Source organism: Patella vulgata, chromosome 2 (assembly GCF_932274485.2).
Source record: "Patella vulgata chromosome 2, xgPatVulg1.2, whole genome shotgun sequence".
Lineage (NCBI taxonomy): Eukaryota > Metazoa > Mollusca > Gastropoda > Patellidae > Patella > Patella vulgata.
Genome location: NC_065880.2, coordinates 45855953 through 46129607, shown reverse-complemented (window position 1 = coordinate 46129607; position 273655 = coordinate 45855953). Strand labels below are relative to the sequence as shown.

The window sequence follows — 273655 nt, the reverse complement described above, 5'->3', positions numbered from 1 at the left end:
GACGTCAGACAATGATTAATCAATCATCGTTGACGTTTCTAGTGGTTTACCCATAGGTTTACCCACAGTTCCGTGCATCGCACGGCAAGAAGTCGCCGTAACAGATGGTTTCATTGACTAATTCCTCACGCCATCCATAACGCAGGTTATAATAACAACTCTTCCAAATCCTAATTTAGTACAGTAAAATAAAACGAATTTTTGAACTATATAAAACGAAACGAAATAGGATCCGTGTTTTAATCAGATTGGGGTGTTTCGGACAGACAGTGGAATTAAAAGTGAAGCCATATGATAAATCAAATTCCCAGATGTTATAAAATAGATTCTATATTATTATATGAAACTGGGGACCAAACAGATACGTAACTGTGGCAGTTCTACTAGCCGATCTCCATGTTCAAGGAACCGAGGCAACTCGTGTTTGGAACCAAACTGCGATAGCGTGTAATCCGAATCAGCTGGATTGAAGGAATATGTTTTTTATTTGTATATCTAGAAGCTATATAATCGTTATGGGCTACATAATTTCGCCATATTATGTAAGAAGAAATGAAATGAAATGGGGTTTAACGTCCTACTGTTCTGCTCCTATACTGGGCTAATGAAGACGGGCATACGCCATACAGTGTGCTATGAGGGAAATTTTGCCCGGGCAGCGGCACTATCGCCTACTCTTATATCGATTCCAACTGCCAAGGGATCTTTTACGTGCATTCCAATGTATACACGGGACCTCGGTTTTTCGTCTCATCCGAAGGACTAGACAGCTATCAAGGGGGAACCACGCCGGAAAATCTGGATGAACTTTCTCGGCCAATGTAGGGATCGAACACCCGACCTCCAGGCGAGCGAGCCAGCGTGATCCCAATATGTAAGAAGAAATAAGGCTAATTTAGCTCGGCTAAATGTTTTAATATATAATTATGCTGGTAGAATGGGCATAGCTCCACTGAGTAGTCATAGAACTATATCTATCAATATTTTTTTTCTCAGACATAATGCTAGATCTTCCTATAACAACTAATAAGTAAGTGCAATTGGACGATTTTGTAACACCAATCTGTATTGGAATATGCCTTGAATAGTTTAAATCACGCCCGTCGGAACTTAATTCATAAATTATGAGGGAGGGTGTGAGGGGCTGGTCTAGTAGTGAAGGCAAACTGGGGTTCCGAGGGCTTGTCTTCAGGCCAAGTTTTACACTAATAAAAACATATTTGTAAAATTTGGTTGGGATTAAGCCCACCGAGGTCTCAACATTTCGCTGAATCCCACACACTGGCATGGTTTGTGTAGGCTATTTTGTTTTAGAAATTATCGACAGTTATATAGGGAAGTTGGGGGTATGAAATAAAGATTACTATAGATTTTGATTCTTTCAATGTTTGGGTTAATCTCCACACGGTGCTGTATTAAAAACCTGTAGAGGCCTCTGTTATATGGAATTAAAAAAATCGTCATTATATATTGAGACAAAGAAGATAAAAGTAAGAAAAGACAAAAAAAGCCCCACAAAGTGATAAACTAATTAAAAGTCCTTAACTAATTTTAAAATTAAATATTTTGAATTCGTCATCTAACAAAACAGAAATTCTGTGGTGCCACCAGCCCGCTCGCCCCCACTTCCCCTGGTGCCCTAAGCACGTGCTTATTTTACTTATAATGGTTAATCCAGCCCTGCCCCTACCCCCCCCCCCCCCAACAAATTTAAGTATATGTAAATTTTGTCTCGAGAAGACAGCAAATGTTTGTCAGGAGGACAGGGTATTAACAATTATGTTCTGAAGAGACTCATTATCTTAAGCATTAATATAAATGTGGCGAGACACCCTTACGTGATTTCCACCAAAATATAAAAATAATAAACCATGTAGTAAATATATCATGGGGCTTTAAATTATTTCGAATTCCCATTGCAAAGATACAGATACCTATACACTGATCGTGGGTGGCTATATAGGGCAGCATTAAGGTGTAGCCTTACATGTATAGTAAGAAAATGGCAGGGTGGTTAACGACAACTTGTTATTTAAGTAAAGGTAAACTTCATATTTACCTGGTATACCTTCCTAGACATGCTATATAAACGACACGTGGGTTAATCGGGTCGAATAGCCATGGGAATAATATACCTGGACTTATAGGGAGTCTACAGATTATCCGTCTTATTTATTCAAGAGATTTTACCTAACATAAACTATGAGGTCTTCGATGTTTCAATAAAGTTTGAATACATTGATTAATAAATAGTGCGTGTCTTTTTCATTAGCCACCAATTGTTCAGTAATGTAACGCTAGATCAGACACTGACGTGTTTTATTTGACACACCACTTCAAAAACTCATTTCCTGTCTGTGCTTTATAGAATGGGAAGGCCAGAAAAGTATCTTAATATGACCATGGTTTACTCACTATAAATACATATAATTTGCAATTTCTCCCAGGAAACTTCCAGAGATAGTTAACACATAACTTAAAGTCTCTGAAACAGAATAATCAATAAGCACCCAATGCAAAGCCAAGAAATGTTCAATCAAAGATCAAATCAAAAAAATAAATTCAAAAGTTCTTTCATTTCTTCAAAATTTAAACAGAGAACTTGCTTTCGCCTTTTATGTAAACGTAGAAGTTATATATGAAAAAAATGTTACATTGAGTAGAACCAAAGGAAAATCTGGACAAGTGCTGGCACGCGAATGTTGAAACTTTTAAGGATTCCGGAAAACTTCTTTAAAAATATTAGGACACTACAAATTTCACCAATTACTGTCCAGTGCTTCATGAATAAAAACATGCCTTATCAATAACTGAGATTTATCATTAATAAGAGTCAACTTTCGTAAAATATTCATGCCCCATAACATGTAGCTAAATGAAATGAAATGAAATGGGGTTTAACGTCCTACTTTTCTGCTCCAACTGGGATGATGAGGACGGGCATACACTATACAGTGTCTCATGAGGGAAATTTTGCCCGGGCCGCGGCACTATGGCCTACTCTTATATCGGATTCCAACTGGCAAAAGGAATTCCACGTAAAAGGAAATACTTATAACTTCTTCTAAAATACCGCCAAAACCCCGTGACCCAGCATTTAATAATATCCATACTTTTAACATAATAATGAAGTCTCATTTTCCGCGGCTTAATTCAGGCTAAAATGTAATTAAATTGGTTATTTAGCATTTAAATAAGAAATCTAAACCAAAATATACACGACAGATAATATTAGCCGGGTTTGGATTCGCTGAGATTAAAAAGAGGTCTATCAAAAGATTTTAGCTAGGGTTATATTTATTGACGTACGTATATTAAACAATGCATAAGCCTCAAAACATCAGACTCTATACTGATGAGAAGTTTAACCCCATATATCTACTATCTTTTATAATGGTTTATTTTGTAGGTCTTTAATGTTTACCTTTATCATGCTAATTTATATGTAATAAAATCTTTTAATTAAGCAAACTATGTTTAGAATACTTTCTCAAACTATATATATATATATATATATATATATATATATATATATATATATATATATATATATATATATAGAACGTGAATGAATGGTGGATATATCTTGGTTGCTAAGCGGTATAATGATGTCGCGTGAGGCTGTAGTTACCAAGATTCTCGTGGTTCCTGTTAACTAGCAGGAATTCTGTTCATTTAAAATGCAGTCTGCACGCGAAGCAGTGGTCTCGTTACAGATGCCTATTGTAGCAATATAGCCACTGACTGAGTATAACGGAGTGTTGAAAGATAGAACGCATAGATGTGAGGATATTATGTGAGACGGTCTGTCGTTTTGGTTGGGGTTATTTTCGAAGACAGAATAGCTAGCTGACTTACAGTTTTGTGCTAAAGACATAATTTTCTGAGTTATCAGACCGGCTTCTATTTTTCTAGCGCCAACGTATCTGATACCCTTACTACCCGGATGTCTACTGCTTTGACATTTTTACCAATCTAAGATGGATGCAACGAATTACATTGGCTCTATTTCTATTCTCTTCTTAACACTGTGTCTGTTCGTTCAGAAAGGTAAGCACGTTTTCTGTGATAAATAGGCGATGCTTCATTATTTATTTATATGTTTTGTTTTTCATCAGTCATTGACGTTTTGTGTAGTAGGTACTGTACTGACTGTTCTGTGTTATAACTGCTGTAGATAATATCAAGTAGTGTGTATATTATATATAATACTTACATATAGATAGAAATGTGTACATCTCGTGGAACACATAGATACCGTATTTTTTTTCTTAAAAGCTATATATATTAGAACTGGCAGGGAGGTAATGTCAGTGAAACTAATTAATGATACTAATGTCCATGAAGGTCAGAAAGGCGTTGATAACCTATTGATTTACTTTTCTTCAATTTCTTGTAGGATGGTCAAAGGCATTTGCTATCATTTAACTCCTGACGATATAACATGTATCTATTAACACACAGCTGTCAAAAATAGCGACATTAATCCACTAATTATAGCTTAAATAAACTGATTTGACATTGACCATTAATCTGAGCAATTAACAGTGCGGTTCGACCATTTTTCCAAATCAATGCCTACTATTGATTTACATGGATTTATGAAAAGTTGTCGTGATGATGGGTGTTGAAATCCAGATGACCTCCCGTAAACCACTAGTCAAATATTGGTAAGGGCCCATGTGATCATGTTAATTAGGATAATATTGGTAATAGATGCCGAAACAGATAGTCCGAAATATAATCGATTTTTTTCTTAGTGGTTCTGGGCAGACTATTTGTTTATTAACAATTGCTCTATGATGAAGTCCAGCTTAACAATGGACTACAGTTAGCACCTAATTATTCCAATGCTTTGTAACTATTTCTGGACGTTTTAACCCCTTTTCATTTAAAAGTCCATTAGCATTCACAGATGTGTCCGTTCTTACAACGCATGACAAATGGAATTAGATTATGAAAGTCTATGTTATTGTTACAGGAATTCATGTTACATTCTTTCGTTTGTATGGTTAGGACACTGGTCGAACACCGGAGTGGTCCGAGAAGAACCTCCAATCCTTTCAAACTCGATCTCAGTGTGTCTAGTCGTTCTGATAGGACGGAAAACTAAGAACCCCGTGTGCAACACAGGGAGTGTAGGTAAAAGATGGGGCGAACAAAGGAGCTCCGTATACTACTAATTGGTAGTGCACACGAATGAACCCTGGACAGATTGATTCCTGAGAAAAGTAGGTGGAAACGCCTCTGCCCGTGGGCAATATTGTCCTTTCTCACGTAATTTGCGTAAATAAGCAAAGCAATAAAAGTATGATGCACCGAGTAAAGAAACAAAACCCCATTCGATTCATTCCCACCAGTCAAGATCGTAGAAGATCAAGCATTCTCGTAGGCATTTTAATTCTTGAATATCAGATCTTTAATGAATTTAACATTTGTTTAACTTAATATGATTGACCATTACATTGATTAGCAAATATACAACCCTAGACAAGAGTAATTGTTACTAAGTCCCCATCTTTAATCACAGAACAGAAAAAATCATACCGATGGGACATCCCTTAATATGTTCCATGCATTTCCTTAGACAGAAAACGTGAAAAACAAAGTCTTGGATGGTGGAATTTATTTTAGTTGACATCATTGCATTTTAATCCGCCCCTAAAGACTGGTAACAGATAGATAGTCCCAAATGTTTCTAAAACATCTTGAATTGGATGCGTTTGTTGTCCCCAGTGCAGCCAACGTCGGCTACAAAACAAAATAGTTACCTTATTAAGCTAGTGTTTTCAGGAACGATGGCAGGTTCTCGATATCCGCTACATGACCATATGAGTTAACTGACGTGACATGTACCTTTAGTTTGCCCAGATCGCTATTTGTTTGTTTCAGCGCCCCAGAATCTCAGTCTTGCATCACTATTAACTGGAAACAGCCGGGATCGAACCATGGACCTCCTTGTATGAGCCAGCGCCTTATCCACTGAGCCACCGTGACTCCCCGTAGTACAATTCTTCAGTGTAGGATAATATGTTTATATGGTTAAAGGAAGTTGCATTTAGTTTAAAAATATCAGTCAAAACATCTAACAAAAACCCAAAGCTATGACTATGACGTATCTTTCTGTATGTATGATAATGCTCTTTCAATTTCGCGTAATAGTTTATTATTAATTAATCTATATATTATTGCAACAGTCGGTATCCATTAAAAATTCAGAAGGCATGATGAATCAATTAGTAAATTGTATATCGTCGTTATAAAGGATACTTTACATGTTAGGCTTTATTCTCAAAGAACTATGCTTCTTTGTCTTTTTGCACATTCTAAAATGATGATCTTAATCACAGCTTTGGGATTTGTTTGATGCATTGAAAGAGAACTGTGCGTAGTAAAATCAATGACTTTCTTTGTGTTAAGCTGTTTGCTTTATCTACTTTCTAAATCTAGTTTAAGTCGTATTAAATCTTTAGCCCTATACTTTCATTTATTTTTACTCTGTTGTATGCAAGGTTTCTGATTAATGAGTTTCGTGTACAACGTCTTTGTCACTAATTACCGCTGGGTGTATAATTAAATGCTTTATCTTACATGCTTGTTATTGTTCTTACATTCCATGGCTCTAATAATACACGCATGCCGATAAGAATTGTGTATAAAAATATGAAATTCCTCTGCAAGAGATTATGTAAATATTTTAAGATAAAAGTTACATGAGATTAAAGATAATATAAATTTTTAACTTTCAAGACTCGAATCAGTTTTATTTCCTTTATTGCATTGTATTAAATTCTATTCAGTTAAAAGAATGGCAAACTGTGTAGAATTGTGCCCTTAAAGCTATATAGATGTCAATGTTTAACTTGAATAAATTAATTAATTTGCCTAAGTATTGGACACTGCGAATTACATTGGCTTTGTTTGTCTTCTCCCCAGAACGACCCAGTGTTACGGTTCATAACTATTTCAACACAATAAGTTCTTTGGGGTTTTGTTCCCGCGGTTCACAAATTTATTTACAAATGTTGCTGTACTTCAGTTTGTTTGACTACTTGTATTTGATTTATCACTCCCATCAACTGTCACGTGATATCACAGACTTAATATCAAATCCTGATCAGAATGCGACCCAATAAGTAAGGTTTTTGTTTCTCCCGTACGTTATTTTATAAACACACATTAGATGTATACATGCATTTAATGAGGACGCACTGGCATATAACGCTGGAATGGAGTGACATTAAATCTAGAGCGAATAGACCTGTCAGTGAATCTTACTTGAGTCGATGGTTAAGGATGTCTTAAACATACATTATGCAAGAGCTAAATCGGCCTATTGCAAGTCTTTATCTAGCCTTCAGATGTTATAGAAATTGTTAATTAGACCTTTATTTACACAAGAAGCTCAAAATCAACCCCGTAGACCCTCGGATGGCTTGGATACAGCTTGGATTTAAACAGTTGTCCATTTAAAATTAAAGCAATAAATGGCCGACCAAGCTAACATTTACCGTTAGTCACTGACGCCACTACCGGACAATGCCGATGAAAGGCCTACCAAGCGAGGGTACCATAGCCATTGAGAATGTTACTTGATAATCGATAATATTTGGGTGGAGTTATCGTCTGTCTTTCAAACGATCGACAATTCTCTTAGACGGTTGATGCCTATTTCTAGCCCAAACTTCCAACAGTGATAACTCCGTTCAGAATAAAATAATTTGACTGAAATTTTCAATATTTTTGAATTATAATAGCAAAAATGACCAACTCTTTATTAAACTCTTAACTAATGTATCTTTAATTATGCATATGGATATCCATTGTGGAATCAGATTTTGGTAGTAGATTGTCTAAATGACCACCACCAAAGAAAGCTCATTGCCGCACATGAAGACGACATTGAGGTAAAGTGTAGTGTCAAATGTGACAGTGGCAGAAGTTAGTATGACAATGGCATGCGGGGGGTTTCGGGCAGAGGTTTGAGCAAGCAAGAAGTAAGGATGCTAGACTGTGACAAATTAATACCCTCCCGAATGGATGGCCAGACCACGTCACTAAGCTTATGAACAAAAGAAGAGAAATAGCAGCAGGTGTTTTATTGCCAGTGATATAACTGCTATTCCTGGCATTATCTGAAGAGTACATAATTATACATTTTAAAAAGAAAACCAAACTTTCGCATTCTCAGCATCAATAAAGTTTAATTAACCAAGGAGAAGATTAACGTTCTTGTTGCTTGTGAAACACAGATTCCGTGAGCCATATTATTATTAATTTTGAGTGACTTACATGCTATGAATGTAGTAGTTAATGTATATTATGATACCTGTGTAAACTTGGCAGACTTTCCCCCCCTGGCAGATTGTATCTATAAATACATGTATTAAATCACTAATGAAGTTATTTGCACTATTAAAATTCAGTTAAAATATGACATGAACCTAAAAACTCACGATTCTGTACAGATAGGTAAAAGATAATATTATTTCTTATAAACTAGACGCTCGTCCATATCAAAAGTTTCGAAATCCGGCATGATCATGTGTTTTTTGTTTGATAAAAATTATTTAACATACGACATTTGGTCTGATCCATGTGTTGATTAAGACCATAGCAACGTCGGCATTTCCTGACAATACTATATCCTCGATTATATCAGAATATTAAATATTCAGCGTTAAAATCATTCGTTGTTTTACCGTTTTCTACGTCTGCGAATACCCTATGATTGACGGGTGTAGATTTCTTGTTCATCTCAAATGTTATCTCTCTGACAGTTCTATCAACCACCACCTCTTGTTAGATGCCAGTCGATACACCGCCACATCAATATTTGCCCAGAAGCTAGTTTGGTCAGATATAATTCAGAAATAGCTGTTTTCTTGCTTATTCTGTAGCTGTCGACCACCACACAGCTTAATTACTTGCTTTGTGTAAATCAGCAATTTTTACTGAAATTAGACAAATCCGCTTCTGTGAAAAGAGGCTTCTTACTATAAAAGTCCCAACATGCGAGAATTAAAGGTTAAACAGACTTTAAGACCATGCACAATCAAAACATTCTGATTGTCATTTGCATTTTGCGGACAATATTAAATTTTTCAAAACATAATGCACGCTAAAATGTACTCAAATGGATTATTTAAATTTAATTGAAAATCAAAATCAAAATAATAACGGCTGATATTCAATAGAATTTTTAAAAAAGCCCATCAAATTTTATGTAGCGAAGATGATATAGATGACTTGTTTTCACCATATCCTGTCTATATCTGCATTATAGGATGCCAAATGTTGACAACTATTAATTCATCGTACCTTTGAAAATAAAGAACGGAACTGAAGTATTTTTTTTACTTATATTCCTTTTAGAGACTCAACTTGCACAATAATTTAAAAGTCCCTTAATGGCAATCCAAGCGTCTGCACTTTGGATGTGTTTGCCTTCGGAAATAAAGATAAGTTCATTTATGGGGACAAATTAAACTGTAAACTCAAATTCGCAACGACGAACCAGAGGAATGCACACAGGGCTGGATATAATTATGTGTAATGCTTCGGTTTATATTGAAGGTTAGTTTTCATGAGTTTCTTCGCCTTTGATTAATGCCTATTAATGTTTAACATTTAAATAAATTATTCTGAGAAAGTTTTGGCCTTGGAATCCTTTTAAATTTGTTTCTTGTAATCAGTCCTTTAAACATCTGAAGTACGCGCGGGATCTCCTTTAAATAGAACTGTTGTTTAAAGGACAATTGTATTGATTGGAAGCAACACTATAGAATGTTGCTACCCAGTACTAGTAATCGATTCTACATCTGTCTATTCTACAAATTCTATATAAATAATAGACCAATTTTAATCGTCGATCAGTCCACATGGATAAAAATAGGGGGAGTTGTGTATGAGTTCGTCTGCTGTTGGAATTACGATAAAAATCATTAAGCATTATGTAACTAAAGTCATAGCGAATCCATAGTCTTATTGATCTCCACCTTTATCTATTACCGAGTTCCCAGAACAATTCGAGTCGGACGTTTTTCTCCTCCAAACTTTCTACTCACCATGATTGATTCTCAAATACTGTGTGCTGTAGACGTGTTGGTTAGTCAACTGTTGGCGATCAATAACCTGCTCCTTCACCCCTGACATTTAAGCCATTGGTCACTGAATACGTGTGTATGGGTGAAAATGTATTAAATGGCCTTTGGTTTTAATGGCACGCCTATTTTCAGACAAGCTGCTTGGAGCAATTCACACAATTTTGGTACTCGTACATTAGCTACAGCTAGGTCTGAATTGATTATGGAAATGTTCTAGATATATTTCAATGAAAAAGACTGGTTAATAGGGTGCGAAGGGCTTAGAACACTTGATTGTTATCCTTAGCAAATATCTTATGTTGTCCCGGTTGAAGACGGGCTTTTTGACGAAGAACCACCTCGTGAATGCATAATCCCATTTATAATTCAGACGTGTGTGCAATGATCTATTAAAATTTAACGTTGTTTAATTTGGGGTGGGAGGGGGTATAATCTGCGGGTCAAGTCAATCGATACAAAATGAAGGTAAGCGCTCTTACAGAGTAGATAACCCTAATTAACTGTTTTGGTGTTAATTTCCAAACATTCGGAAAAGGTAAATAGGATATTTTGTAACATTTGGCGTTTGATTTCCACATTTACATAGATCTTGTTTCTTCGGAGGCCTAGTGAAAACTGGGACTCCTATATGTAGGCCAAGTATGAGCTGCGATCTATGACCTTTCTTGGTTTAACTGAATAAACCGTCTTCAATCTTAAATCATTTGATAGCCTTTCAACTCGTTATTATCTGGCAGAGGTGGGCGTAACCGCTAACATCGTGTGAGATTCCATTTAGTTGATTTTACGTCATTTACAGCATGAAGATACATGTAGTCATGAGCTTGCAATATGTAGACTGCTGCAACGTTCTTTATAACTAAACTCTAATAAAACTATTATTAATGTGGGTTTTTTCATCAATGCACACATTATTTTGTTATGAAAGGACACGTGTTTAGATGTTGATTAGTTGTCAATCAGTATGCATACAAAAAGTCTGGGAAATTCCAGGAGGTAAATCGAAGAAAATGTGCATCATCGCAATCTGCCTATCTGAACAGGTACATTATGCGGTAAATATTATCGATGATCATCTCGAAGTTATATTAAATCTGTTATATAGAATATAATTATATTCATGTACTAATTTTTCAAGTGTTCCGAACTTGCCCATTAGTGCATGGGGCAAAGTCATGACCACCCCTTCTAGCTATATATAGTTCATAAACATTGTTACATCATAGCATAAATATATAATAACTCAAGGACTAGTCTGATATTTCTGGTATTTGTCCAAGTGTTTCCATCATGTCATTTATTTTTAGAATTTACAGAAAATTCTTCTATAAGTTCTGTGCATGTACATGCATAACTCGACAAACTGCTTGTTTTTAATTTCCGAAATACTGGCTGTGCTGTTGCTATTTGTAATTAGAAACAATGCTGTAAGCTGATCTCATGCTTAAGAGACTTGGAGCCATGTTACTAAGTAGAATGTGAATATTTCATATTCTGACGAATTGTTACGTAAACAGACAAAGCCCACGCATGGCACGTCATGTATTTTGAGGGAGTAGTAAGAGAGAATGTAATCACTATGATGGCTATTAATGGGATTACAGGTTATGAGTGTAAACAAATTGCCATGTGTATAATCTAATAGTCAAGTGTATCTGGTGTTTTATCTCCCAGGGCGTTATCTTATTTTATCTCTAGAGCTTTCAATCGCCATATTTTTTTAAAAATATTTTTGCCATAAATATTTGTGGATAATTGTATTTAATATTATTACTATCAAACGGACATATATTAGAATAGTATGATTAATCAGTATGCTTTCCAATCAGTTTATTGGTTTGGTGCCCTAATACAATTTACTATACAAAATTTACAATATCCGTGTAGAAAATCAATTGTGTTTACTCTAGATGTCATGGTGGAAGCAAACATATAAAATGGGGTGTTGGTGAGGGGGAAGGGAGGGGGAGGGGCATTGGATTTCTGTTTTAGGCTATTTAGCTCCAAACAGCCACCGGTACCGCGGGGGGGGGGGGGGCGAATGGTAGCGCGCGTTGTATCATAAGGTCTGTCACCGAGTCAACTGGCGTGGTTTCGATTCACCGGTTGTACGTCACAAGGAGTAGGGTCGCCTGTCCAACCTCGTGGTTTTTCTCCGGGTCCTCAGGTTTACTCCCACTACGCGCGAGCGAATTACTGAAATAAAATTGACCCATATGATAGTCCCGAAATGATCTAGTTGGTGTTAAGTGAACGTTACCCCCCCCCCCCCCTCTCTCCCCCGCACCGGTACCCCACTGCAATATGGATTTACGTAGTTAAAAAATATAATCTCTGTCCCACCTTTTTTGGTGAAACGTTGCGACATTTTTACTCATTCCATATGAGATATATTATTCATTAATCTTCCCATACATTAGGACGTTAAATTTCATTTATTCACCCATAATGTGCACTTTAGATCATAAGGTCTTCTAATGAATCAAGCGGTGTCGTTTAGATTCCTAGATTGTACGTGACAAGGAGCCTAATTAAGCTCGTGGATATTTTCCAGTTAAAGACCGCCTTGATCGAATTTTTTAAACACAGTTATTTCATAAGTTAGTACCGAAATGACCTAGTGTATATTGAGTGGGCATTAAACCCTATCTCTTCCTCACTCTCCAGTGGGTAGGGAATAGAAATTAATAAAAAATGTTATTGTAGTTGTTCAATGGTTTAAAATGGTTTGTGACATTTACAACTGGAAGATTCGAACACACGAGCCGATTTTTATGACGAACATCAAAATCAATACTGGTCAGGAACTATTCAAAGTTGAAAAGATTTTAATTTAAGATAATGATTGGATTTAATGCTTCGTCAGTTTTTAATTTCGCCATTTAAATAATGGTTTGATGGGAACAAGGCGAGTTACTGACGTGATGGCCTAATGGGAATAATATGGCTGTTATAAACAGATTGGAAGCGTCAATCCGTTATACACATTTAACGCCATTTGTCCGTTTTACTCTTAAAAAGACATCTGAATGACCAATCTACGTGTTCCTGTTTTCTATTTAGTGACGTGCATCAATCCTCTGAAGATTCTCTGTTTGGTAACAGATTATTTTAGACGCATACACATCTGACTTTTGGTATAGTATATTATTTGTGGGAAAGCCATCCGTGTTTAGATGTTTAAAAAAGACGCCTCGTAGAAAACCATTAATGCGTGATTTTTTGGAATATTCAACATTTTGTCAATTTACAAAATAACTGTCTAAGAGCAACGTTGAGTTCTAGATATCTCTTATCGTACATGAAACTAATAAGTAATTTGTTAGTTCTATACCATTCCTTACAAAAGTAGAACAACGAGGCACACTTAAGTTGTCCTAACAAACCTATGTGATTTGCCAAAAGGAACCTATGTAATTTGGGCTCAATTAGTTTGCTGAAGATTAATGTTTTAGTTTAAAGACACATTAGTTAAGAGTTTAATAACGTTTTGGCCATTCTTGCTATAATAATTAAAAAATAAATGATAAAAAAATTACTTTTTTGTGGACGGAGTTGTCAATGTTGGAAGTTTGGACTAGAAATGGGCATCAACTGTGTCCGCACCGTCTACGAGAATTTCAAATCGTTTGATTGACAGACGATAACTCCACCCACATATTCTCGATTATCAAGTAACATTCTCAATGGCTATGGTACCCTCGCTTGCTAGGCCTTTCATCACCAGTTTCGGGTAGTGACGACAGGGACTACCGTTAAACGTTAGCTTGGTCGGCCATTTCTTGATTTAATTTTAAATGGAGACTGTTTAAATCCAAGCTGTATCCATGCCATCCGAGTGTCTACAGAGTTGATTTTAAGCTTGTCATGTGAATAAAGGTCTAATTAATAATTTCTTTAACATATGAAGCCTAAATAAAGACTTTCAATAGGCAGATTTAGCTTTTGTATAATATATATTTAAAGTGTATACTATGGTTTTCAAGCCCTACTTTTCAGGGGTAGCGAAGGAACCAAAAAGTCCCGCTTAATTCGGTTTCTTTAGATCAGTAACTTAATCTAAAGGAGCTAAAAAACCGCTAATATTTGGGACCTAGAAATTGACACAAATGGGTCTCAACCCATTATGATATGAATGTATATAAACTAATTTACGTGAACTAGTTGGCCGTGCACCGGAATGATGACGTGGCAGTTGAATTACGAAGAAGATTAGACGGAAACAACACTGTCTCAGTAAAATACTTCTTCTCACATTACAAACTTAACCATAGAATTACAAATTACTATATATAACTAATAAGTCAGTCTCTGAATGACAAGTATGATGTGTTGACGAGACTTAAACCCAACCCCTTTCCTTTTTAACAGAAATTAGAAGCACCCATACATGTTACCTAGACATAATGTTAGATGATAATAAGACTACTGTTACCTATATATAATGTTCGATGGTAATCAGACTAGATGAGTAAAGATAGCAGAGAAAACAGATTGAACACTCTGGTTTATAACATATCGTAGATTACTTTAGCATCACCAGATTACTTAAACCATCAAATTATTGATAGGTTTTCTATCTGTTTTTAGCTCGTTATCCCAATCCACTTTACTCTTGACTCTCAAGTCCCATTTCTATTTTGATAAAAATGGATGTAAGTTTCATATCTAATCTCATAATATTTGGTTTCCCAAATAATTTGGTCTTCGGATACACATCTATTTAAAACGATAGATTTGACTTATCTGAAAGAGTAAGTGCTAACGATATACCTATTTACTAATTGAGAATAATTAGTATACGGTATATAAACAGGTATATTCCGACATTTGTGATTCTCTTCGGCTTTTCTAATAAATTTATAGCGATTTAAACTCAATATTTACACGTCGGTGTTGATAATAAAACCATAAGAACAGCTGGTATATTTTACACACACAAAAAAAAAGAATGTTGATGTGTTTTACATGGACCTACTTATGTAGGTTTACGTTATAATATAATTACCATGCGCAGTATAGGTAAGATATATAAATATTACCATTCTACTTACTGCCTAATGATTTGTTTATCTCTATAATTGTGTTAAAGTACGGAGAGTGTTTGTTCGATCAGATCAGAAAAATGAGGTAGAAACATTTAATGATGTGTTCTTTTTAAAAATATATTATAGTAAACTTATCCCAAATAAATGCGCGAAAGAAAATAAAAAAAAGCATGGAATGGAATAAAGTTTAACGTTTCGTCAACGCAGTCTACGGTGCAATGTCAGGAAGAAGGGCGACATCCCATCGTGCATTCCGTTAATTGCAGCTCTTCTGTTACATGAACGATAATGTGTACACGGATTAACCTTGGTTTATCGTCGCACCCGACAAATTCACCAGTCAAGTTGTAGAAATAAAAAAGCGGTTACCTGTGTGAACACCCCATATACACGCTGATGTTGAATAGCTACACACCGATCCCCCAAAATACCCGTCTTTTAAAGATACATCATTATATACGTTATCCGGAACCACTTCAACCGTATCTAAATTTTACAACTATTGGCATACAAATCTGATGTTATGCTAGGTTTCCACTATCACGATTCGTGCTGCGATTGAAATCACGGTTTTAATCGTGGAATAATCGTGGTGATCCTATCTGGTTTTATCATATTGAGGTCAGTCGTAGCAATCGTGTTGATCGTTTTGAAATGTATCCGAACGTATCTGCACGTACAAGATCGTAGACTCAATAAGGACAATCCTATCTTAACGCATCTCACGACAGTGGGAACCTAGCATTACTGAATGTCTTTAGACTACATACAGAGTTATCTAGTCTTATTACAAGAAAATATATACATGTATACCCACACCTGCAACCCAGACGTGTCGAGGATCACATTCCCACCAAAAATGTTTTAGCGTGTGAATTCATGACTAAGCGATGAGAACAAAGACATAATTCGTGTGCATGATTTAAGTAATATGGTATTTTTGTCTATGTTCTACGGAAGGATAAAGATACCTGAATTTTTAAAACTGGGGAAACAACGTCATGGAAATCTGTGAATTACCTTGTTTATCTACGTGCTGTGAATAATTCAGTACTTCACAGTTTGCCAAAAGCAAAGTACACTGTATTTATTTTATACCAATACGAACAGTGATTTTAACATATATATTAACAGGAGGTTGGTCAGTAAGTAAGATGTAACCGGGAGGTCCCATGTTCGATTCCGGTGTTGGACGAGAAAGTTCATCTGGATTTTTCGGTATGCCCCCCCCCCACCTTTGTCAGTGATTCATAGTCATTCGGATGGTACGAGAAACCGAGGTCCTGTATACACACATGGATGCATGTAAAAGAACCCTTTGCAGTAAGAATTCGATATAAGAGTAGGCCACAGCTTCGTTGTCTGGGCAAAATTCCCCTGAGCACACTGTATGGAGTATTCAAGTCTTCATTATCCCACTGGGAGCAGAAGAGTAGGACGTTAAACCCCATTTCATTTTCCTCGATACTAGAGGTGTTGCCATAAGGTTTCTACCCACTCTTCAAATACAAACAGCCGGGTTAAATTTTAGCACTAAATAAATTATACATATTTATATCGTTGTAAAGGGCTGTAACAAACCCTTTAACATTGAAGATCGTCTATAACTTTCTTGAGTAATGCTTTCTGTATATCAGAGTTCTTAGACAACGTTAAAATCTGGATGCTACACAATCGACTAAAGTTGAACGTCAACAAAACTGATGTTATTATCTTCGGTGGTAGCCGTCAGCTCCACAAGTCTACCATCCACGAATTAAAAGTCGAGGATTCTGTAGTTGAGTCTACATCCCGTGTTAAATTCCTGGGGATGTATTTGGACGAAAACTTAAACATTAAGCGTCATTTTGTTTTCTCCCATATGAATTATGGAAATAGTCTGCTCTGTGATCTGCCAGCAGCTATTGCTCAACTTCTCCAACAAATTCAAACTTTTACTGCAAAACTGATTCTTGGTGTTAGTTACTGCTGTTCTGGAAGAACTTCATACATTGCCAATTGAAGTCCGATGCCAACTCAAGCTACTGATACTGGTGTATAAGTGTTTCCACAACCTTGCTCTGCCTCCCTTTCTGAATTATTATAGTCACAAACTTTATCATACAATACAAGATCGTCATAAAAGAAACATGTTATCAATACCCAAGACTAAAAATAAAACATTTGCAGACAGATCATTCATTTTGTTAGGACCGCAAGTGTAAAACAATGTCAGACTGTAACGGATTTGAAAAAGAAACTCGAAATATACCTCTTCCGTAAAGCATCCCGTTAACGTTTGTTGAAGACTTTTTGAAATTGAAGCGTCATTGAATGTATGACAGTAATGTGCGCTATATCAAATGTAATATATTACGTTATGTTATGTTATGTTATGTTATGTTATGACACTCGGTAATACCCATGTTTAACCACGAGTCTGATCGATCCAAATCAGAAGCCATTGTATTAAATAAATTTCTGAGCTATTTGTAAGTATCATACTATACATCATTTTCCAAATGAATAAAAATAGAGCTTAATAAATACTTCATCAAACCACCTATTAAATATCCATCCCCCAGACCTCATACAAGCAAATCAATAAAACAACCGTGCTTCTGTAAATCCTCTATAATCCGACTTGTTGACCATGGCTATAGATTGATCAATAGGTATTTAACACATAACTCGGTTATCTGTAAACAAAGTCCCTTCTTTATAATAATTCAATCTTCTCGAACAGTACCAATAATGATCGTTTATAGGCCACGCTATAGACACATTTAAACGGATCATTATTTTATTATGTGTAGATATTGACAAACCGTCTTCATACTTGGCTTGATAAATGATCTTAAAATAAACCGGAAACCAAGTTTTTGATCTTTAAAGTTCACATCCTTCAGTATTCACAATTAGTATATACATGTATATTGAAACGTGATAGTCGAAAGTAATGTACATTTTTCACTAACCTTCGAAGCAATATTTTGAATCCAAATGTAAGGAGTTATGGTTATTTTCACTGTACGATCACCATTATTTTGTGTGCCAAAGATATATATTATATACATGAATTATTAATGTTTACATGCTGATAATGTAAACCAGAATTAATACAGAATCTTCGATGGACTGACTATTAATACTGTTATTGTTTCTGTAAAATAACATCCTTAACTTTATGATCTAAATATATATTCAGATCATTTTATATCCATTTAAAACTTACAGTCAGAGGATCCTGGTCATATGGAACCTATCTGTAGAATTGATTTATCTTGTTGCTTCGCGGACTTTTACTGTCCTATTAGGAGGCCCTTTTTTCCCCAAAAACCTGTTTATTTATTATGAATATTCTATATATTATTTATTTACATATTTTATGTTTTATGTAATATTATTAGATTGAGGGAGTATGCCTGTCAAGGCCAGTATCACCCCTTACGAAAAATAAAAAAGATACTGATGCAAATCGTGTACCGAGCCAAACCTCAACACCGGAACTTTACGCCAATGTACTGGAAATTTTATTAGGACATTAAGCCCCTGACCATAAAACTATGCAAATATATTTTTTAAGTCAGTCAAAGATTAAGAAATAAACGTTTTAATAATGGAGTTCAGTTAAATAACCTGTGGAATTGATTTAGTCGATAAAACATGGTAACGTTAGAGGATACAAGGAGTAAGAAGTGATGAAGATAAGATATTTTATGACAATAATCAATATTACTATAAACTTGTTCATACGCTACACTGAATATCTCATTACACTTCTAAAATAGACAGAGTAGTTCTAATTACTGGTGGCATTATGGCCCGTAATGATCGGGGTACTTTTGCCAAAAAATCGTTCTTGTGGTCCAAACAAAACTTTTTATTCACGACCTGATTCCCCTGTTAAAAACATTACCAACAAAACACCCAAGTAAACAACAGAAACACTCCAAAACTAGTTCTTTGCTGTTTGTGGGCGTATTAGGTGGTAAGGTTTTTATTTCAAAATCTTACTGAATAAAGAGTCACTACAATTCGCAAATGGATGAAAAATAAAAATCCAACCTTGTCTCTTGGAAACTATTGAGGCTAGTGATTTGATATTAACAATGCCAATATTATAATATTAATCGTGTTGACAATAACTTAGCACGCTGTGGATTAATGTTTCACATCTACCGGAAATTAATCAACAGAACAACATTAAAGGTCATTTTGGAGCTATGACAGACGCCAGCCACTGTGAGATTAATTACTGACAACCGATTTCTTCTGTAAAGCTATTTACATTTTATCCTGAAAATATCTTTCCCATGTGCTTGCACACACTTCAGAGCAAGTGTATGATAATCTTTTACAAACTTTACGAATTGTGGGACAAAGTTTAGTATTAGGATATTCGAAGAATCAAAATGTAGTCTACACTTACTAAATTGCATAAAATTATGCACACAACTCGTGTAGTCTTCTAATCACAATGTGATCTACGTGATTTAGACAGCTGCATGTGATTTAGGTGTTTTTATACTACATTCTTCGAATATACCTTGTCGCAAAGGACAATTCAACTAAAATAGCCACAGGGCCCGAATATTGTACTGACATCTAGCATTATTCAAAAGGCTATAAATATATTTTTATTATAAATATATTATTTATTAATCACACTGATTCACGCACAGGTTGACTGCCGCACACCCTTTTCGAAAAAGAATTCAGAAATACCAGCCATATTCAGTCGATTTCCAAGGGCAAACCAGCAGCCAGGAGTGGTCGATGGTGCATATACGTACATTGTGCCTACCCTACCTACCCGCCCTGGTATCAACTGATATAATATGTAAGACACCATTAATTGTATATTACAATATACATGTAACACATCATTAATTGTATATTACAGGTCTTGGTATCAACTGCTATACATGTAACACACCATTAATTGTATATTACAGGTCTTGGTATCAACTGCTATACATGTAACACACAATTAATTGTATATTACAGGTCTTGGTGTCAGCTGTTATACGTGCAAAACACCAATGATTTTAAATTACAGGTCTTGGCCTGAGCTGTTATACATGTAACACACCATTGTAAATTACAGGTCTTGGTATCAGCTGTTGTACATGTAACACACCATTAATTGTATATTACAGGTCTTGGTATCAGATGTTATACATGTAACACACCAATAATTGTATATTACAGGTCTTGGTATCAGATGTTATACATGTAATTCATACTATCATCATGAAGATTGCATAAATTTACCAAAAGAATTACATCATTTATATGAATTAAATTGTGATGAATTACCAGGAAATAAGAACTATACAAGATGTAGAAAAATGCTGCAAACGTGTAAGTATATTCTCAGGCTTGTGATTTAAGTGAATCTACTCGTAAGACTAATGGTCTCTTTTGCCGAATGAACTAATTGGCCAGACGTTTCATTTGACGTAGGAATTTATAGTACTCTGATACAAAAGAGACGGCCATAAATACCATATTACATGTAGGCCTATTGTGTGCTGCAGTCATTCTGATAAAAACCCAGATTTACGAAAATGTATAAATATCCATAATGTTTTAATATTTTCATTTGTACAAATACGACCCCTTTTCACCCTTAAAATTTATAATCGTATTAACTACAAATTATTTGTATAATGATTTTACTATCAAGCAATGACAAGACGTATAGTAAACATCGTGCTCAACCTGGTAACCATATAAGTATTATTCAAGCAAACAGCACTATTTACCTTGGAACATTTAGAATGAGCACTTTGAAAATCTGGTCGACGGGTTTGTCATTGATTATTGATGAATCTCTTCTCGACCTTTAGTAACCGTCATCAGTGTTTTCAACGCTTCAAGGAAATCATGTGAACAGGCGGCAAAGAGTTCAACCCAAGCTTGGCGCTATTCTAGTCAGTAGCCCCTGGTAATTTGTCAGCCCAATTAGTCTTCCCGAAACCTCCAGAAAAAAAGACATCAACAACAGATAAATTGGAGGCACAGAAGAAATCGGTTGAAGGTCAACACTGTTCACGTCATTAATGGAAAGTTTCTGTGTGATTATTTTAAGAAGATTAACCAAATACACCTCTTAGTTCTCAACTACTATTATGTTAAGAATTACTTGTATCTTGAGTAACGAAACTTAACAATTGTCCACATTAATTGTAAATAGCAGGACATATTACCGGCAACTATAAATAATCAGGCATTTCATTCCACCCCCACACCACTTTCTTTGGATCGTCAATATGTTTTGCCAGAGACATCCAATAACCGACCTACGCATGACAGGCTCTATGGGGTTATGCTCCCAAAGCCCACCATAGCTGCTTTAATATATTTTGCTTTACAATTTTGATCAAACACCACGTACTAGAATTCTTAATATGCAACAGATTTCTTATTATACATATAGACCAGAGGCTCAGTGCGGGGAGTGTCCATCAAATTGGCACAAAACCATTTCAGTGCAAATGACCGTGATTGCCACTCGGCAACGTATTCTACGCAAAATTTTAACATGGAGAATTTGGCTTTGGTTTTGTACCCATTTGATGCCCCCCCCCCCCAGTACTGAACCTCCCGACTTGCGACTTGTAATGCAGTGAGTGTTGTTGTTAGTAATGTTTTCTAGCAAATAGCACTCTAAGATAAATAACAATCAAGTTTCTTTTACTATGATTTAAGTTACACGTTTGTTCTGTATCCTAAATTTATTTTACTACTTTTATACATGTAAGCTTAAATAATTAAGCATATGGTTTTTATCACGTACTCCTCTGTATTAGTAAGACTAATCAATAGTTTCCAATATAAGGGACGTGAAGAAACTGTCTTGAGTTACTATACAGACACACTTAATATAAGGAAACATCTTCATAATTTATATGCTACAGAGTGTAGAGCACTGATTTGTAAAAGTAATGAAATGAAATGAAATGGGGTTGCTGTGATCTTACCGGGAAAAGATGGGCTTCTGATATTTAAGACAAGATAAACATTTTAACAATGGTACACGATGATGCGTTTCAGTGCCATTTGTATCAAGGGACTCGAAGAACGAGGATAGACATATTCCACAAGTCATGTAAGACGGTGTAGGCATATTCTTATCAGGAGAGCATGCGCAATAAATACTATCGGTGTAGACTGGAATAACAAGAGGCTAGAGATTGCTATTCGATTGAGACTTCTGGGGTATTTCACCGAACATAATTGATTAGAAATTACATTAAAAACGGAAACGATTGAATGTAAATCAGTTTATAAACATTAATATTTCATTATTATATGCGTTGCGACCCATTTGTGTCAATTTCTAGGTCCCATATATTGGCGATTTAGCTCCTTTAAATGCAAAAAATACAACAAATAGTTGTTAACTACCAGACCTCCAGACATTTTTTAATTCTAATTTCAGACAATAAAGAAGTACGAATTGTCAGGCAGTGTGCCACTAGCGGTGATGCTGGTTGTAGAAGACGTATTGGTACACACCATTTTTCTATAGAGTACTGTGAATGTACTGAAGATTATTGTAATTCGGCACAAAAACGAATGACGTCACTACCGATTCTTTTCGCAATTATTATTCTAATATGGCGACTTCTTATGTAGAATTTTACGTTAAAGTATTCCAATTAGTTGTAGACAACCCAGTTGCTAATGTGAAAGCTTTTAAGGACCTAGAGCTTTATGTTTGTTTTTATAGGAAACCAACTAGCAGGATTTTAAGTTGAGTAATGACTTGGACCTGATGTTAATTATTGTATGCATTTAGGTTTCAGTGCTAGATAAAACAGGAGTTTTCCTTCTTTAAGCCATAGTTTTATTTAATAGCATACGGACATGTTTTATTTAAAGCATAGTTCAGCAAATTTTCCAAGTTAGATCGATCAAGTTTCAGAACAAGTGGGTTAGTCAGTTTTGTATGTAGCCTTATAGAGTAGGCCCTGGATAGTTTTAGGGAAAATAATGACCTAGGAATAACGATTGGGTTATTTTACGTGAAATTTTTATAGAGTTCTCGATAACCAATTTGAGCAAGATATTTTAACCAATTCCTTAATAAGGTATTGTCATCTGCTGATAAGATCCATAGGATATCCGGGAAGAAACGGCATTAACCCACAAAGAACCTAACATACCATGATGCGTAGGTAGGACCTACATGTTCTTACCTGGATGCTTGACATTTGACCAACATATTTTTTTCCTTTTTTAATTTAATGAAGAAATTTTTAAAAAAATATTATATGTTTTTAAGTATTTTAATGTGAACCGTTATTTATGTATATAAATGAAAATGATAATGTAATCTATATATAAAGATTTTGTGCATTGTTTTATTTGATAACCATTTAATCAGGTTTTCATGTAGACTTTTATCAGGTGAGACAATACTATGCATCTCCCGAAATGCTGTATATATTTACTTATAATAAACATATATGAATATAAAATACATTTATTTATCATAACAGAATATACCGAGAACATGCAAATATTGATTATTATTATGATAATAATAATAAAAATAATAACATCATACATCATGTATATATATTATAACACATCTTGTTATAGTAATAATAATGTTTTAAATACTCATAATATGCTTTAGGATTTACCTTTTGTTCCATATTTTGTCATTCATAAATTAATATTTTATCATTCATAAACAACTAAGGATAAATATGTTCGATAACGAATGGATTTTTAGATTCATTATTAGAAGTTTATCCTCCTAGTTATGTCCATTTTATTAATTGTGAATTATTATTTTAGTCATATATTTTGCATTTGCTATGGTCTAAAGAGAAACATCGCGACTATATAAATTTTTATGTTATGTCATATGAAAATAACCGTAATGAAATATCTAAGGACAGACAACTCTTGATATCAAAGATTCAAACCTTAGGCTGGATTTGAGAATGTACATAATTGGTCATTATACACTGAAATTTAATTGGCTGAAGAGTTTATTCATTTATTTGTGTATTATAAACACGTTTCCCGCAAAAATTAGTCCAAATGAGCGGTCTTACTAATCACCAACAAAACCCAGACAAGAGTGTTTTTTGTCAACAGATTGTACGTGACAAGGAGTAGAGTCGCCTGTCCAACCTCATGGATTTTCTCCGGGTCCTTCGGTTTCCTCCCACTGTTAAAGACCCCTACGCGCAAGCGAATTATTGAAACAACACCCTCTCTCTCTCTCGCGCGCACCCTCTCTCTCTCCTACAAAAAGGAAAGATAAATGAGCATATAAAATATTTTGTTGATGATTATTAAGACTCGCAATAAGCCTATATTGAAAAACTAATTGCAGCTAGACACACATACACTATTAATGCAGTGCTACCACAGAGTTGTGACGTTAAATAAAGCTATATTTTTAGACACTAATATAAGATTATGCAAAAGCCTTAAGTAAATTAATGGATAATTAGCATTAGATATACTATAGTTATGGTTATAGAGAAATTGTATTTTCGTTGGATTATTATAATATATTACCATTGTTGCTTGTTTCACCAAGTTCTATTTTCATCACTCAGGTTCAAATTAAAATGTTGTGATATATAAAAGAGGGTCCCTTAAATTAAAATAAAATAACTACATAGGCCCCGGTCAGTTTGAAGAAAACCGCTGAATCCTGTATAATACCCGTATATTATACACATACACGAAGTAGTGATTTTGAATTCTCCCGTTGATTGGCGTTTATGCCAAAAATGTAATATCCATATACAACTGTGTCATAGTTTGTTTGATTTATAATATCATAATTCATTTCCGGTCAGTCAGGCTGAATCAGTGCATGATTTAGATGACGAGGAGCCCTCCCAACCCCCGCGACTTGCGCACCCATCTAATCCCCTATTCTTCTGACTAGAAAAATTAGTGTACACCGTGGCCGGAAGCCCCTAGGTCTTGGGTAGCAGAAAATAAGGATATGAATTTTTACATACAGTTTCATCGATCCACTATTGATTCAAAATAGTGAGCTAATTTATTAGATACCAAACAAACATCTGGCACCAATTTTGGATATACACATGTTTTTGACTTTAATGGCACTAAAAAAGTTGACCGGGGCTATAATATGTTGTGTCTGTGAACGATTTTACTCTAAAAACTAGGTTATCTCCCTTAGCACACCTTCGCCCAGATGGTTTGGTTCAAGTCAATCGTGGAAATATAAAACACGTAGTGTGTTATTGAACTTTTCGTATATTCCCAACCTTACCACGGCATCGGTGTGGGGGTGTGGAGATAAACATTTCCACATTGAATCAGTTGCTTGGCAAAGACTCCAGAATTCTAGTCGGTAATAGACAGTAATTGTATTCTACATGATTGTGTGTACAGGATAATTACTCTTTATATCGTTAGTTATTGTTACTTACTTTATTATTCATTGAATATTTTACCATTAATTATTGTTTAATAGTCGATGTTTAGATCTGTTGTTAATTCTTGAATAGATTATCAGTTGGATAATTGTTACATCGAACAAATCTGTATTTAGGCATTGTTGATATATAATACAATTTAAAGTGCTTATTATAAACAGGTAGCTATGAATTGTCTGTGTGATCGATCTTTCATTTAGAATAGAGTAGATTAATGAATGTAGATTAATGTTCGAAAGAAAATTATAGTCAAAGTAAACCGCTTTCATAATTTCACTGTCAAATTCATGAACAAATATTGATTATTCACTCTCAATATGAGAGACCTAAAAAGAGTAATATTCACTAGTTCTTCGACATTTATTATTATTATTATACTAGTTTAATACTTATGATGTCCACGATGTATCACCATACATAGTATCAATATCTGCAATAAACAGTTATTATAATCAAATTGAGTTTTCACTGCTTTCCAACATCTATTGCCCTAGTCTTTGGGGGTGGGACCTAAATATAGAGCAACATGACGAGGTCCAATCTGGGTTTACTTTAACCAAAGGCACACGACACTGACACGCGGATTACACTTTCAATTAATGTTCTAGTAATACATCTTGGCCCTCTCCCCACCCGATTACCCTTAGCCACCTTAAACATTTAATGATGAGTACGTGTTCAATTAAAATGTTGCATGTAGTTTATAGCCGACCCATCATGACCGTAACAGGATTATTATATCTTGTCTATTACCAAAGGTTTAGGATCCAGCTTCTAAGTTTATCTACCCCGGTCCTTACTTCTATACAAATAAGATAATAATAAAATTTAGTACCATTGACACTAATACAGGGACGAGTGCAGAAAAATAATCGGATGTTCCTGCTCTGGTGTGAGCCTCGAGGGGGATATATTTTACCTCCAGAAAATTTTGAAAGTTTGAGCTCAATTTCCTTGCACTATAATGATGTCATCTGTGAAGAAAAGACATACACAAACGTATAATGGTATGTGGAATTTACTAGGGAAACATACCAAAATAATCATAGCAAAGTAGTGTCCGGTGTTTGCCCCCAAAATACGCATATTTTACCGTGCCTCGCACGTGACACTACTATAATAATTGCTATACAAAAACATAAGTTGGCCGAATAAATCCGTGGTAATAGAAAATACAAAAGATTTCCTGAATTCAGCTTTTAGCTTGGGTGTTAAAATATTCTTGTCTCAGTATATATTTGGTTGTGAGTAATACATCCCCACCCCCACCTTGCTATAGAATGCTAGACTACACAAGCAAACCAAGTTTAATCGAGATTATAAATCCAACTCCATGTACTTTATGGGTAAGTTAAGAGGTAAAAGATACTCCTGGACGACATCCTAATGAATATGGCGTCTAGCTGGTTTACAGCCACTGCGGACATACACTGAAAATTGTGGACTTTTTGTGGGCATTGGTGATATCCCACCAAGAAGACTGAATGACTTCAGCAAGTAAAACAGAGGTCTGTTATAGGCCAAATCCTTTTTAGTCTGTATACTAAAACGTCTGGTTAAATATTGTCATGAAACATATGCTTCTGACTTTGATCGTTTAAAATATAATATTGAAAGCAGCATATCGGAAATTAAATCATGGATGTCATTAAAATGATGAAATTTGAATTCTCAGAAAACGAAATGTGTTTTTATTGGCGCTAAACAACAAGGCAACAAAAAGTGTCGATCGATAAGTTGATTTCCGTTGATGATGGTCAAATTACTCTTTATTGGCCAGAAACATGATTGATTTATCCGATGAAAATATGGAAGCTCAGATGAATACTGTTTGTAAAATGTGTTATTGTTATGTAAGAAAATCTAATCGGATTAGAACATTTACCCCAAACTCATGACCAAAATATGGAAAATCACTGCAAATTTGAAAATCAAACAATTCTTAATGGACAGTTTCAATATGTCGACGGTGGGTTTTAAAATATATTAATTTTAATAAAACGGCGAGAAACAGAACAATATAATCGATCTAAGTTTAATTTTATATGCTATAAATAGTCGTTTAGTTGTGTAGTAATACCCAAAAAGGAATTTGGACGCAATTTCAAATTAGAAAGCTTCAATTTAAAACAATAACAGGATGCGTGCACTGATTGGCCAGTCCCAATTTAGAATATTAACTACGTGACCTAATCAACGTTAATTGATTAGTCTGGCTAACGTTTCTAGCAACTTTGTGTAATGGAATCAGTTTATATTATTAGTCAAGGAAAATGTTTAATCAGACTAACAGAGCTAAACTCCTGTTGCATAAACAGCTATGTCACCACAACACGCTCATTCTTAAAGGCACCATATGTCAATTTGTCAAAATAAAGCAAATTTATTCATAATTAGAGTACTAAGAGTAAAAGTTCAAAATGTCGGTTTCCAATTTATCTCTATTATTTTTAAGCAAGAAATTATTTCAATAACAAGAAACTCGCAATAAAACTTGGGTTATTAATCATCGAAAGACACATGTCATTTTCGAAGTCTGATTTCGGCCAGATGATATTTATTTCGAAATCAACAAACCCATAATACATGTAGTAGTAAAAGATAACGTATTGGGATGAGGTCTTTTTTAAGATATTCAGTGTTATACAACCTTCCATTCCGGAATTACCTCAGTTTGCCAAAAACCTTCTGAACACGATAGAGGCAATCTGATTAAAATACAGATCTATATTTCGTTTCGTTTTTTATAATTTCTATGGTCTCCACTACAACTCTTCCAGTCCTAATATTCTTGGATAGCCCGAAGTGCATGGTCTCAAGTTATCGGGAATGCACAGTCTAATGAACGCGATACTAACCAGCGGTTGCCGACAGTTTTGCAAGAAATTGACCCTAAAAGTATGTTAACAACTGTAGTCTCTATCGTGTGCAGACGGTTTTTGGGTTACCCCGGACTGAGTGGTTGTATGAACCCTACGCTTCACTCCAAATTCAAAAAGATGTCTTAAAAACTTAACCTCCCAGTCCTCTTTTTCTTACAGGTTACCTGGATGGTTGTTACATAGACCCCATGCTTCACACCAAATTGAAAAAGATGTGTTAAAAAAATTCCCCTCCCAATCTTATTTTCCTTACAGGTTACCTTTAGCTAGGAAGCCCGCGAATGCGTAGTCTAATGAATGCGATAAAAACAAGCGATTCCATGCAAGATGCGACCACAGTTTTGCAAGAAATGGACCCTAAAAATGTGTTAAAAACTGTAGCCTCTATTCCAATCCTATTTCATTTCGTTTTTTTATGGTCCAAAATTTCGTTTTACTTGCCTTCACTACCCTTTGGACTATTCTTCAGATGATCCCACTGGAGGCAGACCACCATTAAATTTCACCTTCTCGGTACCAACAAACTGTAGTTCGTCTATTTATAGCAATTCCCTCTCGCTCTTTTCTCCCCATTTGCATGTCCATTTTTGTTGTCTAGAATTGGGTTTGAATTAACATTTTCTGCCAGGTTTTGGTAAATATTCATGATTTTGAGGCGGAAGGATAACAGAGTTATCAGGTTGGTTATGGTTACGGTGATGTACAGGAAATGTTTTTAGTATGCTTCTTCAAGTTTGTGTATCTCGAAATTTTGGTGGTCAACCTCATACAAATTTTAGTGCAAATACATCACCATTTGTTCCTTTGTCTGTAGTGAAAAGTATTCAGCCCAACGCAAATTTTGGGATAAGTTGAAGGTGGGCATAATTAACATTGAATTCAACGGAGAAATTAATGGTGGTCTGTCTCCCACTGTAATAAAGAGTTGTCTCCCATAGAGTATGGGAACGAAGAAAAATATCAGTACCAGGTTTTAAAATTTAACTGGGTTGGTCTGATGAGTTATTTCGATTTGTGATGGGATCATTAATTTGTGCATCTGTATAATCCGATTTTCATAGATTTCTTATGAAAGAAGCCGGATGTTAGAAGTTTCTGGGAATTAACATAGCATTATTAAAGATATACCATTGTGTTTGGGGAATATTCGTATTGGTTTTCCGATTGCCACAATATCATTTTGACGATACAAGCTTCTTCCTACAACGACATTCAGTCTTCGGTAATGTAATGCGTAGTAGTCTTTAAAAAAAAAAAAAAAAAATAAATAAATAAATGTTTACATGGCCCCCACAGAAAAGGGACTAATTGTGATGTATTTTAAAGCTGATACATAACAGAATAATACATTCCTCTACATACCGACGCACGTAAACATTCAAGTATCTTACCCCAAACCTAATTTCAATACAAACATTATTAAAAGGAGCAAACGATATTTTTTCTAGTGTGATCTTTCAACAAGTCCATAGGTTTAGACATTTCCTGACGGTTTAATTAACACTAAGTTTCAGTTGTTGAAAATATGTCAAATCTGAAATTATAAATATGTCATAGACTTTTTGTTCCTTTTATTGCTATGTTATTCTAATTGATCTTATCATAATTTGGTTAAAGAGTCTTTTTGTATATATTTTCTGTTATATAGGAGAGAAAGAATATAGGCTTAGCCTGTTCCTCAATCCTTTTGTGAGAATAAAATATTGTTTATAAAAAATATGCTAGGAAAGATACACAGCGGTGGGTAGTTATTATACTTGTAACGTTAAACTGTGTGGCTGGATTAAGGCGAAAGACATCAGTAGTGGAACCATTTCTAAGCGGTGGGTAGCAGGGAATCTGTTTTGGAACTACTCTTCTGATAGCGCAAGTAAGCGGCTCAAATAATGCAGTGACATCTGAAAAAATATTCCATATAAGGTATGTCGCTGTTACTGATAACCTGCTTGTCGGTCAATGGAGATATATTTTGGAGAATTTAAAGATCAATATCTGGATCCGTTAACCGTAGTTTAAGGTAGTTATAGACGTACATAGTTTGAACTTTAAGAAACCAGTGATTTGATCGTGGTTAGACCCAAAATTTTCATTTCAACATATTGACCGTATGACATTACGCTTAACACTATATATACAGTCAAGTAGGGTCAACTAGTAGGGTTGGACTACGTTTGAAGTAAGTTCAAATGAACTACGGTCAACTAACTATACGTACGTGACCGTAAGATGTGACCGATGCTTGATGGCGAACGCGGCCGAACTTTTGTTCGCACTGAAAACCGCGGAGATTGCCTGCAGAGCGAATTGTTTTTGCAAACAATTCGCGCGAACGATTTTAATTAGCCAATTAGACATACATGGTCAAATCGAAATTCCGCTTGTATCGCCGCTTTAAGTACGATAATTCGCGCAGAGTGCCTCAGTGTTCGCATTCGCGGTTGCGCTTAGTATAAATCGATGTTTATAGCCTAAGGTTATAGTTAGTTCCTTCAGTAGAGTATTAACAAACTCTTAGTCTGGGATTATACTTCGTTCCAAGTAGATTATTTACAGAATCTTAGTCCGGGATTAAGAAATATGTATTTCTCCGGTAATGTTAATTATAATCATGTTTCTCATCCACCTCAAAATTAAAGCCCTCCCCATTCCATCCCACTACTTCTTACATTTAGACTGGCCAGCCACTCCACAGGCAAGTATGGTTTTCATATAGCAGCAACGATTGGGACGCCTATTTCATTGGCCATTATTTTGTTTTAACAAAAAAAAAAAAAAAAAAATCAGACATACGGCCAAAATGTAGTGCTTCGGTGGAAATCCAGAGATTCCGGTCGGTATAGATGTTGTTTTTAATAATTTTCTGCTTTAAAGAAAAAAAAACCCATTTCCAGCGTTTAATACTGATGATTTTTAAAATGACAACGACAGTAGGGCATCAACTCGTTTCCTACGAGTACACGGATGTATATACATTAGAGAGAAAGCGGTAATGAATCATGCGATATGTCGAAAGATAATACGCTTGCGCAAATCGTCACCACAATCTATATGTTAGCGATTTTTTTTGTGCTGCAACCATAACAAGAACTAATCGACGGCAACTGATGAAAAGTAAACGCAGACCGAGATTTTACCATTTATTTTATATTTTTCGTGCAAACGTTTTGTACAAGATCTTTTAATCTGTTTGACTTGCTTGTACGAGCGATATTCCCCCTTTTAAAATCGCGGATTCAATGCGTGTATTGATTTTCATTGGGAATGTGCATCGGCCAGAACAACTTTTAATAACAACCTGTTGATGAGGTTTTTTCCGTCTTGGTTCAGATTCTATTGTTATGTTGACGTTCGAGCTAGAGTAACGAGATTACTGGAACTAAACCGCGGGTCATCTTCTCTCTTCTGAAATAGAAAGTCATTAAGCTTTTCATGGCAATCAGGGCTATTAGACTTTAACTTCTGCAATCTGAAACCATTAATTTTTTTTCTCGTTTCCAAAGGTCTCGTGTTGTTGTGCCATAGAATTCTTCCATAAACAGCTTTGCACGAGCGCCCCCCGTGAGTTGCTTATCCGCTTAGATTAACAGGATGCATTTGCGCGGAGCTTACAACCACAGCGCTTGATTCAGATTAGCCATGCATACATCGACGAGTTATTTCGATCGATTTTGATTTGTTACGTTAACATCCGCAAACAGGGAAAACCATTTTGCCTTGGAATGTGTGCGGGAGTGTGACGTGACATAATGTCACATTGTCAGTTTTGCCACAGATGATCTCCACGCCGGTCTATTAAGCGACAACCTCTTTAGAAGCTTTCTGCTTGGTTCATAGATTTTATAGTAATATGTTATTAGAATATAAAAAGAAAGAGTTAAATACGTAGCGTATTGTTTAATGAAATACTTCTCAAAAGATAAATAACAATGTACTGGCCAAAAACATAGCTCCAAATACATCGTGAACAAGCGGTTGCCATCCAAGATACGCCCACATTTTGCAAGAGATGGACAGAGAACAAGCTAAAAAAAAGAAGTGATTTTTCGTACCATCAGGGGTCATAATCCAGGAAGTTACGGTCCGATATGCGCGAATAACTACAGGAACCGAGATTTTCGGGATATAAACACATATTTTAAGTTTCATCAAAATCAGATAAATATTGTGACCTCAATATTTCGTACAATCAGGGGCCAAAATCAATGAAGTTCTGGCCCGATACATGCCAATATCGAAAGGAACGGAGATATTATCAAAATCGGATAAGAATTGTGATCTGTAGAGGCGACAATATACGTCCACATGAAAATGTGGGCGTATAAAAATGTGTAAAAATTTCAACCAAATCAGTGCCCCGTTGCAGAAAAACTCTACAAAACGAAATCATCTTGCTATAAGGTAGCTAAACTGTTTTAACTTTCAAATTTCTGATGTTTCGTATAACTGGAACCATATCTACTGTTCAGAAAACTTTCAGTCAGTCGCTAAATTGGTTCTCATTACTTTAACTATGGGTTTTATGAGGAGATACATTGAGTGCTCCGCCCTCTTGTCAGGGAACAATGTCTAGTCGTTCGCATGGCACAAAAAAACGAGGTCCCGTGTACACGTTAGCGTGCGCGTGAAATAACCCTTAGCCGAAGAAGTAGGCGAAAACGCCCGTATCTAAGCAAAATTGCCCCCATGCCACACTGTAGTGCGTATATGCCCATCTTCATAAGCATGATTAGTGCTTAAGAGTAAAAAAAAACCTCCGCAGTTGGAATTCGAAATAACAGTAGGCCGTAGCGCCGCTATCCGGGCAGAGTTTCCCGTCATAGAACACGGCGTAAGCCTGTCTTCATTATCTTCGTTGGCACGATGGTAAACCCGATTTTATTTCATTTCTGGAATTTGATAATGTCATTGAACGGAGCCCTTATTCACGAAAACTTAAACTAAGTTACAACCGAAATTTTAAGAAATACTGCAACTTCATTGGATATATGCAAATTGATTTTACTGGTCAGCCAATCGAATTGCAGTATTTCTTAAAATTTCGATTGTATCTTAGTTTAAGTTTTCGTGAATAAGGGCCCGGATCTTTGATGATGCAATTATTCAGATGACAAAAAAACAATAGGCGAATGACGAACACAATTATCATATACATGTTCCATATTTTTTTTTTAGCTAAAGACAATATCTGACTTGCGTATCAGAATGTCAGTCGTAATTTTGATAATTATCTAGGAATGTAATGCTCTATACGCTCCAATTCTCGAAAATGTACGTGTTAATGTAACAGCCTACAAATCGAACTACCCAGAGATCACTCTGATAATATTGTTGTAAAATTTGCACAATAGAAAACGTAACCATGTTAACTATATAAATCCGATCGCAGTACAATTGTGATGGTTTAAACAAATTATCTAATGAGTTCTATAAAACGTTGAAGACAATAGTGCCATTTTTTATTTCATAAAACATGAAACTACAAGGCAATTTGTGAAAACGATGAACAATGCCAAAAAAAGAGGAAAATAAATAAAATAAAATGAAAATAAGATGTAACTTAATTTTATATAATGTACAATCTCAAATAATTAAATATAATAAGTATAATTTAAACCGATATACATATAAATAAACAATGATTTAATTATTTACAAACAAAATTATCTTTAAATAATTACAAATTTTACTAAGTGATTCTCAAAACCTGCTAATAATCATAACTTGAACCAATTTAGAGACGCAGAAATCCGATACTAGTACAATGACAGTAACATTTGATTTATTATACTTTCATTTGAATAATTGAGTAATAATAGACCATGAAAACATTATGTACGTGATTACCTTCAGGTACATCGTACAACATCGGTGGGTTTGTGGTGTTGCTTGCATGATTTATCATTTAAAGCTTGGTGTTCCATGTCCAGAAGATCGCATATAAGCTAAGAAAGTTGATCGCGACTAACAGATCGCCCATTACGTAACCATATTGAGCAATTTTTACGATCTTTTCCGTAAAGCTCATTCTGCTGAAACTTCTTTAAACGGTGTCTTTACATTTTGGCGTTTGGCTTGCATATCTAAACTCACGCCAAGAAACATTCTTTGAAATTTGGGACCGTTCGTTTAGTCCTATGTACTGGCATGCATAACGTATTGACAGAATATACCAGTTTGGGATTCAAGGCGCCATATGGAACTCATCGATAACATACAATGTGCGATAGTTATCATAGGAAGTGTGAGGGTGTGTATAACTTCTAGATTTACATATACAATATATTAATTAGATACAACCGATGGCTAACATCAAGCGTTTGAAAGTATAGCATTAGTCCATAACAATTTGTGTTTACACAGTTTGGGAACATCTGGTATAGGGTAACTGTTTGTGATATCACTTCTCATTTCACACATGTTGTACTTTAGGCAATCTGATTAAAATAAAGATCTGTATTTCGTTTCGTTTTTTAAATACTTTCCTTGGCCTCCACCAGTGAAGAGAAGTAAAATGAAGTTTGAACCATAAAAAACGAAACGAAATAGGATCTGTGTTTTAAATTAGATTGTAGTTTTGTATTATAGCCTATACCTGATGTTTTAGGTTTCAAAAGCCATTTAAGACAGCTTCTGGGCTGATTGGATTTGTTTAATTGGATTCAAGATTTCGCTAAAACAAGCAGACATTACAGGATGTATTCAGGTAGCATTGTTCTAATTCATTTACGTCAATAAAGTTTCATATGAATCGTTAGTGTAATTTCTTACCGAGATTGGTTAAGAGTGTCGATTCAAAACATCAAAAATAAAGGGCAATCTCCACCAAGAGCGACAGTTCAGAAACTACGCCCTGCTTTGTATACAATTGACTTTAGACATCCAAGGCGACTGACCATTCTTACACTGTTGAGGTATTTAAATTAACCAGTATTATCAGTTAGACAATGTTATGGTAAAGCCATTTGTGATAACCAATTGAACGTCCTACAACCGAATGCCAAGAAAATAACTTACACAACTTGAAATAACGTTGGTTTCTATAGATTTATAGCAAAACACAGAGACAGCGAATCAGTTAATCATACGATATACCATAATGTTTTTATATAATACGATACAAATGTTTTTTTTATATGGTTTTCATTGTGATACGCTTAGAGAATGATAATTTCAATTAAAGATAGTATTTCCATTTAATTTAATACACCGTTCTTTTGCTATTAACATGTGTATATCTGAATACCAATAACATCACAATACCAAGCTCAAATAACAGTCCTTATTGTCTCTCTGTATATATTGGAACGGAATCATGCCTATTGAAATAAATCTCGTATTGTGAGTTGATAAAATAAATTGTGCAAACACCGTAAAAAGTATCCAATAACTTGAAAAAGCGTGGGTAGAAACGTTTAGCTATAGTCAACGAAACACACTTAAGATCCTTAATATCAAAAGGATAGTCTATTATTTTTGCACCACAGGAAATAAACAATTTTTAGGATTTAACAAAGTTGAATTTTAAAGTTTATCCTAAGCAACGTACGAGTGGATAGTAATATACAAAAATAATGTGCATAAACGTGGAATCGAAAATTATGCATAGAATTCATACATATCCATGTAATAGTTTATGAAATGAAGGAGTTTCCATACAATTCGTTGCCTGTATGTTGTGTTCCTTCTTGTTTTAAAGCACAACCATAATTTATGTAATGGCCCAGCCATTTCCTGTTCAATTTGAGAAGTCGAATTTCTTATCTCCCTTTGTTGTATATAAGATTTGATTATTTAGCTGATCCTTACCAAGAGAAAATACGGTTCAAAATGGCTGCCACACAAACAAGGCCGAACGGGGCAATGACGCTTGTTCCCGTGTTACATCCGTCATGATCACATGTTTCTAAACAACCACTAATTTTTTCTTCTTCGTTATGTTCGTTTGTATATTTAATATCACCACAATGACTACCCCAATAACTGTCTGAACAATGACGTACCATTATACTGCTGCCATCAGCTGAAAGTAGAACAAACAAGTATTGAATTAAATATCGAATCATTAAATAAAACTAATTCACATGATTGAGTGTAGAAAGGATTACACTATCCTGCTGCAGGTTTCCAAATAAACACACTCGATAGACCAACGTTATTAACAACTAGACGACGTAGCGACCCACTCTCAAACGGTTGTGGCATTACGATATTAATATGTACCACAGAACTATCGATCAGCAATAGAGTATGACATCATCACAGCTATCTTAAAAATTCTGATGCATATCGATGCGAAATTGTCCAAGGAACAAGCATGCCATGTTTCATGGCGACCATACAGGAATTGGCTAAGCCTTGGGTTATTTTCAGAAGCTCGTCGCACACAAGAAAAAGATGAGTAGAGCTTGAGGCCCACTTCCTGTTAAAAAAAACTAAATTTATTAATATAAATATATGCAGGTATCCTCCGAGTCTGAAATCAAATAAATGGATACAAGTAAAATGATAGGCTTCTTTCTCCAATATTTGTTACAAGCCTCTAAAATCAGAAATAGCAAACATTTGATAACCTTTCATGATATTACAGAGTGGAAGTTCTTCTTACAAGAATTGTGTCAAATGTTATTGGTAGGAACAACTGTGTATGGCGAATTTAATAAATAAAGATTGACCTTTCATATTTTTAAAATCTATAAATCGATTGTAATTTCCAATGCTTTATTGTATTAAACCAGATACCAGTTTTCAAAAGATTTATTCTATACTCGGTTCATTACTTAATAATCGTTATAATCGCTATTATAACTGAAATGTCAGATGGAACTAAACCCGATCGAAATGCCGGTAATGATAGAAATTCTAACTTCATAATTCTTCTTTTATGTTACAGTTTATGCCCTGTTTCTCATTTTGCTGTAAAAATTATATGGAGTTCGTTGAGAGAATTGACAATTAATCTACGTGAAATAACAGAATATATTTTATTTGAAAACTATTATAATTGATTTCATTTTGGCGAGACGAGCTGGAATTGTATAAGAATAAAGAAATCGATATATTTATTCATAATTTTAATCCTTTGTATATAATGTTTTGTAAACGTTGATATTCTATGATAGAGGATGGAATATTGACACGGAATGTTCTGCATTTATTCCGGGAATACAATGGTCCGCTTATGAGATACTTTTGATGCTATCATAATGTCTGCTATTCGGTTTACTAAGCAAATTATGTGTCATTTAACTCTGTCTAGCTTGGAAAATATATATATACATGGATATATATATATCCATTTTTTCCATGATCGATACCATCCCGCGGCCATAGACGGTTTGAGTATTAGTTACAACACGTCTCTTACGCGATTTATGCGACTCGTGTATCAATACATACATGGCATTAAAAAGATAGAGTGGTCGCCTCTCATGTCAGCCATATTTATTTCAATATATCGCCACGAGCAGAACAACTCTCGGCACTCGTTCTCGATGTTAGTACGATATATTACAAGTGCAGACCTTTAGAAAGATGAGCTTATTTTGATCAGCATATTTCCCATTGGCGTCAATCAAAATAAATTTGGTTTAATTGGAGGCCGGTAAGTCCCATATTACTCGATTCCGTGTCCCCATACAATTGAAATGGAGAAACGATGATTGCCTTCAGGCATAATGATAAATATTTAAAATGGCTGTTCATTCCAATCATGTATGATCGAAGCATGTATACTTTGGGTGTAATGTGTCACCCAGTAGTCATTATTTTCGTTGACAGACCTCTACGAATTTAGGAGAGCTTTGTTCAAAATATATTTTGAAACAGGGGCATGTCTCTGTGCCGGAGTATTTGCTACAGATACCGTTATTGAACTGCCGTGAAGTTTTCTGCAGACGCGTTTTCATTCTCAAGCCTTTTTCTGGGACCTATATGTTTAGTACGATATCATTAAATTTGACCCACAGAAGAATCAAAAGCAATAACAGTTTAATGTTATACAGCCTTAAGCTGTATTTTGATCACGGGAAGTAGTCAAAACAACCAGACTGCTGACCATACCTTGTTTTAAAAAAATAGAGGGTAATACTTATTGAAACCATAGCTCGGATCTATTTAATTTCCATACCACAGGATTTCCGGTGACCGTTTTAGATCGATCTTGAACGTTATTAGCTGATTATTAGATTAGCCCTTGTATATGGTGTAGTAGGTTTGCGACGTTTAGTGTTTATTATTATATATATGTATTGACATTTTATAGTCTACAAGGCAGTTATTAAGTTAATGCTACAGAATCTCTCTATAACCACAATAATATTATCAAGGAAATCCAATGATTAGCGTGCTCCTCCATTCTTTGACACATATTTTATAATAACAAGAAGACGACAAAGGCAAACAATACGAACTAGTCACGCATAACGTGTCAATATGACACTGTATTTTTTTTAACCATTCTATCCGATAAACGAACAAAAAGTTTAATCACCGTCTCCTGGCGGCGGTGATAGGAAATGATAACGTCAAAGAAATGCTAGTTATTATATGATTGTTGATTTTTTTTTACAGTGACAGGGTGTGCATATAGGACATGGTTTCTAATTAATATAGACAATGATTCAATGACATCGCGTGTTAAACAGCGTATAGCCTGCATGCATTAAATGTGCTGCCGAGTATGGAAACAACAGGTCTACTTACAATGTAAGTTCTTATTTTCTCATGATGTTAAAAACCCTTCCACAGCTTTCTGGCCTAAAGACGGCACACAGCAATAGTTTGAAACATCATAATTTTTGTTAGAATTATTAGGGTTTGACAATAGCCACGGTTTGAAACACTGTCGTATTTGTGGCAAATTTAGTTTCTAACTTGAGCTTTTGCCGAGAAAAAAGCCAATTTTGAAATAGTCACCATTCAAGTTATTTTTTCTGTAAGACAAGATTATTCGATTTTCATATTGTTTTCACAATTATATGTCTAATGTACATAGTCAGTCCATGAAAACGATTACATTGCTAACGGAAGTGACGCTATTAATTTTCTATCTCAATTGAACGTTAGATCTATTAGTTTGTTCTGCAATAATCAAAGTCCTTATTCTGTCAAATTAAAAACAATTTTTTGTTGGTGGTTCGAAAATTCATAAGTGTCCAAAGAATGTCCACCTGACTTACAGAAATACATTTTTGGTGTTCCCTTTTTAGCGTGAAAGTTAATTTCTTGAAGATGTTTAGTATGAGGTTTTCCATAGTCTGAATGTCACCGTTATGTTTCAAAATACATTTTAGGTTAGTAACAGAAGATTAAGTGTAACCGATATTCTCGGTGACACCCACCATAGCTGTATCGCAGTTCTTTTCTGTTTTTTGTGTTGGTCTTAATGTGTTTTAGACTATGTACACATACTTAGGATGTAAAGTGTTTTGATATATCAAATGTAATTTGTTCTTTCCTACTTATAATGCTCCTTTTAATCCTCTGATCTTCATTTGCATATATCAGACAATGTTTATTTTTTTACTGCGTTATCCACGCTAAAATATACTATGGTTTATTATTTAGTATTTTATTAAGAAAACAAAAGCAAAATATCAACAGAATCCCAAAAATTAACCAGCGGCTGCCAGGCAGGATACGCCCACATTTTGCAAGAGATGGAACAAGCTAGAAAACAAAAACGATTTTTTTTTTGTACAATCAGGGGTCATAATCCACAAAGTTATGGTATGAAATGCGCAAATATCAAAAGGGAATGAGATTTTTGGAATATAAAGATATGTTTTAAGTTTCATCAAAATCGGATAAAAATTGTGACCTGTAGAAGGTCCATAATCTTTGTACTATTACATATTTATACACAATTTGCGTACAAAGAGTTGCCATTCAACCTTCATTATGGTGGAATGATGATATATCTAAACGCTTTCTAAAATCGGAAAAAAATTGTGACCTTTAGAGAATCCACAAGTTAAAAATGCGATTTTTCGACCAACCAGGGGACATAATCCAGGAAATTACGTTCGGATGTGTGTGATTATCAAAAGGAACCAAGATCTTTATGATAAAAACATATATTTAAAGTTTCATCCAAATTGGATAAAAACTGTGGCCACAACCTTAATATACCATATGTTTACACTATTTGCGTACAAGGGGCGGCCATTATGTCCGTCAGTTTTAGTCTGGTTTTCACGAACTGTGATATATTCACAGTTTTTTTTTCGTAAAATCAGGGGCCATAATTCAGGATGGTACAATCCGATATGCGCGAATATCGAAAGAAATCAAGATCTTTGGGATATAAACATGAATTCTAAGTTTCATCAAAATCGGATGAAAATTGTGACCTCTAGATGGTCCACAACCTTGATATACCATATTTTTTAACACTATTTATTTGTGTCCGGCAGTTTTGGTCCTATTTTCACGAAATTCGAACTCAACCATCATTAGGTTGTAACGGTGATATACTAATTCGAACTCAACCATCATTAGGTTGTAACAGTGATATACTAAAAGGTTTTTTGTTTTAGATCGGATAAAAATTGTGACCTCTAGAGGGACCACAAGCTAAAAACGCGATTTTTCGTACAATCAGGGGCCATAATCCAGGAAGTTATAATCCGATATGCGCGAATATCGTAAGGAACCAAGATCTTTGGGTTATAAACATGCATTTCAAGTTTCATCAAAATCGGATCAACATTGTGACCTCTACAGTGTTCACAAGCTAAAATAAGTGATATTTTCGTACAATCAGGGGCCATAATCCAGGAAGTTCTGGTCCGATACATGCCAATATCGAAAGGAACCGAGATCTTTGGGAGATAGACCTATATTTCAAGTTTCGTCAAAATCGGATAAAATTGTGACCTGTAGAGTGTCCACAAACAAAATGTGGACAGACGGACGGACGGAAGGACGGACAGGGGCGACGACAATATACGTCCACATGAAAATTTGGACGTATAAAAAGAGAAACATCGAAGGATTTTAGCTGAAACGTATAGGTGGCGCATTCATGTTTATATTGGTTATAAACGAAGCAAAGAAAAATCTACACGTTTAAATAGCCCGGCGCATGCCTGGCTCTTCTGACAGGGTTCTTAGGAAACATATATCTTCGATATTACCCTTGGTAAAAACGGACGTCCTCACGCATGAACGAAAGAACCTGCGAATGGTGAACGATTGGATAGAAAATTAAAAACGAAAACAAAGGGGCGGGATAATGACCTCTATATAGGTCCCCATTGGTATTCCGGCACCACGGTGGTGTACCTAGATAGACGTATTTAAAGATAAAATGAACAGTTATACAGATTTTATACAGATTTATAATTATAACAGGTAACCATATGAATGGGGAAAAAACTTTTAGTTCGTTATCGACTCGTAAAATTACGATAGAGGGATAAATTAGGTGTAAATGGAATTTATATAATTTATAAAATGCCGACCGTAATTATAAATGAAATAAAGAACTTTCCAATTTTTCAAGACTGATTAGTTCTTTCTAGTTAAAATGTGATGGAAGTATATGTATTATTAATGTTTCAATAATGAAATCAGCTTTAACTATATCAGTAAGTGAAAAGAAATGGAACAAAATTATATATTATATTTGTCCACACGAATTAGAAACAGAAAAAATGGTTACCTGAGCTTCTTAATCACAGTTCTATTTCTATAGATTAACCTCTTTAATTATTCTATTTTAAAAGGTTTCTTTGTCGAGGTTTACAGAAACGTATTAATTATAGAGAGACTAGTAATTAACTCAGCCTTATTTCATCCTATGTAGAATCAATACCACCTATATACTCAGCAACCAGCATCCCTCCCAACCAGAAACAACATCAATCTGACCTACAATTACCATTCGATATAATTCTAATGCGCAATTGATGAAGTAGCATTTAAGCTTGTCAAATACCATTTGATTTACTAAATAGCCTTTCCTCTCTCTATTCAAACGCAAAGGACGTGGCAACGACCACATTGCTAGTTCCCACAAGTTCAATTAAAATCGATTTCTATTGCAACATACTAGAAATTGTTTGATTGATGTACATTATAAGGAAAGTGATCATCTACATTTAATTTGTTCATTTTAAACCCGATGTTTTAACCTGCTTTAAGAATCTTGGCTAGCGGTTTGTTTTTGTTTCTTTGCTGTGTTTATTGACATGTGTCCTAACGGTTTCTGTTATTGTCATAAACTAACAGGATTCAAGACAATCAATCTGAAAACCAGAGTTAAATGGCGAATGCTATAAAATGTTGTTATATATAACAGGAGAAGCCACGGTTTTCACATGGTATCAAACGACAAGACATGGAGGGCTGGCCAGTACCTTGTATAAACCTTGGAAATAATCACCAAAATAGTTTATAAGTAGCTCCTTTAATTAAGTGGATTGATAAATGCCACTAGATGATACTTAAGGGACATTTAAAACGCAGCAATATCCAGTGGAAATCTATAAATCGGCGGAAAACTACAACATACACCTACATTTTGCAAGAAATGGACAGAGAACAAGCTAAAAACGATCAGGGGCCATAATCCAGGAAGTTACGGTCGTATATGCACCAATATCCAAAGAAATCGAGATTTTTGGGATATAAACATAATATGTTTTAAGTTTCATCAAAATCGAATTAAAAAAATATGACATGTAGAGTGTCCACAAGCTAAAAACATGATTTTTCGTAGAACCTGGGGCCATAATCCACGACGTTACGGTCCGATACATACCAATATCGAAATGAGCCGAGATCTTTGGGATATAGACCTACATGTATGTTTCAAATTTCGTCAAAATCAAATAAAAAATGTGACCTATAGAGTGTCCACAAACGAAATATGAACGGATGAACGGACGGACGGCGTATAAAAATTAACAAAAGTAAAGCAGGAACGGAACCACAGAGCTTCAGATAGTTGCTTTGAATTGGTATAAATAGTTTTAAGGCTCTTCCACGCAGAATTAAGGCGCTTTATTCTTTGAGATATATCTGAGTTTTATCCTTTTAAAAATATATTAATGGAAGTTATTGTACTAACATTCCAATACATGTAACTATATGCAATCTCCATTAAACATCTTTAAAAACTGAAAACAATTAATAAATTATGATAAAAGATAAGAAAGCCTAAATGTGTATCCAATATCGAACATGTTGACGATATTTCTAGATGACTGAACAGATAAGAAATAATTTTATTTACAACCCGACGCCTTGCTTGGAATTGGAAATTGATTTGGTTAGAAATAAACAGAGCATTAATGTAATATATAGTTGTTCAAGGTTATCGACGGGATATTAAGTATTATGGCCGACATTGAAATCATTAACTTCCAGCATTCGTCGGGACAGAAATCTGTTTAGAGGGGTATTGCCCGCTATAATTGAAATCGAACGCGAAGGTAATCATTCTCATTGGTAACTGTAAGCTTCTTTGACAAACAGCGACGTCTAAGTCTTCTTGATCGCTATTGGTAATTCTAAAATCATTTAATTTATAAGCAGCTAATAACACCATATCATGTTGTGTGTGCGGTACCGATAATCTTGATGTACACTACTTCTGTAATGGGCTGACTGAAAGCGATTTACTTTGTCCTCATTTCCGCTTTGTCAGTCTTTAATTATGCTGTAGCTGGGCTGATCTAGACTAGCTCGGGGATCAGCGTCATTATAATGTAATATGTATTCTTTCCGTCTGCTATATAATTCATATTCTTAAAATGTAATCACTACTCGATCATCAGAATGGGTATTAAGATGTAGTAATAAGATTGTCTACGTAATAGAATGTTATTTTATTAGGCTATCATTTAGTGCACCTAGGGTTGGTAATCTAATCGTTGCTATCCTCAGAAAGAACTACATACTAAGGCGTTGGTAAAGACTTTCTGGGGTGTGACAGTCTGATTGAACAGAATGTAACCGTGCCAGGTTGTTTCTCGTTAGTATCTTCTAAAGTTGTTGAGATACTGCCTATAAACTCTAGTCGGTTTGGAGCTGATAGCTTTAAGTTGTGACGAGTGTAATACACAAGGCAATACACTGGATACCACTTTTTGTTCTCATGGGGCCATGTTGTATCATGACCAATATAATCAAAATAAAACCATATTTTCGTTTCATTTTATGTAATTTAAATTTACCTTACATATTAATAGGGTCTAACAAGTTTGTGTTCAGTTTGCCTAACCTTCAATCAAGCCAATGAATCGACGTTTTGATTATAATGGCATGGATGATTTTAACCAATGGCTAAAATTTGACAATAGAAATCAAATGAAATGGGGTAGGCTTTAATGGCCTACTTTTCTGCACCACATGGGCTCAGGCAGACGGTCATACGCCAAGCATTCAGTTATGAGAGAAATTTTGGCCGAAGGGAGGAGGTACCGTCTACTTTTTTTTCTCAAATTACATCTGTCAAGGGTTCTTTTACGTTGTCTGCATTGTGTATTAATTCTGACGCTTTGTGGCCAATTTGACATTTTTTGACTCTTATTTAACCAACTAGGATTATTGCTGTAAAAGTGCAAAATACTAACATATTTAAATACTTAATGAATACAGTTTCAATCGCCATAGAAAATATATTTAAATATTGTTAAGGGATAATAATATTGTTGTTGCCAAAGCTCATATTACTTGGAAGTTTAAATATTTAATTAATAAAGTTTCAATGATCGCTTTTCAAAGACAGCAATAACAGGATTGTAAAAGTTAGAACTACTAGCAAGTTTAAATATTTAATGAATACAGTTTCAATGACCATACAGATTTGTATTTTTGAAAGACAATGATATTGTTGTTTAGTACATATTGCTGGCAAGTTTAAATATTAAATGTATAAAATTTCAATCGGCATACAGAGGTTTGTGTTTTAAAGATTCGGCGAGATATCTTGTCACGGTCGGACTCATAAGGCTTTGAAACACAATCTTTACGCTTGTATGATTATTTGCAATTATATTGAATAAAATATGCCTTATGACCTAAAGTGCATGAGGTAGACCACTCGGACACCCAACCTAAGAAAATATTATGATAAAATCTAAGTTTAATATGTCGTCTTACCTCTCTGCCCCTTTAGCTTATAACAATGTGTCCCTCTAAAATATCCATAATAACAATCTCGAGCTATAAAATGGACTGTTTTTAAAGATCTGTCAAATTGATCTTCACATCCTTTATTATCACCGGCTATAGATGAACAGGCATAACAATCAATAGCCAAAGCTGAAATGATACAAAAAATACCATATTAATGGCTATATATATCATCATAAATTATATCAAAACCAGCACATAAAATGTTTTCCCGGGGGTACTATGGGCCAAGAATACAATGTGCCGTCATCGTAGTCAACTTCATCGTACATAAGTTGTGGAGCCATGGTCGTTTTTCGAAGAGCGTTGTCCATAAGAAGAAGACCAAGAAGAACAACACGATGATAACGCTTGGAGGTCAGTTCCTGTCCAAATATTAAAAATCGCATTTGTTGCCAATGGAAATGATGTCATACACAGGCCGCGTTCATCATCCCAACTCTTCCAAAGTGAAACAATTCAAAGCTAGTACATATTCGTACTCTTGATTAAAGAGATGACAGCTAGCTAATGTACACCACTTAGCTAACAAAATTAATAATGTGTATAGTACTTAAACCACTTGGCTGGTGATTCTCTTGGTGGTCTTTGGCCTAGAGATTATGTGTAACCCAGCTACCTATGGCTTCTGAAATTTAGGTACAAACTATCGCTCTAGTTATAGCTATGCGTAGTGGACCTTTATTAAACAAATGATGCTACTTCTCGTTCGGGGACTCCACGTAGCTAACAAATAAATGGTCCACAAATCTTGAAGCTTCTGAAATGGACTAAGTGTGCGATTGTGGGTCTAGCCTAATGAACGATCGACTCGTCAGGAGAGCCATAAATACTTTTATAGTTTACAGTAGCCATTGATAGTCTCCATCACGTCTCGAATTTTAAACATTGGGAATAAAAATGGCACAATGCAACATAACCGCAAAAATAAGCCATTTGTCTAAATTAGAGCAATAAATTAAGCGAGCCAGTTGTTTGTATTCTTCTTAACAAAGTTACAATAAATTCACGGATGTTGGACAGTTTTCCATTAAAGTTTGATGATGATCATATAATATAATATGTTTTAACTCAAGGAAAACAAAGATCCTATTTCGTTTCGTTTTTTAAAAGATAAAAGAACCGTTTACTTGTTTTTGCTATAGAGGTCGTCGGAAGTATTAAACAAAACGAAATATAGATCTGTATTTAACTTCAAGCAAAGACTGGACAGAATCTATCAGTTGTAATACACTTCTGATAGTTACATCACAATGATCAATTTCCTCTCAATAACTTATTATGCATATCAAATGAAGTAGAACCTTGCACTAAACAAGTTAAAAATCATTTTCATTTTAACTATGTAACAATACCTTGGGTTTAATTTTTAATTCTTGGAAATGGAATGAGTCATTGTCTTGCTGAGAAATTATTCATGTTAGTTTCTTTTACAACTATTTTACGCTCACGTAAGCAACCTGTTTGCCATTGTTCAACGGAAAAGGAAACTCAATAAAATATTTGTTCGTTCAGTATGCACCACTAAAAACAAAATCCATTAGAATATATGTGTATTGCATTTTATTCGATATAATAAGTACGAGGGAACTATGGACAAGGGACCGAGTATGGCGCCATCGCAGCCATTTTGGACTTAACTTTACCCAAAAATTCATCAATCTATGCGCAATTTTCCATGGACAAAACATGCATTAAATTTTTTAAGGAGCGTCGGCCCCAAGAACAATAAGAGGAGAGTGCGTAGTGCTTGGGTGTTAGTTTCTGATCCATAAGTGACTGATCCACCTACTTCTATATTCTAACAATAGAAATGAAATGGGTTTAACTAACGTCCTACTGTTCTGCTCCGAAGTGGGCTAATGAAAACGGGCGTACGCCATACAGTGTGCTATGAGGGAAATTTTTCCCGGACAGCGGCACTACGGTCTACTCTTATATCGAATTCCAACTGTCAAGGGATCTTTCACGTGCACGCCAATGTGTACACGACACCTCGGTTTTTCGTCTCATCGGAACGACTAGACAGTTGTTCCTGTCAGACCCTCCGTCCTGCATCACTGACAAGGGGGAACCACGCCGGAAAATCTGGATGAACTTTCTCGGCCAATGCAGGGATCGAACACCCGACCTCTAGGCTAGCGAGCCAGCGTCTTACTTACTTAGCCACCGTGATAGATAATCAGTGTTAAGAAACTTTCCTTTCAAATGTAACACTAAATTAAAGATTGTAACCACGACGTCGCTGACAGGACCAGGATCAGGAATTGTCAACGGGGAAAGTCTAGTGGTACGATTAATTAAAACAGAAAAACCAAATCTGGCCAATTAACGTCATTTTAAAACCAAGCAACTGATGGTATATACTCAAGGATAGTGCTTGAATATGGCCACCTAGAATTTTCTAAAAGCTGCCATCATCATCTACATCTTGCTAGATAGCAGAAGAAAGCTTTACCGAAACCTTTAGTGTATCTAAATTATACGAAACATGTAAAGTAGTCCTGCGACCTCTATGATACCATAAATATACCCAAACGAACCCCAAGATCAAACTCAAAGAGGTCAGATATAACAATAGCAGTTGGTTAAATTTAAATGTTTACCAAAGAATTAGTAGTATTATATACTACCTTGACGCTAATTCAATTTGAATATACGGGCCTTTATCGTGTATTACTTGGGTAAGGGAGTTCGTAAAGTTATCTCAATTATCCAAACGCTAAGGTATATCCATATCAAGAAATCGTACTTACATAAATATAGATGCTATATAGTTTAGATGCTATATTACCATTTGGCATTAAACATCTATCTCTTGGCAAAGGATAAGGGTGTACACATTTGCATTACACAGCCAAGTAAAATAGAATTAAAAATCATTTCAATTTACTTAAAGTATTCTAAATTCATAGGAGGGTGTCTTTTTATTCGTAAATCTCTACGGATTCCAAAGTGTTGCATATAGGTTACCAGAATAATTTCCATATTACCTTTATATTTTAATATCCGGACTCTTATTAAATGTTAACGATGTTCTTTGTTTGAGAGCGATAATGATGATAAGTAAACCTTTTTATAATCCACAATAGATGAAAATCCCTGATCAAGTTGATACCACGACGATCCATAAAGATGTGGTGTTGTGATTAGATAATGTTCAAACACAAGTTGACACGTACTTTCTATTAAGCCTTACTAATGCTGATAAATGGGGATATAGGATGGCTTTTTACCATATTGTTTATTTAGATGTTGTGGGGTGTTTATCTCGCCATACTGGATGATAATCGATGAATTATGAATGTTACTAAATACCCGGAGATCTGAAACCTCGACTCTATGGATGGAACTTCACAGGCCATCAGTCACTAAAAAAAAATTACTGTCTCTACTATAGCTTTAATATAAAGAATAATGATGTTAAAATGTTCCATTCTTCCAGGAAAAATAAATAATTGTTTTCTATTCAATTTAGGTCTAGACAATACGAACTGAAATGCCTCTCAGATAAGAATTGAACAAGGATGTTTGATATCACGAAGCGTGCTGTCGTGACTACAAACAATTTAGTTTCCACGATTCCTGCATAACATTACACTGTACTATTGACGTGCAGATTTCTAACTGCACTAAACACTTTGTGTTCTGTGAATAAATCTTCAAATTTATTATATGTATAAGGTTACTTGTTATTTTATCCGAGGTTTTTTTATTTCGTTGATCTTTAATGAATGTTAGAGTTGAACATAAAGTTAAAGGGGTTATCTTATTCGATCATAAACAACAAAAAGTAATGGTCTTAGTATATATGCTATAGAGTATCGATTACAAAATTACCTACAGGATAGATACAAATTTTATCTGAACCTAAAATCAGGAATCATGAAAACATATTTCTCATGGAATTATACTGCTCAACCACATCAGTAACAGTTGCAGACTAAATCGGCCTCTGATATCCGACGATACTATTGGCGAATTAAATTATCCGACCAATTATGTGATTTGAAAGTCTCAAAATTTGAGACTGGCCATTTTGTTCTCGCTGTAATTGCCACGCGAATCAACGTTTGTGTCACAAATCTCAACGACAATTGTTGAATATTTCAAGAGGTACGAGCATGCATACGTTTTCTACATTGTACCGATACACATATCCATGTGGATATGACTAATATAAAGATCTTTACACTTCTGGTTGATCTTTTTCATTGTATACATCCAGAAACCGTGCAAATAATATGCAGGTTCATTCGGTATACATGTTACCTGAATCTTCTGACTATTTTACCCTCGACTTATAGAAATCTACAAACGTCAACATATTGAGAAGAAGTGTATTTAAACAATGCACACCCAAAAAACTCACCCTAGCCCCAAACACACACCTTAGTTGAATTGTATACATGTATGACTTTATTAACGCGTCCAAATGGTTGCCAGAACAATTTGAGGGGAACAAATTTTGTCTTAGTAATTTAAAAACTGTTGTACACCTGAGAACTCTCTAGACACAGTTGATTTGGCACTTGTGTATATGGTGACGTGAAATAGAGAGGTGACACCACGCCCTGGATCAATTAAAATACCTTATACAGTCAGAAATATTCTTTACAGAAAATGATGATTCATCATCGACAGACACAGTTTACCTTGTTACCACGGTAACCAAATAATATATATCAATATACAACACTTGATACATGATCAGTTTAATAATACACATGGTTTTAAACGACAGTCATCGTTCAAAACAAAATTATCACTGTTGTAATCTCTTCATCACTGCATTCGATGTTGTTATTTTATAACTATGCAGTCAGTGTAAAACTCTAGTTATCTGATATGCATATGGAAATATGATTAAAATATTATGATGACGGTAATATAGCACATTAAATATATATTACAATGTAGGTGTATTACTTCTGAATTTTACACTGGATACAATATACGTCACTATCACATTAAGAGCCATAAAGTATAGGCTCCAGCAGCCCGTCATTATTCAATAGTGACGTAGATGACACCCATTCACAAGACTCGATATTAACAAATATGAGCGTACCATAGACTAGGAACTGAATGTGCCATCATGGTGTTTGCAGCCGGACAGCAGCGCTAAAGTCTACTCTTAATTCAATGTCCAAATGTCCGGGGACGTTTAACGTGCTACCTATACGGGACCTAGGTGTTTTCATTAGTTCATTAGACAACTTTTCTTGACAAGCTGGAAAATCCCAAGGAACTAACCAATCTACAGTCAATACTTAATATATCAGATGTAATTATAATTTACTATACTTTTTATTATAATGTAAAATGAAATGAGGTTTAACGTCATACTGTTCTGCGTCCACCCCAATATTTACACGGGACCTCGGTTTTCGTCCCATCCGAACGACTATACGTTGTCCCTTGTCGGGCCTTCCGTCCTGCACCACTGACCAGGGGAACCACGCCGCGAAATCACTTTGAACTTTCTTAGACAACACCGGGATCGAACACGAGACCTCCATATTAGTGAACCAACGTTTTACTCACCGAGGCACTGCGGCTCCCGTATTATATGGTAATAGGGCACTGAAATTCTAACTATAAAGTAATTTTCCTTCCATATATTTGCAAATATTACATACTTTTTGATAATTCTTTTGAATAAGCAAAAAGATTACTTTATCTTAAATTAAACCATTCTTTTCTCAAATCAATAAAAGATAAATTTGTTAGGAAATTCTTAAAATAAATTCATATTATGGATGAAAATATAATATGGCAGGATGCTGGTTCCAATAACAGAATTTGAATGAATATTGTTATGATTATAAACAGTGTATGATCACACGACGGTAATATTATTGATGTCTGCTACACGGCCCTCACTATTATAAACAGACGACAATATTGATATTACCTTACGGCCTACAACGACCTACAACGACCTACCACATCATTATTCACAATTATAATATTATTGTAAAACTACATGTATATCTACTGAAACTAAATATATATGAAAACTATTAGCACGGAAATTGAAACTGAAAAAAAAGCCCGTAATTTCAGTACCACATTAAAAATAGTTTATTGACCTTCAGAACAGTATATATAAAAGCTCTAGTTTTGTACGTACGAAACTATAATCCGTCCATTAAGAGTGTAAAAATAGAAAGGAAAAAAGTTAAATCCGTTCTTCATATCAATAATTTACATTAGTAAATGAATGGGGAGGAAATACCATATTCTGTTGACGGTCAATTAAGATCTACTTAAAATATGTCAATGTAGGCCTGTAGGTCCAGTCCAATAATCGTACCGATATCTAGTAATCTCCACTTCCTACAGAAACGACATCGGTACATCCGTTCACAAATAGAGTTTAAAACATCGTTAACACACCATTTTGGATAGTTTGGGACATACATATAGCCCCGAAGCATGGTTAGATGGCCAACTTTCCTTTCTTAAAATCTTCATAACGCATCTATCGTGGCAATGATCTCTGTGTTAAAACTATATTTGGAACGTGTTTAACCAGTTCTATCACATATGTGATAATGCCTGACACCAATACTGTCCTTTAAGAAACACATGTAGCACCCGAATGACCCATTCTATTAATCTTACCGATATCTAGTAATCTGTTAGGCATCTCCACTTTTTGACTAAGCATACAGACTGGAACATAAACCACACAGAATTTTACAAATGAATGGAGTTTAACACATGATTAGGAATCTATTCTGGCAAATTTGTTACATACGTTAATGTAGATCTGTAGCTCCTGTCCATTAAGTGTACCGATATCTAGTAATCTATTATTCATCTCCATTTCCAACAGAAACGACATCGACATAACAGGTCCTAAATGGAGTTTAAAACATCGTTAACACACCATTTAGCTTACCGATATTTAGTAATATTTTTATGTATCTTTACTTTCCGACCATTCATACGCTAAAAGAAGTGACACATCCGTAATCATCTGTTGGTCGAACGGATTTGGTATTGGAGAAAAATAAAGAGAAAGATGTATGCTATAAAATTCGTGTCGCCGTTCAGGATTTCTACTGATTGAGAAACGGTTCCGGTCAAGTTATTTGCCCCTGAAGTTGGTTATCTCGCTTATGTGGATGTGAACGCAATAGACCTAATGCTAAATAATAGCATCCGTATAACGCTAATTTTGAAAGAGATGACCCATTGTACAAGGGCCTGTAATATCTATGTGGTATATGTGTCTGTGTCTACAACGAGACAGATCTGTTCTTGAAGAGAAAAAAATAACAGAATATGCACTGAATAACAGAATTGGAAACACAATCCATGTAATATTATAGTTTTGAAACTGTGGCAAATGCAGATGCGAAGGTCGCCTGAAAGGACTGGTGTGGGATGAGTTGGTAAATTATTCAGCCGGTTTTCCACTCGGTTAAAACAACCAAAACGTCACGGATTGTGTGCGATTTATGAGGAGGAATATAAAATGTAACACATTTTTCACTAAACTCATTCCAGAAACATCATCTTTACAGGAAAAATCAATTAGATACAATATGGCGTGACATTGACACGAATAGGAAATCATTAAACGACTATCAGGCTATATTAAAATACAGGCAGCTGCCAGGACCAAAATATTGGTTTGCGGTTTCAGTGTCTACCACTCCATTCACTATTGACGTTTATTCTTGAAAACTACCGGTCGATTAGATACCCCGCCATAATAATATATGTAACAACTACACTTTATAGAATTCGCATCAGTTGCATGTCTTGGAAAATGTACCGAGGGGAATGGTTACGTGGTTAATATCAAGATATTGAAGCCAAATAATGGTGTCTGCTCTTTACTACCGACTTGATATTAATCCATTCATTTCATCGTTGACAAGTGTTGACTGTTGGGAATGTCTTGGTTACAAAAACCTGGGTGATAACAGGCAAGCGATTGAACCGGCTTTCAACATCAAACTCTCTGGTTAAAGATTTTCTTTCACTCCATGATTAATGGATTTCTAATGATGTATCGCTTTTCCGCTATTACTTCGCTTCGTTTTGGGTTGACGAAATTAAATAAAAAAATAGAAACTACTGTGGTGGTAACAGACTTTGCATAAACACCCAGAAGACATTATATCTCAAAGAGACGGTTTTGTATATTTTTGAAAAGCGGTATTGATCAATGGTACTGAGAATGTTGAGCACCATATAGTCTCAAATATTACGGCCAATGTCTTTTGTACCGAAACTAAATTTAAACAAAACGACAACCCTGCAAAGTTTGGTTGAAATCCGGAAATCCCTCAGAAGGTTTTGTGAAGTAGATGATGTTCAAAGTTTCCTATTCAGAGTAACAGACACATACCTGATTTGACTGAGATCCATTAAAGCCTTAATAATTCCTCCTGAGGTGTCATACAAAATACGTTAAAAAATGAAAAAAGAAATGAATGCTTAAATCTAATTCGATATCTTCTACATATATTTCAGAGACAGATAATAGGAACAAAACCCCGATACACCCAAACATGGTTAAATAATATAGAATGTATATTGCAGAAAAATGAACAACTCTTAACCAGTAGATGTATACGAGTGGTTTATTTCCGTTCGGAATTTACCGTCATCGTTACTTCAAACGACCAGGAAAGGATTTGATGACCCTGAATATGACCCGAAACAAAAACGTGTAAAATCCAATTGGTTCACATCGGAATCTTAACACATCTAATTGGTACGTTGGGCTAAAACTAATAACCGCCACATTTAGAACATCAATATACCCCCAGACACGATATAAATAAAATGTTGTCAAATTGTTGCTTCTTGTAAATGGCGGAGTATTTGTTGCAGAACAGAATACCCTTTAAGTTGAAGACAAGCTTATAATTGTACTCAACACTTCTCGGAGAAACGCACCAATTCATTTTATAATCCTTGATGAATTAGATTTTTGTCGAATTGAAAGGTAGGTAAGACATTATTGTTTTTAACTGGATTCTCTAGTCTGGGTCTGATGATATAAGTTTAAATTGAGAGGACGGTCAATGTTTCTCTCTTTAAGAAAAGGGCGACTGATCTGGTTGTCTATGAAGTAAGCCATGCTAATCTAATCATTGTCAAATTGTCTAGAATATCGCCTGATTAACCAGTTTCTATTATATATTGAAATATTGGTCGGTGGTCTGTCTAAGCTTCTAAGTAATTACCAAACATCACGGTAGCACATTTGAATTTAATAATAAACGAGTCATGTGGTTTATTTTTATCAAGTTATGTGTCAAATTTCTTAGAAATAATTTTATTTTGTCGATTTTATCTATGGGTAACAAATAAATAAAGGCACGTAGATCCTTGATAATGGTATCATAACGAATTCCCAAGTGCACAATTAACAGCAAACATTGTCATTTGCCCATAAAGCAAATAAAAAGAAATAAAGGCTAGCGAAAAACTAAAGAAATCCACCATAGGTGCGAAGCTTTAAACGGTAGCGCGAAATGTTCGTGTGTATGCAATGTTTGACAAACTAAAGTCACACTCAAATTTAAATATCTAGTAGTTTGTCTTAAGTACCAAAGCGTTACACGTTTCTTAAATTAATAGATAGTTTAGTTCATTTCCTATTTTCTCTAAGTCATCAGGTTTTATAGGCCAATATAAATGTTTTCTGCCTACGCATAACATTACACATAGCGCGATTCTGTTTTGGCTGACGGGCCAACTAAGTGGTAAAAACCACTAAGTGGGCCAGAATAATGGCTTTATATTGTATCTTTGGTAGAACTTTGTTGACATAAGAGACGAATCGAAACCTGCAGACTTTTAACATTAATCTCTGAATTTACAGCTTCGATCCTGATACTTGTGGAAAAAGAGAAATGGTTCACTAACTTAGTATTGTTATCAAGTTTCCGGAATCTGCCAGTACTTGCGTTTTAGACGTCACCCATACAGTGATTAAGCTCAGAATGTTGTGACAGCTAATGCAAACCATTTACGGCGGTGCTGAAACCATTTCGACCCATTTTAATAGCAGGCCTGACTTGGGTGCTAAGAGCCTTTCCTTAATAAGGTGGGAAATAAACTATTCGTTTCGATGCAAGTCCTGTAAATAATGATTATCATGCTTGTAAAGATCTTCCATTAAAGCTAAAAGAAACACAAATTTTATTGGTGAAATCGCTACGTGATAAGAGCAAAATCATTCTTATCTGTCATAACCCTTTTGATGCATTAGCATGCAACTTTGAAATCCTTTTTACGAGAACCTGGAAATGATAAACCTTGCACAGTGTTAAGTTTGGTTGTCTTTGCTTGTAATCGTGTTAAGAATTTGAGACACTGGAATTGGATTCGGCAAGTCGTTTTCTCCGGGTAATGAGGTTTGAAAAAACACACACACGCATTGCACGAAATATCGTCCTTCCGATGAGGTTCAAAAATCGATAATATTATTGCTTTGAAATTGGACAGCTTTTTGTGAAGTCTTGAAAAGTATGTCATATTATTGCAAATACTGGACGTTGTTTAGGCGGGCAAGGAGTCTTTGTTTTAATATACTTGAGCGTCAACTGTCAAGAGATGAAGAGTTTAACTTATAACAACCTTCACGGTTAAGATGATTGTCACGTCTAGAAGTGATTGAAAGGAAAGAAATTGACAATTCCCAAGCTCTTAACTTATAAAGCATCACTTAATAACCAATACCATAAAACTGAACGAACTGTCCATATAATATTGTAAATGTAACCCCATTTTTAAGTTCAAAGAAGACTCGATAAGATCCTTGGTCATTGTGTGCGTCAACCTTATAAATACAGATTAAAAATCAATATTTTAAAATATAAATTGACACACATACGTGGTTAGGAACATGTCCTTTAATCGATTTTTGTGTGAAGAATCTTCCGGCCGAAGAAAATGTTCTGAAAAGATGACAGCAATCTTCATAAGCATGGATAGTATATAACCATCCAAAATTACGTGAATCACAGGTAACAATTCGCAAAGTTTGTCTAAATGGTGCCTAGAATCTTTTAATCGACAGTGACGAACTACGAGACTGTTCGTCTCAATTATCTTTGCAAAATATTATGTAAAGTAATTTATGTTACAAAATGGATAACATTCCGTATGGCGGTAATTATTGATTCAACAGCAAAAAATCCCCAGAGCCCCAAAAGGCCGAATGTTTATGGCTCTACGATATCATGTACCTTCGAACTGCTGATTGATGAGGTACCAAAACTGGATATATATTAAATATTTTGATTTGTTTTTATGAAAGAGTTCAACATCACGTAGCACCGAAATCAAATAAAGTAATTTCAATGTTCAGATTTCAAGCCAAAGTACAAACCCCAGATGAGGCATTTGAGGAGATCTTTAAAGAATTCAAAGCGCTTAGAAATAGCATCATAATTAAATTTAGAAAAAGTAATTAATATTGTCAGGAAGTACAAAGTTTCCCAGAAAATGTTTAAGCGATTGGGGGTAAATTATGTGAAATATTTCTTGGAGTCCAGCAAGAAACATTTTAGGAAATAATATTACAACCCATGCTCTTTCACATCCTAGAACATATTTCAGTGTCCAATGTGTGGTATTATGCATTCTAGAAAATGTTAGATATCCAGTTGTAAGAATAAAATATATACGATGTTACAAGTATGTATATTTTGCTAGCATGTGCCCAGTTCCATAGCCGATGTTCATAAAAGGAAGAGAATGTCTAATAATATATATATATACACATGTATATATATATATTGGACACCTGATTGCTAAGGACGGTTTAATACAAGATAGAAAGCAAGTTAGATCCGTGAAGATTATGAAGAGACCGACAGAATGACATATCCAGTTGGAAAGTTCATACCAACAAATGTCAGTGAACCGTTAAGAAGATTGTCAACTAAAGATATTGACTGACACAGTTACAAAGACCAGAAGAAATGTTCCCATATACTCATCGTACATTAACTTGTCGGTTGACGCAAGCCCAAGAGGCCTAGAAGCACATACTATACGCACAAACATATATGTATATAGGGTTGGGACAATAATGACTTTTTTATGGCCAAATAGACTGAAAAAAAAAACGAATGTGGTGAAATTTTTGGTGAAAAATCACTTTTTACGTTGGTGCTCGACCAACATGGCGCCAAAATCACTGTTTTCTTGGAAATTCGTATATATTTGGTGAAATGAAATGGGGTCGTCCTACTGTTCTGCTCCGAACTGGTCTAATGAAGACGGGCATACGCCATACAGTGTGTTATGAGGGAAATTTTGCCCGGACAGCGGCCCTCCGCCCTGCATCATTGACAGGAGGGAACCACGCCGGAAAACCTCGATGAACTTTCTTAGCCAACACCAGGATCGAACACGGGACCTCCATATTAGTGAGCCAACGTTTTACTCACCGAACCACCGCGCCTCCCGTATTATAATGTAATGGGACACTGACATTCTAACTATAAAGTAATTTCCTTTCCAAATATTACATACTTTTTGATAATTCTTTTGAATAAGTAATAAGATTACTTTATCTTAAATTAAACCATTCTTTTCTCAAATCAATAAAAGATAAATTTGTTAGGAAATTCTTAAAATAAATTCATATTATGGATGAAAATATAATATGGCAGGATGCTGGTTCCAATAACAAAATATGAATGCCAATGCAGGGACCGAACACCCGACCTCCAGTCTAACGAGCCAGCATCTTACCCGCTTAGCCACCGTGTCACCCCGCCCCGCCCCGCCCCGCCCCGCCCCGCCCCGCCCATCCTATATATACTCTTCAATACAAGACTGCGGAAATGCACGACTGTTTTTATTAGAGGTAACCAGTGTATGTTAATAACAGGCCAATTGCCTACACATGAACATAAACAGTTCATATGGGCGGCTTATCTGACAGCCCCATTTCACTCTGGAAGAGATACACCGTCAAAAGTGAAAATGGACGTTTTTGATTTTTGTCTTAATAATGAGTAATTGCTCCACCAATATCCTCAGACATTCAGATATTCGTCGTGGCATGCTCCTAATCAACCGTCCAATCATGATTTGGACAATCTGACCCACTCCCCTTGCAGTGGCACGGCCAATTCTTGACGTTGACGTTGACGTTGACGTCGACGAACACGTCTCCCGATTGCGTGTCGCATGTGCATCTCAGTGGTTCTGTTGGGGCGATAAGTTCTTCATCTGTGAACATACTCTCAAAGCATGTCAAGTGTCCATGACTATTTATCATATCACAACCTGCATAGGTATTTGCATTTCAATATCCCCTACTTTTTTGGAAGAGTATATTTGGTAGGAAATCACCTTGTAATATATCATTTCATATGTTTTAGGGGTCGCAGACTTCAAATTTACTGAGAAAATTTAAATCTGATAATCCAAGATGAGGGAATCCAAGATGGCGGCTATTTTCTTCCAAAATGGCGACCAATATACAAACATTTGAATAAAACTTGGAGATATTAATACGATATACAGTGTATCAGTATGTCTAATCTAATGTTTTCTTGATCCCTGAGTTCAAATCGAGGGAGGAAATTTATTTTTGAGCAACCACTGTGGAGGAAATCCAAGATGGCGGCCATTACTCCCAAAATTGATACCTAAATATGAATTTTGCATTCAGTGGGCGAATTGACAGCCACTATTTTGACTGTGCACCAACGTAAAAAGTGACTTTTCGACAAAACTTTCACAAGATTCGTTTCTTTTTCAGTATGTTTGGCCATAGAAAACATTAATGCCCAATCCTATATGCACAGATTGACGTTTGACTACAAATTTTGGTTGCGAGGAGTTCAATCCGTTTATATTTGGTGAGTATTCAGATGCTGCAGCAGATTATAAATCGCTACAGTGCATTTTTTTTAAAAAAAGAAAACGTTATATAAAACTCCTTCCAGACTGGCAGTGCCAGATTACAGAAACGATTGATGACTTTGAAATAAAATGAAATGATGATTAATGTCCTGTTTTTCTACTTCACCCGTGTTTCAGAAATATGACTTAAATGTTAGCTATTATTTAGAAAAATAAACTTATTCAGAAGTGGATTTGTTGAATTATTTACCTTATGGCAGGAGATAAACTGGGGGGTGGGGATTGTTGTGAAACGCCGGTAATGGTGATACGTTAAAAGAAAAAAACAGAACCTTCTACTCCATCCGGGTTTGATAAATATGACTTAAACGTTAACTATTGTTTAGATAATTAAATTTATTAGCGGATTCAGCAGAAGTGGATTTGTTGAATTTACTACCTAATGGCAGGAGATAAACTGGGAGATTATTGTGAAACACTGGTAATGGTGAAACATTAAAAGAAATAAAAGAACCTTCAACAAATGACTGACCATCAAACAGATCAGATGTATCGCTCGCTTTCAGTTAGAGAATATTCGACCTTTTTTAGTACTGCAATTTCTTGTATTGATGGATTGTTGTTTAAAGTACATAAGTTAATACTTTCAAGAAAAGATCTACGGTGTTAACTAAGATTCGTGAATCCAGCTATCGTGTTGTAAAAAGTAAAATCCAGTAAGGTAACTTCAATTGTGACGGTACGTTGAAATTGAAAACAAAATATTTAGAGTTTGTCGTACGCTTATCACCCAATGCAGAAGAACCAGTAATGTCGTCTAATGTTCATGATAGAACATGTAAAAATAAGAACTGCTCTCCGAGAATGTTTCTCAAAATGGTCGAAAACCGTAAAATTAAAATTATACATGTATTGACAACGGATCGCGATATTAAGGCGTTTCTAAAGACTACTGGGTTATATCGAGTCTTCGTTCCGTACAATCCGACGGCCAAACAAATATAATGGTACAGACCATTACGAACCAGTTGAAAAAAGGCAAAAACCCTTTTAAGGATGATTAGCCAACATGAACGACCCTTTCGATACGACCATCTCCTGCTCAATTATTCCTATGAAGAAGATTTTAATCAACTTTACCTACATTTGATGCTCTGTTCAACTCCAGTCATTCAATTCATACCAGAAAATTACTTTTACGGAGACACAGAACAGGGAAACAGAATTAACTAGTTTAAACACTGGTATAAAAGTTATATGAAAAACGTTTATCATCAAAAATGGTCACCAACTACAGTAACATAAAATGACTTTAGACCTAGACTATATTTAGTTGTTAAAAACAATGGTAGATATAATATATAAATGCAGTTTAATGTATCTAAGATATTCAGATACGCCACCGCCCGTCATAATTCTGATAATTCAAATTTGAGCAGCAATAGCTTTATTCAATTTGAACAACGAGTTACGCCATCCACATAATGAGATACCGAATTCCAAACATCTGAATCAACCCGATGACAATATTTCTTCACATTGAGAGAACCATTATTCCACCTGCCACATTTGAACACTGTGGATGTTACATTTGTTTACTATAAAAGTTATGAATCTTGGTATGGAAGAATTTCATGTTTTCTTGATATGAAACACTCTGCCTGATTAACTAAATAGACTCTTGGGTGGGATAATACTGTCTAAACCTCAGACAAAATATAATGATTTCTGGTTATTGTGTGTTGTTTTCTCTCGGCGTTTTAGACCAAGAGACAGCGCTGACGTCGAAGATTAACAATACTTGACCCGACTTAGTGTACTCATCCTAGAAAATCTGATAGATCTCTGAAGATTACTCGGCACATTTTAAAGAGAGACATGACGAATATTAATCCTCTATAGGGACAACCTGATCGATGGACTCTGCCCTTTTAGATAAAAACAGATTAGGTTGTTATTGATGGACGGTCAATAAGAGATCTAACGAAGCATTATGCTATTTAATATGAAGCAAAGCAGTTTATCGTCCAGTAGATAGCCCGATAATACTTCTTACATGACATATACTTTATTCCATCCATTCATCCTGTCGAAGTTTCCCTTGAGTATATTAATCAACACCATGTTGTTAGTAAAAGAAGTGTTAATAGACGTTCCATAGAGTACTCGCACCATGCCCTGAAAACGACACCCTCCATAATTTAGATCTGATTGGGCGGGTAATTTTGATCAATAAAATGACATGCACCGTAGCTAAAAACTATTTATGAAACTATTATTCAGCGATTTGGAAAGCTATCGTTATTATTGCCCAGCATATAACTCTAATACCATTTCTACCTCTATCCATACTTTGAAATCATTATGTAATTTGTAGAGTTTGAACACGGATATAGGAATATCATTAAAACCATATCAGTGAAGTAACAGACCCAATATTTATAAATCGTCAAAATAAAATATAGATTAAAGACAAATAATCCATTTTGCAAAACACTATAGAGAAGAGAGAAAGACTGCCTCAATTACATTGTCAATTGGAATTGGGTAGGCAGTGCAGCTCTTAATCTTTCACATTTTCAGATATGCATTATGGAAATAAGGCAATAATTGTCATCACAATACCACAGGGGATCTGTCATTAACTGATATGCTGGTGTGTACTTTGGGTTTATTAGATAGACAAGAATAAAAGCGGAATTTCTAGTGGAAATTGAGTTTTTTTAAACCCTTCGGTTTGAAAAGCTTTGAATGTTGTCAATCCACTAGAATATTAATGCCGAAGCTTATTCATGGAGTTCTTCATGTAAGTAATAAATACTACTTTTCATAAAAGCAATTCTCTGAGACGTGGTTATTTGTGTATACTGAACAGGAAGGGAAACGCAACATTTTCTCGGTATGTGTCGGAAAATATGAAGATACTGATATGAAGTCAGTTGGACCTTATACCTGACCCTTTTGGGAAATAATAAGACTTAAGGAATCATATCATGGCAGAAAAAAACCGCGATATTGGTCGAGTTGGGGTATCAATGATATCGTAGCTGTGCACTTTAATGTGCACTTTATCATCGAAAATAATTTACAGATCGCAGAAATGTTTTCGGAAAACTAAAAAAACAAATGATCTTCAGTGGAGCGGTAGTTGCAAGTGACAACGTTACGTCAATATCCACTCATGCGATGTCAACAGCTACGGTTCCACTTATATCACATAAACAATATTGATATCAATTATCAGCAATTCTAACAGATCCCGATCTTGTTTCGGGTGGTCACTCATCCTTAAAACATAAATTTCTATACAGCACTATCTTATTCTTCATATTTGGATGTTATGCTTGACGTTGTCAGTCGAAACGGGCAGAGAACAACGAATGTTAATACGTCACTGGACGTCAAACAGTGCTTAAAGTACGTTTCTCACATGCTGCACTTACCATTGACTGGTTAATCATTAATACTTCCACAATAAATTAAACGGTGTTATGTTATTGGCTTTCTTTAATATTTCAATTCTTTTGTAAAGGCCATTCAATTTTTAAAACAAATCTTTATATCAGATATATGTATTCCTGGAAACAAAATAGCCAGTCAAGTACACTTGAAGGGGCATTATGGGAGATTAGATAAAGAGCTGGCAATCCTCACTATAAAAGTTATAAAATTAGATAATGTAATGGGAATTTGCTGAAAATTTCAGTTAAATTGATCCATTCTGGACCGAGATATTACCTTTTGAATTTTAGGCCTAGTTTCGGTCATCATTACTAAAGTCGGTACGATTAAAAAAAAAACCACAGTCTCGATTATCCATTTTGGATTAAATCGTCAATGAGCGTTGAGCAGCAAATCGGATTCAAATCCAGTAAATATCACAGGCTAACGATGACATCGAGAGTTGGTTATGGTCTGGTTATGTTAATTAACAATACATTATGTAAGATTTAGATAAAGAGCTGGCCATTCTTGCTATAATAGCTCCAAAATAGATAATGTAAAATAAATTATTTAAAATTTCATTCAAATTACTTCATTCTGAGCCAAGTTATCACTGTTTGTAGTTTTGAGAAGATGTGTGCATTGTGGTAACAGCCACGCTTTCCCAGTTTTAAATTAAATTTTAAATAGCGAACCGTTCTAATCTAGTTAAAATCTCGAGTATCCGATGCCATCGAGGGTTTAATATGGTCTTGTTTTGTTAATAAATGTCTAATTAATAATTTAGATAACATTTCAAGCCTAAAGAAAGACCTGCAATAGGCAGATTTAGCTCTTGCATAATGTATGTTTAATTGTAAAAGAATTAAAATGCATTTCATGGATCGATTTTTTCAAAATTTCACTATATAATTCAACGTGCCTTACTGAGATGTCACACATCAAACAATACTAGAAAACGAACCGACAGCAGCATATGTATATCTTGAATATGTCCTTCTGTACCCTTTATGCAAGAAAAAATTTCACGACAGAAGATTAACCTAATCGATGCCAACACGATTTCTCCCCTAAATAAATCTGACCATTCTATTTAAACATAATAATGCAGATTACAGCAGATGGTTTGATTTGAAACGACTCTTTCACTTTTTGGTCTTATCAAGACCAATGGGAAATCTCGAATTATTATAGGGCCAATTTTTTTCGAAAGGCCCAATCCACTAGGAAATCAAATTGCAAAATATTAAGTTTTTCGCACGTATTGTTACTGATATTAGAATGAGTCTATTTGTAATTTAGCAGGATATAAAATGTACAAGGAGCAACCACGAAATCGGACACATCTATCTTGTATGACCCTTGACAGTGTTTTAAAATCAATGATTGGGAATGGCCATGAATCTAACCGCGATACAGATGCCTATACAATGAATAATGCAACTCGTTAATAAACTACATCTACCGATGGAAGTCGATCATATAGAAAGCGAAGACTTTAGTCAGACAAGTCATAATTATTATAAAGTTGATTGGAAGACGACTTTTCAATATTACATTATTAAGAATCTTCAAAAGTGGCACAGAGGTTTCGGTCTAGTAAGAATCTTGCGTGAAACTATTAGAGGGCCTTTCCCAAAGGGTTCTTTTACGTGCACGTGGGACCCCGGGTTTTCGTCCCACCCGAACGACCATACCTTGTTCCTTGCCAGGCCCTCCGTCCTACACCACTGACAAGGAGAAACCACACGGGAAAACCCTGATAACACTAATGTGTAACACGGTATTTCCCCTGTTAAAGTGGCATGTGTCACACTACAGCTAGAGCTGAAAATTCACGAAGTCGACGACAGAAGAACATATAACTTGTTAGCTGTGTGAACTTCTCAAACAATCAGTTGTACTAGAAAGAGTAAGCATACTCTTCCTCGTGTCGACGACAGAAGAACATATAACTTGTTAGCTGTGTGAACTTCTCAAACAATCAGTTGTACTAGAAAGAGTAAACATACTCTTCCTCGTGTATGACACCCGTCTCCACATATACTTAATTTGTCTCTTAATTACTATGCAATTTGATTAGCAGGGAAACATTAGGCGATGGCTAGTCTGAGAATTCACTCGTAATTTTAAACCAGGACGCAAGAAGACATATTAACCAATTATTATAAAATAATCAGTATGATGTTATGAACTCGTTCCTCGTTATCTTATGTTTGCTTTTGTTCACAATTGCTCTTTACGATATATCAATTCCTCATGTATTCCATCATTTTGTTATTCTTGATAAAATATATCCACTGTTTTATATAAGTCATTTAAAGGATTAAATGTAATAATCCAAGCTCTTTATAAGTTAATATTTATTGTTGATACTAAGACCATAACGCGATTAAAATTATTTTTAGAATAATTTGCCTGCAAGTTATTAAAACTTGTCGTTATTCACTAGCTATTAATTTCCCGTTGCCATCTTTGTGCGTCTATAAAATAAGTAATAAATATCGCTGTTTTAGTCCCTTTAATACTTAATACAGGTCGTTGTATACTTGGACATGATTAATTAGATATGCACCTTTAAAATCTAGAAAAGACGATTAAATCAGAAAAAACGTAGGAAAGTTGCAATCTTGACATCAATGGTTATGGATGCAAAAGAGTTATTCTGCAAGGGTTGACTGACGTACTAAGAGATATAAAGAGGGTGCCGTTAAATCAGTAGAAAGGAATGAGAACCTTAGATGGTAATAAATAACGCTATGGTTGATCCATTCAAATAATTATAATAAGACTACTTGGACTGAAAATCTAATATTTATCTGGAGTATTGTGCCTTTAAGGAAAACTTATCGGAGTATTCATAAGAAATTGTAATCAAATATCTTCGATAGAAAAACATGCCGTTATTTATCATAATGGAATGCGTGTGCGACTTTAATCAAATTATGCTCTATGTTGATGCAAAAATAACAAGTATTAATTTAGAATAAAAATATTTTTGTGATGTCAACAATATTTCTTACGTTATAATGGGATGTTATGGCCTTTTTAAAAGGTTATAAATTAATGTAATTGGATTTAAAGCAGATATATTAAGAAGGAGTATTGAATTTAAAATAGTTTTGGAGACTTCTCGTCGCTATTATATGAAAGGTCGAAATACGATGAATTCCGGTTCCATTTGATAATTGAATATACATGTATATTTCTTTGAACAGTATGTAAAGTTCCTACTCTTTCAGAGACCGTGAATTTGTGTGGTTAGAAACTGGACCTACGATTAGAATGTCTCGTTTTTTACGTTTGTAATAACGAGGCGTTGGACTGGTATCCAGTTGGCCATGCTGATTCTGTTCACGTGATCCATTCTGTCGCCTCTTTAATATCGTTGGTTTTTTCCGAGTTCTCTGGTTTGTTTTATTTGTTAAAGATATGCCGTATCTTCACCAGAAATCATTTAGTCTGTCATTTTTTTCTTATTATGTTCACGTACACGATGAAATGTTCATTAACACTGTCTACGAAATTATTTGAAAGATTTATTCATAATTAAAAATGTTCCCAATAACTTATTGTAATCTCTGAAATATACAAAATGTTAGTTTCCTACGTGGATATCAACACTAACAATAACGGGTAATGGCTACAACCCAGACATGTTGTGCCTGTCACACCTGCAATCTAAAAATAGCACTAATCAGATATCGTATGGCCAACAGTTTCTTAATCAAGTAAACTATATGAAAGGTATAATCCATAATAATGTATGTGAAATCAGCAGTGAAATCAGTTGTCCAGGGAATCAAGCGCGAAGAGAAAAATACACATCCAGGTTGCGTATCATGAAGGGTCATCCATGTATGTCGAATCGCGCACGACGACCATTGATTTAATAACACAGCTTATGATCTTAAGTGCACCCGTTAGACCCCCACCCCATCCATGACCTTAGTTCCATAGACAGGTTTGCCTATACCGATATTTGTCCATTGAATACACGTAACTCATTATATAATTTAATAACTCTCAAGTTGTTTCTCTTCTGGTATATCTCATTTATAGAATATTTATCATCAAACACCGATAATGGAAGAAGTACGCTATAAATTAAATACAATTTATTGTACTTGCTGGAACATTCATTATAGCGGCTATCTGGATTATTATATAGTTCTTCTTCAATATTTTGGTTTCAAATCATCGACAGTGACAGTTAAATCTTTACTCTGGGTTTATAGGAAATAATTGCTGATGTTTTACGTCCAGGTCTTTCATTGGTAACAAACGATTTCTTACGCAAGGTAGATCATTAAAGCCCTATATTTATTAGCCCAATCAGAGCAGAGCAGTTGGACGTTAAAGCCCATTGCATTTTAGAACAGTAAAGCAATTCTTTGAATTCTATATTCTGTTCTGTGCAATTGTCGGAAATTAAAGCCTTCGTTAGCTCTGTTCAAGAATATTCCCCTCAGTACTAGAAATTAAAGACTTTAAATTCCCTATTCTGAATCTCAAAAAACATTCAGAATTTACCTTCGTATTAGAAAACACTTGAATTCCCTATTCTGTATCTCAATAACCATCAAGACTTTACTTTCAGTATTAGAAATTAAACACTTTCAATTCCCTATTTTGTATCTCAATAGTCATTAAGAATTTACTTCCTCTATAGAAATTAAACACTTTAAATTGCCTATTCTGTATCTCAAAAACCATTAAGAATTTACTTCCAGTATTAGAAATTAAACAATTTAAATTCCCTATTCTGTATCTCAATAACCATTAAGAATTTACCGGCAGTATTAGAAATTAAGCTTTTTAAATTAGGAATTAAAAACTTTAAACTCCAGCAGAAATTAAACTCAGTTTTACAACTTAAATCCTCAAATTATCTATTCTGATAATCAGTTACCATCTGCACAGAACTCTTAAGTTTAACTCTAAACTTGACATATTTAATACAGTATCTAAAAAGTTGAAATTCGTGACTAGCTGGGTTGCTGAAAAGCTCTCTTGCAGAGTGTTTCAAAGCGATAAAAACTAAACGGAGTGAAGCAACATAAAGTGATAAATTAATTCTCGGCTGCTATAAAAAAAGAGTGTATAAGAAAATTGGAACCAAATAGATACATCATTAAGGCTTTTTCAAACGGGGTCCCATGCATAAGGAACAGGGTCAATGTGAGTACCGCAACATCTGTTGTGCCCGAAGAGAAATGTGGATTTAAAACTAAACTTTACAGTGCGTGACGATACAGATTCCCACCTGCAACCATTCATTTGTCTTACTTACTTTGTTCCTAGAGGGGGATAAACACATATCATGTTAACAATAAATAACCACATTAACTCTACAAAATGTATTTCTTTAGATTCATACCAAGCGAATTCCTGATTCCGCTCTGTTTTATTTTCCGATAAATGGACACACTAGCTTCAAATTAACTCCTAGTTCCGCTGAATTAATGCGGAAGAAGGGATTTGTCATGTCGACGTAATCAAATTTAAACGTCGCCCAAGAGGAAATCGATGTGTATTTTGTAATAACCACATATTACAGGTGGGCGTTGTATCTTATTGCTGATTATTTCTAGATAATTATACACACAGAGAAACAATAACCCATCAAAAGAAATTGTCTACAACCTACAGTAAATATATATACGTAAATCAGAAATAGAAGTATTCGATAAGACTACATATTTGTTAAATATGATATATATTCAATAGTATGTGGCCAGGAATAGATACAATCAATTGAATTACGTAGATGCACATCTCGTATCAGATATATCTTCATATGAAGCAATTTTGGGGTTCATCCGATTGAGACTTGCTTACGCTTAGCACATTGTTGAAAGAGGCGATTCGTTCACTATTCACTATTTTTTTCACCATTCATCGGTATGAACTCTTTCTAAATGTATATTTTTAATTTCATATGTAAAGTATTTCCTAAAAACAATTTTTTTCATGGATTTTTTGTCAACAGAGGGTCATAACAAAACTTCATTCAGATATCTCAAACAATTAGGAAAACTGAAATGACAGACGGACAGAAGGAAGACGGGGGGAGGGGGGCGGATGGACATATAACAAGCTGGAGTTGGAGACTAGCCACTTAAACATGCATTATGCAAGAGCTTAATCTGCCTATTGTGGGTCTTTCTTAGGGTCTGAATTGTTATCTAAATTATTAATTAGACATTAATTAACTTTTCCAGACTATAATCAACTCTCGATGACATCGTTGTCTACGATATTTTACTGGATTTGAATACATTTTGTTAATTACCATACTAACGTTAGTAATGACGACCTAGACTAGCCTTAAATTGAATCGCAAATATCCCGGTTCAGAGTAAAGCAATTTGACTGGAATTTTCAGCTATTTTGTTTTCATTATTTATTTTTTAACTATTATAACGAGAACTGTCAGCTCTTTACCTAATCTTACCTAATGCCCATTTAACTTACAGCCACCTTATGCGCGTATAAACTTTCTAGAAATAAGACGCGTGCGGAACGATCCCCATAAAATGCTGTATACGAACATTCCCAAACGTTTCCATAATTTGAGTTAAAACTTACAGACCATTGGTTGGCCAAGCTAAGGTATTGAATGGATTAGGCAATATCTGGACGGTATTCACTGAGACTGCAGAATGAATGACTAAAAATATCGACTTCTTTGATTAGTGTGGCAATGGTACTTGGCAATCGAGGCTAGTCAAAATTTCAAACATTCATAACTTAGCTCAGATTAAAGTAATTTGACTGAAGGTTTCAATGTATCCATTCTTCATCTTCTATTTTAACTAACTCTTTATCTAAATCTTCCAAATTGCATTCTTAACTTACATGTTGTCATGTTCCGTATTTATACTTTCTAAATCATAAAAATCCACCATTGCTTGTTACGCTTGACTCTTTCAAAATGGACATGTAATGCCGCCAAAAAGAACTTTCAAAGAAAAAGCTTTCGTCCACTGTTTCTATAACTAGCGATATATGAATAGTGTGTGTCTCTAACGTAAACTATATTGTTTATTGGTTTTATTCAGCCTATAAAATAATCAGACAATCAGACGAAATGGCACCGTGAGACCCATAACCTCAATCTAACTAATTTTCTCGTATATATAAATACAAATATAGCTACCATAGCCTCTACTTAAATAGATTACCTTTAGTTCTCCCTTCAGATTTCTCCTCTACGAAAATAATAAAAAAAGAAACTCGAGGGAAAAAAATACGTTTTTCCTGTACAATGATGGCAGTAAAATGGCCGTACTGCACTATTATTGCACTTCACTGTACAATTTATTACTGAAATTGCATGAAATTCGCATAAAGTCAGAAATTTAAAAAAGAAACGTGTCGTGTGGATTCCAATTACATTAAAAGAAATGATCCCAAATCAAAGTTATTAATTTTATTGATCACATAACGTTAAATCCTTTAAATCAGTTATCTCTTGGGTCTCAAATCGTGAATAAAAAATATAGAGGAATGATAAAATTATTGAATGCAAATCTCTATGCAATGCATCCAACTAACTATGGTATTGGTTTGAAACCATGACATCAAGTCTGGTCTAATTGAAAATTACATATACATTGGACAGAATAATATACGACCGTTATTAAATAACGTTCGACATGCAAGCAAGTGGAACCATATACTCTTAAATATGTTTTAGCATTCAGACTGTAATGAATATCTATCCATTATTAACATTGATCACTAATTACAATTTCCCCGGTGAATTCTTTCACTGACCTGATGAATGGCTATCCTGAAAGAGGACATTATTTAAGAATTAGCGATTTGTCCTAAATACACTTCGCTCCATTTCCGCCATGAAAAGCTCCATGACTATTATGGAGGACCAGATAATCATTGAATAGATAGGATTACAATAACCAGCTTTCTGGTATCAAACAATGATTTTGTTATTCTGATCATTAAATCATTATATATTTATATCATCTGAGGAGATAAGTGGATAGAGACAGGACTTTGCTTGAGGCTATTCGTCTATATTGCCTCAATCGTTTTTGTTTGCTCCTTTCTATTTACTAACTACTTCAATGAGTTGTTAATAAAGCGTTACTACTGCGACAGCTCTATAGACATAAAACAATATCATCAAGATGCGTGGTCATTGGTCTTCAAAAGGGCTGTTAGAACATACAGTAAACCATTAAAAGGCCAAAGACATAGTCCAAACGATATTAAAGCAGGTACATAATAAACAAATTAACAATTATTGTTATATGGGAAGCACAACTTACCTCCTTGGAGTGTTACAGTGCTATAGATAAAAAAAAAAACCAATGTAATGGGTCGCTAATCTTCAAATGCACAAGCAGAAAGAACAGGAAAAACGATAAAAGAATGGTGCAATTTTAACGACGTTAAAGTGGGTGCACAACAAAGAAATGAACAATAATCATGATGTACATGTAGGTTTTGATAAGCGTTTTATTTAGTACCTTCTAATCCAAAATGTTAATAAATAATAGTCAAATTCGAACAAAACCCGATTTGGTATAATATATGATAACAATAAGAAGAAAAATACAGCCTGAACTTGCAAAAGAAATCTTGACAAAGCCTTTATCGGTGCTTTAAAAGCAATTAAGTTGTATTGAACAAGAGTATTGGTTTCTTTCAAATAAATTATTATCCAATATGCACTGATGTTTGACATTAATGATCACATAAATGAAGAGTAATGTCAAGACTCGAATCCCATAACGCGTAAAGAGATTATTGCACACCCTATTTGCATGTATTCATATTCATCCACGCTTCTCCAAATACAAACTTTGAATAGTTATTCGACTGTTTTAAAGGAGTGGGGGGGTCTCATACATATTTTAGTTAATACAAAATGATCAATAATTATGGTGTGAATTATCCCGGCTTAATATTTCGATTTGCAAATACAGACATAGTATTGCTTCACTTGTTGGGAGAAACCCACCTTTATGCTCGATTTCGTGTGACCTATGAGATTGTTCCTTTAAGAACAGGGAAGTGTTTGTCTATAAACAAGTATTAACTTGAAAATCGTTTTATTACGTATGAAACTATGCCCAATAGCGATTTGCAGAAAATGTCAAATAATTGTGATGCCAGTCATTAAGCCGTTAAGTCTGGATATTCCATTCAAATCACATTTCTGATATTGAGTGCTGTCGGAGACTTTTCATGGTGGGAACAACGTTATAATGTTGTCAATATATCGCCAGACTTCCATATGGGTGAAACCAGACAACGACCTCATATAATCATAGAACATTAAGAATACGACTGTCTAAACTATTTAAAGGGAACGTCTTAGTTTCACGAAAAGGGGGTTGGGATGGCCTAGTGGTCTAGAGTATCAGGCTTCGAACTTCCTCTGGCCGGTCACCTCTGGCTTGCGGTCGTGGTTTCGATCCCTGGTGTGAGGGTATGTGGCTTGGAGACAGGGGCGCCTTTTCACAGCAAAAATCCCTGCGCGTGCGCTAAGATAATAAGAAAATGAAAATAAGGCAACTTGTCTCCGATGGCTTCCTCGGTAGAAGCGGACGTTAAACTCTAAGAACAACAACAGTTTCACGAAAAGGTTTGTTGACGAATAAACAAAGGCCAAAATGTGAACAAATAGCATATTTATATTGCCTGAAAGTTTTAACCCAAAATATTGAGTAAAAAAGGAGCGCCTACAAGAGTTTATATGAGTCACTGTGCACGCGTCTAATTTATAGAAGATTCGCTCGCGCATAAGGGGGCTGCTAGTCAAGGGGTTCGTCTCTAACCCCAGCTCGCTATCTGTCCATCCGATGAAATTTGGTACACTGTTGTATATGGTAGAGTTGCACACCAAGTTCGTTTTTATTTTTGTTCGATTCTGTTAAAGTTTTGTACTGAGTTATAACCCACTTCCGAAAAAAAAATTATACCATAAAGTTAAAAAAGCACTTAGAAAGAGTTCATAAATTGTAATGATGAACTGTAAAACACATCCGTCAGCCATTTTTCTCTAGAAGTTTCGTTGTATGTCGCCATGATCACAAGTCCACTTTGACTTTTTTAATCTTAAAGATACATTATGGGAGGTTAGATAAAGAGCTGACAGTTCTCACTATAATAGTTAAAAACTAGATAATGAAAAAAGAATTTGCTGAAAATTTCAATCAAATTGATGCATTCTGAACCGAGATTTTAGCGATTGAATTTTCGACCTAGCCTCAATCATCATTACTAAAGTCGGTACGATAAAAAAAAACATAGTCTCGATTATCCATTTCATGATTAAATCATGAATGAAAGTTGAGCAGCAAATCTGATCGCAATCCAGTAAATATCGCAGGCTAGCGCTGACATCGAGAGTTGATTATGGTCTGGATAAGTTAATTAATGTCTAATTAATAATTTAGATAACATTTCAGGCCTAAAGAAAGACCCGCGATAGGCAGATTTACTTCTTGCATAATGTATGTTAGAAGTATTATATAAGAGTTAAATCTGCCTATTGCTAGTCTTTTTTTCTAACTTTAAATGTTATTATTTATGCACATGCCAAGCCAATAATTAATTCTCTAGAACATCGGATGAATTAGATATTACATGGATTAGAACTTTCTTGCCATTTAATTGATTAACGATAAAATGGATAATCGAGACGCTGTTTATTATTGTAGCAATGGTACTTGACAATCGAGGCTATGGTGTCAAAACTTCGAACACTCATAACTTTGCTCTGAATAAAGTAATTTTACTGAAAAATTCAAGATATGCATTTTCCATTATTTATATTTTAACTATTATCTCAATCTTACATACTGCACCTTTAAGTTGTCTGTATAAAAAGAAAAACAATAGTATTGTTATTATTAGCCCATGTTAATGTTTTCTGTGTGACGGTCTAATGGTGTAGTTAAGTTTAATGTTTCTTATTGAATTTCTATATCAGGATTAGTTTCTCATTTAGGTTCTGTTTAATGATACTAAATTACCCCGTCTTTCCGCTAACAGAACTTTTAATGCACACTGTGAAAAAATAACCACTCAATATGTTAAAAATAGAGTATTAATAACTTTTATTATTGAAACATTAATTAAGATGAAGAAGATTAATGTTCTATTTAACAAAAATACTGGACGTTATGAGTTTCAGCTCAGATGATTGCTCTTCGTGGTTTCATAACTCCGCCGTAAAATGATATGACCTATGAACAATATAAATTCATTAGATCGATCATTTTTCATAGTTGTCATTAAAAATATCAACCCGGATAGATTTTTGAGACAAACATATGGCATTGTTTTAATTTTTGATAGCTATATGTACAATGGGTATCTGCTTACTCATCTTCGAATTTCAACTGTTAAGGGTAATTTTAATCTCACGTCATTAGTTACACAGAAGGGCTTGCGTATTTCGTAACATTGAATTAAAATTAGCGCTAGTTAGTCTCAAAATGAAAATAGTACTGACGAGATTTTAAACCCCGTGTCATGATTATATGCGTAGTTTTTGAATGCAAGAAAGACAACGCAAACCCTCACCAGCCTGTAAACTACTGATAATGAAATGGGGTTTAACGCCCCGCTGCTCTGTCCCGACTGGGCTTATCAAGACGGGTCAACTATATAGATAAGCGAAACATGTGTTGTTAGGGAACTATTATTTAACCATTTATAATACATACCGAAAAGGTAATGGGGGTTGTCAAGATGCGGAACCGCCTTTGAATACTTTTCATTGGAGTTCACCGAAAAGTATGTCAGCGAAGGAAATGTGTTTGCAATCCAAATCCAGAAACTTGGGCTTATGGACACTTAATTGAAAGCCTTGTATCTTAGCACTTAGCAATTATAAAGTTGACAAGCTTTATGTGGATTTTTCATTGAAAACAGACGACTGACCAGCTATCTTGAAAGAGTGGACCCTAATGAAGACGTTGTTACTATTAACGTCTGGGAAAAAAAGTGGTCATTAAGGAGTTAATATTTCAAAATACATTCGGTCACCAAATTTTATGTTTCCATAATCGTCACACTTCAGTTAAAACTAATATCCAAATTAAACTACCATTAGTCTCGATTGAAATACTGGCATCCGGTAACACGAATATTCTAACAATTGCACCAATTACGATCTATCATTGGGCACACGCGCCAGATATTCGCTATTCCGTAACGCCACTATTAAATCAATTTAAAAGTAAGTGTTAAACATTATGAACATTGCTGATCGTGGGCCCAATGTTCAAGAATTATACGGGGACATCAAGTTATAAACAAAGACTAATACGTCATTTTTAGCCAACACTGGATATATAGTCACAGATTTACAATGTACCAATTTAGCTTATAAGGCAAAGCCCGTAAGTAATGACCCTCGCCCCTAATAGGGTCGACAGGAGCTATCGCGATTGTTTTCGAATTATATAGCGACTAGCAACCGGAAACAGACCTAGATAAACAAACACATTATATTACATCCTACGTCGTGGAAATCATGATTTAAAAACCAATGGAAGATTAAAGATTCTTCGCTTAGATTCCAAAGTCAAACCCGAATCAATCTATTTGAGAGCATCACACACAACACGAAGCCCCCTGTGACCCTATGTCTGTCTGACTTGCATATTGTGTGGGCTACCTCAACACGCGAGCGACATCCACTAGGACCCTGTGACATTTGTGTCAATACCCCCAGGACAAAGGCTAATATTTGTTATTAACTGGTTGGTCGGTATTTCTGTTATTGTGGTATTTGCTAACATCCATAGAAATCGAACCTTATTCAAGAATTATTTTGTTTCAATCAATAGAAGAAGTTGATTAAAAACGCTAAACAAAAGTATGCATTATCTCCATTCCTTAAGGTAACCAACAGGGCCTTAGACCCTATTCACCAGTCGGTATGTAATTGGAAGATTTTGCTAAGTATTCCATCATCCTTTTATCTGCCATGTTTCATAGATTTGTCCACTGGAACTTGGAAGCCAAGACACCTATTCATTTAACATACCATCCTTGCATCTCCAGACCTGGTATCCCCAGATACACACTATCGTGTGAAGATTGATAGCCTACGGGGAATCATATTTTAAATTCCACGGTTTTACTTCGTACAAATGTTACAGATAATGCAAACAGTCATCGATTAATCTTTTCGAAAATGTACAGCTCATTTATTTAACAACGAAGTTGCCAGTTGAAATCTCTAGGCAACATTTCAAGCCACAACAACGTACGTAGAGGAGAACACCTTTGGACCTCTGTCGAGCTTTGAATCAGTATACCAGGTTTAGTTCTTTATTGCTTTTAAGACATAAACAAAAAGACATAAACCTCTATAACCGAGGACACAGAATACAAACAAATGACAAAAACAAACCAAATCAAATGTTTATGATAATAATAAACAGTTAAAGTTGTTGAAAAGCAAGCAAGCTGCGTAAAGACAGTGGAAACTAGATTTAATATCATATGAAAACTTAAGAGTCGCCGGTTCCTTATATAAAAAGTATGTTTTTATGTTTATCTTTTTGCTTAAATCAGGAACCAGAATCGGGTGAAGATAACATACAACCATATACACAATGTAAGAGCAGCAATGGCTAATGAACTGACAATGTTGGAAACCATTGATTCAGATCCTGATGAAGTAGCGTATACCTGAATGCTTTTCCTAGGGAGGAGGAATTTATTTTCTTAAAAATATAACAGGAAGACGTAGTAGCTTTCGAAATTTGATCTTTTTGGCTGTGGCACATCTTTGAAAGCTTTTGGGTTGACTACGAGTTCTTGAATCGACATTTGCCATTAATATGGCTTTTCCTTGTAAACCGAACAAGTTTCAGACTATATAATGAATCGAGGATGGATCGTGTTACAGTACTTTCTATTTACCACTGTTAAACATTGTTAATTTGGCATCTCTTAAAGTCCTCATTGATTTCCCTTGCCAGTGACATGGAGTAGTTATCACTTGGAAGTCGAAGATGTCAACAAATTCAAATATAATATTAATACCAATGTACTTTAAAAGCGGTTTTAATTCACATACTGTGTTTTGCGCCCGGGACTAAATTGTGTAGAAAATAAAGGTCGTGTTATTCTTCGGACCTTTTATAGATATTCTTTTGCAATTGATTCCCTGGTTTTTCTCTTACAATGCAGCTTCTAAATATTAATTAATTATTGATATTGCGGTGTTTCTGGTCATTAGACATTACATGTCATCGGTTGTTGAAGGTTGCTTGGGGGTTTGTTGTGCAGATAACATTGAACAGGAACAGATTAAAAGATGTCGTGCATGTATATAGATGAAATGAAAAGATAGCATGCTGCAATAGATTATGTTATTACATGCTACGAGTATATTCTATTTTTAAAATATTCCTTCAATAGATCGACATTTGTATAACATGTATCTATTGATTTAGAAAAAAGATATACGGCATTGTTTCTTCTATATCGTTAATGTTGTCTGCACGCCAAGCTTATCAGAATAATGATATAGTTGGTAACCCGCCCCTTAGTTAACGATGTCAACTAATAGGTTGAGCATACCTTGTCTCATACTGAAAGTTAAATTTCCCCATTAAATTAAACAACACTTGGTCAAGCCCTTCGTAACAACTTGTACGTGTCCAGCCTTCTGGGTTTTCTCCGGTTTCCTCCGACTGCTAAAGACCCCTTTAGCGGTACCATTTGCGATACATGGATCTACCGAAATGTATAATATATTTATACAACGGTATAGTATTATATCGGAAAAATAGAATGTTATAATGACTACACCAAAGCTATCATTGTTATCTACAGGTTATTCTATAGTACATTTTATTTTCTGTTTGTGTAAGAAACTTACTTGTATTACTTATTAAAAATTTAAAATTATTTTCACCTAGTTTATATTATACGTCTTTTCTTTTTTTCTTGTAGTATAAATTATTAACACCCATTGCACTCTCTGTTGTAGAAACGAGAAGTGATCGATTTTCACTTTTCCCCTCAAAGACGACAAGATATCAGAATTCTTGATCATCCAGGCGGATAGGTTGTATTCGGTATGCAAGGAGAAAGGAAGTGCGGCTTATTAGTACGAACTGGACAATTAGTTGAAGGAATTGTAGCGTAGTAATGAAAAATTAATCAAGGGAGATGTAATGAACATATTGTATAGTTAATGATATTATACCATATGTGACTCACGCTATCTCACCTTAAATTAAAATCTATTATTTGTCCTGGGAATTCTGAAATCATCATGATAGACCTTCATACGACCACTTCCAACTGCTCTCAATCCATATTAGTTCCTGACGGTTTATCGATTCTTTGAAAATATTATTCTAGATTTAAAAAGAAAGCAAAAATAATGTTTTCATCTGCATTCGTGTGCGTAGTTGAAATTTAAAGAGGTATTAAATAATGGTTGATATTAGCAAGTTATGTTTTTTATGTTCTATGAATGAGAAATCTATGAAATTCTGGCATGTGATATGTGTGCGTGTGTATGTGTGTGCGTGCGTGTGCGTGTGTGAAGCAACTCTTTTTGCATGCTATTGACTGACAACATAAAAGGATTTCATTCATGTTTTATTCATCGCGATCATATATCTTTGCTGTCTTAAAATTTTATTTTTCTAGGTCATAAAATTTATATTTTTAGTTAAAGATATGTTTTAAAATCAGGGTAAAATGTTTGAACTTCGTCCAGTTGCTCATTATAACAATGTCTTGACTGAGTTTAATCAAGCAGAGATAAGCAATTTAATTTGTTGTTGCTTTGGAACACGGTAACAATGAGTCTAAGTTTGAATCAATACCTTCGGGGCATTAGGTAAATTTAGATAATGGACTGACAGTTTTCACTATAATAGTTAAAATATTGATAATGAAAAGGTAATATGTTCAAACTTTCAGTCAAATTACTTCACTCTAACATAGATATCGGCAATACAATAACACTGTAGTCTCGATTGTCATTGCTACCGTTGTTACGATAATACACAAAGTCTCAATTACCCATTTTTACGGTTATTTCATCAACCGCAAAACGTAATGAAATCTACTAAATATCGGAAACATCCGGTGGAATCGAGAGTTGATTATGATCTTGCTAAGTTAATTAATGTCTTATTAATAATCTATATAACATTTAAGACCTAAAGAAAGTACTGGAAGTTCAACAATAAACAATTGCTATTTAGGTTAATCAGCGTTATAAGCAATTTCATTGCTCGATGCTTTACATATATTGAAATGCAAATACCTATGCGGGTTGTGATATGATAAATAGTCATGGACACTTGACATGCTTTGAGAGTATGTTCATCTATCCACGTTTGCTTTCCTATCGGTTTCTGCATAAGATTGACTGTTTAGCGTATCCCTGCTTTAGTGTGTTACGTTTAATTTGATCGGGAGACGTGTTCGTCAACGTCAACCGACAACACTGCAAGAATTGGCCGTGACACTGCAAGAGGAGTGGGTCAGATTGCCCCAAATCGTGATTGGACGGTTGATTAGGAGCATACCACGACCAATTGCTGAATGTCTGAGGATTGGTGGAGCAATTACTCATTATTAAGACAAAAATCAAAAACGTCCATTTTCACTTTTGACGGTGTATCTCTTTGCGAGTGAAATGGGGCAGTCAGATAAGCCGCCCATATGAAATGTTTATGTTCATGTGTAGGCAATTGGCCTGTTATGAACATACACTGGTTACCTCTAATAAAACAGCAGTTTATTTCCGCAGTTTTGTATTGTTTCTGAATATCCCCTACTTTTTTTGAAGAGTATATATATAAATGTAATAAAGGAGTGTTATATATTTATTGGGGGATTAGGTGGAGTACACCCGTCTTACTGTTTGCGTGTTCCAATTACATGTGCGCCTAACATCTCGAAGTATATTTCATATTGTGTTGCTTTATAAAAAAAAAACCACTTGGAGTTGTATAATGTATAAACTAAGTGATCTGTACCTCCAATCCGTCTTTTGATTTTGTGTCAGATATTCAAAGCAATTTTTGACAATGTGGGGATTAGACATTGATTTTTTTACAGACGAAGAACTATTTATGTATGTATTATCAATAAGTCTTTGAATAGAGATTAGAAATGACTTCAGTTACCAAATTATAACATTGACCAGATGTCTGAATTGTATATAAAAGTAGGTAAATGGTATCCTGGAATTTATCACTTGTTATGAAACATATACATGTTACGAAATAAATTCCTTATTTATTAAAAACATAATTAGGCTTTATAAACTAACATATAGCCTAGAACTATATATCGTTATATTCGAACTATATCAGTTCTTACATGTTTATTCAATATGCAAATGCTAATTGTAATAAAGTTATTAGACAAGAACTAAAACCTCATAAAACAGCTCGTTTCACTTTTCCTCTTTTGAAGAATGCCAAAAAGGAAGTCTTAATACTAACATATTGTTCGTGTAGAAAAGGCTATACAGAAAGTTGCATAAATAAGAAAACCGCGATCCAATGATCAAGATAAGATAATTTCTTCAATCATTCCACAGGTAGATATAACTCGGATTTAAGATTCTAGCAAAAGACAATTCGTCGACATCATCATCGGCAAAATGCGACAAAAGTCTTCCTGACGATCAGTCGATGACGAATAATCTCCGCGGTGCGCGCTATTTCTCCATGGCTCAAATTCTTAAATAATATTTCTTAATACTAGAATCTAGAAATACTTTGAAGTAGCACAATATTCAACGTTTGATACGCTTGATCTATATACAGATCGAATTGGATTCGTTCGGTATCGTTTTCAGCTTGTTTCAAAGCGGAAGAAAAATAGTGCTAAGCATGAACAAGAACTGATTTTATTGAAGAATCCATGTATAAAATGCAAGCTTTAGGCCATATACGTGTACAGGAATATTTACATAGACCATATAATCTGATTTATCGGGGGGAATCGATTTTCTGGCAATTCACTTCTTCGACGCAACTTAATTTTCACAAAGCAGGCGATAGGTAATTGAAAAGTGTGTACAATCGGAACAGAATTGATGGGTATTTGGTTGTTTTGTGAAGGTTAAACTTGACAACGGATCTAAACAGATCGTTGTATTTTTTCGCCCTCAAAATGTCATAAAGTGCTGACCGCGGGGAAATATCCTATAATTGTATTCTTTGAGGTTATTACATAATGTCCTATGATGTGGATTTTATTCAATTATAGATGGCCAGGGTCTATTCTAATACACCATAAAACATGTACTGATATGTCGGGTATGCCCTCAAATGACCCAGCGTAAATTCCAATAGGCTGTTACTATAATTTTATAATACAAGAATCTGATAGACGTAATGGTTCAATGTTTTTTCATGACCTTCGTCTAAACGATTTACGGTAGGTGCAGAGCACCTTTCTTTGTATACGGCACATGTTCTGGGCATCCGCCATTTCAAGTCACTTTTCAGCATGGTGGCCCCTATTTATCAAACACCCCTACAGACTACCATAAGGAAGTGCGGGTAGTCATTCAGGTGCCACCAAAATCTGACACTTTGAATTCGAGGAAGGAAAGGCGCCAACACTGCTCTACGGGCAAAATTCACCTAAGCACATTTATGGGACATTTATAGACGTTCATATAACATTTCTTCGATTCCTCTAAATATTATATTGGCGTATAATAGATATTGGCAATGCCATGTAACATGCTTTTTGGGGGGACAAGATAATGAATGCTTCAATAATGATGGTGGATATTATCAACAAAATCAATGACAGGATAATTTTCAAACAGAAGATGGTCTGAGTAAAAAACAACACCCACTACTTAACAATACAGAAAATAGTATTTGCCATTTAATAACTAAGAGTAGCCATACAGATGGTTCCCGTATCGTTTGTTGACATGCAACAAACAATGAATGTGGAGTCCACAGTTCGGTAAATTAGATGATAAAGGAGGGAATGCGGTGACTTCTGTTCGGCAATTAAGTGAAAATTTTCTTAATGACTACCAGACACACCACAAAGAAACTATAGAATTTCCACGTAGCAAATAGAGCAAGGGAACAGTATAAAAAAGATTCTACTTCGTGAACAAATTCATTATTTATTTTTGTCTGCATTGCAATGAGGTCATCAAAGTACTGTTTATAATGAATTTTTAATAATTATGTGTAAATAGGTTATCTGATAATTGCCTCAAACATTACGTAATCTATCGCTTGATCTTCAGGCAGAAATACAAATTATCCAGGCGATACGTTTCAAGTCAGTAGCTTGAAGCGTATATATGGTATTAGTGTCAGTGGCCTGTGGCACGAAGTAACAGTATATTGTCGCATACATAATATATTATGTCAACGCTTGGGCGATATAATATATTATGTCAACGCTTGGAACTAGGATGGAGGTGACTAGGCATGAACTTGCAACGATAGATTTAATTGGCGCTTTGATAACCAATGAATGCTTTGGAGACATATTTTGGCGGTATTTTCCATCATGGAATCGATAAGTTTCGATTGTTTTTTTCTTTTCTGTTTTTTCTCTCTTTTCTGTGTCCTAACCCTAACCCTAACCCTAATCCGAAAGAAAAGTGCCCTTTTTTGAAATTCTGACATCACAGGTGCCCTTTTTCTGATAAGGATGCCCTCTTTTATTTACAGGGACACTTTCTATTGTTAAGGGGGTGGACCGGTCCCCATGGTCCAACCCCTGGATCCGCTCTGATGACGCGTACATTCCACTGAGTCTACAGGTCTAATATGCTAACACGCTTGGAGCGTCAACACAATATATTATGTCGCCCAAGCGTTGACATAATATATTATGTATGCGACAATATACTGTTACTTCGTGCCACAAGCCACTGACACTAATACCATATATACGCTTCAAGCTACTGACTTGAAACGTGCAGGGTGAATTATCCCTTTTATCTTTCCCAATAAACAATTCAATTAGCAAGTTTTTATAGGGGTGGGGGGGCGGTAATCAACATAATATTGTACCCTTTTTACAACTGGTCTATTGATCATAGGAATATATTGTAGTCCAAAGGTAATGAGATAGGAATTTACTGATGACTAGCATGTCCAAGTGGCTTTATTAAAGGGAAATTGGTGGAAATAGTTGACTTTAGATGCACATCTTTTTTATGATCACTGATAAAAATATATATGTTTGGAGGGAAATGGGTTGGACGTCTGTTCAACACAACTAATGTTTTCGGGACTAACATGCCGATTCATCTAGTCCTTTCGAGAGGATCAGCAGTAGACACCTTAGTGAGTAATGGCGTTTACTCATTAACCAGGATGTACCGGGATCTATCCAAGTGTTGACCTAAAAAGTATCTCGGGATGGCAAGGACAATGTGTGGATTCGAAGGAAAGCCGAGGTCCACCCGAGTATTTGTTGGTGTGCACGTAAACGAACCCTCGGCACTTGGCATTTGATGAAAAGTAGGCGGTAAAGTAGGTGAGCAAAGGGTACCTCATAAGACATTGCATGGCGTACAAACGTACTCGGTAGCCCGATTGGTGCAAAACAGTGGGACGCTAAATCCTATTTCAGTTGAATTTTGTAAGATTCTGTGTAAACCACAAGAAGACCTTGTGGACAAAAAAAAAGTACCCCATAGGACATTGCATGGCATACAAACGTCCTCAGTAGCCCGATTGTTACAAATCAGTAGGCCGTTAAACCCCATTACAGGTTTTGTAAAATTATGTGTAAACTACAATACGACAATGTGTGCGAATACTAATATGCTTTCTTTTAAACTGTCATTGTTTTACTACCAGGTTAACTGACGTTAGATTTATGTTTACAATATGTAAACCTGGTCAAAAATACCAGGTTAAATATATCTCGTATGCCGATTTTTGCAACTTTCAGAAGAAACAAAAAACATTATACAAATGTTACTACTACACCAAAGTTTTTAACACAATAATTGCATATATGTTTACAATACCAGGTTAACTATATATGTTTACAATAAGTAGACCTATACTCTATAATACCAGGTTAACTCACGTTAGATATATGTAGACCTACTCTTGAATTGGTATAAAAGTTATACACAAACTTTCAGAATATAAAGCAGCAGTCATCAGTCTTTTGATACTATCGTGGCGCCAAGTTCCAACTTCATCATGTCAATTAGACTGTCGTTTATTATTATAAATTTATACAAATATACCCCAAATATCAGACCATGAAGTAATAAAAATGCTGATATTCCTACTTGCTATTCCAATTCTATGATATTTAAATTCTCAAATGGTGCTCGTCGGAAAAATATATCGATAATTCAATCCATGCTGCCTCTTTATCATGGCTTTGGTGAAAATTAATCTGTGATTTTATTGTGTATGTCTGTTGAAGATAGCTGACTTTCATTTTTTTTTTACATATACGATACTTTAATAGAAAACGTTTTTTTCTGTCTTGCAATGAGAACACGGTCTTTCTAATTCCGTTTGAATATCTGTTGCGTTACAGATACGATTTATCTTTAATTTATTTTTTTTTACTCCAAACTACCGATTGAAAACTACATGTTCAAAGAATTGTGCCCATACTTTTTTGAAAATTTGATTTACGTTTTTTATCGAGGTTCATTACTTCAATGGGTAATTATTTGGCGTCGAATTGCTAAAATTTATATGTTTCAATATAGTATTTTTTGGAAGAATTATTTAATCGAATAAAGTATTGCGGAGCAGCAATAAAAACAACTAGAATTGCCAGAGAAATTTATTACAGTAGACAAATGCTTTAGTCTTTTTACGTTTCTTTTTTTTTAAATAATAACAGCACACAAAATATACCCGTTATTCTTCTTTATATCAGAACCAGGTATTAGCGGAACAAGCATTCGTAAATACTTAATATCCTACGGGTAAATATCGTCATTCAGGAGACGAGAGAGAGAGAGAGAGAGAGAGAGAGAGAGAGAGTTAGAGTTTAACGTCCACTCTACACAAACTAGGTCATTTAGGGACTAACATATGGTTCAATTTTATTTCAATAATTCGCTTGCTCGTAGGGGTCTTTAGCAGTGGGAGGAAACCATTCAGGAGACGACTACCAACAAGACCAGTGACATATTATTACGTCTTAGCTGTGCATCATTCATTATTTTGTTTTCTATTTTGAGTGATGTTACCGGGGAAAAGTTGAAACTATTCAATTGTTTTTTCGAATAACTTATTTCATTATGTATAGCTATCGTTGTGAAACTAAATCGGTGAGATTTTGATTTGACAGTATTTACGTATTTTTGAACCAGGTTTCGAAGTGTTTTGGTTCTGTTATGCAAGATCTTTTTCGACGTTCCAAAGTAAACGTACTGTGCTAAGACCACCTAAAGATAAATTTTAGATGTTCCTATTATTAATTAGAACAGGCTTCTCTTTAGTTTTTATATTTTACGCTGACATTTATCGTTTTAAATCTTCCTAGTGCGAAAACGTAAAATTTGACCTTTGACATCCGGGGTCACAAAAACATAGGTGAATAATTGAGCAAGTTTACATTTTTATTGATAGGGTGATTATTTTCGATCATTTTCAGCATGTTTCCGTGGCACAAGAATGGCTGCGCATTCACTTTCAGTACAAATGACCTCATTTGACCTTTGACCCCGAATATCCCGAAAGCGTCTAAACGGCAGACTGATTACCACTCGGCAACGTATTCTACGCAAAATTTTACTATAGAAAAGTTGAGTCTGGGTACCCATTTGATGGACACCCCTCCCCCACCCCGCACTGAGCCTGCAGACTACTAATGAAATCAACGGCTTTATGTTTGGCCCCAATCAAAGCGACCTCGCCTTTAAAGTGCTCAGTTTGTATTTACCATACATTTATTCAGGCGCCGTATTTGAATTTAATTATTCCACATTCAATGATTAATTGGACAAAATTTATTGATATGAGGTGTACCAGAAAATATAAATATACTCTATATCATGTAAAACGGCGTGTGACAGTATTATTATTATATTGTACATTTTCACCCGAAAAAGCTTTATTGAAATTTGCATATTTAAGTATTATAACTACTGTGATAATCAACTAAACAATATTGTAATTAGAATTGTTTAAGTTGTTCGGGGTTAACCACTTTACTTAATCGTAGTGAGGCAACTGGTCATGTTTCTAGTAAGTTTATTGTTAGTAAACGTAACTAAAGAACTGACTGTTTCTTGGGTTTATACATCTTTGAATTGTTAAGTTTCCAAATCTATAAAAACACGTTACTAACTTATAAACAAACCTACCAGTTGCCTCACTACGATTACATAAAGTGATTAATCCCCAGCCACTTAAACAATTCTAATTACTAGATTGTTTAGTTCATTATCCAACTGACCAGGTTTCTAATAAGTTTATAGTTAGTAAACGTACCTCAAAATATGAATGATACTTAAACAGTTCTAATTACTATATTGTTTAGTTGATTATCACGAGAACAGTAGCTATAATATAAGTATTACAAAATAGTATTGAATATGGATACCTTATAATATCAAGTTATAATGAAAATAACAACTATTATTAATTATTCTTAGAAAATTAGATATGTACAAAATGACTTGATATTAAACTTAATGTATTTACACATACCTAAATACGAGAACAACTGGTCAGGTTTCTAATAAGTTTATAGTTAGTAAACGTAACTAAAGAACTGCTGTTTCTTGGATTTATACATCTTTGAATTGTTTTCCCAAATCTATAGAAACATGTTACTAACTTATAAACAAACCTACCATTTAGCTCACTACGATTACGTAAAGTGGTTAATCCCCAACCACTTAAACAATACTAATTACTAGATTGTTTAGTTGATTATCACAGTAATTATAATACTTACATATGAAAATTCAATAAAGAATTTTCGGGAGAATATGTACAACATAATATTATTCGATTCAAGAATCGAACATTGCACTTCAAAATCATCTCTTAAAGGGCCATTAGGTAAGATTAGATAAAGAGCTGGCAGTTATCGCTATAAAAATTTAAAAAAATAGATAATGAAAACAGAATATGCTGAAAAATTCAGTTAAATTACTTCACTCTGAACTGAGATATTAGCGATTCAATTTTAGACTAACCTCGATCGTCATTACTACCGTTGGTACGATAATAAACAAAGTCTCGATTATCCATTTTTACGTTAAATCATCCATTACAAACAGTATTCAAATCCACTAAATATCGCACGCTAACGATGGCATCGAGACTTGATTGTGGTTTTAGTAAGTTAATCAACGTCTAATTAATTCCAGGGCTAAAGAAAGACCTGCTATAGGCATATTTAACCCTTGCATAATGCATGTTTAACAACTAAAACAGTCACTCAAATATAAGACAGTACCACGATCGAACGAAATAACAATAATATAGTGATTAATGCAGAACTGACGTGATGGAAACTGACTGTCATAAGATTTTTTTCTTGCCTTATATCCGTGACTAATCAAGCAACACCAATATGATTCACAAAGTCTGAAAGTTATCAGTAAAAAATGTGAAGCAACCAAATAAAAAATAAAACAAAAAACAACCTCCATCCGGCCTCGGGTTAAGCATTGCTGTGGGCCTCATAACAATATGCCCGTAGCTTATTGCTAGGAAAAAGAAAACGTCAGATATACGGGCATTATCTATTACACAATAAATTATATCGGATAGTTAGTGTAATGGGCTATTGATTATACAGTAGAAAATGGAAAACGAGAACGAAATTGTGCTTGTCTTTGTACATCCCACAGTTCAAAGAATATTTATAAAAGATTGCAACCGTCGTACTTGAGGAATGCCGGAAAGAAATGTTTTCCAGATTAGCTGGCCTCGCGTCTTGTTACGTGCGATATTAATTTCGAAAATGATTTAGTTATTTCGGTCTAATTGCAAGACGTTGATGGGGTAGATTATAGACAACTTATAATTGAGTTCGTCGAGAATATACGAATCGTATACCTCACTACCTAACGTGATTAACAGAATTACACGTGAAGTGGATTAGGCCATGTAATGTGTGAAGCGTAAGGTATCGAAGTATATGACCCGAAAGTCAATTCTTATATTTAAAGTACATAATAATTAGGTAATTGAACTACTTTATATGTTTGTAACATCATATCATTAATTATGCATGGAGATAATCTCAATCAAATATGTGCCGCGACTGCAGTTTACTGGAAGATAAATTCCATTTTCTACGTTATCAATGTCATTTCAGTATGTCATAAGACAGTTGTTTAGACAACTTAAACGAGAAGCCAAGGATTGATAACATCTTGGCCTCGATGTTCGTGGATAGCAATAAGACACCGACAGACCATTACCGAGAATTAATAAAGATTGTTTTGTAAAACCAATAAACAGTAAAGTGAGGTTTAGATGACCATATTATGGTAAGGTAGGACTGAACAATATCGATAATGTTTGGACCAATATTCTCCTAATAAGACTAGTCTTAATTATCTAAGACTAGCAGATGACCCGGTGCTGATTGTGTCCGGGTTGTGCCCCTAACTCCGGAACCGGAAGCGATAAGCCAATGCCACCTAGCCTATGTTACATTCCGGTCCAGCTTCCTATACACCAAATATCAGTCTCGGGACAACCCTAGTGCAGCCAACCCTGAACAGACAAACAACAGACAAAAGACAGTCACAAATATAAGTATAGGTTGGAATGTCTATCTTGCCGTTCATTCTGAAATTTTCAGCTATTAAAGTCGCTGATCGACATTTACATTTTAAGTATAATATTTAATTTTTCGCCATATAGTCCACGATTAAAATATACCAAAAACCTTTAATTAAAATTTAAGATAATCATCCGGCATGGTTCTATCGGATTAAAAAGATACCTGTAAAAATAGTTTACCCAACGGTGGCGCTGTTTGTTGACGTATCTTCTGCAAAGGATACCAAATTTTGTGGAATTTTTAATTCATCATGTTTTTGTAAATGTTGAATTGATTTTAATCATTTTTGGACTGTTATATCGTTTAGAAATTCAACTTCTGTCATATTTGAGTTTTCAAGGGAGGGCTTCTGCTTATATTACATATATGGTTATAATCCCTTATTTTATGATAATTAAAATCATTAACCATATTTAAAGAGTCTCCAGATGACCTTTACAAACAATAATAAATAATTTTTGAAAAAATAAACGAAGAAAAATTATTAGTGTGTTTCACTCTGCTAAAGGCTAAAGTGACATTTTATTGGATTGTTGTGAAGAATCAAATTACACAATTGCATGACAACCAAGAGAGAATGGCCTGCAATTCAAATAACAACTGAATACAATTCAATTTACAATCGTCAACAATAAAAATGACAATTTTGTGTTAGAATCCAAGAAATATTCTAAATGTTAAGGGAGGTAAATCAATAGCAAAAAGAAAACAAAACAATATTTCAATTCAATTAAGATTTTCTTTTTAGAAAAAAAAATACTACTAAAAATGGCGGATTAGTAAGATAATCAATCACTGTGCGACTTTGATCATCAAAAAATACATTTTACCCACTAGCACAGTATAAAATTAATTTATCAAAAATCAATGGAAAGCAAGTCAAAGAAAACGAGACAATAGTACGTGAAGGCTTGAAGGCTTACGAATGGAAAACGATTAATTGCATAGAAGCCTGTTGAGGGAATCTTACGTCTGAACAAACATGGCAGAATTTCCTTATAACATCTTTTTAAAAGAGGTATGTGTTATAGAAAGGAGTCGAATGTCTGCCGTGATACTAACTCAAATTACAACATGTTCTTGTATGAACTGTTTGATTTATTTAGCTTGTGATACAATTGGAAAAAGAAAGAAATGGGCTCCATGCTGAAGCAAATCATCTGTCATATTTAGATTTAATACATTAATATTTATTTTCTAAACTGCGAGAGAGTGAAATTTGCATGACGGCGGCGTTTCCACATACCCTATGGTTTGTAAATTTAACTGTACTGCAAATCTCAACATGGAACCGTGGTACTCATTAAAACCGACAGTACGTCCTCTTCCCACCTGATGTTCCTGATACTGTTGAATAGAATAGTTGAAGCCATGACTGCCCTCACCCTCTTGAAAATTCATGTATGGAAGGAAGGCTGACATCTCTCGTACAGAATATAAGTTTTAAGTTCACTGGATACCATTTCTTATGGAGTTCGCATAGCTATAGCAATTGTTTGGTATTTTTATATTACCAACTAACCAAACACAATGCGATATGATCGTCTGTTTTGAAATGTGTCCCCAATAGTAAGGACGGGAGAATCGTACTACATAAAAGACATCCAGAAGACAAGTATTGTTAAATCTACTGAATGAACCCGGGGCCTGCCTTAAGTGTGTATAGCGCTGTACAGTTCCAGGCCCGCAGGTTTCACGCAAAATGAAAACAGATCACAACAAGGAAGACAATCCACAAATGCAAGTTATATTCCAACGATAAATTGCTTAGTGCTTAAAATCCGCATTACTCTGCATGTACATCTACATAAAAATGTAAAACGCACCCCTTTCTCAAGTAGTTCCAGATTATACAAGGTCAGTGAAGAATGTTAGCAAATATCAGAACCAATAAAAATAGTTCCAGGTATTTGAGGTATTTCTCAATCCAATGTTAATGTATACACGCAACATTTCAAGATTGAGGTAAACTGCCTTATGTACACCATATGTATAAACAATATGTATATAAATCTACTACATGTTTATATCACTTCTAAATAATAATGGTCTGAAACGAGCAGTCATCGTCGGTTAGTCTGGCTTGCAGTCTTTGTGGCACTACCACATTTATTTTAGAAAGGTTTTTACATCATGAATATCTTAAACTTGTCAAATTGAAATTTATTTTCTTTAAAGTGGACATATACCAACAAGTAAATGTTAATGTAAAATTAATATATTTCTGTTTTAGACACATCTTTTATCAGAAGATAAAGGTCATTAAAGTCGTCTTCGACTTCAGCCCCCGCCACCCTTTCCGTTTAGTAGCGGTTGTGTTTGTTTATAAACGACGACAGTGATATAATGTCATGACAATGTGGATCTTGCAACGCTTAATTTTATCTGACTATAGTTGGAGTAAAATAGAAACATGCGAATATAAAAATAAGCAATGATATCAGTTAATCATTAATGACTAGTCGCTATCACATAAGTAATGCTTGATTAGAATAATGATGCGTTCTGTATCACACACGTGAAAAATGACAGTAAATATATATATTATACAGTCGTTAATAAACCAATAAACTATAATAGTTCTAATAAGACAATGTAGAAACGAGACTTAAGCAGTCAAGTTCCGTATTTTTGTGACGCATCAGGGGCAAAATAAATTTCTGTATTGTTTTCATTAAAAATATATATAGACCGTAAGTAACACGGCAATATATTTATCTTCATCAATAGGCGTGGCAGGTCGAATGAATACAATAACAAAACATTGTTTTGCATATAAATAATAAGCGTTTGGCAGTGGATTAAGACAATTTACGTCCACGCATAAAACCATGGTATACAATTTTCCATTTGGTAATCTATGACAATGAAATGGTGTTTGACGTCCTACTTTTCTGCTCAAACTGGGCTAATGAAAACGGGCATACGCCATACAGTGTTCTAGGAGGGAGATTTTGCGCGGACAGCGACGCCTCGGCCTATTCTTAAATCGAATTCCAAAAGTCATGGGGCCTTTTACGTGCACGCCAAGGTGTACACGGGATCTCGTTTCAGGACAACTGACGGTCAGAATACCCAGTATTTAAGATTATTCTCAATTGCATTATTGTTTCTAAACGTTACGCTATGGCTACGAATTGAAAAATACCGACCTGGTGTTGCGGGCTTTATAAAATTACCATTGATTTATGAGTTAGCAAACCCGAGATGTTTCATAATAGCCGTTTTTATTTCACTTACGTCTTTGGTTCGCCGAATCTCGTTACTTTTAATAAATTCTTTTAAAGGAGAAGGATGGGCTGCACACAAATTAAGGAACATCTGTATATAATGTATATACAAAAAATAGAATATGTTATCCATATTGTGTTAATTCCCATGTTTCACGCAGGTAGATCCTATTCCCCAAACAATGCTCTGCGTTCATTTTTGAATAAACATACTTAAATACTTTAAAATTTGTGGGTGTTTTGATATGATATTTACAAAAGACATTATGTTAAAACACCTCCAGTAATGTTTTGTTCGTGATCTGTCAGTTGTGTTTGTATTTTGATATCCCATACTATTCAATCAATAATTCAAAACTAATGATCACTAGTTTATGAAGAGTCTTAATTAATTTCAAAATCGTCACTGACTACGTAAATCATCCAAGGAAACATATTCCATAAAATTATGTAATGACCCACCCTTTTAGCCATCTCTGTACCTTAATTATATGCAAACTATTAAGAAAACATCTTGAGAATATTACGTTTTTTTATCTTTGGGACATAGTTTATTTTTCTTAGAAATAATTTATGTTCGATTTAATTGACTTACCTGGAGTAATGAATGCAAATAATGCACACAATATCCCATAATCACCGCTAACTCTCATGGTTGTACGGTAGCATGTTCAAAATACACGGCACCTATACACAGTATGTCTGCTTCTAAACAACTTATATATATATATATATTGTATATAGTATATACAGGTGTGTCGGCTACAATTCCTGAAATTACCACGGCGAATACTGCGGAAATGTCATACAGGTAACAAGGTGTTAGAATCGACGTCCCATCATTTATCTGTCGCAAAGTTTCAGTCTTCAATATTTACTGGCTACTTTCAAGCCGACTTATTCACTGTCACATAGCCTCGCTTTCAACCTTCATCGATTTCTCTAAACCAAAGTCGTCTGCTTCCAGAACTTGAGAATCACTTGCAATTGAGCGCGTGGACAATTTTTTATGTAGACATTAGAAAACGAATAAAGTTTCCTTAATGTAGTTCTTCTTCACGAATAACACTGAATCCATATTACATCAATATATGGGAAACGTGTGGTAGGAATCCCGAAGCCATAAATTGGATCGAATATTCGGAAATTATGAAACATGAAATGCGGAAAACAAGTCAGATAAATTCTTTAAAATAATTCATTTATCAACAAATTGTGTTATAATGTCTTATTTCACATATTAGGTTAATGTTTACAAGGCTAGGTAATCCATGACACCGATTTATATAACGTTTTTGCTATTCACGTGTTTAGAAGCAATGGGTGGGTTGCACGTAATATCGATTGCTTGATTCCATATGTCAGAACATCATGCAATGAATTATTCTTCTCTTCTGCCTAAATTGACTGCATGACTTTATTCTGTTGTTCGATCAACTCAAAATCAATATTTATAATTTAAAAAAAAGAAAAAAAAAGACAATTAAACAGGTGAGAACCAAAGGGATATAACTCTTCTGAACAAAATATTAACTTTCAACCAATTAACTTAGTGCTAAATCCATGCCATTTCTTGACCAATAACATTTTTTGAATATTCGCATGATCTTCATCTTTATAACCACAAAGAGGCCAGCATGTCGCAATCATCTAATAAAAATGTTAAAGGGGAGTTGACCATCTCGATAGTTACTACGCCCGGTCAGGTTGAGATGACGTCATTTTCGTACGTAATTTCATGTTTGTTTACTCCGGATGTTTCCAACCCAAAATGGTGAATGTTCACTGAAAACTTGTTAATCCAAACACTCTTCTTCGATTCTATACCAAAAGGCATAGAGGGGATGGGGAGATAATTGCATTAAATATATGAACTACATATTTTGTAACCGAGTTAAGGGGAAGTAATTCTAGCTGCAATATTTGTAGCCGTGATAATTCTTGTTCACAGCTACAATTGATACACTATTCGAGGCTATGCGCAGACAAAATTAGGTTCAGTTACAGAATTTTCAACACATATCACCACAGTTTGCATGGAAATAAGTAATTATGTTACAAATATTTTCTAGTCACATGAAATCACGTACTTCTGGTTCGGAGGCCATTTTTAAATGAACAGAAATTTCGCATAGCAGTTGGGTTTAATCAAATCATATAATTATGCGGTAAGGTTTCACCTTTATTTCAATGGGAATTAGTTTATTATAATGTTAAGCTATGTACATTACAGTTTGGGGCCAGTGTAATTGGAAATAAAGGGAGTTATAGGCCAGTAACTTTTTTGTAGTCAAATGACTACAAAACTTACTCAAAGGAATGCCTTAGGACGGTCCACTGCTGTGGCTGGAGCAAGACGGAAGACATCAGTAGTGGAACTATTCTAGTCTTAGTACAAATGGAATCGCACCACGCTTCTGTAACATTATGTTGATTTTTATTTATGTTTAGCTCCTTACTCAAAAAGAAACAAATATATCACAATTATATAATAACATTTGTCATATAAATTGTTTAAAAAAATGAATCCAGGTCATAATATTATTCAGATTAAATGTTACTCATTTCTTATTTTACCGATTTGAGCGGTATACAAACGCCTTTCGAAGAATGGTAACATTTGCTGCAATCTCATTGGCATTTAATGAACCACCCTTTGATTGCTTTCTGGTATTTAGATGCATCTGATGTGAATTGCGATAAAAATAAAAGCTATAATATTAGAAGGTTTATCGGAAGTTGGAAGTTATGATAAAGATATAATACCCATGTATATTACAGAAATACAAGCAAATTGTGTGGTGTACTATATTAAGAAGACATAACAACGAAGCTACTTTCGAATTTACAACTGGAATGGAAATCATTTTACCACTGATGAGCAATTAATTAAAATGCCGGATGTGATGTCATAATAGGAAATGTTTATCACTGTAAGTAAACGTGTTTGATATTAGGGGTGGATTTTTATCTACATTAAGATTGGTCTGTTAGAATGTTTTGTTTGTCGATAAAACAAAAGGAAGGAGAAGGAAGTAAAATGACACAGTTCCATGAATTTAATCGTGATTGGTTGTCCTATTGTTAAAACAAAATAAATGTTTAAATCGACACAAAGAGTTTTACATTTAAAAATATAAACATGTCTCTTTCAATTATACCAGCACGGATGTTTAATGACAGAGAGAAACTATTCCAGAATCGCCATTTTAAAAAAAAACACCCTAGCTTTTTAACACGAGAAAGTCGTGTGGTCTTTTGCGTTTGGAGCCATGGTGGTTCAGCGGATAGGACATTAGCTAGCTAACCTGGGGGTCGCGTGTTCTATCTCTGCATTGGCCGTGAAAGTTCATCGTTGTTAGTGGTGCGGGACGGAAGGCCTGGCAAGGGACAACGTATAGTCGTTCGGATGGGACGAAACCCGAGGTCCCGCGTACACATTGGTAGTTGGAATTCGATATAAGAGTAGGCCGTAGTACCATTGTCCGGGCAAAATTCCCTCATAGCACACGGTGGGGCGTATGTCCGTCTTCATTAGTCCAATCGGAGCAGAACAGCAGGACGTTAAGCCCCATTCCATTTTTTTTCTTTTTGGGTGTGTTTGTATTTCAGACACTTTCCACTTTTCTTCAATTTTTGTTGATCTTTTTTGTCTTATAATCTCTCAATTTCAAGTGAACAATTCAGGGGGTAAACATACGTGGCGGCATAGGGCGACACCCTAGACTACATACAGTCCCGACAAATCTTATTAATACAATGTTTTGAAATTATCATACCACGGTAAGGACTATTCTTTACGTTCCAGATCTGGTCAAAATTATGCCATTGGTTAATTTTGCCATACTGACAGATGACGAGTTAACGTGCAAGTCCTTGCGAAGAATAACCATTGCTTAACAGGTAATCTCAATAAGTGACTGGTTTCATATGTCAGTCATTATTAAAACAATCTGATTAAAACACAGGTTCTATTTCGTTTCGTTTTTTATAGTTCAAAATTTCGTTTTACTTGTCTTTACTACACTAGGATTGGAAGAGTTGTTATCATTGACGTGTTCTGGATGATGTGAAGAATTAGCGAATGAAACTGTCTGTTACGGCGAGCTTTTGGTGTGTGGTGCACGGATCTGTTGGTAATCCAATAGAAACATCAATGCTGCTCGGTTAATCAAATGTCTGATGTCATAGGCCAAAAGCCGCTCGTATGACCTCTGACACGACCTTCCAAAACAACTGGTCAGATCTTTATGTAGTGTAGGCGATGGAAAGTATAAAAAAACGAAACGAAATAAAGATCTGTATTTTAATCAGATTGTTATTAAAACATCCTGCAGATGATCCGATTCGAGCTCCAGTGCAGGAGATCCCATAACATAAATTGTACTTATCCCATTTAAGCTTACCGTCAGGACTAGGATAAAAGAGAAAGCCCGAACCCCTGATTACCCTTATGGGTATGAACAGCTAACTGGGACACGTTGAATCCTTTTTTGGTAAGAGGATTAAAATCAATGAAAACCGGAATAAAGCAAATGGCATAGATATGGCATGAAACTAAAACTGACGTCGATGGGAAAATACTAAATAAACTGACGACAAATGCTACTTTTTCGCCTATACAACAATGTGCAAACAATCATGCAGGTCTAACATATTACTGATTTTGATTTCCAATAACTAATCAACCGACAATGATACCCCTGATAATTGTCTTTCAATTAGATTTTATTTTTTTCAAAACTTGAAATGAAGAATTTAATCATTTACTGCAAACACACACCCTCCGGCAAACACAGCCATCGATTGAATACAGAATTGGTTTGTAGTTAAATGAAATGTTCGCTTGGTGGTCAGGGATGCGAAATTGTTTCGACGCATCTTTGAATTTGCAAGTTTTATTGACAACCACCGACAATTAATGAAGAAATAAACCATATTATTTTTAACTGATTACCAAATATAAAACAGTTCTTTATATCATGTCGATGAACTGTAACGCCCGTGTCCACAAAAGTGGAAGCAATACGGCCAATTACTGTTATAAATTCTATTCCATTGAATTTTTATAGATAGATTGCCAAGAAAACTTATGTCTACCAGCACCTAGTCGTCCGAGAAAATTATAAAGTTTTTTTTTTTTAATAAATTACGATTTAAAAAAAAAATATCACAAAACCATAAATAAAGTTTTTCACTAAATTAAGGTTTTGAAAACAAATCTCAAAACCATTCAGTTTAATTACAAGCTTTTGATAGATCAAGGACAGATTCTCTAAAAAAGAATTGATGGACGTCTCTAAGATTTGTTTATAGACTAGTCAATCCCAGGAAGTTCACAATAAAAATCTCAAAAAATTTGACACAGAGGGCGATTATTGGGTTTTATGACTAGTAAAACAATATCAGTGATCTTGAAGACTCATACCAGTAGAGCGATTATAAGTTTTCGATGCCAAGCTGCGGGACTCTTAATATCGACAGGGCTCATCTTAGTAATTAAAATTACTGTAACCAATACCAACACATTTGAAGTAATAAAAATCATAAAAAGTATTACCCGTAAAGAGATTATAAGGTGTCGATGGTAAGGTTCGTGTTTATTCTTAGTCGATCTTTCGCGTGTAGTTTTTTTACACAAAAAAAACCCAACCACACAAAATATGTAGCCACTATCTAGAGCGATTGTAATAGTCTGGAGGCTCAGTGCGGAGGTGTGTCCATCAATTGGGCACCACATCAAACCCAACTTTTCTACAATGACGAGTGGTAATCAGTCCACCGTTTGGACGTTTTCGAGATATTCGGGTCAAAGCTCAAATGAGGTCATTTGCACTGAAAGTGAATGCGCATCCATTCTTGTATCATGAAAATATGTTGAAAATGGTCGAAAGTAATCACCCTTTCCATAAAAATGTAAACTTGCTAAATTCACCTTTGTTCTTTGCGACCCCGGGGGTAGGGGATGGGGATTTGAGGTTGTGGGCTTCATCTATTCTGTTTATATTGTCCCGTCATGTAAACTTGGCGCTTATACTTATAGTAAATTGTACTTTAATTAGTTTATAAAGGCTTTATATCATTTTATCCCCTTCCTTATCACCGTTAATGGTATAATATTATGTAGGATTACCAGCAGTTACGTTAACGCAGCTTTTAAGTATTATATGTTTGCCAGTAGTTCAATTTCTAGAAAGTCAAGTTAAATATTAATTAAAATATCTGATGGTCATTTGATTGCTCGCAAACTATATTATCGTGAAAGTTGAATCTCTAGTCAAATAACGGTTCAATTGACCGTAGATGAATTAAAAATTGGTCAACATTCAGCATCCCCTACCGTAGATTAGACAATGCCTGCCATATGCGTGTTAAACGCTTATGCCCAGCTAAGCCGAAAACTTCCGAAAATGTATGACGTCACTCCATAGGGTTATACAACTTCCTACTAAAAGTATTATTTGATGGACAAGTCGGAAGTTTCCTAAGGTGCTTGACGTGTCTTGGCAATATAGGGTTATCCATAGCTTTCTATTCTTATCGATATTAAAAGTCGTATTGGGATTAACATTAATATAAATTTAATTGCATCCGCGGTCTAAAAGTTCATAAAAGCAGCCATTCATAACTTCACCCAGAATACAATATTTTGACTGAATCAGTTTTTATTATATTCATTTATTTTTGAACTATTATAGCTAAATCTTACATGATGCATCTTTAAATCGGTAGAAAGTAGAGTTAAACAACATTATAAGTAGGTTGAAAAGGATGTTTTTTTTTAGGTAGATAGCGCTTTGCATCAATAGCAATTTTATTTTTTTCTAGTAAATCCTTCTTATTATCTTTCCCAATTACAATTGATGTTAGATCTGTTAAAACCCTTGGATGAAAATAGAACTTCATCTTCTTTTAAATTATAATAACATTTCACATCAGTAGTATTTAAATAGGTCTCACGATAAAAGAATTGGTCTCTATTGTTTTCATAGACAAATAGTTTCCAAACACGTCTGAATACACATATACCGGTTTCCAAGCAAATTCGGGGAAAAAAGCATGTCCCGTTCCTGATAAATAATTAAATTTCGGCGAAAAATTGATTTCTAGTTCTCCGAGAGACCGAACTGTTTTTAAAATCACGTCCACAGATATATCACCACTTTATTAAGAAGGGTAAGTTACCTTTAACATTATCACATTGTCATTATTATCTAGAAGAGGCGCTACACTTCTCAACCGTAATCTATAATATACTCTCACCTTTCTCAATGTGTCAAATATAAAATGTATGTAATTTATCATTATTGATTATTTAAGTTTTCAGGTCAAAATGATATCTCGAGTACATATAGGGAAAAGGTGTCTCCTGCTCAACACGGGGAAAGGTGATTCCATGACCTCGAGTTCACGCTTAGTTCCGTTTTATTGATGATATTACTAGGGCTGTGTTTTCAATCATATTACCAGCAGCAAACAGATCTGCGTCAACGTATGGATTCATATGTTTATGAACACCGCGGCTCAATTATGAAGAGAGAGAGAGAGAGAGAGAGAGAGAGAGGGGTTAGCGTCCCCCGAGAAAAACTAGGTCATTTCGGGACAAACATATGGTTCAATTTTATTTCAAAATATTCCCTGAATATTCGAAAAATGGTGATTTAATTTGGCTTTGATTTCATTCTAGCACAAGGTCAGACTAAAGGAATAAATAAAAGGAAGTGGTTGGGACAGAATTAACATAAACACAGAGTTGATAATATAAACTTAATCTCTTCTTTTTAAACAAACCCTCGCCTGTTTCTTTACTACATGACCTTCAATTAAACACGTTAACCACGATACCATTGAGAAATATATTGCAAGTCATTAATGAATTTTAACAATGACATGCAATACAAAAATACAACATTAATGATTATCAGCTATCTGAACTCATTTTTATCAAATGTTCGTAGTATTGTTGCAATGTAAGTACTTAACCGGATGTGCACGGAGTGGGATATACAAAAAATATTATTGTGGTTGGGGTTAAAGTAATTTGACATCCTAACCTGAACACCTGAACTACAGTGGTCACCAGCATTGTCTCTTTTGAGTTTATGTCGAACCACTGTGCATGTGGATCTAGAGCATTCGGTTCACCAAGAATGCTTAATGCCAACATACAGGGGGTTTTTTTTTGGTTGAAATCATCGGATGCTGTTTTGATTGGAATACTAGTTAACTCGACTGCTGTGAAGTCGACATACATGGTATATGACAGAGGCCCTATCTAAATGATGAATAAGCGCCATTATTGAAGAAATAATCCGAGATATTACCATCAACTTATCATGTCTGTTATACCTTTCTACCCATTATAAATTCAAATTATGATTTTGGACAAATTTAGATTTGACCCCACTAATGGTAATGGGATTATATTGATTAGCGTAGTAGTTTTCCGGAGGTAGTGATAAGATCATTAATTGTTTTTACCCGCTTACCAGTAAAGTCTGATTTCAAACAGTGGTTAAATGACATTAACAAGATCTTCTGAGTAGCATTCAACACCATCCTAATATATATTTGAATTAATATAAATTGTGATTCAACTTTTTTGTACGTATGCAGTTATGGCGATGCTAATTGTGTTCAAGTTGACCTCAAAGAGAAACATCTAAAAATTACCAACCAATAATGTTAATTAATTAGTCTTTGCATCAAGAATGTAGTACAATCGATTGCAATCAACATTGCTATAGTGAAAGCTAATTAAAAACTGATTTTCCGATACACAAGCAATTCCAATAACGTTTGGTTGTCCAATGCAAGGCTTCTTTTCACTCTTCCCTTGATTTACTAAAATTACTAATATTCAAGTGGTCACATTCATCCGATTTTTTTATTGGGGGGGCGGGGGTGTCCGAAAATAGAAACGGTGCGCAAATCGATTTAGAAGACTTTCCTACAAATATTTCTAGAATTACTTACCAACCATAATTGTATCCTTTGTGGCCATCTCAATCAAGGTGCAGAACTCTAGGGGGTATCAACAGATATGATAATTGTAGTCTTCAGGGTGTTAAAAAAGAAGTTGTGGACAGTGTCACCATGTGGACGTATAATTAAATGATCTCCTAACTACATATTAACCTTGTATTGCATTTGCTTTAAATCAAACAAAGCATGTTGACATTTAATTAATCTTTACCTAGTTTTCTTGTATGTTTTAATCTGAATTGATCAGAATCAAAATCGATTAACCAGTATCCTAAATGTCAACAATGGTCAGACCTTTTATTTCATTTCATTATAAAGATGTCCTATACAATCATGGTTTTCTTTTTACAGCGCAAATTTAATTAAAATTTAAGATATTGGATACATTCTTAATGTGACTGGGTCGCAAATGCTTAGATATTCAATTTCCCAAAACAATAAAAATGTACGGAAAACACCATTTTATTTATCTCGGGGGGATACTTTGAAATTAAATCGCGGCAAAAATAGACTATCTTCACAATGGGGGTATTGAAAATGCAAAGGCACTTGAAGGAATTAAAATAAAACTACTACTTGACTATATTATACTACAATAACAACAATTTGTATCACCCGCCATATTCTTTTGATTCGTTGAAGTCATTTCGTCTGCTATAATCTCACAATACTAACAAGTTCTAACACTTCCCGTCGTTTTTATTGTCAACGAGACTTTATTTGATCATTTAACTACAGCTTACAATGTAATTAAATTGGTTATTTTACAGCGTTATTAATTACAAATCAAACCTGAAGGTCCCTTGGCGATTATTAACTTCGTCGGACGGGAAGTAACACAAAATGAGGTTATATACTCTTCAAAAAAAGTAGGGGATATTCAGAAACAATAGAAAACTGCGGAAATGCACTGCTGTTTTTATTAGAGGTAACCAGTGTATGTTAATAACAGGCCAATTAACTACACATGAACATAAACAGTTATAACGCGCCATAGTCGTTTTTATTTGGTGCCGTTGACGTAAGAATGTCGACCCTGGAGGAAATCATTGGAAGAAGACGTTACCAGTCGTTTTAGGTAGGTACATATTTCCTAGTAAATTGACCATGGAAAGCCAAACAGACCAAGCGGTTGATTTAATGCTAAATATAAAGTTTAAACAGGTAGTTAAATGTTAAAACCATTAAATTAAGAAAATCTAAGTAAATGAGGGAAGAAAAAAATAAGATTTAGATTTAAACATGGGTAAACGTAAGAATAAATAAGAATCCTAAAATTGAAACGGTTTAAAACTAAGGTAAAGGAAAAAATTATGTTTCCGGTCTAAGGTTAGATCGTAATAATGTAATGTAGTGTTATGTTCAAGTAATGTATATGTATGTGTAAGTTCTTATATTCCTCACGTTCAATACATAATATATTACAAAAACAATTTATAAATAAGTTCTTGACGTTTCCGTTGACAGCTAACCGCACATTCGAATCCAACTTTAAATTACCCATTTTACCAGGATATGTTTTCCCACTTTTAACACATACTTTGAACTTATTATACTTTATACTTTTTTTAACAAAACAACACAATAATCCGGAAACAGTTTATACCACTTGCGCTTTAGCTACCCGCTATATTGCAACGGGCACTGTTTCATTTTAAACCATTTTTTTACCGACCCACACGCTATCTCGCGAATTTAAAAAAGGCCATTCAGTTTTAAATTTACCTGGGGCAAGCCTTTGCCCTGAACCTAAACGCATTACCGCGAATTACACAGATCCATACCTTAACCTTACCCGGTTAAATACAGGTTGTGGTTGATTGATTATTACAACCAGGATTATAATACAATTTGAATTTAGAGAAGAAACAAATTCACAAATCAAAAACATTTAAGATGTTCATTTGGTGTATCTATATCGTATTGATTAATGAAGCACGCGAGAAGAGACGAGGGTGCTCTTAGTTTCTACTCGTTGAAAAGGTATACTATAGTTCCATCGTATATACACAATGGTGAACGGTGGGTTGATAGCACAGGTGGAATGTCTAGGGTAATTAATTGAAGAGATGAAACTATTCACTCTTAACAGGTAATACTGATAGGTAGAATGTTAGTAATGTAACGGGCTCAAAGTTATTAATGACGGTAGGTGAGACGTAAGTAATAATTCATACTATTAGTTTATATTAAAGCGACAGAATAAGTTATATAACGTTAAAGATACATTATGGGAGATTTTTATAGAGAGTTGGCCATTCTTTCTATAACAGTTCAAAAGTAGACGATGAAAGAAGAATATATTGAAAATTTCAGTCAAATTACTTTATCATCGTTGTAATATTTGACTAGAAATGGTACTCAAATGTATCTTCACCTTGGCCGATCGTTTGATTGACAGGCGTTAACTCCACCTACATAATCTCGATTATCAAGTAACGTTTTCAATGGCTTGGGACGGGGTAGCAGTTCAATTCGTATCACATTTATTTTTACTACAAATTAAAAATAAGACTTTTATTATATAGATAAGAAGCGAAAGTTTGAAAGGAATGGACCAAATCAATGAGGCATAATTATAGCCGACTTCTTGTTAGCCTGCGTGTATTCTAGTACTGTAACGTGACTACGTGACTCCCGAAGCAGACAAATCTGAAAAACTACAGTGAACCAAGGGGGCTGCAATTCAACTGGGGTGATGTTAGCTGCGATGTTTATCAATTTCCATATTTTTTCTGTAAACGCAAGGACAAAAGAGCGTATAATACCGACATCCAAACTCTCATTTTAACCACAACTGAATATAATATCAAGGCCGTATATATCGAACTTTCAATCAAATTGACTGACATGCGGCATCGCTCAACAGCGGCCTCGCTTCGTACACTCTATCATTTAGCCTCGATCTAACTGATGACGTCAACGTAACGATTAATAATCTCCGCATGGGGCGCCATTTATGATTTAATCAATCAGTGAAATCCTATTTAAATCCAAGCTGTAGCCGAGCCATCCGTGGGTCTACAGAGTTGATTTTGGGCTTGTTGTTTAAATAAAGATCTAATTTATAATTTCTATAACATCTGAAGCCTAAATTAAGACTTGCAATAATCAGATTTAGCTCTTGCATAATGTATGTTTAATATTCACTTAAAATTAAATTACGAATTCATACATGCGTATTCACAAAAAAAGTTTAATTTTACATAAGTATAAGGTTATGGATATGATTAAGATATAATAGTATGCGATAAAGATTTAAATAAATTTTATAAATTAAGGGTAAAGAAATTGATTTAATAGTGGTCTGATTAAGCAAGTACACAGGTCGTTTACGGGAAGTAATGTACTTTATTTTAACGTCCAGCAAAGACGAACCAGTTGAGGGAATTCCAGTATGCAAGAAGATATGGTTGACATCTTGTCAAAACTACAAACAGTGATAGCTTGGCTCAGAATGAAGTAATTTGAATGAAATTTTCAATATTTTCATTTTACATTATCTATTTTGTAGTTATTATAGCAAGAATGGTCAGCTCTTTATCTAAATCTTACGTAATGTATCTTTAATTAATGTCTAATTAATAATCTCTATAAAATATCAGGCCTAAAGAAAGACCTGCAATAGGCAGATGTAGCTCTTGCATAATGCATGTTTAATAAGAACAGAACTGTTAAATGCATGGGTTCATGAAAAGTTTGATGATATAATTATATTAGGGCGTCCTGGTTACTGAAAAGGTCATATTATCATGTTTCACCGATGTTATTTTACCTTAAATTAGGATCTAATTACCTGATGCAAACATCATTATATGCTAGCCATTGATATTGGTTCTTCGCCATATACATAATAAAAAGTGATGCATGTAGTGTAAGGTTGTTAATTTACCTGATACATCTATTACATGAGTAACACGCTTTTATGGGGTAGGGGTTTGTATTTCTTTGGAAACCCCCCAACAGTGAGAAGTTGATTTAGCTGATTTTTTTTTATTGTACCGTTCTATTTATACGGACAACAAAACCCAATACATGTTCTCCCGGTAATTTGGATTGTGGTGTAAAGCAAGGATCTTTACTGCCCCCCCCCACCCCTTGTTAATTCGCTTATACAACAAATTATCCAGGGGGAATAATCTGATAGTTTACAATAATATTCTGTCTCGTCGATTTTGTACGGATCGATCATCAATTTTATGTTGATAGTTCACAACGCTACATTGTTACAAAGCTATCCACAGTCAAACATTACTATCATCTATGAAAATTTCACAAACCAATGTTTTATTTATCATTTTGATTAACTGATTTTTCTGACTGTTTATCTGTTTCCTTTTTAATTTACAACAAATTAACAACAATCAAGTTGACGGTTCATACAACCTCACAAATAAACTCATTACTATTATTATATATATTTAATGGATCTGATAGTTATTTGTTAATGCATGTTGTTCTTTTGTTATTGTTAATGGTAATTGCTACCTGTACATTTTTTGTAAATAATATAACTAGACAAGACAATCATTTGTCATTTATGATTTGTAATTTGTGCACATTATATACTCTTCAAAAAAGTAGGGGATATTGAAATGCAAATACATGTACCTATGCAGGTTGTAATATGATAAATAGTCATGGACACTTGACATGCTTTGAGAGTATGTTCACAGATGAAGAACTTATCGCCCCAACAGAACCACTGAGCTGCATGTGCGACACGCAATAGCGCCATACATGTGGGAGGGGTTTATTGTCAAATTTGACACTTCAAGGAAAGGTTGATGAAAACTGCCGCTTGCTGGTTTATTCTATCCATGTTTGCTTTGGTATCGGTTCTTGCATAAGATTTACTGTTTAGCCTATCTTTGCTTTAGTGTGTTACGTTTAATTTGATCGATAGACATGTTCGTCGACGTCAACGTCAATTGACAACACTGCAAGAATTGGCCGTGGCACCGAAAGAGGAGTGGGTCAGATTGCCCCAAATCGTGATTGGATGGTTGATTAGGAGCATGCCACGACGAATTGCGGAATGTCTGAGGATTGGTGGAGTAATTACTCATTTTAAGACAAAAATCAAAAACGTCCATTTTCACTTTTGACAATGTATCTCTTTGCGAATGAAATGGGGCCGTCAGATAAGCCGCCCATATGAACTGTTTATGTTCATGTGTAGACAATTGGCCTGTTTTTAACATACACTGGTTACCTCTAATAAAAACAGCAGTGCATTTCCGCAGTTTTGTATTGTTTCTGAATATCCCCTACTTTGTTTGAAAACTAATTTCCTTTATGAATCTGTATAATGATGCGGGAGAATTGATGAAAACAAGCAGAAAGCGGGATCTTGCTAAAAATCGTAAATGTGGCAAAACTGTTTATATGGCCTTTTTCAACCAAGAGCTGGACCTAAGCTCTACTCATCTTGCTGTTGTTGTTCGCGTGTTAGAATAATTATTATATTAATTATGTCATTTAGTACCGTTGTACAATATGGTTGCTGAATTCGAATAATAATTGATTTTAGTTGCACACAGTGTAGTCGTTCAATGCTATTAAATGAAATTGCATGTCAGAATGAATTTCATTTAAACTGCATTCTATAAGCACTAAAACCTCTACCAGAGATTTATTCTAAATCACAGAGAAAAATCAATGATTTCATTAATAGCAAACATAATTGTAACCAAAAAGCTGGAGAATTGAAAACAATTTTCAATTATAGCTAGGATTTATTCTACAGAATTGCGTCTGAGTAGATTTTAGACTGGAGCACTTATCTATGTTATTCTATAATCAATTGTTTTCCTTCTCGAGTCTAGTCAATGAGAAGTTGATATTTGTGATTATTGCAAGCTGCTGTGAATCTATATTCCACATTTAAACCATACCTAATTTGATATAACCGACAGTTTTCCTACAGAGTCAACAATATAACCCAGACTGGTCAGCGACTTGTATTTATTAGGAGCCGGATTTATCGTGACCGGTCAATCTAATGGATAATAGTTAATGATTTTAATGGACGTTTATATTGATATTAACACCTAAACAAGTCTAATATTACTCGAATTGTATGGCATGTAGATTGCAATTTCATTAACGATTCCAATCCAAATAATGTTTTCCCTTCGAAATGTATCAATGGCGTTAGTGTATGTGGGTTATTTCAGTTATCTGGGAGGGGAGGGAGGGGGTGATAACGCCCACCCGCATCTCGCTCGATTTCTGTAACGATTCCAATCCAAATAGTGTTTTCTCTGCGAAATGTATCAATGATCTTAGTGTGTGGAGATGTTCAGGGACATTTCTAAACATGAATGAAAGCGGATTATCTCCTAATTTCATATTCTTCACGTATAATGCATGCGTGGGCTGTTGAACGAAGATGATATTCTGCCCGGTTCTATCGCCTAAGATTTGTCGGTCTGAACAGATATTATTATTAGAATTGTACATTTTTATAGCGCACAACTTCCACATATCGCTGCGTCAGAGCAAAAACATCATAAGTGACAAATTTTACGACAACTGTTTTTTGATTGTTTTGGAGTTCGAATACCTTTATCCACCTTTTTGGGGTATGAAAGAATGAATTTATCAATTTTTCTTGGAGATATGGCTACCCCCAAAATGTCGTATGTGCATAAATATCATATTGGTGAGAGCAAGATCATCGTATCTGACTTGTTTAGAGCAAGAACATGGTAAGTGAGGGAATCTACCTCTCAGACTATGATGTCATAGCTGATATGACGAAAACCCCAAACCCTATAAAAAAACTAGGAAATGTGAACATCAGAAAATGTTAATAGAGCCTATAGGCCTATACGGAAAAAAACAAGTCATTGATAAGTAAGCCTAAAAGAAAACTGATCTGCTAAAACTTGCAGAATACTGTCGACATTTCTAGAAATGTATTTCCGATGTGTTAGCAAGACATGTTAACAATTGCATTAGATTTTTGCATCAATATAGCCTACCTTTAGTAGCCTATGATAAAAACTGTATTAGCTCATTTGTAATATTTCTATATTTGCATTAATATATATAATGCATAGAAATAATGTAACTGAAATTTCCAAATATTCTGAATTAAGGCATAAAGTCACGCAGTAATATACATATATAAGCGTGTGTATATATTATATTGTACAAAATGTTTATATTATGAGATACGAAAGTTCATTGTTGGTGGCATGGAATAACCTGTTCTAATGATCACCATGTGAATTGACCCAAGTTATAAAACATATAGTACAACACTGTTATTTAATTTCAAACTATTTTAAATATGTTTAGATGATTTATATAGAGGTTATGGGTAGGGCTGCAATTTTAAGGCCCGTCTGACTTTGGGAAAGCCCCCACCTTTATGGTCAGATTTTCGATAAATACATTTTTCATGCCTGGAACAATATTTCTGGTAAGTTTTAGTCATGTAACTGATGACCATATAAAAATTCCCATTTTTAGGGCGTGGCCAGGTGGGCTTTAGGACGATCTGACTTGACGAAAGCCCCCACCTTTATGGTCAGATTTTCGATAAATACATTTTTCATGCATAGAACAATATTTCTGGTAAGTTTCAGTCATGTAACTGATGACCATATAAAAAGTCCCATTTTTAGGGCGTGGCCAGGTGGGCTTTAGGACGATCTGACTTGAGGAAAGTCCCAACATTTTTGGTTAGATTTTTGAAAAATATGTTTTCCAAGTATGCAGTGGCGGCGCCAGCCGTCCGTGGTTGGAGGGGCAAAGCTGGGGCAAAGTCCAAGGTTAAGGGGGCAAAGGCACGAGCTTCAACTAGGGGTGGGGGGGCTCCCCCAAAAATTTTTGAAAAACAAGTTGCCGGAAATGCAGCCTGGCAGTATTTCAGGCACTGATCGTTGAGTTAAAGTGTTAAACGAACGGACTTGAGAACCTCGACGAAGTCCACTCACGAGCGTCAAAGTATGGAGTCCTTACGGAGGGTATGGGGGACCTCCCCCAGAAAATATTAAAAAATAGACTGCCGGAAATGCTGTCTGACAGTATTCAGTCCGGCACCGATCGTCGAGATAAATAGATCTGACCAGATACCGTCCGTCGCCTGATTACTAGTTTATCCGACCAGAGAACAAAATGTTAAACGAACGAACGTCAACGAATTCCCCTTATGAGCGCCAAAGTAGCAAGTCCTTGTGGGGGTATTGGGAACCTCCCCAAGAACATTTTGAAAAGTTGGGGGGAGGGGGGCCAACCTTTTGTAACTGATGATCAGTTTCTAAGACATTTAAAATTTAAAGTCAAGTTAATTTAATTCATTCTATGCTTTACATTATATACATAATTCAACTATTGAAAGTATTTCACTTTAAATATATGTAGTAGGGTGTTATATTCTCTTTATATTTTAGTAGAGTGATATATTCTCTTTAAATATTTTAACCACTTATCATTGTCCTGTGTATCCAGGTAGTCTTTTATTTCCAGTTGTGAAGTTTGTAGTTTAAAGATGCTACTTTAAGATAGTGAGTAGATTTCAGTATCTTAGAAACCGGGTTTGTTGATCCTTGCTAAAAGATCACTCTCTTCTGATCTGTCCAAATCTCAACATCTTTACTCAGTTACAGCACAATTAATCATTTATTTCAAGGTAGGTTTAATATTTGTTTGACTGGAAATGAAATGAAATGAAATGGAGTTTAACGTCCTACTGTTCTGCTCCTAACCTTGGCTAATGAAGACGGGTTGTTTGACTGGACTAGACATTTAAACTACGTATATAATTCTAAACTAGTAAATTAATTATTAGCAAGTTAATATATATATATATAGAGAGAAACTGGACAACTTTATATTACATTATTAAATAATGATAAAATATATTATTCCCTGTGTAATGTCTTGTTAATTGTGATGTCTAATTGTTTTATAGTGTTCCTAACCGTGTTGTCCATAAAGTTCACCACTCTATGGTTGTAATTATTTGCCTGGAAAGTGCCTGTCTTAGGGTATGTGTGATATATATTTGTATTTACATGTTTTTGTTATAACTGATAAAATGTAAATAGATAATCTTTATATTTTAATATATAATATAGTACTTATATTATAAATTGATTTTCGATCTATTAGTGATTAGTAGAATATATCCATCATTTGATAATTTAATATGAGTGTATATTTTGTCCTGTAATTATATACCTGGAGAAGATCATGCGATCCTCCTGTTACATAAACATTTCATACATTACCCTATTTTATTACAGACAGATGATAAGGTACTTCACCTCGTCCCAGAGTCTCTGGCTATAGTTATTAAAAACCTCTTCTTGGTTAAGAATTTATAATTACATATGTATTATTAAGGATAAACATATATTATGCAAGAGCTAAATCTGCCTATTACAGGTCTTTCTTCAGGTTTGAAATGTTATCTAACCTTTTCATTTTTGATACGCCCAAATTTTAGTGTGGCATATTATGTCATCGTTGGTTGATCGGTCTGTTGGTCTGTGAACATGATATAGGCTACATTTTTTAATGGAACTTTTTCAAAATTGGTATGGTGCATTGGGGTCATGAGAGGGTGAATCAATGGTTTTCAGTGCTCCGCAACCTTTGGTTCGGGAGTTACCTCCCCTTTGCAGAAAATCTTACCAATACATTAAAGGCCACATTTTTGAACAGATTGTCTCCAAAATTGGTATGAAGCATTTGGGTCATGGGAGGAAAATCCCTATCATTTTTCAGCACTCTCTGGCCTTAAAGTAATGATGCCTGATCCACATTTCTCACAGCCTAATCCATGCCAATATGTACTCAGATTGATTATTTAAAATTTGATTAAACATACATTATGCAAGAGCTAAATCTGCCAGGTCTTTCTTTAGGCCTGAAATGCTATCTAAATTATTAATTAGACATTAATTAAACATACATCAAACAAGAGTTAAATCTGCCTATTGCAGGTCCCAGGTCTTTAGGCCTGAAATTAGACATTAACGTACACAGACCATAATTAACGCTAGCCTGTGATGTTTACTGGATTAGGATACCATTTGCTGCTCCACTTTCATTCTTAATTTAATCATGAAATGAATAATCGAGACTATGTTTTTTTTATCATACCGACTTTAGTAATTATGATCGAGGCTAGGGAGATAATTCAATCGCTAAAATCTCAATTCATAGTGGATCAATTTGATTGAAATTTTCAGCAAATTCCCTTTATATTATCTAGTTTCTATACGCCCACATTTCCATGTAGACGTATATTGTCGTCGTCCCTGTCTGTCCTTCTGGACATCCGTTCGTCCGTTCACAATTGTTTTTGAACACTTTACAGGTCACAATTTTAATCCGATTTGAATGAAACTTGAAATATAGGTTTATCACCCTAAGATCTCAGTTCCTATCGATATTGGCATGTATCCGACTGTCACTTCATGGATTATGGCCCCTGGTTGTACGAAAAATCACGTTTTTAGCTTGTTAACACTGTAGAGGTCACAATTTTTATCCAATTTGGTTTAAACTTGAAATATATGTTTATAACACACAGATCTCAGTTCCTATCGATATTCGCGCATATCGGGCCATAACTTCCTGAATTATAGCCCCTGATTTTACGAAAAATTGAGTTTTTAGCTTGTGAACCCTATCCGACATGCGCAAATATCAAAAGGAACCAAGATCTTTGGGTTATAAACATGTATTTCAAGTTCTATCAAAATCGTGAGCATTAGAGGGTCCACAACCTTGATATACCATATTTTTTTACACTGTTTGCGTTCGAGGGGCGGCCATTTTGTCCGGCAGTTTTGGTCCGATTTAGACGCAATTCGATCTCAACCGTCATTATGGTGTAACAGGGATATTTCCAAACAGTTTTTCAAATCGGAATAAAATTGCGACCTCCATAGTGTCCACAAGCTAAAAAACGTGAAAAAATCGCATTTTTACTTTGTGTCCCCTCTAGAGGTCACAATTATCCGATTTAAAAAAAACGTGTAAATATATCACCGTTACACCGTAATGATGGTTGAGTTTGAATTTCGTAAAAACAGACCAAAACTGACGGACAAAAATGGCCGTCCCTCGTAAATGGTGTAAATATGTGGTATATCAAGGTTGTAGGCCCTCTAGAGGCCACAACTTTTTATCCGATTTTGATGCAACCTTAAATTTATGCTAGTTATATTAACTTCCTGAATTATGGCCCTTGATCGTATGAAAAATTGTGTTTTAAGCTTGTGGGCCCCTCTAGAGGTCACAATTTTTTATCCAATTTAAAAGAAAAAAACGTTTGAATATATCACCGCTACTCCCTTATGATGGTTGAGTTTGAATTTCGTGAAAATCGGACCAAAACTGCCTGACAAAATGGCAGCTCCTTGTTCACTAATAGTGTAAAAATATGGTATATCAAGGTTGTGGACTCTCTAGAGATCACAATTTTCACCCGATTTTGATGAAACTTGAAATGCATGTTAATAACCCAAAGATCTTCGTTCCTTTCGATATTCGCAAATATCGGATTGTGACTTCCTGAATTATGGCCCCTGACTGTACGAAAAATCGTGTGTTTAGTTTGTGGTCCCTCAAGAGGTCACAGTTATTATCTGATTTAAAAAAAACGTTCGAATATGTCTCCGGTTTTCTTCCACTGCCAGACCCCTACGGCAAGCGAATTATAGAAATAAAATTGAACCATATGTTAGACTCGAAATGACATAGTTTATATCTAGTGGAAGTTAAACTTTGTATTTTGTTGTCTACTATTTAATCCTATAAATCCATAAATATTTATACGCCCATATTTTCGTATATTGTCTTTCCACTGTCCATCCGCCCGTCCACAATTTCTTTGTGGACACTTTACCGGTCACAATTTTTATCCGATTTTAACGAAACTTGAAATATCAGGTTATCTCCCAAAGGTCATGCCATAGTTCCTTTCGATATTCACATGTTTCGGATCGTAACTTCGTGGATTATGACCACTAAATGTACGACAAATCACGTTTTTAGCTTGTGGACAATCTAGAGGTCACAATTATTATTCGAATTTGATGAAACTTGAAATATAGGTCCATCACCCACAGATCTATGTTCCTTTCGATATTCGGGCATGTCGGACCGCAACTTCCTGAATTATGGCCACTGATTGTACGAAAAATCGCTTTTTTAGCTTGTGGTCCCTCCAGAGGTAACAATTTTTATCCGATTTAAAAAAAACCTTTTAAATATATCACCGTAACACACTGTTGATAGTTGAATTCGAATTTCGTGAAAATCGGACAAAAACTGTCAACAAAATTGCCGACAAGTTCTATTTATTTCAGTAGGGATTAAGTTAATTTGGCTTTTAATTCATTTTTGTTTGCTTGTCACTGCACATGTACTGATTGCTTTCGGACACCTAAGTTTGTTTTTCAGGAACCAAGTTGGTGGATACAGAATGGTGGACACAGATGGCAGAGGATACAGGCAAGGCAAAGGCAGTATGGTGATCGGTTTGGGAAATTTGGTTTAAAAGGAGAGTACAGTTTTTCTAATTGATTTCCTTGAGGGTAGTGGCAGGCTGCAGACTGAGCGGCTCTCAATTATGGGGATAAGAACAGCTGAACAGTTCAGTGGGGATTAAGTTAATTTTCGCTTTAAATTCATTGAAGACTTTGTATACGTACACGTGTCCGTTCACATTTGTTTGTGTACACTCTACAGGTCAAAATTGTTACACGATTTTTTTTATACAATCTCCCATCCTTTACTTCCTAGAAACTCTAGATTGGCAATATTAAGTTTCTGTATGAACTATATATATTTTCTAAATTTTTCATTGGTCCGTCTAATATGTACAGTAAAGGACATTCCATTGACAAGTTAAAGCACATTTTAAAATATGGGTCCTTGATAACATTGACATTTAGTTGGAATTTGGTGTAAAGCTACTCGAGGGATCAAGTCTACTTGTTATGTCTAGGCTAGATAGATTAACATGTCATAACTTCATCAACCAATATAAACAGCTGAAGATGTTTATCTCTATCAGGAGAAAACACAACACCGACATTATTTTCCCTAGTCCACATAATATATAACATTGTTTTCTTCTTGCTACTAGCGGAACATGTTTCAGCAGTTCTGAGTTCTGTTATATTCTGGAGATTAGAATTCTTGTAGGTCGAGACAGGTTCTTTGTGTTATTGTTTGGAGAACAGAATTCTTGTAGGTTTCACAAGTTCGAAATGATGAGATAGCTAGTATTCAAACATAAACAGTTTCTTCTCTAATCCACATACACAACACCAAAATGGGTTCAGGATTTCTTGTATTCTGGTGGCTTTTTAGCGAGACAGGTTTTATGTTATTATCTGGAGATTAGAAATAATTGTATTGGTTGTAGACTGCAGACTTGCCATTACTTCTTAGAACAAGTACACAAACACATCCATACCTATTTGGAACTTCTGTTCTTTGGGAACTGTAATCAACATTTACACAGACCTGAATTCAAGGTATATGACACTGTTAATCTAACAGGATTGCGGCCGATTTACATCTATGCGATATACTAGCGATTTCAATCTCGCTTCTATTGGGTTTTCTGGTGTGCACACCCCATTCATTGGTCCTCGACGTAGCCAGTTATCACTGATGACTTGTGGTTGGCCACCCAGTTATTTCTGATAACTGGAAGTTGGCAGTCCATATTAGGCAATGGGCTTCTGATACAGAATAGAAAAAGATCCAGTAAAGCTTACACATTCGACGATACTATATAGGCAGTCTTATTCATTTTTCTAGAAAGTAACATTTGGGGTTGTTTCATCTTGTAGTTTAAACCGATATCCTTATTAAAAGTCCATCAAATCACTTATCTATGTAAATGTGTGTCAAAGACCTGTTAGCAGGTGTTCCTTTACTGTAACATGTTGATTAAAATATTGATGGAGTTCTTGTGTAATTTGGATTTAACTATTGTTATGTCTCTGTATATCGCCAACGGTCACCAATTTTTTTTTTTTTTATATACGCCTACATTTTCATGTGGATGTATATTTTCGTCCGAACGTCGGTTCACATTTCGTGGACAGTCTACAGGTCACAACTTTCATCCAATTTTTGACGAAACTTGATATCCCTAATATTGACATGTATTGAGCCTTAACTTCGTGGATCATAGCCCATTAATTGTATGATTGAGCGGCTCTCAATTATGGGTACAAGACCAGCTGAACGGTCCAGTTCAGTAGGGATTAAGTTAATTTGGTTTTCATTTCATTTTTGTTTGTTATTGCACATGTACTAATTGCTTTCGGCCACCTAAGTTTGTTTTTTCAGAACCAGGTTGGTGGATGCAGAATGGTCAATACAGATGGCAGAGCATGCAGGCAAGGCAGCATGGTGGATACAGAATGGTGGATACAGAATGGTGGATGCAGATGGAAGCAAGGCAGTATGGTGATCTGTTTGGACGATTTGGAATAAAAGGAGAGTACAGTTTTTTTCTGACTGATTGTCTTGGGGGTAGTGGCAGGCTGCAGACTGATCGTCTCTTAATTCTGATAATACCAGCTGAACAGTCCAGTTCAGTTGGGATTAAGTTAATTTGGTTTTCATGTCATTTTGTTCTTAATTCTGATAATACCAGCTGAACAGTCCAGTTCAGTAGGGATTAAGTTAATTTGGTTTTCATTTTATTTTTGTTTGTCATTGCACATGTACTAATTGCTTTCGGCCACCTAAGTGGATACAGAATGGTGGACACAGACGGAAGAGGATGCAGGCAAGACAGTATGGTGATCTGTTTAGACGATTTGGAATAAAAGGAGTACACTTTTTTTGGTTGATTTTCTTTGGGGTAGTGGCAGGCTGCAGACTGTGCGTCTCTTAATTCTGATAATACCTGTTGAACAGTCCAGTTCAATAGGGATTAAGTTAATTTGGTTTTCATGTCATTTTTGTTTGTCATTGCACATGTACTAATTGCTTTCGGACACCTAAGTTTCTTTTTCCAGAACCAGGTTGGTGGATGCAGAATGGTGGATATAGATGGCAGAGCATGCAGTCAAGGCAGTATGGTGGATACAGAATGGTGGATACAGAATGGTGGACACAGACGGAAGAGGATGCAGGCAAGGAAGTATGGTGATCTGTTTAGACGATTTGGAAGAAAAGGAGAGTACAGTTTTTTTGATTGATTTTCTTGCGGGTAGTGGCAGGCTGCAGACTGCGCGTCTCTTAATTCTGATAATACCAGCTGAACAGTCCAATTCAGTAGGGATTAAGTTAATTTGGTTTTCATGTCATTTTTGTTTGTCATTGCACATGTACTAATTGATTTCGGCCACCTAAGTTTGTTTTTCCAGAACCAGGTTGGAGGATACAGAATGGTCAATACAGATGGCAGAGGATGCAGGCAAGGCAGAATGGTGGGTACAGAATGGTGGATACAGAATGGTGGACACAGATGGAAGCAGATGCAGGCAAGGCAGTATGGTGATCTGTTTGGACGATTTGGAAGAAAAGGAAAGTACAGTTTTTTCTGACTGATTTTCTTGGGGGTAGTGGCAGGCTGCAGACTGAGCGTGTCTTAATTCTGATAATACCAGCTGAACAGTCCAGTTCAGTAGGGATTAAGTTAATTTGGTTTTCATGTCATTTTTATTTTTCATTGCACATGTACTAATTGCTTTCGGAGACCTAAGTTTCTTTTTCCAGAACCAGGTTGGTGGATGCAGAATGGTGAATACAGATGGCAGAGCATGCAGGCAAGGCAGTAGTACAGTTTATTTGATTGATTTTCTTCGGGGTAGTGGCAGGCTGCAGACTGTGCGTCTCTTAATTCTGATAATACCAGCTGAACAGTCCAGTTCAGTAGGGATTAAGTTAATTTGGTTTTCATTTCATTTTTGTTCTTAATTCTGATAATACCAGCTGAACAGTCCAGTTCAGTAGGGATTAAGTTAATTTGGTTTTCATTTCATTTTTGTTTGTCATTGCACATGTACTAATTGCTTTCGGCCACATAAGTCTTTTTTTTCAGAACCAGGTTGGTGGATGCAGAATGGTCAATACAGATGCCAGAGCAAGCAGGCAAGGCAGTATGGTGGATACAGAATGGTGGACACAGACGGAAGAGGATGCAGGCAAGGCAGTATGGTGATCTGTTTAGACGATTTGGAATAACAGGAGATGATAGTTTTTTTGATTGACTTTCTTGGGGGTAGTGGCAGGCTGCAGACTGTGCATCTCTTAATTCTGATAATGCCAGTTGAACAGTCCTGTTCAATAGGGATTAAATCAATTTGGTTTTCATGTGATTTTTGTTTCTCATTGCACATATACTAATTACTTTCGGACACCTAAGTTTTTTTCCAGAACCAGTTTGGTGGATGCAGAATGGTGGATGCAGATGGCAGAGCATGCAGGCAAGGCAGTATGGTGGATACAGAATGGTGGATACAGAATGGTGGACAGAGACGGAAGAGGATGCAGGCAAGGCAGTATGGTGATCTGTTTAGACGATTTGGAATAAAAGGAGAGTAGTTTTTTTCTGACTGATTTTCTTGGGGATAGTGGCAGGCTGCAGACTGAGCGTCTCTTAATTCTGATAATACCAGCTGAACAGTCCAGTTCAGTAGGGATTAAGTTAATTTAGTTTTCATTTCATTTTTGTTTGTCATTGCACATGTACTAATTGCTTTCGGCCACCTAAGTTTGTTTTTTCAGAACCAGGTTGGTGGATGCAGAATGGTCAATACAGATGGCAGAGCATGCAGGCAAGGCAGTATGGTGGATACAGAATGGTGAATACAGAATGGTGGACACTGACGGAAGAGGATGCTGGCAAGGCAGTATGGTGATCTGTTTAGACGATTTGGAATAAAAGGAGAGTAGAGTTTTTTTGATTGATTTTCTTGGGGGTAGTGGCAGGCTGCAGACTTCGCGTCTCTTAATTCTGATAATACCAGCTAAACAGTCCAGTAGGGATTAAGTTAATTTGGTTTTCATGTCATTTTTGTTTGTCATTGCACATGTACTAATTGCTATCGGCCACCTAAGTTTGTTTTTCAGGAACCAGGTTGGTGGATGCAGAATGGTTTATACAGATGGCAGAGGATGCAGGCAAGGCAGTATGGTGGATACAGAATGGTGGATACAGAATGGTGGATACAGATGGAAGCCGATTCAGGCAAGGTAGTATGGTGATCTGTTTGGACGATTTGGAATAAAAGGAGAGTACAGTTTTTTTCTGACTGATTGTCTTGGGGGTAGTGGCAGGCTGCAGACTGAGCGTCTCTTAATTCTGATAATACCAGCTGAACAGTCCAGTTCAGTAGGGATTAAGTTAATTTGGTTTTCATGTCATTTTTGTTTGTCATTGCACATGTACTAATTGCTTTCGGCCACCTAAGTTTGTTTTTCCAGAACCAGGTTGGTGGATACAGAATGGTCAATACAGATGGCATAGCATGCAGGCAAGGCAGAAGGGTGGATACAGAATGGTGGACACAGATGGAAGCAGATGCAGGCAAGGCAGTATGGTGATCTGTTTGGACGATTTGGAAGAAAAGGAAAGTAGATTTTTTTTCTGACTGATTTTCTTTGGGGTAGTGGCGGGCTGCAGACTGAGCGTCTCTTAATTCTGATAATACCAGCTGAACAGTCCAGTTCAGTAGGGATTAAGTTAATTTAGTTTTCATTTCATTTTTGTTTGTCATTGGACATGTACTAATTGCTTTCGGACACCTAAGTTTCTTTTTCCAGAACCAGGTTGGTGTATGCAGAATGGTGGATACAGATGGCAGATGCAGAATGGTTGATAATAGATGGCAGAGGATGCAGGCAAGGCAGAATGGTGGATACAGAAAAGGAGAGTACAGTTTTTTTGATTGATTTTCTTGGGGGTAGTGGCAGGCTGCAGACTGCGCGTCTCTTAATTCTGATAATACCAGCTGAACAGTCCAATTCAGTAGGGATTAAGTTAATTTGGTTTTCATGTCATTTTTGTTTGTCATCGCACATGTACTAATTGATTTCGGCCACCTAAGTTTGTTTTTCCAGAACCAGGTTGGAGGATACAGAATGGTCAATACAGATGGCAGAGGATGCAGGCAAGGCAGAATGGTGGGTACAGAATGGTGGATACAGAATGGTGGACACAGATGGAAGCAGATGCAGGCAAGGCAGTATGGTGATCTGTTTGGACGATTTGGAAGAAAAGGAAAGTACAGTTTTTTCTGACTGATTTTCTTGGGGGTAGTGGCAGGCTGCAGACTGAGCGTGTCTTAATTCTGATAATACCAGCTGAACAGTCCAGTTCAGTAGGGATTAAGTTAATTTGGTTTTCATGTCATTTTTGTTTTTCATTGCACATGTACTAATTGCTTTCGGAGACCTAAGTTTCTTTTTCCAGAACCAGGTTGGTGGATGCAGAATGGTGAATACAGATGGCAGAGCATGCAGGCAAGGCAGTAGTACAGTTTATTTGATTGATTTTCTTCGGGGTAGTGGCAGGCTGCAGACTGTGCGTCTCTTAATTCTGATAATACCAGCTGAACAGTCCAGTTCAGTAGGGATTAAGTTAATTTGGTTTTCATTTCATTTTTGTTCTTAATTCTGATAATACCAGCTGAACAGTCCAGTTCAGTAGGGATTAAGTTAATTTAGGTTTCATTTCATTTTTGTTTGTCATTGCACATGTACTAATTGCTTTCGGCCACATAAGTCTTTTTTTTTCAGAATCAGGTTGGTGGATGCAGAATGGTCAATACAGATGCCAGAGCAAGCAGGCAAGGCAGTATGGTGGATACAGAATGGTGGACACAGACGGAAGAGGATGCAGGCAAGGCAGTATGGTGATCTGTTTAGACGATTTGGAATAACAGGAGAGGATAGTTTTTTTGATTGACTTTCTTGGGGGTAGTGGCAGGCTGCAGACTGTGCATCTCTTAATTCTGATAATGCCAGTTGAACAGTCCAGTTCAATAAGGATTAAGTTAATTTGGTTTTCATGTGATTTTTGTTTGTCATTGCACATATACTAATTACTTTCGGACACCTAAGTTTCTTTTTCCAGAACCAGTTTGGTGGATGCAGAATGGTGGATGCAGATGGCAGAGCATGCAGGCAAGGCAGTATGGTGGATACAGAATGGTGGATACAGAATGGTGGACAGAGACGGAAGAGGATGCAGGCAAGGCAGTATGGTGATCTGTTTAGACGATTTGGAATAAAAGGAGAGTAGTTTTTTTCTGACTGATTTTCTTGGGGATAGTGGCAGGCTGCAGACTGAGCGTCTCTTAATTCTGATAATACCAGCTGAACAGTCCAGTTCAGTAGGGATTAAGTTAATTTAGTTTTCATTTCATTTTTGTTTGTCATTGCACATGTACTAATTGCTTTCGGCCACCTAAGTTTGTTTTTTCAGAACCAGGTTGGTGGATGCAGAATGGTCAATACAGATGGCAGAGCATGCAGGCAAGGCAGTATGGTGGATACAGAATGGTGAATACAGAATGGTGGACACTGACGGAAGAGGATGCTGGCAAGGCAGTATGGTGATCTGTTTAGACGATTTGGAATAAAAGGAGAGTAGAGTTTTTTTGATTGATTTTCTTGGGGGTAGTGGCAGGCTGCAGACTTCGCGTCTCTTAATTCTGATAATACCAGCTAAACAGTCCAGTAGGGATTAAGTTAATTTGGTTTTCATGTCATTTTTGTTTGTCATTGCACATGTACTAATTGCTATCGGCCACCTAAGTTTGTTTTTCAGGAACCAGGTTGGTGGATGCAGAATGGTTTATACAGATGGCAGGGGATGCAGGCAAGGCAGTATGGTGGATACAGAATGGTGGATACAGAATGGTGGATACAGATGGAAGCCGATTCAGGCAAGGTAGTATGGTGATCTGTTTGGACGATTTGGAATAAAAGGAGAGTACAGTTTTTTTCTGACTGATTGTCTTGGGGGTAGTGGCAGGCTGCAGACTGAGCGTCTCTTAATTCTGATAATACCAGCTGAACAGTCCAGTTCAGTAGGGATTAAGTTAATTTGGTTTTCATGTCATTTTTGTTTGTCATTGCACATGTACTAATTGCTTTCGGCCACCTAAGTTTGTTTTTCCAGAACGAGGTTGGTGGATACAGAATGGTCAATACAGATGGCATAGCATGCAGGCAAGGCAGAAGGGTGGATACAGAATGGTGGACACAGATGGAAGCAGATGCAGGCAAGGCAGTATGGTGATCTGTTTGGACGATTTGGAAGAAAAGGAAAGTAGATTTTTTTTCTGACTGATTTTCTTTGGGGTAGTGGCGGGCTGCAGACTGAGCGTCTCTTAATTCTGATAATACCAGCTGAACAGTCCAGTTCAGTAGGGATTAAGTTAATTTGGTTTTCATTTCATTCTTGTTTGTCATTGCACATGTACTAATTGCTTTCGGCCACCTAAGTTTGTTCTTCCAGAACCTGGTTGGTGGATTCAGAATGGTGAATAAAGATGGCAGAGCATGCAGGCAAGGCAGTATGGTGGATACAGAATGGTGGATACAGAATGGTGGACACAGACGGAAGAGGATGCAGGCAAGGCAGTATGGTGATCTGTTTAGACGATTTGGAATAAAAGGAGAGTACAGTTTTTTTGATTGATTTTCTTGGGGGTAATTGCAGGCTGCAGACTGTGTCTCTTAATTCTGATAATACCGGTTGAACAGTCCAGTTCAATAGGGATTAAGTTAATTTGGTTTTCATGTCATTTTTGTTCTTAATTCTAATAATACCAACTGAACAGTCCAGTTCAGTAGGGATTAAGTTAATTTGGTTTTCATTTCATTTTTGTTTGTCATTGCACATGTACTAATTGCTTTCGGCCACCTAAGTTTGTTTTTTCAGAACCAGGTTGGTGGATGCAGAATGGTCAATACAGATGGCAGAGCATGCAGGCAAGGCAGTATGGTGGATACAGAATGGTGGATACAGAATGGTGGATACAGAATAGTGGATACAGAATGGTGGACACAGACGGAAGAGGATGCAGGCAAGGCAGTATGGTGATCTGTTTAGACGATTTGGAATAAAAGGAGAGTACAGTTTTTTTGATTGATTTTCTTAGTGGTAGTGGCAGGCTGCAGACTGCGCGTCTCTTAATTCTGATAATACCAGCTGAACAGTCCAGTTCAGTAGGGATTAAGTTAATTTGGTTTACATGTCATTGCACATGTACTAATTGCTTTCGGCCACCTAAGTTTGTTTTTCCAGAACCAGGTTGGTGGATACAGAATGGTCAATACAGATGGCATAGCATGCAGGCAAGGCAGAATGGTGGATACAGAATGGTGGACACAGAATGGTGGACACAGATGGAAGCAGGCTGCAGACTGAGCGTGTCTTAATTCTGATAATACCAGCTGAACAGTCCAATTCAGTAGGGATTAAGTTAATTAGGTTTTCATTAGATTTTTTTTTTCATTGCACATGTACTAATTGCTTTCGGCAACCTAAGTATGTTCTTCCAGAACCAGGTTGGTGGATTCAGAATGATGGATAAAGATTGCAGAGCATGTAGCCAAGGCAGTATGGTGGATACAGAATGGTGGACACAGATGGAAGAGGGTGCAGGCAAGGCAGTATGGTGATCTGTTTGGACGATATGGAATAAAAGGAGAGTACAGTTTGTCTGATTGCTTTTCTTGAGGGTAGTGGCAGGCTGCAGACTGAGCGGCTCTCAATTATGGGGATATAAGAACAGCTGAACAGTTTAGTTCAGTTCCATTTAGTTCAGTCTGGATTAACTTAATTTTCGTTTTAAATTCATTGAAGACTTTTTATACGTCCACGTGTCCGTTCGCATTTGTTTGTGTACACTCTACAGGTCAAAATTGTTATACGATTTTGGCGAAACTTGAAATATAGGTTTATTTCCCCAAGACCTCCCATCCTTTATTTCCTGGAAACTCTAGATTGGCAATATCAGGTTTATGTATGAACTGTATATATTTTCTAAATTTTTCATTGGTCTAATATGTACAGTAAAGGACATTCCATTGACAAGTTAAAACACATTTTAAAATAGGGGTTCTTAGTAACATTGACTTTTAGTTGGAATTTGGTGTAAAGTTACTCGAGGGATCGAGTCTAGTTGTTATTTCTAGGCTAGATAGATTAACATGTCATAACTTCATCAACCAATAAAAAGAGACTGAAGATGTTTATCTCTATCAGGAGAACACAACACCGACATTATTTTCCCTAGTCCACATAATATATAACATTGTTTTCTTCTTGCTACTAGCGGAACATGTTTCAGCAGTTCTGAGTTCTGTTATATTCTGGAGATTAGAATTCTTGTAGGTCGAGACGGGTTTTTTGTGTTATTGTTTGGAGAACAGAATTCTTGTAGGTTTCACAAGTTCGAAATGATGAGATAGCCAGTCTTCAAACATAAACAGTTTCTTCTCTAATGCAGAAATATAACACCAAAATGGATTCAGATTTCTTGTATTCTGGTTAATGTAATGGTTGGAGGCTGCAGACTTACCATTACTTCTTAGAACAAGTACACAAACACATCCCTACCCATTTGGAACTTCTGTTCTTTGGGAACTGTAATCAACATTTACACAGACCTGAATTCAAGGTATATGACATTGTATATGCAGAAACATAACACCAAAATGGATTCAGATTTCTTGTATTCTGGTTAATGTAATGGTTGGAGGCTGCAGACTTACCATTACTTCTTAGAACAAGTACACAAACACATCCATACCCATTTGGAACTTCTGTTCTTTGGGAACTGTAATCAACATTTACACCGACCAGAATTCAAGGTATATGACATTGTTTATCTAACAGGATTGTGGCTGATTTACATCTATGCGATATTCTGGCGACTTCTATCTCGCTTCTATTGCGTTTTCTGATGTGCACACCCCATTGATTGGTCCTCGACATAGCCAGTTATCACTGATGACTTGTGGTTGGCCACCCAGTTATTTCTGATAACTGGTAGTTGGCAGTCCATATTAGGCAATGGGCTTCTGATACAGAATAGAAAAAGATCCAGTAAAGCTTACACATTCGACGATACTATATAGGCAGTCTTATTCATTTTTCTAGAATGTAACATTTGGGGTTGTTTCATCTTGTAGTTTAAACCGATATCCTTATTAAAAGTCCATCAAATCACTTGTCTATGTAAATGTGTGTCAAAGACCTGTTACTAGGTGTTCCTTTACTGTAACATGTTGATTAAAATATTGATGGAGTTCTTGTGTAATATGGATTTAACCAATGTTATGTCTCTGTATATCGCCAACGGTCATCAATTTATTTTTTTTATACGCCTACATTTTCATGTGGATGTATATTTTCGTCCGAACGTCGGTTCACATTTCTTTGTGGACAGTCTACAGGTCACAACTTTCATCCGATTTTTGACGAAACTTAATATCCCTAATATTGACATGTATTGAGCCGTATCTTCGTGAATCATAGCCCCTTAATTGTATGATTGAGCGGCTCTCAATTATGGGTACAAGACCAGCTGAACAATTCAGTTCAGTAGGGATTAAGTTAATTTGGTTTTCATTTCATTTTTGTTTGTTATTGCACATGTACTAATTGCTTTCGGCCACCTAAGTTTGTTTTTCCAGAACCAGGTTGGTGGATGCAGAATGTTCAATACAGATGACAGAGCATGCAGGCAAAGCAGTATGGTGGATACAGAATGGTGGACACAGACGGAAGAGGATGCAGACAAGGCAGTATGGTGATCTGTTTAGACGATTTGGAATAAAAAGAAAGTACTGTTTTTTTTACTGATTTTTTTTGACGTAGTGGAAGGCTGCAGACTGGGCGTCTCTTAATTCTGATAATACCAGCTGAACAGTCCAGTTCAATAGGGATTAAGTTAATTTGGTTTTCATGTCATTTTTGTTTGTCATTGCACAGGTACTAATTGCTTTCGGACACCTAAGTTTCTTTTTCCAGAACCAGGTTGGTGGATGCAGAATGGTGGATATAGATGGCAGAGTCTGCAGGCAAGGCAGTATGGTGGATACAGAATGGTGGATACTAGCGGAACATGTTTCAGCAGTTCTGTTATATTCTGGAGATTAGAATTCTTGTAGGTTGAGACGGGTTTTTTGTGTTATTGTTTGGAGAACAGAATTCTTGTAGGTTTCACAAGTTCGAAATGATGAGATAGCTAGTCTTCAAACATAAACAGTTTCTTCTCTAATGCAGAAACATAACACCAAAATGGATTCAGATTTCTTGTATTCTGGTTAATGTAATGGTTGGAGACTGCAGACTTACCATTACTTCTTAGAACAAGTACACAAGTACATCCATACCTATTTGGAACTTCTGTTCTTTGGGAACTGTAATCAATATTTACACAGAACTGAACTCAAGGTATATGACATTGTTAATCTAATAGAATTTGTGGCTGATTTACATCTATGATATAGGATGGTTGGATGGCTGAATGGTTAGCACTTGGGCGCTGTATCATAAAGTCTGTCATTGAGTCAACTGGTGGGGTTTCGATTCCTCGGTTGTACGTTTCAAGGAGGAGGGTCGCCTGTCCAACCTCGTGGGTTTTCGCCGGGTCCTCCGGTTTCCTCACACTGCTAAAGACCCCTACGCGCAAGCGAATTATGGAAATAAAATTGAATCATATGTTAGTACCGAAATTACCTAGATGTGTCGAGTGGATGTTAAACTCTCTCTCTCTCTCTCTCTCTCTCTCTCTCTCTCACTCACTCACTCACATCTTGGGCTTCTGATGCAGAACGGAAAAAGATCCAGTAAAGTTCACACATTAGGCGATACTATATAGACAGTCTTATTCATTTCCCTAGAATAGAACATTTGGGGTCGTTTCTTCTTGTAGTTTAAACCGATATCCTTACTAAATGTGTGTCAAAGACCTGTTAGCAGGTGTTCCTTTACTGTAACATGTTGATTCAAATATTGATGAAGTTCTTGTGTAATTTGGATTTAACTATTGTTATATCTCTGTATATCGTCAACGGTCATCAATTTATTTTATATGCCCCCATTTTCATGTCGATGTACATTGTCGTCCGAACGTCCGTTCACGTTTGTAGACACTCTGCAGGTCACAAATTTCATCCGATTTTGACGAAACTTGAAATATAGATTGATATGCTAAAGTTGTCGGTTCCTCTTGATATTGACATGGATTGGGTCGTAACTTCATGGATTATGGCCTCTGATTGTATGAAAAATAACGTTTTAGCTTGCAGGTTCTCTATGTGTGAAAATTGTGTTCGATTTTGATGAAACTTAAAATATATTTTTATAATCCAAAAATCTTGGTTCCTTTCGACCTTGGCACATAGCGGATCGTAACCCTCCAGAGGTCACAATTTTATACGCCCACATTTTTATGTGGACGTATATTGTCGTCGCCCCTGTCCGTCCGGACGTCCGGACCTCCTGACGTCCGTCCGTCCACAATTTGTTTGTGGACACTCTACAGGTCACAATTCTTATCCGATTTTTACGAAAACTTGAAATATAGGTTTATCTCCAAAAGATCTCGGTTCCTTTCGATATTGGCATGTATTGGATCGAAACTTCATGGATTATGGCCCCTGTTTGTACGAAAAATCACGTTTTTAGCTTGTGGACACTATAGAGGTCACAATTTTTATACGCTCACATTTTCATGTGGACGTATATTGTCGTCGCCACTGTACGTCCGGACGTCTGAACGTCCGTCCGTCCACAATTTGTTTGTGGACACTCTACAGGTCACAATTCTTATCCGATTTTGACGAAACTTGAAATATAGGTTTATCTCCAAAAGATCTCGGTTCCTTACGATATTGGCATGTATTGGATCGAAACTTCATGGATTATGGCCCCTGTTTGTACGAAAAATCACGCTTTTAGCTTGTGGACACTATAGAGGTCACCATTTTTATCCGATTTTGTTGAAACTTGAAATGTAAGTTGATCACCCACAGATCTCGGTTCCTTTCGATATTCGCGCATATCGGACTGTAACTTGAAATATAGGTTTATCTCCAAAAGATCTCGGTTCCTTTCGATATTGGCATGTATTGGATCGAAACTTCATGGATTATGGCCCCTGATTGTACGAAAAATCGCGTTTTTAGCTTGTGGACCCTATAGAGGTCATAATTTCAATCGGATTTAAAAAAAAACGTATTATATCACCGTGACACCCTAAGGATGGCTGAGTTCGAATTTTGTAAAAATTGGCCCAAAATTGACAGACAAAATGGCCGCCGTTCGTTCTCAGATAGCCTAAAAATATGGTAAATCAAGGTCGTGGACCCTATAGACGTCACAATTTTTATCCGATTTGTTGAAACTTGCAATGTAAGTTTATAACCCAAAGATCTCGGTTCCTTTCGATATTTGCGCGTATCGGAACGTAGCTTCCTGAATTATGGTCACTGATTGTACAAAAAATCGCGTTTTTAGCTTGTGAACCCTATAGAGGTCATAATTTTTATCCGATTTAAAAAAAACCGTATTATTATATCACCGTTACAGCCTAAGGACGACTGAGTTCGAATTTCGTCAAAATCGGCCCAAAACTGACAGACAAAATGGCCGCCCCTCGTTCTCAAATAGCATAAAAATATGTTATACTAGCAGAATGTGACAATTGTTTCTTCTGGGACAAAGTTTAAGTTCAAATATTTTTGTTAGCAGGAGAAGGATCTGATGATAGTGATACATGTATAATTGATGAGAATGATGGTTGTCATATTTCCCCAAAAAGCTATGTGGCAGAGCCAGCAGGTATGGTTATACTATGAATATATTAAACATACTGTTTGAAACACTTCCTTTTAATTTAGGGGTGGGGGGAATGGTTAATGTGTGAACATAAAATTACAAGGTCTGTCATTGTGTCAAGTGGCTTTGTTTCCATTCTCGGCTTGTACGTTGCAAGGAGTAAGGCTGTTTGACCATCTTCATGATTTTTTTTTCTGGGTAATCCAGTGTTCTCCCACTGCTAAAGATTTCTATGCGCAAGGGAATAATTGAAATAAAATTGAACCAAATGTTAGTCCCTAAATGTCCTGGTTTGTGTTGAGTGGACATTAAACTCCATTTATCTCTATCTTATGGATTGTAGCACTACTTGATCTTCTATTGGTAAATTGTCAATTCCCCATCCATACAAAATTCGACTGCTACAGTTTCAGGTTCGATGATGGACTGGACATTGCCTGAAACCTTGTTGATTTCTTACATTACAGGTAGTAAAATTAAAAGAAGACAAAGAATAAGTTCGGATTCGAACTCCGAAATCCCTACACGAAAAGGTATGTGCATTATTCATCTTCTTCAGATGTCCAGAGCTGACCATCTGTATTTTTGATAAAAACAGTAAACATACAGAGACAAATATCTCTTTAATATACAAAATCAATATTCCCTGTCTCAGTGAGATAGATCCCAGGTAAAAAAAAATGGGGCCTGCTGTTTGGCATGAATTGAGCGACAAAGTACAATAATATTTAAAAGTTCCGCCCCCAGACGCAATCCTTGCACAAAAGTTATCATCTTCTCCACAACGAATTGTCCATGTTGTGCCAAACATATAGTATGAAACACATCTTTTAATTTATCTGTTATTTAGAATTGCCTGAAACAATGTTGATTTCTTACATTACAGGTAGTAAAATTAAAAGAAGAAAAAGAATAAGTTCGGATTCGGACTGTGATACCCCTACACGAAAAGGTATGTGCATTGTTCATCTTTTACGTGCACACCAATGTGTACACGGGACCTCGGCTTTTCGTATCATCCAAATGACTAGACAGCCGCCTTGTCAGACCCTCCACCCTGCATCACTGACAAGGGGAAACCACGTCGGAAAATCTGGGTAAACGAGTAGACAGAGACGTTGCTGTCTGGGCAAACATTTTCTTCATAGCCCACACTGAAAGTTGAACATTAAACTCCATTGCCATAACATTTGTGCAACTTGCCTCATGAATTATCTAATCATTTCATTTTTTTTTTTATTTTCAGTCTGTAAGGACAGTAGAAAAATTAACAAATGGACAAGTAACGATGTTGAACTTTTGATCCAAGAGTTTGGGGATCTACTCCGAAATTGGATGTATCCCTCGTTTCAATTGATACGGCATTTGAAGCAAAAAAATAAACGATTTACCCATAGAAGTGACGCTCAAATAAAGTCAAAATGTGCCCATATCATGAAAGGCAACCATTTATTATAAAATAAAGAAAAATAAACATTTTTATGTTTCTTAAGATTTTATTCATTTTATCTGTGACATCGCCTTTTCACCCTACACAACAGGAGGACTCCTAAAACAGGAAGTTGAAAAACTCTGGAAGTGGTAGTGCAGCATCACTAAGATAATATCACTCCATGGCCTGACCTGCCCTTATAAACCAAATTTTAGCAAAGCCCTGGTGTAACCCAAAAAAGTCACAAATATATGTAGCATGGTTATTTCAATCAGACGCGGGTACCGACAAGGTCCATGAATTATAATAACCTTTTGTAGCAAGAGATTGGAAATGAAATGGTGTTTAATGACCTACTTTTCTACACCGACTGGGATAATGAAGACAGTCATATACCATGCAGTGTACTAAGGGTGAAAGTTTGTCCAGACAGTGGCACTACAGCCTACAATTATTTAGAATTACAACTTCCAAGGGTTCCTTTAAATGCATGCCCATGTGAGCACCGATTTCCCATTGACTAGATATTGTTCCCCTGCCTGGCCCTCTGTTCTGTACAACTGACATGGGAGAACCACGTTGAAAAATCCTGAGGAACTTTCTCTTCCAACACCAGGAGCAAACACCCGAGACCACCTGGTTAGCGAGCCAGTACATCACTGAGCCTCGGGTTTGAGATACCTGGAAAAAAAACAACTATGGCCCATACCCTTGGGTCTGCTGTTTGACATCCACTGAGCAACAGTACAATAACAGTTCCTTAGGACTAATCCTTGCCCAAAACTGGCTGCGTTCCCACAAATTTTGGGCAAACAAGCACCTCATCATTGTTAAATTAAATTAATGGTCCATTTTTTGATGACATTTACAGACGTTGCACATGTGGTCAAAGGGGAACTAAATCTGCATGGCTGTACCAATGCGTTGTGGGGTATATATAAGCGTTTGTACTTGTGAAGACATATAGAAACCCGTTTCCATTTGTGGTCTAAGGGGGGATAAGCAAATGGCTGTACTTATTCCTTGTGGAGTATATATATAGGGGTGTTAGAAGTCAAAATTGCATTTGTACCTGTGAAGGGGCAATGACAACCTCGCAAGATGGGGTCGACAAGTAACACCTATAGACATTTGAACCTCACAAGTTTGTGAACCTCACGGGTCAGATCTTGCACATATATATATATATATATATATATATATATATATATATATATATATATATATATTAATGAAAAATATATATTTAATGATGATTGGAAGATCACTAAAAGCGCCTCCTTACTCCCCAATCACCCCATAGGGCCTGCTCAATTACCAGTGCGGGTAAAGTAAAGCCGAAATAAAACTTATGATGTTTTTGCACTAACCTAATCGAGTGAATATTGAATTTAATTCAGAGCAAAAACATCGTAAGTGATATTTTGGACAGAATGGGTGTAAATAACTCTAATTCCAAAATTGCACTAAAACATTTCATTTACCCTTAATATCATTAGTCAACTGGAGAAATATGAAATGATTTGCAAAAAAATTGGATTTACCAGAAAGGTTTTAACCTTTAAAGTCGTTTTTCTCCACAATTAAAAAATGTCACTTACTATGTTTTTGCTCTAACCCAACGATATGTGAGCCACGAAAGCTCGGTGAGTATGGTATGGCGCTGCCTCAGTGACCAGGGGGTCCACTTGGTACATTTCGTTTTTGAACATTAATTTTGTCGCACATCATAAAAAAATTGGTTAGTTAAACAAACATCAATGTAAATACCGAGTTTACTTTATATGGAGGCTACGGCCGACATCTTACATAAACGGTCATTGAAGAAATAATGGTGTATGTCTAGATGGTATGGATCACAAATAACACGTAACACTTTTAGACATTAATTATAAAACCAGTAAAGAATTGTGATTGTTACTTAGGATCTTATTAATTACTCACGCTATTTTGTATGTTAGTAGAAAATGAGAGACGAAAAGGATCTGATTTACTTGAACATAGAATCAAGTACAATCTTTTCCCAAGACAATGACGTCAATTATGGTAATCGCTTTTCTTAGAGAAGATGGATTTCCTCCTAATTAAAAAGATCGAAGGTAATTTTATTGATTACACGACCGCCAACTTGAATACCCCCATGTCTTGGCCCAATAGATTACAGGTAGTAAAACTCCAATATTCCCCAAATGAAGTGGTAATTATGATTTAAGAAAATACCAATCAGGTTAAAGGCTTAAAACTACAGTTGGTATACATACAGAACGGATGAGTGGTCTCCATATGAAACCTCAATCTGTTTAACAGTAGTAATACGACAGGCTTCTTTTAATTATGTGCAAGATGACTAGTCTTAAGTTTACGTGGAGTATATGTCTACGTGTAACGTCACATCATACGGTGTTATAACACCTGCGTTGTTTACATCGGACGTAGTTACCTTTTACTCAGTATACGCCTTCGTGTACTATTTTAGGTACCCATTTACACTAAATATGAAATATTTGTATCCAGATATACTTCCAATACTTTTGTTATTATATTTTTAAAAACTTAAAAATTATTTTAAAATTTATTTTGAAAGAAAAAAAGTTAATATTGAGCATTGAGTGATAGTAGCTGCCAGGTGCAAATTTACTGCTGCTGATCAGTTTGATGAAATTATTGAATAACCAACTTCCAGTGGGTTTTTTTACTATTCCGTTATAAGATGAGCGCTTTTTCGCTAACTGACAACGCTGTATTGTATGATACTTTTAAATTCTATTCTGGTTTCAGTTGACTTTGAGGAATACACACCGACCAGTCACTATGTCAGAGATCTAAATAATTTGCCTCGAGAATACTACACATTACATGATGGGGGATCGATTGTAGACAGTGCGAGTAGATTAAATTATATAATATTCTGGTCTTCTGATGAACTAATTGTTTGTTTGTAGTACGGTCGATTTCCCAACAAATAATATCTACATAAGTTGTTTAAATCCGTTTATTTACCAGATATCTATAAAGAGATAAGAAATGCTGGGGTATAGAAATGAGATAAATATAATATTATATTATCGGATAAAAATTGTTACCACCTTGGTATTACGTACTTTTACACTATTTGCGTAAGGGGGGCGGCCATTTGACGGGAAGTTTCGGTCCGATTTTCAGGAAATTCGGACTCAACCATAATTATGGTGTAACGGTGATATATTTGAACGATTTTTTTAAAAAAAAAAGATAAAAAATGCTACCTCTAGAGGATCCACAATTTAAAATTGTGACTTTTCGTACAATCAGGTTTCGTAATCTAGAAAATTACGGTCCGATAAGTGCAAATCGGAAATAAATTTTGACCTCTAGATGGTTCACGACAGGGCCACCTTCGGTTGCACGGATTTCCGTTCTCTAGTCGAACTATCTGTACGCGGTACCATGCGATAGAGCACGGTCGAGATATTACAAAGATGGCTGAAAAGAGAGAGAGAGAGAGAGAGAGAGAGAGAAAAATGGGGTTTAACTCGACACAAACTAGGTCATTTCGGGACTAACATATGGTTTAATTTTATTTCAATAATTCGCTTGCGCGTAGGGGGTTTAGCAGTCACGTACAACCGGGGATTCGAAACCACGCCAGTTGACTCAATGACAGGCCTTATGATACAGCGCGCAGCGCGCACGTGCTAACCATTTGGCCATCCAACCCCCCTGGCTGAAAAGAGTTACACGTGTGTAGATTTGTCTGAAAAATATCATAAAATTGCCAATGCGTTATTTACACCATGGACCGTATTTCAGGGTTCATGGTAACACCCAGAAATTAGAGAATATGATATATTATATATAGGCCCGCGACAAAAAAACAGTTAACCCGGATGGAGTCAGCTTTGTAAGAAAATGTTTTAAAAGCATTTCTTCATCCCCATCGTCCAAAAATGAGTAAATAGCAGAAAATATAGCAGGCGAAACAACGGACATGGGCGCCGCCATAGTGAATAGCCAATCTTCCGGGCCATTTTCGTTCGGGTGCTGGTTCAAACTGTAGTCGCGACCACAGTTTACACTCGAAGGTCGCCCTGAGTATGCTTTTACACTATTTGTGTAAAGGAGAGTGTACATTTGAACTTTGAATTTGAACTCAGCCTTAATGGTGTAACTGTGGTATATTCGAACGTTTGTTACAATCAATAAAAGTTGTGACCTATAGAGGGCCCACAAGCTAAATGTGTGATTTTCGTACAATCAGCAGCCCTATTTTTCTACGCCATTGTGTTGTGGGAAAATATTTACTTCTACAGTGGCGTTTCCCTCTGTTTTTGGCACCATACGATCGACCAGACGTTGACAAATGGAATACGGAACCTCGGTTTGTTGGACCATCCGAATGAATATACGTTGTTCCTTGTCAGGCCCCGTACTGCAACATTGACAAGAGGGGGGGGGGGGCCCAGAAATTACCTATGTAATTTCTCAACACCGGGATCGAACTCCCAGCTAGACATCATTTCAGATATGGAGCCAAAATCAACCTAACATGATTAATTGATAATGATAAATACATTTATGCGTGCAAGAAATCTGTAAAACGTACCACGTAAATTGGAACATGAATCTTGTCGTGTGAGGAGCTTATATGACCATAAGACAAAGTGAATTTTATAGCCTATACATTGTAGTTAATCCTCACAGACATTGAAGTATCCTCAAGGACGAGCACTTCCATTCTATCGATACAGATGGTTAGACTTTGAGAGAGAGAGGGGGGGGGGGGCGGGGATTTGGGAGTTAACGCCCACACGACACAAATTAGGTCATTTCGGGACTAAAAATAGCCCAATTTTATTTCGTCTGCGGTGATTTTATGTGGCGCTAGACTTACTATTCGACCTAAAACATTCGTTCATCTACGGGATCAAATATTTGTTTGATGTTTTTGTTCGTCGACATAAATGCCCCATGTCTGTGCTGGACTTTACAAGTTTGACTTCACAAAAACACTGACCCGAAATCTTAAAAGGGTTACGTGTCCGGATAAGCAGTTTTGACGTTCACGTCCAAACGACTCAATATTTTGAGCTGAAATTTTGAGACACGGTAAATACACCATTCCTCTATATTTTGGCGCTTAAATTTCAAACGTACTCATACTTTTATTTTTGAGACCTTGTTCAAATCGGGATAGTCCCTTTAAGCTAAAATGCTCCAGCGTTTGCGTTTGACTTTATACATGCAGTCTCAGGTAATGTCGATTTCGAGCGTATTCACTACTTTTATAACATTATTTTTATCACCGACAAATAATCATTGGTCTGCGGTGAATTATACAACTGATCAGCTTGTCCCCGAAGTTTCGTCACTTAGTTTTGTATAAACCAATCATTATTTGGGTGAATGTTCAAATAAACATCGCCATGTAACCATGAAGGTTATGGAGAACCTCTCGAGTACGACATACCATCTAATCGCATGTGAAACATCGGTGAAGAGATATCGGCGTTTGTTTTGTCGGCGACAAATGGCCCTGTGTCTGCCCAAACACAAATTTGTATATACAAATAATCCTTTTTTGATCCTTTGATATCATAAAAAAATGTATTAATCGATTTGTATTTTGATTCACTTTAAATTCTGTCAATTATTAACGTATCAGATCGTGGACTCAATAGGGACAATCCTATCGCAACGCATCGCACGACAATTGAATTTTATAGAAGACGTCAGTATTGTCTTTGTCAGCTAAAATTATCGTTTAATAAATTAAGTTTCATAATATAACGTTTGTTTTCAATAGCGAATCCCAAATATTTCCATGGTAATTTTGAGTATTGTACATGTACATGCATGATACCATATTGTACATTGTACATGATACTAATGGTTGATATTCATAGAATATTGGTAATATGGTATATAATGATGCCAAATTTCATTCTACTCAATTTGAGAACACTTAATTAAATCTTCTTATAACAAGTAGAAAGTATCTAGAGGCCATATTGTTTTCAGCTCTTGGCACTACTCAATTACTCATCACGTTAAAATGGAAGTAGTCTAGATTGGGAAGAAAAGCTTGTTGAGAACACATTCTATTATACTTGTAACAAGATTGTAAATCAAGACTTGGGGCTAATCCTAGATAAATTTATATCTCCGCTCATCTTGATTAGTGTTATTAAAGTAATCCACTACCGACCATCTATACATTTAATCACATTACCTATTACTTACACTTTACTATTAAAGGGATCGTCCCAGATTTCACAAGACACCACAAATATAATATAAACCAAACGTCTAATTGTGATGACACAGCCTATTTAGCGAGTGTGAAAATTTCAAGCCGTCCGAAAATGATCGCTAGAATTGCTTAAACGGGTTATACATAGGCTTCAATTTCGGCTCGCTAGCTGACAATCTCCAATATGAATTTCGTTCAGACGGGCTTATAAGTATCTTCTGCTGATTAAATATAATGATATTCCCTTAATGTGCTATTAGTATGGATCAACTATTTATATGTACTATTACTACTGATTTTACTGGACTAGACTGGACTCTCTTTGTCAGTTTTAAACCAAACCAAAACAAAATACTAGACTGGATGGGGTTAATTACGTGTATATTGGTTGTATCAAAACCAAATTTAACGAAATGAAATGAAATGGGGTTTAACGTCCTACTGTTCTGCTCCTAACCTGGGCTAATGAAGACGGGCATACGCCATACAGTGTGCTATGAGGGAAATTTTGCCCGGGCAGCGGCGCTACGGCCTACTCTTATATCGAATTCCATCTGCCAAGGGATCTTTTACGTGCACGCCAATGTGTACACGGACCTCGGTTTTTCGTCCCATCCGAACGACTAGACATCTGTCCTTGTCAGGCCCTCCGTCCTGCATCACTGACAAGGGGAAACCACGCCGGAAAATCGGGATGAACTTTCTCGGCCAATGCAGGGATCGAACACCCGACCTCCAGGCTAGCGAGCCAGCGTCTTACCCACTTAGCCACGTGATTCCCCACCAAATTTAACAAAATACAGAACTGGATAGGTATATCTAAACCTTTCGAAGAAGTTTCATTACAATGATAGGTATATAGAGGACCAGGTAATTAAAATCATGGGTTAGTTTTCTTTCTATTAACCTCTGAATACATGTTTAAAGGAGGTAAATCTCTAACTCTATATTGTCCATAATATTTGAAGTTAAAAAGACGAATTGGAATCCAATATTAGCCCATTTCAATCAATTGATGCTGTTATCTTGCGGGAAAATATGAAATCCTAATATCAAATATTTAAAGAAGATAAATCGCTAATATTTGGGACCTAGAAATTGACACAAATGGATCTCAACGCATATAATAATGTATATAAACTGATTTACATTCAATCGTTTTCGTTTTTACTCTAATTTTAAATCAGTTATGTTCGGCGAAATAAGCGAGAAGTCTCAATTGAATGGCAGTCTCTAGCGTCAGGTCATTCCTGTCTACACTGGTAGTATTTATTGCGCATGCTCTCTAGATATGAATATAGCGTCACCGTTTGACATGACTACTGGCTAAATATATTTGTTAAGACCAGCACAATTTTCATCAAGGTTGCTGAGATGTAAATAAGGTATGGGCGCGTGATTGTTGGCGAGAGTGTAGGTTAGGCTTAGGGTAGGCATTATGGCTAGGTCCATGGTAAGGGTTAGGGTTGGGATGAGTGCTAGCCCTATTTACATCTCGTAACCTTTAACCAAACTTTACCCATGACTATTGGAATGTGTCTAGCCTCGTTCTTCGAATCCCTTGTTCCAAATGGCGCTGAAACGCATTCTGGTAGACGATTCGTGTACCAATGTTAAAAGGGTTTTTTTTGTCTTAAATATTGGATATCAGAAGCCCATCTTTTACCGGGAAGGTCACAAGACTGGATGATATTGAGTTAAAGACTTGGCTACTTTAAGACACAATGAACATTTTAATATCAGTACACGAGTCGTCCACTCTTTTTGTTTTTGGACGCCATTTGTAATTAACAAAGACAAGCATATCCTACCAGACAATACGAAAATAATTAGTAATGGCTGATTCCTAAACGACAAAATAAAATAATGAAACAACGTGTATAGAATGGAATTAGTAGACGTAAAAAACTGCCGTTCAATTTAGACTGTTCGCATTGATTGGAAATTGCAATATATTATTTTCTAAAATGAATATAGATCACTTTACATACATTCATATTACATGTGTGCTTTTAAGCAATTTTCTTCTATTTTCAGGTTCAAAAGAATAGAGCCATACGCTCTTTAAGGGCGTTCTGGACATAACAGCAGCATGATAGCCTTGGTCAGACTTACGGACAATAAGGCCCTGGAAATGGTCTCCGAAACCGAAGGCAAACAGAAAACACCCCGTTGTATAACGTCGGCAAGTATACAGACATAGTTATCTATAGGCATTTACACAAAATAGAATTTTGAGACTAATGCCTAGGACACACTGAGCGAATTTTTACGACGATTTTCGCCCAAAGCGTCATCAACATTCGCCTGCGCTTCGGCCAACACCGTTCGCCAATATCAAACATATTTGATATTTATCGCCCGAGCACAGGCATTCGCCTTGTGTAATCACTGCGTTGCCCGAGTAACTAGGGTGGCGAATAGCTCGGCCCAACTATACCCGAATGAAATTCGCATAGTGTGTCACAGGCATAACGGCCGACAAGACATTGCACAGGACTTAGAGATTTAAAATAGTCTTACACCTTGAATTCACTAAACAAAATCTCAGAATTCGCCTTTAAAGAAAAACAAGAGCATTGGAAATTTTTCGTTTTTTTCTGATAAACGGTAGCCTGTAAATTATACTGAAAAACCTCTTTATAGACAATAAAGACTGGTAGTTTATATACAGTACTAGATTAATTTTATTTCCTACAGACAGAAGTAGATTTGGTCAGATGATATTGAATGTTATATAACAAAAGCAATCAAATTATTGATGGCAAGAAGTCAGAGTGTTGTGGTTTACAAGGGGAAATTGGTAATTTGTCTGACTTTTGATATATAAGATGAAATATATACCAAATATAGTACATCCTTTTGTTTGGAAATAGGCACTCGTTCAACCCAACATAAGGGAATTAATTATACGATCTCCTTTTAACGGTGTGCTAAAGGTCCAAGCTGAACGTCAGCTGTTTCTCTCTGCGTTAAAGGAAACATTGGAGTAATCCCCCTTAATACAGCTAAAAAAAAACTCGTCTTCGATACAAAATTCAATTTACCGTTACATGGATTTAGTAATGCATCCCATATTTCACAGTTTACAAAACATTTCAGCCATTTATAGGAAATTTACAGTCAAGGTAATATATAAAACTCAAATGTTGAACACGATATTTCGATCGATTTCACTTTCGCTGATTTATGAAAAATCTACCAAAAGAAAAAAGACTACCGAGATTTCAGTTTTCTGGTTAAAAATGGAGTTATCAACATTATGCTACAATTCCTACACCACAAAAAAACGCAGAGAATTGATCGCCCGGAACAAGTGGGGCACCATAGAGTTCAAATACATGTTAAAGCGACTCGTCACGTACAGCAAACACACATTGATTAATTTCTATGGATGAGTATTTATTGTTAGAGGTTTATCTGTCATGTTGTGATATTGTCATAGGAAAAAGATCCCATATGGTAATCATGCCATACAAGCTTGTCAATACACTTACTTGTTTCAGTGTATACATATTGACAGTGTTGTAACAAGAAATCCCACAAAGAAAATTACACGGAGACATTTTTAAAGGGCAGGGTGTCAAGTGGCCCTACTTTTTTCCATGCAAGGTAAGCTCCCCCTTTCCATTCTCTCTGATTGTCCTAAAAGAAACTCTCGACCAACTGAAGTCTTTCTCGTAGTGTCACATTTCTAAGCTACATTTCCCTGGCAAGTAACTGGGGGTACAGGCCTTTGTTCAGCTGTAACATTCGCAATTTTGTACCACATGGTCCATGGTAGATCCTGTAATGGCAAATTTAAGTGGCGCTCCCTTCATATGATGTCCTAAGAGCGTGCTTCATTAAAATGGTTAATGCATTTTTATAATCATTCGTGATCCACCTTAACCTTAGTATTGGCAGGGGTCATGACTATATTTCTGTTTGTGTTTTTTCCATCACTTCATGAAGATATTTCCAAGATGGCGGCCAGTTTTGGCTAGAAAATGAGACGATGGGCAGATTTTAATAAAATAGTAGTGTTTGGTATCAATATATATGTTTTCGGGGCGTATAAGCCATTTCTGACATTTACAACCCTATAAAATAGTCACATTCTCATATTTAGCACATTTCCAATATGGCTGCCATTTGTAGCGGGAAAATAGGACGATGTACTGATTTTGATTAAGTAGTCGTCTTTGGTGTCTATAATGTGTATCCAATTCCTCATTCGAGTTGACTACTGAGCTGATATTTTTTTTTGTTTTTGCTGGGGTGGGGGGGGGGGGGGGCAGATTCGATTTCTACCATATACATCTGCGTAAAATGATCGTATGTTCACCAATTTAGCATATTTAGCATACGTTTGGTATATATTATCCGACTATGAAAATTCCTCATCCGAGTTGACCACTGAGCTAATATCGATTTTCCTGGGAAAGAAAATCCTATTCACTTGGTCTCCTTGCATGAGAGCAAATGATAGGGTGGGGCTCGCGCCAATAAGCGTGGCAAGAAATTGTCACGCGCCGATCAAACTTCTCCACGGTCACAACAAGCGCTCAAAGTTGTAAGTCTCACATTTTAACCATCGTTATTTTTGTATCTATCACCGACAGACAATATAAACCGAAAACGACAGAAGTCATTGTAAACGACAAAAATGAATCTGCGCTCCCGAAAAAATATATATTGACACCAAAGATGACTACTCAATCAAAACAAGCACATCGTCTCATTTTACCGCGAAAAATATGCAAACTAGGTGAACATGTGATAATTTAACACAGTTGTGACTGGCAGAAATAATCTGTGCCCCTGAATTATGACACTGGGGGCGCGGTTGATTTCTAGCCAACATTTAAGAAGTTTGTACTTGATATGACACGTATAAGGTCAAGTTTGGGTAGTTCAAAGATAGACAACTACATAAACTATACTTACTCCAGCTAGATATTACTTTGAAGCATGATTTAAAACAGTTTGGTGGTACAAAACACAACATAAGAAGACAAAATAATTTGTCGTTTTCTACGCCATAATGGTTTTTGAGTATTTTCACTGGTATCCAACCAAAAATCACTATTTTTTGTTGAAAGTCGAGTAAGCCAGATTTCCTCTTTAAAACGATAGCGTGTCTGAGGGAAAACCGCTCCCGTCGCAGGATTCTCCTGTGTTCCGGTGCTTCAAATATTTTTTTTTAATGGCATATTAATACTGCCTATGAACTCGATATTATAAAATACACAAATTATGTACAACACAAATTGTAAACTATTAAAGCTCTTATATGAATGAATGCTGGTATCAGATGCTATGACAATAGGCACCATATCCTGCCTCGTACATAACACCCGTCACAACTTAGGCTTGTGTTTGTTAATGATCGCCACTGAATACGCTGAAATTAGCGAGTGCTAAAACTGAAGTGTTTTATTCTTCACAGAAAAATACTGACAATGTCATCAAAACAAAGATTTTAAACTGTTTGAAGACTTAACCATATTAATTAAACACACAAATGTCAATAAAATCGATGTTATCATTTTTGTTTTACGTAAATTTTCTCAAAATTGCGGAAACAAAAATGCACATGCCTTTGATTCCAATGACGTATCATCGTTTTCGTACGGTGGTGTAAGGGAGGTAACATTCTATTTTACATGCTATTTTTATGAATATCGTTTTTACTCTTTTATTTATTGACTTTACTTTCGTATGTCACTATCAGGGTTTGGGAATCATGATTGATTTTTAAAGGGAAGTATCCGGAGGAAGTGTACGTAAATGAAATCCACTCTGAGAAAACCATTTGATCTGGCGTAGCTTTAAGAAATCGAACCAGCCAATCTGCAATATTTTGATGCTATATAACTGTTCATTATTAGGCGTAGTCGATAATTATTTTTTTAGATACCCAAATCAGCCCAACACCCTGACAAGTTAACAAGAGTTAAAGGTTAGGTATATCGAAATGCAGGGGGGGGGGCGAATGGTTAGCACGTGCACGCTATATCATAAGGTCTGTCATTGAGTCAACTGGCGTGGTTTCGATTCCCCGGGGACAAGGAGTAGGGTCGCCTGTCCAACTTAGTGGGTTTTCTCCGGGTCCTCCGGTTTCCTCCCTATACTAAAGACCCCTACGCGCAAGGGATTTAATGAAATAAAATTGAACCATGTGTTAGTCCCGAAATGACCTAGTTTGTCTCGACAAACTTGGAATCTGTGTGATTATTGGTCAATTTCAATTTCAAGCATGATAACGATAGTGATAAATAAAAGAGAAAAAAAATCCAGGAACCACGCCCCCGTGGAATGAAATGAGTAACAGTTTGCTATAGTAGAATGATACTGGCTAGCTATTGTTACCATTTTTAGAAAGTGTTTGATGAATATTTAAACTCATTCATGATAGAAGTTCGTCTATTATTGATTCGACAGCAACACAAGAATACAAACTGTTTGGTAATTATTTTGCTTTATTTCATGGGGAGTTGGGTCTCGAAGTGGTCTAGTTTACTGATTTGTGTCTAGTTCGGGTTTTAAGCCATTTTCCTGTAAAAGGTATACTTCAGACAAACACTAGTCGTCAATTTTAAAGAGAAACGCGTGAAACTGATGCCATGCATTAGCTTTCTTGAACCATTGTCGGGGATATTATTACCCCAGAAACATGCTGCACAGAATCCAAATTTATAAAGGGGCATAACTCTGCAATGGTTTATGGTCTCAGACTAGTAATTATTTACCCATTGACTTCAATGTTAAATGGCTGTAACATCACAGGATGTAGCTTTTTGCTCAACATTCCGTTCGTTCCAATCTTTATAGGCACAACTGGGAACACATTTGGCAATATCCTCATCATAATTTTGTAGGGGGTTGACCGTTTAGATTTTTTGCTACGGGGATTTGATGTTGACTGGGGTGAAAATCTCACTTCCGACACAATGATTGCTCTGCAGAAAGACACTTTATACCCCCTATCCCTCCGCTGTAATATCATCAGTATTACCCAAAACTGCTATGAAATTGCAAATTTGATCCCTTTACTCGAATTCTAGACCAAAATGCAGGAAGAGGGGAGAAAAAAAAATTAAGGAAAAAATTGTATATTATTTATAACTCGCACTACATTCGTCTGAGTCCTATATACCTCACATGTTGCTGCTGTCTGAACAAATCTGTTGTTATCTAATAAACAAACATATATGCAATGCCCTGGCCAAAGATTATGAAAATCTATGCATTTTCAGATGAGCAGTGCGGCATTCTGCAAACACTATAATTACATCAGAAAACTGCGGAATTTCAGACAGAAATAATTACTAGTCTGAGTCCTTATCATAAAACAGCAATTTTGGTCTCTAAATTAACGCTTATGGTGTCATTCTTTCATTTGAAGATATTATGCCCATTGTTGTTAAGTGGATCCTTATACCATTTCGGGGAATCCATTACCCAAAATATATTGACGCGAACCCAAATTTACGTATATTCGTAACTTGCACTTCTTCATCATTTACTGGCATATTTGGTATGTACATGTTTTTGGGTCCCCATCCCAATAACCTGGTGTCTTGGAAGATGAGTGAAGTAAAGCAAGCAAATAGATGTGCAAGAAATTATTTACCAATTTGTTCTTCATAGCATGAAAAGGGATGCCGTCTAAATGATTTCTAAGACACTTTAAGGTGCATTTCATATTAAACATGCATTATGCAAGAGCAAAATCTGCTTATTACAAGTCTTTCTTGAGGCCTGAAATGTTATCTAAATTATCAATTAGACATTAATTAACTTATCCAGACCATAATAAATTCTCGATTTCAAAGCTAGCCTTCGATGTAGGCTGGATTAGATTCCTATATGCCGCTGACGGCCAAAGATAATTAAATCAGAAAAAGTGGATAATCGAGACTATGCTGTTTATATTAATGATTTTAGTAATGATAACCGAGACTATGCACAAATTTCACCGGCTTCTTTCTCGGCTCATAGTGGATCAATTTGACTGAAATTTTCAGCAAATTACCTTTACACTATCTAGTTTTTAACTATTATACTATAGCGAGAACTGCCATCTCTTTATCTTATCTCCCATAATGTATCTTTAACTGGACAACTTTTGCTAAAATAAATGCCAATCCCAGTTTGCTAGGCTATACAACGTTATAGTTTGCATCACATTTACTGTTATACATTCATAGAACAGCAAGGTAATGCCAGTAGCGAATCTAGAAGCTGTAAATAATAATCTTTAGGGTTTTAAACCAACAGTTAAGGGTTTTCTTGCACATTGATTTTACCGCTTTCCGGTGGGCAAAATTTGGTAAAAGTTTTAGATTTTATAAAGTACACCTAAATAAACACAAATATGCATAAAAACGTTTTCTTGCAATTTCTTAGGGGATCACGTGGCTAAGTGGGTAAGACGCTGGCTCACTGGCCTGGAGGTCGGGTGTTCGATCCCTGCATTGGCCGAGAAAGTTCATCCAGATTTTCCGGCGTGGTTTCCCCTTGTCAGTGATGCAGGGTAAAATCATAGCAGTTCCGTGAACGGATGAAATGATTAAAGTCTGATACAAGGGAAATAACTGCCGTTTTGAACCTTAAGAATTCTCCCTGAAAATTCCGAGATAACCGTGCGCCACAAATTTGGACTAATGTTATAATGTTATAATTTTAGCCATCTTTATCTAAATAACCCAACATGTCTACTTGTTTATATGCCATTCCATGAAGATCCAAAAATTAAAGCACCTCAAAAAGTTCTTTTCGGGATCACTATGGCACACATTACCGCACACATTAAAATATTTGATTAATATTTTCCAGATGAATGGATGAAGTTAACTACGTAGGTATGGAACTGTAAAGTTGTCGCGTGCGTTATGACTTAATTTCTGTAATAATAATACATAGTTACATCAGAACTCAGACTAGTAATTGTCTCCCCATTGACTTCAATGCTAAATCCATGACATGTCTTGGCCGATGATCTTAACCACAAAGCGCTAACGTGTTACGATAAGAAATATTGAAGAGGGTTGGCGTTTCCATTTTTTATATGCCTAGTCAAAGGACTTTATAGTGGGTGACGTCATATTAGTATGCGATAAACCCCAAATCTGTTACACACGCCTCAAAATCATGATTATTCACCAAAACTTGGCTGATAATGGAAATTCAAACGATCCTTTTCGATTTTGGACCAAAGAGTCAACAAAAATAACCATGCAAATAAAGGGGTGTGGGAAAAAATAGAGAATTGCTACAATTATCATATTCCTGAAGCAATGGCCAGAGAAATCCATTTCTAGCCATTGTTGTGCTTAAAGCGAAAAGTTTGCGTTTTGACGGCGTGTGTCTATTTTAATCGTCCAATCAAATCTCTGCTGAGTACAATTGTTGAAAGTGTAGTTCTATCCATTTTGTTGAAACAAAATACGTAACACATGACAGTTCGTCTCTTTGATCTGGGGTTGATTAAATGGACTAAAAGATGGTGAAAATATTGTTCGTCTGCAGCGTGGTCAAACAGATGATAAAAAAAAGATTATACACGTGGCGATTACCCAAATATTCCACTTGTAGTTATTTTGAATAGCCTCGTTTGTCACTCAATAACTTTTGTGCAATATTATTCTAGACAATCCCTCATAATAAATTTCGCGATTTGTGACGTGATGTAGCCGCGACTGTCATTATAAACTTTTATGTCAACATATTTAAAGCTCCAGTTAATCCGAATTGATTTGTTAAGCTGCAGTGCACTGGTTGTTAACCCCACTGTTAGTCATAATTTGGGACAGAAATCATAGGTCAGTCCAGCAGTGTTTGAATATATATACTCTTCAAAAAAAGTAGGGGATATTGAAATGCAAATACCTATGCAGGTTGTGATATGATAAATAGTCATGGACACTAGACGTGCTTTGAGAGTATGTTCACAGATGAAGAACTTATCGCCCCAATACACACGAGAAGGGTTCATTGTCAAATTTGACACTTCAAGGAAGGGTTGGTGAAAACTGCCGCTTGCTGGTTTATCCTATCCATGTTTGCTTTCCCATCGGTTCTTGCATAAGATTTACTGTTTAGCGTATCTTTGCTTTAGTGTGTTACGTTTAATTTGACCGGAGGGATCACGTGGCTAAGTGGGTAAGACGCTAGCTGGCTAGCCTGGAGGTCGGGTGTTCGATCCCTGCATTGGCCGAGAAAGTTCATCCAGATTTTCCGGCGTGGTTCTCCCTTGTCAGTGATGCAGGACGGAGGGGCTGACAAGGAAAGCTGTCTAGTCGTTCGGAGGTCCCGTGTACACATTGGCGTGCACGTAAAAGATCCCTTGGCAGTTGGAATTAGATATAAGAGTAGGCCGTAGCGCCGCTGCCCGGGCAAAATTTCCCTCATAGCACACTGTATGGCGTATGCCCGTCTTCATTAGCCCAGTTTAGGAGCAAAACAGTAGGACGTTAAACCCCATTTCATTTCATTTCATTTAATTTAACCGGGAGACGTGTTCGTCGACGTCAACGTCAATTGACAATACTGCAAGAATTGGCCGTGGCACTGCAAGAGGAGTTGGTCATATTGCCCCAAATCGTGATTGGACGGTTGATTAGAGGCATGCCGCGACGAATTGTGGAATGTCTGAGGATTGGTGGAGCAATTACTCATTATTAAGACAAAAATCAAAAACGTCCATTTTCACTTTTGACAGTGTATCTCTTTGCGAGTGAAATAGGGCCGTCAGATAAGTCGCCCATATGAACTGTTTATGTTCATGTGTAGGCAATTGACCTGTTATTAACATACACTGGTTACCTCTAATAAAAACAGCAGTGCATTTCCGCAGTTTTGTATTGTTTCTGAATATCGCCTACTTTTTTTTGAAGAGTAAATAAATATAGGCACTACTAGATCACCTTTCTGCTAACTTATGATGATTGGTTGGGGAAATTTTCCAGCACGTGCATGTCTATATTACCGACCAATCACTATCGAAATATTAAGTTTTTAGACATGGTCAAACAGTTTACGCTTGTTGCAGAGGATTAGTATTGCTATAGAAAGTTAAATGCACTATAATATCAAAACTTGCGTGGATAAACTATGGGTTACAGAGCTAGAATGTTCCATGTCGCCATCATTGATTGTAAGGCAATTGTTGCCTGAACAACGATAAATATGCTTAAAAATGTTGATTGACATCCACTCAAACAGACGGTCTATCATTACACACTGGGTCATGATCATGGTACGCTAGATATGATATGAAGTGAAAAATATACTTGACTTTGCCGTTGCTGAAATTCAAGTTTTCAATTAGCAACATTTATTTTATTTGCAGTTGAGAAAAATAATAAATGAATCATATAATACTTATCAGTTTGCTTCGAATGTTATAAATTAAGTGTATCTAATGAAGTATATAGTATGTGCGACATTTAATTGTTGTATCATATACAGTCATGCATTTTTCCCTTTTATTAGAATTATTGATAAATTAAATATTAATCCCATATCGACAGAAACTGCTGTGTTTATTTTGTTTTTCTTTGTTTCTATGTAAACAACTGCATCTTGTTGACAAAATAGTGAAAGGAACAGCTGTATGTCTTTACTTATACTCAGTATTGACTAACGCAGTGATAAAACAAATAGCCCTATTTCAATCAAGTTAAAATGTCAAATGACCCATTTCCTTGATAAGAACGAGCTTTGACATTTGGGATTCTCGATTATGAAAATTGTAAAATTAGATACACAGCCTAGAAATAACACACAAAATAATAATATAAAATCGATTACAATAGAATATTATATCAATGTATAGACATATATCTATATATTGTATTATGTTTTACGTATAATGCAGGTGTGTTCCCTGAGTAAACCGCCGTGTTTCTCGTCAACTTGGTCACAACGTGCAAGTGGCTCTCCACGTCACGACTGTTCGACTAGCACTGGAGGCGTCAGGTAACGCTTGTTTAATTTTACGCTTAATCCACCATAATTAAGTTAATCTGCCCTGAGTATAATGGACAATGCAAGAAGTGTGGTTAGTTTTTGTCGAGCTGGACACTTAGAATTATTAGACCATCTGTTACACTCGGCAAATCCAAACGTCATTCGGTATTCCGTTAGCGATCAATATATGACTTCAACTACCCATACTAATATTGATTTGAAAGTTCACTTCTTAATTCCACAGTTTTCTTTATACAGGGCACAAGTTTATCCTCCATTAAACTGAAGATAATGAAAGAATAGGATAACTTCTTAGTTTAATTGGAGAATGGGGAAAGTGTACCGACGCCTGGTCCGTAAGGCAGGGCATGTCGGACACCATGGCAGTCACCATGGGCTTGACGCCAGGGAAGTGAACGCCCAAGAAGGATTACCCAACCCTCCAAGTGATAACTCCTCACAGTTTATAGTTGGAAATTTAGACGGTAAGAAATTTTAGAATTTTTCTTCATCATAAAATCTGTTTTATTCGTTTTCAGTCCTTTCTTTAGTTAGGGCAAAATGCATAAAGTATGTACGCATTATTCGCTGTCATAAAAGAAATCGATAAAAGCTGCGACTGCTTTAAGATTGTATATAAACCACAAAAAAATAAGCTATATTATATGAACATTATTTTAAGTAAGAATATTAAATATTGAATCGAGAATAATCTTTTAGACATTTTCTTTTCGTGTGAAGTATATACAGGCGATATATTATACCCACCCATTGCAATCATTAATAATTTTATAATGTCTTGATCACACAGTCATACAATTCATGAAACCATATTTCACTTGCCTCAATTTCGTTTCTAGACTGTTTTATGAGCTTTTGTGGGGGGAGGGGGTGGGGTAATTTGTTCATGGTATAGTTTTTTATTTATAATTTGTTGATAGTTTTGATTTATATGGGGTTTTTTGTCGCATATTCCGGATGGTGGTCGGAGAGAGGGTGGAGGTGGGGAGACCGGAGTAGTGGCGGGTCTTGTTTGTTTTGGGGGTTTTGTTTGTTCTTTTTCTCCAGCGGTTGTGCAAAAGTATGCCTAACTGGTTTCAAAGCATTTAATACAAACTGATAGCTACAACGTTATACAGAAGTCCAATCATTTGCCCGTGAATTTATCCTAGTTATATAGGCGTAGGAGCCGGGGGTGGGTGGATGTGTGTATGTGTGTTGGGGGGGGGGGGTCTTTATTTCCGTTTTTCGAGCACAAACATCAGAATGAGACTATATATCATAGAAATATAATTGTATAGTTGTAAAATGAATTCGCTCGCGGTTTACGTTTTGAAAAGACCTCGCCTATAGACGTTTGTAGAAAACTAGTTTTAGTTAATGATGGCTGGCACCCTACGCCTATGCCTAGTGATCACCAAAATAGTTTTGTTGTTGTATTCTTTATTTTCAACATTATTTCCAGTGGAAAAGTTTAAAAGGTAAAGGGAAAATAAATACATTGTCTCATATTAAGATATAAACTGTTAAAGAAATGGTCTTGCTAATAAGGAAGTGGTGGGGGTGGGGGTGAATTAATGTTTCTTTATGAACTCATAAGATGGCGACATGAAATCAATAGAGACTAAGGTAAACTTCAGTTGATTGGTTTAAATAAGACTGTTTTATCAATTGCATATGCTCTGGCCCATTGCTCCCTTTTTATATACCCCTGGAACTATCTTTATCAGATATCTGTTCTCCAAAAAAATCTGATTAAAATACAGGAGGTCTAACTTCCGCTAAATGTCTTTTTCTACTGTGAAGAATAATATGATGTGTGTTTGAATGCATAAACTTGTTACAGGGAATAGATGAATGGTGATCCATTTTGTATACAATTTACAAAGAATTTAATGTAAAAGTCGTGTTATTTAGTTGTAAATAACACTATTGGAACTAATTACACTCAAATTACTTCCTCTATAGGTAATCGGATACCTACCGGGAAATTACTTCACAATTACTAAACAATTTTATCAGTTTCTGGATAATTTATCATTGCTTGATGTCCGGATACTATTCGTGGTTATCAATATTCTAAATCCACTTATCTACCGAAATGTGCAGTGCATATAATATTATATGCTCGTTTTGAAGAATGTGGTTTATAAAACAATAAAACCAAAACGGAATATATTAATAAAATTTATGTATAAATATGTACTATTCCGTCTTCATAAAACTGTCAAAAAATACATTGGATAATAGCACGCCCATACACACCAAGAAATTAATGCAAAATATAGTATTCTTTTTCTACATTTCATATTTTGACATGGCTATTAATAAATTAATCACTAAAGCCGCGCTTGATGCCCTGTAACTAATTGCAACCGATCCAAGAAACGAAGAACATATACATCTAACTGCATCTGGACTTTTTTCACAGTCGCATGGGATGGCTTATGTCGCCTTTTTCAAGCAACTCTTAATTGCATTGGGTTGCTTCTAGTCCATCAAACCCAACTGCACAAAGTCGCATCGGATCGAAAGGGCGACATATACCTCTCTTAAAGGTTGACAGTTTGAAATGAAAAGACTAATCGTTGAAAGATTCAGACCGTTTGCAGTTTTGTTATATGTAACGAGCCAATTCCACACCTTGCCACAATTTTAATTTTTCACAGTGTATGTTTTGTAAGTCCAGTGAAACCAATAAATGTCAAACATATCCGTTTGTATAAAACTGCAAACCTACTGACGTCATCTTCTGAATAAATACAGAAAAATATAAATCACGACATAGCAAATCTTAATATAGCTTCAGAATTTATTTCCTATGGCTAAATTACTTTTATCACTGTTTCATGACCAAGCCAAATACATGTTCATATTAAAGAGATTTTGGCGTGTGTAATAAATAAGAAATAACTATATTTTATTGAAATGATCAAGGGCTTTATGCTTAATAATATGTAGAATAAATTGCCATCAATATCTTTTTTGAAATCTCACTTCTTAACCAATATAGCAGTGAGATGGTCATTATACAAATCGTACTGAAACAGATACATGTACACGGTTCGTATTATTCAAAACACATTTATCGTAATTCGACAATTCTTTCGTTTTATTTTTCATTATTTTTAATTGATGTATCTTCTTTTCTATTTTTTAAAAAAACACAAAAAACAATCAAATGGCGTTGTTCAGATTTACAGATTAACGATATCAAAGTTTGAGTTTATCAACCAAATTAAAACTCCATATTATCTATAGCAAATGACGAGAAACTGTGTCTGGGCCATGAAAAGTCTAAACCAATCGTAACGGTTTAAGTCAAACTTCAGACAGAACACCAAACTGATAAGGTTGTAGTGAAGGCAAATAATTAGTTCTATGTAGTTTAAACTAAATTTTATGTCTCGGTGACATATTGGTAGACTTATGGATAGGGTTTTTCTGTTTAATAACTTTTCATTTACGTATTCTTTACAATTGGTGACTGACAGATAGCCTATATTTAATGTGCCCCCCCCCACCGCAGATGCCCCTTGTAAGGATAGACGAGAGATTACAAGAAATTGGATATGGCGGGAAGAAAGTGAAATAAGTAGAAAGTAATGTGAACTTCCGATGACTATAATTTACTCGGTTTTCTTTAAAATTAATTCTTGGAGTAATCTGCTCTTTGGTAAGACTACACGTCATGTACTGATAATTCTGTATGTTCTGAAAGTATATATTTGCATTTTATTCATCTAGTATATTAAAATCTTAAAATCGAAAATATTGACGATACGTCACGAAACTACATGTATGAGCGATTTCCAAATGAAAAACAACACAAAATCTTTATATGGAACGAAATGTCACTTTAACATGCATATTTATTTAGGACATATCACGGTCTGTGAATTGGACAGTAACAAATTAACTAGCCCCAGGATATGATTATACATGTAACAAGGTTATAGTATACCTATATATATATATTCTGTTTGACACTGGCATATATTATTTAAAGGGCTAAATGCGTCTTCTTTTCTGGCTTCAAATGTAAAATAAATTATCATTTACATATTTGTTCGCTTGACAATCCCATGATTAACACGTTAGACCATCGTATGGCCGAGATATTTAATGAATTAGAACATCCGCTCCATTTAATAATGTAAGGTTAAAATAATCGACAATCGAGACTTATCTTGCCAAAATTTCGAACACTCAGAACTTCGCTCAGAATAACGTAATTTGGCTGAACTTTTCAAAATATTCAGTTTTTATTATCTATTTTTGAACTATTGTAGCAAGAGCGGCAAACTTTTTACCCAAATCTTACATAATTCATCAACAAAAGTCATAAAATTTACATAATGTCTTTAACCAACATAATATTCTAAACGATTTCCTAACCTGAAAACAATATTTTTTAAGAACAACTGCATAAATTAGTAACCATGGCGCCCAAACATCTGACACTTTCAATAGTATAACAGTTCGTTGATGTTCATCTTATGCAAATTTACTAATACAATAATGGTATGGAATCGGTCCTAATCGGTATAGTTAAAGCCATGAGAAAAAAAATGCTTTTCCCGAATTTTACAATAAATATTTATAATTTGATGGAATGTAAAGTCGTACATACAAAGCTTACGTTGCTTGTCTTCAATTAGCTCTGTTTGAGAACAGGCACAAAGCTAGTTGACCGACATTTTAATTTCTATATCGACGATTTTAGTCTGAAACACAAAGTATATTTCGAGAATTTTGAAAATCATTTATGCCGCTTCCATTTTCATATTTTATTATTTAGTCTGTATGTGTTTGAAAGATATAAAACGGATTAGAACTGCATAACAACATGGTGGCTATTCAGCGCCGAGATATATTCTCAATATAGATAGTTCTCTGTGCGCAGAATGTAAAGCCGTATTGATGTTCATTATGTTGATCCTGTGAGATTATACGATCTAAACCTTGAGGCGACAATAAATCTCCTTCTTAAATTATCAGCGTGTGAAAAGTCAGCCGGTTGGTTAAACCAGTAAATGCCTACTTTATTTGAAAAGTTTATAGTAAATAATTCTTAATACCCTCATTAAAACAGCCCCGGGTCAATTACTGTTTAATAGCACTTCTATATTTTGTATCAGTTTCTTACCATTTCACACGTTTTTACCTGACTAATTAATATACCTGTGATATTATTATATCATGTTATTAATAGTAATGAGGAAAATCACCTGTAATATACGATACTACATCAAATTAATTTCTATAAGTATGATAAGGGCTAGTATACATATATATCAAACAAGAGAGAGGGGGGGGGTTAACGTCCACAAGACACAAGCCAGGTCATTTCGGGACTAACATATGGTTCAATTTTATTTCAACAATTCGCTTGCGCGTAGTGGTCTTTTGCACTGGGGGAAAACCGGAGGACCTGGAGAAAACCAACGAGGTTGGATCATCCATTCGAATGTTCACATCATTGACTTTTGAAGACATGTAGATCTAGGGTCGACCAATCACACCCTCACTGAGCTAGCTCGATACAGACATGTCATTAAACCAAGATCTCATTGGGTAAATCAATGAAAAAATAAAATGGAAAGAAGCATCACACCAATTTGAATTAGAACGTGCTCAATATAGGCCCTAAGACCATTTGATGATAAATCACGCAGTATCGGACTAATAAAACTGTTATCGTGTGTTAGATATTAGCATTTACTGTCGATTTCTTTATTATGTTACTCAATGTGTTTTTTTCGGATGCACTATAAAATATTAACAGTAAATCAGTTCAGTAGTTGCCGAGAAAATGCTTTTTTATACAATGATTCCACACCATCATGTTTGAATTTTGCTTTATAGCCTTGGGGCGTAGTCCATGGATAATTAGTTATCAGGTACACCACTATTATTCAGATAGTTTTATGCGATGGTGAGGATTAATGATGGTACCGATAACTTTTATATATACTATTCAAAAAAAGTAGGGGATATTTGATTTTTAAGTGTTATTAAAGTCACCTAATGAAACTGACGAAGAAACAAATGACAAAGTTCACATTCATCGATTTATTCCAAATGATCGTTAGACTAAGTAAGGCACAGACTGACCATTATAAGGGTAAAATGATACCCGGGGTCAAACAGCAAAGTTACCACAGCATCACAACCAAGTCAGTAACGGGTAAATCCTCCTCTGTTTGCCAAACAAGCATTGATCCGACGTGGCATACTCCTAATGAGACGTCTAAGGTCATTTTGGTCCAGATTGTCCCATTCCTGTTGCAACGCAGCAGCAAGTTCTTGGACATTGGCAGGACGTTGTTGACGTTGACGTAACCTCTGTCCAAGCATGTCCCAGACATGCTCGATGGGGGAGAGGTCGGGACTCAGTGCTGGCCAAGGTAATGTGGTGATGTTCTGTTGTTGGAGGTAACCTGTAACGATCCTGGCCCTGTGACATCTTGCGTTGTCATCCTGGAAGATGAAACGGCGGCCATGACGTCGTGCGAACGGCACAACATGGACTGCCAAGATGTTGTCCTGGTAGTACTGGCCTGTAACACGCCCTGCAACAACATGTAAAGCCGTTCTTCCAGCAACAGTGATGCCTCCCCACACCATAACAGAACCACCCCCAAATCGATCATGTCTGATGACGTTAACGTCTTGGAAGCGCTCGTTTCGACGACGCCACACCCTCCTACGTCTGTCCAAAAAATCAACAGTGAACCTTGACTCATCTGAAAACATCACATTGCTCCAGCGTCGATTATTCCAGTGTTGACGATCCCTACACCAACGACGTCTTGCCTGAATGTGATGATCTCTCAAACAAGGGATCACGCGAGGACGTCGGGCGCGAAGGTGACCCCTATGCAGTCGATTCCGAATCGTCTGGCCACTCACTCTCACACCAGTGTCTGTTTGAAGACGAACGCTGATCTGATTTGCTGTGATGACTGACACGATTTCTCAAGGCCAAGGTACGGATAAATCGATCCTGGGCTTGAGTTGTCGCCCTTGGTCGACCTGAGCGTGGTCTGTCCTGTACAGATTGTGTATCACGGTATCTGGACCATAGCCTGCTTATGACAGACTGAGAAACATTCATTGTCCGCGCCACAACCGCCTGTGTTGTGCCGATCTGTAGCATGCCAAGGGCACGTAACCTTTCATTTTGGGTAAGCCGACGCATATCAAAATTTGTTTTCTGGTCACTAAAACAATTAAACTGATGTTTCCACCCTGGAATTCAATGCCACAATGTGCAAATCTTGGGTTGGACCCCCATGATGATCCCACGCATCACCTGCATTCCATGCGGTAGCTATTGGTGCGTTTGGGCGTCACATGTAACTGGAAATGTTTCTTCTGTTAGGTTCTATAGTGACTTTTTTCGTAGTCATTTGCATATTTTAGTATTATGCCCCCAATATCAAATATCCCCTACTTTTTTTGAATAGTATATGAAACAAAAGACTGTATCATACATAATTGAAATTTAGCTGCTAGTGCTGCCGAAAGACCAGATGTATAACAGTGGCGCATTTTCAGATTAGTCAGATTTTCTCCCGTTTACTAACTATTACTACCGTATTACAATTCGAGACGCTGATGCTTTAATATCAATTTAAGTTATTTAAAAATTTGGCTGTCCTCTCTCCTTTCGGAAATTCTCGTCCCCTGGGGTCTTTAACTGTGGGAGAACGTCTGGGCGATAATATACGACCACATTAACATGCAGACGTATAATATACTAACAAGGGTACGCTGGTGACACCCGGTTCTTTCACTTTCTATAGGTTCTGTCACAACCATAAAAAGCATACTATGTCAGACTATTAGGTTCCGGATAAACGTATGTTTAGTCGACCTACAGGCACTTAAAAAATCACACAAAAAACTATGTTATTATTATTTTAGGCGTATTCGAGATAACGGAACCAGAACTGAAGGTAATCCTTTGTCAAAGTACTCGTTTATTTTAAAGATTCGTTTAAACGTTGGTATGCTAACACACACACACACCTGTATTTGTTCTAGGCTATACACTAGTAATTACCTAAGTTCTGTTTTGTTAGGGATCACGGTGGCTAAGTGGGTAAGACGCTGGCTCGCTAGCCTGGAGGTCGGGTGTTCGATCCCTGCATTGGCCGAGAAAGTTCATCCAGCTTTTCCGGCGTGGTTCCCCCTTGTCAGTGATGCAGGACGGAGGGTTTGACAAGGACAGCTGTCTAGTCGTCCGGGTGGGACGATAAACCGAGGTCCCGTGTACACATTGGCGTGTACGTAAAAGATCCCTTGACAGTTGGAATTCGATATAAGAGTAGGCTGTAGTGCCCCCGTCCGGACAAAATTTCCCTCATAGCACACTGTATGGCGTATGCCCGTCTTCATTAGCCCAGTTCGGAGCAGAACAGTAGGACGTTAAACCCCATTTCATTTCTGTGTTGTTGATTGCAGATTCACCAGTCACCACCGAGCTATTGTTATCATACATGTAAAAGAAAGTAGGCCGCATATAAATTATAGATAATTATGTTCCAAGTATTATAAGATAAGATAAGAACCATCTGTGACGAGAGATGAGTGATATTAATGCAGATCATGCATATTATTTATTAAGGGGGATGGCCCATCTCGTAAGGCAGCTTAAAATGTTGATGTGGACGTTCCGGGCTAACTTTTTTCAGATTCTACACATTGCCTTACAAAAAAAGGTTTTTATATGTACACAGGACACTTAATATAGTGCAAAAGCTATTAATAGTCTCTTTCTCCATTTGCTTTCCCAATTTGCATGGCGGGTTTTGGTGAATATTCACAAGTTTGAGACTTATGGACAAGAGAGTTAAGGGGTTGGTTACGTTGTCATGTAGGCATAGGCCGCCCCCCCCCCCCATTTTGGGCACCAAATGCTGGGAAAATTTGGGCACACAATTATACTTTGTAAAAGTTGTATAAAAAAATATTGTGTTCTTGAATGCATCCAATTTAACAGCGAATTTAAATTCAGAGTGTCTATAGTTAGGCAATTAAATAGAAATCTTAAGACTCGAACCCTCTATTGTTTGGAGTACAGTAAGCCTCGAATTACAGTTACATAAACAACTGTTTTTAGTTGTGTATATTACAAAGTAAATAAAATTTAGTTCTCTTTTATGGATGATTTAGAAATTAAGAACTTATTCATCGCAAAAGAGATATTATAATTATTATGTAACATACTAAGAACCTAACTACATTTTTGGGGCACCAACCACCACCGCCCCCCCCCCCCCCCCCAGTCAAAAATTTCCCAGTACGCCTATGCATGTAGGGTGGACAGTTGTATGTTTACTAGTACGCGACATCCAGTGTTTGTATCTCAAGATTCACATGGTGAAGACCTCATACATGCTTTTGATCAAGAGGTCACATCTGGCTCCATCTGTGGTAGAAAGCGTTTAACCCCATCCCATGAAAATTTTGAGCCGGTGAAAGAGACGAGAATTAACATTGGAGTCAATGGGGAAATTAATGGTGTACTGTGTCCATATAGCGAAAATCTTGAGAATCCAAGATGGCTTCCATAACATATTTGGCGAAAGTGGTGCCTATCAAAAATGAAAAGCTAAGGTAATGGGTAGCATCTGGGGAAAATGTGGTGCTTTCGTCCGGAACGTCCACATACATCTGCAATATGGTCCTTATAAGCTGCGTGACTTATCATTTCTGTATTCTAACAAGTGGTAGATAATAACAGTTAAGTCTGCTTGAATCAACTTCTAAAAATGTCCAAGTGCCTCCGTTGAAACGCCAGACTAAAAAAAACCGACAAACTTTTGTACACTAAATACATACAAATTTGACCGATTTACTAAAACATCGCTATTTTAAAGCATAGGGGCACAATATTGGATGACGTCACTAACGCATTCTTATACAGGGCTTTGATTCTTAATAGTACTTTCTACGGATGGCGTCACATATTTTAAGTCGGACCAAAAACACGCACGGGGGTGATTGATATACTTAAGATATGGAAGATTTATTTTTTGGCGAAGAATCGGTTCCGGGTGCCCACTGCTCGAAATATCCAGCAGAATATTCTATGCTAGCAGAAGATGGCACAGTGGAAAGCGGACAGGAAAGAAATCCGATTTGATAGACAAGGTGGAGAGTTTAATTGCGATCAAGAAAGCAGTATATCCTGAAATTGATGGTTGACAATTAAAAGCTCGGGCTTGAAAGATTGAGCCCCTCTAATTCAAACAATAATAAGTCCAGCGCTTGTTATTAACAACGGCAATCCCGGGTATAAACCGAAGCAATTATACTCATGGCTGCTACTGTAAAATCAAATTTTATTTGTTAATTCCATAAAGCTGCCATACCAAATACTTTTTTTTTAAAGACAAATTGGGTTTTGAAAATATTGTTGTAACATAATTATATTCAGCGCAATAAAATTCCATAACAACATCTCGGAATAGAACCTCTCGTATGACCGTTCGTTTCCTATAACTGGTATTACAGTTGGAATTATATGTTGAAGATAGTAATTTAAGATATCCCACAATGTCTTACTGCTAAACGTCACAACCTAATTTTAGCTTTTGGAAAGAGCGCTATACGGACAGTGCTCGAATGGAGGTGGAGGATTGAGGAATTATTCTAAACCTTGTTAGAGTGGTTGTTAACATTGTCTACCTTTTGTTAGAACATAGAAGTAGATGGGCTATATATCTCCTTTAAAGGCTTATGTTATTATTTTACAATTTCATAAGTTTTATAATGTAAGTAAAAGTATAGACGTGTCTGTGCGATTTAATGCTAAACGCTTGTCTTTCGGGTCATTATGTCACAGCTGCCATTTTATGGAAATTAAATTAATTCTAAAAACTGGATGAAAGATAATGCGATAAACAACAAAAATAAACTTTACTGTCACGTAGAGACTTAGAAGAGTAATAATCATTTTGAAAAAAGAATATGATCAATATCATCCAGTGAGATTTCGGTTGGATTGCAATATTTTGATTCGTCAAAGGGCCGCAACCAATCATTTGCTTTATTGATCTAGATAACTGATAATATTATTCTGTTATTGTTTATATCGATGTTTTATTATGTAATAACGTTATTTTATCATTTTTTAGAGTACATCAATTTCAAATGTGTAGCATTGAATTATGATATGGAAAAGTTTTCTTATTTTCTAATAATATTACGCAATCTATAAGACTTGGATATTTGGTTTGTATTAATCTTTATAACTTGAGTAATGTGTCATATGCAGGACAACCACAATGCCGAATTGTAAGGTATACAAACAGAGATATTTTTTTCAAAAACAAATCGCAGTTGGGAACATGTCCGAGAGTAAAAGAGCTGCATAGTATATATCTGAAATAGAATTGGCTACCCACAATTATTGGATTCTTGCATTAATCTAGGTTATGAATCTACGTTAATGTCATTAATAGATCTATAAACAAGGACACTTTTTCTGTGCGGGATGTAGTTTTAGTGTAGTAAAATCGATGAATGACGATAATGTAACACGATGCATACGTGTTCATATTGAACAGGTGTTAACTTTAATTAAAAAATATTTGAAGCAAGAATATTATTGGTATCTATGTATGTAAGTAAAGAAAAGCCAATGCATGAATAATAAACGCAATCTGTGGAATGGCGTGAGGGTTTGCTTATGATCTATCTAGGGGTTTGTTACTTATATTTTTCATATTCAGTTTTCTTTCACTCCACACCAGATTAAAAACACAGACCTTAACACATGATAATTACACAATATATGTTGGTTTCGAGATTGTTTCTTGGAAGTCGTAATCGCAAATAAATTTTGCATAAGTCAGTTTTCGGCAGGATTAAAGTAACCTTTTATATTTCTTGATAACATTGTATCATACAATTGTTATCGATTTTATGATCATATATTGTACTATCAGATAAGTATAGATATATTTCCATAAAAGTGATGCATATCAAATTTAAATGGTCTGCATTAGATTTTCTGATTGGCATCTATTCAGTCCAACAGATTGTTCAACAGTTCATTATAAAAGGTGGTGCGTTAGACACTATTCTATTTACAGTGGATTTTAATGAATGTTAGGACAACTGGTTAGTTTTTGATTAAAGCAGTGTGAATATATGAAAGGACATAACAAGTGATTATATGATGTGCTATATAAGTTGTGTTGTTGAAATATTATCCTTTTATATAACCAAGCTTATTCTAGTTTAGTTAAAAGGAAACTAATTAGTGGGCAGCATATTACATCATTATGGACATCTATGTGTATCATTTACCAAATATAGATGACTTTTTACTTCTCTGCTTACGAGTAGTGATGTGATGGGAAATGAAGTTTTTTTTTTTTTAATAAAATGAAATTCTTTAATGGTGGTTCTGCTATTGTCAACGTTAGTGTTTTTGGCACATAGGTGCGCAGATGGAGGATGCTTTAATTTAAGAGAACTGTTAGTTAAAGGTTAGATATGAGATATTAGGAACATCTAAATCACCAAGTTACAATCATGAGCATATATTTTCATTTAAGACTGTTGCGATGTCCATTGCTACAACATACGGCCTCAAATGTTCGAAGGATGATGTGAATTTACCTAAGAAATATATATTTTACTAATTATTGATATTACAATATGATTCTCTTAATGGCAAACATCGGCATCATTGATGGGGCTTAATGTTGTTTTTTTTTCAATTTCCTGTTGAACCATGTCTCCACAGTGTGGTTATTTATGCTATGTCATAATTACAAAACTAATTAAAAATGATCGCGGTTGGCAATATTTTATATATACGTATAATAAAAATACGTTCCATTGTTGCAAACACGCGTAGGTGGGAATAATAACAATGCTATTAAGAAACATTATATGCAATATGATAGAGAGCAGACTGTCTGGACTGGACTGAAATCCAACAGAATAGGAATCGGGACAGTGTGCACAAATTTTAATGGGCCTTATTTGCGCAAAATATACATGCATGCCATTGAATACACAACAAAGGCGCGCATAATTAAATCGCCCGAACGTTTGTCTAATTTTAACTAAAATTAAAAATTAGCTATGACAGTAGAATGATGTAGCTAGTAGATTTTCAAATTTTCGTTCGGTATATGGTTATAAAATTCCATCATTCAACACTGTAAAAAATATCCATTTTTGATGTGGCCGAATTCCGTAGTTTAACACCTTTTTTCTGTTAATCGAAGGATTTTTTGGTAAAATTGTGTTAAAAGCATGAATTATTTCTTCAAATTACGTGTTTTATATATTTCTGTGGAATATTCAGTATTTAACAGGAACTTTCCGTGAAATTTAGGGATAAAATGTTTTATTCCCTTCTATAATGGACTTAATCCTGTTATTTTACGGAATATACGGTGGAATGACAAAGAAGTTCCGTATACATATATAATCATTTATAATAATGATCATGTTATAGTATTCATTTCAATGGATTAACCATAATATGAAGAATCATATTTTGTAACGTTTGGTATATTAATTGAAATGTATATCTAATTTCCATTATTCATAAGATCTATAAAGTGTATTGTTATTCATCATACGGAAATCAGATTGTAAGTATTTTCATAAATATGTAAAAATATGTTTTAATGCCTCGTGTGGTAATGTAATATCTGGTAATCAAGCAGGCTTAAATCCAGATAGTACAACCCGTTGGCCAGTGTAAGTCAGTTTGACTCGATAGCAGAGTCTACCACTGAAAGCCTCCAACCACTGGCGGGTTGTGATACATTGCTCTCGATTCATATATTAGCGAAAAGAGGTTATGGTTAAAGAGTATCTGCGATATCACTTCGGTGGAAGCGGACGTTAGATAAATCTATTTGACGCACGGGTATAAAGTCAATGGTTAATTCAATGAAATTTTTATCATCTTCGTGCTCAGGAAAGAAAATTTACCAGGATTTTTTTTCTGAATTTGAAAATGGAATTTATGTTAATGGAAGGAATTTCTGTAAATTACAGGAAAAACAAATACGGATAAAAGTTTCCTGGTAATTTTTGTTTCCGGAATTTTTTACGTTTTTTCACTGAAATTTTTGTTACAGTGCAGGAGAATAGTTTTGATTTAAAGTCTCTGTGGAATATATGCTAGAGTCGTATCGTAGCATATCTGAACCACTGCATATTTTTGACATTGGTTGGGCATTATGATCATGGAGATGAAAACCCACATTGTAAGTGAAGATATGCCACGGTTTCCAAGGCGCGAATCCAATAACTTGTAAATGTTAATGTTTTATTACTTTAAAGAACAATGTTCGTGTCCATTACTTTTTAATCCACATCTAATTTTATAAGAGATCTTTGCTACGGTTGATCCGTAACAGTCAAAAAGGGAAATCCGTTATTGTTATCAGCAAATGATTTTGTACTCACTGATAATTTCATAAGAATAGCCGTTTGCCACACGATCTGATATAAACTATAACTGATTTTTGGTTTGCGTTATTTCCGAGATCTTTGAAAGCATCTGTTAACCTTTTGTTTTTAATTGTTATACGGCGTGTTATTGTTGTTACAAATGTATTGTGGACTGCTTGCTATAAGATTTGTTATACTTTCTTATCTGTTATTAGTCATGCCTATCTCATAAAATCTAAATGTGTATTACTACACTAACTTAAAATTGATCGATGTTTTTATTTTGTCAATTTTTTGTCAATGTCTATATTCGGCTAATTTCTTTCTGAATATTCTTTTGTTGTTGTTGTTAAAGACATTATTTATCACATATCCATCAATGAGATATTGTATTATTTAATGTTCTCTATTCTTGAAACTATACAAGAAACAAACTGGGAAATGTCATCCTTTTAAACATATATGTGTGGGCGACAGTTGACTTTAACGTGGGTAGTTGCTAAATCCATGCTTTAGGATATATTTCCAAAAAGAAACACGAAGACCAATCTAATTACTACGTAATAAGAGCTTTGTATTAAGAGTCTCGTCGATCATTATTGACATGAGTGACATTAATAGCATCCTGCACAAAGTCGACAATATTTAATGAGATTATCCACGTAATATTGTTTTTGCAGTGGAGAAACTTTGATCTGTATTTAGTTTATTTTTAGGTCTGACATATATAATATGTTAATGGCGTTGATTTATGCTATAGCAATAGCTTGAAATTTGATTAACCTTTAACAAAAAACAAAACCAGACGACATTTACAATAGCAGTATCAACGCATAGATCTAACCCCTCGGTTAAGTTCTTCAATGGATTCCAACAGAACTTCAGCGGAATATATGAATACTACGACTGAAGAACTTTGCGTTCTATGGACCAAGTTCATTGTCATTTTTTTGGAAAAAATCCGAAATTCCCCGTTACAGTGGTGTGGGGGTGTGCGGTTGGCGTTCGAAACTGCATTGTCTTAAATAAATGTTAAATGATCAATTTGAATACAATTTAGAATGGCTTAATCCGTGAAAAATTAGATTAGATATTGTTCGAAAAATGTAAATGAGGATCAGCAGTTTTAAATAATTGTAGTTGGTCAGAGTTAAATTTTAGCGAAATGCCTGCTCCTGTCCCACTGTTGTATATTCCATCTCCAATGCATACTACACTCTCCTCTTAACTTTAATGCAGTATTAATAACTGTTTATTGATGAATATATTAATTGGTCTGGACAGATGATTACATTTCTAAATTTAACCATCAAATGATATTTCGTTAATTTTAAGCCACATTTCACAATAGTTGATAACTGAATGTATTTATCTGAAGTGTAAACACGATTAATTTTACGACTTAATTGATATAATTTCTATCTTTCAACCCGAATGAAATCATTTGAAGTACGTAAAAATGACCATTACATTGATTTCAGGAAACTCTCAGTGCTGTGGGTTTTTTTTAAGATGCAGTAGACTATGATTCGAAATAAGGTTTAAATAACGGGGTCTTTAATCTTGGCGGCTGCATAATGAGAATCTTTTTAAATCCACACTCAATTCGGCACAATCGTCTCTTGGATATAAAGTCACATCTTCAAATTTTATCCCCGCGCATAACAAATGATTTATCCTTACGTTATGCAATTGTTTTACAATTTTCAATACGCCGAATAAATGTGAGCAGGCACATAGAATTAACATATTTCATATATTCCGACGAACCTCATATATGATAATTGGACTGATGTTTGAGTGTTTTAGAAAGTGCTGGGATTATAATAAGAAAATCGTATGATTGTAGCTTTCATCCCAAGGCCAACAATATCTGTATACATTGGAAGAGATGACATAAAATATTTATGATGTATTTTATTTTGTTACAGCTACATCGCTGGGAATAATAATTGGCTGTTCCGCAGCCGCTCTTCTTATCATCATTATTGCCATTATTCTGTTTAAAATTCGCCGAAATAGAAGGAAATTTGATTTACAATTTGAAGATTTTAACGAAGATTCTCTGTTCTCTAGATCTTGTCCAAACTCAAGGTTAGTTTTATTACTTTAGTTTTATAGCGTATTTATGCGATTATTTATTGTCTAGAACAGTCTAGAGTTTGAAGTAATACCTTTAATTTTCTAAACATTTATATCTCTCGTTCAGGGGAACCGTTTCACAAAGTGTGCGTAAAGTTACATATGCACAATTCCTATAGCGTTGCACTCGTCTTCATTAGCCCAATCGGGACAGAACAGTGGGACGTTAAACCCCATTTGATTTCATTTATAGAGTTGCACAGTAAAATATTCGAATTGCGTGCTGCTTAAGTCTTAAGAAGCTTTATAAAAAGCGGTCCAGAAGTAGACTTGATGAGATTGTGGCATTCAGTTTAAATGAAACAATATTGTACAAATAAAGTTCTGAACTATAGTCATTTAGATGTAAACTGGTAGCAAGAAACTAATTTTCCATTGCAGAAGTCCATCTCCAAGACTACCTAAAAGAAAATCTTGTCCAGATGCCTACTCTAGTATAAGCGCTAAAGATTCTGTATTGATAAGGTCGGTAACGATAGATAAGGTACCAGATTTTGAACTTCCGCCGGAACGAGTACAACCTAGAAGCAGTTTTGATAGGTCTATATCTATAGGAGGTGGGCAATATCAACAAACATTAGGATCAATACAACCAGAATTATACAGGTAAATAGTAAATCTTTGTAAATGCTTTGCTTTCTCAATGCAGCCAATCTACTGGTACACCATTCCCTTTTCTATGGACTGTCGATTGGACTAAATAGAAACACTGTGTCCAGTAGCTAGACTATGCCTATAAGTACCCTTCTTACCATCGCGTTAAAGTGAGAAAGCGAAGCCAAGAAACGGCGACACATGGTCCGCTATGAGGTTCAGTATGAAGTCAAGGCGAAGCTAAGAAATGACTCGACTTCTTTGCTTTGCTCTGGCACTGATTATGTCTTGTCGTGGCTTCTTATTTAATCATACTCCTCACAGTGTTTTGTTTGATTAGAGCTAATCCCACTTAACACTGCTATAATGGAAGCAAATTTCTGTTCCAAATTATTGCTGGTCAATAGTCCGATTAACAACAAATAGCTGACTGCGTAACAATATCATACGCTTTAAACAGAGCTCCAAATTGGACCAAATATGTTTTCATAACGTTTTAGGGAAGATCCCAGATTAAACGAAGGGCTGTCATGGGCTTATAATCAGCTTTCATACTAGACTCCTCCTCTATATTTTCGTTCAGAGGTCGAAAACCACTTTCTTTGCACCATCCGTAATTCCATTTAACATAATCATAATGATGATGTTCGAACATGTTCAAGGTCAACATCATACTTAAACATGTGCAAAGATGTTTTGGAATGTTTTATTGAATTTTGGAGTGATACCACTTTTCCATCATGGATTCCAAAAGACGGTTGCTTACAAGCACTATGTGTATGAGAAAATCAGTTGATACGGAGGAGGGGAGTTTTGGGGGCATACCACTCCCTTCTCGAAGAATTGAGATATGAGGACCCGTCATCTTATATTAATTTTCGCGGTATGGACATTACCACCTTTGATGGAAGTCTAGTCATTGATTTCCAAATACCCTTCTTTTTGACATTTTGGACATGCTGCTGGAGGCTGTCATTTTGACGAGCTGTTACGTGACCCAATCGCTCGTTCGCTCGAGGGACAATTGTGATATTAAATATATATAACCTATTTTATAGACATTCAAGTTTTTCCGAAGATGAGGAAGGAAATCTACCACCAACAGAACATGGTCGACTGTGGTTCTCTTTGATATATGACGTAGCTGTAGAACAACTGTGTGTTACTCTAATCAAAGTTAAAAACATTCCAGGTAAATATAAAAAAAACACTTTAATACAATACACTTTCCCATATCAAAACGTATCCGAACGTATCTGCATGTAGCAGATCGTGGACTCAATAGGAACAATCCTATCGTAACTCATCGCCCGACAGTGGGAACCCGGCATTACGTGCACATTGATACATAGGTCATCTGCATGACTGGGCACCATTTTCATGTCAATCGGACAACCCGTGACTGATGAGATCAGGACAAGAAAACTCCAGTAGGATCTTCTTAGTTCAGGTATGAATTCGAATCCATATTCAAAAGAATCTTCCATTATCTGTTGCGTGATTTTCAAGACCGGACAACTTCTTATGTTGTATACAAAAATTATAAATGGGTGCCCTATATATAAGATGATGAATGACAGTACACTATTATTGTATAGAGGAGTCAGAAAATATGTTTCCCCACGTTTCGTTCGTAAACAAAGTTAATAGCATAAAGGTTATTGGTCGACTGTAAAAGTTGTTTACAAACAAAATATTAACAATATAAATTTCCTAGTAAACACAACCGGAATGATTGAATTATACATGCTTATATAAACAGTACAAAACTAATCCGATTTATTTACAATTGTGGCTATTTAACTCTAAAATTAATAATATAAGTTAAATATACCAGAACTAACAAAGTTACATATAGACCAATGCTAAGTAATAAAATTTCCATTAACTGACAATATACTATACTTGACATGGTGTCGTGTTTTCTTGACATACGAAATTGTGGAAGAATCGATGGTTACCAAATGTTGCATTATTCTATTGACTCACCCTTTGTTTGGTTCATTTAATGTGAAATTCATAAACTGACATATTATTGACAATGGGTTTTCATTGAGTTGGGTTGACATAATTTCCCTTAGTTAACATTATTTATTGTATATTACAATATATAATAATATGTAAATTTCGCTATCTTTATTTTATAAGGTTTAAAATGTATGTGGGAGTTCACCATAATGCACATCTAGCCAACCGTGTATTTGTTTTCAGTTAGTTACACATTTTTGAAGTTTTTAAACTTTAAAATTGTTGTAGAGATCTATTGTATATATATGCGTGATTAATAAATACGGATGATATATAAAGAACAATCGAATTATATTCCGTACTAAACCATTTATACACGATGATTTGATAACACTTTTTGTTGCAAGCATTAACTTCTGAATAATTATTTTTATACGCCCACATTTTCATGTGGACGTATATTGTCCTCGCCCCTGTTCGTCCGTCCGTCCGTTCACATTTTGTTTGTGGACACTTTACAGGCCACAATTTTTATCTGATTTTGACGAAACTTAATATAAGGGTTATAGATTCCAAAGATTGCGGTTCCTTTCGACATTGCCATGTATCGGACCGTACGAAAAAACATGTTTTTAGTTTTTGAACACTCTGGATTTTGATGAAACTTCCTGAATTAGGGACCCTGATTGTACGAAAAATCACGTTTTTAGCTTGTAGATCCTCTATAGAAGTCACAATTTGTATCCAATTTTGATGAAACTAAAAATATATTTTTATGTCTTTCGATATTGACGCATGTCGGACCATAACAACCAGGATTATACGAAAAATGGCTTTTTTCGAGCTTGTTCTCTGTCCATCTTTTGCAAAATGTGGGCGTATTTTGCATGGCAACCGCTTGTTTATGATACATTCCAATGAAAGTATTTATAGGGTAGTTATATCCAATAAAAGTGTGGCATATTTGAAATGATATGGAAAGTAGAGACACCTGGTCTTACAAGAAAAATCATAGATTCTCTGAAAAACACCCACGGGGCCTCCACCGAACAAAAAAGTAAATGGACGGCGAGTAACGACAATACAAGGTCAAAATTGATTCTCCATGAATCAAGTCACTTGACAAACAAGGCTGCTTTGAAATAGACTTTTACGACTTGGGGTAGTTTTCTTGAAATTGAAATGTTTTGAGAGGGATTTAAAGTAAAATTAATTTGAATATATTTGAATAGATCATCAAATTAAACAGTGTGTACGTGGGGGTATCTTTTCAGGTAATATTAGACCGTTTTACAAACTACGAATGACATTATGTATGTTATCATGATTTCTACCCACCATTCTGATAGAAACAGATGGTCTTTAGTTTATATTTCAATTTTTATTCCATTTTATGCTCCGTATTTTGTAGCCTATTTTACCGGACTCAGTTAGAAATCGCAACGTAAAACAGCCAATCAAAACACAACTCTTCGGATCAGGCCACGACTCTGTTCACCAGTCTTGTGCTTAACACAGGTTGTTGAACGGCAGTCGTTTTGAACATATGTTAGATCTTATGTAGCGTTAAATATGCGATTCATAAAATGCAGACATTGGCGTATATTATGTAAGCAAATGAACATAGGTTTAAAGTAGAGTTATTGTTAATGTTATTGATCGTACGTATTTCGTTTCCCATCTTGGCATGTTATAAACCGCACAATATTCTAACCATCAAAAAACATACTGATTCCGCGTTTTTCAAATTCAGAGTTCATAAACTCAGTTTATTAAATTAGATGATAATCAAAATGTGTAGTAAACTGTGTTAAACAACGGTTGTTATTTGGGAGCAACGTGGATGTTTAAATGTTAGAATTTTTACGTCGGCATGTATATTCAACACATTCAACAATTAGTATTGGTGAAGGCTGATTAATGATGACAAGTTATCCTGACTTATATAAACCATTTGCGCTTCAAGGAGTATGAATATGACTTGACAAACAAGTTATAGCCATATATTACTAGCAATCTGTTCATGTTCCTTTAAATTGAGTTACATCTGTTATCCTTTTGTATGTATTCATAAACATGTATATACAGACTTACAGGGAGATAATTTCAATACAACTATTCGATTGTAAAACAACATATGGTCTCAGTTGAATACAGAGAGCAACTAGTCAGCGCTATCGGCTACACCTTTATTCATTGATCCTAACTTTCGATATTTGAGAAAGATTTTAATTAACCCATCCATATATTCAAATCACTATTTAAACCTACACATAAAACAAGACAAGGCGTTTTTGGGCAGAGGTGGGACATGGATGACGCTATAGCTTATTTGAGCAAAGAATATAACATTCTGTTATACGCCCATATTCCAGTGTTAGCGTATTATGTCGCCACGCATGTCCGTGTTCAGCCAATCTGATTAAAATACAGATCTATTTTTTTTTTCGTTTTTTTGTACTTTCGATGGCCTCTACTACATAAAGATCTGGGAGAACGCGAGATCCAGATATGACGTTATATGTGCTAGAATGGGCAGGACAGTCTCCGATCTAGCGTTCTTCGAAGATCTGACCGATTGTAGTGGAAGGTCGTGTAACTTAAGAGGTCATACGATTGGCTTTTGGCCCTACGACGTCAGACATATTTTGTTTAATCAATTAGTGTTGATCTTTCTAGTGGGTTACCCACAGTTCCGTGCACCTCACGCCAAAAACTCGCCGTAGCAGACCGTTTCATTGGCTTATTCCTCACATCATCCAAAACGCGGGTTATATAACAACTCTTCCGGGTCCCAGTGTAGTAAAGACAATAAAAAAATTTGAACTATAAAAAAACGAAACGGAATAGGATCTGTTTTTAACCAGATTGGTGTGCAACATTGGGGTAGTAAGAGGACGAGCACAATCGATATTCAGCGTTCCGCGACATTCTGTAAACATTAGGACGGTGAGAGAATTAAGCCTATTGCTTGTCAAATTTGGTTTGAAGCATTGATTTTCAACATTCTAGATATATTGTGTGTCCGGAAAAGCTTGTCAACACGATATAGATCTTGTAAGCATAAAGGACCCTTATCAAATTTGCATAACATCCATATTGTTTTCAAGACATAGTGCTTTGTGTGCATATTTCCGCGCTTTGTGGACATATTTCAGCGCTTTGTGTGGGTATCGTTTGCTTTTATGTACCAGGCATAAATCCCTCAATAATCAAATACACCTGGTTGAGGTCTGAAAAGACAAACAAATTATAAACAACCCTTCTTTGTAGTCGATGGTGTCGAACTGCGATCTGTTCATATACACATGGATGATAATCAAAAATCTATAAACATTATCGGTCGTCGGTAGGTTTTAGAAATATCACCATATGTTCTTATATTTTACCACAAAATAATATCTCGATTTGAAATATGACTCAATAATATGTTTGAAGTTTGTCAATAAATTTACTGACTTCACAACGTGGCGTATATTTTATTACGTTAATATTAGTTATATAGAGCTTGAGTAATTATAACTTCTCTCGATCGAGTAACTTTTATCGACCTAGGCAGTCTTTTTGATGTCGAGATTAAAATATTTGTTGACAAGATTTTATTTCATGCTTTTCTTTTGTTTTATTTTATAGGAAGAAGTCCGAACCAAGCACCGCGCGACCCTTTTGTCAAGCTCTATCTTCTACCTGATGAGCGAACGTGTCGTACTTCTAAAACCCGTAAAAAATCTCTCTCGCCAGTCTTTAACGAATCTTTTTCATTTACGGTAGGTCTTTCATATTCCATCAATATAAACTTAGAATGTTTTATAAAATATAGCCATGTGCGAATACATAGAGATTTTATTTATCACCCAATCCTTTCTTACATTCACAAATAAATAAATATACTTCTTTGCTATAGACTTCACTTTTACTGGACCTGATACATAACGGCGTAGTGATACATCATTTTTTGATAGCAATTCAACCTTTGCAAAGTCCTTTATATTGACCAAGTGTTTCCATCAAGGTCAATTAAATAAAAATAATTCATTTTTAATAAATAAAAAAAAAAAAAGTTACTTTTAATAAAAATTGAACTGTTCTTTGAAAATACAAAAAAGTAGTACCTTTCTAACTGACCAATCAAATTCATGTAAAGCGATATCTCCTATGAGATAATGAAGACGGAATACCCCATATCGTGTGTTATGAGGGGACATTGTCGTCGAATTACATCTGTCAATTACGACTAGATGCCTCGTCCGTCACCACTGACAATGTAAAACCCGATGAAGTCTTTCGGCCAATACGTGGGCATCCTGATCCAGCACCTCACTCATCGAGAAGCCGTGGCTGTACTGGAAAATATAATTACGTTTTAAATGTAATATTATTTGACACATTATATTTTTAGTCGAATTTGCCGCAATGGCTGCAAAAGTGTTTTGGCAACGCTATGCTCATCATCCAGCACCCAACACATCGAGCCGCCATGGCTGTGCTGGAAAATAGAATTACGTTTTAAATGTAATATTTGACACATTTTATTTTTAGTCGAATTTGCCGCGATGGCTGCAAAAATGTTTTGGTAACGCTATGCTCATCAAGACCTTCCTTTACCCCCCCCCCCTTCCTCCGGGTATTCGTCCCCTGATATCTGTACGAGAAGTGAATACCACAGCTCTAATTTTAGTTAGCATTTATCAAGTACTAAACCTAAATAAAGGGGAGTTATTATCAAGGATTTTAATTCATTTTGATTCAATTATTGTTTTCTACCAGGTATCAGCTGAAGATGTATTTACAAGAACACTGCGTTTTTCTGTCTACGATGTTGACAAACGACAAATACGGCATTCGTTAGGGCATGTTATGGTACCTTTAAAAGATGTTGATTTGACCAAAGGTGATGTTGTCTGGTGTGATCTTGAACCTATGGCACAGGTAGGATTGGGGTTATCTGAATACAATATAACGTGACGGTAGTCGCTGAGGGTTGCGCGTCCTGTATATTTCGACTTTGACATTCTTTCAAATTAGAGTTTCATGAAATATTATCCATTTCTTGGTGAATGTCAAAAGGATCAACATTTAAACTTCATACACAAAAAAAACCACGATGAAATTAATAGAAGCAATAAATAAATATAAATCCACATGTCACGAGTAGTCTCCCTTGAGTATTTCCTAACGTGTATCGGCGATCACTGTAACCAAACGTGAAAATAACAGATCAATAAACGGTTATTGATCATATTGTCGATATGTCTCTGAAGACCATCGTCAATCCACCTCTCTTATTGCTTTATTATTTTCAAGGTCATTACCAATTCAAAGTAGTTTAATCTGTCCTTTAATTTTGATATATATATATATATATATATATATATATATATATATATATATATATATATATATATATTGACAGGCTTATGCAACCGGTTTCTTGCTTGAATTCGGCACTTTTTTTTAAATACTTCTTTGATCAGTTCCTAAATTATAGATTAATAAATGGTCATCTAGATGAACATTGTTTATATTTCAATAATCTATCGCGCTAATACTAATAGGGTGTCATATTCAACAAAATAAGAATTTGGGGTAACGTTTTTACATTATCATTTTGAAAACATGAACCCTAATTGTAAGTTGCCTAGCTATAACCACCGGTGTTGCCCAATGACATAACAATTTCGCGAGGTACAACAATCTGTTTGTGTGTTTTAGGCTGCGTCGTCTCTGGGTGATGTCCAGGTTAGCTTGACGTACATACCACCACAAGAAAAAATAAAAATAGTTGTGATGAGAGCCAGAAATCTTAGACCATCAGATTATACCAGTGAATCGGGTAAGTATTTTACTTTTATTTGACCAAAGCAATTTCAGCATAACCTAATTCATGTTTTCTAGCATACCTGTAGTCTGACGGTATAGGCCCATTGTTGATACTGTACATTGTTAATATGACATTAAAGATACATTATGGGAGATTAGATAAAGAGCTGGTAGTTCTCACTATAATAGTTAAAAACTAGATAATGTAAAGGGAATTTGGTGAAATTTTCAGTCAAATTGATCCAACCTAAACCGAGTATTTAGCGATTGAATTTTGGACCTAGCCTCGATCATCAACACTAAAGTCGGTACGATACAAATATAGTCTCGATTATTCATTTTTTGATTTAATCAGAAGCAGCAGACCGGGTTCTCATCCAGTAAATATCGCAGGCTAGCGATGCCATCGAGAGTTGATTATGGTCAGGATAAGTTGATTGGTAAAGCGATTAAAAACGATTGAATATACTAAGAATTCCCAAATCAATTTAACTCATTGTAAGGTGAAACTGCATGCTTTCTGATATGGTTGGGTTAGAAACAAAATGCAACAATTAAGTCTCCAAAAGGTGCGTACGCGTTTCTTTGATCTGTTATATCATGGACCGTCTATATAAATTTAGCGTAGCCTTTGGATTTGATCAAATCGTTTCACCTTTATTTCAATTTATTTAAACTGATTTCAACAACATAGAAAAAGGTACGAATCAATTTGAGGTACGAAGTGAAGTACGAAACGGCTCATGTGAGGTACGAATGAACTAAGTACGAAACAGCCAGGTTACGAAACAGCTGACATCCAATTAATGACTAATTGATGATTTAGATAACATTTCAGGCCTAAAGAAAGACCTGCAATTGGCAGATTTAGCTCTTGCATAATGTATGTTTTAACTCTGTAATATATCGTATCGAATAGCAGTTGCACAGATATAACAATAGTGGTATTTTATGTTCTAGGATTGTATGCGAGGGTTCAGTTTTATTATGGCAGACGAGCACATAAAACAAAGAAGACAACAGTACAGAGAATTTATTCGGATCCCGAGATACATGAATCATTTTCTTTCTCTATAGCCGGTAAACAGTTGGATACATGTAACGTAGTTATATCCATCATGACGTCACCTACTAGAGGACCGTTTGGTCGTGACGAAGAGTACGGCCGAGTAACGATTGGTCCGTTCATGTTTGCGCGTGGAGAGGAGCTTCTCCATTGGCAGGAAATGGTCGCCCAATCAAAAATAGCTATTGCACGATGGCATACGTTAACGAGCTTCGTTTCCTCTGATTTGCATTAAGAGAAATTCGATAGAAATTTGAGTATATTTTAATTTTTAAAGCACATCGCTTACAGCAAAGATTTAAATTACTAGACATGTTAGTCAATCCAAGCTTGGGGCATTTTATTAAATTGTTATAAACTGTATTTAATTAAAAATATGTCTATTAAATCAGAAAGGAAATAAATTCCGCCACAAGAAAAGTAAGCGTTTACAATATGTGTATATAGAATAAAGAAGAATATATTTTGTTATCAGAAAATTTAAGAAATACGAGAAAATCAAAATTATTTGATGTCTTATTGTGTAAATATATGTTTTATTGTAAAAAAATGTCATATTAATTCACTTTATATTCAATTTATTTAACTAGCGTTTTCACAATTTTATTCGTACTGACATGTTACTTTACAAATTTGATGCGGATACTTCCGCTTTATTGTTTTTGGAAATTAGCTTTAATGGGATCGCTGCATTCAAAACGGTGACGTACCAAATCAAGGGGGACAACTGTCTTCAGTCAACAACAATTCAAGGACGAAACTAGCAAAGGAACAATTAACAGCGCCAAGTTTACCTTAAAAACAAAAATTAACAGATTTCCTTTGTAAAACATATTCAGGAAGCAAATTGTGAAAACTCTAGTTACTGAGAAATGTTGTATATTGTTTATTACAAACTAAGACCGAGGTTAACATTCGTCTGAATCATTGGCCGACATGTCCATGATGCTTTCAATACAAAAACGTATTTAGTTGTATCAATCCAAGGCTTTCAGCCGGAGAAAAATTCAGTCTAACACAAATGTAATGGGACTGTTTCCATGTAACTGGCGTAAACGCCCGATGAAACACGCCATGGAAAACGAACCTTAGATGAATAATTGTTAAATGACATATATTTTAATTATGACACTGTATATATCAAATCAATATGTTCAGCCACTGGTCGTTGTAACCTCGGTCAAATCTACACATGGTCACACGTCTTCTATATTAGTTGACTTCTTTCTTTGCCCTCTTTGGTCACAAAGGTTGACATTTCTTTGACCGGATGAATTTAATAAAACTTACATATTAATTCTTCAGCTCAGATCTGCACTTTTCTCCCGCCCCATCCCTCCCCAGTAGTATAGACTATTTGCTTTTAATCTGTAAATATTAATGGTAGTGTTGGAAGTGTTTGTATCCGTCATATTATCAAATGTGTTTTAATAATTTAGTTTAGGTGTGTATAAAGTGTACCCTGACCAGATCAACACCAAAATAGTAAGCTAATAATCATAACAATTTAATATATTTTATGGTTTCCAACAATAGATCCGTTTAGAAAATGCGAGTTTGCTTTAAACTGAATTGGCACGGGAGTGCCGTTTTGGTGAATATAATCTCACATTTGCATAGTTGGCTTGCCAATTATTATTGCACGCACATGACAAGCAGCTAGAAGCGCGATTTATTTTTCTAAGAAAAGAATAGCAAGATAACTACCGTAAAGTGGCTATCGATCGATTCAAACTTCATTATCTCGAATTCGGAAGTCTCGAAGAAAGAGGTTGTGTCGAATACCAAAGTTGGGCCCCGTTTTTATTGTCGGTTAATTAAACAAGAACAATGGATTGAAATGGTTATTATTGATTGTTTTGACAGTTTATAGTGTATGTAATATTATGAAAGCATTTTATTAATACGCATTTCAAATTCTATACTGATTTTTCGCCTATTTATCCCTGCAACCAAATCATTTTGGCTTATCTTAAGTCATACAATTTACATACTGTGATCGTAATTGAATTATATATTATAATAATTAGTAGTTCAAATATATAAAGTATACATCAGGGTCAGTTTTATATAGATATTAATGAACACAACAACTAATTCCATAATAAAATAAAAGGTGAAGGGATATAATTTGAAAGCTAACGTGGAAAAAAAATTATGGAATTTGGTAATGTTTTACAATTAAAATATATTTAAATATTAAAATTGTTTTTAATTATGTTTTAAACATGGTTTCATACTTATTTTCTTATTTTAAGTTTTCTTTCGATAGCTTCTCCTTCCGTTTCCGACATATTGTTTCATTTCTGTGGAGAATAGCTTTAATTCCCCTCGTGCTTAGACGCCCACATTTCATATGGGAGTATATTGCCGTCACTAATTGCTGTTAGTACGTCCGCCCACCCGCTCTATATAGTTCAGACCTTATTTTAGGGGGATATAGCAATCTGATTAAAATACAGATCTATATTTCGTTTCGTTTTTTTTTATACTTTCGATGACAAGTAAAACGAAATTTTGAACTATAAAAACGAAACGAAATAGGATCTGTGTTTTAACCAGATTGGGGGATATAGCACAATGAATCAACACGAAAATAATTCAGCTTCAGTCTCCTTAGCTGATATTTTGAAAAATTTAGAAGGTATAGTCCGCCCCCCTTTTTTAAGGGGCGGGGGCGAATTAGTAGGGATATAGCATAATGAATCAACACGAGAATAATTCAGCTTCTGTCTCCTTAGTTAATATTTTGAAGAAGTTACAAGGTATGTCATGTAGTTCGTTCTAAACACAAACTATGACATAAACCTAGGTAAGGTTGTCAAGAAAAAAGAAAATCCACAACACGCTCTAATACTATCGAGGGAATTCTTGAACGAAAAATGGTCATCGCATGTGAAAATATACACTGACGGGTCTCACGATCCAAACACTACCAAAACTGCATTAGGTGTAATCATTCCCGAATTTAATATTAATATATCAAAAAGGTTACCAGATGGATGCTCTATCTATACAGCAGAATTAAAGGCAGTATCCACAGCTCTTGAGTGGCTCGTGTCACCCACCGTTCCGTTCAAAGAGCAGTCATCGTGTCAGACTCCCTTTGCAGCATAAAGTCAATAATGCATGACAAAAAAAAAACCCAACTAGACCAGAAATTGTTCAGACTATTCGAGCAAGTGTTTATTCCCTCCAAAACAAAAATATAACCGTAGAATTTACATGGACACCATCCCATGTTGGCATAGCAGGTAATGAGTCCGCAGACAATTTGGCTCGCAAAGGACTCACCCTCTGCGAGACCGAATACTTAAAATATAGCGTTCAGGAATTTAATAGCATCATCAAAACTAAAATTAAATCAGAATGGAAAATTGAGTTGGCTAGAGCAAATACTTTTAGATTCAATTTAAACAACGATCTGGTTGTAAAGACGGAGGTCAATCACCCATCGCGCAAAATTTGTGGCTTAATCACAAGATTAAGAACTAAGGATTTAATTACCGACTATAACTTTAACCCAGTGAATTGCGAATATGGCCAGTTGGAAGATTAATGGAAGATGCCAAAGTTCAATATACCCTCCAAAATGTACTCTTCCTCCCCCGTCGGAATATGTCATATAAAATTTATGAAGCTATCACAAAATTCATAGCAGAATCGGGAATTAACTGTTAAGTTAGTTGCGTTAAAAATAAAAGACCACTAGTCAAGGAAAGATAACTGGTTGTGTAGACCAGGTTAGCCCATAAGCCACCTGGATGCTTTAATAATATCTGAATAAATTAACGTTAAGATAGGGAACTACATATCTAGTTACAAAGGAAGGAACTATTGTTGTAGGACAGTATGGCGGTTCAGACTACTCCGTTTTGGCTCACTCCACTGTAATCCTATATTGTATGCACCTAAATGAGCAGAATTATTGTATCAAAGCTTCTGATTTTATCAAATTCGCGGGTAGCTTCCCCTCCCCCTCGACCTAACGCCAAACTTCGCCCCCCCCCCCCCCCGCGCTGCTCAAATACCTCCTAGACACGGCCCTTATAAGAACATTTAGATCACCCAGTCCCACTGAGCCCAAAAACGGGTTTCAAAAAACATCAAGAATAAGTTTTATTCTCTGGCTCATATATATTGAATCCAGAATGTACTAAAGGAATTGTAGGTACACAGACTGTCAAGGTAGTGGGGGGGGGGGGGGGCAAAATCAATGAATGAACTTGAAGAGTATAATAATGAATATGGTTTATTGTAACAAAATAAGAAGATGGGGTGGACTATAAACTATTTACTAGATATAGAAAATTAAATAATTTATTAAAATCACAATCAAAAAACATTTGTTGGTACTTTGCTTTTCCATATATCTCCCCCCCCCCCCCATTTCTGACTGTGGCTAAGATCCAATTATTATTTTTTTTTCAAAGTTCTCTATATCGAAGACATACTCGAAATTTCCCCATCCTCAGAAAATTCAGGCCCTGCCACTGATAAAATGACTTTCTGTAGTCAAATAAATAATTTCATTGTGTCAACGGAGAAGTAAGGATTATTTATGTAAGGAATTATTAATGTATGTTGATTAATTCACCATGAATGGCACACAAAATAATTATTGATATTCAACCACTTTTAAAGGGTTGTTGTTAAATTTACATATATATGCTCAACCTTCAGCAAAAAACAATTAACATATAGAAAATTATTTTATAAAATATAAACTGATTTGAGAAATGGAGTTGACATCTTGTTGCATTAATAACAGCAGTATACACAATACAATAATGATAAATATACAAAAGTGAATATGATGGAAGTTAACATTACATAATATAAATATAATTATTGTGAAAACATTACAGGTTTAAGTAGTAATAGTGAAATAAATCATGTTCAGTCATTAAATGGAGTAAAAATCATCACCATTTACCAGCATCTGTCTCAGATAATAAAGTGTTTGAAAACTCAATATCTTAAATTAGTTGAAAACAAAAAAGGCAGTTTATTTATAGTATGCCAAATATTGAGGAATAGCAATCAAGAATGTAGCTTGTAAAAGAGATTAAATTGTAAAATTTGTAAATTAATATGCATTTTAACAATCAGCCAGCTTAAAGACTGACCACAAGTTATTCTGGTTTGCATAGATTAATGCTTCTTTTAATCTATAAAGTATGTCTTCTATGGTATTTTATGAAGTGCATTTTATGGAAGTATATATTATAAAAGTGCACATTTTATAACAGTGTATCTTCATCAGATTCAGATACTAATAAATTAGTTTGATCATCACTACCATCATATCCAGGATTGGTTAAACCTGACACAGAATTAGTTTCAGGTATTTGAAAACTGACAGATTTCGATTTACCATCCATTTCTATATTACTATTTATTTCACTATGCTGCGAAGATGATGAGCCAGCATCATCTATTGAAGACAGAGTCTCGACTAAAGGCAATTCATTCATTTGCAAGTCCTTAGAGACATTTTGGTTATCACTACTGCTGTTCCCAGCTTCAAAAGTTGACCCAGTTTCTATACCAGACAGTGGGTCTTTAGTAGAAACTACAACTTCATCTGGTTTAATGATTTTACTGAGAATTTCTCTTTCTAGATCCATTGCTGTTCTTCCTAAAATAATGTCTCTTAAGGTAATTGTGTCCATGTCGGATGTCTCATTGCCAAAGTCTAGAGTTCTTTCTTGTTCTTCTAATGTCAGGATTTGGGGTTTTATTCCATTAGATTTAATAGAACCATTCTCCTCCATTTCAAATGAAAACATTTCGTTCATCTCTTTAATGGTAACCATTTTCTTCAATTGATTTTGGGTCCTTCAAAAAAGAAAAATATAATTATAGATATGAAGTCAAAGTCTATCTGCCAAATGATAGTGAGATCAGAACTGTCAATAAGACATCCTCATGGGGCAGGGAAGGGTTTTGCAAATACTAAAAGGATATTGTGATCTCATTATCTTAATTCTGATGTTTTTGAAAAATGGTACTTATTAATCAGTGGGATACTAATGACCATTTAACACATGTATAACACGCTTGTTTCGTTGGTGTTTTGGGGGGAAAAACCTTATAGTGAACAAGGGGCTTGGATGAAGGTACTATATGCCAGCATTTTAATATGTCAAGAACAACATGGTAGTTTCAGCATTGTTAACAACCAATCAGGTCTGATTAGTGATATTTCACTTGCGTTATTCCAATTAATTGTAATTTTGTAACAAAACCATTATATGATAATAAAACATAATCCTTGAGTGGCATTTAGTGATTGAGCTCATTAATAAACACAACACAATTTATATGGAAAACAATCACTGGTTTATACACATGTAGCATGACGTTTCGACAAGACAAGTATTCCCTTATAGACAATTCGGTTATAAAAATAAATTGAAAAAACACAATCACCTCAATACAGAATCCTGGGAAAGCATAAAAAGGTAATAAAGGGTTAAAATTGGGATGATTCAAAAATACACATTTATAATACAGATGTTTTAAAGCATATTTTAAATATTTAACATTCATGCAAATAAACACAATGGATTTTAATAAAACTCTATAAGCTTTAAACACTTATTCCTACAACATATCTGCTGCATAAAAAGTTTTTTTCAGAATTAATTCTTTAAAAAGTTCTGATAAAAATTACAATAAACTTTTTATTGACATGGTTTCACATTGATCAAAGACTGTGATTACTACATTTTTACATGAAATCCTAATCGGCCTAGGTATCTAATATTTGTGTTGCTGATATATATTGCTAATAGATCTCTGTATCCCAATTTCATTGATGCAAAATATATAATGATAAAGTTATCTAAGGTTGAGTGTAGACTAGAAGTGTTTCTATTGAAAAATACATTTTTGTATAATTTAAGACCATGCAGCAAAAACTAGAATCTATTAAAGACAATAAAACAATCATGACATACAGAAGTAGACAGAACAGTCATACAACAGAGACAAGACATTTAAACAATTAGATATCCAAACAGTTTAAATATGTTTTAATGATCAATTTTTTTATGAAGACTACTAAACTTTGATCCCATCAAAATGCAAGATAAACAGAAGATTTTTTGGGAAAACTGATACAATTTTAGAGTTATGAAGGTGTGTGTCTACATTTTGTTTATCCAAATAAATTTCCATCCTTTTGACAGTGCAAGTGAACACCACATTAAAGACACACAAGAGATATAATATGGTGTCTTTCATTTCACAAAACTTGTTTTAATCAGATAGTCTGTCAAATATAAATAGTCACCAGACAGTTCAACAGAACTATGTATACACTAAACTGCACATACATTTATTTACAAACAGAAATGAAAGTATGCATCTGTCATTACTCATATACATGTATAACAAGAAAAATATTATATGTAAAAAATTCTAAACCATGTAATTGGGACAACTTTCTAAGACAAACAGATCTATATCTTAAAGGCACAGTTGACCAGAAGGTCAATTTAACATAGAATAATAATGAATGAAAATAGTTCTATCAATAATAAAACAACAAATAAGCCTAAGGTAGGCTATATACCATCTTGACATCAATGTTCAAGGGCAGAAATAAGTAATCTTTAAGCTAATGTGAACTTTAGATGGTATTTAACTTGTGGTAGGGCTAAATTTAAAAACAATTAGAACCAATATTTCTTTTGGTAAGAGACTAGTTATATTATGTACAAAAATCAGTATTTGCCTTTTAATGTGGAATACTGTGCCTTTAATCTACACTTTTTGTTGTCTAAAATAATATCATAGGGTACTATATTATTCACATCTACCACATCACAACTCATATTACTTTCATTTCTAACTACAAGAATTACAACAACTAAAATATTAGGTGTTTCAGCTTACTCAGTTTCTCGTTTTGATCTCACATACTTATCTGGACTAAAAACATGTGAATCATCATCAACATCCGCATCTCTTTAAATAATAAAATTAAAGCCATGGAAAACAACAAGACCACAGTAGTTTTTGGCACAATGTGTTAAAAATAACAATCATTTGTAAACTGTTTTGAGTGGCATTTAGAAGTTGCCAACATATATACAAAATGAATGGCGTAATCTTGAAATTAATAAATAGCAGCATGATTTTTTTTTATGTGGCCACAATCTGTTGTTTTCAGTTTAATTATAAAATTATTTCCATGCCAAGCTGATAATCAATTCTGGGACGAAAATTTCGGGTGGTTTTGATTTTCAACAGATTTAAATACGATTGACATTAATGATTTAATTAAAAAGGGGATAATCCAGACATTGTTTATTATCATCACAACAGTAGTAATGACAATTGAGACTACAACAATGATAACTCAGCTCAGAATGAAGTAATTTGGCTGAAAGTTTCGACATATTCCCTTTTCATTATCTATTTTTAAACCATTATAGCGAGAACTGTCAGTTGTCTACCTAAATCTTACATAATGTATTTTTAAAGCTACAGACATGTTTGAAATACAACTGGATGTCCACGCTACTGCCTCGAGTTACTTTATCAATAATCTCAAAAATTGACAAATATACATTAAAGTTTTTGTTGAATCTGTTAATATTCTACCAGCTTTGGAATAATAAACTTTACATTAGACTAGACTACTACACAACATTAACCTTACTTACAATTCCATTACAGCAGAATCAGAGTCGCCAAACGTATCAGAAAAGTTGGTATCATCACAACTTATTTTTTCTCTGGCTTTCATAGCCATTTGCATCTTGTCCTGTTTAGCTGCTTGTCTTTTAGAAAAGATTTTCAAAATATAATTGAAAACCATATTTAATGTCTTGTCTCAATTTTCGTTCTTTAAAGATACCATGCCTATGTTGCTCTTTTGAAAATAAGTGATTTAGATTTCCTCACTATACAGTCATTTATTATCATAACTGTATAGACCTTCAAGGAGAAGACCCAGCTATTTCTATATATTAACAATAGATAGCTAATGATGACATGATTAGAACATGATTGGAACCAGAACAAGTAATTGTCATGAAAGCATGTTCTCAAGACCTAGGTTAAGGTAGCCACACTAACCCTTGTCTATCTATAAATTCTTTGATTGCTCGACATCATGACTATTTGTATTTAGAATTTTATTGGCTGACACACTAGGCCTTCCAGCCAATAAGCAGTTAAATCAATATTCTGTCTCAATAATATTAATGCAAGGGTTCATTTGAGTTGAATCTACCTCTGTATTTTGAGGATGGTAGGTAGGTAATTTTAAAGCACAAAATAAAACAATTTGACTGATTTCTGTTGTAAACTTTGGAACAATATATTTAAAGAACTGGCAGCATTGATGACATTACCAACTTTAAATGCAGCAGCTGAATGGCGCACCTAGTATTTTTCAAAAATTTGATCGAACTAATTACCATCTGTATTATTCGAATGTGAAAACAGATACCCTTCGATGTGATACTTGACTTTAGTGTTATGGAGTAATACTATAAAATGTGAGCAGTATTTTGTGTGCAGTTTATTTATATATTGTGATAGTTGCTTTCTTGTGAGTAGAAACACACTGGTAAATATATTTTGTTTAATAGACAATAATCATTACTTACATTTTCCATGATCGTATAACTACAACTATCGCTATCAACGATCCCAAAAATATAGCAGAGGCTAGTCCTAATAAGGTCATCTCTGCAATTCCAAGTGTTTGTCCTTCCATGTTAGTTCTTGTTGCTGGTGGATCAGTTGTATATGTTGAGCCCGCTTCGAACAGTTCATTAATAGCTTTTCTTTCTGTTGAAACTTTTCTGAAATGTTATTGAGTCCATAGAATATTGGAATGAGAAGAGTTGTAAATAACTAGATACTAATAGATAATGCAGGAGAAGTGAAGAGAACAAATGATTAACATTAACTACAATACATTTAGATCATAAATCTGTTAAATTTTATGCAAAACTACAGAGTCATCCTTTGATTAAAGAACTGTTGCTTCCATCAAGTCTTAACAGTTTTGGTCTGATAGCAATGAGACTTTAGCCCTTTGGAAATATTTCAGGTTGGGTCTGTCTTCCAGGTGCTCTTTATATCATATATATGTTACATAAAAGTATTTTAAATTGGCTGATCATAAGATACATTAAAACAAGTAGGAATAATGACAAAAGCCAATCACATTAGTATATATCACGTGATAACTAATATTTCCTATTGATTCAAAGACAGTTTACACCATCTATTACGCTCACATCATCAGTTAGCTTCATTATCTTACTTACTGTTGTATTTCTTTCCAGGGAATTAACTTTTTATTGTCTGGTTTATAATAAGCTCGTATAAAAACATCACTTCTGTAAAACAATAACAATCCCTTCATAATAAATAATTCCTTACCAATCAATATTTTGATTATTTGGTTTTATGTAAAATCTTGTCCCAGGTAAACTCATTAAAACAACTCTTGGCTAGACTCCAAGACACCAAGCAGATATAAAAACATACACCATATTACATAAACTTTATTTACATATATACAACAAAACATTTATAAATTCCACCCTACTACACTATTGTATGAGAATTACAGTCCTATGATAGTAGGAAAGCTACGTGGTAGTAAAGCGAGGAAGGGCGCATATTCATGAAGCAATGGTTACAAGCATTATTAGGTCATTATAGTTGCGTTTCCCCCTTGTTCTTAATTTATGTAAACAGACATTCCTGGAGCCCAGACTCACGGTTCTCTTAGTTGCGTATATATTTCAACACAGTCACCTGATGATTTGTCAACTGATGTTGCTAAAATCATTATTCCACTCCGCTGTGGTACTATACCAACTCCCACAAAACATGCACAATTGACAGCCAGATCTCTAGATTTTGTCTCATTTCTGATCCTCTCGTTCACAAGAATTTCCTCTCAGCAATGACCTTGAATGCCAAGAACCCCCAACCCCAGAAACACTTTTTGGCATATCAATTGCTCCATCACAAAAATCCTGGCCACCCCATTGAGAATGATATTAAAAGACAATATATTAAATAAGAAGGATGTTGTACCTGTCTGAACTGATAACTTTCTTGCCATTAACAATAGAAGCATGTGGTTGAACACTGTCTAATTCTATTGTCATGTTCAGGATATTACTTAGATTACTGCAATGTGACAATAAGAGATATTTAATTTCATTTTTTTTCTCTGTAAAGGTAATTATTTTAAAGAATTAAATACTTCCTTATTTTTCTGTTGCCTGTTTTTTTTATTTTGACCTGATATCATATCAGAACTCAATTTCCTTAACCAAAACCTAGTTAGAGCATTTTGTAGTTTAAATATTCTTAACAGACTACCAGATTTTTAAAACAAAAATCAGGGGTGGTGTTTTGGAAAACAATTCTCTGAAGCACAGCCCATGAACAGAAGACCAGACACACTGTCATCACCAAGCACAAATCATAAACCTCAGAGCATAGTAAAACCTCAGAGTGCTACAGAAATATGTAGGCATATATTTATTTGAATATGTCCAGTCGGATAAGTATATAAAACAAAACTTACCTTAAAAGTACATCTTTAAAGGCAACAAGTGCTGGTAATGTTATATTACCTGTCAGTATATATCTATTATCATCTGGTACTACATATATCTATACAAATAAACATCATTTACAACATAATGGCATAACAAACAATGATAATTAATATCTATGTTTGATAATATTCAATCAATGTCTATGTTTTGTGTATGCATGTATCAACAGTATATGCAAGACATTATATCATTCTGACCAAATGATAAACATTTTCTTTATTGTATTTTTAAAATTTCTGACTTGTAAACAATGCTTCAATTACATTAAAACTTGTATCTACTATTTGTCAATTCAAATTTATTCTATCATTTGATTTTAAAAGGACAAACTAGGACTAGTACATTTCCTTACTTCAGAGTAATATGACAATAAATCTAAAGTATTTTTTTTAAAAGGAATGATATCCTTCAATGATTTCATTCATCCCAAGGTTTATTAAAATATACATTATACATTGGTCACTTGATTAACTTTCTATGTAACCGCTACACATCAATCATTACTTCAAACATATAAAATGAAATGGGTTTTATCGTCCTACCTTTTTGCTCCAGCTGGGCTAATGAAGTGTGCTATGAGGGAAACTTTACCGAGGCAGCGGCACTACGACCTACTCTTATATCGAATTCTAACCGTCAAGGGTTCTTTTACGTGCATGCTAATGTGTACACTGGACCTCAGTTTACGCCACATTTGAATGACTATACATTGTCTCTTGCCAAGCACTTCGCCATACCCCACTGATATGGTGGAACCATGCCGGAAAATCGTAATGAACTTTCTCAGCCAACACAGGGATCGAACACAGAACCTCTAGGTTAGTGAGCCAATGTCTTACTCGCTGAGCCACTATGGCACCTCATTACATCAGGCGGAACTCTAATTTCACTACTAACATTAATTAATAATACTTACTTTTATTTTTAGATCAGAAGACAACGTAGAGTTGGTATCTCTTGCTGTAACTATGATATTAAATTGATCTCTATCTATACTAGTCATATCTACCAATGATTTAACATCTCCTGTATTCACATCTACATCAAATATATCTTTATCACCATCAGATACTTGATATATAGTAGATCCTGATCCACTTACATCTGGATCCACTGCCTGATTTTAAAATTACAATAATAGTAATAATGGAATGGGGATTAAAGTCTCGTCAAAACAATCATTTTAAGGATATGTGTGTGGTTATGTGTGCACTGTATAAAGAGAGACAATTTTGCCCAGATAATCATCTTCAAATTTCAATTGCCAAGAGTTTTTTTTATGGGCATGTCAATTTGTAGACCGGGTGGACATCAGTTTTTGATTCCATCCAAACAACTGGGCATACTCTCCTCATCAGCCCTACAGGTTATCATTAACCCTCATTGACCCACCCCGGGATTTGAACCATAGCTTACGATGATAAACAGTAGTTGATGTTACGTTACGTTCACTTCTACTGAACTCAGGGCATGATATACATATCAAACATCTTGGTAACCTAGTTGTTATTTATCAATGTATGTATATATGTATATAATAAAGTATTGTTCACCTGTAAGTTAGTAAGTGTAAAACCAGTAGAAGCTGATTGTGGAACACTAACTATCATAACTGAACCAGTATAGGTAAATATAGGTGGATTATCATTTATATCATCTATATGAATAACAACACGTGTTGTATCAGAATTCACTGAAATTTAAAAACAATTACTACTATATATTCTTTAAGAGGAATTTAATAACTGGATCAATTAACTAAAACACATACTTATGGGTGACATTTCGAAGAGTATTCCAGGGGCGTGCTGGCCCCGAAGGGGTCCGTCGGTCCCCGAAAGCGGGCGCGCTGCTGGTACCGTCCTCCTAAACTCCCTGGAGTATTCTCTCAAGGTTACCAAGGTTATCAAGCTTGGAAACATCAACCAAATAAATTAGTATGTGTTATAGTTATTACAACTATATATTTACCAGTAATAAGGAACACAGCAGTGCAAGTAATGACAGGATATTTCCCTCAATAACTTGTATTGTCTTTACAAGAGTGCCGGAGTTTGAATGCAATAATGTTTACAGCACTACAATTTGACATTGAAAATTTGACTTGCGTTTCCCAAGAAATTATGGACGGATGACAGATATTATTATTAAATGTGGGCTCATAAAACAGATAAGTTTTTCTTGCATAATTAAGCAACAAATAGTTATTATGCTGTTCTTTGTTATATTTGTGAGTGAAATTGGAATGCAATTTTATTCATAACAACTTTCACAATAGTTTGGACTATGCACAGTACCCTTCATATTGGACTTTCAGTTTACCGTACCAATTAGGGTAGGGTACCAATGTTGAAGTAAACTTCTTAGAGTTACCTTCTCGTTTAGTTCTTTGTGACTGGATACGACTGGTTACTCTAACAACCAAAGTATATTCAGCTTTAATTTCTCTGTCAAATGACTCATTTGTGTATATACAACCATTTCGGTTAGCTATTGAAAACATACCATCTCCTAACAAAAAGGAAAATCAAAATTAAGATAGTTATGATATAAAAGCAGTTTCTTGAAAACATATGTACCGTAACCTAAAAACTGTAAACCAATTGTGGCATAAAAATAATTTCTAGAAATGATACACTACATGATTCAAAATAGTTTGCATTGTTACTAATTGTAGTTTTTGATGACCTTCTGTTGCACTCTTGCTACTGTCAGTCATCGTAACCATGTCTCCTAATCTAGATCTCTTAACATACTTTTGAAGAACATTTAAGTTTTGATCACAATTTTGCTATAGCTTTTACAACATTGTATTGTATTTCTTACCTCCATCTATTATATAATTTAGATCCAGTCCATCCAGCTCTTCTGTTATATTCAAGTCAATGACTAATACACCTGGTGATAGGTTCTCTTCTATATATGCAGTATATTCAGTTCTCTCAAACTTTACTTCTGGTTGACGTACTGATAGTACAACCTAAATCGGAAAACATATTATTACAGAAAAAATGGACATTTTAAGTGGTATACTGGTTGGGTTATTTTTGTAACCCATTAAATAATCCTATTGAGAATTATAACATTATATTTTGTTTACAAATCAGAACACAAACAGGGGAATATCTTCATTATTTGCATAAAATTGTGAATTTTAATAGAGTTCCCCCTTCGGTCCAATTAAACAATTCCACCAAATCTTAAAATGTACTATTGAGAACTTAGTCCTGTATAATGTTCTAAAACTTTAAAACTTAAAATATGACAGGAAATAATCACACCGAGGTTTTAAAAATTCTGCAATATGCAACTGAAAAATCTATAAAGAGGATTCTGTAATATACATTCACATTTAATGTCTGTGTAGAAAAATAATATCTTGATGTTTTGATTTTATTACAATTACATTGTGTTTGTTTAATTCAATACATACGGTAGCCTTATCAATATTGGCGTTATCAGCCAGTTCTGCAGCCTGTATTAATAATCGATATGTAGTTAGTTCCTGTAAATCTTCAGTCAATGCCAGTTCACCATTTGTATCGTTTATTTGGAACACATCAGAGTAATTTCCACCTTATTAAAATGTGGAGAAAAAAACCCAGATTAAACATATTTAACCAAATCAACAAAGAGGCCTCATTCCCAAAATAAAAAGAAGACAATCATCAATTACTTGCACTTTTATCGTGTTATAAAGCTTCAAGCAAATAAATTTTCTTATTAATCTGCTTAACCTGAGCAAAAAATTGTTTTATCGAAATCCCACTCAATATTGTGTCCGAAAGGCATCCACAAATCAAACTTTTATCTGTCCTTAGCCTCATCATCAAATTCAGTTAAGACAATCACCTAATGAATCTACATTAAAAGTTTGAACATTCTACCTCAATTAATAGCAGAATTATTGTGCATCAGAGACAGCGATGGGCAGACGGGCCTTATTTTAATATTGTTATGTTTTTACAAGTGTAGGTGAACAGTTTTTTACTCAAAATGTAGTTGTGGACCATCCGAAAGATACCTTGAGGTCAAATGTTGCAAATGATTTACAAGTACAAGAACTAAATGAGTAAAAGTAACAAGGAATGTTCACGGTACAAATTTGTTTGGGGAGAACAGCATGGAAGACACTAGTAAAAATGTTTTTAGTTAATAAGTAGATTGTACTTACTTAGTATTTGATATAAATATTCACCGGTTCCGGCAGTTAAATTGACATTGATGACAGTTCCTGTTTTCATACCAACAAACAGATCAACAGAGTATACATTCTGGAGAAATTTTGGTGTTGAACTACTAACAACTCTTACTGTAATATCTTTAGTAGAATTTAATCGTGGTGTTTCCAGGTTGTAGGCCATGACAGTCAATGGATAAACAGAGTTGGTCTGTTTAAGTAAAGCTCTCATGGTAGACAGCCAACCATCTAATTAGAAAATACAAGTACATGTACATGAAAGTCCAATGTCTGCGAGGTACAGTTATCAGTGAACTACTCTTTGAACAAACAGTCTAAGCACTTCTAAACATTTGGTTAAAACAGTAACTTCAGGACAGAGCATGAATATCATAAAATCAAAGATCCATTAGTCAGGGTCAATAACTTTCGTAAAATTGTTCAAAAATCATCTTCGCCCGATATTATTCTGAAAATAGTTCCAGATCTAAACTCTGTAGATTGAATACCAAACAGATGGACAGACCAAGGGGAGACAACAATATAGGTGCAGATAGTATATGAATGTTTAAAAAGGTAAGATATTAAACTGCAGATATGCAAATGCTATTCACTAATTTGAAGTTTATGATTCTATATCAAAATGCTTAGTCAATAGATAAAGAAAAATCAATCTACTTATGGCATTTATCTGGAATAAATTCTGATCTCCAGAAGTTATAGCATATAGTACTTCTCCATTTAATCCGTAATCAGGGTCTGTCGCATTTATTTGTAGGATCTGAAATATATCGTAAAATAAAGTGGAAATAAATAGGTTTTAATTGCTCATCTCCACCAAGATACAGATGTCATTCTGAGACAAACTTTTGTATAATTTTGTCACGTTCTACAAAATTAAAACTGCCTTTTGATTTTACATGAAACACCATGAATGTTAATTTCGGAGTATTCAAACTTTATATCTAGTTGGCAAAAAATACTTAAAAGCATTGCTGGACAAGGACACAATGTGTGCCCACTGACAATTGTCTCGTATACAAATATTTTCTTTTAACCTTGGGCTAAAATAATTGTCAAAATAGTAACTGTAATTTAAAGCACAAGGATAATACCAGTAAGTTTTCTTTAAGCCTTTCTCTTTTAACTGTTTTTAATAGGATTCATGCTTAAAATAATATGGTTTAAGAGAGTGTTTAAAAATCCATTACCAAAAAGAAAATGGCATATGATGTCTGAGCAACAGGCATGGGGTAAGATAAGAAAGATTTTATTCAACAAGGACAGCATTATTGTATATTGTATAAAACATGACAATATCATATAAATTAGAGAACTTATTTATTTAAAAAAAAATCAGACTAATAGTAAATGCAGTGGGACTGCACCACATATAATTTACACAAAAACAAATCCACGGACAAGACACAACACGCAGAAATGACAAACAAGCGAATATATCAAATTAAGTGAATGGATCTGGGGGCTAGCCGTAAGCGTCCACTGCACTGTACAGTCCCGGGTCTGTAGTGATACAGACTTCACTCAAATTTGAAACAATCAGGAATATAACCCAGAGAAACCATTAAGTAATGCCAGCATGAGTCATGATCTGCTGTATGTTACAAGAAATATGAACATTGGCGTACGAGCTGGGGGGGGGGCTGGGGGGGCAGCCGCCCCCCCCCCCCCCCCCATTTTGGGCACCAAATGCTGGGAAAATTTGGGCACACAATTGTACTTTGTAAAAGTTGTATAAAAAAATATTGTGTTCTTGAATGCGTCCAATTTAACAGCGAATTTAAATTCAGAGTGTCTATAGTTAGGCAATTAAATAGAAATCTTAAGAGTCGAACCCTCTATTGTTTGGAGTACAGTAAGCCACAAATTACAGTTACATAAACAACTGTTTTTAGTTGTGTATATTACAAGTAAATAAAATTTAGTTCTCTTTTATTGATGATTTAGAAATTAAGAACTTATTCATCGCAAAAGAGATATTATGATTATTATGTAACATATTAAGAACCTAACTACATTTTTTGGGCACCAACCACCACCGCCCCCCAAGTAAAAAATTTCCCCGTACGCCTATGAATATGAGTGTAAGCATATTGAAGTAATAATTACCATTACAAGTAACCATATCGGTGAAATGTATAAAAAACCATGTAGTCTAAAACTAAATGTTCTAACTTCCAAGCCAAGTGAGAAACATCAATAGAATCGAGGTATATTGAATATAGTTAGGGCTATGTTCCATTTACCACAAAAACAGAGTAAAAAAACAAACAAAACTGAATACAAAGAAGTAAATGAGAAAATGTAAACCGTCTCTACAGACAACTGTCTGCCAACTGAATGACACAACGTAAAAGGCAGTAGGTTGCCAATGACGTCAAAGTTTGAAAATGCAATAAAAACCACAATAATGTGCATAGAGCCAAATAGAGAGGTAACTCTGCACATTTTTCATGTGTGCAAATGCCTTGGTGACAAAATATTACACAGCGATACAGCAGCTATATTACCTACCCGTCTAACTTGTCTATTACTTTCTTTTACATGAATAGTAGTTTCAGTATTCACTATCATCGGTATATTATCATTTATATCTTCTACTCTAACTATTATATTAACACTTGATGTTTTATTTGGTGTACCACCATCACTAGCCTGAAATATTACAAATATATCAACATTCGTTCGTTCGTTCTTGGTGTTTAACGTCTGCTTCCACATAAGTGATATCGCAGACAAGACAGGAGAGCCGAAGCTGATTCCTGTTTTTTAGAATATGATTTTGCAATCTTTCCATTTGGCCTTAGGCCATGGATTTGGTTTAGTGGGAAGTTCTTCCCTTTATTTAATATAAAACATATCGTTTGGTAGATGATCTCGTCTGCTTCTGGATTGGTAGATGTCATCGTTTTAGTGTTTATCGTATCCTCCCCTTACTCCACTATCCCACTCTCTGGGTTTGGTATCAGTTTTATTTGCGGAATAGTGTTTAGGTGCTGAGTTCGTCTGACCGTAACTCCCCCTTATATTCTGGGAGAAAATAATTATATACTCTTCACAATACACTCCTCACAATACACACTCTCCTCACAATATACATACCCCTCACAATACACACTATCCTCACAATACACAACACTTTTCTCAAAATACACAATCTCCTCACAAAATACACTCTCATTATAATAGACACACTCCTCACAATACACACTCCCATCACAATATGCACACTCCTCAAAATACACACTCCTCAAAATACACACTCTCCTCAAAATACACAGACTAATAATATCACACTACATACAAACATGTAAACCAAAAATCAATTACCTGTACAGTCAACATGTGTGAGGTTTCTTCTTCTCTATCTAACGAGCTTATCAGCTTTATTTCACCACTATCCTGATCAATTGTAAACTTGGAATCTGAAACAAGAATAAAGATATCATCTTAAATCAAATTATACTACATGGTGCTGTACAAGAAAGTCAGTAAAATCTACTTGTGTTTTAGACGACTTGACAATGAAATTGCAAAATGATTGGGTGTAAGTTTTTGCACAATTGTATTATTAAGTTTTATATTCCAGTATTTTCTTACTAACAACCAATGGTCCCATTGTAATGAAGTATATCTAAAACCAACATGGCATAATATATATATTTGTACATAAGTAAAGTATCACAAACTATTACAATGTAACAAGACAATTAATCCTTGTCATTGAGAATGGTAAACTTTTAGAATTGATAAACAGAGAATATCAATAAACTACATGTACTACCATTACAGTGCACTCTGTCACATCCGACATCGTACGGGGTCGTTACAATATGTCGGATTACGCAGAGTGTCGGAATACCCAGTTTTCTCAAAACCGGAAAAATTGTAACTTCGAAAACCGGAAGTATTATTATAATGTAGCTTCGAAAATAGAACTTCGAATCATCAGAATGTTATTTCCTTTAAAAATGATAAACCTTTCTGTACATTCAAAATTTTATTGCATTACTTTTTATTTCATTTAACATGCGTAGGCATTTTGAATAGGTCAAGTCTGTCGTTAATTTATCTTCTACGCCGTCTTCAGTTGATCGCACTCTTGTCTTTGCTATCACGTGTTCATTGATAATTGGCATACTCGATTGAACGATCCGGAATTGAATTCTCTCAATCCCAAAAATATTGACAATCGAGTGAAAATGGGTACTTCAGGCTACAACGCATGCGTCGACTGGATATATAAATATCTCATCCAACCATGCAGCCGAAACCTGTTCGTCCTGTTTAATTACGTCACAATTCTACTCACACCACCTCCGTCGTCGGGACTGACAGAACTGTGACAGGACTGAATTCCGCGTCACTCGATTGCAATTCTGTCAATTTGGGACGTTCCGGACTGTGAATCGAGCATCGTCACACGGTTCGAAGACATCCGTAGGGTGACCAAACTTATAGGTTATTCAGGTTCAATCGGCATGCGCAACGAATGTTTCCAACGGGTGCTAGGAATATTTTTACGACTGTGAATTCGGGGGAAAATTCATGGATATTCTTGAGTATTTGTCACACCTGTCGTACAAGAGATTAAAATTATCAAAGTAATCAACAAAGACCCACGGTAGCCAGTTTTAATCTCACAGATAATTGATTGGTGATTGCTTGTTAATCTTTTGTGGCTTCACACCCATCCAGTTTTAATCTCACGGATAATTGATCGGTAAGTGTTTGCTTCACACCCACCGATTGAAGGCCGGATTATACGGTGTCGATTCAATGGAAATCGTATGATGTCGTAATCCGGAACTTACAGAGGTTGAATTACCCAGAGATTTTTTGGCTGAAGTAATAAGGAAACAAATCGGGACATGAAAATGGTGTCGGATGTAACAGAGTGCCGGAGTGATCAGAGGTCGGATGTGACAGAGTGCACTGTATTTCTTTTTATCATACTATGGAGAATATTATTACCATTATTTCCTGTTATTATACTATAAGATATTTGTTTGTTTACTCCATGATCATCATCTGTAGCTGTTAGAGTTAACACCGTTATATTATCTTCATTTTCTTTAACAGACACGGTATATACACTTTCTTCAAATTTAGGACTATTATCATTATCATCTTCCACCGTAATATGAACCTATATCATTGAAAAAAATAAAGCCTGCAATATCAGTGACAAAAAAAATAACAGTTTTCTGAAAATAATTTTTGAATTTGAGAATCGATCTCGTTCATACCCTAGAACTGATTAAATATTATCAGTTTCAATATTGACATCAGGTCAGTATTATTCAACTCTCGGTTTTTATTTGCTCTACAGAAAAATGGTTTATAGAATTGTTAACGATATGGAACTAATTTACCTGTGTGTAAGCTGTATGTTCTGGAGTTCTACCATCTTTGACTTGAACAACAAATAAATATCTATCAAGACTTTCTCTGTCTAATGATTGTTTGGTTTTAATATGTCCCTGGAAAGTAAATATATATTGTTATTACTAAGAATATACCAATGAACATGGGCTGTATTCCTTCATATCACGAGTGAACACCAGGCTGTATTCCTTCATGATATCAGGATTGAACACCAGACTGTATTCCTTAATACCAAGATTGAACACCGGGCTGTATTCCTTAATAACAAGATTGAACACCGGGCTGTATTCCTTCATATCAGGATATATAAAAGTAATAATAAAATCATTAAATTAATGGTTGGTGTTTCTATGTCAGAATCCTAGTCAAAAAGATACAAATGCACATTTATATCACAGAGTTTGAAATGCATATATAACCTCAAAGACAGAATAAGCCAGACCATCAAAAATATGCATTATTTCAATGTTATTACTGTGTAATTGAGTCCATTTCCAGAAGTGATATTATAGTCACTAACCGTAATTGAGTCTACAGAAAAGATTTTTGAATCTTCCTCTGTGCTACTAACTACAGAATATGTGAAAACAACATTGTTCATGGCTATGGTGGCTTCAACTTGACCAACATCTGTACCTAAAACAAAATCAGTAGACACATATATATTAAAGAGAGAGAGAGAGAGAGAGAGAGAGAGAGAGAGAGAGAGAGAGAGAGATGGCACTTGCAATGTAATGTTATTTTATCAGGGGGAGGAAACCAGAGGATCCACGAGGTTGGACAGGCGACCCTACTCCTTGCATGTACAATTGGGGAATCTAAATAATGCCACTTGATGACTCAATGACAGACATTGTGATCTTACATGTTCACATTTGGCTACCCAACCCACTAATTAAATAAAGCAAAAGTATGTTATAAAATCATTATCTACAAAAAATCAACATATATATATAAAAAAACACAGGTATGAAAATACATATATCTTATAAAATCACTTGAAGAGTCACCTACAAGTTGTTAGAACTTTTGTCTACTCCTTTTGTATTGTACAATGTAATGTTGATACAATAAAATAAATTTGCAGATTCCAATTTTATGCGGTGAAAGGAAATCAACTGAAATGAGGTTTAACATGATACTTTTCTGCACCGAATGGGCTGATAAAGATGAGAGGTGAGGCACGAGGAAAATTCTCCAGGCTAGGAAAGAACCTTGAGTAATCTTGTCTATCCAATCGACTAGACACTCTTCTATATGCTGATCCTACATCTCACTCCACTGACAAGAGGAACCATGCTGGAAATTTTGAAACAAGAAATGGGTAATTTATAAATGTCTACTTACCCGCAGGTTTATTTTCCATTATAGAAAAGTTATAAAATGTATAATTAAACATCGGAACAGCAGTGTTGATAATTTCTATAGACAGATCAAGCAGTACTGATGTATTCCTTCCACCACCGTCACGGGCCCAAATTTCTATCTCTAAAGATGCATTTTGGGATTGACTTGAATTGATAAAACCACGATTGACTAATTCATCAATATCAAAACCCTTGGTTGTAATTATCCCACTGGTTGATCCAATCTGAAACAGTTCTGCCGTTTTGCCTTGAAGGTCAAAAGTTACATTTGAAAGATAGTCAATATCCTTAGCAACAGCTAACCAGACAAACGAATTAGGGGGTAATTTGTTGACAATGCTTGCTCTATAATTCTGGTTACGACAATCATCTTCTACACAAAATACTGGACTATTGTCATTGACATCTGTTATGGAGACTGAAATCTGAACTGACGACAATTGTGCTGGATTACCCTGATCCTCAGCAAAGACGGTAAACTTATATGTAGACATATTCTCTCTATCGAACATTTGTAGCACTGTCAAATTTCCAAATGCATCAATGGCAAATTTATCTGTGAATGAAAAAAGATGATGGTTTTCTGAACAGGATAGCAATCACTAACATGCAGTTGTTTACATTACAGGAGCATTCTTTCCCCATTACATACTTTGATCACCCATAAAAACAATTAAATACATTTTACGATCATTTGGCTAAAAAGGAAGCTACAACATGATAATTTTCATTAGTTGACAAAAGACATAAAACACATCCTCTAAACAAATGTCGTGCTTTGCTTTTATCAAGATATCAAGAGGATTTATTACTACATGGATATCTTACCTGTATCATTAATAAAATATTTAATGTTCTGATTTACACCAATATCAAGATCTGTAGCATTAACGGAACCAATGGTTATGTTTACTGTATTCTCAACTAGTACAAAATTATAATACGGTTGAGAAAATATTGGGCGGTTGTCATTGGCATCCTGTATGTCAATATGGATGCTAGCCGTACCAGAGAAGCCTGACTGATCCTCGGCGATAACTATTAAATTATATTGATGTTTCTCCTCCCTGTCTAAACCACCAGCTAACTTTAATTCACCTACACAAAAAAAACAAGTTAAGAATTATCTAAATTATATTTACTGTCATCTTTAACAGGTACAAATGTTGCTGAAAATTTAAATTCCTTATTTATCTGAATAACTCTGATATCAACTCTAGTGTTTTGCCAAATTAGTCTATTGGATTTGTATGTTAACTACTTCTTATGATTGATTGTTCTTGTTTTTTTATTATTATTACTTTAGTTTAATAACCCATTTAATGAAAATAAAATGTACTTGTATAGGCTAAAATGTCTCACACCAACAGAGATTTGGAAATGATGAGTTTGATTAATGATTCCTTTGAAAAAAATCTGACAAATATGGACAAATTTTAAAAATTAAGAATGTTAAAATCTCTTTGATTTGATTCAAAAACAAATTGTTGATTTCAATGTTGTAGGTTGATTTGCTTTGTGGGATGACTGTTGGTCTTTGTTGAAAATTATATTTCAATATTGTTAAAGCCAGTGTTGGTATAACTGATTTTCAGTCCTACTGTCGCAACAGTTAAGGCAGAGTATGTGAAAAAAATGAAATTGAAGCCAAAATTTAATTGCATACAGCTTTCCCCAACATTAATGGAAACAACACATCAGATTAACCCAACTTATTATTTTATTTTTACCTAAATCAAGGAAGTTTATCTTATTCAAATTTACTGACTTAGTGTTGTCAAAGGAGCACTACTGCGATAAACAACCTTTCATAAACATTTATAGAAATAGTAACTGGATGAGAATAACACATGACACAATTATATGGAATACATGTTACTTGATGTATTTATTTCAGCAATGTTTCGATGAGGGTTCTCCTGTCTTTATCAAGCAAATGTTTGATAATTCCGTTTCATTTATGATTTGTCTATTTCAACAACCATCGTTTCGTACTTGATAAAGAGGCTACAGTAATTTTCTATGGAGTTCCTTCCTGTAATCAGTGTAAAATATTTATGTGTAGTAATTAATGAAACTGTTTTTATTTTGTACATACCTGATAAACCATCTATAAAGAATCGACCTTCGCCATTAGTCTCTAGTTTGTACCTGACACTAGAGTTACCATCGTTATCTGTGTCAAAGGCAGAAACAATACCAACTGATGTAGATGGTTCAGCATCTTCTTGTACATCAAAAGTATATTCAGGCTGCACAAACTGTGGTGCCTCATCATTCTTATCCAAAATAGTCACAAATATTTTCATACTAGAATTGAGACCACCATTGTCTTCAACAATAAGCTGTTAAAGGAGAAATTTCAGTGAATAAATACTGTTAATTCAAGCCTTCGTGATATTTTTTCAAAGAAATACTAATGTCCAGTTAGAGTCAAGCTTCCTGACCAGCAATCATCTTGCACCTTGATAAACCTGTCTATAGTGCCAATATTTACGAATGGTATTTAGTAGTTGTATTAATCAGGTCACTGCATGAAAGATGGGAGATGAGCACTCTAAAAGAGTTACATAACCCATATAAACTGTTTTGCCTATGATTTGTAATGACTTAATATTTTCAGGTGAAACTTTCAGATAAAGTTAAATGGCTCTTTATGTACGTTTTGCGTTTCATTTGTATTCCAAACCAAAGTTTATTTTTGGAGATCCAGCAAAAATATGTAACTCCAATTTGTAGTAAATCTCATATGCTAATATAATTATTTACCTGTAGTTTGTAGAAACTTTTTTTTTCTCTGTCTAGTGATGAACCATTTGATAAAAAAACCTGTATTTCACCTGTTTTACTGTTAACTCTAAATGGTGCCGTGGCCGGCAATAAAAAATATTCTAAACCATCCTCACCATTTATACCATAATCAGCATCATTCACAATTAAACTTGGACTCTTTTAACAAATAAAAATATGAAACAATATATATATCTTTGTGCTCATACGTTTGAATGTCTATCGACTCAAATCCTTATGGTAGGGTGGTTCGTGTTAATATTTAAAACTGATCTAAATCATAATTTATGCAATATAATATAGTAGTCATCCATTTAACAGAGATATGACTATTATTTAATCTCCCAAATATTTAGTTGGATTATTTTATCGACCAGGTTACTCCGTCTATTACAGTCATTTAAACAATTATACAATTTTGGGGTTTAGGAATTGACCATTTCTCAGTCTCACAAATACGCCTTTCAAACTAATAAATATAAATTACCAATTTAACAGAAGTTCCTGATAATGAATCTTCTGCGACTGTTCCTGTATATCCATTATTTGTTATGTTAAATACTGGCCCATTGTCATTGATATCATTTACAGAGATATTTACTTTACAGCTTCCCTTCAATTAAAACATAAATCATAATATAATTATCATCATTATCCAGTTAAACAATAGAAATAAGCCAAAATAACTGTCTCATTGTATAATGTGTAGTGGTCAATAGAACACGTCATTCATTTTGAGACAAACACATGTTAATTATTTGTTTATGGTAACGTGTATGCCCTATGTGAAATGTAAAGCGGGAGGAAGGATTTTACCTAGACAGAGGTAGATGATTTTTCGATCTTCATGATTAAACACAAGTTCTTTGTCAGTCCCCAAGGTGCTGTCCATGAGAAGGAGGTTTGAAAAAGATTATTCTCGGTCAACATTGGGATTCAAGGCACACAGAGCCACGGTGGATAAGTGAGTAAGACGCTGGCTCGTTAGCCTGGAGGTCGCAGGTTTCGCGCCCGGTGTTGGCCGAGAAAGTTGATCCGGATTTTCCGGCTTGGTTTTCCCTTGTCAGTGGTGCATGATGGAGGGCCTGACAAGGACAGCTGTCTAGTCATTCAGATGGGACAAAAAACCAAGGTCTCTTGAACACATTGGTGTGCACATAAAAGATACTTTGGCAGTTGGAATTCGATATAAGAATAGGCCATAGCGCCTCTGTCCAGGCAAATTTCCCTCATAGCACACTGTATGGCATATGGATGTTAAGCAACATTTCATTTTTATTTTTTTAACCACCACACACATTATTACTTTAAAGATTGAACTTTATTAAAAGTTATTGTTAAAAGATTTTGCTAACCTTTAATACTGGTGAACCTGAGTCTTCAACAAGAACATCTAGACTATATACAGCCCTACCATTAAGATGTAATAATCCTGTCTTCTCTCTGTCTAACTCTTTTATAGTTGTTATTATTCCCTTAGAGAACAATACATTAAAATGTCATTTAAGTTACCATATATCACCACAATACAAATAAGATTTAACTTAGCAAAATAAGCAATTTTTTTTAATAAAGCAGATATCAATATCATTACCAACTTTTATTTACAGCACCCTCAAAAATCTGGGACTTTAATAAATATGAATGTTTGGCTTAAGTACATGCCTTGTGATATAAACTAATGACTGACCTTGTTCCCTACTGTCTGTATTTCAAAGCTACCATCTATATTATTGGATATTATAAAGTTGAGTCTACTGTTTTCATTTATATCACGATCTGTTGCAGTTATATTAAATGATTTGTTAAGGCTATTGGGACCTGTAAATAAATCACATTTGCTGATAACTAACTATGGTATACTTCAACAAAAATTTGTGATGAAATACACATTTAATATGAATATTTTAAATATTTTCTGGGGTTTAAATGTGTAGACCTCTAAATAAAGATAACCATAAGTAAAAAAACACATCTGCATCAATTATTGTGTACCCTGGGTCAGAAAATGTAAAGATTTGGCTAAATTTGTGAGGAGCTAAGAGTAGTAGCTATTTAACAAATAATTCAATTTTAATACCATATATTATAAAATACTAGCTACAAATGCAACCAACCTTCTTGTAAAGTATATTGATAAATATCTTGGGTAAATACAGGTGAATTGTCATTTATATCTAAAACTTCAATTATAACTTGAGATGTTGTCTGAAATTTATATATGGATAGTAAAGCTTATAATGAGTCTGTACACATGAAACTCCTCAGACAAGTTGGATATAGGTTATTTGCTCTTTAAATAATGCGATTTTAAACAATAATATTGTCATGCTCCAGTTTCTGAGTTGCTGAAACCGATGAAAAGTCCTTATTATAAAACACATGAATTAAACAAAAGATAATATCTTGTTTGAGAGAATAAAATTAATTAAATTAAGTTGCATGTGTAAATGATATATAAATCCTACATTATGTCCAGCAGAATCTACAGCAACAACACTCAAATTAAACTGTGAACTATTCTCTCTGTCTAAGACTTGTACTATCCTGATTTCACCACTGAATGGATTGATGTCAAAGTTTAAAGCTGAAATTAAAAACAGCAGTCCAATAACAAATCCTATAAATTTTTTTGTCAAAATGAAGTAATACTGTTTGCTTAGAAAAAGAAAAATATCCAGTCTTGTCAAAACAATTATCTTGTAAAAAGAAATCCATCAGCATGAGTTTGGTTTTAATAATCAATTGTTTTACAACAAAAATTTGTCCAAAGATATAATTGATTATATGTTTAGCAGTCAATAGTGAGTAAACTGTAAATGTCTAATTAAGCCATTTACAGTGAAGGAATTATAATACCTCACCATTGTTTTTGAGTGTGTATCGTATTTTTCCATCATCGACAGTATCTTTATCTGTTGCATTGACAGTCAATAAAAGAGAATTAACTGTTGCATTCTGAAATAAAAATATAAACCATGTCTTGGTCAAAAAGCATGCAGAACAAAACTCCAATTATATGGGAAATTTGCAATTAGCTTAAATATTAAATGTCAAAAATAATCAATAAATGTATTTGTTTTGTAACCTGATCAGTTTAACCATAAGAATCAATAGGGCATATATCAGCTAAATCAAATGTCATTCTAGAAGAGAAGCCTAATGTCAACTAATTCACAAAAGTGTATGTTTACTGTAACTATTTTGCTTTTTTAAATTGTTAGCTATCCCGACTATTTCAAGTTTTGTTCACAATCTATGGATGATAATGTAAAACCAATGTCGACTCGTGTACACTGATGCGTGCAAATAAAAAGAACCCTGACAGATGCAAACAAAAGTTCGGCAGATGGATTATACAATTTAACAAACTGACAAATCAGACATAGACAGCAAATACTGATTAGTATTTTGAAAAGTCAGGAGCTGGTAGGACCAATTTTCAAGGAGCTGTCCTAGATAGTCTATATTTTAGGGAATCATAAAGTTTAATTCAGTCAGGAAGACTTTTAGAAACCAATATTCTCGTCATGTACAACCATCTGAATCTCTGTGGCACCCTTTCATAGAACTACAAACTTTCAATGTCCATGAATTTCATGCGATCGTTAATTGACTTGATAGCCATTTCTTCATAATTATATATTTCGAGGTGAAACTTTAGACAAGTTATTTGCCCCATTTCGTCACATTTTGGCACTTAATTTGTATACTTTTAACAATTTTATCAATAGTTACACTGTAACATCTGGAACTACTCCAATAATGCTTTTTTCTGAGGAAAGTATGAATCCTGTATGTTAGTTATGTCTATTATAAATATAATGAAGTTGTCGATATGAGTTTTACTTTATAAAGTTTAACTTACTTCAAAAACAGAAATATTGTAAACCGCCAGATCAAAGACAGGATCAATATCATTGACATCAGTAACAGTTATCTCTACAGTCGTATTACTGGTAAAATAACCATCATTTACTTCCACCTGTATATGATAATAAATAATGCCACAAAAAATCACAAAAACCAGATTCTTTTTCAGAATTATATATAGTTGAATTAATTTAGGACTATCCATTATGTGAGAGCTAAGCTGTGTTTATCTGGCTTCAAATGTGATATAAATCATAATTCTGATATTTATTCACAAGATTATCTAGGCCATCGGATGGCTTTGATATTTAGTGCATTAGACAATGCCTACCACATCTGTATTGAACGCTAATATGGCCAACCAAGCCAAAATCTTCTGAAAATGCATAACATGACTCACAAAGACTGCCGATTAAGGCCTGACAACAGAGTTATACATAGCTTTCTATTCTTATATATTAGAATTTTCATTTGGATTGAAAGTAATGCTAATTTAATTGCATCCCCTGTCCAAAACACCATAAAACTAGCTATTCATACAGTAATTTGACAGAAATTTTCAACATATTCCTTTTAATTTATCTACTTTTGAACTATAATAACAAGAATGATCAGTTCTTTCTCTAAATCACACAGCATGCTTATTAAGTACAGTGGTAAAAACACAAGCTTGATGGTTTTTCTGACTCTGCTAGTAGTTATAATATAAAGAATCACACTTACTGTAAAGCTATAACTTGAAGTATTTTCTCTATCTAATTCTGCAACTAGAGTTACAGCACCAGTTGTACGATTAATGTCAAATTCTCCAGATCCCGTTTCTATTGTATAGTTCAACTTGAAAAAGAGAAATACATTGTCAGTTCCTGATGATAGTACAATGAGGTTGATTCTGACTAAATGTCACACACCTTCCAACTGAGATATTCACAAAACACGACAAAAACAATTCCAGCACATTTGTCTTCAAAACTAACTGATTTTTTATTCCCCCTATGCTCAACGGTGTAATCTTACAAGAAATGATCCAAAATGTGCTGTTTTTGGTTGCTATGGAGTTTTGCTATTTTTGTTTCATTAATTTACAATCACTTTTTTTCTGAAAAGTCAAATATCTCTGCAAATTTACGATAAATCGGCATGTTACATATACCAATTTAAAAGCGCTTAAAAACAAAATATAAATTCATGAGTAGTTGGATTTGAACTTTTTATCCCATATGTCTCAAACTGCCATAGCCAGTCACACATTAGAACATCTGACATTGACAGTTATGTAAAATACTATGTATCCTGGTCACAGCACCAATCAATAATACTAATACATCAATCATATACAATGCCACCTTTAAAAAAAAAAAAGAGTATTACTATTATAATCTTTTTGCTTTCCAGACATTTAGCTTTCAATATGAATTAAATACCTGTGGATTAAGATCTTTATCGACAGCAGTCAATACCAAAGGACGTCCATTCAACATAACAGGGTCACTAATCCCAGCTGCTTCACTTATTTCACCTTTATAGAATGGTTGAGGGAAATATGGTGAACTATCTGGTACATCAGTAACTCTAATTATTACCTGCAACATATATTATGAACAATATAAGAATATCTATAAATATATATTTGTCTATAAAAAAAACAAAGGGTCTTATATCATAAACAGGTTGTGATTTTATATTTTGGATTTAGATATTTACCACTACTAGGAATTATAATTTATTAGTTCAGAAGGATTAAACAGAAAATATAAATACAGATTAACTAACCTGACCTGTTGCTGTTTGTGTACTGGATTGATTAAAGGCTTGAACTAATAACCTATAATTGTCTGTTGTTTCTCTGTCTAAGTTCTTTGCAAGTTTTAGTTCCCCCTGACAAACATAAAACATAAATTATCCTTAGTGTATCTAAAATGTAACATAATATTTTGCTTGCTTATTTTACAGTCAGATAATAAATGCAAATCAGATGGTAAAAATTGTGAAAATAATTGTACTTACTGTGTGTGCATCGAGTAAAAAGAAACTACGATCTCCATCTATGTTAGTTATACTAAACTGATTTGTAGCCGAGGTTGTATTGAGAATTACAATAGTTTCATTTACTGGAAAATCTTCTGAGATATATTTAGTAATAAAAACTGGGCAGAAGCTAAGTGTATTTTTCTCAGTAACAGTTACAGTTAAACTTGTGTTGCTGCATAAGGTAAGGTCTAAACTGTTACACGCTTGAATAATTATTGTATAATTTCCGCTATTAATATTTGGGTTTTCTTTTAATGTTCCTGTTAAATTATTTACTGTGAAGGAGTCCAGAAAATTCATAAGGGTATACACAACACTTGCACGCGTGTCTGAAGAAATGGCATCTGCTGATATTGCAGTTACCTGCGATGATTCACAATCTCTTGATTTGTGGACATAAATGACAGGCTGAGAAGTTGGCCATCTCGGAGCTTCCAGTTCATCTTTGACTGTTATAATAGCTTCAACTTCAGTAGATTTCGAAATACTTGAAAGATCTCGTGCTTGTATGGTTAAATTAAATGAGTTTAGTGTTTCGTGATCTAATTTTTTCATTGTTCTAATAAATCCATTGGTGGAATTAATGGAGAAAGTCGACTGTGTATTTCCTGATGTGATCGCATATCGAACAACGCCTGAAGATCCATAATCAGAATCATTTGCCTGCACTTCTCCAACTACATGGCCAATTTCAACCCCCTCGAATACATCAAACTTATAAGAGTTGTTTATGAACACGGGGGCTGTATTACTGTCTAGTATATTAACACGAAGTTCCCTCTCCGCAAATCTGGGTGGTACTCCATGATCACTGACATGAACTTTGATATTAAAAACATCTTTTAAACTGCGATCAAACCTATTTGCCACTTTTAAAATACCGGAAGTTACATTAATATAGAATTTATCATCTCCGTTGGTTAACCAGTAAGTAAATCCATCATTCGAAAAATCTTTATCTGTTGCATCAATGTCTAAAACCATGTCATTGACTGTTACATTTTCAGGAATGCTTATATTGGTGCTATTGACAACAATAATGGGGGCATGCTCATTTTGATCCAATATATCAATCTGAATTATTGCCATGTCACTCATTTGTCCATCGGAAACTGTTACATTCAGGAATAAAGTCGGTGATGGAAGTTCATCTCCATCTATTGTTTGATTGACAATTATATCAGATCTATTCATTGTAAACAGATCATTATGATTTAGTAAGGTATATATTAGATTATCTTCAGTTGTATCTAAATCAGCTGCTACAACCTGAAAGAGAAAATAATGACATCAATAATTTCAATTTAACAATCTGATTAAAACAAAGACCCAGTTTCATTAGGGATTTTTATAGTTAAATTTTGTTTTGTTTTCACTGAGTTCACTACAGTGGAATCTGGAAGAGTTTTTAAAGACCACATAAGTTGTTCAAACTAGATTTTATGTACTCATAGCTAGTGGTTACTATATACACATTACGGCAAGTTCACATCAATCCGGTTAAAATTATTTGACATATTAACGGGAGGTCTCTTTTTGCGACTTTGAGTGAAGATAGCTGAATTAATTTTAATCAGATTGGTGTGAACTTGCCGTAAAGTTGATATAGTAACCATTGGCTATACGTACCGCAAAGTTTTCTCGGCCTTTCTTATGTGCCCTTTAAGTAAAATGTGTTCTTTAAGTAAAATGTGTTCTGTTTGATGTGAGGAATAAGCATATTATGAAATGGTATGTTTGGTAGTTAACCTTCATGTGAGCTGTACATAGAGTTCTGGGTGTAACCTACAGAGTGGTTAATGTAAATATAGTAGTCTACATATTCAGAGACACGTGAGCTAGCCATTACTTAAAACATCTCTCATTTTAAGGGAGTTAGGGTATTCTTTGTATATTTTTGTTTCTCATTAAACATTTGGATTTCTAATATTTTGGGTGTTATTTTATGGTTCAACTTGGCAAATGTTTATATAAGTATTTCATACAATCTGGAAGCTTAAATATGTGGTATACATAATTTACCTGTATAACTCTGTGACCAATTGGTCTATTTTCTAGTAAAGATGTTTGATAGGAATCAGATCCGAATATAGGTGGTTTATTATTTACATCAGTAACATTTATTTCTACTGATGTAAAATTAACACGTTTATCATCACCATCTATAAAAACATATAAACATATCAGCTATTTCATTTATACCAGAAATTTGACAATATTACTAGATAGAGAGAGAGAGAGAGAGAGAAATTGGGTTTAACGTCCACTCGAAACAAACTAGGTCATTTCAGGATTAAAATATGTTTTTTAAAATTTTGTTTACATAATTCGCATGCGCGTGGGGGTCTTTAGCAGTTGGAGGAGAAAACCCACGAGTTTGGACAGGTGACCCTACTCCTTGTCATGTACAACCGGGGATTCAATATTACTAGATCTCTCAGATCTACATAAAAAGCATTGATTTAATTAAGTTTTATGTATAGATTCAGTGTTGACATTTGTCTACATTTAAAATTATATGTCCACAGATAGAACATAGAACTGATGTTTAAAAATATATGATTGTATGTTCAACTGTTAATCCCTAAATAAATTGACTTTGAAACGAAAATTTAATCATAAATATTTTGTTCCATCACTAGTCAGACGAATCCAATAAAACTTTATTTTGACCTTAATCGAAGGGGTTTAGGTCCAGTTAATGTATATTTATGTAAATACACCTTTCGCAATGATTTGAAAGATCTTAAAGTAAAATAATTGCATAATCTATAAATCTTAATGTGTCATTGTCGTTCGAGAACAATGAACTTCAAACAGTCCTGACAGACAAAATGACTCTGGGCGAAAACTACAAATTGCACCGATCGAATCCAAATAATCGCAGAAACATTTGGACTCTTTTATGATATCTTCTGCAAACCAATCACCCACAACACCCTATACACACCACATACTAAATAATGGAATAACTTACTATCTGATGCCTGTATCAATAATTCATATACAAATTTCCTGTTATAATCCAGACAGTTATTACAGTTGAGAGATATGTCACCAGTTGTAGAATTAATATAGAATTTATCACCAGTATTTCCAGATTTTATAGAATAAGTTATATGCCCATCTTCTCCCGAATCTTGATCTTGAGCTGAAACCTGAATTATCCTGGTCTATTAGACAGATTTACTTGATTACTCAGAATAACTTACTACAAACAGTACACAAACTGATCTCCATACTATCCAAAATTATAAAATGATTGAAAAAGCCAACAAAACCTACAACAAGCGGATGGACAGGAAACAAGCTAAAAAAAAAAGTGATTTTTCGTATACAATCAGGGGACATAATTCAGGAGGTTATGATCCGATTTACACAATATAAAAAGGAATCTCTAGGATATAAACATATATTTTAAGTTTCATCAAAATCTGATAAAAATTCTAACTTCTAGAGGGTCTACAACCTTGGTATTGCATAATTTTACACTATTAGTGTTCAAGGAGCAGCCATTTTGTCGGGTAGTTTAAGTCTGATTTTTGTGAAATTCGATCTCAACCATCATTAGGTTGTAACACTGGTATATTTTAAATTTTTTAAACTCAGATAAAAATTTTGACCTCTACAGGGTTTACAAGCTAAAAACTGGAAATTACGATCCGATATGCGTGAATATGGAAAGGAACCAAAATCTTTGGGATATAAACATAAGTTTCATCAAAATCGGACAAAAATTGTAACTTCTGCAGGTCCACAACCTTGGTATTACATACTTGTACACTATTTGCATTCAAGGAGGAGTAATTTTGTCAGGCAGATTCGGTCCAATTTTTATGTAATTTGAATTCGAACTCAATCATCACAAGGTGTAACTGTGATATATTTAAACGGTTTTTAAAATCGGATAAAAATTGAGACCTATAGAGGGTCCACAAGCTAAAATCATGATTTTTTTTTACAATCAGGGGCCATAATCCAAGAGCTTATGGCCCCATATCTACGAACATCAACAGGGACCAAGATCTTTGGGACGTAAACACATGTTTTAAGTTTCATCAAAATCGGATCAAAATTGTGACCTGTAAGAGGGTCCACAACCTTGATATTACATACTTTTACACTATCTGCGTACATTTTGTCTGGCAGCTTCGGTTCAATTTTCTCAAAATTCGGACTCAATCATCATTATGGTGCATCAGTGATATATTTGAATGTTTATTTTTAAATCAGATAAAAATTGTGACCTCTAGGAGGACCACAAGCTAAAAAAGCGATTTTCGTACAATCAGGGGACATAATCCAGAAAGTTGTGGTCTGATATGCACAAATATCAAAAGGAACCGAGATCTTTGGGTTATAAACATACATTTCAGGTTTCATCTAAATCGGATAAAAATTGTGACTTCTAGAGTGTACACAAGCTAAAAACATGATTTGTCCTACAATGAGGGGCCATAATTCATGAAGTTTCGATCCAATACATGCCAATATTGAAAGAAACCAAGATCTTTTGGAGATATACCTATATTTCAAGTTTCGTCAAAATCGGATAAGAATTGTGGCCTGTACAGTGTCCACACAAAAAATTGCGGACGGACGGACAGGGGTGACGACAATATACATCCATATGAAAATGTGGGCATATAAAAACATATATATACGAGTTCCAAAATTAATCAAAGTTGAGTCTAACCCGTGAGTTTTCTATTTTTCCTGGAAGATCTCCCAAAAACTCAGCCTGCGCCTTATGTACACGTGCGCCTAATCTATCAAAGAATATGGTACAAAGTGGTAAGCTACCATCTTCCCTGAATTAAGGTAAAACAGATCTACAATTCAAACAAATGGTACTAGTAAATCTTTTTCAATCTTTTTCTGTGCTATCATTGGGTTTGACATGTCATTCTACTCAATATATATGAGTGACATGCATGGGGCGGTGCATTTTTCCTTTTCATTTCAGTAGTTCACATAGCTTCTAAGCTTACATTTTCGTCTATTTTAAGGTTCCGTGGAACTGAGGTTTATACCCTTAAAGGATTTGACATTCCTAAACAATTTTTGTTGCACGTTTACATTCTAACTTTCTTAACATTCTCACCTTCACAACTTGTGTTCCAGCACTTGCATTTTCAAGTACATTGCCACTAAATGTACCAGTGAATATAGGGGAATACTCATTGACAGGTTTAATAGTGACGATAACATTAGTAGAATTAGTATGTATTCCATCACTAATATTGACTTGAAGATTATAATCAGAGATTGAGTTTTGTTCATCTAAATCAGTCACTGCATTTGTTGATATTGATCCTCTTGATGATATAGTAAACACTGAAATCAATTATTTACAACAGTGAAATCGGTTATTTAAAACAGTGAAATCAATTATTTAAAACAGTGAATTATTTAAAACAGTGAAATCAATTATTTAAAACAGTGAAATAAATTACTTAAAACAGTGCAATCAATTATTTAAAAAGTGGAATCGATTATTTAAAACAGTGAAATCAATTTTTAACATAATGACCATAAAACTATTTAAAAATAACAAATATGACATATCATAAAATTCTTTAAACTAAAAGTTCAACTAATCTTTTATCGAATAGGAAGCTGAGTTAATAAAACGTTACATAAAACAATAAAAAAGTATTCTCTTGGTAGAAAGAGGTGTATACAAATATCCACTGTACCTGAATTATATGTGTGTAAACTATATTCTATAGAATCTAAATCTTTATCTATGGCGGATATAACACCGACTAGACTGCCAACTCTCTGTATTTCTAATAGATTAAAACTATAAGGTGTGTTCAAAAACTCTGGTATGTTATCATTTGTATTATTTATTCTTATCAGCACTGATGTAGAACTAAAAAACAAAAAACAATGTAAAATGATTCAATTACCGAAAATATCATTAGTTCTTTATAAATAGACATTATAATTACAGTACTTTGATTAAATAGATTGGTGTGTGGGGGGGGGGGATACTAATATTTTAGTCCATGTACAACAACTTCAGTTAATATAGGTCTAATTGAATGCACTTGGACTTATAATAAAAACAATAATTAAAAGCACTTATAAAGCACTAACATCCTGCTAGAATGACAGAATGGCTGATGGACAGTCAAGAGCAACACTATAACTATATGCCCCAGCCATTTTGGGAGACTAAAATAAAAAATATAGAGCTATTTTCTACATCTAACAAATAAATACAAGGATATTTCATGTTGTGATATGTGACTGAGGTAGATAATTATACTTTCTAATACAAAAGTCTCGATCCTGTATAATTATGTCTTCCAGTCAAATAATATTTATTTTATATGCACATACTATCTATTTTAAAATAAGACATTAAAATATAAATTACCCTGTTTTTGGAGGAATGCCTTTATCAATAGCTTGTAATGTCATTGTGTACTGTCTTGGTCCCAATTCATAGTCCAGACTTCCGTTTACTTTTATCTCCCCACTACTTTTATCAACAGAGAATGGAACCTAAAATAATATTGACACAAACCACAGATATTGAATGTTGTGCTCTATAAATGGGATGATATTAATTAATTACCCTATTTTATGCAGTAATATACCGCAAGCCGCAGCTTATGGAGTATACATTTCTCAGTTTATCTGATAGATGCTGTCTACAATGTACCAAGGTTATAAACTATCTAAACTTAAATGCATATTCAAGAAATGTACATATGTTTTATGGTAATTCACTTGGTCTTATAGTTGTCATGGTTGGCACCAGTGGGACAGAGTAGGCTTACTTTTCCATGGACATGTTACAATACATCACTATCAGGTACGATTGCTTTGAAAGTTCCCACATTTAGGAAGTCAACATACCATTTAATCACTTTAGCTTTTCATCTTAAGGACTTTTTGTGTTTGATTACCCACTACATATGCATTTAATTTATCATAAAACTAGCTTAGTTACTCAGTGCTGCATGGGTAAGTGTTTTAAAAAAATTGATTTTGAATAAGATTTTGCTACAAATATGAACAGTTTTGCTGAGAGAAATGGCCCTGTCAAGAAAAGTATGGTATGTTCATGATCATTAATAGTTAATCATTTAGTACTGTAAAATAAATACTGGTTATTATAAAGTTATTTTAACATTTATAACAGATTTACAATTTTTTCAATTTGGCAAGCTGGTGTATCGGAAACAAAGGAATTCTTAATCAATACAAATTAAAGGTGGAAATAACTTCTTACCGGTTCAATGACAGAATATTCTATAGCTCCATTATTCCTGCTATCTATATCTGTTGCTTGAACCTGACAACCAAATTTTGAATTTATTGGCTTATCTTCTAAAATACTGCAAAGGTACTCTGAAATGAAATTTAAATATATACCTATGGAATTTCTAGCATGAGTAAGGTAAATGTTACTTTATACAAATTGTCCATAGATCTCTCATTATTGTGGATAACTAAAGAATATTTGTCTCATCTGAACTGTCTCCCTTTATAAAATAAGAGATTTTATTTTAGAATCAAATTCACTGTCCATTACTAAAAAGAAGTTTGCTACAAAAAAAACTAACTCTCACATTTTAGAAGTCAATAGTTAACCTGGTCTTATTTAAATTTCATTCTGTTATAATTTTTCAGTTGTTTACTACTCCACGTCATAAATAATTACAAAATAGAAAGGATTAATATAATGAAACATATTTTGAAGATGAAGTTTTAATTACACTGAAATATTTACCGTTTGTAAAAATAGGTGTGTTATCATTGACATCGTTTATATGTATTGTAACATTAACTGTTGTTTCTACTTCTGTACGACCAGTATCTCTAGCACCAACCTGTAAATACATTCATTTTATTTTATTTTTCACTTCTTGTTAGACATTACTTAGTTAATTTAGATACTGACTTTCAATTAAAGTAAAATAAGACTATCCTTGTCATAGTTGTTTTAACATAATATGGGTTCCCAACTGTCCCTGGTAGCCCCTGTGAGACTGACAAATAAACTGAAACCTAGTCGTTTGGTTAGGACAAAAAATGTTTGCAATCTGTATACATGTTGGCATGCACCTAAAAGAACCCTTGACATATGGAATTTGATAAAGAGTAGGCAGGAACGCTGCTGTCCAGGCAAAATATAAAATAGTAAGTCACATACAAAATGCATATGTAGAGTGATAGCTAAACAAAAAATTATTTTGGCACACTCAAAAGTTATCAGTGCATCAGTGCCCTTTTACTCTAGTTATGAAAGGTATCTTACTGTAAGGTGAAAGAGTGTATTGTTGTTTGGAGGATCATAATCTGGTGGTGTTTGAAACTGTATTAAACCAGTAACAGAATCTATATAGAAGTCATTGGTATTATCTACTATAGAATATAAGACATCTTGATAAATTGCTGTTGTATCATTATCTACAGCATGAACCCTGGAAAACACAAAATAACTTTCAATTGGTTAATTACAATTGCAAAAGTACCAAAAAACTTGCTTGCTATATGAGCTTTGCAAACAAGAAATGGCATCAGATGTGCTAAAAGGAATAAAAACACACATCATGACTTTTAGCTACCTAGCAGAACAGTAGGACGTTAAACCCCATTTCATTTCATTTCATTTTTTTAGCTACCTGGAACAATGTTTTGAAAATCCAAAACCAATGAATTGTGGCGTCAGGTGTTCTTGAAGAAGCAAACATGTCGTTTCTCATACATAAACTATTTTAACTACTTTCATTCATATCGACAAATGTATACTTATAAAAGACAAAGATAAATTATTCCATGAAAAAGTAGTAGTCCATCTAATTAAAACTAGATGTTATCTTCGTTCTTTTTTTATAGTTGGTCATGACATGTTTTAAAAAAGTGTGTTCTGAACCTGTGATAACAACATAATAGTATAGTTGATCTGGATAAGATGGCCAATCAAATGTCTGGATTCAAACGATTTCATGGAATTTTATGATTCACAATTTTTGATAGGTAGACTTATCTTGAATAGACCAACCAAAATCTGCATGTTCTACAAAGAAATATCTTTAGACAAAGAAGATGTGGAGGAAAACAAAACAATCAACCTTAATAGTTCATGCAGAGAGTTTGGGTGGCTGAGTGGGTCCATTTACTTTTATACAATTATTTAATGCACCAGTAGGCCAATGCCAGTCATCACTTTCAGTACTCAAAAGGATCGAGAAGATTTTACTTTTAGATACCTGTAGTAATCTAGACAATTCAATTAAATATTCTTTGATAACCACTGATTGATTGATCAATTGGAAAATTGTTCTACAAAAATGTTTTTTATTTATACTACTTTATATTCTGTATGATCTAAAAGTCTACATGTATATTATCCTTTTATTTTAGAAGAGTGTTCTTTTAAATAATAAATAAAATTTGTAATTACTTCATTTGATTATTGTGTGTTAAGCCTTCATCCAGACTAAAGTTATAATTCATCACATCAAATACAGGCTTCTTGTTATTCACATCCTACCAATTCAAAAGAAAAAAAAAAGAATTTGTATCATATTGACAACATTAAAGAACCATTATAATCATGTTTTTTTTCCACAATTTTAGAATATATAGTCACTAAATTTGAAAGTCTTGTGCATGCATAGGCATACAAGCCCAATGAATTGGTGAGGGGGTAAGGGACAGAATTGACATGCCCGAAAAGATTCCATTTATAGTTGGAGGTATGGTGTGCCTCCATCGTATGCCCATGATCATATGGAATTACCGCTGATCTCCATGGAAATTAAGACATTGATTTCTCTGTTTAATTTAATCAGGTCATCCTCAATTCCTAATATATTGATTCAGTAGTTATACCAAATTGTCCAACCATAATACTATACTAGCAGAAATTTTTCAGTGTTAAATTTGTCAGAACTGGGCAACCATATTTCTTGATCATTTGATGGAGGGCCTGGCAAGGAAAAAGCAGTGGATGGAACAGGTCTACCTCTACAGTACATAAATTGGTGTAAAAGAAACTCATAACAGTAGGCTTTCGATGAAGAACATACATCAAAATTTCCTTCAGAGCATAATGCATAGCGAATGCATACCCTTCTTCCTTATCTCAATGGTGCAGGTAAGGCAACTGTATCATTTCATTTTATGAAGACATACGTTACAAAACAAACAATCTACTGAAGGTGATGTAAATGTAAATAACATATCTCAATTACCCTCCATCTTCACTGTATTCCATATTGGTCAACAGCTCTGATGAAGGTAATTTGCTGCTTCGATTGATATGAAGTCTTAGCTGTCCAAGATTTACAGACCAGTACATCATTGAAGACCAGTCATAACTTTACTAACTTTACTAATTCCCCTTAACCCTTGTCCGGCGTTACCTGGATTATTCCGGTATCGGCACAAGCTATGGCACACAGAATATTCCGGGATTGCCAATTGTATTTATTTCCAGGCGTTTTAATACAGTTAACTTCCATGTTCGAGAGGTGGCATCTTACTAAACAAAAGAAGTGCCATCTGCAGTCATTGCTTGTTGCTTTGTTTACATATTTTTTGCTAATTTTTCGAAGATTTTGGGGACTCATGTGATTATACATGTCCAAAAAAAAACGTAACGTTATGTCACAGCTAACTGCCGATATCACAGTGATAAAAATCTGATTTGCATACTCTGACAGGTATATAGGTTTTAATAGAGGCATCCAATTAAATGTCATGCATGTATTCCCAAAATAATTCAGCTGACGACGGCAACAATTTAACAGCTTAAGGGTTAAATAACACTTCATCTACATTTGGACAAAAGTTTAAAAACAATTAAAAATGAATTATGCATAAATTGTCTCATTACCGTGGAGAAGGTACTTTATTGAGAGTAGTTAGTGGTACTTACAGTGACGTCAATGAGAATAGACATGGTGCCATTATCACATTGGTTGGGCATACAGACGTATGGTACAATATTATAAGCTACAACTATAGCAGTAAATGTACCAAGTGGCAAACTTTGGTTGTTTTTTATACACACACTACCATTACTCATCACCTGTATTAATTGTGTATCTGTAGTACTTGTTGTATAATGTATCTCTTTATTTATACCAATATCCAAATCATCAGCCTGATAAAGAATAAAATGAAAAAAACATAATTCAAAGAAATACCTCACATTAGGGATGTAACACTATCCTTAAGATCCTGTTCCATGATACAAGTACATGTAGATAGTTATATTAACAATTACAATAAGTAAAATTTAACCATATAAATAAGTAAAATTTAACCATATAAATAAGTACACCTGTAACAGAATATGGAAAGCCTTTAATATTGCCAACACTCCACGATAAATTTCTGTGAAATGTTATCTGAAATTTTCGATCTCCCGTAAATGGTGGTCTTGTGCAAACACATGGTCTGTATAGTTCAAGGCCACTACTGCTCCTTAATAATCTTTGAAAATTATCTGGTTCTCCTTGTGCTTTTTGAGATAGTGTCCAATGGTGCTGTTAAGAACCATCCACATAATCCTCCGAACAGTGTTACTCCTGGGTACAAGTAGAATAAGATAATTCCTAATCTGGACATGACAAGGAGTGGGTCCCCTGTCCAACCTCGTGGGTTTTCTCTGGGTAATCCGGTTTCCTCCCACAGCTAAAGACCCCTACACTCAAGTGAATTATTGAAATAAAAAGTGAACCATATATTAGTCCCGAAATTACCTAGTTTGTGTCGAATTCAGGTTTTTGGCCGGATGGCAGTATGGCCTAAAGGCCCTCTTGCTTGCCTAGCTTATGACCTAGCGCATCGATACAATACATTTTTATGAGGCTAGGCATTGTCATGCCATAAGCAGTTGCTACAACAAACGACCTCTTCCAAAGTTCCTGAATGCCCATTGTAATAATCAGAATTAATTAACCAACCAACCTTAGCCTCATAAAAACATCCTGGATAAGATTCTTCAGGAAAACTCAAGGAGATGTTTTTCTGTGTAAATGTTGGAGCGTGATCATTAATATCTACAACTGTTATCTTAACCTCAGCATTAGCTGATCGTGGCTCATCACCAGAGTCAGTAGCCATGACATACAAATCATAAACTTCTCTATCTTCACGATCTAAAATACCTGTTGTAGATATTTCACCAGTACTATTGTTGATAGCCAATGGAATACTCACACCTCTAAATAACATAAGAATACCAAATCAATTCATTATTGCAAGCTTACTATATGCATATATTTTTCTTCTTTTTTTTGGGGGGGGGGGGAAGGACTATGCCCTAACTTGTATTTAATACATTCATAGCTACATTCATATAATTTTCAAATGGTTATAATGTTTTCTTCATTTGTAGACATATTCTTGTAATCATACTGCTGATTGGTATGTAACACCAGAATTATAAAATGTTTGGGAAATGTTCCCTCTTTTCAGGTTTTTAGTTACTGGATTGTCTATTATGACTATAAAATCACTAATTACACTTACTGTGCTGTGAGTAAAGAAAATTTCAGTAAAGCATTTTCGCCAGTATCTGCATCTTTTACCTATGAATAAACATGAAAAATTAAGATATTTATACATATGCATTAAATTTAAAGAAAAAAAAACTCAGTTCAAAAGCAACAAATACATTTCACACTTGTCGGCTATATCACCACACAGCCAAAAATATATTAAATACAGAACTAAAACTTAAAGCCACAGGCCTATACAAGCAAGGGTACTATTAAAATAACATATATATTAATCAAAATATAAGGTATTAATAACTTTGCCATCTTTCAGGAAGGCTATATATCTTTAGATCAAAATAGTAGGTCAACATATTTTTAACTTTTGACTTTTACTATATGAACAATCTGGTTTGTTGTACCTTTCATATAGAAAATATTGTGGTTGATTCCAGTCATAGAGCCCATTTGGTTGTTTTTACCTCATCCTCAATAATTTACAGCTTACCTCTTAATTAGGCGATATATAATGACAGTTATAGCAGAGTAGAAATGATTTAAGCAAGCAAAAATATTTTAGGCCTAATTAGGCCTAAAATATTTTTGCTTGCTTAAATCATTTCTGCTCTGCTATTATAAATTCAACTGTAGCAGGAGGTGACAGCAGACATCACTCCCACCACTCAACTATACATATGTACTTACTAGATCTTTTATTGGGTTATCAGAACTATTTATTGGAGCAGGAGAACTGCCTTCAGTTACATTCATTTCAATTAATGATTTACTAAACACAGGGTTGTTATCGTTCACATCTACCAGTATTACATACACATAACCAGATGCAACCTGAAAAAAAATAACATGTAGTAGTGGCTATTGATAAAATATCGAAAATTATTATCAATATGTAAATATAATATGCCAATCATTATATGTGTCAATACTGACTTGAAATACTCTGAAACAAGCATATAGTAAGGCTGAAATATTGTCAGGCTGAACTGTAAAGTCTTTAATAGTTTAAGGCCAAAACTGGTCAGAATATATCCTATTATTATATTATACTGTTAAACATACATTATGCAAGAGCTAAATCTGCCTATTGCAGGTCTTTCTTTAGGCCTGAAATGTTATCTAAATTATTAATTAGACATTAATTAACTTATCCAGACCATAATCAACTCTCGATCTCATCGCTAGCCTGTGATATTTACTGGATTAGGATCCGATTTGCTGCTCAACTTTCATTCATGATTTAATAATGAAATGGATAATCAAAAGACTATGTTTTTTATCGTACCGTCTTTAGTAATGATGATCGAGGTTAGGCCGAAATTTCAATCGCTAAATTCTCTGTTCAGAGTGGATCAATTTGACAGAAATTTTCAGTTTTTAACTATTCTAGTGAGAACTGCCAGCTCTTTATCTAATCTCCCATAATGTATCTCTAACAAAATAATGATTATAACTTACCTTCCCTCTTGTATCCCTAACTACAATAGTTAAATTATATCCACTCTTCCTTTCTCTATCAAGACTACCATTGGTTTGTATAACACCACTATTAATCAAATATTATTGATCTTGGTTAATTCACATTTTACCAGTAGTGTTTAACATGATCAGATTTCTAATATTGGGATTCTTGCATACAAAAACATTACGGAAAGGTGCAGTTGTCTAATGAATGCGTCGTTGATCATTGAGACTGCCATACATGAAAGTATGTGACATGGAGTAATGTCATTGCTTGTCCAATCTGATATGATTTTCCCAAGATTCCTGCTTCCCTGAGTTACTCTTTCTTTCTCACCCTTAGTTTTTGAACAAGGTATTTATGAACTATATCTGCTTCATTATAATATATTATGTACTAGATAGATTGGGGGGGGGGGGGGATTTAACATGTGTGTGTTAGATGATAAAGCCTTTCATTGAGTCAAGTAGCACGGTTTCAATTCCCAACATGTACGTGACAAGGAGTAGTTGGGTTGCCTGTCCATACTTGTGAATTTTCTGTGAATCCTCCTGTTTTCTCCCACAGCTAAAGATCCTCATGCGGAAGCGAATTATTGAAATAAAATGTTAGTTCCGAAATGACCTAGTTTCTGACAGAAGTGATCTTTAAGTTTCTTCTTTTAGTTAAAAACAATTATGTCAATATGGATGTATGTATCAAAATTTGCAAAGTACAAAGCGGTTTCATTTAATGATAAATTACCAGTAAACTCACCTCTGATCAATTGTAAATTTTTGTTCAGAAAATAATAAAGTATAGCGTAAATTAGTGTCATCTATTTCATCCACATCATAGGCCTGAAATTATCAAAAATATTGAAATATTACAGAATGTTGACAGAATGTATGATAGTGGACTATGATCCCACCTTTCTTTGTCATATTGTGTTTTTGCCTTCCTATAATATAATATCTACTGATAGAGAATCGGTTTCAGACATGTTCGTTAAGAATATGAATGTAATAGACTTTAGGCATAATACTAGGCCTTAGTTTAGTGTTATTTTTGAAAGAGAATTTTCCATGTTACAGTCGACTATCTCAAATATCGTATAAGAACCTAAAATCTCAAATACAGATAACATGGAACATTTAAAAAAACCAAGCTCCAATCCAGTTCTAAGGCAGCCAAAAATGCTCCAATAAGTACATTATGTGTAATTCCCAAACAAATGAGAAGTGGTATGTATCAGTTGTTCTAGAAAGACAAGATTGACAGATAAGGTGAAAACAATATACAAGCATATTAAAAAAAAAATTGTTTTCTTTCAAATGAATACAGTGTTTTCAAATGTTGTGTTGATTAGTGAAAATGTGAAGGTAATGCTAATACAGATTTATTACACAGATGAATATAGTGTTTTTAAATGTTGTGTGGATCAGTGAAAACATATTTAGCTAATATAGATTTATTACACACAATGTTGTGTGGATCAGTGATAACTGGAAGCTGGATGTTCTTACCTCAACTCTGTAAACCAGTGAACCAATTTCTATATTTTCTAAAATCTGAACAGTAACATTTGTATTAGTGATATTAGGTGGAGCTGTGTCTATATCTGTTATGTTTACTATAGCTGACATTATCGTCTGCCTGAAACACACACATATGTATAAGATCTTTATTACATACCTGATTAAAGTTACTTTAGTATTGTTTGTAAATTTTACCAAGAGATAATTAAATCATTACAAAAAGCTGCCAATATCTATTACTGACTGGAAAAAAAACCAATAACAAAAAATGATCAACCTGACAAAAAGAAGTTGTTATTACTCTATTGGCCTTCCACCATGTTCCTATTTAATTATAAAACACTCACCTTCTCTCTTCTCCATTCTGTGGATTATCTTCAGCTAAAACTTGTATATGAAAAATCCCTGTGTATTCTGATAAAGATGCAACAACTGTTATATTTCCTTGTGACTCATTGATCATAAATAAACCATGCGTTTGAAATAAACGGTATGTAACTTTAGCATTTAAGCCTTCGTCACTATCATTAGCATAGACCTATAATTATAAAATAACTTTAAAGATTTAGCAAACGGACAAGGGAGAATCAATCTGGAAATTTCAAAGGAATTTCCCCAGTGTTGACCTGCATTGAACCCAGAATCTCTAGGTTCGTGAGCCAACATCATACTTACTGAGCTACGGTGGCTCCAATATGTAATATATAACATCTTGCCTATTTTAGTTCACTTTACCATGGGTTTTTTTGTTATAAAATCTCCAGATAAGGTATACAACATTTTTCAGAGTTCTATGATCATCACAGCTTTGGTTTGCACAACCCCATTTCAAAATTCATTCTAGCGCTAACAGGGGTAACTCAAATGTTTAACCAAGAGAGCAATAAAAAAATTACCATAATTTTGATTAAAAGTTACTGACAAAAATATATTTTAAAAAAAAAACACTTAAAGAGCTAAGCTTTTTTTATTTAGGTCAAAATTTGTATTGAATTGGGATGATTTGATGCAGCATGCTCTATATAATTACTATCTTTATGGAAAGATTAAGCGAGAGTCGCTTTGTTCACCAATTCTAATTTCAGTTTTGGCTTAATGTGTCAAAGGCAGAACACATAAGGTTTATCAGTTTATCTATATGATATGTAAAATTCTCTTTCACTAAAAACAGATAGTCATCCCACAAAACAAATTAACATACACATAAAATATCATTTTTGGCCCAAATCAAAGAGGTCTAGTCATATTTGTAAGAAAAAGTATTAACAAACCTGTCCAACCAAATCCCCTATATGAGCCGTTTTATTCACTTTGAAATTTTGTTGGCCAGATGGATAGAATATTGGTCGGTTATCATTCACATCCAGTACTGTTACTATTACCTCACTCTTGTTACTTCGCCTTGGATTATCGATTAAAAATTCTTCAGCATACACCTAATTGGTTTTAAAATGTCATTGACAAGAATGATTAAACATACATTATGCAAAAGCTAAATCTGTCTATTGCGGGACTTTCTTTAGGCCTGAAATGTTATATAAACTATTAATTAGACATTTATTAACAAAACAAGACCGTAATCAACTCTCGATGGCATTGGATACTCAAGATTTTAGGCAGATTAGAACGGTTCGCCATTTAAAAATTTAATTAAAAATGGGAAAGCGAGGCTAAGTCTCGAATATACCAGTGCCCTGGTTACCACAATGCACACATCTTGTCAAAACTACAAACAGTAATAACTTGGCTCAGGTAGATTAGAACAGTTCACCATTAAAAAATTTAATTAAAAATGGGAAAGCAAGGCTAATTCCGAATATACCAGTGCCCTGGTTACCACAATGCACACATCTTGTCAAAACTACAAACAGTAATAACTTGGCTCAGAATGAAGTAATTTGAATGAAATTTTCAATATTTTTATTTTACATTATCTATTTTTAAGCTATATAGCAAGAATGGTCAGTTCTTTATCTAAACCTTACATAATGTATCGTTAACATATGAAAAAGTATTCAAAATAAGTGAATAAAAATTATTAAAGTATCTTAGAAAACGTGTCAGGTTGGACAAGTGGCTGAGCAGTTGATTGATTGGTTAAACTGTGTGATATAACATCAATATCACTTTCAATAAAATCAGGTAAAAATGATCCTAACCAGTAGTTAAAAATAACTTTATAGACAGAAATGGCATAGTAAATCCACAATAAATTAATACAGTTAATTACTGTCAACCACAATTTGGCTATTGAATTTCAACAGATACTATCATCGATTATCATATAGTAACCCAACTCCTGCTGTCATCATACATCACATAGTAACCTGACTCCTCCTATCCTCATTACATCACATAGTAACCTGACTCCTCCTATCATCTACATTGCATAGTAACCCAAATCCTGCTGTTATCATACATCACATAGTAACCCAATTCCTGCTATCATCCTACATCGCATAGTAACCCGACTCCTGCTACAAGGATCATGTGTTAATATTTGTATTATTTAATATGTACTTGGTGTGAAATATCTTCCAAGATATAACGTTTATGTCAATGAAAATATATTTTTCATTGCAGTTTGATGTTTGAATATAATAATTTTCCAATCAGTAGTTATGCATTAGGCTCTCAGCTGATGGGAAATTAAATCTTTAAAACTCTTTAGCAACCTGGTACCAAGATGCATTTCAGATTTAAAATCAAAAGATCGATTGATAGAATTTCCTGAACAGACCAAGAAATACTTCGATGGTTTTTAAGATTGCGTTATTCTTGCCAGAAGTACTCCAATTCCACCCCATCAAAAAATTAAAATAAATAAACCGTAGCTCATCCCATGTGCATAATATTTAGATACATGAGTATGTTGTAATACATTTTAAACCACAAAATTTATTAAAAATCTCCCTTGTAGCAAATATATTGACAAAGTATTTATGTAGTATACGTCCTTTAAATTTTTAAAACTCGACTCGCGAGGATATAAACATCCTTTGTTTCGAAATAAAACGAGTTACTTGATAAACAATAGACCATTAGATTATTGTAAAATAGCTCAGATTTTGTCCTAAATTAACAGACTTACAATAATAAAAAATCGATTTGAAAATAAATAAAACTTACAAAGAATTTATGTTGACTTTTAGTTTCCCTGTCTAATATTTTCGATCTATTCAGTTGGATGGAACCAGTGTTATCTAGTGTGGAAACTTTAAATGTATCTGTATCTTCTAACTTGAATTGAAATAAGCTATTTGTTCCCTAAAAATTAAAAAAAAATTAAAATACTATTAGCAGGAATTATAATGACCATCTTTTTTCAAATTAGTTGTTATCACAATTTTTTCATTAAGCAATTGTATATTCAATTCAAATTTATTTTCATCATGCAAAGGGTCTTTTAGTGTGGAATATTGTGCCTTTATTTATGAGCTCAAAGCATTTAATTTAAGTGTAGTATCAAAGGAAAGTGAATAAAAATATATCTACCGAATCCATATCCGTTGCTGAAACTACAAGTACAATAGTACCACTGATTATATTTTCTTCCACTTCAACACTGTACGAATCATTGGACATAACGGGACTATGATCATTGGCATCCTGTATTGTCACTAAAACAGTAGCATCATCATATCTATCTAATGGTCTGTCTGTCTGGGATGCCTGAAAAACAACAATCTGTATCTTCATTTACTGTGCAATTTACTGTGCAAATGTGCAAACCGAGAAATAAATTAGATATTTATAATCATCTATTGATACAAAACACATTTTACAGAATTGTAATAAAATGGGAAAGGAAAAAAAGAGGCCTGTATTCAATTTATTGGGGAAAGTTTTCCAACTTGATTGGTAATAGGTCCAAAAATCTTGAGCCTTTTCTCAGAAAAAAAATCCTTACCAGGTACTATTGATGATTTTCAGTTTTATGTGAACAAAATGGTTGGTATTATCATATCTTATCCTTTTATAATAACTATTTATCATCTGAGGAATTATCAGATAGCTCAAAATATCCTCTGTTTACTTTCATTGTTCTTCAGTTGAATGATAATAGTCAATGAAATGGTAACCATGTACCAAATCTTATATGGGCTGTTCCCTTGATCCGTTTTCTACTACTACAGTCAATGCCCCAATACTTATTCACAAATATCGGTAGATCTTACACTTTAAACCGAGATACATATTCCCAATTATCAGTAGATGACCTGATACACATACCCAGACATCAGTAGATCTCACAGTTAATGCCCCAATACTAATTCTCAGATATCAGTAGATCTCACAGTTTATGCCTCAATACTTATTCTCAAACATCAGATCTTATATGGGTATACATGTATGGCAGTAAATTCATTCACTTATCTTCTACTGATTTCAGTTGGATTTATGGGTTTTGTTGTGCTTTGTTTTGACTGAATAATAATTTAGATGCATAACAATGTCCTTTTCAATCTGGATTTAGCAAAGAATGAAAAATATCATTTGTCAAGGGCCCAAAAGTGCCAAGTAAGAAAAAAGTTACAAATTGTCTGCAGTTTTATTTCATTGAGGTTGGAATGGGTTAAAAGTAGATACTCTAGTTCTATACGTACCCTAATAGTAAAAGCTAACGAAGGTTGTATATTTCTATCCAGTTTACCTCGAATGACAACCTCACCATTAGGCGTTATGTTGAATATACCAGCATCATTACCTATAATCATAAGTCAGTCAGTCACATATCAAATATAAAAACATAAGATTGCCAGTCAACAAGAAATATATCCTCTGGCTGTTTGTCCTTTGTAATGTCCATAAAGGAAGGCAGCAGCAATAATAAAATTAAAATTGTCCATACTTATGATTGAATTAACGATCCCTGACAATATACAATATTTAAGTATTTTTTAATCGGTTCAAAGATAAAAAAAATATTACCTGATGTTATTTCATATTCAATAGGTTGATTGATAGATGTATCCATATCATATGCAACTATAGGGGGTGTTGTGTTCATAGCTTCATTATACACCTGAAATAACATAAAATCAGTTGTAAATAAATATAGCTATGCCTTGTAACCAATATATACACCTACCACCACTCCCTGAAGAGAAGTAATGAATAAATGAACGAAATGGGGTTTAACATCCTACATTTCTGTTCCAACCAGGAATGAGGATTGGCATATATCATGCAGCGTGCTATGATGGAAATTTTGCCCAAACAGGATTTGAATTCCAACTTTCAAGGGTTCTTTTATGTGCACGCCAAGGTCAGGTCATCAAAATAAGTGTAGAAAATATCTTTAATGGTCATTTTGTGCTTTAATTAACCAATAAGATTAGCTTCCCTATTAATTCTATTTATATAAAAATCCTACTTTTTCTGAAATATTTAGTCTGTAAATACTAGTGGTAAATGTTGGACTAAGATCATCAACATCTTCTGTGTATATAGTCAGTGTTGCCGTTCCACTCTTAGACACTTTACTTCCCGATTTTTCCTATGACAATATAGAAAATAAAGTTATTAATATAACATTGGAATTATTTTATTTTCAAATGTAAATTCAATCATGAGGTTAAATCCCCCACATAATAACCTGTCCAGAGATTTACCCCTTTAATTACCCAAAAACCCCTGTATTTTGAATAAAATAACACATTATAATTGTTTATTCTTTCTGTTTACATGTATAGATGATTAATATTCCCTAAAATTTACTCTATTTTTAATAGTTTTGAAAAAAAAAACCCAGGAAATAAATGCAAGATAAAGTAAAAAAGATAACTCTTATTGTTTTGGTAGTAGGTTTGGGTCATTTCATCCCATCCCAATACTGTTTCATACGAGGTTGTTTCATATAATGATAAAATTTCTTTTAGAAATCAAAAAAATTACATTTATATTTCATCAGAAACATACAATGAAAAACAAATCTCGAACCTACTACGATATCCATAGAAATATTTCTATGGCGTTAATAATAGCAGTTGTTTTTCTTGCCTTATTTGATCTTTGATTTATTTCATATTTGTGTGGGGTTTTTTTCAGAACTATTAAAAATTTTGGAAAGTTTAGGGAATATTAATACATATAGAAAAAAAGAAAAAACAATAAAAATGTATTCAAGATACAGGGTGTTTTGGGAAATTAAAGGTGTTTTAGGTTGTTTTGGGTAAATCTATGGACCCCATAATAACTTGCATCTACAAAGATCAGCTCTATACTTTATTTCCCATTCCTTTTTGAAGAATGAAATTGTTAAATTAAACTTTTATCCGTAACTTGACTTATGATAAAGAAGAACACTACAACATACTGTTTATACTTGATACTGAATTACCATATAAATTATAAAACATTCAAAATTATAACAAAATCATATGGTTTACAGATAAAATTCTAAACAAAAGAAAACAAAACAGAAACAACATCTATAAAAAATCAGAAACACAGGGTAATTATTCTTGTTATAGAAGCCAATTACTCAAGTAAAATTGAAAGCATTGCTAATCAGTTCTATAAAGTTATTAACTCTTCGATTTATACTGATTCTTGTATTGGTAATATGTAACTTCTGCAACACAAAATTGCAATTCAACTAAGCCATGACTAAAATTCAAACTGATTGAGATGAAGATTTACAAAAAATTAAAATCTTAGTTACATATTAAATGTCACTATCTAAAATCTGTTCACTCCTATACCGCTTGATTCCATTATGTCATCATTCTTCCACTTCTCTATGATCTTATACTACTACATGTATAACAATCAGTGAACAACTATATATGCAATAAAATCTATGTTCTAGCCAGTATTTTGTTGACATTCATTGAGAGATGTCTATTGTGGATGGCGCTCTAGATTTGGAACTGCCCCCCCCCCCCCCCTATTCACAGCTTCTAGATCCACTACTGAACTGATTTTCTGCCTTCTCAACACTCGACTGTGAATAATTAATTGTACTTTCACAACTGCAAGTTTCACCTAATAAATCTGAACTGAAGAAGATGCCATTTCTACTATCATTAAATCCTCCTTGTCTAGTAGATCCTATTCCTACATCATGCTCCAAAAACTTCCTTGCTGAAGTAGTACTTGTCATTACTGACATTATCAATTCTGTTGTTTTTAAAGTTGCTAATGTATTTCCAACTATTAAAAAATCAAACTTAAATCCTAATTATTATTGTCAAATCTTGGTTTAATGTCCAAGATTTTTTTAGCAGTGCTTAGATGCTCTCTAGAACATTATTAAAGTGCATGCATGCAGACATTTTCATAGCACAATGAGAATATAGTTGTATAAATAGGGAGTAGGAAGTCTATTTCTGGGGGTATTCCCGAAATAAGTGAGTCTTAACTGTGAACAGAAAGAATTGTGTATTGGTGTATTGTGCCTTTAAATATTTACAACAATGTATACCTTGGAAATGATTGTTAATAACTTACCATAGCAATAATTCTAAGCATATATGTGTGTTGATTTTCGGTATCATAATCCAGATTTTTTATGACAACTAGATCATTCTCTGGATTCAACCAGAAATGATCTTTACCATCCTGTAAAAAAATAATAAAGAAACTGTTCAGGTAAGAATACCTCAACTACAAAGTAGAACACCATCTTAAATGAAACCAGCAGTTGTCAGGCAAGATACACCCACATTTTGAAAGACATGGATAGAGAACAACCTAAAAAAACAAAAAAAACTGATTTTTCGTTAAATCAGGGGCCATAATTCGAGAAGTTATGGTCTGAAACCTTTGGGATGGACAGATATATTTCAAGTTTCATCAAATTCGGACAAAAATTGTAACCTCTAGAGGGTCCACAACCTTTGTATTACATACTTGTACACAATTTTCAAACAAGGAGCTACAACTTTGTTGGGCAGTCTTGGTCCGATTTTGACGAAATTCAAACTCAACCTTCACTGATGTGTAAGGATGATATTTTTAAATGTTTTAAAAATTGAAGACAAACTGTGACTTCCAGCAGGTCCACAAGCTAAAAATGAGATGTTTTGAACAATCAGAGGCCATAATCCAGAAGTTATGGTCCGATATACACAAATATCGAAAGGAACCAAGATCGTTAAATTATAAACATACATTTCAAGTTTCATCAAAATCGGATAAAAATTGTGACTTCTAGGGTGTCCACAACCTTAATTGGTATTACAAACTTTTATACTAACAAGGAGCAGCCATTTTGTCTGGCAATTTCGTTCAGATTTTTACGAAATTCGAACTCAACCTTCATTGATGTGTAACAGTGATATATTTAAACGTTTATTAAAATTGAATACAAATTGTAGTGGGCCACAAGCTAAAAATGTGATTTCCCGAACAATCAGGGGCCATTACCCAGGAAGTTACTTTCGGAAATATGCGTGATTATCGAAAGGAAATAGATTTTTGTATTACAAAAATAAATTTAAAGTTTCATCAAAATCAGATCAAAATTGTGACTTCTAGAGGGTCCACAATCTTGATATACCATATTTTTGCATTATTTGTGTACGAGGGGCAGCCATTTTGTCCGGCAATTTTGGTCCGATTTTCACAAAATTCGAACACAACCACCATTGGGGTGTAACAGTGATACATTCAAACGTTCTGTTAAATCGGATAGAAATTGTGACATCTTGAGGGACCACAAGCTAAAACAAAGTTACGATCCGATATCAGCGAATATCAAAAGGAATCAACACCTTTGGGTTATAAACCTGTATTTCATGTTTCATCAAAATCAGATCAAAATTGTGACCTCTAGAGTGTCCACAATCTTGATATACCACATACACTATTTGCGTACAAGGGGTGGCTATTTTGTCTGGCAGTTTTGATTCAATTTTCAAGAAATTTAAACTAAACCAACATTAGGGTTAACGGTGATATATTTGAACGTTTTTTTAAATCAGATAAAAATTGTGACCTCTAGACGGACCACAAGCTAAAAACAAGATTTTTCGTACAATCAAGGGACATAATTCATGAAGTTATGATCCGACATGCGCGAATATCAAAAGGAACCAAGATCTTTGGGTTTTAAATATGTATATCAAGTTTCATCAAAATTGGATCAAAATTGTGACCTCTAGAGTGTCCACAAAGCTAAAAACATGATTTTGGTACTAGGGGCCATAATCCATGAAGTTGTGGTCCGATGTATGCCAATATCGAAAGGAACCGAGATCTTTGGGAGATAGATGTATATTTCAAGTTACTTCAAAATTGGATAAAAATTATGACCTGTTCGTAGAGCGTCCATAAACAAATTGTGGACAGACAGACAAACAGGCGATGGCATAATATGTCCACATAAAAATGTGAGTGTATAAAATTGTCTAAGCTATACTTAAATTCTACGAATGACAAGTGGTATCTGGTGTTCTAGACAAAGTAAATCATGGACCACACCTTTCACTACTCTTATATTATAGACAAATGCATTTTGTGTTTTGAAAGAATGATAAATAGAATGTTGTCTGTCGCTCATCATATTTATTGGGTCACATATACCCTACTCGATTGTACCTCATGCATCTAACAGAATAATCGGTGAAGCAGATTATGTAATGTGGTACAGACAATATCATACAATATATCAGAAAGACCTTAAAAGACAATTCTCATATTTACAGTTCCTGTAACATTAATGTATTTGAATCATTATGTTATTCCAATTACGGTAAATCTGCCAATTTATATCATAAATCTTAATGGTTTTGATTGGGTTTGAAAGCTACAAGATAATCATGGCGATAACGTTAAAATGAATCTGAACAATAAAAGTAGTTCAAACTTAAAAGTAGAGATATTGGTTGATAAACTCTAGTTTCGACATTACATAAGAAAGATTAATTCTAAATAAATATGAGTGAATGGACAACAGACAAGGTATATGGGATAAATCTTTATGGGGGTTTACTTTCACCACATATGTAAGATATACAATTTGAAGAATTAAAATTCCTTCACCTCTAAGCTGTATCCTATACCGAAATCGCCATCAGGGTCACTTGCAGTACCGTCTAAAGATAGAATTGTGGTGTTCGGTTCAAATGCCTAATGTTAAAAAAAGCAAAGGCTATATAAAATATGTCTATGAAAAACAGATATTGTTATTGGAAAATCTAATACCACTATTTGTCCTTTATGGTTTGCAAATAATTTTATCATAAAATGGTATAATATTCTGATCAAATTTTTGGGGGGAAACATTTAAAGTAAAAAAATGTTAAAGGTGTCCGTATCCTACCTCCATGGGCCAAAGCAAAATCGTTTGAACAGATCTGAATAAACATCACACAAGAAACATATCTACCAAGATTGGTCATAATCTATTGAGTGGGTTCAGGGCTACTTAACTTTACTTGAACAATGAACATACCTTCCAAAATTGATTGAAATCCATCAAATAGTTTATAGAGTCAAATTATTTTAAATTTGCCCAAACTTGTGCCCTGCCGCACCACCACTGGATCAAGCATCTTGCTTTCTTCAAATCACAATAAGCACCACATAGGCAACATACCTACCATTTTTAGCTGTTATCTATTGAGTGGGTTAGGAAGAGAACAAATTGTCCATTCAAGATGGCCCTGCCCCTTGGAGACAAATATCACCCAATCACCATACCTACCAACTGTCAAACAACTACATTCAAACAAATCTGAATAACCGCAACCTCAGCAACATTCATACTAATTTTTATCAAAAATCTGACAAGAGCTTTCAGAAAAGTAGTCAAATATTTCAGTGGTGTCCTGCACCATCACATCAACTTTAAATTTTTACTTCTAGGGTTACTATCTTTTCTGTACGAAGTCATCATCTGATTTACTTGAGTTTTATATGGATAGTTTTAATGAATAAGTTGAAGCAGTGTATCAAATTCCTGATGATTATGCCTGTGGTTATTTTCTTTCAAATTTCTATGTATTGAGCAGTGTTGCTCTTGATAAATTTGATATTTCTGTAGGCTTTGGATCCTTTATATTTAAAAGGGGTTAATCATTCTTATTGATAAAATGGATGCTTAAAATTTTCTCTTTAATACAACTGAACCATAATTTACAGAAAGTTCCTTATATTCAAATGAATTATACTTCCTTTAAATACAGGTTAAGGTCTGAAAAAAATTGTAGCATACCTACCTCAGATATGTTGAAAGTTGTTTGTGGTATCGTAAAAACAGGTTCAAATTGGTTTACATCAAACATTGTTATATAAACAGTATATATCTAAAAGATATGTTTGATAAATAAAATTCGGTTTTGAAAAAATACACAATAAATGTCATGAGATTGAAATATTATCTGTATTCTTTGCATCTTACAATTTCTTTTTCTTTTCCTATGTTTTCTTTTATAACACTTGATTTGTATGGACAACCATGGTAGTAATATTATAAAGCATGGTTATGCGGCCAGCTGCACAATCATAATCACAAAGCTTCAGCACTCTTAATACATATAAAATATGATAATAAGATATAACTTACAGTACTGCTTCCACAGGATAATTTGAATGTGATAGGAATCTTATTTTCCTACAAATATATAAACAAATGAAAAGTAACTTCAATTGTAAAGGTGTTAACACTAAGTAACTTAACTTGTAAAAGTGTAAACACTAACTTCAATTGTAAAAGTGAAAAAACTAACTTTTAGTTGTAAAAGTGTAAAATCTAACTTTCAGTTGTAAAAGTGTAAAATCTAACTTTCAGTTGTAAAAGTGTAAAATCTAACTTTCAGTTGTAAAAGTGTAAATACTAACTAACAAAAAGCAGTTAAAACTATGTAATATTACCACAAGACCAGAAATGAAATGGAGTTTGATATCCATAGGCGTACAAGCCAGGAGGGCAGGGGGGCAGCTGCCCCCCTAACTTTCGGGCAAGCTGACTTTTCGGGCAGATGGGTAAAGTGAAAAAAAAAACTATTTCATCTACTTGGCAAAATAAAGTGCCCGAAATCTAATAAAACACTAATTTTACGGGCTGGAATAGCAGGAAAACTCGTTTGTGGCTGTCAAATATTCCAAAATTTTTTGGGGGGTTCCATACAAGGTCAGTTCCGCTTCTTCGCCTCTCGAAGAAAACTGTCGCTGCTGTCTGTAAACACGAAATTTTTTCAGGCATTTCTAGTTCTGCTTCCCATATTGTTATCGAGCCCTAATATAACACTAATTTTACTTTTCTTTTAATTGAATACCACGAATTTGTACTGAGTTGACTATGCATTTAAAAATGTTGCCTGGAGACACTCTACTTTGTGCGACATTTTTCGGGCATCGATTATTGTTTGTGAATGCAGCTGCAACAGTTTGATTGGATGGTTGGAATTCAGAGTGGGATTTCGGTTACAAAATCATTGGAAACTCTTGGAGTTTACACGGGATAGAATAACAGAAAACGCATTTCCGGTGGTTAAATTTTCAAAATTTTCTCCGGGAGGGTATACACCCGAACCCAGCGATGATTGATTTGCTGTTTTTGAATTCCGGTCAGCCAGGTAGGCTATATTGGACCAAATTGAAGTTGCTGTATTTACAGGCTGGAATAGCAGGAAAACGCGTTTGCGGCAGTTAAATTTTCAAAATTTTCTCCCAACGGTCCCGTCTTCGTGGACTGTAAACGATTGATTGGAATTCGAGTCAGCCACCTTAATGAGGCTATATTAGACCACTTTGAAGTTACTTTATTCACAGGCTGAAATAGCAGGAAAACGGGTTTGCAGCCGTCAAATATTCCAAAATTTTCTTTTGGGGGGGGGGGGGACAAGGTAAGCTCCGCTATCTTCGCCTCTCAAGGAAGACTGGCGACGCTCTCTGTTAACCCAAAATTTTTTCGGGCATTTCTGGTTCTGCCCCCCTAACTGTCATCGAGCCCATACGCCTATGTAATGATATCCATAAATCAATAGAATATTTCTGTAAGTTTGAGATCAATATATGATAATAATTGTATTATGTATGAAATATGTGGGAAGAAAAAGCTCAACACAAGTCACCTCCCCTTATAGATGAACCTAGGGGTAAGTTGTATCAGCTGTTTATGAAAGCTCACCGGGTATGTATGCCCAGCCCCTACCGCAGGATTCATCACAGAATTTCTATATATCATTTGAGAGTCATTATATATATTATACATCCACAATTGCCACAACTAGAAACAATAGACTTTAGAAGCCTTTTAGTAGACAACAGCCCAATAAGAGAAAACCTATAGAGGTATGGTCTTTTGAATAAGAAATGAAATGAAATGAAATGGGGTTTAACGTCCTACTGTTCTGCTTCGAACTGGGCTAATGAAGCCAGGCATATGCCATCAGTGTGCTTTGAGGGAAATTTTGCCCGGACAGCGGCACTACGGCCTACTCTTATATCGAATTCCAACTATCGAGGGACCTATTACATGCAAGCTTATGTGTACATGGGACCTCAGTTTTCCGTCCCATCCAAATGACTAGACAGCTCTCCTTGTCAGGCCCTATGTCCTCCATCACTGACAAGAGGGGGAACCACGCCAGAAAATCTGGATGAACTTTCTTGGCCAATGCAGGGATCGAACACCCGACCTCCAGGCTAGCGAGCCAAAGTCTTTTAAATAAGCTCCAGAATATCCAATTACATGTAATTAATTAGTTTTCCTCAATACAACAAAAACCATAAAGAACTACGTACTACGGATGTGTTCAGTTTTATCAGATAGTTGTCTGTTGACGAAATATTGTCCAAAGTTACAAAGTTTTGATCGATCTGTAATGTTTCATTGCTAGTTAGGTTTAACAGCACATACCCTGTAATATAAAATATACTGAATATGTAAGGATTATCAACTAAGTCAGAGGGCTTCAAGTTAGATGAACACCCGAGCTCGTGCAAAGTTGTGTACCAAGAACACGCAGCATTCGAGGTGTTCAATGCACGAGTGCAGGTGTTTATCTAACTTGACCCTAAAGTCGAGGTCGGTAACTGACTTACACACTGGATTCTTTGTGTAAGAGGTTGAATGAGTGAATGAAAATGGACGGATACGACAAGAGACGCAATGTTATCACCCAAAATCGCTTCACCAATTCGTCTATAACAGGTATCAATACGTTATTTTGTACATCATATATTGTTGTTTACTCAGAAGATTGGGCGGTTGGGGGAGTGGAGGGGGTCAATAACCTGAATATGGCAAGTTTATACCTGTTTATTTACGATGTATACAAATCATATCATTCCAGTGTCAGGTTTTTGAAATACAATTTTAAGAAATTTGGATTGGTATACAGATAAATGTATTTTAAGACTATTTGCTGATTTCAGGTATTCAACATCTTTTTACACCAACATATTGTTGTTGCCCCCGTCCGTCTGGAGACTGAAGTGAATATCCGATTTGACTTTAAATTTATAAAAAAATTATGGTAATGAGACAAAGAAGCCTATTGATTTTCAATGATTTCCGATAATTACTTCCAGAATTATGGTCCTTGATATTAAATGCTTTGTATACTAAACTTTAGTATAGGACAGAACTAGAAGCCAAACAAATCTGAATGGGTTGTTACTCATAATCAGATTTTAGTGTGTTGTAAATAATTTCTTTAACATAAAAGAAACAATATGCCTGGCAACCTATCTTTAAAATCCACAACAGGCCAATGGATAATGTAATATTCATTTGGTGGGAATGGGGTTTGCTTCATTAACTGGAGTACGTTTTACAATCATGATTCGTCAGCCACAGAATAAACTAACCATATACAGATGTGAAAAAAAAGCATGTGGGAATGGTATTTTAGTTAAAATAGACATTCAAAAGGGAAGATAACAATTGTCTAAAAAATGGCCAAACAGAAATTTATCCCAGTTTGTTAGGCTTTGTGTATTTGTTCCTTATACTATTGGATGAGTTTTCTAGCTAATGTTACCATTTCACCATTTATTTATGGTTAACTACATGTATTTATCTTTTTTAATTAACACAGAGTTCCTTCCTAATTCTAATGCTGTGCACACACTAAATTACATAGTCTGTTTTCCACAATCACCGAGTTAGTATGTTGGGGTGTTCATCTCTATCATGTACACCTACTTTTCCTCAAATGATCAACCATGCACATTACAGTGTAAAACTTGCTACCGGTGCTTCTATGCTTTCATGTATGGGGGGGAAAGTTACTCAGATGGACCAAGAAAGAAACAGGCTCCCTTATTGCTACGCTTGAATATCACGGTCAGAAATTTAACCACCAACATTGAAATTACTGGATGGATTAGATAAGCTACAGTGCCATTTTAGATATTATTTAAAAATTTCTAAATATAAACCCATATACGGTAACAAGATTATCCAATAAATTTATTGCCATAATAAAATCATTGTAAATATCAATCACGCTGTATATGATAATATAGGGTCCATGTCTCCATGATAACACACAGTATTTCAATAGGAGGAATGGATATATGACTCCAGTGAGATGAAATAGAGATATACAAATAAACATTATATAGACAATATGTAAAATAATTACCTATTGGGGCATTTTCTGGTACGTCTATTTGTAAATCACTAGATGGAAAATCAGGACATTCTGAAATTAATCATTATAATAAATTAACTATATAATTACAATTACAATAAAAATTGCCAATTTTAGTCATAATGATCCCATTATTAAAGCCTCTGATTAGACATTTTCACTTTCTCACCCTTTTCTCCCCTTTTGCATGGCCATTTTTCGTCTAGAAACGAAAAAGAGGGTTTGCATTTACATTTCCTGCCAGGTTTTGGTAAATATTCATGGTTTAGAGGTGGAAGGATAACAGGATTATGTAGTGGGTGATTACATCATGTTTACAGTATGCTGCCTGTACTTCAAATAGTGAAAATAAAAATGTGGAGAAAAGTTTTAACTGAGCAAAGAGAAATTAATGGTGATCTGCCTCCAGTTATAATAAAACCTACATTATTATCTCCCTTGCTACTAAATCCCTGTATTTGGGGTTAAGAGTTATAGTAGCACCTACTTTTGACCCTATACAATGTTATAAATCTCAAAATAATCCTAATTGACGTAAAATCAAGCAAATCCAGAAATCAATAGTCGTCATGAAGCCTATGTTTCTAATGTCTACAAACTGGCTAGGTATTCCGTGAATTTGTGATATTAATCATCTTATCTAAAGAAAGTCAATCAATTATTGATTGTTCTATTCACAGGTTAAACTGGTGTCACTATAAATCTACTACAAAAAAATGTCACACACAAAGTGGTAAGAGGTGACATATAAATACATACAGCAAATAGATCGGACAAGAACAGCTGTCTAGTCATTTGGATGAGACAAAAAACAGAGGTCCTGTGTACACATTGGAGTGTGCATAAAAGATCCTTTGGAAGTTGGAATTCGATATAAAAGTAGGCCGTAGCGCCGCCGTCCGGGCAAAATTTCCCTCATAGCTGTATGGCGTTTGCCCATCTTCATTAGCCCAGTCCGAGCAGAATAGTAGGGCGTTAAACCACATTTCATTTCATTTGTATAGCAAATAGAAGTAAAGGGGTGGGGTGGGGAATCATAACTTTCTGGGGTCAAAGACTGAGACGGGTGGCGTCGGTTGAGGCCGTAGAGTTAGTTGTGTTTACTGGGCTCGATTGAATATGCTATAATTTTGGAGCACAATTGTATATAAATAGGATTTAGAGTAGCCCTATCTCACTATACAACCCATTGGTATTTAAAAAAAGTACAAGTAATAACTAACTTCATGTAATACAGAGTAGTCAACTGCTCTAGTTTTGGCAGTGAAAAGTCCTATCCGTTATCAACCCGATTTAAAGAACACATATTACTATCTAGATCAGAAACCGTATCTCTCAATCCTCCCGTGTTTCGAAACACATCAAAGTATCTCAAACTACGTTCTCGTAGCTAATTACTTACCTGAATATGATAAACGAAAACATGATAATAGGATCCAAACGATACCGGAAGTCCAATAATATCTTGATAAGATCATGGTTTGTTAATCATCAAATCCATTCAATTTGCTGAAACAAAGTACTTTATTTAATGTGCTTGAATTTAATGGGAAAATGTCAATTACCGATAGGAACTATGCTCAGTTGGTTTTGCGCTGGCTCACTTACCAGAATTGCTTGGGTTCCATCCCGACTTTGGTTGAGATTTTGCAGCGTGGGCTTCCCCTGATATATGTAGTGCATCTAGTCTTTCGAATGGTACGAAAAACCGAGGAGCCGTGCACACATTGGCGTGCAAATAAAAGAACCGTAGGGAGTCAGAATTTGACTAACAGTAGGCGGAAACGCTGCTGTCCGGGACAAATTTCCCCGATAGCACAATGTATATCGTACGCTCCCTCCATTATCCCAATCCCGTGGGGGGTTGGGGATGGGCGAATGACTAGTGAGTGCTAATTGTGTCATAAGGTTTGTCATTGTGTCAACTGGCCTGCGGTTTCGATTCTCCAGTTGTATGTGATAAGGAGTAGGGTCGCCTGTCCAACCCCGTTGGTTTTCTCCGGGTCCTCCTTTTCCCTCCCACTGCTGCAGACCCCTTAGTTCCTTTAGGAACTGTGTCTGAGCGGACCCTGATCAGTTCAAACGTATTTTGTGTATGTTTTTAATCGCAAAATTCTACTTGAAAATAGTGTTGAATCAATATAAATGATCAGCTGTGGCAAGAAATGATTCCTTTGGTGAATAAAGTAGAATCAAGGTGAAAAATAGTAGGTAAGGATTCCAAAATAGCCTTAGAACAGAGGTAGGGAAGAGCTAAATTTTCCTATTGCAGCTATGTCGGATAGGAACTGTCAGTGGACATCGTCCGCTCAGAGACAAGTCCCTAAAGGAACCACAGACCCCTACGCGCAAGCGAATTATTGAAATAAAATTAAACCATATGTTAGTCCCGACTTACCTAGTTTGATCTGGCCTTAACAGATAGATCTATTCGGTTTAAACGTATAAATCTTCTGCACTAAGCGGACCAACTATTGTCTCATTGTGGTTGGGTAACAAAATGGCTCTTTTGTTTAATGATACATTATTCAAGCGCTAAATTTGCCCATTGAAGGTCTTTCTTTGGGCCTTAAATGTTATATAAATTATGAATTAGACATTTGCTAACATGACAAGACCCACTCTTGATGCCATCGGATGCTCGAGATTTTAACTAGATTAACGGTTCGGTCATTTAATGATTTAATTTAAAAATGGAGGCGCAAGTCTAAGTCTCGAATATACCAGTACCATGTTACACGATAATAAACAATCAATGCACACATCTTGTCAAAACTACAAAAAGTGATAACTTGGCTCAGAATAAAGTTATTGGGCCGACGCCTTACTCACTGGAGGGGGCCTCGGTGGGTAAGACACTGACTCGCTAGCCTGGAGTCTGGGTGCTCGATCCCTTCATTGGTCAACAAAATTTACCGGATTTCCCGACGTGGTTTCCCTTTGTCAGTGATGCAGGACGGAGGCCTGACAACGACAGCTGTCTGTTCGTTTGGATGGGACTAAAAACCGAGGTCCCGTGTATACATTAGCATGCACGTAAAAGATCCCTTGGCAGTCTGAATTCAATATAAGGGTAGGCCATAGTGCCGCTGCCCGGGCAAAATTTCCCCCATAGCACACTGTATGGTGTATGCCTGTCTTCATTACCCCAATCGGAGCAGAACAGTAGGATGTTAAACCCCATTTCATTTCATTTCATTTCTTACCCACTGGACCTACGTGGATTCCGTATAGTTTTCACAATATTTCATGCAAACTTAAATGGTGAGATAGGTCAGAAAATTATGCCTGCTGCTTCCAGAACAGTTTATACCATAAAATGCAAGTCAAAATAATGTATCGTCATTTGTAAGACTTTTATTATACTAATTGTTGAATATGCGTATTATTAATTTGATTTAGCTCCGGTATTCTACTTGCAATATGCTCGCCTAATGGACCGTGTAAAGTTATCTCGAAATTCGTTTTTTGTTATTGGTGAATAACGAAAAAAGAGCTACTCGTTTTCCGATATTGGCGAATAATGTCCATTGACATTCTGTATCTCTCGATAACGTCACTTATTGAAAACCAATCTTCCAAACAGAGGTGTCTTTCCTTGTACTTCGGATGCTGGATAGGGAGACTTGTGTGAAGAATGATTGAAAACAACTGTTATTTTGGTTGCCTACAAATTTCAATTAAAATGTCATAAGTCTGTCAATGATCAAAATAACGTTGGCTTTTTTTTTTTTTTTTTTTTTTTTTGGGACGTTGGTTGTTTTGGGGTTTTTTTTTGTGGGGGGGAGGCAGGACTTTATTTTATTTTATTTTTATTAATTAATAACAATATTATTACGTCAAGTCGTACTACGAACGTAAACCCACTAACAGTGTTTAGATATATGACAGACAAGGGAATGAATATTGATGAATAGATAATCGAGATAGTGAAGTTTCCGGCTTCCTTGACAAAATGGTTAAAGGTACAGTACAATAACCTAGTTTGTTCAAAAATATCAGGCTAATACTGTTATGTAAAAACAACCAAAACGAATAGGCTGACGCATACGAATAAGATAAAAGAATTGTGATTATTTTTAGTTCTCACAGAAAGATAGCAAGAGAGAGAGAGAGAGAGAGAGAGAGAGAGGGCCGCGTTGTTGAGAATGCATTTGACATTTTAGCACACTCTCGGAGAGAGAGAAATGGGGTTTAACGTCCACTCGACACAAACTAGGTTATTTCGGGACTAACACATGGTTTAATTTAATTTCTATAATTCGCTTGCGCGTAGGGGTCTTTAGCAGTGGGAGGAAACCGGAGGACCCGGAGAAAACCCACGAGGTTGGACAGGCGACCCTACTCCTTGTCACGTACAACCGGGGATTCGAAACCACGCCGGTTGACTCAATGACAGACCTTATGATACAGCACGCACGTTCTAACCATTCGGCCATCCACCCCCCCCCCCACCTCACCCCCCCCCCCCCCCCGAAAGATAGCGGAGTGACTTCAATAGAAAAAAATGTAAACTTTCATAACTGAAGATAGATTTGAATATGTTTTGGACCATACTGACAATAGTTTAATTATTGGGAGAATTTATAGTCACAATGTGTAGGAAAGGTATAAACCAGACTGACATAATCATATTTTCAAGAGCACTCTATACCACTTCTCATTTTTGGTAGAACCGTCACATGTTTAATAATTTCTGTTTTTGTTTTGTTATTAAAACCTCGCCCATATCACTGTGTTAATCGGCTGACCAAGTTACCAGAAATAAATATAGATATTAAATTATCCACTTTGATATAAATAGGTCCTTTTCTATCGTCAGTGAATATTATTAGTACAGACACGTGTACTATGATTCTAAGTAATACGTTATCACATTACGGCAGAGTCCAAGTCACGTATCTATTTCTTATACCCAGAAATAGTTTGGATTACAAATAGTTTCATTGTTTAAATACCGGTATCATTATGTAAGAATGCCATATTCACCTAATCCCAGAATGACCAAATCCCAAACTCTATACCATATGATGAAGATGTGACCTAAGTGCTTTATAACGGTTATAATGTATTCTTTATACATGTAGTAGAATCAAATTTAGTCTAGTAAAGTTCTGTCTTGAAGGCCCGCAAGGTTCCATGTTGGGACCTCTAGTCTCTACTATATATTCGCCGCTCTAACAGCCCACTTTGTGAATATAAACACGGAGAATTATATGAACTATACCACAATGTCGTTCACATTCGTCAGAAACTTAGAAGAAGATTTCTTCTGCACCAAACAAGTATAGTTTTAGAAATTACATGTTATAAATGATACGATCCTGAAAATAGGTACAAATATGCTTTTATACTTCTTGCAAAATTGTCGAACATCTAGATCAAAGTTGGACTTTTTCAAACATTGATTTCATACTTTTAGCTGACATCAAGAACATAAAATCATACGTGACGACATGTTGTCTTGTCTATTAAGTTGTCGATATCGAAATAGAATCTTACGTTGGAATAATATATTCATGTTTTAATGGACTATTTGATTACAGGCAAACAAATCTAAATGCATCTATTGAATTATTAAATTTTTCAATCAATATAATGCTTTGTTGACATTATAAAATCGATACATATGAAAAGTTTAAATGACCTATATGCCATTATTATTTCTCTTCTTTAAAAAAAAAATCGTTTAGAAAAGTAGGACGTTGAACCCCTTTCATTTTATTTGTTTTAACAACGTTGGGAATAAAAATGATGAGTGGTCGGATAGGCCCTACAACTCCATTGACGCGTTACCCTGTCAGTATCTATCTGCGGCGTCGTCGAACCCATTTACCCAGTTCAGTGGGTTATTCATTTGGAATCAAGTGTTGTGAAGTTTTGCGACGACCCCAAAGCCGTAACATTTTATTCGCGTTCAATCGTTTGTATCAAATCGTTTATAATTTGATAAACTGTAAATATTGAGCTCTTAAAATGGCTGAAATGTCACTGACAAAAAATAGTAACAGCGAACCCTTATTTCTTTATAAAATTTAGTGGAATCAAAGTTTAGAATACACCTTTGCTTCTAGTTTCGACCTAATATTCAACACAGTTATAGTATAGGTAAATCCATTCATTTATTCGTCCGTTCGCTATAAAAGATGTCCGAAATCCTGTCTCCAATCGTTAATCGTCTTGTGATACCTATATATCCAATTTCTTCTCTTTAAAGAAGCTAAAACCCTATTTTAAATTTTATAAAAGTCAGTTAAATAACACTTACCCCAGTTCATATATTAGATTGCAAGTTGTGATAGAAAAACAATATGATAAAGAACTATACCCCCTACTATTTGTTATCTTATCGCATTCCTGTCAACATTATCTGCTGTACTGTGATCATCAATTTTACAAACATAATATAGGGTTGGGTTGTACCAAACTGATCAAATTACCATTAGGATTTACATACATGTATAATATATATCTAATGGTTGATAATAAAATCCAGCCATCGATACAAAGATACATACTCATTGAAACAATTTGAAAAAGGTGGCTTAATGATAAACATACAATGAATATATTCAGGCAAGACTGAAACAGTGAATATCCTTCCCCCACCCTTCTCCCCGTGTTGCCATATATGTACATGCTTATTTAATGGTTAATCCAGGGCAGTTCAAATTATGCCCGTGTCCAATATGTTATTGACTTATATTCCATAGTTCGGTGGGATTGTGTGGCTATATACTGAACCTTACTTTTAGCTGCCATGACCAACATCATGGATAATCGCTGTTGGAAAACAACCATCAATCAGTGAGTGGACTTTCCGTGTTCATGTAAATAACCTCAATACCTAAAATAGTCCTGAAAGCCGAGTCAATCCCGTACTGAAGGTATGAGTAATATGGAAAACCGTGAATAATAACAATAAATCAAGAAATATGGTAAATAACAACCCAATAACAATTGATAATTACACTTCTATATAATTAATGTTGTTGTATCAAGACAACAACACAAAAATACATTAACTTAATCGATCGTTTCCATTATTATATACAGCCCACGTATTGGGGTGTGGAACACCTTTGGACAAAGCTAAAAATTTACTACACACCTTTTCAAAAATTTACATGGGTTTGGACGAAGGGTTTTTCAAGGAAAAGCGTACAAGGCATTCGGATGAGATGTCAAATCGAGATCCCGTGTATATCACTGAAATCCCGTTTCAAGTTGGAAATCGAAATAAGAGAAACTCGTAGCATACTTTTCTTCGTAGCACACTGTTAATATTCATCAGTTCGGTTGGTGCATCAGACTGATCTTGAGATTCTGTACCATTTCTGATCTTCTCGTTCACAAGAATTTGCTGCTAGCAATGACCTCTAATGCCAGGAAATTTCAAAACATTTTCAGAAGAGACAACCCCTCCACCCCCTTTCAAGTGGTGCGCACTTATTTTGTTGACATTCATTTCTGGGTTGGGATTGTGGATGGCGCCCTAGATTTGGAACCGCCCCCCCCCCACCCTATTCTCAACTTCTAGATCCGCTAATGATGTTGGCCATGACTTAATGTTATCACAGTCATGGTTTCGCGGGCATCTTTTGTTAGTCGCGCGACTAATCTGAAGATTCAATTTTAGCTTATGCTAAATTCTACTCCTTCAGTGCAGATGTCCAGTTCTATGTATTTGAATTTATCACTTTTATGCACATTTGTTTCTTTGTATGCTTTTTTGTGAACTTTTAAATACATGTAGAACAAAATCTTATCTTATCGCAAGTTTCGTTACATCACATCACAGAAACATAGTTTATTAGTAACGTGAAAATGCTATGGTATAAAATATTATTTTTAAATAATTCCAATGTCTACATCATTTATAGTAATTTAATATATTTAAATATTTCCGACGATTTAACATATTATTAAATGTTTACAATGTGCACCATACCTGTGGAATTATCTGCCTCGGCTCTTCTTAAATACATTAGATAATCCGTAATGTTCACATCATCAAAATGTTTTTATAACGGAATTTAACGTCCGTGTTGAGAGTATCTTCATTACCATGCTGTAACAATCTCGTTTCGTTGTTCTATAACATCAGAATATACTCTGAACGATTTATTAACCTGCATGCGTCTGACGAATTATCGGTAAATAAAGTTAAGTGTTGTTTCCCACGAATAATACACCGCTATCGCGATAAATTGAATAGAACATGATAATCAACTTAACTCCGCTGATTATTGAAAAAAATGTAATTATGGCGGGTATCTTCACCAAAAACATCAATCGTACAAAATAGTTATCGTATATTGCTTCAATCATGTATTTATTTCAAAGACGAAAATACTCGGTAATGTCTGGTAGTCATTTGAACGCCACTCGTCAGGCCAAATGGAAACCAATTTTGAGACGACATTATCGATCGTTTGATATTCCGTCATAATTGATAATGATTGATGGTTTATAATTATAATGACATTTTATCATCAATTCCTTTCTCACAGAGAGTTTTTAAATTTAACCCACATAAATGAAATTAAAAATAACACTATACAGTGGCATGTATTCGTGATTGTGAATAACTATATTGGTTATTTTGTATCGTTCAGAACTTTCTAGGCTATGTGTACTATTGATCGCCATTGTGCTCGCTAATGTTTCTAATTGTTGAAAGTGACAAGAAACTCAATATTGAGTAAATAAACGTGTATCATAAACTTTATATATTTATATAAATTTATAATATACCGGTAGGTATGTGCAGGGATCAACATCGATATTATCGAGTTCAAAGTACAATTTGTTTCTAAATTATTTTTTTTTATCTCTATTGCAATTCGAGTTAATAGTTTCTGCTTTATCTAAGAAAATATATATATATATATATCAAGACCATATAGAATAATCCTGGCGCAACTGCATGCATTTCGGTCGATTAATAAATGTTGAAACTTAATTAACCATGCCCCAGAATATGAACTTGGCAAGTATGATCCCTATATAACAGAATTCTAAAAAATATGGCGAGATGCATCCCCTGTAACCAGTGTAGATTAGACGAACTCCTTGATTGAAATAAACAGATTTATTGGTTAAAACGTTTCGGACAAGTGGTGTCCTTCTTCAGTTGAAAATGGCAGTGAAATACGACGACAACTCTCGTAAAGTAGGACTCGTGTAGAAGGACAACTGAACTGGGATCTCAGCGATACATAAGACATTCAGGAAGACGACGATATATAGCGAGATGCAACCCCTGTAACCAGTGTAGATCAGACGAACTCCTAGAAGACGAACTTATAAAAATTCTTCTCCCCAAATTAATTTCGAAGGCGAGTGTGACTGGTCCGATCCTTTTTGCAGCTAAATCGGTCATAAATTGTGTCATCTAAACGGTGTGTCTTTTCACCGCCGATAACCGCCGACGACCGCCAATTATTCTCATTTACAAGATATTATTAACACAATTCAGAATAGGGACATTACATTTGCACAAACATAAAACCTTCAATATTTATGATTATATTTTCAATATATTATAAGACAGCCGGCGACCGCCAATTATTCTCAATATACAACATATTGATACAAATCAGGAAAGGGACTATTATATTTGCACAAACATAAAATCTTAAGAATGCGTTTGCGAGAGAACCATGCAGGGACCGGCACATGGTGGGTGACCGATTTTCACCATTTTTTTTATGTATGATGGGTAACCCCTCCAAACCCCACTGCCACAATTTTAGATCAATCGAACTATTTTTAGAGTGTAGAAAAAAAGTTTGAAATTTTAAGACCGAAAAAAGCCCCAAAAGTCATCATTTTTAGGCCACTTTTCAATTATGGCGTACAACTAAACTACGGCGAGTAGATTAATGATATTTTATAGGGTAGCAGATATGGTTAGTGAAAGTTTGATGGACTTTCATTGAGCGGTTTTTGGTATAGGGACTTAGTGCTGCAAGGTACCAAAATAGCTCAATTTAGGTATGTCATTTTATTCTATCTATATCTCACCCACTGCGGGTTTAAGTATGTTTTTGGAATGCTGACTGAAAAGGCAATAATCTATAGTATTACGATCAATAAAAAAATTGGGTGGCACTCGACCCGTTTAGTAGTAAATAATTTCCATTTTTGTCCCAAAATAACGATTTTCAACAAAAATGACGAAACATAAACCGCTTTTTTTTACACACTGAAAAGTGTAACATGGCACTGAAACCAAATTAACGTGGGTTCCAGTTCCATTAAGAGCAAGCCATAATAGAAATAGAAATAACCAAATAAATATAAACGCATTATATACTTTCATTAAACAATTCACCTTTAAAAAATGTTCCATTATCAAAACTACAAATACTTATTACCAATAAGTATTTCAAATTAAAAAAATATCGCTATACTTTACTATCTACTATCTATCTATCTATCTATCTATCTATAAATCCATTATCTATCTATCTATATATCTGTCTAATAAGTATCTAATCACGAAAACTGAGCTTACAATTACACCGTAAAATTTTGAAAAGCTTAATTTACTGCAGTAAATGCTAAAAGAGCTGTTCTTGGTAAATGAAATTAATCTCTCTAGACTATTTTTCAACATTTTATTAATTCGGCAATATAATCTCGTGATCTAGTAGAAGGATGATGAATTTTTGAACAGCAAATCGTAAAAAACTAAATAGTGTAGTAGTCATGTACATCTGTCTATACTTGACAAACGAATCAAGCGATATTTCAAAAAGACAAAAACAAATAGTATATGAGCGTTAGGTCACTGTTGTAGCATACTCCCCGCAGTAAGGTCACTATTTTAGCATACTCCCCACAGTGTTTCGTTTGATTAGACCTAATCCCACTCAACACTGCCGTAATGAAAGCAAATTTCTATTCCAAATTATGACTGGTCAATAGTCCGATTAACAACCAATACCTAACTGCGTAACAATATCATTCAGGTTTAAACAGAGCTCCAAATATGTTTACATAACGTTACGTCATGATTCACGAAATTTATTACGCCCATTAACCAATGCATAGCAGAATATTGCAGAAAAACTAATTGCGTGACAAACGCGGCTATCAAAACAGCTACAATGTAAACAATACTGTTTGGAGACGAACAATACTTTCACCGTTTTTAATACCTTAAATCACTGTCCACAGTTTTAGGGAAGACCCCAGATTAAACGAAAGACTGTACTTCGGAGCGATTTGATTGAACGGGAAGAATAGACACACTTCCCCCAAAAATGTAAGTATTAGAAGTCAATCCAGCAATTGCCCTAGCGGTATTTCTCGGGCTATTGCTTATGGAATATGCTATTGTAGTTTCTTTCGGTTAACTGGCTACTTAACCGCATTTTATTTATGCAAAAGACGGGAAAATGAACAGCTGATTTATATAGCTCACGTACTCCATGTACAGAGACATGTCCATTGCACATACAATTAAATTAATTTAATTAATCCTGATAACAAGATGAGTTTTAAGTCTTGATGTAAAAAAAGAAAGCATTTGAGATGATTTAATTATCTCTGGAAGATTGTTCCGCAGTTTAGGCGCATTCACTGAGCACGATTCGTATCCAAATGATTTTAATTTCCCCCTTGAGCAACACAACTGATGAAGGTGTGTTCGGCCGGAGGTTACGCGAGGGAACTTGTATTTGCATAAGGTTAGATAAGTATATTTGAACTAAGCCATTCACACACTGATACGTTCAAGATAGACTTTTGAAGATGATTCTTTCGTGAATTGAGTGATTTCAGAACAGAAGTAATACGAGAGTATTTTGATGATCTGGTAAGAATTCGAGCTGTGGTATTCTGTACAAATTGATTTTTTTAAAATATACTAGATGTTTCTACTAACAAGCTGTTACAATAGTCAATCCTTGTGAATACCAAAGAACATAAAAGTGTAGCAACTGCTTCCTGGCTAATAAAGTGTCTTATATGGCCAATGTTCCTGGACCGAAGAAAAGAGTTTCGACAAATTTCACTAATGTGACTATCCATGCTCAAGAGTCAAATTGGACCCTAAGAGGACACCTAACTTCTTCACAGTGTCTCATGGTACAAATATTGCATCTCGTACAACCACATCATTTGAACTTGTATTTTTCAGATGTGTATTTGGACCACATAAAATACATACTTCAATTAAATTTAATTTCGACATATTTCTTTTCATCCTATTTTTAATCTTAGAACTAGTATTCTAGTTCTATGTTTTAATGTCATGTGTACAGGGGATGGAACAGTTTTTGAAAGGGAGTAATTTGCGACCAGCTGTGTATCATCTGCATAGTTGTCCTAAATTCTTAGTACACATTACAGAAAAGACGGGTCCCGAATCATCTCTACCGGCCCTACATAGGGTTGCTGGAAGTCGGTTGCTTGGGGCATTATCTTGCCTAATAATCCAGGCAATGAATGATTTTATTGGAAAAATGATGTCAAAAATGAAGCCATTTTCTTCAAGTTCGACCAACAAATTTAATATGAAAGAAATCCGTGCCAGTCATTTTGTCAAAACCAAATATTAGTATTAGTAGTCCCCAACTTCCATTATTATTAATAGAATTGTCCTCAGCCCCGCAGTGGGTGAGATATAGCATCATGAAATTTATATGTTTTAGCATATAGTAAAAACTACATCTCAAAATAAATTCCTCATAGCCTCAAATGGTTTCGGAAAAATTTAATAGTCATATATATTGAAGTAGTAGACAAGATCATTCATAAAAAAAATAATTTAAAAAAATAAAAAATCAATAGGCAATTTATGGGAAATATTAAATTTTGAATTTAGGGATTTTTAAAAAAAAAATGACGTTTATTTTACTCTAAAATGGCCATAGCTGGTTCTTCGTAACTACAAGGTTGGTGACCCTCATATTTCATGTGGAGTATACGGGGTACCCAATGACCAAATCTACAAAGTGTGGTCAAAATCGCCCGACACCGCTTGTGCGTTTTTTTTTTTATAATTTTGCATGATTCTCTCGCGAACTCATTCTTAAATATAAAATGATTATAATTTCCACCACGTTTCTAATATTGTAGGCTATGAGTCATTGACATTTTTTTCATATAACATCGCATTAAATCTTCTAACATATGGTTCAATTTTATTTCAATAATTCGCTCGCCCTTTGGCTTTAGCAATGGGAGGAAACCGGAGGAACCGAAGAAATAAAATAAAATAAAAACCACGCCAATTGACTCAATGACAGACCTTATGAATGATACAACGTGAACGCGCTAACCATTCGGCCACCCAACCCCGGTTTCAGTTAGATGGGTGCCAAAGCTCTTGTCTGCGGATTAGAAACGGGTCAGATTCCTGACGTACCATGACAATCTGCCGTTTTGAAGCAGATCCTGGTAATTCCTTGGTCAGATTTGTAACCATGGACGAGACCTGGATTCATCACTTTCAACTAGAATCCAAAATTCAACCATTTTCCTAGTAATGATGACGTCATGCAAGTTGTGAACGACATTTTAAAGAGTGGCACCCAGGCCTCCCAACATCGTTGGCAAAAGTGTGTACACCTCGAAGGGGACTATGTAGAAAAATGGAAACCATCGACTTTGTACAGGTCTTACAGATAGGCTTAGAACTTTTCAGTCAGTCCTCATATTATTTGCGTAAGAGTGGCGGGGCAATTTCAACGGGATGACATTTTGTTCTCTAGTCGGATAAACTAGTGATCAGGCGACGAACGGTATCTGGGCAGATCTATTTGTCTCCACGATCGGTGACTGACAGAATACTGTAAGACAGCATTTCCGGCAGTCTATTTTTCAAAATTTTCTGGGGGAGGACTCCCTACTTTGACGTTCGTGAGTGGGATTCGTCGTGATTCGCAAGTCCGTTCGTTTGACACTTTACCTCATCGATCACTGCCTGAAATACTGCCAGGCTGCATTTCCGGCAACCTGTTTTTCAAAATTTTCTGGGGGAGGCCCCCTACCCCTAGTTGAAACTTTTGCTTTTGCCCCCTTAACCTTGGACTTTGCCCAAGCTTTGCCCCTCCCCCCCCCCCAATCACCGACGGCTGGCGCCGCCACTGGCAGTCGGTATCAAAATAAATGTTCACTGCATACTTCACGCTACTCACGCAAAACTTATCATGTTTGAAAAAATGTTGTGTTTCGCTCTTATTCTGTTGTGAGTATGTTGGTCTAAGAACAAAATTTCCCCCAGGGAGAAAAATAGTCGGTCTCAAAATAAGTGCAGTCACCGCAGTCGGTCTCAAAATTTCCCCCAGGGAGAAAAATAGTCGGTCTCAAAATAAGTGCAGTCACCGCAGTCGGTCTCAAAATTATGCATACGTCACACAGAACTATAGTATAAAATAACCATGTATGCTTGTCATGTCTGAAAAAATGTTTTGCATTCTTATTCTGTTGTATGTTGTTCTAAGAAATGTTTTCCCCCCATGGTAAAAAAAAAATAGTCGGTCTCAAAAAGAGTGCTCACCGCAGTCGGTCTCAGACTAAATGAATCAATGAATTAAACAAACAATGCCAAAATAGAAGGGAATAATTTTGTGTGAATCCGTGCACCTAAATTGCAACGGTATAGTATAAAATAACCTAGTCAGCTTGTCATGCTTGAAAAAAAACACCCTGTTATGGGTATGTTGGTCTAAGAAATTGAGAGAGCTTATTACGAAGATTTTGATATTTCAAAATAATATTCTTGATTGTCATACGAATAATATTAGTCGAACAGAAGTTACCGGAAGTATAGTTGTTTCAGAAATACGTTAAAAATCTTTAAATTATGAAATTTTAAGGCGATCTGTTGCACTTAAGAATTTTTACTTGTTGCATATTCAATCCCAGGAGAAATTCAAACATATTTTACTCATGTTGTGTTTTCTGACCACCAGAATTCTACAAAATCTCGCCCCAAAGTCCAGGGCATTTCAGAGACCAAGTAAGTGCCCCATTGAGATAAAGTGCCCTCAGGCCCAGTCCTCAAAAATTAAAAGCTCAGTTACATATCGGCGCTCAATTCCATTATGTCACCATTCTTCAACTCCTCTGTCTTATACCATCTCATTACTATTGTTACAGTAAATCACCATGTTAGTACTACCACTAGTGAGTGGGTCGACAGACTGTAGAATTGTTATTTCTACTCTCACAAAACAGGCGAAATTGACAGATATGCCTCAAGATTCTGTCCCATTTCTTATCCTCTCGTTAACGAGATTTGGTTCCATTTGCCATGACATTGACTAAAATTTTCAGGCCCAGGACCAAAAAATTAAAAGCTCTGTTACATATCTGAATTTTTTTCGCGCCGGCGGCGCTCGATTCCATTATAACATCATTCTCTCACTCCTCTGTTGTCGTGTCATATTCACGAGCGAAGCCGGTCTGTTCGGGGTTGGCGGCTACACAAGGTCTGCCCCGACTCTGAAATTTGGGGTATAGGGGTAGCTCGAACCGGGGAGTAACATAGGCCAGGTGGCGTTAGTCTACCACTTCCGGTTTCGGAGTTATGACCCCCGAGCGAAGTCTGTCTGTTCGGGGTAGGTGGCTACACTAGGTCTGCCCCGACTCTGAAATTTGGGGTATAGGGGAAGCTCGGACCGGGGAGTAACATAGGCTAGGTGGCGTTAGTCTACCACTTCCGGTTTCGGAGTTATGACCCCCGAGCGAAGTCTGTCTGTTCAGGGTAGGCGGCTACACTATCTGCCCCGAGTCTGAAATTTGGTGTATAGGGGTAGCTCGGACCGGGGAGTAACATAGGCCAGGTGGCGTTAGTCTACCACTTCCGGTTTCGGAGTTATGACCCCGAGCGAAGCCGGTCTATTCGGGGTTGGTGGCTACACTAGGTCTGCCCCGAGTCTGAAATTTGGGGTATAGGGGTAGCTCGGACCGGGGAGTAACATAGGCCAGGTGGCGTTAGTTTACCACTTCCGGTTTCGGAGTTATGACCCCCGAGCGAAGCTGGGTATCCTGCTAGTATGACATAAACTTTATGTCAACATAAATGAAACTGCTTTCCGGCGAGACAACGATCGGCGAACAACTATGTAATTTTACAAATTCTATCTATGTTCTACCAGTATTTTGTTGACATTCATTGTGGAGTGGGATTGTGGATGGCGCCCTAGATTTGGAACCGCCCTCACCCCCCCCCCCTCCCCCTAATCCCAGCGTCTAGATCCGCTACTGCACGTGGCCCCTAGAAAACTCGTACTAGGGGTATGTGCATCAGTCGGTCGCCCCTGTCCACGGCTCTACGTTTTACTACAGAAAATCTATCGTCATGGTTCAGTTTTCCTTGGAATTGGAGAAATAAATGTCGGATGTTTTACAGTTTATTTATCTATATCGTCGCTAGTTTAATTCACAAACCAGTGAAAGGGCACTAGTCCAAGACTAGCCCGTAAGTTATTTTTGGTGGCATCGGGCTAGTGGATTTTTACAACCCTATCTGGCTTGTTTCATCGGAAACTATGTACTATGGCGGATATTTTACCTGGAAAATCCACTTATACTTTTAAGTGGTTAGTGAAAGTTCATTAATTTGTTTTCCAGATATCCATACCGTTATTCACAGAAATGATATTGCTTAAGATCATATCAATATGTACGTCGCTGTTATTATACCCAACCACTCAATAAAGATAATATGTAATATAATTTCAAAAAGTTGCGTGCATAATGTAATTAATCAATATGGATAAACAAATGAATTGATTTTTTGGTCATAGAAATTCTACTTAATAAATCCAAGATCAATATCTTCAGCAAGTAGGACACAGCTATGCTATATAGAACCAGAATTTTGACCATAAAATCCATAATACCGAACAAAAACCCGCTCATTTATAGGGAATTAAACAACTTTATTTATCGGTTACCTGTGTAGGTTGATTGTTAATACTTAGCATGGCAGAGTCCATTATACGCCTGGATTAAACCGATTTGCTGTTAATGCCTATCGCACATCAACCATGATGTATTCCTACTGCAAGCTAACGGGGCTGAACTACAAACATTGTTAGTTAATAGTATATGTTTATATTGCTGGTTTATCGAAATAAACAGGTTTTTTGTTAATCCTATAAATGTATTATATTGATGAAATAAACAAAAATCAAGTTTGTTTTAGGTTTTTTTTTCTTGTTCAAGAACCAAATATTAACCAACAATGTTCACATTACAAACGATTGCACAAGTATATATATATATCTATATATACTATTCAAAAAAAGTAGGGGATATTTGATTTTTAAGTGTTATTAAAGTCACCTGATGAAACTGACGAAGAAACAAATGACAAAATGAAATGAAGTTCACATTCATCGATTTATTCCAAATGATCGTTAGACTAAGTAAGGCACAGACTGACCATTATAAGGGTAAAATGATACCCGGGGTCAAACAGCAAAGTTACCACAGCATCACAACCAAGTCAGTAACGGGTAAATCCTCCTCTGTTTGCCAAACAAGCATTGATCCGACGTGGCATACTCCTAATGAGACGTCTAAGGTCATTTTGGTCCAGATTGTCCCATTCCTGTTGCAACGCAGCAGCAAGTTCTTGGACATTGGCAGGACGTTGTTGGCGTTGACGTAACCTCTGTCCAAGCATGTCCCAGACATGCTCGGTGGGGGAGAGGTCGGGACTCAGTGCTGGCCAAGGTAATGTGGTGATGTTCTGTTGTTGGAGGTAACTTGTAACGATCCTGGCCCTGTGACATCTTGCGTTGTCATCCTGGAAGATGAAACGGCGGCCATGACGTCGTGCGAACGGCACAACATGGACTGCCAAGATGTTGTCCCGGTAGTACTGGCCTGTAACACGCCCTGCAACAACATGTAAAGCCGTTCTTCCAGCAACAGTGATGCCTCCCCACACCATAACAGAACCACCCCCAAATCGATCATGTCTGATGACGTTAACGTCTTGGAAGCGCTCGTTTCGACGACGCCACACCCTCCTACGTCTATCCAAAAAATCAACAGTGAACCTTGACTCATCTGAAAACATCACATTGCTCCAGCGTCGATTATCCCAGTGTTGACGATCCCTACACCAACGACGTCCTGCCTGAATGTGATGATCTCTCAAACAAGGGATCACGCGAGGACGTCGGGCGCGAAGGTGACCCCTATGCAGTCGATTCCGAATCGTCTGGCCACTCACTCTCACACCAGTGTCTGTTTGAAGACGAGCGCTGATCTGATTTGCTGTGATGACACGATTTCTCAAGGCCAAGGTACGGATAAATCGATCCTGGGCTTGAGTTGTCGCCCTTGGTCGACCTGAGCGTGGTCTGTCCTGTACAGATTGTGTATCACGGTATCTGGACCATAGCCTGCTTATGACAGACTGAGAAACATTCATCGTCCGCGCCACAACCGCCTGTGTTGTGCCGATCTGTAGCATGCCAAGGGCACGTAACCTTTCATTTTGGGTAAGCCGACGCATATCAAAATTTGTTTTCTGGTCACTAAAACAATTAAACTGATGTTTCCACCCTGGAATTCAATGCCACAATGACTGTAACATTCAAAGTCAGAGTCGTGCAAATCTTGGGTTGGACCCCCATGATGATCCCAAGCATCACCTGCATTCCATGCGGTAGCTATTGGTGCGTTTGGGCGTCACATGTAACTGGAAATGTTTCTTCTGTTAGGTTCTATAGTGACTTTTTTCGTAGTCATTTGCATATTTTAGTATTATGCCCCCAAAATCAAATATCCCCTACTTTTTTTGAATAGTATATATATTTGTGACTGTCGTTTGTCTGTCTGTCTGTTCGGGGTTGGCGGCTACACTAGGTCTGCCCCGAGTCTGAAATTTGGGGTATAGGGGTAGCTCGGACCGGGGAGTAACATAGGCCAGGTGGCGTTAGTCTACCACTTCCGGTTTCGGAGTTATGACCCCCGAGCGAAGCCGGTCTGTTCGGGGTTGGCGGCTACACTAGGTCTGCCCCGAGTCTGAAATTTGGGGTATATGGGTAGCTTGGACCGGGGAGTAACATAGGCCAGGTGGCGTTAGTTTACCACTTCCGGTTTCGGAGTTATGACCCCCGAGCGAAGTCAGACTGTTCGGGGTTGGCTGCTACATCTGCCCCGAGTCTGAAATTTGGGGTATAGGGGTAGTTCGGACCGGGGAGTAACACAGACCAGGTGGCGTTAGTCGACCACTTCCGGTTTCGGCGTTATGACCCCCGAGCGAAGCAGGTCTGTTCGGGTTGGCGGCTACACTAGGTCTGCCCCGAGTCTGAAATTTGGGGTATAGGGGTAGCTCGGACCGGGGAGTAATATAGGCCAGGTGGCGTTAGTCTACCACTTCCGGTTTCGGAGTTATGACCCCAGAGCGAAGCCGGTCTGTTCGGGGTTGGCGGCTACACTAGGTCTACCCCGATTCTGAAATTTGGGGTATAGGGGTAGCTCGGACCGGGGAGTAACATAGGCCAGGTGGCGTTAGTCTACCACTTCCGGTTTCGGAGTTATGACCCCCGAGCGAAATTAGACTGTTCGGGGTTGGCTGCTACATCTGCCGAGTCTGAAATTTGGGGTATAGGGGTAGTTCGGACCGGGGAGTAACATAGACCAGGTGGCGTTAGTCTACCACTTCCGGTTTCGCCGTTATGACACCCGAGCGAAGCCGGTCTGTTCGGGGTTGGCGGCTACACTAGGTCTGCACCGAGTCTGAAATTTGGGGTATAGGGGTAGCTCGGACCGGGAAGTAATATAGGCCAGGTGGCGTTAGTCTACCACTTCCGGTTTCGGAGTTATGACCCCCGAGCGAAGCCGGTCTGTTCGGGGTTGGCGGCTACACTAGGTCTACCCCGAGTCTGAAATTTGGGATATAGGGGTAGCCCGGACCGGGGAGTAACATAGGCCAGGTGGCGTTAGTCTACCACTTCCGGTTTCGGAGTTATGACCACGGCTACCTGCTAGTACAAATATAATTTAAAGCCCAAATCAAGTAGTGTTATTCATAACTTAGTCTTATGTGAGTCATTAAAAAAAAAGCATAAGCCATAACATGATTAAAATGACACATTCAAGTCAAAACATGTATTTGATTTTTAAACCTTTGTGACATTTGGGCCATTTATGACTTAAAAAGGATATGTTCCTTCTAGCATAATTAGATCTGATATACAAAAGACAAAAGGTATATAAATAAAAATATTTATTATACATATATACATAAAGATCATAATTTGTATCGTTTAATATCAATGTTCTCAAAACATTACTTTGATTTTAATCCTTTATTAATTATACTGCTTCAGTCTGTGGAGAACTTGACATAGTTTCATCTTCAACTTTAACGTCTTGATCATCTTCTTTTTCTTCACTTTCTACTGATGTGTTCTCATTGTCAGGCATTTTTGACTCCCAGAATTCATTTACTTTCTTGTCATAGCCCCTGTTCTCTTCGCGCCATTCCTTTTGCCAAAGTCGCAGCTCTTGAATTTCAGGATCACATCTTGTCTAAACAGAGCAATATTTGTATTATAAACAATATCTTATATACATGTAGATCAAAACAATATCAAATTTGAAAAATCCCAATATTGTCTCAAAGAAATTATACCAATGGGGTTTTCTGTATACATGTAGATTGATACTTTTAAGATCAGAACTCCCCTCCCCTTCAACAATTTTGGCTCCCATGACAATAAATACCTTATATCCCCTCCAATATGACTGTATAATTAATGCTGCTTCTTCCTCTGTCCATATTAAAGATAATGGTAATGGTGGTCTGGGACTGAAAAATTACATGTCCTTGAATTAAATCAATATTTATTCTTTAGGTACAGAAAATTAGACAAATACGCTATCACGATAAAATTAAATTATTATTTCTATGTTAAAGAGCACATAAAATGTTTTCATTAAAATGATATATGCATGAAGCCAGTGGGATTATATAAATTTTTGCTATATGCCAATTCCACACAAATTCGATATATGACTGTTTATGTGACACATTCAAAATCACTTGAAATGGGACTAATGAAGATGGACATACAACATGCAGTATGCTGTCAGCGAAATTTAGAACTATATAGTAGTAAAGTAGAGAAAATCTTACAATTTACTGAATTAAAGATCCATTATGTAAGATTTAGACACAAAGCTGCCCATTTTTGCTATAATAGTTCAAAAATGGATAATGCAAAATTAACACATTGAAAATTTCATTCAAATTAAAATAAAACCAAGTATGAACAATCCAAACCATTAGACAAAATTCGAAGTCCTAAAAAAACGGTATAGGCAAAATAGTGTAATAAGGCAAAATAGTGTAATCAGCATATGGACTGTTCACCGTGTACAAAATACACGACAAACAGTGGTAACAGGTGTCCGGAAGAGTAAGCTTACCCTGCCCGGCGCCACACCCGCCATAGCTGCATCCAAACTATTAAGCGAAATCTCGGTAAAATAGCGTGATTGGCCAATAGACTATCGGTATGCATAATGCATGTGATGATCAGTGTTAATGAGATTATATACACGTCAATTAAATATATCTAGAATAATAGCCGAGAGAGACATGTTACATTTACCAATCAAGTCAGTATGACGCCCATAAAACTTTTTAAAGGTTTTAACAACTTTAGTTCGCAAGTATCCCTGTAGTTGAAGCTTAAATGACAAATGCCTGGATCTACTTAAAAAATCAGAATAAAATGAACAAGCTCTCGCGTAACGAATTAGTTGAGACACAAACACTCCATAAGCTGGTGATATTGGAATGTTACTCTGAGCCAAGTTAACACTGTTTGTAGTTCTAACAAGATGTGTGCATTGATTGTTTATTATCGTAACCACGGTACTGGTATAGTCGAGACTTCTTGCTTCTCCATTTTTAAAATAAATAATTAAATGGTCGAACCATTCTGATCTAGTTAAAATCTTGAGTTCTAACAAGATGTGTGCATTGATTGTTTATTATCGTAACCACGGTACTGGTATAGTCGAGACTTCTTGCTTCTCCATTTTTAAAATAAATAATTAAATGGCTCAACCATTCTGATCTAGTTAAAATCTTGAGTATACAACGGCATCGAGAGTTGATTATGGTCTTGTCATGTTACTAAATGTCTAACTAATAATTTACATAAAGCCTAAAGAAAGACCTGCAATAGGAAAAAACATGTATTATGTAAGAGCTAAATCTGCCTATTGCAGGTCTATTTTAAGGGAGAGAGAAATGGGGTTTAACATCCACTCGACACAAACTAGGGCATTTTGGGACTAACATAATGGTTCAATTTTATTTCAATAATGCGCTTGCGTGTAGGGGTCTTTAGCAGTGGGAGGACCCGGAGAAAACCTACGAGGTTGGAGAGGCGACCCTACTACTTGTCACCAACACGCGGGGAATTTAAACCACAGCAATTGACTCAATGACAGGCCTTATGATACCACGTGCATGTGCTAACCATTCGGCCATTCAACCCCCCCCCCCCCCCCCGGGTCTTTCTTTAGACCCTGAATGTTATCTAAACTATTAATTAGAAATTAATTACCTTATCAAGACCATAATCAAATCTCAATGCCATTAGTTAGCCTGTGATACTTAGTAGATTTGAATACATTTTGTGCTGGATGATTTAACATAAAAATGGATAATCTAGACTAATGACAATAAAGGCTAACCTAAAATTGAATCGCTATTATATCAGGTTTTTAACTATTATAGCAAGAACTGTCAGCTCTTTATCTAATCTTACCTAATACCCATTTAACCCTACTGAATAAATTTGGTATAAAATCATTTATTGCTAATTAGAATAACAGTATCCAATTTTTATTCAGTCTGAATACAAAGTTATATCCATCAAGATTTAAGATGAATATATACTTCCAATTTAAATATCTATCTAGACAGTTTTTCTAAATATTATCCATTAAGCTTAGTTAATACCCGTAGGCCTACTTACTGGTCTTTAAGCCATTCTTTGACAAATGGTATATCCCATAATATAACATCTTCTCGACCACTAACATTTTTATTATTTCTGTAAATATCAAAATATTTTTTTATCAATGAGGAGTAATTTTTTTATTTAAAGAAAATCAAAACAACAAGGAAGAAAATGGGGATCAAAATTAACCTGTCACAAAGTCATTAACTTATTTCTTATTTTATGCTATGCACAGGTGGTTGTGGACAAGAGAACAGTAAACTTAACTGAGGGATGAAAATATATAACAAGATGATGCTTGTAGATAAACGATGAATTGAAGATAATATATGAATTTGAATTATTTTCCAGCACAAATCTCAAATCACTATTATCTGGAATCTAGAAATAGACACAAATGGATTGCAACACATATCATTATGTAATATGAATGTATAAAATCTGATTTACATGTTAAGCCTTGTTCATCGAGTCGCATAGGACGTTAAACCACATTTCATTTCATTACAAATGGCACTCGAAAGAATTTTGGTACGCCATTCGTGTGCCAATTTTAAAATTTTCATTCTGTCTTAAATATTGGATATTAGAGGCCCATCTTTTCGTGGTAAGATAACAACATCAATGTTCATTTAAATTGACCAAAAGTTGCGACTGCAACGTTGAAGTCTGTGGACGATATTGAGTTAGCGACTTGCCTCCTTTAAAAGAATATACATGTACATGTATTGTGTTTAAGTATTTTTAGGATGCATAAACTGGTGTTGCAATATAATTTTGCAAAGTAAGCTTATTGTTTTGTTATCTCAAATAAAATAAACTTTAAATTCTGTATACCTGTATAAATATTCTGTAATGTAATCTAGAGCATTAAACTTGGTTCTTTTTCTCTGGAAAAAATGTAAATAATAACAGCTGAAAGTTTGATTCAATATACGCAAACAATAAGTTTATGCAAATACTATTGTAATAGACAGTTACTAAATATAGCTTATTTTTGTGACATTATTTTACATGAATGTTGTATATTTATATAAATATATGTTGGTTGGAATATAATAAAATTGTTTATTTGTTATTCAATTGTCTTTATGGTACTTTAATATTGTATTAAGTTAACATACAAGATGGAATAGTTGACTTACTTCAAAGCATTTTTCTAATTTAGCTTGTTTTAACATTTCAGCTAATGCAGGTAATAATACAGGAAATATATAATGCTCTAGATATTCTCGAGGTGTACCTTTATTATAAATAGAAATACAAGCAAATAAAACCGAATTAATGTGGGCGTATGAAAATATGAATCATTAAAGAAAATTAAGCTTTCTTTGTATAATATAGTGTTTTAAAGTTTAAACAAAGAACTTTATGTGTACCTGTAAGTCTAAATTAAAGATACATAAATAACCATACAGAATACATCAATTTTTTACACAACAGTTCGGAATGTTATATCCTCCATGAATTATTAATTAAATCTCAAAAGACATTTATTCTACAAATTATAAAACAGAAAGGGCCATAAACCTACTTTTTATTGCAATTTTGTGGGAAACAATGTCATCAAATTGACTGGCTATTTAATTTGAACATAAAAAATAATTTTGGAGACTAAAGGGAGGTAACTATTCACATAACCATTAATAAGTAATCACAGAATTTGAACTTAAGTTCACCAAGTCAAGATAAATATATCTAATTTGTATGTTACAACATATAGATAGCATATTTGATTTGAGAGAATTTAAATCTAGATTAGAGTAAAATGAAGATTCTATTTTGGAAGCCATTAGATAATTTTTACACAAAATGACTACAAAGAATAAGCTTATACATTTAAACTTTTCATACATAGCTATTAATCAAAATAATGAACTTTTGAGTATGAGATCCACTACAATTCCTAAGATATCCAACATCTAAAACCTAATTTGTAGATATCCAACACTTAAAAATATAAATTAGAAACTATAGCTTAAAAAAAAAAACTTTAAAAAAATCAATAAAATCTACTAAACATACTAACAGGTATCTTTAGGTGGTGGAGGAGAAGATGGGGGAGTAGGAGGGCAGGGTGGCTTTTCAGTAAATGCAAAACCAGCACAAGCAGGATGAGATATAGAAACATCAACATCTATCACATCATCAGTTATAATGCGTTCATGCATTTTTCCATAGAACACTGGATTATGTTTACTTGGATCAAAGTCTTCATAATCTGTATTCACCGATTTGGTTTCTTCGTCAATAAATGGGGGATTTCTTGATTCATATTCTGAAAATTAATGGTAAAATTAATACAGTAGTTGTTTATGAACTCATGACCATGCAAAGACCAGTTATATGGTAGAACAATGTGTTAAATTATCATAATACACGCTTGTATCATAATGCATCATAACAGATATTTTGTCTGTTACGTCCATATTATCTTGGCATCGCGACACCACACCAGCTCTGAAAAACGAAGCCAACAATGACGTCCCCCGCCTCAATCCAAAAATAAATAGGTGACACTCAATGACTCATCACAATTACTTGTCTTGTACTATCATCTATCTTTTTAAAAAGCATCTAGTAATCAAATGGGCTGTCACTCTGCTTAACACAGTCAAGACATTCACATAACGGACATCTACACCAGGGTTGAACATTCTACCTCAATTAGAATCAGAGTTAATGTTTTCCAAAAGGTATGATGGAGAGCTGGTTAGCCTACGCAGAATATGTCTCCACAGTGACTTAACAAACATTGGTTTAAACAACATTGTGTGAATTGTTATTAAATGTGAAAGGTCCAGAGAATTCTATAGACTGTACGTTCCTCAATAAGCTGAGGAGGAAATGACATTCACCTTGTGTTGAAAATATGCATACATTTCCCATTACTGGTTGTTTGAAATGTGCATAGATAACCAGCCATACACTGACCCCTTCTGCTGCCCTACAGACACAGATCTCTGTAACGTACCAGGGTAGTCATAATGTAGTAGATTCGGTCTAAATCTATGGCTTGGAAAATATATGGAATACACAGTGGAGCTATTTTCCTATGGATTTTCCAATACCGGTATGTCCCAAGACAAACTACAACACAAGCATATCGTGAAATGGCTGAAGGCTGAGGAAGTATCACCAAAATTTAATAAAGACACCAATAATAGTTGTTGAATTGTCATGGCTGTTGTAATGGCGAACCTATTCAAATGTATTTTGTTTATGTTTTCGATTCGTAAAATTCGACTTCAAAATTGTGTTTCATTATCATAAATTTGTGCCAACTATGACTATGTTGTATGAACTAGATGTTGCGAGAAATTATCCCTGTTGCCACAGTTTTGGCGAACAAAGATAAATGATGGTGAAAATAGAAGATAAGGACTGCAAAATGGCCTTGAGAGGTGGGATAAAGTGGTATTTTCATAGATTACATGTCATTTGGGACTCACGTCATTTGGGACTCAAAAAATATGACCACGACATTTGGGACTCGGGTATACGACGTTTGGGACTTTGGTATACGTCGTTTGGGACTCGGGTTAACGACGTTTGGGACTCGGGATAATTTATTAGAAATAGGCCAATTCAAAACACGAAAGAAAATATTTATTAACATGAAACACGTGGTTAGTAAAAGGCTCAACCAAACGATAAAACATTAGTTGCACTTACGGTTCTTTGATAATCATCGTGTCTCATAAAAGTTATATATTTATTTAAAACGAATAATATGCTGATGAATTTATTTGAAAATGACCTACACAAAAAACAAAATAAATATTTACACGACATGCAATCTTTTTTTACAAGCCCCTAGAAATTGTTAACGATAATCCGTGAGCTGCACGTTGACATGCTTGTCGTAGATGGCAATACCAATTGATAAATTAGTGCGTACAAGGCAAAGTTTTTTTGTGGAAAATATAAGAAATGGCAACAATCAAAGCGGGATAATTAAAGCTGATTAACTGATAATCCCAATGTTATTACAGTATGTTCAAAGAAACCTAACGGTTCTTTGGTGGATGAGGAAAAACGTGAGTTGTCAATCATCGAGAATGGCGGCCGTGTGTTGATTGCAGTCATACCGTTTCACAGAAAAACATTAGCAGTGGTCGGTCAATCAAGCTCGTTTACTATTTGATAAAAGAAAAAAGATAAAAGCAGTGTTAATTGCGGTCTCAACAATCGCCGATCAACTAAATAAAACGAAAGACAACTAAGACAGCTGTTACTATATATCTCATAAATAAATAGTCCCAACTGTGGTTTATATTGAGTCCCAAATGTTGTTTGTGTTGAGTCCCAATTGACGCCAATCAAGTCCCAAACGTCGTCAACTGAGTCCCAAATGTCGTTTATGTTGAGTCCCAAATGACGTGATACCTTTTCATAGTGTGTTGCTTAATAAGGACAGACTGAATACTAGGCCATTGCCCTGATCGGTCCAGAGATCATTACGAAAGGAACAACATGAACAAATTGTTGTTCCTTTCGTTTGTTCATGTTGTTCCTTTCGTAATGACCTCTGGACCGATAACTATACTATAGTCTATAATAACAAGCCAAATAAGTTAAGGGCAAGGGCTTGTCATGGACTATGGAGGCCTATTAGTATTACCCCAGTGGAGAGCGTTTCAAGTATTGTTCACGGACAAACAGGGGTAATGATCAAACCTAAAATATGCAGGGTTTATTTTGCTCTTTTTTTAAAGTAAAAGAAAAAAGAAATTTTGATAAATACCTTTGCAAATTAATTCCCATATATTGGGTTCGGGAACTCTTGTTATAACCGACATTATTGATGTTTTGACCGAGCAGCTACCGGAAGTGAATGGAGGTGCAAGACAAAATAGTTCTGTAGTGGTTTGCAAACCTTTTCTAGGATTTAGACGAATTGATAATATTCTATTTCATATTTCCTTATATCAGTATACTCACTTAACGTACGATTTTCTTGTCACTCAATTAATAATAAAAATAACCCACACAGTGTATGCATTATAGTTCCTTAGTTACGACAAATTAAAGGGAAGTAACTCTTTACAAATGCAGGTATGACGTAGACTCAGGTAGGCACAAGCAGTTGCCTCAACAATCTGGAGCTAAGTGAAAAAAGAGATATGGGGTTTAATGTCCACTCAATGATCTAAATTACATTGGACCACTAGTTTCCGCCCCCCACCCCCTTTTGTGCTAAATGTCACAGACTACCGGACCAGTAATACTTTTCATTTGGCGTGGGGTTCTATTTATCAGGGATAAAGAGGGGGTTTAAAGGAACATATTAAATCCAAATACAAATTAAGAACAATAATTTATTGAATTGAAATTATTAACTCATTATGAAGGTTGCAGCCTACATAAATTTAAAAAATTTTATGCTACATCATCACCAAGGCTAGGTTAGCGTTTAACCCTCTTGGTGAGACAAAAATAAGATTGTAAGTAACTTCTCATTTCAATATCACAGATCAACATTTGAAAACAATAAAATACTTTTCCTGAGTATTTTATAAAAGAAAATGCATTATAAATAAAGGTATAGCCTACTTTTTACATATGAAGACTAGCTTTAACACCGGTAAGAAAACATAAGACTTTAATAATTCAAACATAAACATAACTTTCATAATTTAATTAGTATGGGTTAAAATAATTAAATCTATAATTCCATATATGTATCTACAATCTGCAATAATATCAAACAACATGTCATACATATCCTGATATTTAACACATTTAAAGAATTGGGAAAAACTTTAATAAATTACTGGTGAATGCATTTTTTATCTGATCAACTATCAGAAACTGGGATTACTGGCAAAATATTTTGATTTATTCAAGAAAAGTTGTACCATAATTATCAGTGTTTGACTGGTTGCATCCCTGAAAGAGATCTTAATGCTGCTTCCTCTGTATCATTGTGTATTAATCATGTGGCTTTCGTAGTAAACAGGTTAATACAGTAGATATCAAATCATATATAATTAGTAATTACAGAGTAGATAAGCCCTATTATGTAATCTTAAAAATTAAAACAATTCTTATGAACACCATTTTTTTTTTACTTTCAGGACTGTACTAAAACACATTCTGAATTTGATGAGATTTTGTTTGATCATGAATTAATTAATTAAATGGGTGTGGTCATGATTTCAAATTAAGTTCTAATTTTACAAATGCTCTCAATGAAGGGTTTTCGATGTTTTCTAATGCTTTCAAAGCAGTTTTTCCTCCATCACTATAATAATCTCTTAATTCTTCAGCATAAGTAATCCATACACAATTTGAGCAACCACTCATACAGCATTCTACAGGGGGTTCTGGTGGGGGACCTTTTCCTGGAACTATGTTTGTAGTGTAAGTGGCACTTTTCAATTTGACATCTTCACCGATCACCATTTTGACCTCAGTTTTACTATTCTCGTCATCACTAGTAGTGTCTTCATCATGCCTCAGTTTCTCATTATTAAGTATTGGAACTGATGCCGAATAATATTTTATTGGCTTCAAAGAAACATAGGAACCTGTATACTGAACTCCATAACATGTGTTTACATGTAATGTAATGCCTTTAGCAATAGTTTTGCTTGTGGTTATCAAACCAGGTATTTTTGCAGCCATATAAATCGTTTCTGCTTTACTACAGCTAACTTGACCATTACCTCAACTAAAAAAGAAAGAAATGATTTCATTATAGAAATATTGCATAATGTCTCAATATTAAAAAAAGAATTATCCTATGGAGTGATGTCTGAGAAAAGGGAAAATTTATAGTTACATGTTGCTGTTATGTCCTGGAATTACACAGCTAAGGAAACTAATGAAAGCAACTGTAACTACTCCTGCCTATAGGAGATTTTACGGGTTTCCCTTTTGATGTCATTTTCAGTCATGCCAGTCAGTGACAGGACTTTTTACCTCACAGATACTTATAGGCGAGTGAAAATACCCTTGTGCCAATAGCTTGTATTGCTTAAAGCCAAATGAGCTGACAACTATATATTTATGAGTAGGCCCCTCATAGATTAAATTTGCTATCCAGTATAACACACATGACATCGAAAGACAACAATTTTGAGCCCAAATGCAAGAATAAGAATAGCCACCTATAACAAGTTAAAGATACATTATGTAAGATTTAGATAAAGGGCTAGCCATTCTTGTTGTAATAGTGCGAAAATTGATAATGTAAAATGAATAATTTGAAAATTTCATTCAAATTACTCTATTGCAAGCGAAGATATAAGCCTTTGCCTTTGAAGGTTTGACATCGAGAGTTGATTATGGCCTGGATTAGTTAATTAATGTCTAATTAATAATTTAGAAAACATTTCAGACCTAAAGAAAGGCCTGCAATAGGCTCTTGCATAATGTATGTTTAATATTCAATTATTAGCACAATTATGATGCCATAATATGTATCAACAATCGATGAGGCAAAATGATGATGATGATGCCCTTCGATTTGTCCTTTCTTGAATTTGTGATTGTTTCTAAAATTATTCAGCTCGGATCTCGTTAAATCTGATTGGATTTCCAAATGTAGATGAAATAGCACACGTTCACCTCCTAATTAATCAAATAAGATACAAACCTCCACGATGTTCTTCCTGATAAGCATGACGACAGTTCTCAACGTGTGTTTGTTTCTTTCCTTGTCGATAATGACAGGGATTCCCCGGAAGTGACGCAAATTAAATTGCGCCCCCTGTTGCATGGTATTGGGGAATACCTCACATGTGTTCAAAATATTTGTAGCGATTGCGTTTGCATAATGTCCAAGATTTCAAATACCCAGAGAAGGCGGAAAAACAAGAAATTTGATCAGTTCAGAAGAAAATTAAGGGAGTCACAAAAGAATGTAAAAAAGTATGTAGATTCTGTAGGCCCCGGTGCCCAGTGTTAAACTGAAGTCAGTGAAGACTGGTGCAGATTTATGCTTGTTTTTCAGTTAAATTGAATTGATATTTTTAAAGGGAAAAATCCTAACCTCTTCTTTTCAATTGTGTGGAATATTGATTTCCAGTAGATTCTAATGACATGGGGGAACTTTCTTTATGCCACACTGTACCAAGTTTAGCTACAGGAACCTCACTAAAACGTTGAGATATTCTGATGTGTTTGAGACATTCTATAGAGTAAAGGCTATGGATGGAGGGTCAAGAGATTAGGTACTGTACTTGGTGTATCTCTACCCATGTATGTAAACAGACATTGCAATATTCCAACCTTTCCACACTACAGAGTGAAGCCGATAAGAATCCGTTACTAAAGTAACTACAGATCTAATACAGAATTTTCAGATACAAAATTCATATAGAAAAATGCTGAATATAGAATGTCAGAGAGTTTGAGTTACGGTTCATGTCCATGTGCAGGTCTACTTGATTGTTTAGAAATCCTGCTTATTGTCAAAAGTACCAGTTTGATGATAAAGACTTACGTCCACACCAGAAATTTTAAAGGCAATTTACATATCTAGGCCTATGTAATGTAAGAAATAGCAAGAGAATCCATGAATTGGCTGATTGATTCCAAACTGATCTAGATGTATACTAAGGCTCCAGCTTAAAGAAGTTGAACATAATCAGAATATTGCAGATATTCTGAATTTAGACGTTTGATTGGGTTGGGTTGATTTGGTTAAATTAAAATATTGTGTTCAAATTAGTAACAAAATTGATAAACAATATGAGCTGAAACATATAAAACATGTTCTAAGTATAAGAACTCCAAGGTTAAACTGATTCCAGTATACTATGGATATTTGAATTATCATTATTAATATTTTAATGTTATTTATTCACAGTGCTCCAAGAATTGGGAAACCGCTGAAGAGTATAAAGCACAAAAAACTGAAGTCAGTTGATCCATTTTACCATGGTGAAAGAAAAGATATGTGAGTAGGATAATCACAACAGTTCTATAGAAAGCCGTTCTGCAATCATTCTCTTATCATGTTCAAGCATAAACTAATTATAAATTGGATCAAAAATTCGGCTATTCTCATTAATTAAGATGTTTCACTAATGTTATGATTGTATACATATTGGTGTATATTTTTGTTCTTTCTGAAGGTATCAGTATGCTTGTAGAAACGTAGCTCCAATTGAAGCACAGTACCGGACACCGGTCCATTATATAATCGCTTTTCAATTCGGTTACTATATGTTGTTTAAACAGTACATAAGCAAATACCGGTAGGCCAGAGAATTCTTATAATAAACAGAAGAAAGTACAGATGCATAATAATAGATGTGGTGAAACAAGAGTATCATTAAATTGCCTTGGCTTTATTGTGTTCTTATCAGCAGGTCTACTTTATTTCTAAATGCATTTGAAAGATATTGGATAGTGAAAAAGCAATATATCTTGAATTGATTTAATTTGGGATATAATTTTTTTATTTAAATATTTGTATTAGGTTGTTTGCAGGCAAGGATCAAAAGCCAACATCACTGGAGCAAGAGATCCCAAGAAAAGCCTTAGAAGTTTTAGAGCTGATGAAACAAACTGAACAAGTGAAAAAAGGGAGAAAGAGGCAAAAGCAAAAAAATAAGAATAAAAATAAACTAAAAAATTCAGTTATATGTGAAGAAAATAAACATAAACAGATTCGTGATGTTCCTCAATTAGAAGTAGAAGAATCCAAAAGTAACATGTTTGTGCAACGACCAGGAGAGTCTGACAAACGATTTTTACATAGACTGAATGAAGAGTCAAAAAAGGCAATGTTAATGGCAAAACTGGCAGATAAATGGGATGTAAGTCATTAAATTTATGCCTTTGTAAATATTATTCATCAATTAAAATCTAAGGCTGCCACCAATTGTACTTGTAGACAATATATGGGCACTAACACTTCTGTAAAAAATACCTTGTAAGCAACTCTTTATTATAAATTTTGTATGATTAGTGATGTGTTCATTATAGTATATGTTCTGCTTTTAATTTGTAGGCTGAGGTTGTAGAAACAGAAGATGGAGAATACAAGTTAAAAAAAGAAAAGAAACCAAGTGAAAAGAAGAGACGGTAGGAACAGAAAAAAAATAAACGGATATAGGCCTACTATTCAAGCTCTGGTCTTGGTCTTGATAATTTAAATTTGTAGTCAGAACAGAGCCTATTAGATTTTATGTGGTGAATAAAATACTCCAGCCAGTTCCAATGGTTGGAAGATGGGCATCAGTTTTACCCAATACTCCTTATTCCTGAACATTTTGTGAAAATTGGTGAAGAATTTAACATTGGTATTAGTCTAGATCTATAACTTGGAATCTATTGTGGGGAAAACACTCAAAATGGAGATAATGAATGACAGAGTGTATAAGATCACATAACATGTAGGCGTATAAATATCAGGAATTATAGAGGCTTCACTACAAGGGTTGGTTTGGCAGTTCCTAATTCTTTTCTTGGGATGGTTTTTCCATGTATCCTAGTATAAATTATTGAATTTCGTTATTACAGAAGAGAAGCCCAAAAGAAAGAGAAGAAAATGCTGAAAAAAGAGGAAAAATTAATTGATGGGTATCAAGATTTTAAAACATTTGAAGGTAGAATATACATGTAGTTCTAAGTTATAATTTATTGCGATTCTTATTATCAATGATTAACAATGAGACCATCTAGAAAAAAATATTTTAGACCATTGTCATCAAGTTGTTACTGTAGAATACATGACTGAAATTTGGTAGCAATATGTACATGTACTGTATATATTATTTGTATAGTAATTAAAATATGTTCTTGTGCTTAATTAGGAACAAACTTCAGTTGGCCAAGGTGTTCCACTTGAACTCAAATCTGCACAAATTAAAAACTATTGTCATTTGTATTTTTCGGATAATAATCAACGCTAAATATACTCAAATTGATTATCATTTAATTAAGAAAACAAAATTAAAATTACAAAGGTAATTAATGTACTGTTTTGGATTAAATCAGAAAAGAGTCCCATCCAAAAATTTCAGTAAACATCATAGGTAGCACTGGCTTGTAGACAATATCCTGTATTTCATCTTCAGCGGAAGCTGAATGTTGACAAATACTCAATTCATATTTTTGTAAATACTGTACAAATTTGATATATTTTCGGTTGGATATTCCTCGTAGAGAGTCAACTTTCATAATATTGTAGTTCGCAACGGATGAAAGATCCATCAAATGACAACCAGAAACATTAATATAATTTTCATGAACATTTAGTTAGTTTTTATGATTTTTATACGTCCACATTCATAATGTGGACGTATATTGCCGTCGCCCCTGTCTGTGTGTGTGTATGTGTGTCTGTGTGTCGCCTACATGCCACAATTCTTAAGTGATCATCTTCAAACTTTACATACTTATTCCTTATACCCTAAGGATGATCCCTATTGTTTTTGGTGCATGCCCGACCCCCAGGGGCAGAGCCACACCCATTTTTTGTATTTGTTTTTTTGTCGTCTACAGGCCACATTTCTTAACGTATCATCTTGAAACTATGCATACTTATTCTTTGTACCCTAAGGAACATCCCTATCGTTTGGGGTGCATGCCCGACCCCAAGGGGCAGAGCCACGCCCATTTTCTTTTCTTTGTATGTCTGTGTGTCGCCTATAGGCCACAATTCTTAATCAATCGTCTTGAAAATTTTTCATATGAATTGCTTATACCCTAAGTATGATCCCTATTGTTTTTGGTGCATGCCCGACCCCCAGGGGCAGAGCCACGCCCATTCCTTATATTTATTTATTTGTTTGTCATCTACAGACCACATTTCTTAACGTATCATCTTGAAACTATGCATACTTATTCTTTGTACCATAAGGAACATCCCTATCGTTTTGGGTGCATGCCCAACCCCCAGGGGCAAAGCCACGCCCATTTTCTTTTATATGTCTGTGTGTCGCCTAGAGGCCACAATTCTTAATCAATCGTCTTGAAATTTTTTCATATGAATTGCTTATACCCTAACGATGATCCCTATTGTTTTTTTACCCCCAGGGGCAGAGCCACGCATGCCTGACCCCCAGGGGCAGAACCACGCCCATTCCTTATATTTATTTATTTGTTTGTCATCTACAGACCACATTTCTTAACGTATCAACTTTACATACTTATTCCTTATACCCTAAGGATGATCCCTATTGTTTTTGGTGCATGCTCGCCTCCCCGGGGCAGAGCCACGCCCATTTTTTGTATTTGTTTGTTTGTCGTCTACAGGCCACATTTCTTAACGTATCATCTTGAAACTTTGCATACTTATTCTTTGTACCCTAAGGAACATCCCTATCGTTTTGGGTGCATGCCCAACCCCCAGGGGCAAAGCCACGGCTATTTTCTTTTTTATGTCTGTGTGTCGCCTACAGGCCACAATTCTTAATCAATCGTCTTGAAATTTTTTCATATGAATTGCTTATACCCTAACGATGATCCCTATTGTTTTTTTTACCCCCAGGGGCAGAGCCACGCATGCCTGACCCCCAGGGGCAGAACCACGCCCATTCCTTATATTTATTTATTTGTTTGTCATCTACAGACCACATTTCTTAACGTATCAACTTTACATACTTATTCCTTATACCCTAAGGATGATCCCTATTGTTTTTGGTGCATGCTCGCCTCCCCGGGGCAGAGCCACGCCCATTTTTTGTATTTGTTTGTTTGTCGTCTACAGGCCACATTTCTTAACGTATCATCTTGAAACTTTGCATACTTATTCTTTGTACCCTAAGGAACATCCCTATCGTTTTGGGTGCATGCCCAACCCCCAGGGGCAAAGCCACGGCTATTTTCTTTTTTATGTCTGTGTGTCGCCTACAGGCCACAATTCTTAATCAATCGTCTTGAAATTTTTTCATATGAATTGCTTATACCCTAACGATGATCCCTATTGTTTTTTTTACCCCCAGGGGCAGAGCCACGCCCATTTTCTTTTCTTTTTCTGTCTGTGTGTCACCTACAGGCCACAATTCTTAATCGTCTTGAAAAAATTTCATATGAATTGCTTATACCCTAACGATGATCCCTATTGTTTTTGGTGCATGCCCGACCGCCAGGGGCATAGCCACACCCATCCATTATATTTATTTATTTGTTTGTCATCTACAGATCGCATTTTTTTATCGTATCACCTTGAAACCTAGCATACATATTCCTTCTGTCCTAAGGAACATCCCTATTATTTGTGGTGAATACCCAACCCCCAGGGGCAGAGCTACGCCCATTTTCTTTTTTTATGTCTGTGTGTCACTTGCAGACCGCATTTCTTAATCGATCATCTTGAAAACTTTTTTATACTTATTCCTTATAGCCTAAGGCTACTATTTATACTTATTCCTTAATCCTAAGGCCGACCTCTATTATTATTTTTGGTGCATGCTCGACCCCTTGGGACAGAGCCACGCCTAATGTTTGTGTGTCTTGTGTTTTGCCTACAGACCGCAATTCTTAACAGATCCTTTTGAAACTTTGCATACCTATTCGAAACGCCATGCTTTTAGAATAAAGACATCGATTGTTTTAAAATAAAAATTGTGTTCTGTTAATGTGAACGAAGTGTTAAACTGATAGCAGTCCTACAACCCAGTTTTATTTCACAGACCCTCAATGCAAACTGGACCATATCAAACAAAACAGGAATGTGGACGTATATTGCTGCGTTAGCGATGCTCTTGTTATTTATCGTGTATGACTCAACTTTCAAAACCATCAATCTTGTAATTATTATATTATGTTGCAGATCGTGTAGAATTTGGGGAAATAGTACATGCACCACCTTCACTATCTGCTTTACCCCGGAAAGCTAACAGAGAGGAAGGTGGTAGAAAGGTAACATTTCCTTACAACTTATGTATAAATAAAGGGCGAAGATCAGATTACCGTCTAATATTTCTTGTTCCTTTTATAGTGTGTTAAGAGGAAAATTTTGCTCAAATAACAGCATTTCAACTAACTCTTCATTGAAATCCAATATTTTATGGGTTCTTTTACATAATGGCAACGTGTACACAGGGCCTTGGTTTTATGTCCCATAAAACAACTAGACACCATTCCTTGCTGGGCCCTCTATCTAGCATCACTGACGTACTTTCTCATACTGATTCATCTCTACGTGTATGAGAAACATAAAAGAGTTAATTAGTTTCTACTCCAAATCGTCAAATAAACTATTGATTAAGGTATTTATAATGGTGTAATTTATTTCGAAGCATGGTTGTACCCAAATATTATGTATAAGATAATTATTATATATACATGTATATATTATTTATTTTTTTCAGCCTGGTGCCAAGTCACTAATTCTGAAAGATATTTTAATTTCAAACAAGGTGAATAATGATAATCAGAAATCATCTGGATCACGGAAAGTTGGACAAACATTAAAACGGAAATTAATGTCACCAGCACAACAAGTAATATTAGACAGTGAACGTGAAAGAGTTATTGATGTGTACAGAAAAATAAGAGATGCCAAACAAAAAAAGACAAACTGATATAATGTGTGATGGAACTACATGTGTACAGTGTTTATATAGATATATTAAAGGGAATGAAATGGTGTCTGATTTTATTTATATCTACTACTCTTCTTCGAATAAGTGTCGAAACTAAAAGACATTTTTCAGGACATATGATGCCTCCTGACATCATGTTTATTTTTAGAATATTATCGTTACATATTTTTGTCCCCCACCTTTCGAAGAAAGCAGGGGATTATTGAAATGGGACTGTCCATCCATCACACTTTTTGGGACTCAATAACTCTCCTAATTAAAGATACATTATGGGAGATTAGATAAAGAGCTGGCAGTTCTCACTATAATAGTTAAAAACTAGCTAATGTAAAGGGAATTTGCTAAAAGTTTCAGTCAAATTGATCCACTATAAACCAAGAATTTAGCGATTGATTTTTCGACCTATCCTTGATCATCATTACTAAAGTCGGTATGAAATAAAACATAGTCTTGATTACCCATTTCATGATTTAATCCTGAATGAAAGTTGAGCAGCAAATCGGTTGATTTTTCGACCTATCCTTGATCATCA

General features: G+C 35.1%; 5 protein-coding genes and 2 long non-coding RNA genes across 11 annotated transcripts; 4 read left to right on the top strand and 3 right to left on the bottom strand.

Annotated features, from left to right (window-relative positions):
* The first annotated feature begins 3675 nt into the window (after positions 1–3675).
* Positions 3676–26035, top strand: LOC126809909 (uncharacterized). The gene is made up of 3 exons (XR_007674987.2): positions 3676–4050; positions 20348–20500; positions 22584–26035. It is a non-coding gene; the product is annotated as an uncharacterized LOC126809909 (long non-coding RNA).
* Positions 26036–120732: 94697 nt separating this feature from the next.
* Positions 120733–129174, top strand: LOC126809910 (uncharacterized). 4 transcript variants are annotated; one of them, XR_007674988.2, is made up of 5 exons: positions 120733–125031; positions 127623–127712; positions 128177–128242; positions 128596–128661; positions 128956–129174. It is a non-coding gene; the product is annotated as an uncharacterized LOC126809910 (long non-coding RNA). The 4 variants fall into 4 exon arrangements; XR_007674990.2 differs by having other exon boundaries at positions 127620–127712; XR_008786252.1 differs by lacking the exon at positions 120733–125031 and adding an exon at positions 125051–125321 and having other exon boundaries at positions 127620–127712.
* Positions 129175–147201: 18027 nt separating this feature from the next.
* LOC126810813 (synaptotagmin-15) lies at positions 147202–175565 on the top strand. Its single transcript, XM_050536097.2, has 9 exons — positions 147202–147337; positions 147587–147813; positions 163702–163864; positions 164294–164518; positions 165565–165698; positions 170108–170241; positions 171242–171403; positions 172187–172307; positions 173255–175565. The coding sequence occupies exons 2-9, from the start codon at positions 147657–147659 to the stop codon at positions 173593–173595; spliced, it is 1437 nt and encodes a 478-aa protein (XP_050392054.1). The 5' UTR covers positions 147202–147337; positions 147587–147656; the 3' UTR covers positions 173596–175565.
* A 2033-nt stretch (positions 175566–177598) lies between these two features.
* LOC126809510 (protocadherin Fat 4) lies at positions 177599–206377 on the bottom strand. The gene is made up of 35 exons (XM_056099141.1): positions 206372–206377; positions 204599–205891; positions 204365–204469; positions 204016–204174; positions 203315–203428; positions 202587–202703; positions 201583–201676; positions 201187–201305; positions 200836–200926; positions 200409–200539; positions 200074–200193; positions 199206–199331; positions 198698–198877; positions 198027–198273; positions 196757–197026; positions 195909–196484; positions 195082–195197; positions 194549–194656; positions 194148–194322; positions 192504–192598; positions 191688–191828; positions 189831–189933; positions 189147–189401; positions 188406–188548; positions 187799–187952; positions 187346–187483; positions 186526–186665; positions 185889–186089; positions 184939–185027; positions 184440–184535; positions 183659–183730; positions 182990–183187; positions 182039–182155; positions 181266–181337; positions 177599–179201 (listed from the first exon to the last, which is right to left on the bottom strand). Exons 1-35 carry the CDS (start codon positions 206375–206377, stop codon positions 178604–178606), a joined length of 6759 nt encoding a protein of 2252 aa, XP_055955116.1. The 3' UTR covers positions 177599–178603.
* Positions 206378–211006: 4629 nt separating this feature from the next.
* Positions 211007–217866, bottom strand: LOC130010920 (protocadherin Fat 4-like). The gene is made up of 9 exons (XM_056099139.1): positions 217801–217866; positions 217130–217188; positions 216566–216821; positions 215529–215756; positions 214050–214135; positions 212901–213066; positions 212373–212472; positions 211872–211990; positions 211007–211138 (listed from the first exon to the last, which is right to left on the bottom strand). Exons 1-9 carry the CDS (start codon positions 217864–217866, stop codon positions 211007–211009), a joined length of 1212 nt encoding a protein of 403 aa, XP_055955114.1.
* Positions 217867–255843: 37977 nt separating this feature from the next.
* On the bottom strand, positions 255844–263613 carry LOC126810831 (IQ domain-containing protein K). 2 transcript variants are annotated; one of them, XM_056098591.1, is made up of 7 exons: positions 263361–263613; positions 260814–260891; positions 259759–259856; positions 259451–259503; positions 258629–258706; positions 256359–256443; positions 255844–256163 (listed from the first exon to the last, which is right to left on the bottom strand). In XM_056098591.1, the coding sequence occupies exons 1-7, from the start codon at positions 263413–263415 to the stop codon at positions 255948–255950; spliced, it is 663 nt and encodes a 220-aa protein (XP_055954566.1). In that variant the 5' UTR covers positions 263416–263613; the 3' UTR covers positions 255844–255947. The 2 variants fall into 2 exon arrangements, with proteins under 2 accessions (XP_055954566.1, XP_050392089.1); XM_050536132.2 differs by having other exon boundaries at positions 260643–260891; positions 263361–263610.
* A 2722-nt stretch (positions 263614–266335) lies between these two features.
* LOC126810830 (coiled-coil domain-containing protein 137) lies at positions 266336–273169 on the top strand. Its single transcript, XM_050536131.2, has 7 exons — positions 266336–266491; positions 267432–267521; positions 268047–268386; positions 268581–268654; positions 269093–269178; positions 272349–272437; positions 272890–273169. The coding sequence occupies exons 1-7, from the start codon at positions 266397–266399 to the stop codon at positions 273100–273102; spliced, it is 987 nt and encodes a 328-aa protein (XP_050392088.1). The 5' UTR covers positions 266336–266396; the 3' UTR covers positions 273103–273169.
* The last annotated feature ends 486 nt before the right edge of the window (positions 273170–273655 follow it).

What these genes read in the sequence shown, in the direction of transcription:
- LOC126810831 (XM_050536132.2), bottom strand. Translation starts at nt 263,415, where the DNA reads ATGTCGGTTATAACAAGAGTTCCCGAACCCAATATATGGGAATTAATT. An exon ending in ATTACAGAATATTTATACAG is followed by an intron (nt 258,707 to 259,450) that starts GTATACAGAATT and finishes TGATATTTACAG; the next exon opens with AAATAATAAAAATGTTAGTG. An exon ending in AAAGAATGGCTTAAAGACCA is followed by an intron (nt 256,444 to 258,628) that starts GTAAGTAGGCCT and finishes GTAATTTTTCAG; the next exon opens with TCCCAGACCACCATTACCAT.
- LOC126809510 (XM_056099141.1), bottom strand. An exon ending in TACAGACAGTAGGGAACAAG is followed by an intron (nt 200,194 to 200,408) that starts GTCAGTCATTAG and finishes TTGTTCTCTAAG; the next exon opens with GGAATAATAACAACTATAAA. An exon ending in GTAATAGACAAGTTAGACGG is followed by an intron (nt 189,934 to 191,687) that starts GTAGGTAATATA and finishes GATATATTTCAG; the next exon opens with ATCCTACAAATAAATGCGAC.
- LOC130010920 (XM_056099139.1), bottom strand. Translation starts at nt 217,866, where the DNA reads ATGAATGTAACTGAAGGCAGTTCTCCTGCTCCAATAAATAGTTCTGAT. An exon ending in ATAACCCAATAAAAGATCTA is followed by an intron (nt 217,189 to 217,800) that starts GTAAGTACATAT and finishes GTTTATTCATAG; the next exon opens with GTAAAAGATGCAGATACTGG. An exon ending in ACACACAATAATCAAATGAA is followed by an intron (nt 213,067 to 214,049) that starts GTAATTACAAAT and finishes TGTGTTTTCCAG; the next exon opens with GGTTCATGCTGTAGATAATG.
- LOC126810813 (XM_050536097.2), top strand. Translation starts at nt 147,657, where the DNA reads ATGGGGAAAGTGTACCGACGCCTGGTCCGTAAGGCAGGGCATGTCGGA. An exon ending in ATACAACCAGAATTATACAG is followed by an intron (nt 164,519 to 165,564) that starts GTAAATAGTAAA and finishes CCTATTTTATAG; the next exon opens with ACATTCAAGTTTTTCCGAAG. An exon ending in CAAAGTTAAAAACATTCCAG is followed by an intron (nt 165,699 to 170,107) that starts GTAAATATAAAA and finishes TTTATTTTATAG; the next exon opens with GAAGAAGTCCGAACCAAGCA.
- LOC126810830 (XM_050536131.2), top strand. Translation starts at nt 266,397, where the DNA reads ATGTCCAAGATTTCAAATACCCAGAGAAGGCGGAAAAACAAGAAATTT. An exon ending in CATGGTGAAAGAAAAGATAT is followed by an intron (nt 267,522 to 268,046) that starts GTGAGTAGGATA and finishes TATTTGTATTAG; the next exon opens with GTTGTTTGCAGGCAAGGATC. An exon ending in GAGAGGAAGGTGGTAGAAAG is followed by an intron (nt 272,438 to 272,889) that starts GTAACATTTCCT and finishes TATTTTTTTCAG; the next exon opens with CCTGGTGCCAAGTCACTAAT.